The sequence below is a fragment of the Diabrotica virgifera genome, chromosome 1, assembly GCF_917563875.1.
Source record: "Diabrotica virgifera virgifera chromosome 1, PGI_DIABVI_V3a".
Taxonomy (NCBI): Eukaryota; Metazoa; Arthropoda; class Insecta; order Coleoptera; family Chrysomelidae; genus Diabrotica; species Diabrotica virgifera.
In genome coordinates this window covers 83,822,267-84,110,624 of record NC_065443.1, presented here as the reverse complement: position 1 = coordinate 84,110,624, position 288,358 = coordinate 83,822,267, and the positions used below count along the sequence as shown (strand labels likewise).

Here is a 288,358-nt window from a genome sequence, read left to right as displayed (position 1 = left end):
TGGCTTGGATAAGGGGATCATCAAAAAGGTGGAAAATGTTCGTCGTCAACAGAGTAGAGGAAATAAGAGGCGTTATAGGACCGAAAAATTGGCATAAGGTAGATACGAAGGAAAACCCAGCGGACATCCTCTCACGTGGAAGTACCGCATCAGAATTATTAGAAGCAGAGCTATGGTGGAAGGGACCAACTTGGCTGACTAGTAACAAAACTTTAACGCAGGAATCAGAAGAAATACCAGAGACAAATGAGGAGGAAGTCAAAACGAAAATAACGGTGCACACGACAACGATAAAGGAGGACATATGCGAGAGATTCTCAAATTTAGAAAGAATGAGAAGAGTACTTGCATACTGTAGGAGATTTGCAGACAAATGCAGAAAAAAGAAGGACAGTGGACAAAGTCAGCTGACAGTCCAAGAATTAGAGGAAACGCTATTAAAGGTGATAAAGCACACACAGCACGCCTACTTCAAACAAGAAATAAAGAAGCTGGAGAAGAAACAGCAGTTAGACAAGAAAAATAAATTAGCGTCATTGGTACCATTCCTGGATAGACAAGGAATTCTAAGAGTCACCGGAAGACTGAGACACACGAATCTAAAGTACGGAGAAAAACATCCGATAATTTTGCCAAAGGATAGTGCATTAACAAAGTTACTTATAGCAGATAGTCACGCAAAAAATCTACATAGCGGATTACAACAAACACTACAGTATATAAAAAGGAAATACTGGATAATCAACGGCAGAAGAACCGTGAAAGATCATTTAGCAAAATGCTTAAGGTGCAGGAGGTATAAAAGCCAAGCAGCACAACAATTAATGGGAGATCTACCGAAAGACAGAGTGAACCCGAGTCATCCCTTTACTAACACAGGAATAGATTATGCCGGGCCAATAAAAATAAGTACCACGAGAGGCAGAGGACAGAGGAGCTATAAGGGCTACATCTCAGTATTTGTGTGTCTGTCAACGAAGGCAGTACACCTCGAAGTAGTAAGCGATATGTCTACGGATGCATTCATCGCGGCGTTCAAGAGGTTTACGGCACGCAGAGGACAGTGCAACAACGTATACAGCGATAACGGAACCACATTCGTAGGAACAGCAAATTTGTTGAAAAAAGAAAATCAAAAAATAGATGACGAGATAAAACAAGGATTACTGGCACTAGGTACCCAATGGCATGTCATACCTGCATATGCACCACATTTCGGAGGACTATGGGAGAGCGCAGTGCGGATAATGAAATATCACTTGAAAAGAATCATCGGGGAAACAGTTTTAACATATGAAGAATTGAGTACGGTGCTGACACAAATAGAAGCATGTATGAACTCGAGACCATTATGTGGGTCATCAGAAGACCCTGAAGGGAAAATAGCCCTGACACCAGCTCACTTCCTTATAGGGAGAGAAATTATATCACCAAATCGGGAAGAAGAGCTTACGACTTAGTTGAAGATGCCGACGAGGTGGAGATTATTGGAGAAAATAAAAAGAGACTTCTGGAAAATTTGGAAACAGGAATACCTGCACCAATTACAACAGAGAAATAGATGTCATAAGGCGCACTCTAACATAAAAGAAGAAGAAATAGTTATAATAAAAGAAGAAGATACACCTCCAGGCAGATGGCCATTAGCGAGGGTAACAGAAACACACCCTGGAGCGGAGGGACTAACCAGAGTCGTAACAGTGAGAAAGGCGAACGGGAAACTGACAAAAAGACCCATACATAAACTAATACGACTGGAAGAAGAGAAACAGGAAAAGCCGAAGAAGGCAGCAGCACTAAGATGGAAGAAAATACTAGTAGCTATAATGTTTTTAACGATGTTAAAACCCATAAAGGCAGAACCGTATAAAATATATAATCCGGAACCAGGATTTTTCACAGAAGATCTTGGAGAGGTCGTTATAGACCGGGGAACATTTCGAATAAAGGTGTTACTAGAAAAGGGAAGAATTCGAACAGAGCACCAACTAATAGGAAATATGATACAAGGAGTACGAGAACTGTGTCAGGATATAAAAATCGTGAATTGTAAGGATATAATAGGGAAGTTAGAGGAAGGCCAAAGAAAGGCGGAATCAGTAAGCGAGGGGTTGACAGTAGAAATAAAAGCAAGGGAAAGAAGAGGAATATTAGGAACAATATTAACCTCAGTATTTGGAGTCAATGACGAAGCCTACAGTAACATTGAAGCATTAGACAATAACCAAAAGGAGCTAATAAAGGGATCACAGCATCAAGCGAAAATAATGTTAGAAACAATAACATCAATCAATCACACAGAGAACAGGATAAACGAGCAAATGAACAAGTTTAACAAAGCACTAATCACAGGCCTACAAGAAATATCTAAAGGACTTAACGAAGTAGAAGACAAAGCACAGAGACTAGAAACCGAATATAGCACGTTGCGAATACAAACGATAGCGTTGCAAGTTATGGAATTCATAAACGAATATACTCAATTTTACGAGGGAATATTAAACCTTCACTATAACCACGGACACTTCATTGATATAGTGAAACCGGGTGAGATAACCAAATTGATAGAGAAAGCAGGGCAGATACTGCCACAAGGGGTCGAAATACGACGAGAGCCCATTATAGAAACAGATGTCAGTCATGACGACAGATATATAACAGTCATCGGCTATTTCATAGTGACAGGGAAAATTAAGTACAGCATGCTGAAAGTCACGGCCATACCACTTAACGTTGAGGGGTCGGTGTTGCGCACATTTGTCGCCCCAAGGAATCTACTGGTCGTAGATTATAACACACTGCACTACTTCGAAGTGACCGCAGAAGATAGGGAAAGATGTTTACTGTTGACAAAGACGCAGATAGCGTGCTCACCAACGGCTATAAGGAACATGGGTAACCAACCAAACTGCATACTTGAAGAAATTTATGAGCGATCTAAGAATAGCACATGTCCAGTGGTAGCCAGGACAATACAGACAGCTCAATGGAGTAAGATGGGTACCCCCAACCTCTGGCTCGTTATCACGCCAGTCACGATACACATATCCATTATTTGCGATGGAAATCGGAGCGAAAGAGTACTGGAACGAGTCACATTCATGAAACTTTCACCCAAATGTATCGCCCAAACGAAAAATATTACATTACTCCCCACTAGCAGTGGGATGGAGAGAGCGGTAACAAGCTACCTGAAGGCGCCAATCACTCCCGTGGCCCAATTGGTGGCGAGGACACCCCTCAGGTTTAACATGCCTCTAAACACCTACCTGGACATACCAGGAGGAGAGCTACGTCACGCGTTACTTGAGGAGGAAAGTCTAGAACAAGAAATGACGCATACGCAGTGGCAATCGATTCCAGAATCTAATTGGCATTATTTTGTAGCCACCGGGACCATCACTATAATGGTAATAATTGGGATATTCACGTTATGGAAATACCGTCCTGTTGTACGACTATGTCGTTCAGGGAATCCACATACTCAGACTAACGAACAGGAAGTACCTGTATTAAGTAGTAATCGGCATAACAATGTACCGTCGACTTCAAAGGCCGACATCCCACTCTCCACATTTTCATCCAATTGCCCTAATTTTAATCTAGAGATAGAGTCGGACATTGATAGCTAGAGTACGGTTGGAAGATTGTTGATTATTCTTAAACTATTTATTTATTAACATGTTTGAATTTGACTATTTTATGTAATACTTATATGTAAACTTTGAGTATTGACACTTGGGCCAGTTTTTGCCCGATTCCGCAGTATGTCCAATATCAAATATTCAGTATTCATATCCGAAATTGGACAGTATCATTTTATCACCCAGTAGATCGAATGCATTTATTTGTTATTAAACACACACACGTAATTAATTAAATTACATACACATTTGGTCAATTATCAATAATATAATTTTGACATCAGCCAAAAGTTGCTGACATAAGATAAACAATTTACCTTAATTAGATACACAAAATCACGCGGGGCCCGTGTTTACATTGACCCAATTTAAACTTATATAAAACTAAGATCTCTTGTCTAGAAATTCAATTATTATTAATTCATTAACGCGAGTGATTGTCTTCAACGATCATCATTTAAGTCTTTACTCAAAGTACCCCGGGTCAACATCCATAGTGTAAGTCTCATCAATAAACTCTGCTACTATTATTTGGTGTTTCCATCACAACTTAAAGACCATCTACACTGAGCCAACGAAGGGATTTTGTTCAGAGTTCCAATTAACAACATTAGATATGCGGATGACACTGTTATCTTAGCTGAAAATATCTTTAGAGACTGGTGACAAGAATAGCGGAGTTTGGATAAGAATACGAGCTAACAATGAACGCCAAGACGATAAAGTTTATTGAGAATATCGAAAACTCAAAAAAATCCGAAAATCCCTTCATAAACGGATCCAATATCGAACGAGTCGACCAATATGCATATCTTAGACCAATTATTAACTCCACAGGAGATTACTTACAGGCAATCAAAATCAGAATAGAAAAGGCTAGAGCAAATTTTAACAAAATGAGAAAAGTGATCTGCAAAAGAGATTTGAAGTTGGAGCTAAGAGTTAGGTTGGCTAGGTGCTACGTTTTCTAGATTTTGTTTTATGGAATTGAAACTTGGACCTTGAATGCTACGTCATTGAAAAAACTAGAATCATTCGAGCTGTGGGTGTACAGAAGAATTCTGAAAATATCGTGGACAGACACGTCACAAACAAAGAGGTTCTGAGAAAGATGAATAAACAAATGGAAATCTTAAATACCATCAAAAGAAGAAAATTTTAATATCTCGGACATATTACATGTGGAGGGAGATACAACTTGCTCCAATTGATTATGAAGGGAAGTATTTTTAAGGAAAGAGAAACATAGGGAGACACAGAATATCGTGGCTGCGCAACCTGAGAGCATGGTACGGATGTACAGTACATCAGATCAACTTTTCAGAGCAGCCGTCTCTAAAATCAGAATAGCTATGATGATTGCCGACATCTGTCGCGGAGATGGCACTTAAAGGATATTCGCTTATTAGAATACCGGTTAAAGGAATATCCCGGTTTAAGAAATAGAAATTTGAATATTCGAAACGTTTCTTGTAGTCACCGATGATCGGTTATTAGAATATCCCGGTCATAGGAATATTTTTCCTGGGCACGAAGGCTATTCTAATAATGTTTTATTGTATACTCTATTCTGTATTATCTCTATTCTGTATTAAATATAATATCATAAACAAATAGTTATTAATAAATTATTTCTGTTTCCAATTTTAGGCGTACGTGCATAAATGAATCCGGAAGAAGGAATCCAACTCTAGTCATAAGGAAGCCTAAGCCTAATTTCGTCTGTTGTCCATTCAAAAAACCCAGTCGACGATAGTCCAGAGAAATAAGATTTTTCTCGTGACACATCCCCCTCCAGGCCGAAACCAAATGTTTTGAGTAGTATGGACATCTATAATAATAACCTATATTTTTCCTGCAGCCGATTTTGATGATATACATAGTTATAAACAAATGAAGATCAAAAAACGGTTTTCGCTTTTTTCGTCTATTACCAAAGAGTTAAGCATTTTAAACATATTTGAGAGTAAGAAACTCATAAATCGTATAAAAAAACTTCAATATGGCGTTCGCTGAATATGTCTATCCTTATGGGCTGCTTAGAAAATTGCAAAATAATTCATAAATTTTGAGTTTTTATAAATATTCATAACTTATGTAAAAATTAACTTAGAACCTTCTAGTCTAGGCGCCACATAGAGGTCACCGTGTCCTTTTCAATTCTGATGGACAAACTCAACGGTTTCTTATGGATTTTTGGCTGCTGATTACGATTTTCGAGGGTGGAATTCGATCCGAGTGATCAAAAAATTGTTATAAACAATTTAATTGTTTATAAGGCTCTGGCTCACAAACTAAAAGAGATAAAAAAGAATGTTTTAAATAAAATTTGTTCGTTAATAAAAAACGAAGAAAAAAACGTTTACTAAACTTAAATCCAACAATTAGAACTCAAGATATTGTAAAATTAGTGCACAATGCAAAGTTCAAATTTCAAAATAAGTATTTTTCGAAGCTTTATCGATCGTAACTCGGCTTCTGCGCATGCAGATGAGCTTTAAAAGATCTCATTTTAAAGTTTAATAAATATGCTTTTAAACAAAGTTTACTAAATTACTTTGTCTTTATTTGTTTTAAAGTTATATCCGATTGAAATTAAAATTTTCTTAAAAAAATTGTACATTAATTTGTTTATAAGGGTTTCAAGCCAATTTGAGCTATAAACATTTATACTTTAATTAATAATAATGATAGAAGAACTCAAAAGGAACATTTTGGGCTTAAGAAAATGTACGTATGTTTATTTTTGGCCAAGATATCGATATTTTAATAGCGCGCTCTGAGGCGCGAGATTGGCTCACTGCGTAAAGGTTCACACGCTAACTTCTCGATGCAAATTATAATATCTATGTATATATACGTTATGTTCATTTTTCATTTTTGAAGATCCCAATAAAATTTTATCATATAATTCTAATAATTAAATCATCATACTGTACCTCGTATCACCTTTCATTCTATTTACTTTGTCTTCTATTTTTTGTACTAAATGAGAAAAAAAACATTAAAAACTAATATTTCAGAAATATAACTAAAAAGTAAGTTGATATTATTTATTACTACTATTTTTACAAACATTATCTTTCATGCATCTGCATCGAGATATACAGAGAATCTCAGCTTTTTTACATCTGAATAAGTTCTTAGAGCAATTTTTACAGTTACATGGTGGTACTAAGTCTGTTCTTGTAGGCAGTAAAACTAAAACTTCCTGGGGCCTAAATTCAGAGCCTAAATTGTCTATATGATATCCATATAAATAAAGTGGATCTAGTTCTTTTGCAATATAATCAAGGCACGTCAATTGTGTGTATGGCGCCACAACATAAATGCTCGTTTTATATGCAATGATGATGCTGTAAAACAACTCGATCCATTTTTATATGGTTTCACATATTGGCTCATTTGCATGCGTAGAAGCCGAGTTACAATCGATAAAGCGTCGCAAAATACTTACATACTTGACTGTGAGCCGATTTTGCGCCTCATAGCGCGCCATTAAAATATCGATATCTTGACCAAAAATAAACTTACGAACATTTTAAAAAGCTCAAAATGTTCCTTTTGTGTTCTTCTATCATTATTACTAATTAAAGTATAAATGTTTACAGCTCAAATTTACTTGAAACCCTTATAAACAAATTAATGTACAATTTTTTTAAGAAAATTATAAATTCAAACGGGTATAACTTTAAAACAAATGAAGATAAAGTAATTTAACAAACTTTGTTTAGAAGTATATTAATGAGGCTTTAAAATGAGATCTTCTAAGGCTCATTTTCATGCGTAGAAGCTGAGTTACGATCGATAAAGCTTCGAAAAATACTTATTTTGCAATTTGCAATTTGCATTGTGGACTAATTTTACAATATCTTGAGTTCTAACTGTTGGATTTAAGTTTAGTAAACGTTTTGTTTTCTTTTTTGATTAACGAACAAATTTTATTGGAAACATTCTTTTGTATCTCTTTTAGTTTATGAGCCAGTGCCTTATAAACAATTTATAAACAATTAAATTGTTTATAACAATTTTTTGACCACTTGGATCGAAATCCACCCTCGAAATTCGTAATCAGTAGCCAAAAATTCATAAGAAACTGTTGAGTTTTTCCATCAGAATTGAAAAGGACACGGTGACCCCTCTGGCACCTAGACTATTCTTATTACATGTAATTTGTAAACTTCTTGTGCTTAAATTATTTTTTAAATTTCAAAGCAATTGGTGAAATAGTTTAAAAGTTATTTAATTTGTTTATTCCAAATTCATTTTTTTTTGCAACACTAAAGTCAGAAAATTATGAGGTTACAGTAATACTTCGGAAAGTTTATGAAAGAAGAACATTATACTATTAACTTAATTTAAAAAAAATAACAAAAAGGAATTTTAAACAGTGTAAAATATTTTGCAAAAACATGTCGATTTTTTGCTTACTTATAAACAATTGTAATAACTTTTTAACCGTTACCCGTAGAAAAATGATTTTTTCATATTTAGAAAGACTGAATTTTTATACACATTAGAAAGAAAAACAATTGTCCTAGGACAATTAGGGACGAAGTTAGCCTCCCTTTTTTTAATTCACATGTTCTTACAAAATTATTTTGCAATATTTAGAATTATTTTTGTCATTTTTTTTAATTAAATTAACAGTGTAAATCTTCTTCTTGCATAATTTATCCAAAGTGTTATTGTAATTTCATCATTTTCTGACTTATAGTTTTGCAAAAAAAATTAATTTGGGAAAAACAAATTAAATAACTTTTAAAAAATTTGACCAATTGCTTTGAAATTTAGGGTATGATTTAAGCACCAGAGGTCTCAGTATTCCGTGTAATAAGAAGGTTCTAAGTTCATTTTTACATAAGTTATGAATATTGATAAAAACTCAAAATTTATGATTTATTTTGCAAATTTTCTAAGCAACCAGTAAGGATAGACACATTCAGCGAACACCATATTTAAGTTTTTTATACGATTTATGAGTTTCTTACTTTCAAAGTTTAAAATGCTTAACTTTTTGGTAATAGACGAAAAAAGCGAAAATTTACCGTTTTTTGATCTTCATTTGTTTATAACTATGTATATCATCAAAATCGGCTGCAGGAAACATATAGGTTTTTATTATAGATGTCCATACTACTCAAAAAATTTGGTTTTGGCCTGGAGGGGGTTGTGTCACCAACAGGATATTTTTTTCCTTATTTCTCTGAACTACCATTGCATGCAAGAGGACGCCAACATGTCAACGCTAACTATCATTAATGTCAACGTATATTTTTGCAATTTGTTAGTTACTATTAATAAATTTTTTGAAATTTGTGTAAAACTGTAAACATTGAAATATATAACAAGTAGGTACACATTTTTGCAGTTATAGTGATGTAATATTAAATTAAAAATTTCATGTTATTTTTGTTTTAATTTTTTCTTAATTAGGCCAGGAAATAATGAAGCATATTGGCTCGCAATTATTTCGTCCAGCATGATTTACTTAAAATTTTTACAGAAGATAAGGAATAGCCCAAGAATCATTATTTTCTATACCATGCCGCTGTACGCTAAAACCTTGGTGTGGTTGCCACCACATCTCGGGTGGTTAAAATTATTCATTACATTGTAACCATGGAGATCGATGGAAAAGTAATTCTAATTAAAAAAATGTTCTTTACGTTTTCTTCGTAAAATTAACTGTTTTTCGACGAAAAAAATCGACTTTTTTAGAGGGACCTTTTTGAGAATAACTCGAAAAATATGCATTTATTCAAAAAAAAAACTGTAAATACCAAAATTGAAATTATCTTTTAGAAACACAAACAAAATCCTTTTTTATAATTTTTCTACGACAAATACAAACCGAGATCCGGCATAGGTTAGCTTTTTTCGTTAAATGCATAGCTTGAAATTATATTCAAAACCAAATAACAGGAGCACTTTGCATTTTTCGAGGAATACTTACAGAATCTTCTTTCAAGTTTACAATTAGACCTTTAAAAAAATAGCATAAATTTGAGCGACTTATTGTCGACTTCATATAAATTTGAGTTCGAGATTGGCAGGCGAAGCGAGAGGTTGTGCTGCCGGTGTATTGGCGATATAATATAATATGGCGAAATAATAAGGTAATTTCGGAATCAAAACCTATCACAATAAAAACACCGGTTTTTAAAAGACCTATCGTTGTCGATAATCGTTAAAGTTAAAAAGTGTTGTGCGAAATAAAATAAACTTTAAAGTGTATATAATAATATTTATCTACTCTATGTCATATTATGTATAAGTTTTTAGTTTCTGAAAACTGTCATTATAGTTAGCAGTGCGTGAAGGGTTTAAAGTGTGCGTGAAGTATCAATGTATTTTAAATGGGACTTACTTTTTCGCACTGTTGACATATAATCAAATACACACTTTCATATAATCAAATATCCTTAACTTTCGCGTTGTCATGGTGATGACAATATGAGCAATAAATTACAACAAAATTTTAACAGTTTCGTGGTTTGAAAGTAGTTAGAATTTTTAAATGTCAAAGTTTAAAAAATTGTAGAATATAAATGAACTCCAGTGGCGAAGAGTTACAGTTTTTTTTATTTGTTTATCGTAGATAAAATATTGTATGAAACTGTGCGTGAAGTACTTTTTGCGAACTTACGCGATGTATAGCACACGCTCCGATGTCGCTTGTGCTCTAAATATCGCGTGCGTTCGCAAAAAGCATACTTCACGAACTGTTTCATAAATAACTATTATATTAGTACTGAGGACAACATTTAATTTAAAATGGCCAGCGGCGGAACAATCCGAAAGGAAACCAATAGAAGGAATGAAGAACTATCTGATAGTAGCGACGAAGAATCTAAGAAGAAAAAATATAAAGAAGATGAATTATATTTTAAAAAGAGTAAAATGACGAGACGAACACCGAACAAAAGCGACGACACAAATGAAGAGATGATAAAAATTATGCGGGAAGTTATGTGGAAAAATGATGAAATGATGGCAGAAATAAGAACCATACTAGCCAGCTAAAGGAAAAAAAAACGAAAAATTGGAAGAAGGTTTAAAAATGGCAAACAAAAGAATAGAACAATTGGAAAAAGATAGAAGAAGAAATAATATAGTATTAAAAGGCCTAACACTGGATCCTAACGACGGAAAGCCAGTAAAGGAGTCAGTAGAATACTTCATAGGAAGAAATCTGAAATTACAGGTCAAACTGAGAGGAGCGGTGAAGATCGGAGACTAAATCTTTGTAGCAGAAATGGAAAACCTAACGGATAAGCTAAGTGTACTAAAAAACAAAGGAAAACTGAAAAATCTACAGGGACAAAAGGTATATATATATATATATATATATATATATATATATATATATATATATATATATATATATATATAGAATCAGATTTAACAAGAAAGGAAAGGGAAATACAAGCAAAAATTAGGAAAATGGCAAAAGAAGAAAAAGAGAAAAGTAATACTACGAAGATAGGATATATGAATCTGGAGATTAATGGGAAGGAGTGGAAATGGGACCATACTAAGGAGAAAATTATACAAACTCACAGAAATATCGGGGAAAGGACTCCAAAAAACTAATAAAAAATAATGAGACTGGACCCACAACAATGACGACCAAGGCAATGGATGGGAAAAGCGATAGGGAAAAAGATGATGCAAAGGTAAACAATAATGAAAATAAGAAGAAGGGGAAAGCTAGATTGCAGAAAAAAGAAGAGTTAAAAATGGGAACATGGAATGTGAGAAGCATCAATGGAAAAGAGGAAGAACTGGTAGAAGAAATGATAAGAAAAAAAATAGAAATACTAGGAATAACGGAAACGAAGATGCAAGGAAAAGGTCTTAAGAAAATACACAAAGGATATTGGTTACTTTGGGTAGGAGCAGATACAAAAGAGAGAGCAAAAGAAAGAGTCGGGATAATAATTGCACCGAATAGACGTTAGAAGAAACATGTTAACCAGAGGATATTATCGGCGAAAATGAAACTGATGGACAAAGAAATATGGACAATAATAACAGCCTACGGAGTAAATGAAGATGCAAGAAAGAAAGAGAAAGATAAATTTTTCGAGGAGCTCCAAATGCAAATTGATAATGGGAAGAAAACATAATTGTAATGGGAGATCTAAACGGTAGAGTCGGAAACAACAACAGCGGGATAGAGGAGTGCATGGGAAAAGAAGGAGAAGAAATACTAAACAGAAGTGGTAAAAGAAAAATAGAAATATGTATGGAGAACAAACTAGTTATAACAAATACAAAATTTAAAAATAAAGAAGTACACAAGTACACGAGAGTACAAGACAGCAGAAACGAAAAATCAATCATAGATTGCTTTTTGATAAGCAGCAACAAATGGAAAAGAGTACAGGATACGAAAGTGAAGAGAGGCTCAGAAATGGCAGTGACCACCAGCTAGTAATAATGAGAATGAGAACAACAGAGGAAACAGAAGAAAAGAGAAGAAAGGTATTAAACGAAAAAAATAAAAAGTTACAAATTAAAAGAGGAAAGATATAAGAAGAAATTCCAAGAAAAATTAGATAATACTTTGAAAGGTAGGGCAAAAAATACAAATATAGAAAAAAAATGGGAATATCTAAAAACCAGCATAATCAAAGCAGCTGAGGGAACTTGCGGGAAAGCAAAAATAGCAAATACTAACATGAGGAGAACGGAATGAAAAAATAAAGAACAAAAAAGACAAATGGATGAGATACCTAAGCACAAAACACCCGGAAGATACGAGGCATATAAAGAGAAAAGCAAAGAGGTTAAAATAGCGGTAAACGCAGGAAAGGAAAGGTCATGGGAGAGATTTGGTCAAAAAATGACAAAAAATTATAGGGAAAACCAAAAACTCTTCTACGGAGCATTAAAACAACTCAGACAAAAGAAAGAGCACATGATGCCGAATATAACAGACAAGAATAGAAACGTACTAACAGAAGAAAAACAAATAATGGAAAGATGGAGAGAACACTTCAAAGAGCTAAATCATGCAGACATGGACAACATAGGGGAGATACAAGAAAGGAATGAAGCACAACAAGTGGAATCCATAAAAAGGGAGGAATTAGAGAAAGCAATAGAAAGAGTAAAATTGAGCAAAGCACCAGCAGTGCCGGATTTACCAATTTTCCGCCCTACGCCAGTTAAAAAATGCCGCCCTTAGGTTAGCTAGGTAAAAACAGTAATAAAACCAGAATTTTAAATTTAAATATTTATTTTCACCACTATATGAACTATAATAATATTATATTAGTTTTCGCCGGGATTTCATAGCCGCAAACGAGTTTATAATATTATCAAAATCTAAGCTTGTTGTCAAATCAGATTCTATCGTCAAAATTGTCAATGCATTTAATCGCTCTTGTTGCCATGCCACATTGTTTGATTTGCTTGTCTAGATAATGTTTAGAAGAAATGCGTTCAATGTGCTTCCCCGTTTAGGATTTTGTCCTCTTCAGGGTTTGAGGTGAATGTATTGTGTTGGCAGCAAAGCAAACAGTCCGAAAACCACACCGGGGCAAGCGCCGTGTCCTGGTGTTCTTGGATCCTGGGTTATGCCAGACGGTGTTGTCCAGAAGGCCAGAAGTCAACAGAGAAGAAAGTTTGATGGATTGTTGTTGGTTCCATAGACATTTACGTGTACTGTCCGTGCTTTGCTTTCGACCAAGCTCCCTAGAAACCATTGTACAACGACAGGCGAACCTGCGTCCCTCGTCGGCGGTCAGGAGGTGGCTTTGAGCGCAGCGTGGACAGTGAGCGTTCGAGTGGAGAAAATAGTTGCGGCTATTTTCTTGGGACGAACAGGTATAATTGTGCAATGAAGTTGGGAAACCGCAAAAAACCAACTTCTCCCTGTTCGGGGTAAGGAAGAGGAAATGTTAGAGGTGGGTACGGAAGGCTAACGGGGTAGCCTCAAGGATGTTTTCGTACTCTACCGGGAGTTCGTCAATGCATGTTTGCATTAGAGCGGACGGTACGTGAATCTTTTTGCGTTTGGGCTTTCGGTAGAGTACGTGGCCGGAAGATGAACAGGAACATTTGAGAGATTCTTGTGTGTCGGAAGGGGGGCCGTTGATTACTTTGATTGTGAAGTTCCTGTTCAGAGAGTTTATTCTCTCGGTGATTTTGGGGATGTTCGAGATGTTATGGATTTCGTTTGAGGGATATCGCCAGTGCTCATAGTTACATCTACGCAAGACTCTGCGCTCCGTCCTCAACAACCTCTCTTGTTTTTGTCTTGAGCAAAGAGAGTAGATACACGATTTGTACTCCATGACGGGTCGAATAAAGGTCTTGTAAGTGTGAATGAGAGTCTTCTTGTGTGTCTTGCCAATTTTTCCCGAGAGAGCGTTGAGAAGTCTGGCCCTGTTCCTTACCCTATCTAAAGTTGCCTTTAGATCTGCGTCCCAGTTGAGAGTCCTGGTAAACAGTACTCCCAAATAGTTCACAGTCGGGCTAACAACAAGCCTTTCTCCCAACAAACTCAGAGGATATTGGTCGTCTTCATTGCGAATGATTCTATTTGACACAGTAGGGGCGCGAAACACAATTGTTGTTGTTTTGTTCGCGTTGAGCGTGACTCTCCACTTACAACACCATTCGCCGACACCGTCCAACAGAGCCTGTGCTCTTCTGAAGAGGAGTCTTGGGTTGTATCGAGAGGTAGTTGAGAGCAGAGTCGTGTCGTCTGCATAGAGAAACAGCCGAGTACCTGGGATATTTTGGTTAGTGATGTCGCTGTTGTAGATGATGTACAACAGCGGCGCTAGGACTGAACCCTGGGGAACTCCAGCTTGTGGAGTGAAGGGGGTGGACTTTTGATCGCATATTTTCACTCTGACAGTACGGTTGTGGAGGTAGGAGTGTACAATTTTGGTAAATTGCAATGGAAGCCCGATGTCCAGAAGTTTCCGAACAAGCCCGTCGTGCCAGACCTGGTCGAAAGCCTTCTGCACATCCAGAAATGTGGCTATGGCGATAGAACCATCGTTGATGGTTTGAGTGACTTTGGTAGTGAAATCTATTAATGCATGTTTGGTAGATTTACCTGACTGGAATCCATATTGGAATTTTGGTATGATATTGTGGTTTTCGAGAAAGTTATTGAGCCTCTCCTTTAGGATTAGCTCAAGAACTTTACCCAGAGTGTTGATTAATGAAATTGGTCTGTAGGATTCCACGTCGGTTGGGGGTTTGCCTTTTTTCAAAAGCATGATGGTGTTGGCCACTTTCCAAGGAGTAGGAAAATGGCTGTTTTTGAGACATGCATTGAATATTTTAGTTAGAAGAGGGATGATACTCTCTGGAAGTTTTTTGAGGCACCTTCGGTTGATGCCATCAGGTCCGGGAGCGCTGTTTTTGCCGATTTGGCAAAAGCTCTCCGTTTCCCTGTCTGTGAGGGGGTCCATGATAGGATCATAGACTGGAATGTGGTGGTTGAGAGTAACATTTACAATGTATTCTGTGTTGAATTTAAATATGCGATCAAAGTTCGGGTTATCTGGCGTTTGAAAATTGTTTTGAAGCGAATTTTTGAATGCTTCGGCTTTCCCTTCTGGGGAATTGACTATGTGATTGTTGACCAACAGATGAGATGGTTGAGATAATTTTTGTTTTGTTAGGACTTTGAATTTTTGCCAGAATTTACCTCCGTCTCTGTAGTCCAGTTTTGAGGTAGTCTCTTCCCACCGGCGAGCCGTTAGGACAGATATCTCCCTCTTTATCCTGGCACAGATTCGGTTGTACTCTGTTTTGATTAGTGGGTTTCTGTTGGCCTTGTATTGACGTAGAAGACGTCGTTTTTGTTGAATTTTGGCAATGATGTATTGTGGAAGTGCCGGTGATGTATAAGTTATTTGTTTGAGTGGAATTGCGTGCGTGATCGCCTCAGTGATGAGGTTCTCGATATTGGTTGCACTGGTGTCGATACTATCGTTAGTATCGAGTTCGCCTAACATTGGGAGATTTTGTGTGATGAAGTTTTGGAATTCAGTCCAGTTAGCGTGACGATAGTCTCTTATAGATCTTGGAGGGTTTGGTTGTTTTGGAGTGAGAATGTCGGTGTCGACAAGAAGAGGTACGTGGTCTGACGTTATCGAATCGCCTATGTGGCATCTATCCCCGAACCGATCCAGAATGTTACTAGTAACTAGGATGTGGTCGATAATAGAGGCCCCATTGGCGTTCAAAAACGTGAATTCAGTGTTGGTGATTCTTGAAATGGGAAGGTCTAGTAGATAATCCGTGAGGCGGATGCCTTCTGGGTTTTGATGGTGATCACCAAACTGTGTATGTCTACAATTTAGGTCACCCATCAACACAGCCTTGCCGAGCCTCGAAAAGTACTCTAGCAAATGCCTGTTGAGTGGTTGACCCGGGTGTTTGTAGTAAGAGACTATCGTGAGGGTTTCGTTGTTGGGGATGTGCACGTCAATTGCCAGGAAGTCCACATCAGGTGGACGAAAATTTTGTGGGAATGTGTGTGTGTTGTGCGGTATTCCGTGTTTCACGAGAATACCATTCCCACGTGAAACCTGACAGCGGCTTCGATGGATGATCGAATATCCTGCGAAGTGTGGATCGTTTTTCGACAGAGTATCTGTGAGTGCGAGGATCTGGATGTTATGCTTCGACAGGATATTCTTGATGAGGGGTCTCTTTTTGGAGAGACCCTGACAGTTGACTGTGCCTAGGGTGAAATCCATAAAGGGAGGGTGTTTAGTGGTTGGAGCGGAATGTCACCGTGACATTGCTCCCGTACCCGTGGACCACTGTCGAGTGGTCGTAGACTTGGCTAATCAGATTAGCCGTGATTGCAGCGATATGCTCACGAAGTTCAGGCAACAAGTCGCTCTTGTTCCATTGTTGATCTTAAATACGTCGTTTGAGGGTAGAAAATGAGCGCTCCGCCCAACAAACTGTGACAGCCATAGCAACAAATATACGTAGGGCGATTTCAACGTTGGGGAAAACTGCTTCCAAATTGTATTGTCGAATGTGCGAGAGCATATTTGATAAAGTGCATTTTTCGTATTTTATGTCTGTTTCTTTTAACAGTTCCGAGAAATACAAACATTCTGTTGGAAACGCATCCTCCAGATCGTCCTTATAACATTCCTGTAGGTACCTGGCACTTTTGATTAACTGTTCTTGCGAACTTTCTTTTATAACGTAAAAGAATCCAAATTTTTTGAAAACACTGTCATATGCTTCATATCTTTTGTTCAGTTCATAATTGAATAGTATTTTGACTTTCCAATTTCGGACATAATGTGATTCAGAACCTCAGTCGACATTAAGTCGATAAATTCTTCACATATTGTAGATGAGAGGTATGAAGTTTTACCACTTCCCGGATTTCCGTGCTGAGATACATGCGTGGCTAAAAACGGATCAAATTCCGCTATGAGCTCCAGACACATCATGAAGTTTCCGTTGTTTGGATTGCCGAATTTTTCAACTCTTCCTCTAAACGGTAAACCTCTGGAAGCCAATTTTTTAGTCACTGCAACCACCCGCTTTAACACTTTTCGCCAGTAATCTTCTTCGAGTCTTATTTGCTGACACAGCAATGAATCAATTTGGTTTTGCTTTTGTTGACGCCGCAATAAGGTTACTTGGGATTTGGCGTGTTCGTGGGAGTTTTCATGTAAATTCAAAATTTTATTTACATTACTCCAATCATTTACGCCATCAGTGGCCATTTTTGAGGTTCCTCCGAAAAGACGACATGGAATGCAAAACAGGGATTTCTTTGATGGTGAATATATTAAGTATCTACGAGGTTGTTCTTCCTCATTGGCAAGTTTCCGACGGAAAACGTTCTTAGTAAGATACCGTGTCTTATTGCCAATAACAGTTTTTGTTAGTGAAAAATCCTCATCTGTATTTTGGCATATTTCATTTGGTAAGGACAACAAATAATCGATAGTAGCATCGTTGGCCTTCCATTCGGCAGCGGCAGGGTCGTTACTGATAACTGCTTGTAAACATTGTGGATTTACTGAAGCTGATGCACATGCAGATGCTTCTATTTTAGATTCTGACCCTAGAACAATAAAATATGCGAATATGCCTCTAAACTAAAAATTTGCATTTTGATCATCGAAGATGGTATAATATTGTAAAACTTTCATAAATAAAATTTTACATCAAACATTTTTTTGTAACTCTACTAATTAAGGATTTATGAAGTCATTTCAAAATTGTAATTTTTTTATTTTCCCCCATATCATAAACGAGATGGTAATTTTAAAATTTGTGTTTACCGTTTTAAAGTTACCCCCAATGATTTTTTTTTGATAGGACTAACAATTATTAACAGTTACGTACGAAGAAAGGAAGATACCATATAAGTGTCGAAAATTGAGAAAATGATGTTTCATTTCAGCCCAAAATATACAGGGCAATCAGAATCAGGGCATTCCATTTAAATGAAAATTTAAAATATGCCAAAGAGCCAAAGAGATGCCCAAAGAGTCAAAGAGTAGCAATGTAGTTAAAAAACACATTTATTCACATAATGACATAATCGATACTCACTCTCACTTGGCTCCGTGTCCATCGCTTCCGCATTATCTGGTGGTATAGGTACAGCAGACACAGCAGTAACAGTCTCCGATTCCGAATCCGAATCATGTGTTTGCGCTTTGGAAGTTGTAGTTGTAGGTTTAATTAAAAAATAGTTGTTTAATTTTTTTGTTTTGTCTAAAACTGCATGAAGTTTTCTCCGCTTTTCCTCAGCAAGCGTCTTGTATTGCGCTCCACTTAATCGTTTTCGGCCGTCACTCATAGTGTTGAAAATTTTGCGACACTGGACTCGACACTTTAAACAGTTTAAACTAACTGACTGGGATGAACAATATTGAATATTGTTACGACTTTTACCCGTCGTATTTTCCGTGGGTTCTTCGTTCTTCAATAAACCAACAACTCACTTTAAAACTTTAAACTACTACTTTATTTCAACAAGTCCACTTATAAGTATAACAATACTTGCACTATTTACCTACTAATATTTACAGATTTCTAATACTCAATACTCTTCACTCTTCTACTTCTTTACAAATAATAACTAATAACACTTACTTAACACTATCTCACTACTAAAACCACTCTGTCTAGCCAATCTGTCTGCTAGTCACTCTCTCACTCATATCTTCAACTGTCTGGTGATAGCACACAGCACACAGCTGTAACTGTTCGCTTTATATACCTACCGGCAGGGTTTCCTGAATGTTCTAGGAATTTCCAGTAGTTAAGTAGTTTACTAGAAAAATCGAGACGTTCACTTACGACTTCCTTTGACTACTATCAGTAGCGCGGCTCTTATCTAAAGCGGCTTCTTTGCGGCAATCGCGCGGCAGATAAGCGGTATCCTTTTGTTACAGTCAGATAAAATAATCATTCCCAACAATTGTACTTCTGCCCGACCATGTTACGGCGGGGCGGAGACTTTAGATTTCATTGGAAACCTACCAAACATTCATTCATTTTTAGCTGTATTATACGTAAAATAGATTTTGGGTGATGGCCCCGTATATAATTTCAGTTTAAGAGTTTTCCTGATAATTGTTTGAAATTTTGCCGCCTCCCCAGTTTTGCCGCCTTACGCCTAGGCGTAATTTGCGTAATGGGAAATACGGCACTGAGCACCAGGCAAGGATCATATCACCCCGGAAATGATAAAATTCATGGGGACAGAGGGAATGAATAGCATGAAAGAACTAATGAATGATATCATAAATAGAGCAGAATTACCAAAGGACTGGAAGAAAGACATTATATTACCAATACACAAAAATGGAGACAAGAGAAACTGTAATAATTACCGAGGTATCATCATATCAAGTATCCCTGGGAAGGTATTCGCAAGAATAATAGAGACAAGAATTAATAGCCAAATAGAAACAACCATGGAAGACACACAGTGTTAATTCAGGAAGGACAGAAGCACGCAAGACCTAATATTCACATTAAGACAAGTAAGTGAGAAGGTAATCAAGAAGAATAAAGAGATACATATGTGCTTCATTGACCTGGAAAAGGTGTTTGACATAATCCGAAGAAAGGACGTATGAAAGACACTTAAAAAAGGGGAGTCGACAGACACATAATAAAAGTAATAAAAAATATGTACAAAAATAATACAAATACAGTAAGAACCAATAACGAGGAATCCAGAGAATTTACTAAAAGTCAAGGTGTCAAACAGGGATGCGTGATGAGTCCACTGCTATTCTCAGTGGCACTGGATGAAGCGATAAAGAAAGCCAAGAGAAGAATGAGAAAACTAACATTAGGGTACTGGCAAATGAAACAGACTCAACTATCGGAGCTACTATTTGCAGACGACATGGTATTGATAGCAGAGAACAGAGGAGACTTACAGAACAATCTTGAAATCCTAGAAGAAGAACTATCAAACATAAATATGAAAATTAATACAGAGAAAACAAAAACAATGATAATTTCAAATACGAGGAAGACACACGCAATAGAATTAGACGGGAAACAACTAGAGCAAGTGGAATATTTTAAATACCTAGGAGTAATAATCGAATCAAATGGTAAATAAGACAGAAATAAACGAGAGAATGGGACGAACAGGAAGCTTATTTAACACTATGAAAACAACATTTTTGGGGAAAAAAGAGATACCGGAGAAAGTAAAAACGGTTGTCGTTAAATCAGTAGTTAGATCAACAATCACGTATAGCAGCGAGACATGGACATTGACGGGGAGACAAAAATCCAGAGTCAATGCTATGGAAGTAAGGTTCCTGAGGAAAATAGCAAACAGAAAGAGGACAGACAAAATACGAAACGAAACAATTAGACAAAACCTAAAACAATTAGACAGAACCAATCAATGAAAAAATAGTAGAGGGACAACTTAGATGGTTCGGGCACGTGTGTCGAATGTCGAACGAGAGGCTAACAAAACGAGTGTTCGAAACGAGAGTGCAGGGGAAAAACAAAAGAGGAAGACCAAGAGTTATGTCAAGTCAAGTCAAGTCAAATTTATTCATCACATGCGACATTGTACAAAGTACATGTATGAGACAAGTCAAAGTTTATACAAAAAGTATATAAATTGTAAATACAAAAAGTATATAAAAAAGTATATAAATTAATAAATATGACAACACATACTTAAAAGATATTTTTAGAGTATGGCTCTAGCTCACAAATGTATTGATGTACACACCTCCGAAAGTTTGGCTGATGTAAATTCATGCGTATATCTATTGGCAATTTGTTAAAGAAACTTATGGCTGCATAATGTGTGCTACCTTCCAACAAAACAGAACGATGTTGTGGAAGCATAAAGTGATTGTCTCTGAATCTTGTTGAATAAACTTGGTTAAATTGAAATTTATTGAATTCATTAATTTTGCAATGTAAATACATTATACACGAAAATATATACAGACCAGGAATTGTAAGAATATTGTTTTGTCTAAAGATGCCTCTACAAGAATCTCTAAATTTCATTTTATACATTATCCTAAGAGCTCTTTTCTGAAGTACAAATATCTGCTCTAATTCAGAGGTACAACCCCAGACTTCAATGCCATATTTGGCTATTGAGTAAAAATGGGCAAAGTATACTGTTTTTAATATTGATGTATTAAAGAGACGTGAAAGAATTCTCAGTGCATAACATGCGCTACTTAATCTGGATTTCAAATTAGAAATATGGTTTGACCATTTAAAATTACTGTCTAACAGAACCCCCAGCAACTTCGTGCAGTCTGTTTTATCTATTGCTGCTTGTATAGTGGCTTGATGGTTTAATAAATTATTTGACGTGAAAATCATATACTTTGATTTCTCTTCATTCAAAACTAGTTTGTTGGATAAGAAATAACTGTTGATGGAGGATAGTATCTGCGTAGTTTTATTTTGCAAATTTTGATCGGATGTTGCTGTGACTAGAATGTTGGTATCATCCGCATAACTGATGATGTTAACTCCACTCAGTGAATTACTTACCAAAGCTATATCATTAATATATACTATAAAAAGTAGAGGACCCAATACACTACCCTGAGGGACACCATAATGGGTATCCAATGTGTTTGATTCGTTTACATGTCCATTAGATGTTATCTTTACTTTTTGTCTTCTATTTTCTAGGTACGAAGTAAACCATTTTAGAACTACACCACGAATACCAATCCCCTCAAGTTTTATTAGCAACAAATTATGATCCAAAGTATCAAAAGCCTTGGACAAATCGAGAAACAAACCACATGCCTTCTCTCGTCTGTCCAAAGCATCCAACACTAAGCTGACGAAATTTGCAAGAGCTGTAGTTGTAGACTTAGAAGATGTAAAACCATGTTGAAAATTATGCAAGATACTATGCTTTTTTAGGAATGCGTTTATTCTACTATAAACAAGAGTTTCAATTATCTTTGAAAACACAGATAAGAGACTTATGGGACGGTAGTTGTTAAGGTCATCTTTATCACCACTTTTGAATAAAGGGATTACAATAGATAGTTTAAACATACTAGGAAATATTCCTTGTTGAAAAGAGGCATTACAAATATCCGTCAGTGGATCTGCTAGAGCGTGAATGCATTGTTTTAATAACTTAGGGGAAATCTGATCAAAACCACAACTGTGTTTGGATCTAAAACTTCCGACTATATTAGTTATTTCCTGTGGGTTAGTTGGATATAAAAACATAGAACAACTATTACGGTTTTTTAATGCTGATGTAAACCCACCTATTTTAGTAGGATCCAAAGCAGCAAGTAACTTTGGAGCCATTTCAACAAAATGGTGGTTAAATTTGTCTGCTAAGTTATTATTATTATCACTAGGTACTTTTGAGTTGTTTTGTTTCCCGACTGTTAAGTTTACTAAATGCCAAATACATTTCGTTTTATTTGATGATTCGTTTAACTGTCTCATGAAGTGACTACTTTTTGCTGCTTTTAATTTAATTCAATATTCTGTCTTTGCGAAATGAAGGACTGGCCTAAGATTACTATTTTGCTGACAGATCGTTTCTAAAAGTTTTAGCTGATCCCTTAAATTGTACAGTTCCTGCGTAAACCAATTGGAACGTGTACATTTTTTAGGTTTACATTTAAGTAGTGGAAAATGGGACCGAAAGTAATTTTGGATAATATTTAAAAAAGCTAATGATTTATCCTCAGCAGAAATTGTATTAAATACCTCTGACCAATTTGTTGACTCAAGGGTTTGAACAAAACGATTTATGTTCCTTTCACTATATGAACGGATGAATATATAGGCATCATTGTCTGTGTTAATGCTACATTGGAACAATTGCGCACGATTATCAGAGATAAAACCTTCCACAACCATTGTTTTTTGTTGGTGATTTATGTTTGCAGCAATATAATCAATTTGAGTTTTACTAGTTGCAGTTACTCTTGTATAATCATTCACAGTTACGGTTAAGCCATAAGAATCTAAAACATTTACCAAGTTCTGCTTACTTAGTGAATTTGATTTGAAATCTATATTAAAATCACCTGTTAATATTATAGCCTTACCTTCGGAGACTAGTACATCAAGTATTAGATCCAGTTTTGACATAAAAACATCAATAGAGCCACGTCCAGGCAGATAAATACACAACACAACACAATTAAAATGGCAATAGTCTATTTCAACAGCACTCACTTCAAAATTATATTTCTCAGATTGAGAACATATATTAGAATGTTCCTTCCAAACCACACCCTCTTTCACATAGATTGAAGACCCTCCATGTTCCCCTTGGTCACGGCAGAAAGATGAAGCCAGAGAAAATCCATTTATATGGTGTAGTTCTAGTTGTTCTTTAGATTTCCAGTGCTCAGTTAAACAGACACATACATTATGTAGACCTTCACACTGCAGGAAGAACTCTAGTTTTTCAATGCTTGTTGATACACATTGTATATTTTGATTTGATGAAGTAAGCCAAAACTTTTTTGACTGATAGTTGAAGCATTTTTACCAACTGTGTCAAAATTAGGAGAATTGAATACTTCTCACTTATCCAATTTAAAACCAGTCTTCTGACTAACACTTGGGATATTTAATACTGTAATATCTGGATCAAAAACTAAGCTTCTTCTGTCTGTTTTTTCTTGTGATAAAAAAAACGGCTTACAACAGCTCCGTGAGGCCAAACTTCGGGATTCATGGCCTTGTTGAAGTTCCCTGAACATATATTTACTTTGAACGATGAGTAAATTGTTGGATGTTTCGATTGAATCATTTCACATGTTGCTTCAGGAAAATTCACTTTAATTAACTCGGTTAGAGAGTCAGTTGTAGTTTCTTTATTAATTCTTGTAACATGTAGAGTTGAAATTTTTGGAACACCCTTAACCTCATCGCTATTTCTATTGCTACCTACTATAATTTTTCTTCGTCCGTTAAACTGATGTCGCCTAGGCCTAATAGTTTTCCATTCTTGATCATTTTCTGCTTCATTTATAGGTATTTCATCGTTAGTAGGTTTTTCGTCCTCTACTAAATTAATGAACTGATCCATTTTTAATCTGCTTTGTTCAAAAAGCAGTCCTTTAGAAACATCTGTTTTTGTTATTGTTTGGGAATTCCCTTGTTTATTTACGTTATTACGTTAATACTTTCGATATCTGGTTTTATTAGCTAAGTAATAACAACAAAAATATCTGTATTACTTATGTATACACAAAAAAGACAAGGTAAAAGATGTATTCTTATTTTCACTGAGCACTAGTGCACCTATTGCGGTAAGAATTGCTTGTTCTATCTTTAAGCATATTTGTAAAGAATGTTCTTCTTTATAGCAAGTCCTGAAGAAGCCTAAAATCAATAGGCGAAAGCTTGACCAAAATAAAAGGCACTTACTTTGAAGCACCAGTCTTTCATTGCTTCCTCAGTACCAGGGTTCTTCCCAGCTGTTATCTCAGTACTATATATATATATATATATATATATATATATATATATATATATATATATATATATATATATATATATATATATATATATATATATATATATATATATATATATATATTTACTCCCAGCGTATGAAGTGAGCCACATATCAAAAGAAACTGCGGTTGAAGTGAGGTCCTATACAAAGTGAGGTCCAGCATACGGACCTCACTTTGTCAATCAATGTAAGACTTTTTCGTAGACATGTACTGATAGCAAACACTGTTTTTTTACAAAAAAAAAAGTGGGACCTCATTTTGTATGGTCCACATCAATTTTTAGTTCAGACATTTTCCGCATAGAGGCGCTGACTTTGGTGTATATTTTCTAACCATGTATATTCTATGCCCTGTTGAATAACTTACGATACACATAGTGAGGACCATACAACTGGCAACATCGTTCAACCAATCTTTAAAACAGTGGATCGTCGCGTAATAAATTCAAACAGTACAAAAATGTATAATACTTTAATCATTTTTGAGAGCGTAGGCCCAAAATTTCGGTCGAATTCTTTTTAAACGCATTTATTTTTTTCGAATTCTGAGAAAACTAATAGGTATTTTTAAAAAATTTAAACGCAGAATAAAAGTGTTCATTATTGCCGAGTGCAGAAAGTCCCTTATAATAAACAAAAAGTTTCTTTGAATGATATATTTAAAATTAAATATCAGACTAATTTTTTTCACCCCTGTGACTTATTAAAATAAATGTTATAGAAGTTCTCACGGACTTTCAACCATAGGTAAAGGCAAGCGTCCACAGGTCCGCATCGTACGCATCGGATTAATTTTTTACACTGCGTCCACTGTATGGGCAGCGATCGGATTGCCGATGCCACTACCTGCTAGGGTAGAAAAATTACCAAGGTAGACTTTAAAATTTGTTGTTTATTTAATTTAAAATATGATATTTTAATGTATTTGTTTAGTAATAAAAAATCCGCAAAAACGTAAAATATATAGTTCTTTTTTAAATACCTACAAAACGAAACATGCTAGGTATGAAAAGAAAGCCTGTAATATTTACTACAAAATGCAATACTAATATACAGGGTGTACCATTTAAAAAAATGAAAACAAAATTTTATGTGCAAATAGTGTTCACATTGTATATTATATTAATATACCTATGTCAAAGACAAACTCTACATGTCTTTAAAAAATACACAAAAATACGAAATGATTTCTAAACATTTTTTATCGGCAGAGTAATATTAAAGCTTATACACCAATTCTCTCGGTAGACCGCAAGCTTTAGCAGAAACACGACGGTAGACCGCATAGTAACACCAATTTTTCTAACTAATTATACATTTGAATATAAAGGAATACCTACACAAAGCTGTAACAATTTGATTTAAATGAAAAATAGTAACTACATCAGTCGAAGTTTCTTTTTACACTTCTCTAATATTTAGTTCCAAAAAACCAGTTGTAACCAAATTCTCTAAATCTATTTTAAAGTTCCAATAAATCCAGAAATTATCTTGAATTACAAGAATTTAAAGATCACCATAGATGTTACCTGTTTATTACTGGTGGCAATACTTTTATTAAATAAACTGGTTAAATACTGGTAAACATTATTTATTAAATTACTTTTTTCTAAAGCCGTGCATAAAGTATCGCTTTCATGTACATAAATCATAAATATTAATATTAATACACGTTTAATTATCGCTTTCATATTAATACACGTTTTAGCCCCGGCGCAAATTGATCCTAAGCGAGACACAACTAGTCTAAGAGCTAGTAAACCCTACGACTAACGGTCGTCCTGTAAGGCTAGAAATTTTTCTAGTGATAATTCATAGCACACCAAGGCTAAAAACCATGACCTGGCAGGCCTCAGCGGTGCACGTGTATCTACCAGGTGAATCGAAAAGTGCAAATTTAGGGGGTAAAATAAACTTTCTCCTGTAAAGTTTAAATTTAAGTATGTGTTTGAGTAAGTCATTTACAAGAAATGTGTACAATGACAGGCGATTCTGAAGAGCATAAGACCTTGCCAGGCGAGGGGAAAGATTAGGGGTTTTCCTAAATTTATTTTTTTGCATCGGACAAATTTTTTTTTAAGTTTTTTGAATCATTCCAAACAGAAAAGGTCTTTAGTGATTTTTCTCTAAAGTTAATAGTTTTTTTTTTTATAAAAGCGATTGAAAATTTTGAAAATTGCGAAACCGACCATTTTTAACCCTAAATCGGACAGTTATCTAAAAATTTCAAAGTTGCCAAGATAGGTAGATATTCTTTAAACATTGATTGATGAAATCCCAAAGAGTTTTTTGCAATACAATATCGGAAACCCCTTTGTTTTTTAATTACTAATCAAGCGAGCGCGACACTGTAGTATAAGTGAGGACGTTTGAGTTGACATAAATTCATTATCTCGAGAATGGGCAAATTTCAAGAGCAATCCTCAGACTGGTCGATTTTTATTTTTAAATTATGACTTTTTGGCATATATATAATACTAGTGACGTCATCCATCTGAGCGTGATGACGTAATCGATGATTTTTTTAAATGAGAATAGGGGTTGTGTGATAGCTCATTTGAAAGGTTATTTAATTCTCTATTCACTAATATAAACAATAACATAATTATTTATACAGGGTGTACAAAAAATGTTTTTTAATTAAATTAACTTTGATTAAATTTGACAAATAGAAGAAAAATTTTTTTTGTGCACCCTGTATAAATAATTATATTAATGTTTATATTACTGAATAAAGAATTAAATAACCTTTCAAATGAGCTATCACACAACCCCTACTCTTATTTAAAAAAATCATCGATTACGTCATCACGCCCAGATGGATGACGTCACTAGTATTATATATATACCAAAAAGTCTTAACTCAAAAATAAAAATCGACCTGTCTGAGGATTTCTCTTGAAATTTGCCCATTCTCGAGATAATGAATTTATGCAAACTCAAACGTCCTCACTTATACTACAGTGTCGCGCTCGCTTGATTAGCAATTAAAAAAACAAAGGAGTTTTCGATATTTTATTGCAAAAAACTCTTCGGGATTTCATCAATCAATGTTTAAAGAATATCTTCGTACCTTGGCAACATTGAAATTTTTAGATAAATGTCCGATTCAGGGTTAAAAATGGCCGATTTCGCAATTTTCAAAATTTTCAATCACTTATATAACAAAAACTATTAACTTAAGAGAAAAATCACTAAAAACCTTTTCTGTTTGGAATGATTCAAAAAACCTAAAAAAAATTGTTCGATGCAAAAAGAATAATTTTAGGAAAAACCCCTAATCTTTCTCCTCGCCTGGCAAGGTCTTATGCTCTTCAGAATCGCCTGTCATTGTACACATTTATTCTAAATGACTTACTCAAACACATACTTAAATTTAAACCTTACAGGAGAAAGTTTATTTTACCCCCTAAATTTGCACTTTCCATTCACCTGGTAGATACACGTGCACCGCTGAGGCCTGCCAGGTCATGGTTTTTAGCCTTGGTGTGCTATGAATTATCACTAGACAAATTTCTAGCCTTACAGGACGACCGTTGGTCGGAGGGCTCACTAGCTCTTAGACTAAACCTGGCACCGGCGAATTGCGTAGAGAGTTCAGCGCATCCTAATATCAGTGAATACAGTGCCAGGTCTATCATGCGAACGTTTGTCATCGAAACACAATTTTCTGGTGTCGTGGGACGCGTGACTCAATTCTCAGTTGTGGTTGTGGTTTTGTTTTCGAGATGGACGTAGAAATGCTAATAGAACTCGTTCGGAATTACCAGTCTGATTTTTGCATGAGAGTTTAATGAAAGGGTAACAAATCAATGACGTTCCAAATTTTTAACCTGTTCCACAATTAAAACTTCCCCTGTTTCAGTGTTCCCGTACATCAAAGTTTGTCTGACGAGACACCGTTAAGCTATTAACAAATTTTCAGCTTGCTATTAATCAACTTTTTGTTGGTACGCGGGATCCAGGCCTAGAAATACAATGTCACAAATGATGGCGTAATCCCTTTTCTATAGGTATAAATTGTTTTTAAATATCATTCATTTTTCATAAATCTGCACAACATTATCATTAAAAATGATTCATTACTGAAAACAGTTAAACACATCTGTGAATATTGCATACCCTCAAATAAAATGTGTCATCATACCGGGCTTGTTCATGCTTAAAAACAAAATATGTAGACGAGATATAAATATATGTAATAGGTAAGCAGTTTTTGCAACGACAATCCAATCACAAACAGTGTTGTTTATAATAATCGTATCGGCATCGGCTGATAAAATAATTAGTTTTTAGCAAAATTCGCACCTTTGGGGACACTGACGTACATAAAAGCAAATTTGTTAATTGTTGAGAAAACGTAGGCATTTAAAGTTTTAAAAGGTACTTAAAGCCAAAAATGAGATGCAAATTACAAGAGGAAGTAGAAATCTATTGTCCACAGTCCTAGTTATTAAGATTTTAGGATTAGAATTTTTCTTCACCTCAAAGCTTCCTTTTCTTTATTCATTCTTCTCAAGACCTCGACATTTTGCGAATCTCTCCGTCCATGATATCCTCAAGATTCTGCGATACATCCACAGTTCAGATGCCTCTAATTTTTTGGTATCAATCTTTTTCAGCATCCATGACTCCATTCCGTAGAACAGCACAAAAAGTACGTAACATCTCATCAGGCGAAGTTTCATTTCAAGGCTCAAATCTCTTCCACAGAACACTCTCTTCATTTTAGTGAATATGGATCTGGCTTTCTCTATATTTATTTTGATTTCTGCTGAGCTATCGTAGTCTTCATTTATAAAAGTGCCTAAATATTTGTATTTGCTAACTCGATCGATAATTTCATTGTGTAAATATAAATTTTGGACATTTCGTGTTGATTTCGATATTACCATAAATTTAGTTTTCTTTATGTGCAAAGATAGTCCATATTCTTTGCTGCAGTCGCTGCTATCTTATTCACCAATGTCTGTAGCTCTTCAAGTGTTTCTGCGATCAGAACGGTATCGTCGGCAAATCTCAGATTGTTTAATCTAACACCATTTATTTTAATACCTATGGATTACTCAGAGAGTGTTCTATTCATTACGTCTTCGGAATAGAGATTAAACAAGGTTGGTGACAGTATACACCCTTCTCTCACACCTCGCTTTATTTCAATTTCTTCAGTGATATTATTCTCTACTCTCACTATTGCTTTCTGATTATAGTACATATTTGCTATTAGTCGGATATCTCGTTTATCTAAATTCTTTTCTGCCAGGAGTCTGATTAGATGATTTTTATCACTTTATCAAAGGCCTTGTTATAATCTATGAAACACATCAGATACAGATACATCAGTATTTTGTAATCAGTAATCAGTGTTTGTACTCAGTATCTACCACTGAGACCCGGTATCAAAAGTAACCGTTACACGTCCGCACTGATTTTGCCCGTCCCTCTATTCGTTGCAGAGACAGCCAACGGTTGGGTCTTGTTGTGATCAATATGCGTTGCGCTAGAAAAATAACTGCACAGGTCACCCGTCCCGCCGGCGCAGGTTGTGACTCGCTTAGGTTCAATATGCGCCGGGGCTTACAGTTCATAAAGTACATACAGTAAACTCTCTTTAGGCCATTTTAATAAAGGCCATTTTCTTCGGATATATTGATCATTTATTTAATTTATGTGGACAGCACTCCTTTGCACAAAACACATCTTGTGTAACATTTTTCAGAAGTACTGTAGAAGCAATTTTTATTTTTTTAATGTTTCCATTAGCTCAGTGGTTCCCAACCGGTGGGTCGCGACCCACTAGTGGGTCGCGGACAGATTTTAGGTCGGTCGCGACGTGGCTCTTACAGTAGCTGAGTGACGTACAGAATACAGAATAGCGTATTATCATGGATGAGGGATTGGTCGCGAATATGAAAAAACATCAGAAGGTGGGTCGTCAGACATAAAAGATTGGGAACACAACAAAACATCTGTTAAGCGACTTTCCACAACGCGTTGGAGTTCTCAGTCACTGCGCACTATGCTGGCTGCAGTTAAAGTATTGGCAGAACATTTTTATAGTGTTGTTGCTTCAATTGAGGAATTCTCTCATCAACAAGAAAATTTATACACCAGAGGTACTGCACATAACCTTATGTCCGCTTTGCAGGGCCCCCGTAAGGGCTATTGACGCCTGTGTGCAAAAAAGGATTTTGGCGCCCCTTATGGCATTTTGGATCATGTTTTTTTATTTATTTTATTGAAGGTAGGTAGGTAGGTAGGTGCTTGAAATAAAGCAAAAAACTGAACTTTAGAAGTGATAGGTAATATTAATTTATTTGTAGACTAAACTAAAATATCAACAAAATGAAACAAATAGAATAAAATCATAACAAAGTAAATTCAAATAAATTTCGGTTTCACACCCATTTTAAAGCATTTACTTTTATCTAATGGGTTAGAGACACGTTGTTTATAAAATTTTAAATAATATCCCAAAACTAAAAAGTTTACATATTTTATATACATTTATTTATATATATTTATTTATATATTTATATATTTATATATATTTATTTATATATATTTATTTATTTATTTATTTATTTATCATTGGGCAAGCCCACTTACAATAAATGTTAAACTATAAATTCATACCAGTATCTACATCTGTGGTTACAATACAAGAAGTTATCGACATAATATAATATTACTCAAGACAAGAGTAGAAAAACCTGAGGTAGGAATGAGTCGAAGGTTGCAAAGAAATTTATGTTATCATATTGATATGAAGTTGTTAAATCCATAGTTATTGCGATGTATAGGGTCAGGCCCGTTCCGTTCCGACCCGGGGGTGCAAGGTGTGCGAAGCACTCGGCGGCAAATCATGGGGGCGACGCGATCCGCCCTATATATTGAGAACAACTAATTATAAAAATTATAAAAACATAAATATATGATTATAGTTGTACTAATTAGTAACAGAAAGGTTGAATTTAAGAAAATAAATTGTAATTGTACATTTAAATTTCAATTTTTATATAGGTATTCAACTTCAGGTCACAACCTGAAGGATCATCATTAAACTTAACCCAGGAACATTTTTTCTCAGAACATCCCACCTTTTTGTGGATGACGAAAAAAAATTATATAGCTCTTGCACAAGATTAAACAAATGTATTGTAGCATCTGACACCTTAGAAGCGTCGTTTACTGTTAGGTTCAAAGTATGAGCAGCACAAGGTACAAAAAGTGCTCTCGGATTCTCATCAAGAATGCGTTTTTGAAGCCCAACATGCTTTCCTTTCATGTTTGCCCCATTATCATAACCTTGTCCCGTAATATATTTTATATCTAAATTTAATTTTTTCAAAATTTCAGTCACAAATGTATATATCCCTTCCCTGGTAGAGTCTAGTATTAAATAAATAAATAAATAAATAAATAATAGCTTTATTGTCCAACAGGTATCCATTTATAGGACAATTTTACACTAATTATAAACTAAATTTTAAATTTTAAAGAAAAGAAAAAAGAAAAGATAATTACCAAGTGAATTAAGAATTCAAATGAGACTTAGCCATTCTGACAAGTTGACTCATACTACAGTTGAATATATCACAATAGTTTACCAAACAATTATAATTTTCACACATAACAAATATGGGGGAGTTTAAAATCACGTTTGTTCTGGCTTGTGTAGTTCTGAACGTGGAAACATTTCTAACAGGATAAGAAGGTACATTAAAATTTATTTGTTTGAGAATATCGGGGCAGTCAATTAAATTATGCAGCAATTTAAATAAAGATATTAGTGAAGCACAATTTCGCCTCATTTCTAATGAAACCATATCTAAACTATTACACAACTCACTATTTCTGATACCTCTCTCTGGATATATGCCGTTAATCTTAAATGATAAATATTTCAAAAATTTACGCTGCACCTTCTCAATCAACTGAACATGTGAATTATAAAATGGAGACCAAATAATAGACGCATATTCTAATTTACAACGTACATAAGAGAAATATAGTAATTTGACAGTTTTTATGTTAGTAATATTTCGGCTATTTCTGACTACAAATCCATATGATTTAAGTGCTTCAGAAACTTTTAAAGATATATTAATATATTTTATATTTTAAATATATATGTTTTATATATATTTTAAAGATATATGTTCAGTAAATGAAAGTTTACAGTCGAAAATTATGCCAAGATCTTTAATTTTATTCACATGTTCCAGTTCGCTACCGTCAATAGCATAAACATAGTTTATACTATTATGTTTCCTTGAGTAACTTACAACTTTGCATTTATTTGCATTAAGATTTAAATAGTTTTCTTTGCACCATTCATGCACACCACTCAGTTCATTCTGGATAGTGTGACAATCATTGATATCGTTAATTTCTAAGTAAACTTTTAAATCATCTGCATAACACAAACAGGGTACAGAAATTTTCTCACATAAGTCATTAATAAATAACACAAACAAGAGTGGGCCTAGATTTGATCCTTGTGGGACTCCAGATGAAGGTATGTATTTGTAAGAGTTATAACCATTATAAGATACAAATTGAGTTCTATCAGACAAATAGGATTTTATGAAAGCGACAGCATCTTTAGAAAAACCAAAAAGGGACAATTTGGAAAGAAGAACTCCATGATGAATTTTGTCAAAGGCCTTTGCAAAATCAGTATATATAACGTCAACTTGGGATCTCCTATCCAACGCTTCAGATATGTACTGTGTTATTCCCAATAAGTTTGTAACTGTGGATCGATTAGCAATGAATCCATGCTGATATTGTGAAATTTGATTACGAGTGAAAGAGTATATACGATTATAAAGTATGATTTCAAAAATTTTGGATAAATTGCATATAATAGATATGGGCCTATAATTTTCTACACAACATTTTTCCCCATTTTTATAAACAGGACATACCTTTGATTCCTTCCAGATACTTGGATATTGTTTGTATAATAAACACAAATTGAAAATTTTTAATAATGGCTTAGTTAAAGCACCCATGCAATCTTTAATAAAAAAAGAGGGTATTTTATCAGGTCCAGAAGTCATCTTATTTTTTAATTTTTTGCTGGCTAGAATTATTTCAGTTTCTTGAACAGGTTAAAAATTTAGACATTCAGTGTTGACCGCTAAGACATTATTACTGGTTAGTATATTACCTGCTTGATAAACATCATTAAAGATATCAACGATATTTTGTGGTTCAGAAGTAGCAATGCCTTGATATTTCATTTCACCAGGAATCCGTGAAGTGTTATTTTTAGCATTTACGTATGACCAAAACTTTCTAGGGTTTACAGAAAGGGATAATTGTATATTTTCGATGTATTCGTTGTATGCCAATTTAATTTTTAGTTTTGAAAGATGTCTTAAGCGCTGAAATTCAAGCAGATCAGAGTGGTTTTTATTTAATCTAAATTTGTTCCTGTGCTTAACCTTTAGTTTGATACAGCGAATAATATCGGCATCAAACCAAGGTGGATATGTGTGGCTGAAGTTTTTGTAGACAGGAACATACTTATTAAATAAAAGAAAAATTCTATTATAAAAACTGTCTACAACTTTATCAACTTGAGAAGAGTCATCTAGAAAAGCCCAATCCGTTTCATACAATTCCCTATATAAATCACAAAAATTTGCCTTTTTAAAGTTGTAAGTTACCTGGTCAGAACCAAACCTGAACCTAGACTCCTTTACAAAAATATTCGTAATATTAATTATAAGAGCTGGGTGGTGGGAATCTTCATAGACTAACGGGGACATGTCACGCATTACTTCGCAGGCAAAATGTGACATTATTAGATCTAGCGATCTACCTAAGTGATTTACAACCCCATTAAATTGACCAATACCAAAAGAGTGCAAGAAACTTAAAATTATAGAAGTTTTATCATCGGAAGTGTCATTTTCTGTAAATTTAGGGACGTTAAAATCACCTAACACTAAGACATCGTTATGTAAATAATCAAGTTGTTCCAAGCACTCAAAAAAATATTCAAATTCTTGTAAACTCAGTTTGTCTGGTAAATAAATCACGAGTACATAAAATTTCTTAAATTTAATTTGAGATTTAACAATAAGCAAATCAATTAACGGAAATTGTAAATCAAATGCAGAGGTGTCTATAACTTCCGAAATAATAAAATCTTGTAACGCAAGCAATACACCACCACCCCGCTTCTTATTTACCTCCTGAACTTCAACCTTTTTTGAAGTGGTGTTAAGGACCACATACCTCAGAACTAGTGTACAATCTAATATTATTGAAAAATATTTTGAACTGCGAACCATTTCTAAAATATTATTTCTTACTTTAGACGACAATAATTCAATTATTTCATTCTGTATTTGCATGCCTAAATAATGAGTCATTTTAACAGATTGTTTTTGGGAGTTACACACACGGCTACCGTGCTGTCTCATAACTGAATCAAAAGAGGCAATCATCTCAACAGCTTTTAGAAAATTTCCATTGTCATGTTCAAAAAGTAATTTAGAAGAACCTTGAAATGCTAGGCATTGTGTAGATAAATACTTAACAATCGCAATAATTCTTTCCAACACGTCGGGCCAATATTTTTTTCCATTTCTAAAATCCGCAGGTGATGAGCATTAACAGTAATAGATGTCTCCATCATTTTTTTTAAATTTACCCAAGTGTTCATGTAACTGTTGTGTAAAATTGACATTTCGTGTCTCTTCATTAGCAAAGACAAGTGTTGCCAATCCGATAATCCATTTGCATCACAAAAAGTGTTACGAGTTTTAGAAAACAACTTACAGAAAACAACAGAAACAAAATACAGAATCTTTAGAAATAGAGTAAATAAGCCAAGTTCTATCGACTTTTTCTCTATTTGCTAGATTTCTTACAAAGTAATCGCATGAAAACTTTCTCTTGTCTTTATTATTAGGAAAGCTACAATTAGTGTCAATCAAGGGCGGACCACGTTTAACCAATATTCTTGCTATCTCTGGTGATTCTTTCGGGCCACAAACCAGGGTCGGAGGTCGGACGGAATTATATCGACACCAGTCTCATTAAAGCCTTCATCGAAAGTGTCACTTGTAGCAGGTATTTCTATTTCGGTACCTGAAGTGGATTATTAAGTTGTGTAGACGAGGATGGTGTCATCGCTTCATCGGGCTCTGCATCACTAGAAACCGTTTTGCTGATACAACCGCCGCCACTTATTGCAGGACCTGATGTTACTGTGGTCGTCTCTATTGAAATTTCAGATGGTCCACTCACAGTTGCTGATATTAGGGATTCAAAATCTTGAGATTCGGCCGCATCGAGAGTCTCCGTGCCCTCCGTGGAATCTTAATTGTTTTGCAAGAAGTGCTTTAAAGATCCAGCCATTTTTTCCCTTTCTTGTAGTCTCAGTTTCTTTTGCTTGCGAAACGTCGCGCCTGAAGGTCTTTTTCTGTCATTCTGAGACAAAAAACTCTGAGGTACTCATGGGAATTAGGAATTAATTTCTAAAGTAGCACAATAATAAGCAGCAAGTTTGCATATTTGAGTAGAAAGCAATTTATTCGAGCCCTTTCAGCTTTAAACCCTTTCAAAAACGAAGGCAGAAAAACTACTAAACTAATTTGGGTAATCTTGCATTTTAGGTAGCCGTAAGGTGACAAGAAAGAATGTTTGAATAAAACATGTGTAAGTAAGATTAACAATGAAGTTCTTAACAACTTACTTACTTAAGCCGTCCTTAAGTAAGGTACAAATAAAGACTATTATAAATCCAAATCCAGAACTTTTACCCATACACAAATGTGATTTAAGTTTATATTTATTTTTTTTATTGAGCACGAAAATTGATTGTAAAATTTAAATTTGGCATACACATAGGTACACATAGCTAACATGTCAAAGAAAAAAAGTGATATTTACGGATGCGTGCATTTGTCCTGCCTGGGGATGAGTTTCAGCGGATATGAAGAAATATTCGTTCAAAATAAGTCCGGAAGTGAATAAACCGACTAATTCTAAGCAACTTTTGTTATATAGAGATTTTTCACATAGTCAATAAAAACTTTTAGAGTTATTTGCGAGTGAATATGTTCATTTTTTAACAAAAAAAAAACACGTTTTTATACGATTTTTCGCAAATAACTTAAACTATAAGTATTTGATCGAAGAAACTATTCTTAGATAATATAGCTTATAAAAAAGTGAAAAAAATGGTGTACCTACATAAAATATGAGCTCTGTGGACCCAATAGATGCACAATTATTGTAGCAAATGAAAAATAGGTTATATTCGTCAAATTCCAAATCAAATATTTCAACGTGAAATAACCAAAAAATTGAGCACTTTTCGGGGAAAACTCATAACAACCTTTTTAAAGTGTTCAAAAAAGCTTTATTCTTGTTTTTTAAAAAGTTTCTAGCATCCGAAATCAGTAAGTTATTACGCTCAAAATAAAGTTGGTCCCTTTTTTTTTGGTAAAAATGTATCGTGAAAATCTCCTAATTAGCATCCCAAATGAAATTAACAGTTACCGCTTCACAAGTTACTGTACTTATGTATTGTTTCTATATGACCTGTACGATTTGTCGTGAAAGTGCGTATTTTTGAAAGGGCTGTAGTTGAAAGGGATTAAGCGATTGAAGGGATCGAAAGATCATGGACTATGCCGTACTTGCGTGAATCACCCTGTATATTTAGATTTATGTTTGTAAAGTGCCCATTTGGATTTAAAAGTTGACGTGTCCCAGTATTTTTTATAATTTTCTAAAATAAGGACTCAAACAATTTTATTCCATAAGCGATTTCGTTACTTCATATTTTCAAAATTTCACCCTGTATTATGCATAATACACCCTACATGATAGTTCGTTGAAATCAGGTTGTTACGCAGCTTTTAAAAATATAAAAATATATAGCGTGCTCCATTAAAAATAAAGCTTATGGACTCTGCCGGACTTGCGTGAATCACCCTGTACACTTAAATTTATGTTTAAAAAGTGTACATTTTTATTTAGAAATCGACATGCCTCAGAGTTTTTTATAATTTTTTGAAACAGGGGCATAAATAATTTTATTCCATGAGTGCCTTGCACACTGTATATTATGAACTAACAAAAAGAGTTTTAGAAAAATATACCTATAAGCTTGTTTGAATTTTTCCGAAACAATGCAAATTTTCATCCTATATTAACTCCTCTATAATTGAAGAGATATTTGGGTAAAAACCATAATTATAAGCACTGTCCTATAAATAAAGGGTTAATGTTTTAAAGTTAAAGAGTTTTAAAAAATATAAGCTTGTTTGAATTTTTCTGAAACAATGCAAGTTTTCGTCCTCTATTGATTCCCCCATAATTAATGAAAAGATATTTGGGTAAAAAAATAGTTATAATAGCACCATCCTATAAATAAAGGGTAAATGTTGATAGTATAAAATAAGGAACACTTAACATTTTATAAAAAATCAAACCGTTGAAATTGCAGTCAGCACGTATTCAGCACTTATTTTGTTAGAAAAAAAAGTAGTAAACAAAATATTAAACGATACAACACTTGACAAAATACAAATAACTTTAGATGTAAAAATTAATAGCATTACAGTAATAACTTGTTAGCTACCCTGACTTAAGTGAAACCAGAGATTTCTCAAATCTTGTTGATTCGTTATTTGATAGGCGGTTTTAAAATTTTGTCGATTTGTCATTTTAGCGCAACACAATCTGAGACAATAAAATTACCGCCTACACACTATTTTATTGCTCATCCAATGTATGTTTATATTTTTCACATGAAATCAGCAGATCAGCACATAGCTACAATTTATTTTGCATTAGGTATTTTTCTTATTTTACAGTTTTGTCTACGGTGTAGGGAGTGGGTGTCTGTTATTTTTATGGGATTTTTTTATTTTATATATAACAAGAATTTAAAGATTAATAATGTCATCCCATACAAAACTGAACTATTTAATTTCTCAGCTTTTATTTTAAAATTAATTTTTAGTTTTTGTTTTTTTTACAAATTTTTGCAATTTTTGATCTTGGATTTTTGCGCCCCTAAAGGATGGCGCCCGTGTGCATTTCACACTTTGCACATATGGTAGCGGGGGCCCTGCCGCTTTGTGCAATTAAAGACATAACCGTTGATCAATCATGACCAAAATAGGGGCACTTCGTCTTTATATTGAAGAAAAACGTAATCATATTATAAATAAAGTAATACATAGATTTTGCCACGACAAAATATGAGGACGACAACATTCCCACCCAAAAACTAATTCGACGTAGAAAACGAATGGATAGTGAGTTAGCTACCTATATAGGACTTACACTTCGAGCAGAACTTCAAAAAGATAATATTATGTTAAAATGTTTTGATATTCAATGTTGAACTCGAAACCAGATCAGTCCAATATGGCTTCATTGTTCGAGACTGTGCAGACACACACTTTGCTTTTCCACGAACAGTGAACAGTTGAAATTAGCTGTTTCAACATTTTGTGACTTATACCATAAAGAGGTATCAGAAGAACCTCCTGCTAGAAATACCAAGGCTCAGAAGACTTTTTCAAGCGGCCAATATTACAGCATCTAAATGGTTAGCTGTAGACTTTTTAAAATTCATTGTAGAATGGGATTTTATGGAATCTCTCCCAAACTTAATGGTCGCCTTAAAATTGTTTATGACCATTTTTGTATCGGTTGCTTCATATGAGAGAAGTTTTGGGAAGCTAAAATCAATCAAGAATTACATGCGAGAAACAATGACGTCAACAAGGCTAAATAACCTAGGTTTATTAACTATCGAACGGAGCGGTCAATGTTAGGAGAATGGAGCGGTCAATGTTAGGAATAACTCTGCACACAGTTATTCTGTGCAGAATCAAAAAGAAGACAAAATCAAAAACGAAGAAATCAGGAGAACAAAGGTGACTGACGTCATCGAAAGGATAGCCAGGTTGAAGTGGAGATGGGCAGGACACATAGCCAGAACGACAGATGGGCGATGGACGAAGAGGTTACGGGAATGGAGACCAAGAGAAGACAAGAGAAGCGTCGGTCGATTGCCTACAAGATGGACTGACGACTTAACAAAGCTAAAAAAACTGGATCAGAGCGGCGCAGGATAGATGGGGTTGGAAATGAGGGGAGGAGGCCTATGTTCAGCAGTGGACTTTTGAGGCTACACAAAACATAAATATAGAAATTTTAATTTCAGAGTTTGTCGCTAGTAAAGCTAAAAAAATATTTTAATTCATTCACATAGTGTAAACCAAAAAAGTAAATAAACTTATATAGAACTGCCGAGAAGTAGATAGAGGTAGCACAAGATAGGGAGACATGGAGAAACTTAAAAGAGGCCTATGTTCAGCAGTAGACGATAGCGGTTAGACCATGATGATGATGATGATGATGATGATGATATACTATTTACTGCAGTTTCGTTAACTATAATTCTTAATTTTTTTATTATTCAAAACATACGTTTATCGGATTTTCGTTGATTTTAACAATCTTTATTTTTAGGATTTGGGGTGACACCATCGATTACCGCCCCGGATGTCACCCACGCTAGCTACGCCACTGTGTGTGAACCCTTGAAACAACGGGGGTTTTTACTTTTTCCAATTACGAGAGGTTTTTCTTTGTCCCCTATCATGTTGGTACAAAATAGTATTGTGATTCTTTCTTTGGAAGCCTTACCTCCAGTGCATCTTTCTCCTTTCAGGGTATAAGTTTTGTTGGGTAGGGCTCTAAAAAATAATCCCGTCTCATCTGAATTAAAAATATCTCGCAGAAAGTATCCTTTAATTAAAGTGAGCAGTTTTTCCTCCCAGTCATAAACCACTAACAAATCTACAGCAACTGCTTCGCCACATATGGATTTGAACGAAATATTATGTCGCTTACAAAATTTCTCGAGCCATCCACAAGAAGCTTTCATATCACCACTTAGCTTTTTTGCAACTTCTATTGCTTAATTAAAGTGAGCAGTTTTTCCTTCCAGTCAGAAACCACTAACAAATCTACAGCAGCTGCTTCGCCACATATGGATTTGAACGAAATATTATGTCGCTTACAAAATTTCTCGAGCCATCCACAAGAAGCTTTCATATCAACACTTAGCTTCTTTGCAACTTCTATTGCTTTTTCTTGGATAATTTTACTAGAAACGGGAATATTTTTAGACCTCACTTTACAAAACCAATCGAAAACAATTTGGTCTAATTCAGCACCCTCGGTTTTCAAAAATTTTCTTTTGGCTTCCAGGTTTCCGCACTCAGAAAATTGATTAATTAAATCACTTTTATTTTTCAAAATTTCACTGGCTTGAGTTTTTCCAATTCCAAATTTTTCTGTCAACTTTCTAACACTCGACTTATGCGTCTCTGCATAATGAACCATATCGACTTTTTCTCTTAAACTTAAAAACTTCCTTTTGGTAGACGCCATGTTATTTACGTTGCAAAACCTTTAAAACTAAAATTATTTCAGTTACTTTAATTTTATATAGGTCGATGTTCAGATAAAATCTATTGCGAAACTTAATCCAAAAATAAAAAAATATGAAAAAAAAATTTTAGGAAACGCTTTTCTTTAGTTCCGAGTGACTAAAATTAAAAATATTAAAAAATCAACTAAAAAGCAAAACATAAAAAAAATTGATCCAACACACTCGTCAAAGAAAAGAGTGGCGCGGCTTCATCGAATAAACGGTTTTCGCCCCACGCTTTTCTTTAACCTTTAACTACACGCGCTGGCGTATTTTGTACGCCAGATATAAGAATTCTACTGCAAATATATTTAAAAATTAAATTTTTGACCTTGTTTATGTCTCTAACCTATCACTGGAATTAGCTTAAAATTCGGTTTTAGTTTCGTTATAATCGGCGTTCTGGGAAGATCGTAATTTACAGTTTATTATTTGTTGTTTCCGGTGGTGGACAATATACGCCACGATTCTATTAATATAAGTAGTAATATAAGTACATATTTCAATTGTTTTTTAGTTATTATGGCACAAAATATATTTTTCTTTGTAAACAATACTTTCCCTCCCGTAAAATATCATATTTCAAAAAAAAAATTATTAGCAATTTTATTTATCATGGAATCCAGTTATTCCACGATTCCAGTTATAAATCCCAATTGTCTTACTGAGAAGGAAATCCAAGTATTCACTGATGCCGAATAAGGTTTATAACAAACAACTAAGTGTATTTTTTCAAGAAAAAAAATAAACAAATCCGCTGTTATTGTGTAATTTCTTGTGGCGTATAAAGTACGCCACGCGTGTAGTTATGTGATAACTTGATGCGCGGGTAGTTAAAGGTTAACGAATGTGTTGGATTTTTTAATTTTTTTTATGTTTTGCTTTTTAGTTGATTTTTTAATATTTTTAATTTTAGTCACTCGGAACTAAAGAAAAGCGTTTCCTAAAAATTTTTTTTCATATTTTTTATTCCTTACTTTTTAGTCTTACACTTTTCAAACATAAAAAATATATCGTCATGTTTATTAAAATATGTATATAAAACATATAATGTACAAACATAAAAAGTAGTCGGAATCGGCAAAAAATTTGAAATTTCATTGTTTATTTGTGAAGCATAACGTAAACAATTAACGTAAATAGTGAAATTATGTATAGTTCATATCATTAGCTACAATCCGTAAAAATTTCAAATTTCTACATTGTAAAAACAAGAGAATTAAGGCATTTTCCATTAAAATCGTTTTTTTAACTTTTCTTAATTTAAACAATTATTAAACAAACAAATTTTTTTATTGACTATTCGTGTATTGTTCCCGCGAATGCATATGTCTGCAAATTTTCATTCATTTGCATTGAAGAAAAGGCAGGCAAATTAACCTCTAAAGATTTAACGCAAACTATTGAACTAAAGAAAAGTGTTTAAAAAAAGAAGAATGTGTGTAACTTATTAAATTTAAATTAAAATACATACATTTTACTGCTTTCAGAAACCAGAGACAAAAATGTTTATATCACAAATAATCATTGCTTTTCGCTTAAATTGAATGTTAAAACTTCCAAGAGGCAGGTGGCTGACGGGAGCTGGCTTGAATATTTAATTTAATCGAAAAGCACTGTTTATTTCTGTACGCGTGAAATCTCTAGACCCAGTAGAAACAAAGTTCTAACTAATGAAAAAGAGGTTCATATCCGTCAAATTTCAAAGTGAATTATTTCAACGTGATATAACCGAAAAATCATGCACTTTTGGAGAAAAATCATTACAACTTTTTTAAAGTGTTTAAAAAAATATGTATATCTGTTTTAAAAAAAAGTTTATAGCATCAAAAGTAAGTTAGTTACGCTGAAAATAAAGTTGATCCCTTTTTTTTGGTCAAAAAACTCGGGAAAGTCACCCCCTAATTAGCATCAAGAATGAAATTAATCAATTTTACTTTAATGTTGTGTTACTAGTGTATGTGTCGTTTATGTCTGTAAGCTTCATCGGTTCAAAGTGCTTATTTTTGAAGGAGCAGTAGTTAAAAGGACTTGAACTAGTCAATAATCACGAGTGTATGCAAATTTAGAACAGCCATATCTTAACAAATTTTTGCCTTGCAAAAAAAGCAAAAAATCCAAAAATATTCGTAACAGCAAAAACTAAATTTTTTTACTCTTTGTGATTTTTGGTCACATTAATAAATTTTAAGTTATTTAGAAAAAAACATTTTTTTTAAATTAAGAATTAAAACAGATTTACTTTAAAACCAATTTTTTTTTTAAATAAGCCCTTTGAACCGAAGATACATACAGATCATATAAATAATACATGAGCAAAATAACTTGTGAAGCGTTAATGATTAATTTGATTTAAGATGCTTATTGGGGGTTGACTTTAGAGTTTTTTGGCCAAAAAAAAAAGAGATCAACTTTATTTTCATAGCAACTTGCTTACTTTTGATGCTATAAACATTTTTTAAAAACAGATATACATATTTTTTTAAATACTTTAAAAATGATTTTTCTGCAAAAAGTGCATGATTTTTTGATTATTTCACGTTGAAATAATTCAATTTGAAATTTGACGGATATGAACCTATTTGTCATTAGCTAGAACTTTGTTTATACTGGGTCTAGAGATTTCATGCATACATCATTTTTTTCAATTTTTAATTTTCTATATTTTTGTTAAAACCCTTTTTCAATAAAACATTTATTTTTTGAGTTATTTGTCAAAAACCGCCTAAAAACGTGTTTTTTTTGTTGTTGAAAAATTAAGGTATTTACTTGAAAATAACTCGAAAGTTATTAACTTGGTGAAAAAATGCTATAGAACGAAAAGTGCTTAAAATTAGACGTTTTATCCATTTCCGAACTTATTTTGAACATATATCTTTTCACCCCTCATAAGGGGTGAAACTCACCCCCAGGACAAAAGCACACAGAGGCCCAATATCATTTTTATCCTTTAACATGTTATCTATGTGTTTGCCAAATTTCATGTCAATCCAAGCGGTGCTTTAAAATTTAAAGCAAAAACCGTGATACAATGTACCTATTATAAGTTGCCGTTGCTAAGGGCAACCGACACAATAAATCATAGTCGTAACGAAAAATAAATCTCCATTACACTTTAAAAATAATTTTTAATAATTATTTTTATTTTAAGATAATATAAGTCTTTCTTTAGTCAATGACTGTGAAATAATTTCTTAATTATTATAAATAAAGTCACTACGATTTAAGAAAACAAAAACAATTATCTCGGCTTCAGTTGGTCGTAGAAAATTTTTATTTAGTTTTGAATCTTTATTTTGTCTTCAGCAACAATAACTTGTAAGTTAAAAACTCATAGGATGTACAGGGCCGGCTTTAGCTCTAAATATTTATAACGAAATTTGCCCCCTTATTTTCAAACCCGAAATAATAGGTTGAAATATGTTATAGGTATTTATTTACATCAGAAAATGAAAATATAAGTCTTTAGAAGGAGAGTGGAACTTGGATTAACTCTGTACGATTTTTGTTCAAAAAGTTATAGCCTTGGACATTTGACCCCTTGGGATAAACAAATTATAATATCTAAACAATAAGTTCACCAATCGGGCACTACAATTTTTTTTATGTTTAGTATTAAAAGATCTTAATTTTAAAGTCTTAAAAAGTACATAAAAGTTATTTTTACAATAAATAAGGCAATTGCAAAAAACGGCCATTTTGGACATTTCGCAGGCTGTTTTGCAATAACGTATTAACGAAATTAAACTTGCCATAGCTCAAATTGTAGGTTTTTTAATTTACTACAATTTTCTATTTAAAAGTTTTTCTATAAAATGAATATCCTAAGCTGCAAAATTAAAAATCTTTAAAAATTTTAAATTTAACAAATAAAAATCGTCATAAATAAAAAACCGCACAAAATTTTTGGTTACATTTTAGTATAAGTTATTCCTGGCATCGTCCTTTACAACACCTGATAGGTTTCAAAAATTCCTGAATTATATCACGTTTTTTCACCCACAGCCTGGGGTACAAGATAATGAACCAAAAATGGTACCGACCTGAAGACACATTAAAAAATTTGCCAACACAAAACACAACACAGGTCACTTCGAGGACACTTTCTTGTTTTTTCTAATTGTATCATCGGCACTTCAACCCTCGAGCAGTGAGGTAAACGTTAATACGAAAGACATTATTATAAATAAACCCGCATAAAATAAAACGAGGGAAATAAAGCTCTTCACGTTTCACTTTTTGTTGTGAGAAATGTGAGAAGCTGATATTAGAGGTTATGATCATCGATTATAAAAATCAATTATTTTTAAATTACAATTAAACTATTCTACTTACTTTAAATTAGTATTACGTATTTTCTTTTTGCTTTTAAATTTCTTTTACTATTAACTAAATAATTGGTCTTACTAAAAATCTATTTCAATACCAAAATAATATAAAAAAAAAATAATCCTATCGGAACGTATCTATTATTCGATAAATCGATTAATTTAGTTTTCGAACCAACTATGTTAGTCACGTGACAGTATTTAAAGGAGGAGAAAGGCTTCACCGCGCGCGATTTGAAAATTAGACTCAATATCATTTTAGCTCCTTGTGATATTTTTAAAGAAAAAAATAGCAAAAATAGCTTCAAATCAAGGTTGGATTGAAATAGTAATGCTAAATTATTTTAAAAGCGAAATCATAAAGTTTTGTTTAAATATTGGTATTATTTACATTACTTTTACGTGAAATACATCTAACTTTTCGACGTCCATAAAATACAGTCAGTAAAATTCAAGCGATACGTATTTAACCAACACCGTTGTAAAATTTTGTTTTCCAAAATATTTTTCAAAATTTAACCAAAGGAAGTTATTTCTATGTCGTGATTATTACGTGAAATAAACGTACCTTTGCGATGTAACCGACATTCACACCTACCATACAAAACATGTACTATATTCGTCATTATAATTTTATATTAGTCTAATGTCAAACATGTATAAAGGAAGCACTAATATAGTTGAATGATTTGGCACTAAAATACGTTTTTTTCCCGTCATAAATCACCGAGTTACGTATTCGTTGAAATTTGCCGTAAATTTAACGTAATCATCACGTAACTGGGCTCAAACCTGTTTGCTGGGTAATAGCTCTCTTAGAGTCGTATCTATCTATTTTTGGAGTTTTGATCATCCAGAGAGGGAAATTTACACAAATAGTCATAGTAAGACATCCTGACCTACAGGAACTGCAAACCATGCTTTCAGAACTACATACCGAATCTTCTAAAATAGGATTGAAAATGAAGTTAAACAAAACAAAAGTCATGCACTCCGAAGAAACTGTGACAATAATAAACGGCAAAGTTATAGAAAAAGTTGAAGAATATAATAGTATATACTTAGGACAAAAAATAATACCAATGGACGCCACGCCGGTAAGTGGAGGAGGTAGCCAAACCAATGGGCGCCGTAAATTATCGCGCCGTAAAAAACGTCCGTATGGCCAAAGCCTAAGTAGGGAAATTCAAACGGAAGAAATAAAAAGAAGAAGAAAGTTAGCATGGGCAGCATTCAGCAAACTGAACTATATACTCAGAAATCAGCAAATTCAACTATATCTTAGATCTAAAGTTTTTGATGCATGCATTATTCCGACATTAACATATGGGGCACAAACATGGACAATCACAAAAAAGAATATGAACATACTCAGAGTTACTCAACATGCAATGGAAAGAGCAATGCTTGGCATATCACTAAGGACAGGAAAACAAACACATGGATAAGACAGAAAACCAAAGTCACCGATGTGGTACAAATTGAAATTGGAATACGCTGGAGACGTAGCTAATCTTTATTTCAAGTTAAGAATAGAACGTTACGCTTACGGAGATCAGTATTGACAAACCTCTCGCGTAGGGGTGGATACTCAACTGCCGATATACCCCAGCAAACAGGTTTGAGCCCATTTACGTGATGATTACGTTAAATTTACGGCAAATTTCAACGAATACGTAACTCGGTGATTTATGACGGGAAAAAAACGTATTTCAGTGCCAAATCATTCACCTATATATTAGTGCTTCCTTTAACATGTTTGACATTAGAATAATATAAAATCATAATGACGAATATAGTACATACATGTTTTTATAATAGGTGTGAATGTCGGTTACATCGCAAAGGTACGTTTATTTCACGTAATAATCACGAAACAGATATAACTTCCTTTGGTTAAATTTTGAGAAATATTTTGGAAAACAAAATTTTACAACGGTGTCGGTTTAAATACGTATCGCTTGAATTTTACTCACTGTATTTTATGGACGTCGAAAAATTAGATGTATTTCATGTAAAAGTAATGTAATTAATACCAATATTTAAACAAAAAGTTTATGCTTTCGCTTTTACAATCATTTAGCATAACTATTTCAATCCAACCTTGATTTGAAGCTTTTTGCTATTTTTTTCTTTAAAAATATCACAGGAGCTAAAATAATGTTGAGTCTAATTTTCAAATCGCGCGCGGTGATGACGTACTACCAAGCCTTTCTCCTCCTTTAAATACTATCACGTGACCACGGTACGTGATTAACATAGCTGGGTTCGAAAAGTAAATTAATTAATTTATCGAATAATAGATACGTTTCGATAGCATTATTTTTTTATATTATTCTGGTATTGAAATAGATTTTTAGTAAGGCCAATTAGTTAATAGTAGAAGAAATTTAAAAACAAAAAGGAAATACGTAATACTAATTTAAAGTAAGTAGAATAGTTTAACTGTAATTTAAAAATAATCGATTTTTATAATCGATGATCATAACCTCTAATATCAGCTTCTCACATTTCTCACAACAAAAAGTGAAAGTGAAACGTGAAGAGCTTTATTCCCCTTGTTTTATTTTAGGCGGATTTATTTATAATAATGTCTTTCGTATTAACCCAGCAAACAGGTTTGAGCCCAGTTACGTGATGATTACGTTAAATTTACGGCAAATTTCAACGAATACGTAACTCGGTGATTTATGGCGGGAAAAAAACATATTTCAGTGCCAAAGCATTCACCTATATATTAGTGCTTCCTTTATACATGTTTGACATTAGAATAATATAAAATCATAATGACGAATATAGTACATGATTTTATAATAGGTGTGAATGTCGGTTACATCGCAAAGGTACGTTTATTTCACGTAATAATCACGAAACAGAAATAACTTCCTTTGGTTAAATTTTGAGAAATATTTTGGAAAACAAAATTTTACAACGTTGTTGGTTTAAATACGTATCGCTTGAATTTTACTCACTGTATTTTATGGACGTCGAAAAATTAGATGTATTTCACGTAAAAGTAATGTAAATATAATACCAATATTTAAACAAAAAGTTTATGATTTCGCTTTTAAAATCATTTAGCGTAGCGACTTCAATCCAATCTTGATTTGAAGCTTTTTTGCTATTTTTTTTAAATATCACAGGAGCTAAAATGATATTGAGTCTAATTTTCAAATCACGTGCAGTGATGACGTACTACCAAGCCTTTCTCCCCCTTTAAATAATATCACGTGACCACGATACGTGACTATTTTAACATAGTTGGTTTGAAAACTAAACTAGTCGATTTATCGAATAATAGACACGTTTCGATAGGATTATTCTTTATATTATTCTGGTATTGAAATAGATTTTTAGTAAGACCAATTAGTTAATAGTAGAAGAAATTTAAAAACAAAAAGAAAATACGTAATACTAATTTAAAGTAAGTAGAAGTAGTACTAATTTAAAGTATTAGAATAGATTAACTGTAATTTAAAAATTATCGATTTTTATAATCGATGATCATAACCTCTAATACTAATATCAGCTTCTCACATTTCTCACAACACAAAGTGAAACGTGAAGAGCTTTATTTCCCTCGTTTTATTTTAGGCGGGTTTATTTATAATAATGTCTTTCGTATTAACGTTTACCTCACTGCTCGAGGGTTGAAGTACCGATGATGCAATTAGAAAAAACAAGAAAGTGTCGAAGTTTCCTCCTCGAAATAAAAAGTGACCTGTGCTGTGTTTTGTGTTGGCAAATTTTTTAATGTATCTTTAGGTCGGTACCATTTTTGGTTCATTATCTTGTATAAATAATATACAAGACAAATGTTTTAAAGTCTCTAAATTCTACTAAATAAATATATACTTTATATGCTTGTTTTATTTATATCATATGAGGATAATAATTACGTAATTCGTAAGTTAATTAAGGTCGAATTATTTACGTGAACCAAGGACGTATCTTTCACGTGAATACTAATATATGCATTCCCTAAAAGATACGTTAATCAACACGTATTTGCAACGTGAATTTCCCGAAATATTTTATTGCTATTTAAGGTAAATAACACGTCTATTGAAGACGAGTAATTCACGTAATTTAAAGACGTATTTTCAATGTGACATTCCAACCAAATTTTCACGTGAAATTCACGTAAACAATTTACGTATATTGGTGACAAATGTACCCAAAATTCACGTAATTAACACGTCGGTCTGTTTGCTGGGAACGTTTACCTCACTGCTTGAGGGTTGAAGTGTCGTGAAAAAACAAGAAACTGTCGTCAAAATAAAAAGTGACATGTGTTGTGTTCTGTGTTGGCAAATTTTTTAATGTGTCTGTAGGTCAGTAGAATTTTTGGTTCATTATCTTGTATAATAATTATACAAGACAAATGTTTTAAAGTCTCTAAATTCTACTAAATAAATACATTGTTAATACTTTATATGCTTGTTTTATTTATATCATATGAGGATAATAATTACGTGATTCATAAGTTAATTAAGGTCGAATTATTTACGTAAAAACCGAGGACGTATCTTTCACGTGAATACTAATATATACATTCCCTAAAAGATACGTTAATCAACACGTATTTGCAACGTGAATTTCCCGAAACATTTTATTGCTATTTAAAGTAAATAACACGTCTATTGAAGACGAGTTATTCACGTAATTTAAAGACGTATTTTTAATGTGACATTCCAACTAAATTTTCACGTGAAATTCACGTAAGCAATTTACGTATATTGGTGACAAATGTACCGAAAATTCACGTAATTAACACGTCGGTCTGTTTGCTGCGTACGATTTATTCTAGTAGTATGGCCGCGCTGCTATCACTCATAAGAAATATATGGGGCTATCTCCGCAATGTTCTAAACGAGAAACGCTCCATAGGAGCGATCTAAACAAATGGCACAGAACATTTCTAACCTGGAGACCATAACAACACAAAAGATCCAGAGGCAGACCTCCTATGAGATGGACAGATGATCTGAAACGGACTGCCGGGAAAAATTGGCTACAAGTAGCGTACAACAAAAAACAATGGAAAGGAAGACTTGAACAGGCTTATGTTCAGATGTGGACGTGAATGGCTAGACGAAGTAGAAGAAGAAGAAGTCATAGTAAGACTAAGCTGTTTTAATTTAAGACCAATATATTTTATCCGCTCAGAAAATGGTAACACCTTTCTTTCAATGTTTCGGTAATGAGCGGAAGATACATTTATTGTTCTGCGAAACATTGTTAAGTAGGTTACTTTGCTTTTATTTGCTGTAATTCTGGCCCCGTAATTTAGTGACAGGAGTTACTTTCGTTGGGTTAAGGGTTGTTCATTACATAGAACTTATAAGCTACTTAGGCTACCTACTAGACTAGAGTCCTTTTCATGAGCATTTTTCAGTGCGTCACAAATGATAGAAAAAAAGGTAAGTCCGTGATAATACACATTTATGACATTTATTCTAACATGACATTTTAGTTAAATCTTACAGTTGTCACATTTTATTTGCAATTTGGCATAAAAACAAATCAATTGTGTTTATTGCATTTACAAAATGGTATTTTCTTTGATTTGCATGGTCTTATAAATTGTACAAATTATATTAGTAGATATATTATATAATTCGTAAGTAATTTTTCTTCGATTATAGCGCCATCTATCGACAACTAAAATAACTAGAATTTTTTTTTTGAGTGAATTTGATGGCCTTGGCCGAGCCAATTAGCCAGACATTTTGTTATTTTACAAACAAACAAATTTGATTTTTCAATCAGAGGAATTTTTTCTGTATTTCTAACTCTAAATACATAACAAACTAACATTATTATCTACAATTATTATCTAAATAATACTCTGTTTTGGTTGTTCATTTTTTTTTGTAAATTTTTATTTTTTTTTGTATTTTTTGTTGCATTTTTTTTATATTGTTAATTTGTTTTTTTTTATTATTTTTTTTATTGTTATTTTTTATAAATTGTTTTTTTTTACTACGCTAAGACGTAAACCCGATTCTTCCTCGCGGAGGTTTACATCTTCTTAGTTTTTTTTTCTTTTTTTTTTTGTTGCTTTTTTTATTTTTTTTGTTTTTTTTCTTTTCTTTTCTCTTTTTTTGTTCTTTTCTTTTTTTCAATTATAATATACAATAATTACTTAAATCTACAGGGTTTAAAACAAAATAACAACAAAACAAACATGTTTGTTTTGTTTTAACAAACTTGCCTGCTTTGTTTTAACAAAAATTTCTTAAATACAGGGTAAATTTTATTGCTACAATATAACTAAATTACTAAATAACTAGAATAAATGTTATAAATGTCTGTAATCACAGACGTGCCTTTTTTTTCTGTCACATACAATTTAATGCGTTAGAAAGAAATCGAAAAATTGTGACGCAATGAAAAATGCTCATGAAAAGGACTTTACCTAGTTCTTGTGGTAGGCACCTAAAACGAATTTGAAGCATGTATTTTGAATTTAGTCAAGATTTTTTTAAACATGTTCTGTTAGCAGTATCGTAGCATAAACAGACGTGGTCTAATTTATGGTTGCGTAATAGCCAATGGTGTGATTCCATGGCAGAAGAATTATTTCGCGCAGCAACTTGTTAACATGATAACGGCCAACGTCTGAATACAGACACGGCACCTGAAGAAGAAGAAGGTTTAATTTACTTCGTATTAATGACCTGTACAGGATAATTAAGGTTGTTGTATCAGCCCTCAAGAGGTATTTGACAGCACTTTTAGTAGATAAATTCTGGATTGGCAAGAGCGTTGCAGATTGGCCCTCTGCCAGTGTTCCCTTTTTATTTGCCTGACTAAAGTATTCGTTTCGTTTCTGATTCGTTTTTAGTGGTTATATGTCTGTTTTGAGCTGTATTGTAAAAAGGCTTTCTTCTTTTCTTCACATTTTATCTTCGCTTCCTCTCGAAACCATGGGGTTTTCTTTTTTGATGTTAGTATTCGTTACTTTCCTCCAGTGCCGGATTAAGAATCTTGAGGCACCTAGGCAACCCAATCTATGAGGCCCCTGAAGAAACCTTTACCTTCTCCCTACAAAACCTCGGAAAACACACAAAACACCAAATACTGAGTTTACTGACTGATACGCTGTCAACCGACGACTCAGCTTAGTAATTACCTTATCCAAAATTGTTAGATACGTTTCAACTAGTGTTGTACAAAATCGGTCTTGGTCTTGTTCTTGCGTTTTCGCAAGACCAAGACCAAGACCAAGACCGCTTAATTTTAGCAAGACCAAGACTAAGACTTACCGTGCAAGACTTGAGTAAGAACAAGACTAAGTCTGCGAGACTTTTGCGTCTTGCAGTTAGAACTGAGGGTCGTTTTAGGGAGTATATAAGTTCGGCTATATTCTTAGATACTCTATGAGAAACAAAAAAAAAAAAATTGTAACAATTTTGAAAATTGGACTTTACGAACAATACCGTAAACATACATAGCGAATCAAAATATCTATTAAAAGAACACTCGACACATTTGACATGTACTCAGAGGTCATTATTATAATATAAAAATAAAATTTTTTAGTAAAATCTTTCTCAGCAGCTGACTTCTTTGCTCTGAAATTAATTGTCCTGCTTTTGAGAATAGTCGTCTTCTAATCATATTCATATAACACAACATTCCTGCGTTGCGACGCCTACTAGGTCTGGATCCCGCGTATGAAAAAAAGTTGATTAATAGCAAGCTGAAAATTTGTTAATAGCTTAAGGGTGTCTAGTCGGACAAACTTTGATATATAGGAACAATGGAACAGGGGAAGTTTTAATTGTGGAACAGGTTAAAAATTTGGAACGGTCACACTACGAAAACGTCACATGCATTTTGTTCGACAGAACTTCAAATTGATTTGTTACCCCTTCATTAAACTCTCATGCAAAAATCAGACTGCTATTTATCACCAAATGGGAATTATGAGTAGATCACGTAGAATATGTCAAATGAGAGTAATTATGACAGGTGATAAATGAGGCGCTTAGTGCAACAGTGGCCTAACTGATTTTAACATTATTTTACCTAATCAGAAAATTATCAGAAGCTAACAATGTCCGATTGTTTTAGTAGTTTTATGTTGACCAAGTATAATTATTGGTCAACATACAATTACTAAAACAATCGGATATTGATAGCTTCTGATCATTTTCTTTGATTATGTAAAGTAATGTTAAAATCAGTTAGCAGTCTCATTTTTGCATGAGATTTTAATGAAAGGGTAACAAATCAATTGGAAGTTCTGTCGGACAAAATACATGTGACGTTTTCGTGGTCTGACCGTTACAAATTTTTAACCTGTTCCACAATTAAAACTTCCCCTGTTCCAGTGTTCCCATATATCAAAGTTTGTCCGACTAGACACCCTTAAGCTATTAACAAATTTTCAGCTTGCTATTAATCAACTTTTTTTCATACACGGGATCCAGACCTATACAGTAATATCGAATATCGTATCCAAACTTTTTAAAAATATGTCACCTTAGCACTTATATAAACTTACATAAATAATTTTTTTCATTATTGGTTTTCTAGGAATCTAACCAGAAATCTTATCAGTATACATTATTATAGTAAGACTATTATGTATTGTTTAGTTTGCACAGTCAGCAGAAACAATACATAATAGTCTTACTATAATAATGTATACTGATGTGCAGTGCCGGATTTAGGGTACTTGCGGCCCTAGGCCAAATTACCCCGAGCGGCCCCCGATAACTTCACGATTATGTCATTAAAGCATAAAGCACATACTATTAGTACATAACGTTTATTTTATTTTACTTTTTAAAATTGGTACAACATTGGTACTACAAAAAGTACATTGGTAAATCACATTGAACATTTTGACAGGCGACATTTTGCGCCTCTGCCCTTAATTGTTAAAATTACATATAGTTCAGAGAAATAAGGAAAAAAAATATCGTGTTGGTGACACATCCCCCTCCAGGCTGAAACCAAATTTTTCGAGTAATATGGTCATCTATAATAATAACCTATATGTTTCCTGCAGCCGATTTTGATGATATACATAGTTATAAACAAATGAAGATCAAAAAACGGTAAATTTTCGCTTTTTTCGTCTCTTACTAAAAAATTGGGCATTTTAAACAAATTTGAGAGTAATAAACTCATAAACCGTATAAAAAACTTCAATATGGCGTTCGCTGAATATGTCTATCCTTATTGGTTACTTAGAAATTGCCAAATAAATCATAAATTTTGAGTTTTTATAAATATTCATAACTTATGTAAAAATTAACGTAGAACCTTCTTATTACATGGAATGCTGAGACTTATGGTGCTTAAATTACGCCCTAAATTCCAAAGCAATTGGTCAAATAGTTTAAAAGTTATTTAATTTGTTTATCCAAAATTAATTTTTTTTGCAACACTGTAAGCCAGAAAATGATATAGTTACAGTAATATTTTGGATATTTTATGAAAGAAGAAAATTTACAGTATTAATTTGATTTAAAAAAATGACAAAAAATAATTATAGATATTGCAAAATAATTTTGCAAAAACATGTGAATTAAAAATATGGGGGGGCTAACTTTGTCCCTAAATGTCCTAGAACAGTTGTTTTTCTTTCTAAATGTGTATAAAAATTCAGTCTTTCTAAATATGAAAAAATAATTTTTCTACGGGTAACGGTTAAAAAGTTATTCTAATTGTTTATAAGTAAGCAAAAAATGGACAAGTTTTTGCAAAATAATTTTACACTGTTTAAAATTATTTTTTGTCATTTATTTTTAATTAAGGTAATAGTATAAATGTTCTTCTTTCATAAACTTTCCGAAGTATTATTGTAACCTCATAATTTTCTGACTTATAGTGTTGCAAAAAAAATGAATTTGGGAAAAATAAATTAAATAACTTTTAAACTATTTGACCAATTGCTTTGAAATTTAAAATATAATTTAAGTACAAGAAGTCTCGGCATTCCGCGTAATAAGAAGATTCTAAGTTAATTTTTACCTAAGTTACGAATATTTATAAAAACTCAATATTTATGATTTATTTTGCAATTTTCTAAGCAACCAATAAGGTTGGACATATTCAGCGAATGCCATATTGAAGTTTTTTATACGATTTATGAGTTTCTTACTCTCAAATTTGTTTAAAGTGCTTAACTTTTTGGTAATAGACGAAAAAAGCGATAATTTACCGTTTTTCGATCTTCATTTGTTTATAACTATGTATATCATCAAAATCGGCTGCAGGAAACATATAGGTTAATAATATAGATATCCATACTACTCAAAAAATTTGGTTTCGGCCTGGAGGGGGATGTGTCACGAGAAAAACCTTATTTCTCTGGACTAATAGCATTTGTTTCATTCGGGGGAAAAGTAGATACAGGTGACAGCAAAAGACTAAAAAAAGCCAAGTTGAAAAGACATTATAAGTAAAAGAACAAGCAAAATAATATGAACTGTATAACAGTAATAGGCTGCGGTACTAAAAAGTAAAAATATTAAGAATACCACAAATAAACTTTTAGATCGTTAAATTGTCACATTATTCTCTTATACTGAAAAACGTCAATGCCATGTTCTTAATTTGGACATTTGGATAAAGTTGGATTAGTGATTAACATTGACACTCAGTCCACTCCATACTCATAATAAATCTCATATCTAAACTCTAAACACTCACTTTTCTAGCTTTTTTGCTGCAAAATCTTTAATCAAATCGTTGACGGGATGGGTACGTAGTTTCGGCTGTAATGCTATTTAAATGGGATTAATTTTTTTCAAATTCTGAGAAAACTAATAAGTATTTTTGAAAAATTTAAACGCAGAATGAAAGATTGCGTTCTTACCGAGAGCCGAAAATACCTGAAAACTTCTGTAATGTTTATTTTAATAAGTTACAGGGTGAAAAACTAAGAGAAAATGTAGTGTGATCTTTAATTTCAAATATCTCGTTCAAAAGAAACTATTTATTTATTCTAAGGGACTTTAGACCCTCGATAATAATTTAGTCTTTTATTCTGCGTTTAAATTTTTTAAAAATATTTATTAATTTTTTCAGGATTTGAAAAAAATGGACACCATGTCAGTGGTGATACTTTCCAAATCGAACATTCGCTATCTTTGTCATACAATGCACTGATAGGCTATTGATTATATTCAAAATAAGATAACTAAAAGGAACTACAACGTTAACGGGGTTTCAATATTTCATATGGTCAACGGACATCTATATATGAAAAAACCGCGGAGTGCTACGATTTAAAGCGGTGCGTTTTTGAGAAATGGGTGAATTAGTCCCTGGGCACAGGTTACATTAGGGTGATTTCTATGCACTTTTGGTACAAACATACCTACATAAAAATTGTTCCTGGTTAAATTTCCTATCTAAATATCAGTTTTTAAAGTCAATGGTACTTTTTATTACAAAAATATATTCAAAAGAAAAAGCACAAAGAAACCCAAAAGAAAGAAATTTTGTTTTTTGTCCCATAACTTTTGTCCACGAGGATATAGGTATAGACATTGCTTTACAGAAAAAAAAACCTCCATATTTCTTCTTTAAATTGTTGTTTGGTAGAGGTAATTAGGATTTACAGTTTTCGAAATATGATTTTTCAAAGTTCGCCACTCACAGCAATTTTGGGCAATTTTCCTTGTTATTTCACAAATATTGTTCTGTAACTTTTTTCTACGTAACTTTAGGTATATGCAATGGTACACGTAATAGAAATAGAAATCAATTACCTTTAAAATGGTCTACTGTACAAAGTTGTACGACTTTTTTTTAAAGAGATTATGGTTTTTCAAGGTTTTATACCTTTAACGATTTTTTATAATATAATAAAATAAAATAATATTATTATATAATATGTTATAAATTATATAATACCTAATATAAAAAAAATATTATTTTTTACATTTTTTACGATTATTTTTGAAATTTCTCTTTTTTTGTTGGTACATGAATATAATATTATTGCTCGATAAAGACGGCTTACTTTCTGTTCTTTAAAATGGTGTATCATCTATATTTAAATAATGGAATCCGAGTGATGCTTTGATATTTTTTTACCTGTATTACTTAAAATTATTTCTTTTACAAAAATTACATAAACATTAGTCTTAGAAAACATCACTTTAGTTAAAATTATTTAAACGTTGACCTTTAAAAAATTTTCAAAATCATCACAAGTCCATCTCTTCGTTAGCATTAGCTTCAATATCTTCCTCTGACACCTCAGTTATCTTAGAGTTCCCACAATTAGTATCCATGCACATGCACCCTTTGCAGAATATTGAACAACTAATTCCTATCTTCCTACAACCGCAGTTTTTTTGTACATCCTTTGGTACATTTACATGCTATTTTTTCAAGCAAAGCTTGTGGTGCAGGAGCTTTGACAGTAAATATTGGAATTAATCCATATTTTGAAGTTTGCCCGGCCGAGTCAAGTGGATCCAAACTATTACCTATAAAAAATAAGATTCAATCATAACACACAATCACATAAAAAAGTTATAATGAGAAATTGAAAAAATAATCCTAAAATCAAAAATCGTTGCAAGTACTTATTACAATTTGAAAAAGCATACGTTATTCAAAAATAACCCTAGAATTTTTTATAATACACCATTTTAAAGTAAACACAAAAAATAAGCTTTCTTTTTTATTATATAATATATACCTAAATGTAGAAAAAAAAGTTATAATGGGAAATTAAAAAAATAATCGTAAAAAACACAAAAACTCGTTAAAAGTATAAAATCTTGAAAAAGATAACCTCTTTAAAAGAAGTCGTACAACATTATACAGTAGAACATTTTAAAGGTAATTGATTTCTATTCCTCTTACGTGTATAATTGCATATGCCTAAAGTTGCGTAGAAAAAAGTTACAGAACAATATTTGCGAAATAACAAGGAAAATTGCCCAAAATCGCTGTGAGTGGCGAACTTTGAAAAATCATCTTTCGAAAACTGTAAATCCTAATGGCCTCTACTAAACATAATTTTAAAGAGAAAATATGTAAGTTTTTTTTCTGTGAAGCAATGTCTGTACCTATATCCCCGTGGACAAAAGTTTTGGGACAAAAAACAAAATTTCTTTCTTTTGGGTTTCTTTGTGCTTTCTCTTTTGAATATATTTTTGTAAAAAAAAAGTATCTTTGACTTTAAACAGTTATATTTAGATAGAAAATTTAACCAGGAACAATTTTTATGTAGACGTGTTTGTACCAAAAGTGCATAGAACTCACCCTAATGTAACCTGTGCCCAGGGACTAATTCACTCATTTCTCAAAAACGCACCCCTTTAAATGGTAGCACTCCGCGGTTTTTTCATATATAGAGATTCATTGACCATATGAAATAATAAAACCCCGTTAACGTTGTAGTTCCTTTCTATAGTACATAATCAATAGCCTATGAGCCAAATAGAATATGATGACAATACAGTGACAATTTTAAATATTTGACATGGCATCGGGAATATTTTGAGTTGTGGATTAAATACCTAATATTGATAGTGTATTTGATAAATAATTGATTCAAGACGTGAACTTAATAAAAAGTGAATTGTTTGTTATTGATGGACGATCCAAGCAGATAATTGACAAGGATATATTCTGTGATCCAAGTATTTTGTTGTTAAAGATGTTTAAAATTGTAAGCGTTGCATAGTAACAATATATTATTAAAAAACACTTTTTCTCTTTTCTCGATTGAGTATTAGTTTTTGTTTTACATTATATAAATTATTACAATCACTGAATACATAATTAGTGGAAAAATAATCATACTTATTAGGGACCGTTCAAGTATTACGTAACGAAGTTTTGGGGGGGGGGTCAAAAATCTTCAAAAATTCCGTTACGCAATAGTTAAACGCCCATAAGAGTGCGTTACGTAGGGGGGGGGTTAAAAATCTTCAAAAATCGCGTTACGTAATACTTGAACGCTCCCTTAACTTAATTAATAATTTACAATTATATAAGTAACAGTTATCCAAGAACATTCAAAAGTCATCTCTTTAAAGTTAATGATGTTATTGTCAAGTAATAAAATATACATATCCATACCAGTGAGAATTTTACTACACGTAATTTGCCGTGTAAAGACAGAATAGCCGTAAAAATAGGGATAGCCGTAAAATATTTGCGTGTTATGTACCGATATCCTTAAAGTCTAAGGCTTGAAAAAGCTCTTAGCATTTGAAACCAAACTAACCAAACTAGACAATCTAGAATCTTTGTCAATTTTTGATTCTTTTCAACACGCTGAATGATCTTTCTCCAGATGCATTAGATGTCATCATGCATAGTAGAATGCGCAAAGCCGTGTCCATATTCGGACACGGATTTTTTACACATTTTTTTTACCAAAAAAGTTTTTTTTACAAAACGCTGCGGCCCCCTTTTGCTTGCGGTCCCCTTTTGCTTGCGGCCCTAGGCCGCGGCCTAGTCGGCCTAGTGGTAAATCCGGCACTGCTGATGTGTCCTGTGTTATGAGGTCACTCGGATAAACAAAATTCTACCAAAACAGCGCGGCTATTATAGCCTAATAAAATAAAAAAAAGTCAAAATGTAAATTCGTACAGGTTAAAACAAATTTTATATCAAAGTGTAGGTGGGTACAACAGATATTTTCAAGAAAGTATCCAAATCATAGAAGGGGATCATTGTTTAAATAATTAAAAAGGGGTCATTTTTGCAAAAAAATACTTTTTTAACTGTTGAGATAATTCACTTATTAATGAAGGTCTATGGGATCTTTTTCTGCAAAGCTGAAGGGTAAATCTTTCACATAAGACTTACTAAATTAAATTTGACCCCCTATTTATTTAAATAATTGTATATAAAACTTAAAAAACAAATTCGCAAAAAATTATTTTTAGCGTTTGAAATAAGCACTATAAAATATCTTGTTTTACAGACTGAGTTGCGCTATGTTACCATTTATTAAGTAAAAAAAATTGGTCAAAAAATATTTAATATTTTTTGAGATATTGAATTTGTTTATTAAATGTTACTATATTTTCAATTGCAAAAACGCGGTTGTTGTCAAAGAAATATTCACCTGATTAAGATCTCATTATTTTTATTTTTATATATATTTTCGATAAATGTATGGACAAATTCAAATTTCAATTAAACTCCCCCTAAAATGGCATTTGAAAATTATTCAAATTTGTTTATAATTTGTTTTTTTTATAACGTCGCGGGAATTAAGTATTTTAAAATGCCGTTTCGATAATTGGGTTCCTGGGAATTTTTTACTAATTACCAAAATTTTTTTGTCGTTTTTTCTTCTTCTTTATTTCCTTGGCGTTATATTACTACGGGCTCTTTTAGGGTTAAATTTTATTAAGAATCTCAAATCTCTGAGATATAGATTCTAGACCTAAAAATATTAAGATTTAACTAAAATCTCTTAAATAAAATGTGGCTACTTACTGAGTTACAGGGTGTTTTATTTAAAAATTTAAAAATTATTGTTACCAAGTACTTTAAAACTATTTGACGTATCCTTATCATACTTGGCAGAAAGTGTGGCTATTATACACCCTACTAAATTGTGATTAATAAACGTTTCTAGCTAGTGTCAGAGGCGTACGACAGGGGATAGTGAATGATTGACCCTTCCCAAATTCTACGCCACTGAGTGAATTACTATTTTAGCGAAATTTTTCGATTTTTCAATACTTTGTATGTAAATAACTTTATTGGTATCGATAAAGTCATCAGTTTGAGAGATATTGGAAGTTTAAAATGAATGAATGAATGAATCAAAATAACTATGCCGTTTCATTTTTAGCGTCCAATATCTCGAAAACTAATGACTTAATCGTTACCAGTAAAGAGTATATTATTTACATAAAAAGTATTGGAGAATCGAAAAATTTCGCTAAAACAGTAATTCCCTCTGTGGCGTAGAATTTGAGAAGGGTTAACCATTAACTATCCCCTGTCGTACGCCTCTGGTAGTACCTAGAAACTTTTATTTATCACAATTTAGTAGACGCTATAGTACCCACACTTTCTGTCAAGTAATATAAGGATACGTCAAATAGTTTGAAAGTACTTGGTAAAAATAATTTTTAATTTTTAAATAAAACACCCTGTAACTCAGTAACCAGCCACATTTTATTTAAGTGATTTTAGACCAATCTTAATATTTTTAGGTCTAGAATCTACAACGTAGAGATTCGACATTCTTAATGAAACTTAACCCTAAAAGGGCCCGTAGTAATATAACTCCAAGAAAAAAAAAGAAGAGGAAAAAAGGACAAAAAAATTTGTTAATTAGTGAAAAATTCCCAGGAACCCAATTATCGAAACGGCATTTCAAAATATTTAATCCCCGCGACGTTATTAAAAAAAAAATTATAAACAAATTTAAATAATTTTCAAATGCCATTTTAGGGGGAAGTTTAATTGAAATTTGAATGTATCAATACATTTATCGAAAATATACCTAAAAATCAAAATAATAAGATTTAATACAGGTGAATATTTCTTTGGTAACAACCGCGTTTTTGCAATTGAAAATAGAGTAACATTTAATAAACAAATTCAATATCTCAAAAAATATTAAATATTTGTGGACCAATTTTTTTTTGCTTAATACTGATAACATAGCGCAACTTCTCCTGTAAAATAAGGTATTTTATAGTGCTTATTTAAAACGCTAAAAATAATTTTTTGCAAATTTGTTTTTAAAGTTTCATGTATAATTATTTAAATAAATAGGGGGTTAAATTTAATTTAGTAAGTCTTATATGAAATATTTATCCTTCAACTTTGCAGAAAACAATCCTATAGACCTTCATTAGTAATCGAATGACCTCAGCAGTTAAAAAAGTAATAATTTTTGCAAAAATGACCCCTTTTTAATTATTTGAACAATGATCCCCTTGTGTGATTTGGATACTTTCTTGAAAATATCTTTTGTACCCACCTAAACTTTGATATAAAATTTGTTTCAACCTGTACGAATTTACATTTTGGTTTACATGTAATGAAATTTTATTTTACTAGACTATTATTTGTAAGTATCATTTACCACAAACCATACATACTCATCATTTACGCTCTGAGCTTCGCTGGTGGCGCTCCTAGCGGATTACTAATTCAACTTTCACCGGTAATTTTTAAATTTATTATTTAATTGTTATCGCTTAATATTAACAACGCAAAAAAGTAATTAAATTGTAATCGATTTTTTTAAGATTTTGCTAATCATTTTGACGTTCTATTGATAAAATATGAATTTCTTACTTCGGATACTTCCACAATTATCGTGTAGATGGCGCTAAGATTATTAGAATAATTTATAATTACATATTACGGAACAGTAAAAAAACTTAAATTCAGTATTTAAAACGTAAGTATATTTAAGGTAAAAATATATACCACAGCTTTGACCACCTAATATTTTTTATAATTAATGTTTTTAATTTTAATTTTAAATTAATCACTTTGACATTTATGTCAAATTTCCGGTAAACGTTTACAGACTTGCCACTACTGGCTCTCGCGAAGTTGTAAATATCCCCTCTACGTACGAGCTCACAGCGTATACCGACAAAAGTATAAAGATAATGCCGGGTATCGTGTAAACATAATACCGAAATATTATTTTAACGATCACTTCTCCAAGAAATTAACGCGGTCATTTTTAATGTCTCAAATTTCCTAAACCTGTTGTCCAATTTAAGTGATTTTTTTTAAATATTTTGTCTTATCCTTTATAAATATCACAGTAATATAATAGATATTGTTGCTAGACAGCTCAATTATTGTCAGTGTATACCGGGTGTACCAGTCAAACTGTGTTTTTTCTCACTCTGTGGAATATTGTAGCATTATACTAACTTATTATTCTAGCATGCAATAGCATACTGAACTTAAAGCCCAACTATAGCCTCATAGTTTCTTAACATTATGATTTTTTATTTATTCACTTATATTGGATAATGCAAAAGTTAGATACTTTTTTAACTAGCCATGTTTTCATCAATACAGAATGTTTAAATAAGTATGGCAAACTTTAATGGGTAATTCTGCACGAAAAAGTAATGACAGCTTGCTTCATAACATAAACGTTTACTTTATAAATGCTTTGTTTACCAAATAGGGGGGTTGAAATTTTTCTTACAAACTGACGATTTATATTTATTGCTCTAAAACCGGTTAAGATACGCAAATGAAATTTTGTGGGTTTTAAGAGGTAGTTTTAAGAAAAAGAGAATAATCGTTTTCGTTTTGATTCAATTCGAGTCTCTTGCCATCCTCTGACACGGTGTTTCTGGATCTTTATCCTTTATCAAAGAGGCTATTGCAAGTAGACTGAATTGAATCAACTCGAGACGAAGAAGAACTGCATCTATTAAAATATCTGCAGTATATTGTGGTTAGACTGTCCTCTAACGGGGAATGACAAAATAAATAAAATAAATTTCGACCACGAGTCAGGATTCTGTTAAACGAGATACTATAGTATCAAGCGGCGCCGCTAGGAGGAGCTTCTCCAACAATGCGTCTCAGAATACTTTAAGAACACTTGGTCATTTTGTACTCTAAACCGAGTAAAGCATGAAAAAGAAAAAGAAAATAATCGTTTTCGTTTTGATTCAATTCGAGTCTCTTGCCATCCTCTGACACGGTGTTTCTGGATCTTTATCCTTTATCAAAGAGGCTATTGCAAGTAGACTGAATTGAATCAACTCGAGACGAAGAAGAACTGCATCTATTAAAATATCTGCAGTATATTGTGGTTAGACTGTCCTCTAACGGGGAATGACAAAATAAATAAAATAAATTTCGACCACGAGTCAGGATTCTGTTAACCGAGATACTATAGTATCAAGCGGCGCCGCTAGGAGGAGCTTCTCCAACAATGCGTCTCAGAATACTTTAAGAACACTTGGTCATTTTGTACTCTAAACCGAGTAAAGCATGAAAAAGAAAAAGAAAATAATCGTTTTCGTTTTGATTCAATTCGAGTCTCTTGCCATCCTCTGACACGGTGTTTCTGGATCTTTATCCTTTATCAAAGAGGCTATTGCAAGTAGACTGAATTAAATCAACTCGAGACGAAGAAGAACTGCATCTATTAAAATATCTGCAGTATATTGTGGTTAGACTGTCCTCTAACGGGGAATGACAAAATAAATAAAATAAATTTCGACCACGAGTCAGGATTCTGTTAACCGAGATACTATATAGGAGGAGAAGCTCCTCCTAGCGGCGCCGCTTGATACTATAGTATCTCGGTTAACAGAATCCTGACTCGTGGTCGAAATTTATTTTATTTATTTTGTCATTCCCCGTTAGAGGACAGTCTAACCACAATATACTGCAGATATTTTAATAGATGCAGTTCTTCTTCGTCTCGAGTTGATTCAATTCAGTCTACTTGCAATAGCCTCTTTGATAAAGGATAAAGATCCAGAAACACCGTGTCAGAGGATGGCAAGAGACTCGAATTGAATCAAAACGAAAACGATTATTTTCTTTTTCTTTTTCATGCTTTACTCGGTTTAGAGTACAAAATGACCAAGTGTTTGTCACCCCCCACCCTTCAAGTTACTTACAAGTAGAAGGGGGGACATAGGGGTATGTCCGGCTAGCTGAACCCTGTCAGGCAGCGGAGTGGGTCGGAGTTCTTTATAGACCTAAATATGATGTAATAAGGGGCGCCAGTCCGTTCCAACGGACTACCCCTCGGCTATGAATGTTTTATTTTAGGAACAGACAAGAAATAAAACGAGCCTTAAAGTAAACCAAACATGTATTGACTCTTCTAATACGTAAAACAAATGAATAAATGAATGAAAGGAATAACGGAATCGGTAAGTCCTAACAAACAAAATAATAAATAAATACCAATCGAACAAATGCACCTCTTTTTCAAAAAAAAATAAATAAAAAAGAAACTTTAATAAAATTTAACAATAACATGTACCTAAGTTCCTCATTTTAAAAATATAAATTAAACACCCTGTAAAGCATAACATATTTTCAGCACTATTAAAATATATAAATTAAACAACCTGTAAAACATAAGTAAGTTTTGTAATAATAAATATTATATAATATTATTCTCCGCTGTAACAATAAAATTAAAGAAGAGGTGTAGATGTACGCAATACCAAGCCCTGCGTATCTGATCAGATATGGGACCGTCAGGATAAATATTTGATGTCATATATATGTAGGGTTAAATATACTATCAATTACACAAATTACAATTAATTAATTTAAAATAGTTGTCAATACCTGGCCTAATATTAAATAATGATAGTAGATATTGCTTGAAACCAGGCAAGTAAATAAAAATTTTTTATAAGAACTTACCGTCCGACCATACAACTAAACTTATCTGAATTTAATAACATAGCATTTCTTCCTCCGCCGTCGATATGGCCTTTACGGAAAGCCGGTAGGATTTCCACATGTCCACGTAAGATATGTTCAGTAGGAAATATCAACGTACACGAAATCAAAAGTCCATTTATAGAGAGGAAAAGTCCCTATACCATGAAAGACAATTCTGCTTACAAGTTCCTCTACCAGCAAAAATAGGTAGAAAATGCTCTGCATACCAGGAAATAGAAATAATTCTTTATACCAGGAAATAAAAATGATTCTTCATACCCAACACAAAAATAATTCTTCAAACCCGGATAAAAAAAAAACCCTAAAACAACACGGAGAAATCAGGATCATATCTTTTTTATTTCATAAGGTATAAGCTTCCTCCAATTAAACTTTTTTTACAAATTGTGATAACTATGCATTCATTGAAACTAGGAAGTTTAGTAAAAACCATTCTTTAATTATATATTATTTAAATAACGTTCAAGAAGAAAGCTAAACCAAGAAATGGCATAAAAAAATAGAATGATGACAACCCCAAAAAATTAATACAAAAAATATACATAACTTACCCAGCAAATTACACCAATGATTGAACTGGGGTTTTTATACAATTCACAATACCTTCGAAAACTTCCAAATTCCCATATAGTCCAGTAGTCCAATATAGTCAACGGGACATCAGACCGGCAGGAGACGACAAATAACTTTATCCCTTGAGGATAGGCTGACCTAGGAACACTCAACACAATAGGTAGCCCTTATAGAGGGGTGTGCAATAATATCCCTCAGCACGAGGTAGGATTCATCCAGAATATTTGCTATCACGCCCTTTTCAAACTTTGCCTTCCACCATGTTTCACTAACACATTCCAAAATGTCCCCCCCGGACCTCCTCTACGGAAGGAAATTCTTCAGCTTCCACAACAGTGTCGCCAATGCTTAGATCAATTAGGCCCTAATATATACGCGGCTCATTTAAATATCTAATAATTAAATATATAAAACAATATGTGTTGCCTACAGGTAGGGCCCAAATACACATAAATAATTAGTTACTAATTACTATTTTATACCACCAGAAATGTATTTGGCAATACTGATAAAATTATACCTTTACGACCAATAACACAAAAAATGATAGGCCAGTACAGTCAACATTTAGTTTATATTTATGACAAATTATATTTGTGCTTTTGCACAAAATTTAAACGTAACAATTCCCCCTTAACTTCGGAGAAATTTTCGTAGAAAATTTCTTGCCAGCCTAGTACTTCCTCAATTCGCTCAAAATTAGTCTTACCCCTCTTAGCTAGGCCTCAGCGCGAAAGTATCCCAGATCACCTCTCTTGCTGCCTCTGTGCTTCTAGGGTCAATGCACCTCAAGGAATCCATGGCTAACAAGAAGAACCAACATTATAATTACTCTAATTCCGGACCTGGTTTCAGGTCTTTTACATGCCAAACCCCCTTATAGAGACCACGTTCATCACACAGCTCATATGTCCAAGGAGACAACTTCTTCTTTATAGAAAACGGACCTAGAAACTTAGGTGCCAGCTTGTGTGAGAAATTCCTAGTGGCATCCGAGAGGGCATAATTTTTCCGCCACACCAGTTGGTGGGGAAAATATTCTACATGACGACGTCGCAAATTATACCTATCACAAGCCTTCTTTCCAGCAATTTCCAGACGAGATCGAACATCAGTGAACATCTGTTTAAAAGCCGAATTACGACTAGCATTAACTGTTTGAGTACCATCTTCAGGAACCGAAACATTAGAATAGTCTTGTCCAGATAACTTCATATCTCTTCCGAAATTAATGAAATATGGAGTCAATTTAGTGGTTTCGTGCACAGAAGTCCTAAGGGCACAAGCAATTTTGTGAAGATTTACATCCCACGCTTGATGATTATCAGAGACATACATGGCCAACATTGTCTTCATAGTGCGGTTCATCCTCTCAGTGGGGTTAGCCCTAGGATGATAATTTGCACTAAACTTGATCTTACAACCATAAGCATCGGCAAGCTTTTTAAATTGTGTACAACGGAATTGTGGCCCGTTGTCGCTTATTATTACCTTAGGAACACCAAACAACAAAAATACGTCATTTTCCAATTTCTTAACAACTGCATCACCAGTGGCTTTTCGAAGAGGGAACAAAAGAACAAATTTACTCAAATAATCGGTTACATTCAAAATGAAAGTATGACCTTGCTTTGACCTCGGTAAAGGTCCTACTAAATCTATAGAGATTAACTCCCACGGACGATCTACCTTGGGATGAGAAACCATTTTGTCCGTAGGGCGTTTTTGAGAAACTTTATACTCAGCACAAATGTTACAACGACGAATGAAATTAGCGACGTCACTCCTCATCTTTGGCCAATAAAAACGTTCTGCAATCTTCGAGTATGTTTTGAACACTCCAACGTGTCCTGCAGTGGGTGGCTCATGACAATTCGAAATAATACGAGGCCTATCCTTTTTAGGTACGACCAGCTTCCAACAATCCGAAGATGGAGACAAAGAAGGATATGGCGAAGCTACATATTTCCAGAGCTTGCCATCTGACTCCCTCCAACTACAAAAATGTAAGGGCTTATCTCGAACCCTCAACAACATTTTCTGATACCACTTATCAGAATCCAAACCGACAAAATCCGAAACATCTTCAGCTTCCAAAGCATCAACAACAGAAACAGACCTAGATAACATGTCAGGAACGACATTGTCCTTACCCTTACGATGGATAATCTTAAAATTAAACTGTTGAAGACGAACAGCCCAACGTGCCAAACGACCATTTAAATCCTTCAGATTCTGAAGCCACAATAAACTGTAATGATCAGTTATGACACTAAATGCCACACCTTCAAGATAAGGGCGCAGTTTTTCAACGGCCCATAAAACTGCGAGACATTCACGCTCAGTTGTAGAATAATTGCGTTCCTGACGAGTTAAAGAACGACTCAAGTAAGCTATCACACAATCACCCTCTTCATGTGTCTGAGTAAGAACAGCACCAATTCCGTACCCCGAGGCATCTGTTTGAACTACAAACGGCTTTGTGTAATCGGGACATCGCAAAACAGGGGCAGCAATCAGACATTCTTTCAAACGTTTAAAGGATCTATCACACTCATCTGTCCATTCAAATTTAACCTTTTTCTTAAGTAAAGCAGTAATCGGAGCAATAATAGAAGAAAAATCAGGCACAAATCTTCTATACCAAGAAAAGGTTCCAACAACACGTCTAACTTCAGTCACGTTAGTAGGAGCAGAAATCTCTAACATTGCCTTTACCTTATCAGGATCAACATGTAAACCATTACGATCTACAACATAACCTAAATATTTCAATTCGGGACGACAAAATTGACATTTATCCATGCTAACAGTAATGTTAGCATCCCTAAGGCGTCGAAAAACTTCTTCTAAGGTAGCTAAATGCTGTTCAAAACTCTGACTTACAATGACGATATCATCCAAATATACAAAAACGTAAGGTTCCAAATCATGACCTATAACATTGTCGATTAGTCTTTGCCAGGTTGCAGGAGCATTATGAAGTCCAAAGGGCATCCGCTTGAACTGAAAGAGTCCACGGTTGGGAACGGTGAAAGCTGTATACTGTCTGGAAGATTCGGCCACCGGTACTTGCCAATAAGCAGATTTAACATCAAGACTAGACAAAAACCTTGCATCACGAAGCTTATCGAGAGTGTCGGACACCTGGGGTAAAGGATAGCTATCTCTAACAGTGACAGAATTCAACCTCCTAAAATCCACACAAAATCTATAAGTCCCATCTTTCTTTTTAACAAGCAGGATTGGGGAAGCCCAAGCACTATTAGAAGACTCTATCACACCTAGACTAAGCATCTCATCAAGTTCCTTATCAATTTGAGCTTGGACTACTGGATTAACCCTATAATATCGTTGTTTAATCGGTGGGCTATTTGTAACAATAACATGTTCTGTTTTGTCCGTACAACCCAAGGTTGTACCCATTAATTTCACATTACGATCAATAACAGCTTGTAACCTATCTTTCTCTAAAGATGCCAACTTAGTTCTACCGAGCATCTGTTCAACAGTATTTATTAATACTGGTTCATCAGAAAAATGCCACTCATTTCTTCGAAGATCGGGCACAACACCCATACTACGCCAAAAATCGGTACCTAAAATTAATAAATGTGGTAATTCTGGGATCACCAATACGTCAATTAACCGAAAGTTACCCCTCAATACTACAGGTAACTCAACGGTTCCAACACTGCTTACTCGTTGTCCATTGGCAACTGTACAAGTGACAGTACGACTTGCATTCATATGCAGTCCTACCTCCTGAATAAAAGCTAGTCCCTTCGTACCCATAATAGTTCTGGAAGCACCAGAATCCATCAAACCTAGTATCTTCTTACCCAAAACTTCAATACTTAAATAGGGTCTTTCATCCCCTACTACATTTTCTAACACATAATCCAATATCACCTTAAATCTATCGATCGAATTACTCACATCATCACACCCTATCCGATCACTCAGGTGTGATGGTTCTAGTTTTCCTTCTTATTGCAGACAGGACAGGTTTTCACTGTGAACCCTTCCTTTTTACATCTATAACAAAACATTTTACCCTTCGGTTCAGAACAACCAGCAGCCCTATGGCCAGGTTGATTACATCTAAAACAAATAATGGGTTTTGGAGTAGACAGAATATTCGAACGTCTACTACTAGATGTTGTGTGACTAGTATCCCCGCTACTTGTTGAGCATACTTCAACATAGGCGAGGTCGGGCTCCATAAAATTCATAGAGGCGTTTCTTCTTCCAACAGGAGAACTGAAACTTTCCATTGCCTCTTTTTTAACCTCTAACTTTCTACCATACTCCCGCAGTTCAGCTAAGGAGTTTATTTCCACCAAGGCCAGCTGGTCTTGATAGAAAGGGGCTATGTTTCTTAAAATAATCTTTAATTTCGTATCCTCAGAGACTGGGCAAGTAAGCCTATTAAAATACCCAGACATCACTGCCAAATAAATTCCCATTGATTCGTCAGGACCCTGGGTCCTTCGGCGAATCTCATCAAACAAATGCTCATTATAGTTAGGGGAGAGAAATTCTTCCCTTAACAATACCAGAAAATCATCCCAACTGTTCACTAGACTCCTATATGCTAAATAAAACTGGTAAGCTCGTCCACTAAACAAATCAATACCACATTCCAGTAAGGTTTCTTTCGAAACATGCCTAGCCACTCTCAGCTCTTCAACTCGAGAGATAAAAGCACTCAACGACATACCCTTCTTATCGCCAGAAAACGTAAGATTCCATTTACTAGGAGGAACAGGCTTAATAAAAGAAGAAGTAGCAGAAGTTTGAGGAGCAGTGGGGGTAACAGGACTCGAAGTTTGAGCTATAGCTGCCGCAAACTGTTGCGTTTGATTAGGACCCAGGAAGTCAACTTGGGTAGGCACTGAAGCCAACCTTTCGTCTTCTTCTGCTTGACGATGCAAAGAGTCCAGCAGGCGAAAAGCCGTAGCCAAAAATTCAGGCCTTTCTTTTTGAGTCTCAGGAATGTTCTCGATTCTACTCAAGATATGAGACAATTTTGACTGATATTTCAAATAATCGTTGCTAGTTTTAGAGCCACGAAACGCTTCTACCAAAGGTCCCAAAACTTGTAACTTATCACGAACAGCCTTAACATCTTCTTCAGGTTTAAAAGGATAAGCAGGATATTTTATACTATCACCACTACTTTCAAGTCGAAGGGCAGTGGATAGCTCACTACGCATACTATCCACCGTACCAGTGGCAATTCCACGAATTTTGAGTTCATAAGTCAGCTCACCCTGACTCAATCGCTTAACTTGGAGCTTTCTTGACATTGCTAAGAAAATGGGCAACAAGAAATCAATAAGAAAACTTGGATAAACAAGTAAAAATGTATGTCTATAAGATCTAACAAATCATTCAGCACTTAAATCTATCCACAACACACAAATCACACACAAAAATATTGGCACAATGGATTACTCAAGTGAAGTATCAAAACTACATTCGAGTACTTTAATGAATATTATAATTATACGTAGAAGAGTCAAGATAACTAACAACGACATGCGACAAGCTGTATTGCCCCACGTTGGGCGCCAAAAATGTCACCCCCCACCCTTCAAGTTACTTACAAGTAGAAGGGGGGACATAGGGGTATGTCCGGCTAGCTGAACCCTGTCAGGCAGCGGAGTGGGTCGGAGTTCTTTATAGACCTAAATATGATGTAATAAGGGGCGCCAGTCCGTTCCAACGGACTACCCCTCGGCTATGAATGTTTTATTTTAGGAACAGACAAGAAATAAAACGAGCCTTAAAGTAAACCAAACATGTATTGACTCTTCTAATACGTAAAACAAATGAATAAATGAATGAAAGGAATAACGGAATCGGTAAGTCCTAACAAACAAAATAATAAATAAATACCAATCGAACAAATGCACCTCTTTTTCAAAAAAAAAATAAATAAAAAAGAAACTTTAATAAAATTTAACAATAACATGTACCTAAGTTCCTCATTTTAAAAATATAAATTAAACACCCTGTAAAGCATAACATATTTTCAGCACTATTAAAATATATAAATTAAACAACCTGTAAAACATAAGTAAGTTTTGTAATAATAAATATTATATAATATTATTCTCCGCTGTAACAATAAAATTAAAGAAGAGGTGTAGATGTACGCAATACCAAGCCCTGCGTATCTGATCAGATATGGGACCGTCAGGATAAATATTTGATGTCATATATATGTAGGGTTAAATATACTATCAATTACACAAATTACAATTAATTAATTTAAAATAGTTGTCAATACCTGGCCTAATATTAAATAATGATAGTAGATATTGCTTGAAACCAGGCAAGTAAATAAAAATTTTTTATAAGAACTTACCGTCCGACCATACAACTAAACTTATCTGAATTTAATAACATAGCATTTCTTCCTCCGCCGTCGATATGGCCTTTACGGAAAGCCGGTAGGATTTCCACATGTCCACGTAAGATATGTTCAGTAGGAAATATCAACGTACACGAAATCAAAAGTCCATTTATAGAGAGGAAAAGTCCCTATACCATGAAAGACAATTCTGCTTACAAGTTCCTCTACCAGCAAAAATAGGTAGAAAATGCTCTGCATACCAGGAAATAGAAATAATTCTTTATACCAGGAAATAAAAATGATTCTTCATACCCAACACAAAAATAATTCTTCAAACCCGGATAAAAAAAAACCCTAAAACAACACGGAGAAATCAGGATCATATCTTTTTTATTTCATAAAGTATAAGCTTCCTCCAATTAAACTTTTTTTACAAATTGTGATAACTATGCATTCATTGAAACTAGGAAGTTTAGTAAAAACCATTCTTTAATTATATATTATTTAAATAACGTTCAAGAAGAAAGCTAAACCAAGAAATGGCATAAAAAAATAGAATGATGACAACCCCAAAAAATTAATACAAAAAATATACATAACTTACCCAGCAAATTACACCAATGATTGAACTGGGGTTTTTATACAATTCACAATACCTTCGAAAACTTCCAAATTCCCATATAGTCCAGTAGTCCAATATAGTCAACGGGACATCAGACCGGCAGGAGACGACAAATAACTTTATCCCTTGAGGATAGGCTGACCTAGGAACACTCAACACAATAGGTAGCCCTTATAGAGGGGTGTGCAATAATATCCCTCAGCACGAGGTAGGATTCATCCAGAATATTTGCTATCACGCCCTTTTCAAACTTTGCCTTCCACCATGTTTCACTAACACATTCCAAAAATGTCCCCCCCGGACCTCCTCTACGGAAGGAAATTCTTCAGCTTCCACAACAGTGTCGCCAATGCTTAGATCAATTAGGCCCTAATATATACGCGGCTCATTTAAATATCTAATAATTAAATATATAAAACAATATGTGTTGCCTACAGGTAGGGCCCAAATACACATAAATAATTAGTTACTAATTACTATTTTATACCACCAGAAATGTATTTGGCAATACTGATAAAATTATACCTTTACGACCAATAACACAAAAGATGATAGGCCAGTACAGTCAACATTTAGTTTATATTTATGACAAATTATATTTGTGCTTTTGCACAAAATTTAAACGTAACATGTTCTTAAAGTATTCTGAGACGCATTGTTGGAGAAGCTCCTCCTAGCGGCGCCGCTTGATACTATAGTATCTCGGTTAACAGAATCCTGACTCGTGGTCGAAATTTATTTTATTTATTAGGTAGTTTTAACTTTAGTTAGTTAGAACATAGGCATGGATCAGTTAGATCGTGGGTTCAAACCCCACCCGGTGTCAGTTGTTTCGATATATATTAATTTGGCTCGTCTTTACTATGATATTTGATATTCAAGCTTAAAATGTACCTCTTTGTTACGTTGTTCGAAAATATGCAATAGGCTAATGGGCAAGTGCGAGACTTGCAAGACCAAGACCAAGACCAAGACCGGGAGCGCAATACCATGCAAGACCAAGACCAAGACCAGGTGTACTGGCGCAAGACCAAAACCAAGACTGTCTAAGTCTCATCGTCTTGGTCTTGCATTTGGGCAACACTAGTTTCAACCATTAATTTTTCTTCACCCCGTAGAAAAACTTCATTGGAATTGGCAATATCCAAATGTAGCTTCCTTGCTCGCATTTGTTTACTTTCGTCGAAATATTCAGAGTATTGTAGATGATGTAGAGCGCAGGCCGTCTGCTCGTAGTAAGCAAAATTATCTCTCTATAAGCTGAACATTAGTTTGAAGTTCAATCTATTCTCTATGTAATGATTTACTTACAGCGTTAATGCATTCTAAAATTGTTGCTCACTTTATTATGAATGTTTCTTTCTTTGAGATTTCTTTCAACAAACACTTTGTCTCATGAATTGTTTCAGATTTCTGATTAATGTCTTCAGCAATAGTATGAAGAACAGATTTAAAGGCGTCATAACTTTTAGACAAAGCTCTTGTTGTGTCGGCTTGCACTCCATCTAGTATAGTGCGGCTTGTTCTTAAGGGCTAGTAGTGGAGTTTCATTTAAGCATTTGATCATAACTTCCCAACGGTGGGTAGAAGCTGAAAGAGTACACGAACTGAACAATTCCAAAATACGATATGGCTTCAACGCAACTTTCAGCAGCACGTACTCCAACTAAATTATGCGAGTGTACGGCACAATTAATGTAAATTATTGCAAGTTTGTTAATATTAGATAAATGAGATTGGAGACCATTGTATTTGTCTGATAATATATTTATTGGATTATCGTATGATTGTTCCCTCATGTCGTTTACATCAATGCCACAGATTAAAAAGGTTAAAACAGCAGAAGAAAGATTTTCTCCAGTATGGCTACTTATGGATATGAATGTGAGAAAACGCTTATACACTTTACCATCAAACGAACTAGCATACCTTAATTTAATATTAAACTCGTCAATATGAGACCAACCTAATGTTGAATCGACACTTGGGAGTAGTAGGTATCCGGCTTCCTTAATTTCAATTCAAAACGTGTTTTCCCATTACTTCTATCACTTTAATTACCGATCTTTCTTCTTCTTCAAGTGCCATCTTCGTTCCGAAGGTTGGCGATCATCAGGGCTATACGTATTTTCGAAACTGCTGACCGAAACAATTCGTTGTTGCTACAGCTATACCATTCCCGTAGATTCTTTAGCCAGGAGTTTTGTCTTCTTCCTATGGACCTTTTTCCTTCTATCTTCCCCTGCATAATTATTCGAAGCGGTTCATATCTTTAGCCTCTTGTAATGTGTCCCAAGTATTGCAGTTTTCGTTTTCTGATCGTAAATATGACTTCCTTTTCTTTATTCATTCTTCTCAAGACCTCGACGTTTATGACTCTCTCCGTCTATGATATTCTCAAGATTCTGCGATACATCCACAGTTCAAATACATCCACCGATCTTTGAAGATAAGTAAAAAGGTTTTCCAGTACCCTTAGTTCCACACAGTACCGTGCCTCACCTTATACCTTAGTTCCACACAGTACCGTGCCTAAATGAGAGCATAAAAAGGATCGCACGCTAATCCGGAAGAAGATACAAACTTAACTAGAGAGACTACCAACTTTTTCAGAACTTGCATCCAGAAAAACTTCCATCAATATTTTTGCATTCTGAAGAAACTCTCCCAATCCAATATTTCCGTACTTCTTTAGTTATGTTATTCCATAATCCTATGTGTCCTTTTCTAAGAAACCGTGCAGACTGACAGGCAGTACGGTCCCTTCTACCAAACGGCATTCATTAGAGACTTCTCACAACATAGGCTTTCATGTGAACAAAAGTACCATTGTAATGTAGTTTTATACATCCACCATCACTTTTATGGTATTGTATGATATTTTAATTTTTTTCGTTTTTTGGCCTGCGAGGCCCCTTTTGAGGCCGAGGCCCCTAGGCAACTGCCTACTTTGCCTAATGGTTAATCCGGCACTGCTTTCCTCTCTTCAAGTGATTCTGTTGCAGCGTTGATTGTTATCTTTGAGCTTTCGCCAGCTTTCCTCGATGTTATCGTTTTCTAATATTTCATTCTCAGAAATCTTCTCTGATATTATTCTTTTTCTTTATAAGTATTTCGTGGATTCCGTATTTAGTACATCGACTCTTGATTTTTGTTTGTGTTGGTGCTGCTCTCTTGGGTGTAAAGTATTTCATATTGATTCCTATTTTACATAATACTAGGCTATGGTCGCTAGCGCTACCTACATCTGCTGAGTTGAGACTTCTTACGTCGATTATTTTTGATGGATGTATAATGTATATAATATCATATAAATATATCTCATTACAACATAATCTATCATGTATCTTTCTTTGGGTGTTATTGAATGTATATTATTGTGTAGGTCTTTGTGGTAAAAAAATGTGTTGTTTATTCTAAGTTCATTATTAGTGCAGAAGTTTATCATCAGTTCTCTATTTTCATTTTTAACATTTTCATTATGCTTTTTAGTCCATGTGGTGAGACCGCTCCCGTCTGGAAAAATTTTTGATTCGGTTTGTTTGTGGATTCCTATTCAAAAATGTCCCCTTTAAACAAATCTGAAGGGTGCCGGGCGGAATTTTTAGGCAGAAATTAATTTTTTTAAACAAATACAAAAGATCACCTTTTTTTGCTCAGGAACATATATTTTTAAGTTTTGTGGGTCATTCTAAATAGGAAAGGTATCTTGTAAATTTTTTCAAAAATTGATAGTTTTCGAAAATACGCATTTTCGAGGCCTAAAAACTCATATTTAAATTAGTATTTTTAAGGTTACCAGATACTTAAATTGAAGATTAAATATTCAGCTTCAAGATTCTGAATAGTGATCGCGACTAACCTTAATTTATACCGTTGTTTTTTAATTGTTAAATACGAATGTTTATCCGATTTTTTTTGCCGGTGCGGCGAGCTCTATTTCAAAAATCTCCTATTTTCCTCCGAAATATTATTTTTTTCTAGATTCTTTGGGATATTCTAAATAAAATAAATTTCTTGACATTTTTCTCAAAGTTAATAGTTTTAAAGTTATAAGCGATTTAAAATCCAAAAATGCGTTTTTGGCATTTTTCGGATTTTAAATCGCTTATAACTTTAAAACTATTAACTTTTGAGAAAAATGTCAAGAAACTTATTTTATTTAGAATATCCCAAAGAATCCAGAAAAAATATTGTTCGGAGGAAAATAGGAGATTTTTAAAATAGAGCTCGCCTCACCGCACCGGCAAAATAATTGGATAAACACGCATACCTATTTAACAATTAAAAAACAACGGTATAAATTAAGGTTACACGCGGTCACTTTTCAGAATCTTGAAGCTGAATGTTTAATCTTCAATTTATGTATCTGGCAACCTCAAAAATACTAATTTTAATATGAGTTTTTAAGCCTCGAAAATGCGTATTTTTGCATTTGTCAGATTTTAAATCGCCTATAACTCGAAAATTATCAATTTTTAAGAAAAATTACTAGATACCTTTCTTGTTTAAAATAGCGCAAAAAACCTATAAACATATGTTCCAAAGCAAAAAAACGTGATCTTTAGTATTTGTTTAAAAAAATAGTTTAAACAATTTCTGCCCAAAAACTCCGCCCGGCACCCTTCAGATTTGTTTAAAGGGGACATTTTTGAATATGAATCCACAAAGAAATCGAATCAGAAATTTTTTCAGACGGGAGCGGTCTCACCACATGGACTATTTGCTTAATTCCGGGTATTAGGTATGTACTTGGTTACCTATCCGAGCGTTAAAATCCCCCAGTATTATTATCTTCCCTATAATTTGATTTACTACTTGTTGTAAAACGTCATTAAAAATTTCTCTTGTTGTTTGAGGCTTGTTATTTTCTGGGCCGTATAGGTACTCCGATGATAAAATTCAGGTCTTCCTTTTCCATTCTAGTTTTTGCTGTGACAATTCTTTTTGATACATATTGACATACATTGATATACACTCTTTGACGTGATTTTGGTATTTTTTTGTATTAGTAATGCTATACCTTGTTTGGCCCTGTTTTCTTTTGCTACTTCACTGTAGATTAGTATATATTTACCTACTCTTGATTGTCCTTTTCCTTTCTTTTTTGTTTCCTGTAGAGAACAAGTATCTATTTGTTTCTCTTTTAATACTTGGGTGATTTCTTGATCTCTAGACTTGATTTGTAATATTTATGGATTGGAATTACAGTTGTTGCCTGCAACCATAGATCAGGAAAGTCATGGTGAATAAAAAAGTTGAATTTGTTTTAACTAAAATTTGATTCTTAGGCATATTAGGTACTATGTACCTAAAAAAAACACGTAATTTGCTGTGATTTTACCATTTTATTAATCGTTCTATAAATATGTATAAAATTTTCTAACCCTACAATTACAATATTGCAAGTACAGTACAATTACAGATTGTCGTACATTCGGTAATAATTATTATAAATAGCGTGAGTTGACTGATATTGCAAACAGTACCTACAAAAGAAAAAGAACACAAATACATAGATACATATCGCCAAAGAAACAATCGTACCAAAAAATACAATTTTTACTAAAATTTTAAATTGAATTTTGCCAAATAAATTTCTCTAAAAACAATTATTAAAAAACAGAAATTATTAAATAATTTTAATTTTTTTTGTTTCAATACCAATCAAAATCATGTATGTAGGTACGCAATTAAACGTAAAGAAGGGCAATTTAAAAGTGTATGAATATAAACGAAATATTTTCGAGATAGTTGATGGGAAACTAGATGTTTTATTTACTAGTTAATATTATTAGTTATATTAGAACTGTTCAATGTGTTCTGATTCCATATATTGTTAAGTTAAAATGCGAATATGTCACCACAAAACTAAAATTTTAGTAATCAAGAGATTTTTTTCTGTGAGAAAATCATTGTTTAATCGACTGAAAAACAACATTTTGGACAGTAAATCAATATATTGGCGAAAGTAGTTTTAAAATGGCATAAATAAAGACCATGGACGTGACTGTACGATTCTCAAAAAAATGTTTTTTCTTGTATGGAGGAGATAAAGGACACAAATTAATATTAAATTAAACACGAAAATAAGACACACAACTCAATGAACATACGCACATGTGAAAATAAAAACAATGTGTGACAATATTTTCTTGAAAAATAATAAAATTGTTAAACAGATTTGTAATTTTTTTAATATAAAAGCAAAAATATGATTATAAAAAAAAGAGTTGATAGATCTATATTGATAAGATTTGTCACAGTATAGTAGACAATGTTTTAATTCAAATTTTCATCAAATAAAAATGTGATGTAATTGTCAAATAAAAATGTAAATAAAATAAAATATACAGAACTGAAAAACATTCCAACATAAAGTTTTAAACTGTATTTAAAAGTTAAAAGAGATGAATTATATTTTTTTCATAAATAAATGTATAGTTTTTTTTAGGTACGATTGCTTCCTAGCATTACAATGAAAAATTCACTATTTTACTATTTCGATTCACATATTTATAATCCCATTTGGTATGAGTTGACCACATATTATAACTTTGGAAATGACTAGTTCAACAATGTGTGAGAATGTGTTGAATATTTTAGACTCGTTGGATGTCGCTGTATGAACGTTCTGAAAAAGAAAGATAAATATTAATAATGAAATGAATAAAAAATAGAGAAATTCACAATAAAAACACAATTCTAATAAATAAGTGGGTGGAAGGCGATGAAAGAAGAAACTACATGACTACATGCCATTACAAATAATATTCAGAATAGGGTTTGGGTAAATTCTAAAAGAAAATTGGAAGAGAAATATGATGAAATGTGTTATAACAATAGAAGTAAAACACATGAAGTGAAAAAATACTTTGTAATTTTATTATGACGAGGATACATAAAAATATACAGAGGTAATAAAACTACTAAAAGGTACAGAACGACCAAATTCACTTTGTATTTGAGATTTGGATGTGCACTGGTATTGGCGTTCGGTTTTTTAAAATGTATTTTGGTAACGGCTCGCCAAGTAAAGTACCGACACGGTACCAAAATAAAATTCAAAAAATTTGGAAAAACCGAACGTCAACAACAGTGCGGATCCAAATCCTAAATACAAAGTGCATTTGGTCGTGCCAATTCTCTTTTATTACCTTCTAATGTGGGTGTTCAGAAGAACCTTTAAAATTCCCTGGACGAATCATATAACCAACGCCAAACAGATATAACGTTCTCTTGTTGTTCAATTAAGACATGTTCTTTTTTATTGTTTAACTTATAAAATATTTCTCCCTCCTGTCTTACGTCATATCACACATCGAGTGATAGAACGTAAATTTCAATTTTGAGGTCATACTACATGATTATGTTACAATTATTAATACTGTTAATACAGTACAAGGAAGCAAACACGCTTACCAACTATAAGGTCTATTGTTTCCCCCTTCTCTTGCCTCTGCTGATGATTTCCCAGCCATTAGATCAGTTCTATTCTTTCCAAAAAGTTTAGAGTCTCTAGAGCCTTCCTGTTAAGTAAATCCTCTTCTTCTATCTCATATTATGCTCCTAGGTAACGTGCTTTGTAATTTCGTAGAGTGTAGTAATTTGAGGATATATGTATAAAGGTATAATCCACCCTCTTACAGAATTTGTATTATGGTACTCTTTTGTCGACAATGGCGAATGGAAGAACTAAGAACACATGTAAAGACCCATATACTAGAAGAGGATTGAATCAGGAGACAAACCACCTAGGAGCTCCTTTTACACTAAAAGAACTCCACGACGGTATGAACAAGTTAAAAACGGGAAAGATGTAGGTGTGGATGATATATGCAGTGAACAAATAAAGCATCTAGACAGAGTAGCAAAAAACTGGATCTTGCAACTTTACAACACGTGCTGCAAAGACTGCAAAATTCCAAAATCATGGAGAAAATCTTGTTAAAACCAGGAAAGGACCCAGAAAATCCCAGTAGCTACAGACCTATTTCGCTGTTGTGTCATTTTTTCAAATTATATGAGAGGCTCATCCTCGTCAGAATAGAAAAAAAATGTCGACAAGCACCTCATCCCACAACAAGGAGGATTCAGACCCGGCAAATCTTGCACCGGTCAAGTCCTCGCACTAACAGAACACATTAAAGAGGGCTTTGAAGAAAAACTCATAACAGGGGCTGCTTTCGTAGATTTGACAGCATCCTATTACACAGTAAGGCACAAAACATTGTTCCGCAAATTATACGACACTCTCAATGGCCACCATCTGGGTAAGGTCGTATATTCCTTACTGCAAAACAGACGTTTTTTCGTTGTGCTGGATGGCAAAGTAAGTAGGTGGAGAGTCCAAAAGAACGACCTCCCACAGGGAAGTGTTTTAGCACCAATGTTTTTCAATATGTACAAAAACGACCAACCTACGCCGACTGAAACCAAGCATTTCCTCTATGCTGACGACCTCGCAATATGTGCTCAAGGAAATAGCTTTGAAGAAGTGGAGGAGAAACTCGAAACTACCTTAAAAACAAGGACAGAGTACTATTTACAGAATTACCTGAGACCCAATCCCTCTAAAACACAAGTCTGCGCCTTCCACCTTCGCGTCAAGGAAGCCAAGCGAAAACTTCAAATTGTGTGGAATGGTAATATACTAGAGCACACAGACCAACCTATATATCTTGGAGTAACTATGCATAGGTCTCTCACCTACAGACAACATTGCATAAAAACGAGAAGGAAAGTAACAACTAGGAACAGCATACTAAGAAAGCTAACGGGAAGTAAATGGGGTGCATGTCCTGGCGTCTTAAGAACAACGGCACAGGCACTGTGTTTCTCAACTGCTGAGTATGCGTGCCCAATTTGGGGCAGATCTGCCCACGCTAAACAAGTTAATACTGCGCTAAATGAAACATGCAGGATAGTAACGGGGTGCATGAAACCAACGCCACTTTCAAACCTATATAAAGCAGCGGATTTTGCAGAACCCTCAACACGCAGAGGCGTTGCTGAACACATAGAGAAAATAAAACAGATTGCGGACGAGCGGCATGCCCTATACAAAGCTCGAACACCACGAAAGCGACTAAAATTTAGGAAAAGTTTCCTTGGAACAGTGCAGGATGAACCTTCTTCTTCTTCATGTGCCGTGCTCGATTATCGAACGTTGGCTATCAAATTGGCTATAGTAATTTTGTTAACGGCAGCTCGGAAAAGGGATGCAGAGGATCTGTTATACCATTCTCTCAGGTTTTTAAGCCATGACGTTCTTCTTCGACCTGGCCCTCTTCTTCCGTCTACCTTGCCTTGTATTATTAAATGGAGTATATTATATCTCTCTGGGTGTCGCATAACATGGCCAAAATATTCAAGTTTTCGATTTTTAACTGTTCTGACGACTTCTGTGACTTTTCCCATCCGGTGCAAAACAACTTCGTTACGAACTCTATCCACCCAACTTATTCGTAGGATTCTTCGGTATACCCAAATTTCAAAGGCTTCCAATTTCTTGAGAAGAGTATCTGTTAAAGTCCAACCTTCGACACCGTACAAAAGAGTAGAGAACACATAACATCTCACTAATCTAATTTTAAGATTCAAAGTAATGTTGTTTCCACATAAAAGTTTCTTTATCTTAAAGAATGCAGCTCTGGCCTTCTCTATACGTATTCTAATTTCTTTGCTCATGTCCCAGTTCTCATTTAGATTACAACCAAGGTAGGTGATACTGTTAGTTCTTTCTAATTGTTCACCATAAGCTGTTACTACTTCCGGTTGTATTGGCGTCTTACTGACAACCATCACCTTGGTCTTTGCGGTGTTTAGCTTGAGTCCATATTCATCACACGTTGTGGTAATCCTATTAATCAGATGTTGACGTTCTTCATAATTGCTCGCAATTAACACCGTGTCATCCGCATATCTCAAATTATTAATATTGACGCCATTCATTTTGATACCACATTGAGCATTATCCACTGCTTTATTGAAAACAAACTCAGAATAGATGTTAAATATTAGTGGGGACAAAATGCAGCCCTGCCTTACTCCTCTTCGTATTTGAAGTTCTTCAGACGTGTCCCAGCCAATCCTGATGTTTGCACGTTGATGCCAGTAAAGATTTTTGATAATGCGTAGGTCTTTATCATCAATACCCACTTTCTGAAGAATAGCAATCATTTCCGTATGTTTTACCCGATCAAAGGCCTTCTCAAAGTCAATGAAACACATATAAACCGGATGTCCGACATCTCTGCATCTCTGTACCATAACCTGAATACTAAACAGTGCTTCTCTGGTCCCAAGGTTATTGCGGAATCCAAACTGTGTATCACCAAGCTGTTCTTCTATTTTTTGGTACATCCTAGAGTGCAAAATTCGTAGAAATATCTTTAAAACATGACTCATCAAGCTAATGGTTCGGTAGTCACTACATCTTTTCGCGTTTGCTTTTTTAGGTATCGTCACAAAAGTCGACAGCAGCCAATCCGTTGGTATATAGCCAGTTTGATAAACTTTATTAAAAAGATGAAGGAGAGATCTTTTACCTGAATTTTCGAAGAGCTTTATTATTTCATTCGGTATTTCGTCTGGTCCCGTCGCTTTTCTGGTCTTTGTTAATCTTATTGCTTGTTCAATTTCGTCCATAGTTATGTCAGGTCCTGTAACTACTTCGTTAATTTCAAGCTCGGGCCTTTCATCATTAAACAGTTCCTCAATGTATTCTTTCCATTTCCATCTGTCTATTTTATCCAAATCAGTGATAATCAGTTTTCCGTCTCTATCAACGATGTTATTTGCATGTTTTTTGTTCTGACCGGTGAGTTCTTTTATTTTTTTATACATATTAAATGAATCATGTTTTCTCTGCAACTCTTCAATTTCTAAACATTTTTTTTCAAAGTATGTTTCTTTTGCCGCTCGTATTTTAGTCCTTATCTCTTTATTAATGCGTTTATACCTTTCGATGTTTTGATTCTTAAATTTGCGTCTTTTTTCCATCAAATTCAAAATCTCATCGTTCATCCACTGTTGCTTCTTTTGATTTTTCTCTTTGAAGTTTGGAGTTGAGTTGCTTATAATCGTTTTGATTTGGTTCCAATGATCCTCGATGGATTCTTGTTGTTCGCTATTCTCAAAATTGCTCTCTAAATTGTTTGAAATCCCCTGACTGTTGTTTCTAATAAAATCGGTATCCAGTTTGTTAGAGGATCGTGGTTGTTTTATCCGTTTAAGTTTTAATTTTATTTCGGCTAACAATAGATTGTGATCAGATGGCACATCGGCGCCAGGATAGGTTTTTACAGACTTTACTGCATTTCTGTAACGCTCACTGATGGTTATGTAGTCAATTTGGTTTCTTACGATATTATTGGGGGTATCTGCTGGAGATTTCCACGTATATAATCTCCTTTTAGGTAATGGTAGGGGAGCCCAAGCGGGGATTTTTGCAGTTACTCGAGCGCGTCAGATTATCATATGCGGAGAAACGTGGTACCCTGCAGATGTACCTCTGCCATATATTGGCTCTTAACACAGGGGAGTTCGTTTAGGGGGGCTCGAAAAAAAAAATCTATCCTTAAAAATACTCGAAATTGTCAGATTAAGATAAGGTAAGTTAAGTACATGCAAAACAGTGTATATTTAAAAAATCTGACGATTTGAGCAGGGCGTAAGGGAATTGGTGAGTCACAAAGTTTCACAAGAAAAAGGCGAATATTTCGCGAAATGAACGTCATATCGAAAAACTAAAAACTACACGTTTAATATTTTTCAAAAATCTATCGATAGATACCAAACACGACCCCTCGCAGAGAGGGGTGGGGGGTAAATTTTAAATTTTAAATGCAAATCCCGCGATATTTAGCAAAATAAACATCAGATCGAAAAACTGCAAAATACACTTATTTAATATTTTTGAAAAATATATCGAATGGTACCAAACGCGACCCGCCACGGAGGTGGGGTGGGGGGTTACTTTAAAATCTTAAATGGGAGCCCCCATTTTTTATTGCAGATTTGAATTCTCTGCATAAAAATAAGCAACTTTTATTCGAAACATTTTTTCGAATTATGGATAGATGGCGCTATATTCGGAAAAAACGATTAATGGAAATGGAAAATTAAATTAAAAAATGGCAAGCGCCCGCTAAAATGGAAAATTTTACTTAACTTTTTTTGGTTTTAGGACCTAATAATCACAACCCAATAGGTCCCCAAAGCGCTCGAGTGACTGCACATTTAGCATACTTTGCTCCCCTACCATAATTTGAAAAAGGTATTCATTATACATAGATTATGTTCTTTGCAAAAATCTGCGAAATAGTCTCCCCTTTCATTTCTATCGCCCAGTCCATAACAGCCAATAATATTACTTTGTCTGCCTTTTCCTATCTTAGCATTAAGGTCACCCATCAGAATGGTGAGATCTCTAGTCTTGAGTTGGTCGGTAACAGTTTTTACATCGGCGTAAAACTTGTCAAGTTCTTCCAGTTCACTTTCCGCTGTCGGTGCATACACTTGTATTAAATTTATGTTTCTGGGTTTCGCGTTCAACTGAATCATTATGACTCGTTCAGATACCTGGCATACCGCTCTAACACATTTGCTAACCTCGTTTGAGACTATGAATCCTACACCATGACGATGGTAATTACTCTCTTCTCCTGCATAATATACTTCATGATCATCCACATGGCATTGGCCAGATCCGGGCCATCGCATTTCACTGATACCCAGAATTGATATTTGCAGCCTTTTCATCTCATTTATGGCATTGTGTGTTTTTCCTGGTTCATATAAACTCCGCACATTCCATGTGCCTATTCTACAACTTCTCTGTATATCAAATTTGGCCAAGCGGGAGATTCTTCGCACCCCTGCCCCATTTAAGAAGCGCCCGTACTCGGGGCCATCGTTTATTTCCTCAGCCATATTGATTAACCTGGGAAAAATAGTGTAGTAGTCATTCCCTTGGCTTTCTACACCGCTGTGTACACGCTGTTTAAGTGGTTGCCACCGCACCGAGTACTATTCTGTATTGACCGTTCTGGCCTAAATGACTTCCGCTCAATACAGATACTGAAAAACCAGCTGACGATTTCCAGGTTCGATTTTATACAAGCCCTAAAACCAGGGGGCTGCCACCTCCGTCCTCCAGACCGTTGTGAAGACCTTCTTCTCCGCCCTGGATGCCGTTGTGGGCTTCATCCGTGACCCTGGACAGGGGACCCTTAGCAGGTACTAGTTTCCCGGGTCAGGAAACACCTGGAATCTGCAGAAGGCAGGGATTGATTCAATTTCCCTGATAGGACTATCCAAAAGGAGTTCCTACCTACTACCGGTTGATTTTGGATGAACCGCCTGAGTATTTTACTCTTCCTCAGGTTCAATGGACCGGCCAGTCTCTAGACTTTAAAACTTGGAAAACTATGAATAGGATAAGAACGGAGGTCGCTCCAGTGAAATCGAACATGGCAAAATGGGGGAAAATAGACCAAGATGATGTGAACTGTGACTGTGGAGAAAGGCAGAATATGGAACATCTTTTTACATGCAGAAACTATCCTTATCGTTGTACCCTCGAAGATTTGTGGCTCGCCAACGAACACGGAACCGACGTAGCCCGATACTGGGCTGAAATTTTATGAATAACATGTCCGGACACGATAAAGTAAAGTAAAGTAAGTCGACAATGGCCTGTAAATATTCTTATTAAAATGAGTAGTCCTTTTTTGTTTAAACTAATGCAATATTTAAATTTGCTATGGTTATAAGGCCATGGAAGTGTTTTTAGTTCTCTCATTATTCATCCTTGTAAGTCTCACCAATGTTTGTACTTTGACTTCTTCTTCTTCTTCATGCGCCTTGTCCGTTGCGGACGTTGGCTATCATCATAGCAATTTTAATTTTTGGCTGTTTAGTACCTGTTTAGTATTTTGACTGCTGTTACGTGAAATTACTATATTCAATTAAAAAGTGTTTTTGTAACCCGTTTGACTAATTCGTTTCTGTCCACTCCTAGGTCTGGATCCCGCAAATGAAAAAAAGTTGATTAATAGCAAGCTGAAAATTTGTTAATAGCTTAAGGGTGTCTTGTCCGACAAACTTTGATATATGGGAACACTGGATCAGGGGAAGTTTTAATTGTGGAACTGGTTAAAAATTTGGAACGGCCAGACCACGAAAACGGCACATGTATTTTGTCCGACAGAACAGACTTAAACTCTCCGAACAGAGATTAAACTCTCATGCAAAAATCAGACTGCTATTTATCACCAAATGGGCTTTTTAATGAGTGGAACATGTAGAATATGTCAAATGACTAGAATTATGACAGGTGATAAATAGCAGTCTCATTTTTGCATGAGAGTTTAATCTCTGTTCGGAGAGTTTTAAGTCTATTCTGTCGGACAAAATAAATGTGCCGTTTTGGTGGTCTGACCGTTACAAATTTTTAATCTGTTCCACAATTAAAACTGCCCCTGTTCCAGTGTTCCCATATATCAAAGTTTATACGACTAGACACCCTTAGAGCAAGGACACACCAGGCGGCACGCATCGAATCGACATCGAGGCAGCGTAAAACACATGGCGCGGTATAACAGCGGCAGCTATGCTACGATTTAAAGTATTTGTATTTCGTTGTTGCCAAATTTAGTCGCGTGTTGGCTGCTGTACGATAAGATGTCTGAAAGTTATGACGATTTGTCTTTTATAATAAATACAAGTGTATTTTATCTTAGATTAAAGAAAAAAAGAAACGCAGATATTGGATACATCCGATCATAAAGGAACGAAATTATAAGGGATTTTATACACATTATATTAACATTAATAAAATAATTATTAGTGAGTATTAAAAAGCCGTGTTCAAGAAATAACACCGTTATGAGGGAAAGCATATCACCTAAGAAAAACTATTTATAACGCTAAGAGGCATTCCATTCTATGGTACGCCACTGAGCAAATACAGGTGTTAAATTGATTAAAAAATTATTCAAATTAAAGCCAAAGTACGTATCGAGAAAGACGAAAACCAGAATATACAAAACCGTAATAAGAGCAACAGCCACCTACGGATGTGAGACATGGGTGCTAAATAAAACAGAAGAAAAAAAAATAGAGTTGAGAACGGAACGTGCTAAGAGCTATTTTCAGGGGAAAGAATACAGATACAGCCCTAATAGCACACGACGTCCTTTGGACGTCCAAAATAGGTCCATTTTTGGTCCTTACGTCCATGGACTATAAACGGACGTCCTTTGGACGTCCCATTTTGGACGTCCTTCGGAAGGAATAAATATGGACGTCCTTTGGACGTCCGACGTTGGACGTCCTTCGGACGGAATAAATATGGACGTCCTTTGGACGTCCGACGTTGAAAGTCCTTTGGACGTCCATACTGGACGAAATACGGACGTTTTATGAACGCGTATATATTATATTGGACACATTATACCAATTACGGGATCAAATAGCAAAATAATTCAATAAAATATTAACTTACGCGTTAACTTTACGTTAATGAAATACAGTCAAACCTGTCAGTAACGGCCACTAAAATGAAAGAACTATTGGCCGATATAGAAGGGTGGCCGTTATTGCCAGTTTTTGTAGTCTAGATATACAGTAAAACTTGTGTTACTGGCCACCTGATAAAATCGGCCACCTGTACTAACGGCCAGTTTAAATATTCCCCAAACCAATTATATCTAGACTACAAAAACTGGCAATACCGGTCACCTTTCTATATCGGCCAATAGCTTTTTCATTTTTAGTGGCCGTTACTGACAGGTTTTACTGTAATTGGTTTGGGGAATTTTTAAACTGACCGTTAGTACAGGTGGCCGGTGTTTGCAGGGGGCCGGTAACACAGGTTTTACTGTAGTTTAAATCGAAAAGATTAAATCTTAATTCAAAATTGTATATACAATTATTACAATTATAAACAAACTAAGTATATAGTTTAATATCCAAAAAATGTTTTTGATTTTATGTAATGTAATGAAAATCTTATTTGTAAATTATTGGTTACAATGTTTAACAATAGGAAATATTCAAGAATAAATAAAATAAAAGTTTAATCCTAACAACACAAAACATTCCAGGAATGTAGGTACTACCGTTCTATTCCGTGAACATCTATCTGATTAAATTATGGGTGGAAAGTTACCACAAGATATTCTATGAACATAGTACAATGTCTTCCTGGAGGGGTAAAATTTTCCATTACAAGATTTTAAGAGAGGCCATTTATTGTACTGTTCAATTTGCGTTCATTTTCAAATTTGCCGCGCGAGTATCTATGTAGGGTCTCGTGGTCATTGTCATTGGTCATCACATTTCATTTTCATAACATAACCGATAACCTAAAAATTTAGTAAAGTAAAAATTTTGATTGGAAAAAAATGCATCGATAAGGGGGTGTGGGAAATGGAAATTAGTGGCTTTTTTGCTGTACTGTCTGCTAGTTTTTGCTCTGGGCTCTGGCTAGATCTCTTGTTTAAACAATTTTGTAAGTATTATAAAATCCGTTTTCAATTTTCTTTATTCTTTATGAAACGAATCATTTATACATGCATATTATTACCTGTAAATAGGTACCTATTTCTTTTGATTTTTAATTGTAAAGAATAGAAAAATTACCCTTCATTTTAATTTTTTTTAGAATCAGCTGAAAGTGGCCTACAAAAAAAAACCAAGAAGGAAATGTATAGCCTTGTGGCTATGAAAGGCAAAAGAGAGATATAAAAAGTGTATTGGCTAGTTGGAAGAAAGTCCACATTGTCCATGCATAATAAGTTATTACTTTATCAACAAATATCAAGAAGATAGCAGGGTCACGAGCATCAACTTCATAAGTTCAAGAATATCGAGGAAATCCAGCTCCTCGATACTACTGGGCAAACTAGAAGATTGAAGAGGACAAATCCTTTTGAACTAGTTTGAGTGATAGGTGATAGTGAAAAACGGAGCATAGTGCTTGTGTGCTGTGCCTGTGTATGTTAGAATAGTGCACGATCTTGTTAGATTAGATAAGAGACGTTATGGGGTAAGCTCTTCATTTTAAGAAACAGTAGTAATTTAGGTTAAATTAAAATTGCTCATTGGTCAGTTATGACCAGATTGTTTTTTTATGTTTGGCAAAAAGGACTTAAGTCAGAATTGCACATTGATAATGTTTTGATGATTTCTGGACCAGAAAAAAACTGTTGTAGATGTAAACTGTATGTACAGTAGAATCTACTACAGTACTGTAGAAATCATCAAAACATTATCGATGTGCAATTCTGACTTAAGCCCTTTTTCCCAAACATCAGAGAATTGTAATGTACAATAATTCTCCTATCTGCTTTTTCATGAATTTTGTAGGAAACGAAAAACCATTTTTAGGATCATCTGCTTTCACATGTAAATTTTGACATGTTTTGTAGTAAATAGATAGTTGAATTTACTACAAAACATGTCAAAAAATATATGAAAACAGGAGGTGACTATAAAAAAAGTTTTTAGTCTCTCTTACAAAACTCATGAAAAAACAAATCGGAGGTATGTCACATCAGTGACTAAGAATGTCTAAAAAATATACTTTGATGTCCCAAGAACCAAATATAACCTACAGTCCATCTAATTTACTTACTGTTGCACGTCATTATCTACGCCAGAGATCTAAGTTGACATACAGTCCATTCATTTTACATATTCCCAACTGTAAACAAACGCACATGGAAGCTAAACAGGGTCGTCCTGAAATGTATCTTAAAAACCAACACGCTATCTACAATTTGAATTTGCAGACTGACCAGTTTGGACCTGTAAAATGAGAATCCGCCTCGTTTAGGGCAATAAATTACATTTAACAGCCTCTTGACGAATGAGACGGCGAATAGTAACACGTGCGTTTGTTTATAGTTGGGAATTTGCTATGTGAATGTGGGTAGTTGCCAAAGTATAAAAAGATCCTGAATCCATTTTAAATCAAATATGTCACATAATTATTGTAAACGTGGATTATACAACAAAACAAATTAATATTCAATGTAAATAAGTAAAAACTTAAGAAATAGAGAACAAGAATTAAGTTATAATCTTTTAAGATTTGCAGTGCAAGAGTTTTTGCACTGCATTGTTAATAATTAAAAAACGGCTCCGAACTCTTGGCAAAAAGCCGGTAGGTTTCTTTGTATAAGTATGTCTACAATAACAACTAAAAAAGTTGTCAGATACCTCGATTATTCCAAGTCGTTATAAAATTAGGTGAAATTTATATTTTTATAGTAGAGGATCTTTTTATAGTAAAGTAAATAATAAAAACAGTAAATATAATAAATAAAACAGATACTTATAGTAAAGAATATAAACAAATATGAAGTGTCATCACCGTAACTGTCAAATAAATGTTACCAATTTATTCTAAAATGTCACCTTCGTTCGATTACAGTTACAGTGTGATCCGAACAAATCTGCTTCATAAAAACGCTTTATAATCCATTTATACAAATTAAATGAAACATATTATTGTGTATTTCTTTAGGTTAACATTAATAGAAATCTTCAAATATTATTTCTACGCGTATATAATAAAATATGTCTCGTGGCTGTAATTCCAGTGTACTCGGCAAAGTGATTCTAAAAAAGAACACACCTACCGCCTAAATATTTCGTGTTGGTATCATGCAACCTCACAGGCTACGACGCGGATGACGCGCAACAGTTAGTAAATTAGACGAAGTATGTAGATATATACAGGGTGTAACAAAAATACAGGTCATAAATTTAATCACATATTCTGGGACCAAAAATAGTTTGATTGGACCTAACTTACCTTAGTACAAATGTGCACACAAGAAAAGTTACAACCCTTTGAAGTTATATATATATATATATATATATATATATATATATATATATATATAATAAAAATTTTTTAAAAATTTTTTTATAAAATTTTTTTTTTTTTTTTTTTTTTTTTTTTTTATTGGGGAATGCAGTCAATAAATATTTGGGCTATTCAGTGAAACACTTTGAACTTATTAGTCGAGCTTTCGAAAATTTTATTTTCTTTATCAAGACTATCTACAAATAAAAATGTTTAAATTTAGATAAAACTCAAAACAAAACTTAACTTACTGCTCGTGGTTACAAATTAATAATTATACAACTTATATAAAAACATGAAAATTTCTTAAAAGTAATATGTAAACGTAAAAATTTTGATAGTATGTCAATTCGACATCACTCAAAAAAATGTCGTTGGACTACTATAATAATTCGATAGGTTGGGAAAGAAATTAATGACATAATTTGTTGTAATTTATGATAGAAGAAATAAAAAAAAAAATTTTATTTTAGGTAGAATTATTAGTAATATTTCAACAAATTTTAATAAGACAAAATGTTATTATAAATGATACTTAATTTATCAATGTCAGATCTCTTATTAATGCAATTTGATTTTTTTATCCAAACCATTTCTTTAAATTCTCTTTTGCGTAAATTAATTTCCCTTTCTAAAATTGTGGTTTCTTGAAACATGAAAACATGATCATCATTAATCACATGTTCTGCCAAGGCACAAGATGGGACATTTCTCTTAATATCACTTTTGTGTGAAGTTAATCTAAGGGATAAATTCCTTGAGGTTTGACCAACGTAACATTTACCACAAGTGATACAAGGTATAGAGTAAATAAGATTAGAACTCTCCATAATTTGTAGTGGAGTCTTTGTTTTGGTGTAAAGACTGTTTAAAGTTTTAATATTTCTAGTGGCAATCTTAATTTTTGGATTTTGCCTAAATAACTTAACCAACTTGGGTGTTAAAGTTGGTATATATGGTAGAGAACAATAAGAAATGGTAGGTAAACTTTCTAATTCCCTTTCCTGTTGGTCAATATTGTCTTCCTGAAGTGTTCTATTATAATTAGTGCTAAAAATTAATTTGTTTAATAAACCCCTGGGATAACCATCTACCATATATACCAACTTTAACACCCAAGTTGGTTAAGTTATTTAGGCAAAATCCAAAAATTAAGATTGCCACTAGAAATATTAAAACTTTAAACAGTCTTTACACCAAAACAAAGACTCCACTACAAATTATGGAGAGTTCTAATCTTATTTACTCTATACCTTGTATCACTTGTGGTAAATGTTACGTTGGTCAAACCTCAAGGAATTTATCCCTTAGATTAACTTCACACAAAAGTGATATTAAGAGAAATGTCCCATCTTGTGCCTTGGCAGAACATGTGATTAATGATGATCATGTTTTCATGTTTCAAGAAACCACAATTTTAGAAAGGGAAATTAATTTACGCAAAAGAGAATTTAAAGAAATGGTTTGGATAAAAAAATCAAATTACATTAATAAGAGATCTGACATTGATAAATTAAGTATCATTTATAATAACATTTTGTCTTATTAAAATTTGTTGAAATATTACTAATAATTCTACCTAAAATAAAATTTTTTTTTTTATTTCTTCTATCATAAATTACAACAAATTATGTCATTAATTTCTTTCCCAACCTATCGAATTATTATAGTAGTCCAACGACATTTTTTTGAGTGATGTCGAATTGACATACTATCAAAATTTTTACGTTTACATATTACTTTTAAGAAATTTTCATGTTTTTATATAAGTTGTATAATTATTAATTTGTAACCACGAGCAGTAAGTTAAGTTTTGTTTTGAGTTTTATCTAAATTTAAACATTTTTATTTGTAGATAGTCTTGATAAAGAAAATAAAATTTTCGAAAGCTCGACTAATAAGTTCAAAGTGTTTCACTGAATAGCCCAAATATTTATTGACTGCATTCCCCAATAAAATTTTTATAAAATTTTTATTACATTCCAACAGTCATTACATATTAACAATTATATATATATATATATATATATATATATATATATATATATATATATATATATATATATATATATATATATATATATATATATAATAGCACCAAGGGTCTTAGAGGCCCATGGCTTGAAAAGTTTGTTTTTTTTCTTCATTTTCACGTTTCTTTATGTACTGAGATCTTCTCTGGCTTGATATGTGATTTTTCTCCATTCCTTCCTGTTATTCATTTTTCTTTTCTGACCCTGTAGCACCATTCTTTCCAAATCTTTTTCGACCTCTTGCTTCCATCTATTTTTCGGCCTTCCTCTTCTCTTTCTTGAAGCTGTAGTGTAGTTTAGTACCATTTTTGGAGTCCTCGTGTTTGGCATCCTTTCAATGTGACCTCGCCATCTAAGTCTCTGTGCCTTTATCATTCATTTGAAGTTACAAGATGAAGTGATTTTTTCCAATATATCGAAAACTATTAGAGATTTTTTATTGAAAATGGACATGTGGCATTATTATGGCAGCAGTATCTTACGAAAAAACTATAGTAAAATTTGGACACCCCATAAAAATTTTATGGGGGTTTTGTTCCTTTAAACCCCCCCAAACTTTTGTGCACGTTTCAATTTAATTATTATTGTAGTACCATTTAAACACAACGTTTTAAAAACTTTTTTGCCTCTTTCAATTTTTATCGAAATATTTTGAATATTTGTCAAATCCACCACATATTTGTATATGGTTAAGTATGATTATGGAGACTTGGTAATAATATGCAGACTTATTTATGCTTTACATTTTAAAGAAGCCAGAAAAAAGAAGCCAGATCTCGATAAAATGTGCCTTATCGAAAAAATACAAAGAGGCAAAAAAGTTTTAAAAACATTCTGTTTAACTAATGGTACCTCAGTAATAGTTTAATTGGAACATACACAAACATTTGGGGGGTTTAAAGGAACAAAACCCCCATAAAATTTTTATGTAGACATGTTAAAAAAGAAGTCGCAACTCGATAAAAACTGCCTTATCTGAAAAATACTAAGAAACAAAAATATTGAATTTAACTAATGGTACCACAATAATAAAATTGAATTGGAACATACACAAAAGTTTGGGAGGATCTAAGGGATCAAAACCCCCATAAAATTTTTATGGGGTGCACAAATTTCACCATAATTTTTCTTTAAGATATTCCTGCCATAATACTGCCACATGTCCATTTTCAATAAAAAATCGCTAATAGTTTTCGATATAATCGAAAAAATCGATTTTCATTTTGTAATTTCAAAGGGCTGTAACTTTTTTTATGTGCATATTTGTACTAAGGTAAGTTAGGTTCATTCAAACTATTTTTGGTCCCAGAATATGTGATTTAATTTATGACGTGTATTTTTGTTACACCCTGTATATACAGCCGATTACGCACCACCTTAAAAATTGGGCATTTTTGATGTCTCGAATTTCCTAAACCTGTTGTTGCATCTAAGTGATTTTTTTATAATATTCTAGCCTAGGCCCTAGGCTATAGGTTAAGTACCTCCTTATGCTTGTCATGCACGGGGAGCTATACTGTAATATATATTATATCACATCGCACTCTATAGTAATGAGTGAGCCTGCACATATGGAACCATTTGTTTTCTGTCTGCAGGCTCACTCATTACTATAGAGAGCGATATGATATAATGTACATATATTACAGCATAGCTCCCTGTGCATGACAAGCTTAAGGAGGTAACCTATAGCCTAGGCTATAATATTATAAAAAAATCACTTAGATGAAACAACAGGTTTAGGAAATACGAGACATCAAGAATACCCCATATTTAAGGTGGTGCGTTAATTTCTTGGAGAAGTTTATTGTAATTTAATGTAAATAATGTAATATCCAATAATTGTAATTTAATATAAGATGTAATATAAGTTCCTTAAAAAATATATTTTTTATTTCCCACGACATTAGATGGATGTTCGGCAGCAAGACATTGGACCAAACTGGGACGTCCTATGAAGGCCCAATTGACGTCCACCGAACGTCCCTTCGGATGTTAAGTGGACCTCCATTGGGCGTTTGGCAACGTGGCATTTGGACCAAAATTGGACGTCCTGTTAAGGTCCAATTCACGTCCCCTAGAACGTCCGGTTAAGGTCCAATTTACTTCCGATTAAGGTCCAATTTACGTCCGATTAAGGTCCCCTTTACGTCCGATTAAGGTCCAATTTACGTCCTATTAAGGTCCAATTTACGTCCGATTAAGGTCCAATTTACGTCCGATTAAGGTCCAATTTACGTCCGATTAAGGTCCCATTTACGTCCGATTAAGGTCCAATTTACGTCCTATTAAAGTCCAATTTACGTCCGGTTAAGGTCCAATTTACGTCCGATTAAGGTCCCATTTACGTCCCATTAAGGTCCAATTTACGTCCTATTAAGGTCCAATTTACGTCCGATTAAGGTCCAATTTACGTCCGATTAAGGTCCAATTTATGTCCGATTAAGGTCCAATTTACGTCCGATTAAGGTCCAATTTATGTCCGATTAAAGTCCAATTTACGTCCGATTAAGGTCCAATTTACGTCCCCTAGGACGTCCGATCAAGGTCCAAATTACGTCCGATTAAGGTCCAATATACGTCCCCTCGGACCTTAGATGGACGTCCAATGGACGTTCGGTAGCGCGACATTTGGACCAAAATAGGACGTATAAAGGACGTTCCTCGGACGAAAACGGACGTCCAATGGACGTCCCTAAAGTCCTTGAAGGACGTCCAATGGACGTCCATTGGACGTCCTTGTGCTATTAGGGAGAAGACGGCTGGCATAGAAGCACCAATCAAGAATTAGTGATGCTTTACAAGGAACCAATTGTAACAAGATACAAAAAGTCATAAAGAATCAGGTGGGCAGGTCATGTCGAGAGGATGGATAAGGGAAGAATGCCAAAGATGGTACTGCACAGAAGACCAGTTGGGACTAGGAGACGAGGTAGACCAAGAAAAAGACGGCAAGAAAGTTTCAGGAAGGTGTAGTATCGATGGAAATTACACACTGGAAAGAGGAGCTGAAAAATAGGATATAGTGGAGAACCATAGTTCAGCAATTTTTACATAGACATCAAATAAAATTATATATAAATTATTAGCATAAACTGTATTATCTAAAATTGTAAATACAAGGCCTGTAGAGCATAATAAATAAAATAATAAATAAATAAATAAAACAAGCTGAAAATGCGAGCATTATCATAACGAAAACTTTGTTTATATACGTATTTAAATTCATAAGATAGAAAATTGCTATTCCGAAAAGCTGTTCAGAATTAAAAATTATGTTTTAATGTGCAAATATATCATTCTAATTTAAATGTTGTGAACTATAAAGATACTTTACTCGAAATTCATATTTTTTTACATACCTCGTATAAAATTAATAAAATTTGATTAATGATTAATCATAAATCTTAGACCAAGAAGAGATTTTTATGAATAATAACTTTTCTTCGTCAAATTAAAAATACAAGAGTTATAACTGAAAATGATGTTGGTATCCATAATTTGAGAAAATTCGTCTATTTTTTTCCATTAGAAGGATGTAATTTCATCTATCAGAACATACTTTTTTTATTCCAAACCACATTTTAAATAAAAATTTTCCAATATTGTAAAATAAATAATACATACATGATAAAGATACTTTTTACTGATGAACTTTACTTGGATGTACAGACCGAGCTAGTCTCGTAAATTCCACGGCTTTGCGCCACGCTTCACGCAACCGCATTTGCGTAGGTACTTGTGTTTCGGGTTGTGTGGTCTATAATCGATTCTACTGATTCGTCATTAATATAATTAATATAATATTATGTATTATTGCTTTCAAAATATACTCAAATTGTATTTTTATACATTCATTACACATATTATTTTATATAATAATTAAATTCACTATAAAATGTCATTTATATTTTATTAATAGCTAAATAATTTAAAATTTAGTTTGACATTCACGAAGTGTCAAACTCAAATGTAAATAATAACATTTGCTTCTCCTAACAAATTCAGATTAAACAAGCTGATATTGCGAGCATTATCATAACGAAAACTTTGTTTATATACCTATTTAAATTCATAATATAGAAAATTGCTATTACGAAAAACTGTTTAGAATTAAAAATTATGTTTTAATGTGCAAGTACATCATTCTAATTTAAATGTTGTGAACTATAAAGATACTTTACTCGAAATTCATATTTTTTTACATACCTCGTATAAAATTAATAAAATTTGATTCATGATGGTTGCATCATAAATCTTAGATCAAGAAGAGATTTTTATGAAGAATAACTTTTCTTCGTCAAATTAAAAATACAAGAGTTATAAATGAAAATGATGTTGGTATCCATAATTTGAGAAAATTCGTCAAATATTTTTTTTTTATTAGAAGGATGTAATTTCATATATCAGAACATACTTTTTTATTCCAAACTACATTTTAAATAACAATTTTCCAATATTGTAAAATAAATAATAGGTACATACATGATAAAGATACTTTTTACTGATGAACTTTACTTGGATCTACAGACCTAGCGAGTCTCGTAAATTACACGACTTTGCGCCACGCTTCACGCAACCGTATTTGCGTACTTGTGTTCTGAGTTGTGTGCGCTGGTCGCTGGTCAAGTGGAGAATTTACCAAATTTAAATATAATCGTTTGTACTGATTCATTATTAATATAGTATAATATGTATTATTGCTTTCAAAATATACTCAAATTGTATTTTTATACATTTATTACACATATTATTATAATAATTAAATTCACTATAAAATGTCATTTATATTTTATTAATAGCTAAATAATTTAAAATTTAGTTTGACATTAACGAAGTGTCAAACTCAAATATAAATAATAACATTTGCTTTGCTTAACAAATTCAGATTAAAAAAGTAGCCTACTTCCTAATCAAAGATTTCAGTTGACGTTTAGTGCCTGATAGGAGATAACCGGATTGTGACGTCACATTTTAGATTTTGAGGTCGATTATCTCGAAGACGGTTTGAGATATCGAAATGCCGTTTTCAGATTTGGATTCAAAAGACAAAACTACATAAGAATCCATCGATACATCTGCTCTAAGTATTGCAGGAGCGGCGACGCAATAACACACAGACTTTTGCAAATTTATAAACGAAAAGTTTTCGTTGATAATAAATAATAATAAATAAGGTTTTTTTATTATTTTGTTTGAATATTCATCAATGCGCATATCCCAAATAGCTGGTCTCATCTGAATTTCATTAATTAATTTTTCTACATGTGTATTTCCCATCACAAAAACACGATCTGACAACACTCACTACAGAATTCGCTAGAAAACAGCTCAAACGTGTGTGTCATACAACGATAGACGCATTTATGATATGCCGTCGAAGTCATAAAACCGATTGGCGGTGGATGGGTTCCAAGATATGTCGCCAGTAAGCCGCTGCATCGAAAATTTTAAGAGCGTCTGGTGTGTGTTACTGCATCAAAGTATAGTAAGGGATGCGTCGCTGTCGACATCTCAGCGGGGGTTCAGTCGACGTACGCCGCCCCGTCTGTGTTACCTCTTACTAACAAATTTTCAGCTTGCTATTAATCAACTTTTTTTTCATACGCGGGATCCAGACCCATCCGGGATATCCCAGAATCCATATAATTCTTTTATGAATCGAATGTAATCACATGCGATATCACTGCTTTGGTTTTTTTGATAACTTCTTGTATCTTGTACCCAATATTTTTTGTCCAAGTTTTGCTGACTACATCTTCCAATCGTGAGTTTCCTCTGAAATGGAAACTTAATAATTTTGTCCAGCTTTCTGAGAGTTTAGCTTTAGGCCGGTAGACGTCCATCTTCTTTTCTTCTGCTTTTTGTAGAGTTATCTCTGTAGCCCTTAATGCCATTATTGTTTAGTTTAAAAATATTGTCAATGTCCCACCCGTTTTTGCAAGTTAACTATCTAGTAAGTTTATTCCCAATGGTATAATTATTTAGCGTGTCGTCTAAGACCTTGCTCAATCTCGTTTTGATCAAAGTTATAATAATGTCGTTCGTGGTTGACGTCTTGGTTTTCCCACTCTTAGAGAGTGATAGAGAGATAGAGAAGATAATAAATGAAATATTTAAACAGAAAAAAAATATGTAAACATCATTTAGCTTAGGTATTAGATACATCAGAAATGTGAATAGTGAGAAGACTCGTTTGATATTATTAATAAGGCACCATAACTTCGAAAACTACGAAAGTGTTGTTAACTCTAAAATGTCAAGTCAAAAACGTCAAAAAGAAAGAATAAAATAAAAGGGACTTTTTGATGGGTAACTTTATTCCTTTTAGTAATGGAACTTACCTCTGAATTTAAAATATTTGGTGTCAGGAATATTGCCATTATCATTTCTCTTCGATATCGCTCCAGTTTCTCTGGACGATCTAAATGATCCCATAGCTCGAAGTGATGGTGGTTGTACGCAAAAAACATCGTCGCTCAGTCTGTACGACGTCACAGAAGGAGTTCCTATGGTACTATCGTCGTATGTGCTAATGTCGATGTCAGTCAAAACTGAAATAAAGAAAAATGTAGATTAGTTTTAAACAATAAAAAAAGGAAGATCAATATTGTTGCTTTAGCATTTTTTTGTCCACTTTGTACGAAAAGTTTATTATAACAATTTCATGAGGTGTCTAAGGTAATATTTCAAATTGCACCTCAAAATCTTCGAACTAAAATAAGCATAATCTAAACGTTTATTTATACAGCCAGAAGATGCTACCGAGATCAAGCGTTATCCTTTTTTCTTTCACACTTCCTAGTTTACCTTACATGGATTTAAAATAATTGTATTTTTAGTTTTCAATCAATATAAGTAAGAGAATGATCCAAGGTAGAGGAGTAGGTATTGCGTTTGAATTAAATTTTCAAAGGCAAAAACAGGACCCTTGTCGCCTTGTGGAAGGAGTTAAGATCATTCTGACTCTGCCGTTATTTATGTTTTTTTTAACTAATCTTTTAACATATAGCACCCTGAGTTTTCCTTGTCTCTCAGTTTATTATTGAAAAGATGAGGCGGAGCTTTTTCAATTTAGTTCAATTTTTTTATAATCTTCCTTTTCAGTTAGTAGGTATAGTGGAATCAATGAAGGTTTTCACCTCCTATTTCGTTGAACCTCCATCGATTTTCATGAAAATTGGTAAGTATGTAGAGAATACCTCAAGAAACAAAGGTGACATGGTGCCAACTTGCGCTTTTACCCTGGGGGGGGGGGGGGATGCCACCACTTCTCGGGGGTGGAAATTATTTTATTAAAAATAATACCACTAATCGATAGAGGGACAAATTATAAGTAAAATTTGTTATATAAAGTTATATCAATAAATCAATAGTTTTTGAGTTATTAAAGATCAAAAGTTTTGATTTTTCCTGAAAAAAATCCATGTTTTAAAGCAGTTTTTCATAAATAACTCAAAAACCATAAGTTTCTTCAAAAAAGTTGTTATTACCAAAATCGAAGATAATATAAAAATAAATAAGCTCCTTATTCGAAAAATCCTTTATTACATATACAAAGTGAGTTATATGCAATTGAATGTATATTTTTTTCCGCGAGTACTCAAATCTTAGTATTTAAGCTTAAATAACAGGAAAACGATACACTTTGTTAAATATAGATATTAAACATTTTAATAAAGTACTTAAAGGTAACTATCAAAAAGCTACATAAGAAGTCGATAGCATCAAAATTACACAAGTTATGATGGAAATAAGAGGACCCTTTCAGATTTTTTAGGGAAGAATGAAAAATGAAACATACGTCATTTCCACAAAAATTAAAATTTATGGTAACCCATTTAAAACTTTATTTATTTTAACATGAGTAATAACTTCAACAATTTTGACCGGTTTAGAATGCATATTTTTGAAAAAAAATACGATTAAAAAATTAGAATTTTTCAAATTTTCGTGAATTTCATTTTCTTTTGATAATAACTCCAAAAATACTCGATACACTTAAAAAATTGTAGAGAACAAAATTTTAGTTTTAACTTTATTTAAGGTTTTTCTTTTTTTAATATTTTTTTACGAAAAAAAATAACCGAGATAGAAACATTTAAAACCTAAATTTTACTGCGAGAACCATGTAACCGGGGCCATTTCACCTTGTATTAAAAAAAAAATAAAGGATTTAGAAAATTATGTTTAATACAGTGTTATAGAACTTTTACTTAGCTTTGTAATGGTTTTTGGATAAATCTCATATTTCAAAATTTAACGGAGTTATTTTAAAAAAACCAATAACATTTTCTTTGAAAAAATTTTATAGCGGAGATTTTGTATGTATACAGGTTGTGGGAAGTCCAATTAGTCGTTTGTTGTAGGAGATACGAAAAAAGTTTATTTAGGTGAGATTGGGGCATAGATAATATCATAATTTAAATACATTTCCAAATATACAGGGCCACATATATTGACAGGGTGAAACAAAATTATCTTTTGTTTAATGGAACACCCTGTATATTTTTACATTTTTGGATTCTCCTCTATGTTTATTTCTTAAAATATCAGGTTTTGTGATGTTATACGAAGTAGTTTAAAAGATAATTACGTTTTTATTTTCAAATTTCATAATAATATTCACTCCCTGTATAATTGTAGTGATTTGACATCAGAAAATCAATTTATGTTCAAGTGATTTTTAATATAATCTATTATTGTTAAAAATTAATAATCTAGCAAAACGTTTCATTTTAGCTAATACAGGGTTGGTCGAAACTGAATGAGTGATTTCTCAAAGTTTGAGAGTATGAATTTTCTCAAACGGAGCAGCCTGTAATGCCTGTAATGAGCATTGTAATGAAATGCTATTGTATGGCACTTTATTATTTCCCACCCTGCCAGTGAGAACTGAATTTATTTTTGAAATCCCTAACTTTATGTCTTTAATTATTTTAAATATTGTAAACGATTAAAAAACAATCAAATTAAATTGAAATGAATAACCAGTGTATATCTTCCACATTTACTTCATATTTAACGTAGCCTGTACCATAACATTGCACAGATTATTATCCCTGTATAGCAACGATATACCATGAATGCGAATTCATACTTGAGAAATGTCTTATATCCAGTCTCACAAAAAAAAGGGATTCCTCAAACATAATATATATGCAGACAAAATCAGCCAATGTGATTTGCGATATCTAATTAAACGCACTACCAAGTTGGTTTTGTTGAATATAGCATGGAAGCACGACGATACTTTAGTGATAAGCGTATTTTTCGTAGTAGCTATAGTATGTTGTTTTATATTATGTATTACCTATATTAAATTAGTTTTAGTATGTTTCGTTTATCTAAAAAAATAAAAAACAAACAAAAATTCTGTTTTTCTTGTAGTTGTTTTTTCGTATAGATATTGTTTTATATTGTAGTAAATTGAATTTAGTTTTAGTATGTTCCGTTTGTTTGTAGAATTATATTTAATTAGATTTGCTTTAATTACTAAAATAAATAAATTTTCAATTATATTTTATGTATTTGTGGAAAAGGAAACCTAGCATTAGCGGCCACATTTCTATAACGGCCAATTGTTTTCTATTTTCAGTGGCCGTTATTGTCAGGTTTTACTGTACCAATAATATTTTATTAAATTATGAAATATTATTTAAATAAAAAATTTATAAACTTGATAAAAGAAAGTTTGCTTAGAATTTACTCCTCTATATAATTATGGGGTTATTTTTAATAAAATAGTCTTCACCCATGAGAAGGGGTAACATCCACCCCCAGGATAAAAGCGCAAGTTGGTACCACATCATTTTTGTTTCTTGAGGTATCTTCTAACTACTTACCAATTTTCATGAAAATTGATGGAGGTTCAACGAAATCAGGGGTGAAAACCTTCAGTGACTGCCTTTTTGGAAATATAAAAGATTAATTTTTTTCGTAATTGTCGATTTGCTAATTTTCTGATTTTTGGTTGCTATAAGGTTTAAAAAATTGATAAAAATTATAAATCATGCACATAAACGTAAAAAAATATTTATTTTACTTAATTAAACAAGATTGCTTGAGCCAGAATGCTGAAATCTGCATTTTTATCATTAAAAAAAAGGTGGATTTCACCCCTAAAATGCAGAAAGCGCAACTTGGTGCCATATCACTTTTGTTTTTTGAAGTATCCTCTAACTAATCAACAATTTTCATGAAAATCGATGAAGGTTCAAAGAAATCGTGGGTGAAAACATTCAGTGAATACACTTTCAGAAATATAGAAGAATAAGGTTTTCGTGATTTTCGACTTGTTAATTTTCGGATTTTTGGTTGCTATAAGATTTGAAAAATTAAAAAAAAATGTAATTCATGCACATAAATATAAAAAAAATATTTATTTTTCTTAATTAAACGAGATTACTTGCGCCATAATGCGGAAATCTGCATTTTTTACAATTTAAAAAGTAGGGATGTATTACACCCCTAAAATGCAAAAGCGCAAGTTGATGCTATATATCTTTTATTGCTTGAGGTATCCTCTAACTACTTACCGATTTTCGTGAGAATCGATGAAGGTTCAACAAAATAGGAAGTGAAAACTCACAGTGACTGCACTTTCAGAAATCTAAAAAATAATTTTTAAAAAAGGGGTGTATTTCACCCCTAAAATGCAAAAAGCGCAAGTTGGCACTATGTCACCTTTGTTCCTTGAGGTATCCTTTAATCACTTACCAATTTTTATGAAAATCGATGGAGGTTCAACGAAATCTGAGGTAATAACTCATATCCACCTTCATCGACTCCACTAGTATAATACCTAAGTCTTTTTTTATTTACTTTCTTTCTACCGTGGTTTTAAATAAACGTTTAAATGATCCCCATTCTAGATATTTTGACACGCGAATGCTGGAGATTATCAAGGGAATCTCTATCTTATATGCAGCATAACGGAAAAGCTGCAAAGGTGTTGGGTTGAATTAGGTTCTGAGGTTCTTTAACCAGGACGTTCTTCTTCTTCCTTCCTGAACCTCGCTTTTCAAAAATCTTTTTCCTTTCAATATGGCTTGTAGGAGGGCATATTTGGATTCATTTCGCATAATGTATCTGTAATACTATAGCTTTCGAGATTTCATGGTGGTCAGTACCTCTCGGTTCTTCCTCATTCTTCTAAGACACTCCTTATTTTTGACTCGCTCAGTCCATGGGATCCAGAGCCTACTTTACTTCAAATCAGGCCCGAGGCACTACACAATTTTCGGGCCCCTAAATGTGATTTAATTAATAATAATAATAAGTTTTTTAAATGAATTAATTATTTAATAGAAATATAGTTGCACCAGAAATTTAAATTTTTATTAACAATAATTTAAATTTGCATTTAAACAATTAAACATTGTTAAAGACAGTGCGTCTCATTTAAGATGAAGACAGTTCATATTTCGGTTATCAAAATAAATACAGATTTTCACATTTTTTAATATACTCAACTGAATTTTAAATTTTAATCGCGGTAAAAATCCACAAACGGTAAATTTTCTATATTTTGCTTCGCGTTAGATATATCGGAAAAAGTTATTTGAAAAAGTACTTCCAAATCTTATTCTAACCCCACATACCAAATTTCATGACAAAATTCGCACTTCTCAGTTAAGTTTTAGAATTTTTAAATTTTGTCGTGAAATTTTGTATGTGGGGTTAGAATAATATTTGGAAAAACTTTTTCAAATAACTACTTTTTCCGATATCTCTAACGTGAAGCAAAATATCGAAAATTTACCCTGTTTGTGGTGTCGCGATAGGCTTGGTTTAAAATTTAAATTTCAGCTCCGTATCTTAAAAAATGTGAACAGTCAACCAGTATCACTGTGCAGAACTTCAAATCTGTATTTATTTTGATAGCCAAAATATAGGGCCGTCTTCATCTTAAATGCGACACACTGTGTATATGTCATTTACTTTTATAAATAATTTGGTTGTTGCTATTATTCGTTGAAGAACGTTTCTCCAATGTTCCTTTTCTTCTAAATAACTTTTTTCCATTAATGTTACAATTTGTCCTGCTGTACTACTTCTTTTGACTAACGTACCAATTGTTATGAAATATGTTCAGGAGATCGCTCATGTTGAATTAACTGTCCTATTGATATTTTTCCAGTTATTATACCCATCGAACGTTACAAGAACAATAATTTTCGTAGAAATCAGTTTACAAACTGTAATGATGTGATGCCAGCGATGGGCAGTCGACCAAAGACAACCGTAGGAGCAGCCGTGTTGGCGCATAGCACCGCTGGGGGAAACAGAAGGAGTAGTGGCATCGAGAGCATATTTAAGGCGAGCCAGGAGAATGAGAAAATCAATCGTTGCTAGCGTGTTGAACTAGCAATGGCTCGACAGCTTTTGCTAGCGTGTTGAACTAGCACTAGCTGGATGGGCAAAGATGCACCGTATCTTGAAGTGGAACTATGTCTAGGCAGACGCCACCGTGGTGAAGTGGAGTCTTGCCATGACCATTATCGCAGGAGGCGGTAGTAGCGAGAAACGAATGTGAAATGCGGTATGTCCGGATCGGAATATATAGGGCTATGTTGATTTAAAGTAGCGTGGTTGTTATTGTATTATATTGTATTGTTTATCGTATCATTTTAATGTTGCTATTATGACTGTAATAACGTTTGATATTGTTTCTCCTTTGCAGAAGACGGAATTATATTTTATTTTATTTATTTTAAACTGTATATAATTATCTTAATATATTTACTTTATTTTTAACCTGGGTTTTACTGAGTATGTCGTCCTGAAAGAGCTACCCATTACAAAACGTAACAATAAACACGGCTACATTTAATACTCTAACCACTCTCAAAAAATTTTCCCCATCAGCTTTCATTTTACAAAAAATCGCACTTTCCAAATGTCTAGTTTTATTATTATCCAGTTGTGTAACACATTCACTAATTTTATCAATATATTGATTCGGTAGATTATTTATAAAATATTGTTAAAATTACAGATTTAAGTGTTTTGGCTAATCCCCTATATCGTTAGGAAAAGAGTTATTGATATTGTCGTTTTCTATAGGAGATGATGGAGATGTACCTATTATGTACTTGTGACACGTGAAGTTGCCTGGAAATTAACAATGGAGTCATCATTTATCATTTTCTGTTCGTAAAATGAAACAATTTTTAAAATTTATAAATTTTTTGGTGATTTTTCCGGGCCTCATTAAAATGTGGGCCCGAGGCAGGTGCCTCACGGGCCTAGTGCTAAAATAGGCCCTGATGGGATCTTAAATATACTTCGATATAGCCACATCTCATAATCTTCTGGACATATCGTCGTTCAATGTCCACGATTTAACACCATAAAAAAGGACAGAGAAGAAGTAGCATCACAGTGTACAATATTTCAGATAATTCTAAAATCCTTTTAAAATACGAAATACTTAATTACGATATTGTTTATATGTATACACCGTTCTTAGGCGTCAACGCCCTTCGGTAGGGATCTATGGAGGAGTATCACCAAGCCGGAAGCCCTTATCCCTTCCCGTACCGCTCCTCCATAGGCCGATCAGACGCCAGTTTATTCCAGACCAAGCCGTAGACTCTATTGAGTTTTATACTACGGCGTTGGCCTTTTTATAAATTTCATGACCTAGCTGAGGCTCGAACCAGCGACCGCAAATCGCAAATCCACTAAACTTGTCGATCGACTGAGCCCCAGCTAACTGGACCGTCAAGACCGTATTGTTTATATAAAAATGTTAAATAACAAACAGACGATCATACCACGAATGTGAGACACAATGATTTCTGCCGAGTAAGCAGTAAACATATTATTATATCATATATATATATATATATATATATATATATATATATATATATATATATATATATATATATATATATATATATATATATAACTTGACATAGAAATGAAAGTGAAAATGTATACAAACATATCGATCTAATAAATAGATATACGCAAAATAATAGGGGGATTATTATTAGCATAGATATAATAATACATAGATTAGGCAAGGTACGAAAAATAGCGTAACGCGGAGCAGTTCATCGGTGGTCTATCACTCTCTACCGACGCTTAGCTTTTTCTCCCTAGCATATGATGGCCGGTGCCGCTGTAACTCTGTGGCTGTGTCGTTCCATTACTCCCACCTCTTGGTAGATACGCTCACACTCGTACCACACACAAAGATAGCTAGACCACTGTACTTGATATTGGCGTTACACCCCCATGCATTGAGCGGCATATACCTAGCCTGGTCTATGGTTAGTATGTCTATGATTATTAGTTAGATTGCGAGAGATTCAGTTAGGTTTTCGGTTGCTTGTCGCCTAGAGTAATATATGATAAGTGCCGTGATCAGCTGAATACTTTCGATATTAAACAACTGTATTTAACAACCAATAAAGTACTGATGGGTAAATAAGTGTATTCCTGCTGACCAACCTCATACCAAGGGCAAATACCATCCTACATCTTTATAGCATCATTCCTACTTGTATATCAAAAGAGAGGTTGTGGATCTTGTAGTAGGCCCTTCTTCGGTTGAATGTGGATCTAGATTTTCCTATTCGCGCTCTTATCTCCTGGTTGTTGGTCAAGTTTTCATTTATTATGGTGCCGAGGTAGTTGCAGCGCGTCATTCTTTCTATTGGGGGTTGTTTGACGTAAAGTTTTCTTCTGTTATCTTTTTCTTGCCAAATATTATGAGTGTCTTGTTTACGTTTATATTGAATTCATACTGTTGACTGTAATACATGATTTTAGGCACACGTGATTTTTACGTATTCAGTCTGTTCATCGTCAATTCTGAGATTTGAGGTCTGATTCCAGTAAGGGCTTCGAATTATTTTCAGATCTTTTTTGTTAATTCCTGTTTCTTTTAGTATTTGCATATTATACTCCTTGGCGTGATGTACTCGACCAAACGCTTTCTCGTAATCAATCAGGTATGCGTATACGTCGCAAGGATGCCTTTGCATCTCTGGAATAAAACTGGTACTGAACACAAAGCCTCTCTTGTACAAACTGCATTTATGAACCTGAACTGGATAAGGGAATTGACTTTCACGGAGCTAGTCAATTCTTTTATGGATAATCTTTAGGAAGAGTTTTAGGAGATGACTCATGAGACTTATCGTACGGTATTATTACAATAACCTCAGACTTCAACCATTCTCTTGGTATTTCTCCAGATATGTAGGTACACATATATAGGTATTGTTGAGTATCTTTGTGATTATTGCTCTTGATTGGTTGTCCATTCGTTTGAGGCTACTGTTCACATTTTAGATATAAAATATTTGAGTGAGTAAAGAATACCTGTGTGATTATTCTAAGTTCAGTATTTTGTAGTTTTAATAGTATTTTGCTTGGAGAGCAGAAGGTCTTAATAATTGTTTCCAAATCTTTGGTCTGGAATATTTTCCCGGCTTGGTATTTACAGCTTGGTTTCCAGGCTAGTGTTATGTATATAGTGTACTATTACACGGCGTGGAAGCTTGGACGTTAACAGTCAGCTCGTTCCGACGTTTAGAGAGCTTTGAGTAGTGGGTATTTCGTTATGCTGAAAATTCCATGGACCAACCGCGTTAGAAATGAGGTTTTAAGGAGTATGAATAGAGAACGTGAACTCACAGAAATTGTCAAGAAATGTAAAACATCTTATCTTGGACACATGTTTAGACACGACAGGTATAACTTCCTTCAACTTATTGAAGGAAGTTGAAGAGTAAATGGAAGGCAGACACGGCCCCGGTAGACGACAAATAACCTGGCTGCACAACATCATAGAATGAACAGGATTAGACTTTCATAGTTTAATAAGAAAAGCCCAGGGCCCCCGTAAGAACTATTGGCGCCTGTGTGCAAAAAAAGATTTTGGCGCCCCTTGTCATTTTATAGGCCTATGTATTTTGATAATGTTTTTTTATTTATTTTTTTGGGGTCCGGACAAGTAATCCCCGGACCAATAATCCCGGACAAAAAATCCCCACAAATTATCCCTGGACAAAAAATCCCCGGACAAATAATCCCGGACAAAAAATTCCCACAAAAAATCCCGAACAAATATTCCCCACAATTTTTTTTGGACAAAATATCCCCACAAAAAATCATCACGGATTATTTGTCGCCGGATAATTCTCTAAAAGTTTTCCCGAAATTTTACCAAATTTCGAATTCCAATTCCATGCCGAAATCTTCAAATTTTACATTAATCATCCAACACTACATGGAATACAATTTTTACGTACACCCAGCTCGACCAAAATGGCCGAGTTGGGCGTACAGAAGAAACTAACTGCGGTAACGCATATGCATCTAAGTAACTCCTTTGTACAAGTTAGAATAGTGGGGAAAATATCAAGCGGTTTCTGCGTAAATTCTGGACTGAGACAGGGAGATCCGTTGTCAGCATTGTTGTTTAATCTGGCCTTAGAATATGTCATGCCAAAAATTTATCCAAAAATCAAACCAGACATAGCTACTCGGGGAGAGGCCAGATGGGAGAAGGTCTGTAGGACGGCCTAGAAAAAGGTGGAAAGATGCAGTCAGAGGAGATTTGGAGAAAATGAGAGTAAGACAATGGGAAATAGTGGCACAGGACCGACAAACATGGAAGGCAATAATAAACGCGGCAAAGACTCTCGAAGGGTTATAACGACATTGATGATGATGACTAAATATTTTTGACGCTAAATGTACAAAAAGGAACAGGTTTTTTGGATTACAATCAAGATTATCGTTGTCAAGACCAGCAGTTATCATCACGAATACGCAATGTACTGGACATACTTATTGAAAACACAGTGAGCAAAAGATTTAAGCCAATGATTACAACATGATTCCCACTTAGCTCACGTAAAATTTGAAGTTTTCGACATGGAATTGGAATTCGAAATTTGGTACTTAATCGAAATTACAATTCATGCTTAATATTAATTGCTATTCATTATTTTCGTAACGAAAAGCGGTTTCATGGCGATTGCTATCTACCTATACCGATTGCATTCACGGGAAAATTTTTAGAGAACTATTCGGCAGTAAATATGTATTCCTTGGGGATATTTTGTCCAAAAATATTTGTAGGGATTATTTGTCCGGGATTTTTTGTAGGGATTTTTTGTCCGGGGATTATTTGTCCGGGGATTTTTTTGTCTGGGGATTTTTTATCCAGGGATAATTTGTGGGGATTTTTTTCCGCGATTATTTGTCCGAGGATTATTTGTCCTAGCTTCAATCCACAGGGTGCCAGGCGGTGTCGTGGTTGAAAAATTATTTAAACATTTTTTTTAAACAAATTCCCAAAAAAAATATTTCGAACTAATTTTTTTTAGATAACTTGGGTCATTCTGAGTAAAAAAGGTCCCTTGTCATTTTTCTCTAAAATGGATTGTCGCGTTATACGCGATTTAAGATTTGAAAAATGCGAAAATGGCCATATAACTCGACAACAATCAATTCTAGAGAAAAATCACAAGATACCTTTTTTGCTCAAAATGACCCAAGTTATCTAAAAAAAATTGTTCGAAGTAAAAAAATTATTTTTGTGAATTTGTTTTAAAAAAATTGTTTAAAACAATTTTTCGACCAAGGTACCGCCTGGAACCCTGTGGATTTGTTATAGGACCTTTTTTGAGTAAGATTTTGCAAATAAATCTAATCGAAATAATTTTGCTAACGTGGGCAACGATATAGCCTGGACTATAGCGCTAATTGCTAATAATTACAAACAACAGCTTTGTAATAAAATAATGACAAAAATTTCTTCAGAATGTTGAAGTAGGGGTTTTAAACTTTGATTTGGTCGCTTTTTGACTTTCATAATAATAATTTTTAATCGAGTCATTAAGCCTTAAAAATGGTCATTTTCGCATTTTTTTAAATTTTAAATTGCATATAACTCGACAACAATCAATTTGAGTGAAAAATGACAAGAGACCTTTTTTACTCAGAATGACCCAACTAAAAAAAATTGTTCGAAATGAAAAAATTATTTTGTGAATTTGTTTTAAAAAAAAGTTTTACCAATTTTTCGTCCACGGCACCGCTTGGCACCCTGTGAATTTGTTATAAGGACCTCATGTTGAGTAAGTTTGTGCAAAAAATCGAATCGGAATAATTTCGCTAGCGAGGGCGACGATACAGTCCGGTCTAATTAGTTATTTTATAGGTATGCGATTTTCAAATATTGTCGATTCATCATTTGAGAGCCGCAGAATCGTTCGCTTATCGATGAGATAGAATTACCGCCCACACACTATTGCTCTTCCAATGTGTTTGGAATTTTTTTATAAAAATAATAAACACCCTGTTTGTTATTTTTATAGCGGGATTTTTTATTTTATGTTTATAGAAAGACTAAAAATGTCATCCAAATATCCAAACAAAATAAAACTGAGCTATTTAATTTCTCAACTTTTATTTTAAAATTAATTTTTGCTTTTTTATTTTTTTTTTTTGTAAATATTTTTGCACTTTTTGACCCTCGGTTTTGGCGCCCCTAAAGGATGGCGCCCGTGTGCATTGCACACTTTGCACATATGGTAGCGGGGGCCCTGGAAAAGCCCAAAATAGAGAAGACTTTGGAGAAGTCATCGCCAACATTCGCTAAGAAGACGGCACCTAAAGAAGAAGAAGGTACCCACAGCAAATATCATCATCCTCTTTGTCTTTGTCGCAATGCGAGATCACCTCCCACCTCCCACTGTTAATACACTTTATCAATATAAACCTGAACGCGGCTTTCAGTTTAATACTTTGAGGATATTCTCAAGAGATATTTTTTATTATTACGCAGAGCAATAACATTGCCAACTCAATAATATTATAAAACATGTATGTATAAATTATTTATTTCTTTGTTTCCACACTTAAAACTGTGACGCAAGATCAGTTACGCTTCTCCGATTCTGCCACATGATACGAATCTCTTTTATACACGAAAGAAAATTGAATCCAACCGCAGCGCATTTTTTTAATTATAATTTATAATTTCAGAAATTAGAAAAATCTCAATTAACAGCAAGCAGTTTGGTTTGATTGTATCGTTGCGTAAGTTCTAGTGATCTTCATGGTTGGATTACCGAAAAGAAAGTGATACAAATTTTCATTAAATAGCTATAACCTCACGCTGAATGCGCTTTCTACATATTATACTGACGACTCGTCAAAATGGGTAATTATTTAAACATTGTTAAAGGCTGTGTTGAAATGAGAACAAGGTATGGCTTGTTTGGTAACTATGACGGGGATGTGAAATAATGTTGCCTGTCTGCTTCTTTAAATTATATTGAAATATAATTGAAATAAGCAAACGTATAGTTTGAAACATAAAACAGGGACAAAAAAATAAAAACGGGGACATAAAATAACAACAAAATTTTTAACACCAAAAAGTTTAAAGTAAGGGTGTTGCCCAGTGGCTTCCAACCTTTTTATTCCTGCGTCTCCTTTAAAAAATAACATTGTTGCGCCCTCTTAATTTTTCTAACAATCTATTTCAGAAATACTTAACTCAATCTTGAAACATCTGCTTTAATGTGCCATCACTAGGTAGGTCTATTATCATTTCCTCCTGTCCGGTCCATTATCATTTCCTCCTGTCCGGTCCATTATTATCTCCTGTCGTAAGGCCAAAATCATCATATTTTCAATCACAAATAGGTTTCTAATCAATTTATTTGGACATGTCAAGATGTACCTAATTTTAAAAGTGGGAACCATGTCAAAGTTATTATTTTTCAAACTTATTATCCACAGTGCCAATGTTTTCATAAATGAAGTAATCTTGTCTTTCTGCCTAACAGCATGAATTTAACGCCCTTGCATTAATTTATTTAGAGTATTGAGTCTTTGAAAAATATCAACTAAATACGCAAGTTTTACAAAGAATTTTTCGTGTCGTAAAACAAGTTTGCTTCATCTCTATTATTATCAGTAAGAAATATGGCGATCTCTTCTTTTAGCTTAAACATCCTTTGAAGTACTTTGGCACGAGAAAGTGAATGTGTCTCATATAAATATAGAAGTTAACATATTCTGTACGTCTTAATGGGCTATTTTTGATAAAATTTCCAACTCATATAATAACTTCAAATACTGAGTAGATCTTCACCCACATCTCTTAAAACAAGTGATTTTCTATGAATCACGGAATGCGTCCAAACTGTACGAGGAGCCACCTTTCGAACTAGTGGCTGTAGAACAGCATTTTTTCCTGCCATAGATGGAGCTCCATCTGTGCATAGTCCAACACAGTTCTCCCAGTGTCATTTTCATTAAAAAAATTATCCATTATATTAAAAACTCCACTTGCTGTAGTGCCTTCAGTAGGTTTACAGAATAACATATCTTCTCTAACATCAGTTTCCACAACGTATCTTACATATGTTATCAAGTGTGCATCCTTAAGAACATCGGTAACCTTATCTACTTGCAACGCGAAAGAAGATAGTTTTACTTTTTCTATCAATGGATCGCAAAGATCTTCAGATATATCGGATATTCGTCTTCCCACCGTATATCATCTGCAAGTGGAATGATTTTAAGTTCATCAGCATATGATTCACCGAGCATCGTAGCTATTATGTACTAGCTGCAGTAGCATTAGATAGCAGATAGATTCATTTTTGACACCTATTGGATTTTTTTTTGTATTCGAAAATGATATTTTGGAAACAGCTGCATGCCCCCCCTTACAACAGTCCCGCGCCCCCCTATGGGGGCGCGCCCCGCAGGTTGGAATCCACTGGGTTGCCTGTCACCCACTTTATTTAAAATATAACTCAAAAGTGCTTTAAAAAGATGGAAATAAAAATGTAGATCCATGGGGATATCACTCACCAACACTATGGTACATACTCTCTCCTTTTAGACGATCAAGTAATAATGGCTCAAGATTATGCCGATTTAAACTATACGGCCCGAAAATTAATTGGAGATTATAATATATGATACATATTAGACGACATGACCACAATAAAGCACTGCTACTGCATGAATATCTTGTTAAATATCAATATTTCGCACGATGGAACATTAGGCAAAGCCATAAGACAAAGAAATACATCAGCTAGAATAGATATCACAATGTTTAACAGTATTTTATGGGACCAATCCATCAGGAAAGAAAATAAAAAGAGGATTTATGAAACTATAGTCAAAAGCATCACTCTATGCATCTGTGAGGTATGGCCACTGAAAGAAAGAACACTGGCAACGCTGAGAGCAACGAAAATGGATTTTTGGAGAAGAGCAGCAGGAAGATCTAGAAGAGAAAAGGATTACCAACGAACGCATTAGAGAAATAATGGGAATCAATGGAACAATCACGGATTCTTCTTCTTCTTTGAGTGCCTCTCCTATCGGAGATTAGATATCATTAGGGCGATTCTAATTTTATTTACTGCTGTTTTGAACAATTCGTTAGTGGTACAGCCAAACCACTCTCTCAAATTTCTCATCCAGGACATTCTTCTACGGCCTGGATTTCTTCGTCCTTCGATTTCTCCTTGCATTATATTTTGTAGGAATGTGTACTTTTGTCCTCTCATTAGGTGGCCTAAGTATTCAAGTTTTCTCTTTTTTATATTCAGTAGAACTTCTGGCTCGTTATTTATTCTGCGTATTACTTCTTCATTTGTAATTTTATCCACCCAACTTATTCTTAGTATACGGCGGTAGCACCACATCTCAAAGCTTTCAAGATTTTTAATATTCCTCTGTTTAAGAGTCCATGACTCAACACCGTAGAGCAAAGTACTAAATACATAGTATTTTAACATTCTAGTTCGTAGATAAATACTAATATCACGATTACAAAATAATTTTTTCATTTTTATAAAAGTAGACCTGGCAATTTCAATACCTCTTTTTATCTCGTGATTTTGGTCACCTGTTTAATTGATAAGGGTTCCCAAGTATTTGTATTCGTTTACTTTTTCAATTTGGGTACCGTTTATTGTGATACTAGTGTCATTTATTGGATTCTTACTGAAGGTCATATATTTGGTTTTTTTGACGTTCATCCTTATTCCGTAGTCATTACATATCTCATTCATACTTTCAACTGTTTTAGATCTTCCGCTGTTCTTGCCATTATCACAGTATCGTCAGCATAGCGAATGTTATTGATAACTTCTCCATTGACTATTATACATATGAGAGAGCTTCTTGGCATATTTGTTCGCTGTAGATATTAAACAAGAGCGGTGACAATACACAACCCTGTCGTACCCTTCTACGTATTTCTATTTCGTCCGATATTTGGTCTTTTATTTTTATATTAGCTCGCTGATTCCAGTACAGATTTAATATTATTTGTATGTCTCTGGTGTCAATGTCCTTACTCTCCAGGATTTCTTTGAGTTTACTGTGGCGTACTTTGTCAAAAGCCTTTTCAAAGTCTATAAAGCAGGCGTGTACCTCTTGGTTAACATCTAGGCATCTCTGTGTTAGAACGTTCAAGGCAAAGAGAGCATCCCTTGTACCTAATCCTTTTCTGAATCCCATCTGTGTATCGTTAATATCGATGTCTAGTTTTTGATAGATTCGGTTGTGGATGACTCTAAGAAATATTTTAAGCAGGTGACTCATCAAGGAGATTGTTCGATGATCTGAACATTGCATTGCCTTAGTTTTCTTCGGTATGGTGACAAACGTAGACAGCAACCATTCTTGCGGTATTATAGCAGTACTGTATATTGTATTGAATATATGCAATATTATGGTTACGGATTTATCATTCAAAAGATTCAGCAGTTCTGTAGGGATTTCATCAGGTCCAATTGCTTTTCCATTGTTAGCGTTTCTTATTGCGTATTCTACTTCTTCTTTCAATATGTCTGGCCCAGTTGCATTGATTATCTGAGTTAAGTTGTTTCTATCGTCTTCAAATAATTCATTCAGGTATTCTGTCCATCTTTTTATTTTATTCTCTAGATCTACAATAAGATTTCCATCTTTGTCTTTAAGTTTACCTATTTGGCATTTCTTTATGCTTCCTGTTATCTTTTTTACTTTTTTGTGCATATTGAACGCATCGAACTTTTTCTCATAGGTTTCCATTTCTTCACACTGTTCTTTAATCCACGCCTCTTTGGCTTCTTTTATTCTCTTTTTTATGTGTTTGTTTATTTCTTTGTATTTGTCTAGGTAATTCTTCATCTTTCTTCTTTGTTCCATCAAGTCTAGTATGTCCTGTGTCATCCACCCCTTGTTCTTGTTGTCGTTTTTGTCAGATGTTTCTCTCCTGCTGTTTGTATAGCTGTATTTATGTACTTTAATTTTTGGTTAACGTTATCTGTATCGTTAATTTGTTGTTGCACTGAACTGAGGTTTTCATTTATTTCTTCTCCTGTTTCTTGTCGTATATTTTTGTTTCTAAGTTTATCTAAATCTAGTGTCTTTCTGTGTGATCTCCTAATCTTTTTTGGTCTCGCCTCTATCACAGTAACTACCGGGTTATGATCTGAGCCTATATCAGCTCCTGGGTACGTCTTAGTACATTTAACAGCATTACGATACCTCGTTGCTATCAGAATGTAGTCTATTTGATTTCTCACTATTTTTTCTTTGGTATGTTGTGGAGATGTCCATGTATATCCTCGCCGAGGAGGTAATTTGAAAAGGGTTTGTTATTACGAAGTCTTCGCTCTTGCAAAATTGAATCAATCGATCTCCTCTGTCGTTTCTGTTTCCAAGTCCATAGTTTCCTACATGTTCTCCTACCTTACCTTGACCGACCTTGGCATTAAGATCGCCCATTATTATGTTAATCTGTTGCTTTTTTATTACTTTCAGCATTTCTTCTAAGTCGTTGTAGAATTGTTCTATTTCATCGTCATCTTTATCTGCTGTTGGTGCATAGACTTGAATAAGATTTATTAAGTTATGTCTTTCTTTAATTTGTATTAATATTAAGCGTTCTGAGTAAGGAGTACAGGTAATCAGAGAATTTTTCCATTTCTTTTTAACAAATTCTGGTTATGACATATATACAAATAATGGATGAACAACGAATACCAGAGGAAATACTAAAATGGTAACCGGAAGGAAAAAGAAAAAGAGGTAGACCGATAAAAAGTTGGAGATAAGGAATAGATAACGAGCTGAGAGAAAGAAACATAGAAGAAGACCTCGGAACAACCGGACGAAGTGGCGATTGGAAGTCGGAAAAACGGCAGAGAACTTGTAGTAGTAGTAGTAATTTCTCTTATTCTACTGATTTCGTTGATGTTTTGCTTTTCGCTTTCAACATTCGAAGTATATGTAGATATTTGCAATGATTTACAAATATTCACGAAGTATCAAAGAACTAAGCCATAAATAAATTTCTTCTAACATTGGTATTAACTTTAACTTTTCACTATAATAGTCAATTTGTTTTAATAATTATATCCATATCTATCTAGTTAGAACTTTATGATTCTGTAACTAAAAGCAGTAACACATAACACAGTATCATATAAACGTATAAACCCATCATTGGTTCTAGAGTGCAGAAAAGGAAGGGTATACAATTATTTTAATGGTATTTTTAGTAATAACGGCTTACACTTATTTCTTATTAAGATCAATAATTGTAATTGTGTTTTTAAAACGATAAAAAAGTACCCGTCTTCGCATTGCTCCTTCAATTATAATTATCCCCACCAATCCTCCAGTCGCTACTAAAGATAATTATTAATCTTTAAGGATTCAGGTTCGCCAAACACTTGCTTCTACATCTGAGGTAGAGGTAGAATCCTATTTATTTCATGAGAATTCTTGACATTTTTTTTTTCCAGTGATGTAAGTTGTCATACAACAACTTTGTATAGTGAACGTTAGATAATGTTTTACTTGTCTATCATCAATTTCTTTTTTCTATTTTTTTCTATCTTTTTTCTATCTGCTTCACTTTGACTGCTCATATTATACCTTTCTGATTTTGGTTCTTAACTAATATTTTCCATATATATATATATATATATATATATATATATATATATATATATATATATATATACATACAGAGAGAGTCTGTAAAGTGGAATAAATTCAATATCTCAAATACTAATTGTTTTTTTGGAAAATGCTCGGACCCGTCGATTAGTATTTCAAATTGTCCTTTTTGACATTCAATAATAATGTATACAGGGTGTCCCAATTTAGAGATATGACGTCATCATCGATTTTCTTAAATGGCAACACTGTCATTTTGATAGCTAATTTGATAGGGTTTGTAAAGTTATACATAACTGCAAAATATCAAATTTTTATTCTCTACCATTTACAAGATAATAGAAAATAACAAAGTTATATCTGTAATTTGGAATATATTCAATAATTAAAATACTAACTGTTTGTTTGAAAAATGCTCAGACCCGTCGATTAGTATATCAAATTGTCCTTTTTGACATATAATAATAATGTATACAGGGTGACCCAATTTAGAGATATGACGTCATCGTTGATTTTCTTAAATGGCAAAACTGTCATTTTGATAGCTATTTTGATAGGGTGTGTAAAGTTATACACAACTGCAAAATTTCAAATTTGTATTCTCTACCATTTAGATGATAATAAAAAATAACAAAGTTATGAAAAAGAAGTAATCAACTAATAATTGAATTTAATTATTTCAATAAATTAAGCAAAAACTCATAATGTTGCCCTCAATTATTGTCAAATTGTCAATGGGCAACGTTATGAGCATTTGCTTAATTGAAATAAATAAATTCAATTATTATTTGATTACTTCTTGTTCTTCATAACTTTGTTATTTTTTATTATCTTGTAAATGGTAGGGAATAAAATTTTGAAATTTTTCAGATGTGTATAACTTTACACACGCTATCAAAATAGCTATCAAAATGATAGTGTTGCCATTTAAGAAAATCAACGATGACGTCATATCTCTAAATTGGGACACCCTGTATACATTATTATTATATGTCAAAAATGACAATTTGATATACTAATCGACGGGTCTGAGCATTTTTCAAAAAAACAGTTAGTATTTTAATTATTGAATATATTCCAAATTACAGATATAACTTTGTTATTTTCTATTATCTTGTAAATGGTAGAGAATAAAAATTTGATATTTTGCAGTTATGTATAACTTTACAAACCCTATCAAATTAGCTATCAAAATGACAGTGTTGCCATTTAAGAAAATCGACGATGACGTCATATCTCTAAATTGGGACACCCTGTATACATTTTTATTGAATGTCAAAAAGGACAATTTGAAATACTAATCGACGGGTCTGAGCATTTTCCAAAAAAACAATTAGTATTTGAGATATTGAATTTATTCCACTTAACAGACTCTCTCTGTATATATATATATATATATATATATATATATATATATATATATATATATATATATATATATATATATATATATATGTATATATTCCATATTAACTAATCAAATAGACGTTTTTTTAATAAGCTTACAGCAGGTAATGACCGTCGAGCTCTGAGAGAAAAATTAATAACATAATAACATGTCAAGAAAGAAATTTACCAAACTTGTAACAAAGAGGAATCTAAGGAACTAAGGAAGTGGTCCCCCACAGCAAAAAGGAATTACAAATATGTGAAAAATGACTTTTAAAATCATACGATCATTGAATTGAGGGAAATAAATAACCAAATATTAGGTGCTCTAAAGAACGATGTCAAAATAAATGACGTATTAAACAAAATAAAAACTGAAAAAATTAGTTACACAGAAGAAGTGAACACAAAAACACAGCAAAATATAAAAGAATAAGCAAAGAAATAGTAAAAGAGATAATTAAAGATGTACGAAAACATCAACTATGTCAGAAATAATAAAGCAGAATAAAAACCCAATTGCATTAACAATCAATATAGCAGAAGGAACAAACAGTACAGTACAGTAACATCATATAAAGAAACAATACTCAAAATAGCGGAGTATTTCTAAAGCGTTCACGCCAGGAACAAGTAGAAGAATAGTAGAAGAAGTAGAAGAAAAATACACTGCGAGTCAGAGAAAACAGGCACCCTACAAAATGAGTAATATTTGATGACTCAAATTTCCCAAACCTGTTGTCCGATTTAAGTGATTTTTTTAACATGTTATAGCCTTATTCTTTAACAATATCGCTATAATAATATTGTTGCTAGACAGATAAATTGTCATTGTATACCAGGAGTACCAATCAAACTGTGTTTTTTTTTCAAAGTTCGCCACAGCCTGTGAAATATTCTAGCATTTATAAAATACTGAAATTAAAACCCAACTGTAGCCTCAGGTTTTCTTAATATTATGTTTTCTGATTCATTTGCTTATTTTGGATAGTAAAAAAGTTAGGTAGGTACTTTAACACCTAGCCATGTTCTTCAACAATACAGGGTGTTTCTAAATAAGTGCGACAAACTTTAACGGGTAATTCTGCATGAAAAAATAATGATCGTTTGATTAATAAACATATGTCCGCAAATGCTTCGTTTCCGAGATACGGGATGTTGAATTTTTTCTTACGAACTGACGATTTATTTATTGCTCTAAAATCGGTTGAGATATACAAATGAAATTTGTTAGGTTTTAAGATGTACAGTTGTTATTTAATTTATATAGTGAAGCCATCTCAGAATTAGCGTTGGCCGAAGTCAATGAGGGCCTAATAATAAACGGTGAGCCACTTAATAATATAAGATATGCTGACGATACCGTACTTTTAGCGGGAACACTGGAAGAATTGCAACACCTTGCTCAACAACTAAATATACATTGCAACGATTATGGACTAAAAATAAATTTGAAGAAAACCAAGTTCATGGTATTTACAAAAGCACAAAACATCAGAGTTAGACTAGTACTGGATAATACAGAAATTGAGCAAATATCTTCGTACAAATACCTTGGAGCATGGATCACAGAAGATACTGATCAGACAAAAGAAATAAGATGCCGCATTGAAATTGCACGATCCATTTTTAACAGAATGAGGAAACTTTTCTGTAACCGCAATATCAATATAACGCTCCGGATAAGAATGCTTAGTTGATATATTTTCTCCCACCCCACCCCACCCACTCTTTTGTATGGGGTTGAGGCATGGACACTAAAACAATCCAACATTAAAAATCTGGAAGCATTCGAAATGTGGTGTTATAGACGTATTCTGAAAATATCATGGACAGATCGTAAAACAAACGCACAAGTGCTCGAACAACTAGGAAAACAATGCGAAGTTTTAAATTCCATAAAAATCAGGAAGTTGGCACATCATGAGAGGTGAAAAATACGAACTATTAAGGAATATAATGCAGGGCAAAATCAAAGGCAGAAGAAGCGTAGGAAGACGTAAAATCTCATGGCTACGCAATCTCCGTGAATGGTTTGGATGCAGCTCAATTGAACTATTCCGGCGCGTAACCAACAAAATTATAATTGCCAGAATGATTTCCAATCTTCGATAGGAGCGGAACTTTAAGAAGAAGAAGATGTACAGTGCCGACAAAAAAAATCTTTACATTGCCAAATAAATCACCAAATGTGAAGACAATTTGCATGCGTTCTGTCTGCGATTGGAGGGGAGGGTAGGGGAGGGAGGATAGCGTACTTGCGACGGCAATTATCTGTAGTTTAAGGACCACTTGGCTTATTTAGGGTATTCTGCGCGTTTGAACTGTAAACATTGTGCGGGTAGTCAGTGTTAAACTTCGTCTCATTTACCGCATAAAGTTTGAGATCGTCAAATTCTAAATTGAACTGACAAATATGGGTCGAAAGAAACTCACAAAAGAGGAGAAGGTTCGTGCTTTAACATTACTGGAGAAAGGGGACTCTGTAATTACCGTAGCACGTGTTATTAGTGCTTCAAAAGAGGCTATTTATCAACTGAAACATTCGGTTGCAACGTTTCAGTTGATAAATAGCCTCTCTTGAAGAACCAATATCACGTGCTACGGTAATTATAGATTCCCCTTTCTCCAGTAATGTTAAAGCACGAACCTTCTCCTCTTTTGTGAGTTTCTTTGACCCATATTTGTCAGTTCAATTTAGAATTTGACGATTCCAAACTTTATGCGGTAAATGAGACGAAGTTTAACACTGACTACCCGCACAAAGCCAACTGTTTACAGTGCAAACGCGCAGATTACCCTAAATAAGCCAAGTTGTTCGTAAACTACAGATAATTGCCGTCGCAAGTACGCTATCCGCTTCCCCTCCAAGTGCAGACAGAACACATGCAAGTTGTCTTCACATTTGGTGATTTATTTGGCAATGTAAAGATTTTTTGCCGGCACTGTAGTTATTGAGCATTTTTGACATTTTTGAAAATTTTTTATTCACCATTGGCTTGTATACGGGTCATATTACCAATGGTGAATATAAAATTTTTAATACGAGAGATGTCGCTAGATTGCGTCTCAAAAGGTGGAATCATTGTATCGCGATGGTTTCCCTTAAATAGGCAGATTGTTGATATTTCTTTCAGAGTTGTGACTGCATAGCTTCACTGAAGATGCATGAGGATGCTGAAATAGCTATATGGAGGTGGTGGTCCAACTCTGAATCAAATATAAACAAAAACTGCCTTTATCTTTTTCATCTTTACTCAGATTTGAGTATGTAGAAACTGTCTTTCGGTCCTTTTCCTAGACGAGTGTCCTCTATTTGCTTTCTCCTATTTTCGTCGTCTCTGTGCTTATATATTGTAAAAGCCCGAGATACAGGATGCAGCCAGAAAGCAGTTTATTAACGAAAAGTCTAAAATTTAAAATATTGTTTATTATATTTTTATTTCAATTATTCTAATTGTTTAAAAAGTAGTAAACTTTGTATCTAGGGCTTTTCGTTGTTTTCCTCGTAATACGAGAGAAGTCGCTAGATTGCGTCGCAAAAGGTGGAATCATTGTATCGCGATGGTTTCCCTTAAATAGGCAGATTGTTGATATTTCTTTCAGAGTTGTGACTGCATAGCTTCACTGAAGATGCATGAGGATGCTGAAATAGCAATATATGGAGATGGTGGTCCAACTCTGAATCAAATATAAACAAAAACTGCCTTTATCTTTTTTTATAAAATTTTTAATTGTATGTCAAAAAATGCGCAATAACTACCTCCTAAAGCCTACCAAATTTAATTTGTATGTCTCAACCAGTTTTAGAACAATAAATAAATCATCAGTTTGTACAAAAATTTCAACATCCCGTATCTCGGAAAGGAAACATTTGCGGACATATATGTTTATAAAGCAAACGGTCATTATTTTTTCATGAATAATTACCCCTTGAAGTTTGTAGCACTTATTTAGAAACACTCTGTATTAATGAAGAACATGGTTAGGTGTTAAAGTACCTAACTTTTTTATTATCCAACATAAGCGAATGAATCAATAAACATAATATTAAGAAAACCTGAGGCTATAGTTGGGTTTAATTTCAGTATTTTATAAAAGCTAGAATATTCCACTGGGTGTGGTGAACTTTGAGAAAAAACACAGTTTGATTGGTACACCCGGTACACAATGAGAATTTACCTGTCTAGCAACAATATTATTTCAGCGATATTGTTAAAGAATAAGGCTATAACATATTAAAAAAATCACTTAAATCGGACAACAGGTTTGGGAAATTTGAGACATCAAAAATTACTCATTTTGTGGGGTGCCCGTTTTCTCTGACGCGCAGTGTAAGTATAATAAATTTACGTTCTCATCATTCTATTTAATACATTTCTTGAGACTATAAATATCAAAAATCCCAACATTATAAAACAATGACATTCATAGCAGTCACGCAGAAGAAGAGCTATCCCATCCCATAGAGCTAAAAGCTATCGTTCAATCATTATTTTATTTCACATAAACTAACAAGGCGATTGAGAGCATTAGACACAATTACTGTGGTAGGTCTATGTTGAGCCTCTACACCTTTGATGATGAATTTAATCACAATTTTAAACTCGGTTAGCTTTCAATGGTTTAGTCTACCAGTTTAAGCATCATTGTATTCACTTTGTTTTCTAATACATAATCGTTTTTTTAATATTTCGGATCTTAGTTAAACGAATCTGGCAATAATTATTGTCGGCCCTCATATCTTGCACACTCAACTCTTTGGCATATGCTTTATAAAGCCTCAAAAATAGAGCCAACTTTTGACTTTATGTAACAATGTCACACTGTTCAAAATAATTTTCAATGCATCAACAACTCGTTCTTGAACACGCGAACAAAAATAATAAAAACCGTTATTTTTAGTGTAAATTCTTGCATAAATTGTCGACTTATTACACTAGTAGATATTTATGTAATGGATAATACGTAATACAACAATTTCAAATGTTACACTCCTCTATTTGTTTTGTTTATTGTACCCACACTCAGATAATAAGTATTACTCCCGCGTGTTTTTGGGAATGTACAGCCACTGTCTATAAAACGTTACAGATGATAATCTAACATTAACTAGATACATCTTGGGTGATTCATAGCATATTGTTTTTTGGTTTGTGGTTTTATGTTGAAAGGAATCATCTACACAATCTGAAAGTGTTCCTCTGTTGAGATTCCGCATTAAAAACAGTTTTTTTCAAAGATTTACTAAAGTATATCACCGGTTTATAGAGAAATTGTTCATTATAAAATAGGTAAGTAGTTCAGATCATGAGAAAAAGTGCTTGGTTCTTCGTTCTTCAATTATTATATTTGCCTTCTCCTGCTCAAACTCTGCTACTTTGTTTAAATCTAATTTCTTATTCAAGCGCCAAAGTTAAACTTTTCTGTATTGACTCAGTAAGCTTCTGATTCAATTGTAAGAAACTGTCTGTGTGAAATACTTAAAATTATTAGAATATTGAAGTTGATTACAATAATAAAAATACCACGAGAGAAAACTGAATATAGAGTAACCGTGGAATTTAGTATATGCAAGAAATTTTCACCTACAAAATGGATATATGAGTTACCACATGTTCTTCCAGACATTCGCTAATGTACCCATCAGTACTACGGCTTTGTAGTGGCCTCGACAGTGTTATTTATGCCTGTCCAGTTCTTTATACTTCGTAGCCACGATATTTGTGTGCGACCTACTTCACTCTTGCCCTCAATTATTAAGTCCACCTCCCCCTAAAAGCCTACTCCACCTCCGCCTAAAGTACGATCTGTATATGCTTTTAAAGAAATGCCGCCCCATACCATCATCATACCTCCACCACCAAACTGCACTCTAGGAGAAAAACAAAATCGGGCATAGCGTTCTCCAGGCCTTCTCCACATTTTTTTGGAGAGCATGTGAATATCTCATATAGCGATACACGTCTGTAAACATAAGTTAACATAACGTTTCTCCAATCTTCCATATCCCAATTCCATGCGTTGTCCTAGATGTGATATGTCCAATAAAGCGCCTGTAGCAGATGCATAGCATCATAAATGTTATTCTCTTAATCTTCCATGTACGATATTAGATTAAACTGTGATAATATGAGCATCATACATATTATTCCCTTAATCTTCTATGTACGATATTAGGTGAAACTCTGATACTATGGACATCTGCCAGTCCCCTAGTCAAGGCTGTAGCAGTAACTATTATCGCCGAAGTGGTTTATGTAGTTGTAGTGGTTGTACTTCAGTTCATTTACCGGCCATCCCAATGTTTTTTAGTCAATTTTAAATAGAAAAAAAATCTAGTGTACATTCGATGGACGCAAAGAATTATATTGAAAAAAAAAAGTATTAGGATGGCTGGGATATGAACTCGGATTTTCCTATCACACGTTTAGTGTCGTAACCATTAGATCATTTGGGAGATAATGCGACAAAGGCGATTATCTATAACGCTTAACGTGTAATCGAGAAACAAAACATTCAACTTCATACATTTAATTTATAAAAAAACTTTGAAAAACTCCTGATACAAGAATAAAAAACCGCTAAACGCCGTAAAAATGAGTGGCGCATACAATATTTAAGCTACAAAAGAGCTGATATGAATATTACTTGGCGCGAAATTTAAGGGAAAATAAAATTCTAGTTTTATTTTGAAAGATTTTTCCATAATATTTGCCAAATTTGAAGTAAAACGCGTCACAAAGGAGCTTCAAAATGCAAACTGTATCAAAGTTATTCTGTTGTGGCGCGTTTTACTCAGTGGCGTAGCTGACAGGCCCGCAGGCCCCGCAAGGCGTAGGGGCCCCGACGTTAGGAGGGGCCCCTTAAAGCCTTCAAGCCTAATACTTCTACTATCTTTAAATTGGGGACCAAAACATATTTTGCTAATAAGCATCACAATAGGGAATTTGGAAGGAAATAATGAAGCGGGTAATTGGCGTAACTCTTACTGTTTTCAGGTGCAATTTAGCGTTTCGTACTTTCGTGGACATGTTGGTAGATTAGATGAAAGTGAATCCCAGAAAGTTAATAATTTCTGTCGGTGGTTCTTTTACTAGCTAAATATCCTGTTTTAGCTAAATTAATCGATAAAAACAATATCTTAAAAAAACAAATTACTTGGGCCCTCAAATACAAAACGAAGTTATTTTGCTGGCTTAAGAAACTGAAAACAAATTGATTAATTTCACCCTCGGATGACCAAGGGGGTAAATTTTGACCCCAATGCATATTTTTATTTAATAAATTCAGAAATATTTTCAATTTTAAACTCATTATTTTTTTATTTGACTTTAATATCATTCTAGATCCCCCTTATATTTGTAATAAAAAATTTCCCTATATTTTAGGAAAAAACAATTTTTTCTGAATTTGGGGTCAAAGACGAACTCCCTTGGCCTTCCATATTCCAATTTTATATTAAGTAAATACCGTCTATTATGTGGAATTGTATGTAAGAAACATTTCAATATTGAAAAAAAATTGTTTGATAAACCTGTGGCGACGTAATTAGTCTATATTTGAAAATTTCTTTAGTTCTAAGTTCATAATAATGATTCCTGTTTATGTTCAGTTGTAATTAAAAATATGTTTTACTAATGTTTATTTATAATGTATTGATACAATAGTAACATTAAAATTACGAATACATAATTACATTTCTTAAAACAACTTCATTTTTTTGTCAATTGTCATTTTTGACTTGGGGTCATTTTTTACCCCCGTTGGACATCCGTGTAACAAAAAAAGGTTGGTCATCAGAACGTTAAGAAAAATGTTTCTATTCAATAATTCTTGATACCACTCAAGATATTTCGAAACACGATCAGCTTAATTTTATTTTCCGGTATGTAGGTAAAGCAGAACAAGTTTTTTGGGATTTATTCGCATGTTAGAACAAAGTGCAGAAGGTCTTATAAATGAAATTTTAAAATTTATACAACCAAAGAACCTTTCCGTACACAACCTGAACCTAGTGTAGAATGATGCCGTTGCTAGTGTACAGGAGTTGGTTTTTTTGGAATTAATTAATAGATTATGTTTTTTTAGTGCAAGTATTAAACGATAGGATGTACTATTACTATGTACTATTATGACTTTGGATCCATCGCGTTTGCCAACACTTACAAGGTTATGTGAAACCCGGTGGTCATCCAGACATGATGCTGTTATGGCTTTGCGTCGAGCTTTCCGACAAGTAATGAAATCTTTAATGAACATTTCATTGCTATTTAAAAAACGATGAAAAATTATAAGTTAATGCATTATTAGAGCATACGAATATAGTCCTTTTCATGACCATTTTTCAGTGCGTAACAGTTTTTCGATTTCTCTCTAACGCATTAAATTGTATGTGACAGAAAAAAGGCACGTCGGTGATTACAGACATTTATAACATTTCTTCCAGTTATTCTAGTTGTCGACAGATGGCGCCATAATCAAAAAAGAATTATTTATTAAATAAAATAATAATATTATCAATATAATCTGTACAATTTATAAGACTATACAAATCAAAGAAAATTCCATTTTATAAATGCAATAGACACAATTGATTTGTTTTTATTCCAAATTGAAAATAAAATGTGACAACTGTCAGATTTAACTAAAATGTCATGTTAGAATAAATGTCATAAATGTGTATTATCACGGACTTACCTTTTTTTCTATAATTTGTGACGCACTGAAAAATGGTCATGAAAAGGAGAATACATATTATGAACATTATTAATCTAACATCAACATTTTTGCCATCTGAAACGGCAGAGTTAACGGTCGCCCTTCAACTTTTTGAAAAAACTCTTGATAATCTTCTAGAAATGAGAAATTCGTTTTCCGAAACTTTAGCAAAAGCAGTAGACATAGCAGAATAGTGGGGTATTATGCCGGAATTTAAAAACAAACGGATAAAACGTATAAAACAATTTTACGATGAGCTCAGCTGCGACGAAAACATAACTTTTAGCAAAAAACGTTTTGTACCGGGTGTCCCAATAAGAATGGCTCTCGGCTATATCTCAGGAACCGTTTATAGTAGAGCTTTGAAATAAAAAAATTTATAACAAAAGTTGCCTCAGGAAAAGCCTGGAAATTATTTTCATAATTGTGGGACCACCGCTAGAGGGCGTAATTGAATATCAAAAATTAAAAAATCTAAATTTTACAAAATTTTCCTAATGAAGGGGCACTGGAAATCCGATCGTCGTATTCTTCATAAAATTCTACGCATACTTGATTTGACAAGTTTAGGTCTACCTTTGGAAATAAGAGGTGGGGGTGAGTGGGAACCTTGTTATAAAAAACTGGCTGTGAGTCTGGTTCTGCTTAATCAAATTTTGCAAACTTGATCTTGTTGAAGATAGATCTTTTTCATCAATGTAAAAGTTATGATTTCGAACCAACTTACTGAGTAATATGCCAGCTAGAAGGCGTTATTTAATTTTTTTCAGAAATTTAGTGTTCCTTGGAAAATATTAAATATAAACATGCATTTTTAACACCATATTACAAAATTAGACAAAATTAGCAACAGAATAGCGAAAACCGCATGTTAATAACTTTTTTCTATCTCGAGATACCTTACAAAACGTGTAAATTTAAATACATAACTGTTACTGCCACCGGTAAACGAAATAATTCATTAAAAGTAGTGTGCTATGGAAACAACAAAGAAACATTTTCCAGCTCTCAACGTATATTAGGTCTTTTCAAGGCTACTCATTTGTTTCGAGCCTCATTCATATCTCGTATATTAATATTATACACGGATTATACGGCATATGACAGAGGCTCGAAACAAATGAGAAGCGTTGAAAAGCCCTATTACAAAGAAATAAAAACAACTATTTAGTGATGACATAAACGTTCAAATTTTTGCCCATCATTTTCGTTGCAAACATTTACTCTTTCAAGAGTAGATTGAACAGCAGTCTCAATTTCTGCTCTCGATATGCTTTGAATGGCGTTTAGTATTCTCTGGATAATGTATTCTAGAGTAGTGTATGATGGGCAACAATTTGAATATTTAGGTCGTCACTAAGTAGTTCTTTTTGTTCTGTGTTATATTTAATTTTAATAGTATTGCTTCTCTTTATATTGTTGTTTTAATTAATTCTATTTTATACGTTGACATCTGGAAAATGTTATTTTGTTTTTTTCCACAGCACACTACTTTTCATTAACTTAGTTTACCGGTGATAGTAACAGTTATGTATAAAATTTACACCTTTCTCGAGATATCTTCGAGATAGAAAAAAGGTATCGACATGCGGTTTTCGCTATTCTATTGCTAATTTAATCTAATTTTATAAAGTATGATTAAAAATGCATACTTGTATTTAATATTTTCCAAAGAAAACTAGATTTCTGAAAAAAATTAAATAACGCCTCCCAGCTGGCTTATTACTTATTAGGATGGTTCAAAATTATCACGCTTACATTGAAGAAAAAGATCTGTCTTCAACAAGACCCAGTTTTCAAAATTTGATTTAGCAGAACCGGACTTACAGCCATTTTTTCATAACAAGGTTCCCACTCACCCCCACCTCTTATTTGCAAAGGTAGAGTTAAACTTGTTAAATCAAATATGCGCAGAATTTGATGAAGAATACAATAATCGGATTTCCAGTGCCCCTTTATTAGGAAAATTTTGTAAAATTCAGATTTTTTTATTTTTGATATTCAATTACGCCCTCTAGCGGTGGACCCACAATTATGAAAATAATTTCCAGGCTTTTCCTGAGCCAACTTTTGTTATAAAATTTTTTATTTCAAAGCTCTACTATAAACGGTTCCTGAGATATGGCCGAGAGCCATTCTTATTGGGACACCCGGTACATAGTTAATGTTTTCAATGTAAATTTAGATATAATATTGCAACAACTTACTAATAGGTTTGTCGGATTAAGATACATGTATAATAGGTTTTCATGTCTATTCCCAAAAAATCTATTTGACACACTAACTAATGAAGACTTATTAACGAAAGGCCAAATATTGTCATTTACACATATTTTAGTAATTATACTGTTATTGGTTGTCGTTATGTTTATAATACAGGGGCCCACAAAAATTGTCGCGGGGGGGCCCCGCAATCTTCAGCTACGCCACTGGTTTTACTTCAAAGGCAAATATTATGGAAAAATCTTTTAAAATAAAACTATAATTTTATAGCTGGAATATTGTATGCGCCACTCATTTTTACGGCGCTTGGCGATTTTTTTATTCTTATCGTTAGTATATAATAAAATTTTGTATATAAATATTTATTTTTATAAATAATTAATCTAACACCATCTTTTAGAACACTTTCTTTTTGGTCTAGTTTCCCGTGACGATAATATGTCTACGATATATGTATGTGGTGCACCTGTGATCATATTTTTTTATGAGAAAGTTGTTATTCTGCAAAGTCGATGCAAAGCCATGCAATTCTTTGCAACAAAATGTAGCACAGTCGCTGAATATTGTATGATTACTTGAATTTCTTAAGACTTATGATTGAACTTGACACAAAAAGGTCTAGATTGGTTTCTAAATATTAACATTTATGTTAAATAAAAGAAATTGAAAATTAGTTAATAATGTGATTAAATACGTAATATGGCGATAGACGGAATAGTATTTTGAATGTTTAATAAATAAAGCATTAATAATGACTAATTAATTATTAGGGATTTACGGTATCAGTGGAACGGTTAAAATCAGGAAAAAACAGGGTAAGATGAGATCAACAATGACAGTTAATAACAGGAGAAAAATTGATGCAATAGATACTACTACTACTATCGGATTACAGCGTTCTCTGACGCCTTCCCACTTCTAACTGCCATTCTTCTCTGTTTAACCATTGACTTGGAGGGATTTCTCTTTCCCCTAGTTCTTTTTCCATTCCCTCCCTCCAGCTCCTTCTCGGCCTTGCTCTTTTTCTTCTCCCTTGTGGTGTCCACGTCAAAATCTGTTTAGGGATCCTGTCATATGGCATTCTCTGTACATGGCCGTACCATATTAGTTGTTTTGTTTTTATGTCATCAATGATGATACGCGTGACTTCCATTATTTCTCTCATTTAGTCTCAGATCTCTTCTTGATTTGCCTGCTGCTCTTCTCCAGAAGTCCATTTCTATTTCTAGTAACATTTTCTCTGTTCTTTGTTTCATTGGCCAAACTTCACTGCCATATGTGTTTATACTTTTAAGTATGGTATTGTACATGAGATGTTTGTTCGCTTTAGTTATTGTTTGGTCGCACAGAATGCCGTTCATCATATGTGGCTTTTCTACCCTGAATGTTTCTGTCTTTTATAGCAGCATCGATCGAGTGTTCCATCTTGAGTTACCTTCATGCCCATATACTTGTATTCATCACAGTGTTTAATTTCTACCCCATCGTCTAATGTCTAATGTAATGGACTGCTTTGTCTCTCGAATGCACATGGCTTCAGTTGTCTTAATGTTAACTTCGAGACCCCATTTGTTATATTGTTCTATTAGCTTCCTCACAATATAACTCAGGCCGTCATGATTCTAAGCAATCAGAATTTGGTCATCAGCAAAACATAAAGTCTATAGTGTTATCTCGTCATTGTGAGAGATTGCATTTTCTTTTCCACAGCTTGAGTACTTGTTCCAGATAAATTTTGAAAATGGTGGGCGAAATGCAGCAACCCTCCTTCAGGCCTTTCGTGGCCTTAAATTCCTCAGACATCCTGCTTTAGATGTTTAATAAAAAATTATTTGGAAATACGTATAATACTAGAAACCAATCGAGGCTCTGGCGACTGAACATGGGTGAATATGGATAGGATAACACAACTATGCAACTCGTGAACGAAGAATAAATCTGTAAGAAGTTGGTGGAAAGAGAGGTAGAGGAAAATCGAGGAGAAGAGATGAAAGAACTGTGTGGCAGAGGACTTAAAAGAAAGGTTTAAATTAAGAAGACATGAAATGATTGGCGAAGAAGAGTAAGGAACTGCGATCCCCAAAAGGGGAAAATTTGAGGAAGAAGAAGAACACTACTATGCAATTCTCAACAATCCCCCAACCCGTATTCCTAGCATTTAATAATATAGCTAACAAACGTCCTTCGCATGGAAAATTTGTTGAGTTTCAGGGAAATTATACCACAATTGGGTAGAAACTTGATGCCACTAAATAGAACATAAAAATATAAAAAAATATCTAAAGAAACATACACTAAAAATAAACTAATACAGTTTATCAAAAATGAATAACCAGTTTCAATTTACTCTGATTGGAGTACGAAGAGAACCATTCTCGTTGGAAATTTACCGCACTGAGCAGATGGGACGTGAATTATAAATTGTAAAATTCCCTCATCTTCCTTAGTCTCTCAGCATCCGTTATGGCTTGCAAATTGTAGAAGCCTCGAAGGTATTACCAGAGAAGGTTCCCATTGTTTTCAAACTGGTAGGATGTAGACAGTGGCATAGCTGAAAATTGGGGGGCTCCCCCGCGACAAATTTTGTGGGCCACCGTATTATAAACATTTACTAAAATATGTGTAAATGACAATGCTTTTCTTTAATAAGTCTTCATCGGTTCGTCTAATAGATTTTTTGGGAATTGACATGAAAACCTATTATACCTTCATGTCTCTTAATCCGACAAACCTAAACCTATTAGTAAGTTGTTGCAATATTATATCTAAATTTACATTGAAAACATTAACTTCAAAACTTTTTTTGCTATAAGTTATTTTTTCGTCGCAGCTGAGCTCGTCGTAAATTTTTTTTATACGTTTTTCCGTTTGTTTTTAAATTCCGGTCTAATCCCCACTATTCTGCTATTCCTTCTGCTTCTGCTAAAATTTCGGATTACGAATTTCTCATTTCTCGAAGATTATCACGAGTTTTTTCAAAATGTTGAAAAACCGTAAACTCTGCCGTTTTAGATTGCAGAAGTTTTTATGTTAGTTGAATAAAGTTAAGTATTTTAGATTGAATAGTAATGTTAACGGCAAATTCAAAATTATGCTTTAATCATGCATTAGCTTCTAATTTTTCATAGTTTTTGATAGCAATGAAATTTTTGTTATAAAGATTTTATTACTTGTCGGAAAGCTCGACGCTAAGCCATAACAGCATCATGTCTGGATGACCACCGGGTTTCACATAACATTGTTAAGTGTTGGCAAACGCGATGAATCCAAAGTGATAGTACATAGTATATCCCATATTTTAATAGTTGCACTAAAAAACATATAATCTCTTAATTACGTCGTAAAAAACCAACTCCTGTACACCAGCAACATCATTCAACACTAGGTTCAGATAATGGGATGCACATGAACATAGGAAACTGTTGTTTCAATGTTATTTATGCGCCTTTGTACGCCTGAATATACACCACTCATAACGCTTTCATACCCCTTTCCTCTGCAGTTGTGTACGGAAAGGTGCTTTGATTGTATAAATTTTAAAATTTTATTTGCAGGACCTTCTGAACTTTGGTCTAATATGCAAATAAATCCCAAAAAACTTTCAACAACTTCTGCTTTGGAAGGAAAATTATTTTCATAGCAAGTTATTTTTACATACCGGAAAATAAAACTAAGCTAATCGTGTTTTGAAATATCTTGAGTGGTATCAAGAATTATTGAATAAAAACACCTTTTTTTGATTAAATTAATCAATTTGTTTTTAGTTTCTTGAGCCTGCAAGTTTATAACTACGTTTTGTATTTGGAGGCTCAAGTAATTTGTTTAAGTTATTGTATTTATCGATTAATTTAGCTAAAATAGGATCATATTTAGCTAGTAAAAGAACCACCGACAAAAAATTACCTTTTTGGGATTCACTTTAATCTAAACTACTAACATGCCCACGAAATGCTAAATTGCACCTTGCACCCAGAAAGAGTAAGAGTTACGTCAATTACCGGCTTTACTACTTTCTTCCAAATTCCCTATTTCGATGTTTATTAGGAAAGTATGTTTTGGTCCCCAATTTAAAGAAAGTAGAAGTATTAGGAACGACGAAAGAATAACAAAAAAAGTATATGAAGACAAAAAACGTAGGCCGTCCAAGAATAAGATGGGAAGAACAAGTCAGACAGAAAGCAGAGAAGAAAGGACTGCAATGGAATGCATTAAGACAATTAGCCCAAAACAGAACATTATATAGAGAAGCACCTCAGAGAGTAAATGAATGGACAGAAAAATGTATTAACTTAAGTACTTTATAATTATTAAAATTGTATTGTTAGAATAAGTATTTTATAGTTGAATCGCTATATGCAGAATCAAAACATGTTCAAAAAACATGTCTAATCATTTTCTCAGCAGAAACCGCACATGTCCAGGACTTGTGTTGTATCTGCTGATTACCAAATAAATATATCGTTGGCTACTATGTAAGTTAAATGTGAACATGTGTTATTTTGCCTTAGTGCGATATAAATACGTGTGGATACTCATATTCTGTCAAAAACAGGGTGTACGGAAAAATGTAAAAAAATTGTATTGAATTGTATTGAACTGTATGTAAATAGCCCAACATCGAAAGGTACTAATGGGTTTAACTGATTAACCCTTTAACGTGCACACTCGAGTTAACTCGAGCACGCTGAACTGTCCAATAGTACACACTCGTGAGATAATTCGAGCAGCGTTGTATTTTACCGTTGATTGAATACATTCGTGTATTCAGTGGCGTGCTGGCCATATAAATGAATCGGTGCAATCACCGAGAGGCCGCGGCCTCTTGAGGCCGGTCAAATAGGTAGTCAAATTTTCACAAAAAATTTTAGATATAACAAAAAAATATATTTTTTCCACCTACTTCTACCGAAAGTATACTTATCCGGACCTGACTGTAGAGAGCAAAGTTGTACTTTTCCTCCCTAGGGAGGAAAATATTTTTCCTCCCTAGGGAGGAAAAAGTGACGTCAAGGTATTTCATTCATGAAATATAACTTATTGACGCCCTGTACAATATCTATTTTCTATTACGTAAGTATCTATACATTTTAACGTTTATTTATAAAAAAAACCCTGTATTTTGCAGAATGGTAAAAAAGAGTAAATTTTTATTTTGATTTAACAATGTTTACATTAATAATTTGACTTATATTTGACACTTGACAGTTATATTGTACCCACTTGTGAGTTTTAGTTTTAATAAATTTTGTTGGTTAGTTACATAAATAAATTAAGTAATAATGAAAAATGACTTGTTATTAATTTGAGGAAGGTGGAAAAACCATATGTATAACATGGGAGTAAAGTGACTTTTCCTCCCTTGAATGATTACTGCCCTCCGCTACGCGTCGGGAAGTAAACTTCATTCTCGGGAGGAAAAGTAGGCACTTTCCTCCCTTGTTATACAAATACCTATTTTTATTTCTAATCGAATGTAAATTTTGCTAATAATATTAATAAAACATTTCAAAAAAAATTATTTTTTTTTAATAATTGTAAAATATAGTTTAAGTAAATTAATAAGACTCTTATACATAAATAGATTAATACAGATAATGTTTATTTTCATACATACAAGTATATTTATGTTTTTCCAATTGCCTTCGTATTCTGCAGAATAAAAAATGGAAAAACGAAAAGACAAATTTTGATACAATAAAAAATGGTATACCTTTAACGGCATTTAAATCATTTACTGAAAAATTAAGAAATTTTTATCCTACCATGTCTGCGACTGCAATTAGAGAATAACTCGTGGATTTTGCTGATAAATGTGTTCATTATGTTCATTCTATATGTTCATTCTACAGAAAATATGAAGGATGAGATGATATTATTTATTTAAGTGATAATGAACATGAAGTAACTAATGACAATGTTGTTGATATCGTGAAAACTTCACTTCCGTGTGGTACTAAAAAGTGTACAGATTGTATAGCTTGCTGTTACGCTGTTTTGCATAAGTACAACTTATATCAGTTGGCTTATCCAAATTTAAATAGTATATAAGCATTTATTCTCTTTCAGTGACAAGTATCTTGCAAAGAAGCTTTTCAACGTTGAAATACATAAAAAATCTGTTAAGAAGTAGGTACTTTAAACACAAGATCACTTGGAAACCTTTTTATGCTAATGGCTATAGAAAAAGAAGCTTTGTATGAGCTTAAAAATTATGAAATAATCGACGAATTTGCTCAAAAATCTACTTTAATGCGGAAATTATTGATCGAGAGTTAAGTACATAATTATTTTATAAAATAATTGCAAAAATATGTTCAGATTATTGCGTGGCATTAACATTTTACTTACTTCCTAAAGGTGGAAAGCCTATTAACATTTTAAATATTGTTAAATTAAAGTATTTGCACTGTACTTGTATTTGTACTCTCTTATATAATTGATTTACTAAAATTCAACTTATACATAATTGAAAAATTCTCAAAATTTTATTTTACTTTTATCTTAATTATATGAAATTCATATTATATTTATTCAGGAAATTATGGTTTCTGCCTTACTGGATACAATATTGTCATACATATTATTTATTATTAATTTGTAAGATTGCCTATTCCTAATTAAAAAAAATATAGCAAATTAAAAAAAATCATTGCATTCACAGTTTTACGTTTAATTTAAAAATAATTTATATTTTTGTTTTCTTGATTTTAGAAATAACGAATAAAACAACCTGATAATAGAAGGAGAAATGAGGATGGGAGGCCGCTTTTCTATAAAATCACCGGGCCGCTTGGAAAGTTCCAGCACGCCACTGCGTGTATTCAATCAACGATTTTACGTTGCTATAATTTTTCACACTCGAATGCAATCGATAATTGAAAATAAAAATGTGAAACCAAAAAAAATGTATCCTTTTTCTACATACTTATCACTTGCGACTGATTGTGAGCCGCTTTCCGACAAATGTGCATATTCAAATTCTGATTCGCTCATTTTTCAATATATATTTTACTAAAATATAATGTAAAATATAATACATACATATAATAATAATAATAGGTTTGTTCCAACATAATGAAAAATGGTCATGTAACGATCACGCTCCTGCGCAGTAAACAAAATACGTTCCAACAAATAGTCGTCGGCTTACTGCCAAAACCAACTAACTCCACTTTTTAAAGTTTTGAGAAATCTACCTTTTATACTTTAATTTGAAATGAAATATCGTCTGAATTTAAATAATGATTTAATAATTGAAAAATATGACAAAAATATTTTTCAGTTATGAAATAATTTTTTCCACCTACCTCTACCGAAAGTATACTTTTCCGGACCTGATTGTAGGGAGTAAAGTCGTACTTTTCCTCCCTAGAGAGGAAAATACTTTTCCTTCCTTGGGAGTGACGTCATGGTATTTCATTCATGAAATATAACTTATTGACGCCCTGTACAATATATATTTTCTATTACGTAAGTATCTATACATTTTAATGTTTATTTATAAAACACCCTGTATTTTGCAGAATGGTAAAAAACAGTAAATTGTTATTTTGATTTAACAATGTTTACATTAATAATTTGACTTATATTTGACAGTTGACAGTTATATTGTACGTACTTGTTAGTTTTAGTTCTAATAAATTTTGTTGGTTAGTTACATAAAATAAATTAAGTAAAAATGAAAAAATAACTTGTTATTTGAGGAAGGTGGAAATAGCTATTTGTATAACAAGGGAGGAAAGTGCTACTTTTCCTCCCGAGAATGTAGTTTACTGCCCGACGCGTAGCGGAGGGCAGTAATCATTCAAGGGAGGAAAAGGCACTTTACTCCCATGTTATACATATGGTTTTTCCACCTTCCTCAAATAACAAGTCATTTTTTCATTTTTACTTAATTTATTTCTGTAACTAACCAACAAAATTTATTAGAACTAAAACTAACAAGTAGGTAGGGGAGACCGGGGTTAGTGTGCCATAGGGGCAAGTTCGCCCACATGCCGTATTTCCTATGTAAATCACGATAGTGCGCCAATGGCCTGACCACTCCTTTGTTACCTCGCCCGGCAACTGCGAGTTCCGTTTTAGTTATCTATAAGACTTCGTTGCGTGCATACCGCTGTTTAAGTGTTTTTCGAATTGGTGAGTAAATTTTACCTCTGTTACATTTTTAATGTTTGTGTAGGTATATAGATAATCTACAAGTTTTTATTTTTAAATCTGCAAATACATGCTACTACTGTAATATATTGGTAGAATTGTAGTTTTAAAATATCGCTTATTTTGTTAACTGGCTACCATTTTTGTAAAATATTCTAGTCGGGGCTAGTTGGCCCATATTAGCTGGGGTTAGTTAGCCATATGGCGAACTAAACCCTGGTCTTTTATTGTGCTTACATACAAAACGAAATCTTTTACTTTTTAGAAAAAAAAATGAGAACATACAAAAGGAAAAGTGAGAAGGGTAAAACCCCGTACGATATTATGAAGCGAGCAGTGAAGGTTGTCCTTGAAGAAAATTTTTCGGTCAGAAAAGCTGCAAAAAATTTTGAGATACCAAGAAAAACCTTAGAAAAATATTGCAAAAAATTTATGGCAGTTCAGGAACAAAATGGAAATTTGATAAATATTCAAATAGGTTACGCTAAAAGCCGACAGGTAATCTTTAACTTAATTTTATTTTCTTTTTCTTCAGCCGATTAAAATTTGTAGGTGTTTTCTACTGAACAGGAAGAACTTCCAAGAAACCCCCCAAAATATAAAATCGAGATTTGTTTGTACTGGATGTCCCTTTAATAGAAATATTTTTGGGGAGCAAGATTTCTTACCTGCGTAGGTATACAACCGATGGGCCTCCAAATACAGTGATTGCACCAAATTAGATGAATAATAGCACATTAGAAATTAACTACCAAATAGCCAAATTAACTACTAAAAAAAAAATAAACAATCATCTTGAAGATAAGAAGAATTTATACACCAATAAAAGCTGAGCTTGAGTTAGAGAAGCAGCAGAGAAAAAAGAAGAAGACAAAGCAAAGTAAAGCAGGTTTAACCCTTAAACGCCCAAGGGTGGGTAAAAAATGTCCACCTAATGCGTATTCCCTTGTAACATATTTATTACGTGTTTAAATTTTTTTTTAAAAATTATTTATTGTTAAAAAGACAGCCCATTATCGAATGTTAATTTGGTTCTACCAATATTTTTGAAAATAAAAGCAGCACCTTGAGTTAAATATGGATGGGCATAAAAAGTACACCCTTGACAAAACTTGTTACTAAAGGTTTCTATATAATTTCTCGTTGGTAGGAAGATAATCCATATAATTATCGATGTATAATTAAATAATCTACATAATTATCCCCCAATGAGGAGGCTGAAACAAAGAATATGGAGAAAATCGACAAATCTGAATTACTGGCTTTTACTGGTATGTTAATTTTGATGTACATTGTAATTTTGTTGTAAGGTTCGTAAATTGTTTATATTAATATTTTAGAAGATGCTGTGTTTATTAAGCATAAGATTCTTAAGTTTAATCCATTTTCAACAACTCTCGATAAATATATTAGCTATTTTCGAGGTGGACATTTTTTACCCACCCTTGGGCGTACATGGAACCTAAAAATGGTTGGGCGTTTAAGGGTTAAAGAATGTAAAAAGAGACAATTGTTCTAAAAAAACAAAAGCTAAAGAGATAGATTGATTCATCTTCAGAAGAGGACGAATGCTTCTGTCTAATATGTCTCGAATTATTCTCTAATAGTGTTAGTAAGGAGAAATGGGTACAGTGCACTAAATGTAAAGTATGGGCTCATGAAGCTTGCACAGCTGGAGATATCCTTTTTTTGTGTGCGATAACTGTTTGTCCGATGCGGATTAGTGATTGTATATTTTTACAAATATATTTTAATTGATATTATCGTTTTGTATATTCATTTAAAAGTATGGGCATACTTACCCCAATGATGTGGCTCACTTGCCCCGCTTCAGGAGTTAGTTCGCCCACTGGACCAGCCGAACAAAAATATGTATAATCCCTTTAAAAATTTGTTTTGAGTATTTATTTCTACTGTAATATAGTGTTCACACCTTGTATTATATTTTATAATAGTTCAGAAAAAGTAATCTGGTTTCATGTAATTGTAAAAAATCAAAATCCAAAAAGTGGGCCTACTAACCCCGGTCTTCCCTACAATATAACTGTCAACTGTCAAATATAAGTCAAATTATTAATGTAAACATTGTTAAATCAGAATAACAATTTACTGTTTTTTACCATTCTGCAAAATAGAGAGTGTTTTTAAATAAACGTTAAAATGTATAGATACTTACGTAATAGAAAATAGATATTGTACAGGGCGTCAATGAGTTATATTTCATGAATGAAATACCATGACGTCATTTTTACTTTTCCTCCCTAGGGAGGAAAAGTACAACTTTGTTCCCTACAATTAGGTCCGGAAAAGTATACTTTCGGTAGAGGTAGGTGGAAAAACTTTTTACTGCCCTCCGCTACGCGTCGAGCAGTAAACTTCATTCTCGGGAGGAAAAGTAGCACTTTCCTCCCTTGTTATACAAATAGCTATTTAAATTCAGGCGATTTTCAATTTCAAATTAAAGTTTAAAAGGTAGATTTCTCAAAACTTTATAAAAAGTGGAGTTCATTTTGGCAGTAAGCCGACGCAGTAATCATCTGATGATCGTTGATCGCATCATCCTTCCAATTGTTTCAACAATAGCTATTTGTATAACAAGGGACGAAAGTCCTACTTTTCCTCCCGAATACGAAGTTTACTGCCCGACGCGTAGCGGAGGGCAGTAATCATTCAAGGGAGGAAAAGGCACTTTACTCAAATGTTATACATATCGTTTTTCCACCTTCCTCAAATAACAAGTGATTTTTTCATTTTTACTTAATTTATTTATGTAACTAACCAACAAAATTTATTAAAACTAAAACTAACAAGTAGGTACAATATAGCTCTCAACTGTCAAATATAAGTCAAATTAATTATTAATGTAAACATTGTTAAATCAAAATAAAAATTAACTGTTTTTTACCATTCTGCAAAATACAGGGTGTTTTATAATAAACGTTAAAATGTATAGATACTTACGTAATAGAAAATATATGTTGTACAGGGCGTCAAAAAGTTATATTTCATGAATGAAATACCATGACGTCACTTTTACTTTTTCTCCCTAGGGAGGAAAAGTACAACTTTCCTCCCTAAAATCAGGTTCGGAAAAGTATACTTTCGGTAGAGGTAGGTGGAAAAAATTGTTATCGTCCAGTGACAGTTTCGTGAAGATCATTTCAGTAATCGGATAAACGGAAGTAATACTCTTTGGACTGTCTGCGCAATAGGATCACTTTTTTCGTTAATAACAATTTGATTTTTTTTGGCAGGTCTTTTTCAAAAAAACTGAGCATTAAGGGGTTAAATAAATAAAAGGTTTGATCCTTAATAATTCACTTGTTCGTATGATTTTTAGAGGTTCGATAGCATTTTCGTCTTTGACAACTGGAGTAATACTTAAAAACATTGTCTTAATTTACTTTTTGCTTTTGCTTTTTTACTTTTTACTGTTAATCATATTTTACTTTTTGTTTTTATATACAGACTATTTCCTTCTTGAACCAACAATAAACTAAACCAGTGGTTCCCAACTTTTTATGTCTGGCGACCCACCTTCTGATGTTTTTTCATATTCGCGACCCATCCCTCACCCATTATGATATATAATGTATGCTACTCAGCTATCGTAAGAGCCAAGCCGCGACCCACCTAAAATCTGCCCGCGACCCACTAGTGGGTCGCGACCCACCGGTTGGGAAACGCTGAACTAAACCATAAAATTGATAGTTTACATATTGTTTTGTTGTTTATTTCCGAATCATTGCTATAAATTAAAACTAGCACAATTGGAGAAATTGTCATAAGTACAGTTCGCGCTTGCCGCGTAATGATACCTTTTCTATCAAAGTCGACTACTTCTCGTTCACCTTCCTCATTGTGACGGTCAGATGCACATCACAGTAATGGGATACTGTTATTGTAAAACTGTATGAAATCAACGTCATTTAAAACAGCCTAAGAGCAGTTAGATAAAACATAAAAATCGGTCTTATTGCTGTTATAATATATACAGGAACAGATGGTGTTTTATTGACAAGAAATAATTTATACTTTATTTTAATGTATATTTGCTATATAAGTACACGATACTTATAAATACTAATTTTTCTCTATAACATTTAATTACGAATTACAGTATTTAATTTCAGAATGTAAAGTTAATTTTTGTGAAGAACATCTCGAATGCTGTTGAAAATGGTTTTTAAAACTTTTTGAAAAATTATCTACGGCTGTTCAAAAAAAGATGTAGCATTTTCTGAAAAACCTAAAATAGGCAGCAACAAATAAAATAAAATAAACGTACAGCAACAAATTTTTAAAACATTCATCCATTGCAGTAGTGACCCAAAACACATATGATGCCCCTAAAACACAAATGGTGTAAGTGCCAAAAACATATTTTCAGTGTTTAGAACTAACACTTCATGGCAACCTAAAAGACGAATTAAATTTTGTTTCCAAAATAATTTAGCTAGTAAAGAAGGGCGATCCTTTCGACAGTTTTTCTCAAAAAATCCCAACGATTTTTTTCCGAAATTTTGTTCATAGAATGGACAGTGGACGATTGCGTCGATGGTAACCGCTATAATCCAGTCTCGATAAAGGGTCCTTTAAGCTACAGGCACGATTGCGATAGCAGCAGATTTAATCCTCACAGTAAGTGAGATAGTCCGTAAGTGTAATTTCCATTTTGTATTATTAGCCCAGTAAATGAACGGGAAATACGGCGAGACCGTGTAATTTTCAGGGGCAACTCCGAATTGCATGAAAATTTGGATTTAGGTTCTACTTACCATCCATTCAAAGTTGAAATTGTGCCGTTGGTTGCTTTTTTATACGTTCTTATTCGTCTCCAAATCCAACTCCAAATCCAAATCGAATATTTCAAGGTGAAATCACCGAAAAATTAAGCATTTTTCGGGAAAACCCCGTTTAAACTTTTTTAAAGTGTTTGTAAAAAGCTTTATTTTAATTGTTCATGAAAGTCTCTAGCACTAAAAATAAGCGAGTTACGCTCAAAATAAAGTTGGCCCTCTTTTTTTTTGTTAAAAAAATCATGAAAATCTCCCCGTGTTTAACACCCCAAATTAAATTAATCGCTACCTCTTTACAAACAATTTACTTAGTTATCTATCTTTTATATGATCTGTCAGTCTAGCCGGTTTAAAGTGCTTATTTTTGAAAGGGTTATAGTTGAAAAATCTTGAACGGATCACTATCCACGAGTGTATGCAAATTTTCAACAGCCATATCTTAACCAATTTTTGTCTCACGGAAAAACAAAATGAAACTAGCATATTTATAATAGCAAAGCCTACATTTTTTTACTCTTTAAGATTTTTCATATCGCTAATACTTTTTAAGTTATTTTTTAAAAGTTTTTTAAAGTTATACTTTTTAAGAAAATTTTTCCAAAATTTTTAGATTTTTTTTTACTATAAAACCAAATTTTTTCAAAAATAAGCACTTTAAACCAATCAAACTTACAGATCATATAAACAATACACATACAGTTAAAATAAAGGGTAAAGCGGTAACGATTAATTTTATTTAGGGTGCTAAATGGAAGGAGGTTTTCACGATTTTTTTTACCAAAAAAAGACGCCAACCTTTTTTTCAGTGTAACTCGTTTATTTTTGATGATAAAATTTGTTGTAAAAAAACAAGTATAAAACTTTTTTTAGATACTTTAGAAATATAAATAAGCTTTTCCCGAAAAGTGCCTAATTTTTTGGTGATTTCGCGTTGAATTATTAGATTTGCAATTAGACGAATAAGAACGTAATTTCATGAGCTACAACTTTGCTTTTACTCAATTTATAGACTTTACTGATACACCATTTTTTTTTCGTTTTTTTATAAGCTACACTTTTGCTAAGAATATTTTTTTCGATAAAATATTTACTTTTTGAGTTATTTGCGACAAACTGTCTGAAAACGTAGTTTTTTTGTCGAAAAATCAATATTTTCAATCGCGAATAACTCAAAAAGTATTAACTTACGTAAAAAATTTTATAGAACGAAAGTTGCTTATAATCTGTCAACTGTCTTCACAAATTCAACTTTGAAGTGGAGTGTAAGTAGAACCTAAATCAAAATTTTCATGCAATTCGGAGTTGCCCCTGAAAATTACACTCCAAAACGGTCATTTATTGGGCTACATAATAAATAACCTAACCTATTTCGTCTATTAATGTATTACCGTGCTGCGGTACAGTCGCACAAGGAAGACATTAATATATTACGTCACCACGGGAGGCAGTAGGGATTAGGGACCATCTGAGTTAGTTTGAGTTTGGTGCAATCGTGCCCACAGCTGAACGTACTTCAGGTAAAATCAGCGCAATCGACTCCTACGGCATACAATACGAGTGCAGGTCATAATAAAAGCATTATCTTATATCACTGAAAAACGATTGTATCCTAAAAAGTTTGTATCAGTTGGAATACGTCGAAGAAAACTAGTGTTGTCCACTTTTATTAAGACACATTTATTGCTTCTGAAGATGAAGCATCTGATTAGATATTGATTAGGTACTGTAAAGTAATGTAAAGTATGGGAAAGTAAGGCAAATTATAAGTTTGATATTAAGTTAGCTGTATGTTTTTTTTCTTCCGATATTAATTCGAAGTTATAAACTTAGTTTAAAAGAAAATTATCACGTTATAAATAGATACAGCTTAGTTATCCACCTAAAACTTGAATTTGCACCGTTTGGAAAGGGAAAGGACTTACATGAGATTATACCTTAATTGAGATTCCAGAAACAGAAACCACAGAGTAACATTTAAATACTTACGAGAAAGTCTATTATCCAATGAGGGAGGTATCCAGTCATCGTCTTCGGTTTGTGGCCTGTATCGCCTTCGTACTGTGGTTTCTTGTCTTGAGTTCATACTTGCAGTTACTAATCGTCCTAAATCTAAAAAAATAAAAAATTACAGGAATGCAAAAATATATTGACTGCCTGTGAAGGAGAGTACAATCTTAATTTTTTACGTACAGCACAAAAAAATTGAGAAACTAGATAGCGTATAAATCATGATGATACCGTAACACCAACAAATGTAGAAAATTATACCCATATATGCCGATGTTTTGATGTTTATAACTTAGTAATGCAGACAATACAGTAATTGACGTATAACAACAATGATTTACAGAATGTAATGCAACGCCTTAACGAATGCTGTCATGAATACGTACTGAAGATAAATTTGAAGAAAACTAAATGCATGATCATGACTAAATCAGCAGATGCAAACATACAATTGGTTATTGAAGATACTTTTATTGGGAGTGTGGATACCTACAAATACTTAAGAACATGGAACATCAAATGTAAACCAAATCAAAGAAATTAAGACACGTCTTGAAATAGCACGTGCATCTTTCGTTAATCTTAAAAGTTATTCGTGTTGAGCTGCCCCCCCCCCACTTGCAAAAATTAAAAAACAAATAGCCCTGATTTATGAGCTATTTATGAGCTTTCATATTCCGCAAACTAAAAATTTTGAGCTCGTTCCACTGAGCAGGAATTTAATACTTTATACCCCCCCACTACTTAAAAATAGGAATATTGAATCGGTTTTTGCGGCAGAATTACGAGCTATTTATGAGCTCTTGAAATTATATAGTTTCGATTTTTGAGCTCATCCCCTTCACCCCCAAACAACCCTTTAATTGATTTAACTTAAGAGAAAAATGCTGAGAAAACTTAAAATATATCGTATTGCGGATATAATTCCTATAGCTTATATACTCTAAGAATAAACTATTAAATCACGTGCATTTCGATTATTGAGATACAACCCCTTCGCAAGAAAACCACCCTATCTTCCCGGCTTAAGAGAAAGTTGTACTTAAATGCCTTAAATTAATTATTTGGCGACTACATATCATTTAATAATTTATAAGCTTCCAAATTACGCGCATTTAGATAAGTAAGTTGCAATTTATTTTGTATAGTGCAGTCACTGAAGGTAAAAATTAACGATTGCCTTCAATTTCGGTGAACCTTCATCGATTTTCACGAAAATTGGTCAGTGGTTAGAGGATACCTCAAGAAACAAAGGTGACATGGTACCACCTTGCGCCTTTACCCTGAGGGTGGATACCGCCCCTTCTCGGCGTTGAAAATTATTTTATAAAAAATAATTGCACAAATCTATAAAAGAACAAATTATAAGCAAAATTTATTATATAAAGTTATTAAAATAAGTCAATACTTTTTAAGTCATTAAGGATCAAAAATTTTAATTATTCGTGAAAAAAATGCAGATGTTGAAGCGGTTTTTCGTAAATCACTGAAAAACTGTAAGTTTTTACAAAAAAGTTAATAGTAGTTTAATTCGTATAGCTTATATTCTAAGAATAAACTCTTAAATCACGCGCCTTTCGATTATTGAGCTACAACCCCTTCGCAAGAAAACCATCCCATATTCCCGGCTTAAGAGAGATTTGTACTTAAAATATTTTAAATTAATTATTTGGCGACTACATATCGTTTAATAATTTATGAGCTCGCAAAATATACGCATCTCAATTATTGAATTGCCAGTTTCTTTCTATAGTGCAGTCACTGAAGGTAAAAATCAACTACGACCTTCAATTTCGGTAAATCTCCATTTATTTTCACGAAAATTGGTGAGCGGATTTTGATGCTATCAACTTTTTCTGGAGCTCACTTTTGATAGGTATATCTAAGTATTTTGACAAGTATTTAGTACCTAAGTGTTATAAAATGCATCTCTTTCCCGTTATTTAAGCTTGAATCCTTAGATTTGAACAGTTGCAGAAAAAAATATACATTTAATTACCAATAACTTACTTTAAATTAACATTAAAAGGTTTTTCAAGTAAGCAATTTATTATATTTTTTATTAGCTTCAATTTTAATGATGAAAACTTTTTTGTAAAACCTTACAGTTTTTGAGTTATTTATGAAAAATCGCTTTAAAGCATGCATTTTCTTTCACAAAAATTAAAATATTTGATCTTTAATAACTCAAAAAGTATTGATTTATTAATAACATTATATAACAAATTTTGCTTACAATTTGTCCCTCTCTCGATTTGTGGGGTTATTTTTAATAAAGTCATTTTCAACCCCGAGAAGGGGTGACATATACCCTAGGCTAAAACCGCAAGTTGTTATTGTCAATTCGTGAAAATGAATGGAGATTTACCGAAATCGAAGGTCATAGTTGATTTCTACCTTCAGTGACTGCACTATAGAAAGAAAATGGTAATTCAATAATTGAAATGCGTATATTTTGTGAGCTCATAAATTATTAAACGATATGTAGTCGCCAAATAATTAATTTAAATTATTTTAAGTACAACTCTCTCTTAAGCCGGGAATATGGGATGGTTGTCCTTGCGAAGGGGTTGTAGCTCTATAATCGAAAGGCGCGTGATTTAACAGTTTATTCTTATAATATAAGCTATACGAATTAAATTACTATTAACTTTTTTGTAAAAACTTAGAGTTTTTCAGTAATTTACGAAAAACCGCTTCAAAACATGCATTTTTTTTTTCAAGAATAATTAAAATATTTGATCTTTATTAACTTAAAAAGTATTGACTTATTTTAATAACTTTATATAATAAATTTTGCTTTTAATTTGTTCTTTTATTGATTTGTGCAGTTATTTTTTATTAAATAATTTTCACCCCCCGAGAAGGGGCGGTATCCACCCTCAGAGTAAAGGCGCAAGGTGGTACCATGTCACCTTTGTTTCTTGACGTATCCTCTAACCACTGACCAATTTTCGTGAAAATCGATGAAGGTTCACCGAAATTGAAGGTAATCGTTGATTTTTACCTTCAGTGACTGCACTATACAAAATAAATTGCCATTTACTGATCTAAATGCGCGTAATTTGGAAGCTTATAAATTATTATATGATATGTAGCCGCCAAATAATTAATTAAATGCATTTTAAGTACAACTTTCTCTTAAGCCGGGAAGATAGGGTGGTTTTCTTGCGAAGGGGTTGTAGCTCAATAATCGAAATGCACGTGATTTAATAGTTTATTCTTATAGTATATAAGCTATAGCAATTATATCCGCAATACGATATATTTTAAGTTTTCTCAGCATTTAACTCTGAAGTTAAATCAATTAAAGGGTTGTTTGGGGGTGAAGGGGATGAGCTCAAAAATCGAAACTATATAATTTCAAGAGCTCATAAATAGCTCGTAATTCTGCCGCAAAAACCGATTCAATATTCCTATTTTTAAGTAGTGGGGGGGGGCTGACTCAGCCCCCCCACTAAGGTATTAAATTCCTGCTCAGTGGAACGAGCTCAAAATTTTTAGTTTGCGGAATATGAAAGCTCATAAATAGCTCATAAATAGCTCATAAATCAGGGCTATTTGTTTTTTGATTTTTGCAAGTGGGGGGGGGGGGGGCAGCTCAACACGGGTTTAAAAGTTCTTTGTTGTCGGGATATAAGGTTAGAATTACGCCTAAGCATGCTTTGGTGGTACGTATTCTCTACTCTTCTTTATGGCTTGAAGGTTTAGATACAAAAACAAGTGCCTTTGAATAAGTTCTCTGAAGTCATTTGAATTTTGGTGTTACCGAAGAATCCCACGAATATCATGGATTCAAGGAATGTCAAACGTGGTAACGGGAAGGATAGGAAATAAAGCGTACATAATTAACTGTCGAAAGACGAAAGCTTGAGTACTTAAAACATGTGATGAGAGTACAAAGATACTCATTCTTAAAACCTATTATGTAAGGCAAAATTCGAGGAAACCGAAATTTGGAAAAACGAAGAAATTGTTACAGTTACAAAGTCTCTACCAAAAATATATCCGTTCCCACCTCTATACATCGTTTAACTTCTGTGAAGTTCGTTTTTGAAAGACCACAGACTACAGACCACTAATATCGGATTATCGGATTTTGTCTTTATTTTGCTGTCGTGGCAAGCAGTGGTTTGTGAGAAGATCCATTGTACAAGGTGATAATTCTTTGATTTATTTTTCTATCCCGGTAAAAAATTGTCACTTTAGTTTTCTAAATCCTAAACAATATTCTATTGTTTCAGGGTTTGGTTTCCGTTTGGATTTTGGAGTTTTGGTTTACGATTTTGGAGTTTGGTCTCATGAATTTTGGTTTTGGTTTTGTGTTGATTTTCTGCATATTTTCTGTACCTGGAAACTTTCCGTTTCGTTAAAGTAAAGAGGTTTACTTTCTGGTTCGAGGCTGTCTGGAATGGTCTATGGTTAGACGTTTCTGAAAATCGAATGGTTTCCTTCTATCGGACGTGAATTTATGGGTCACGTTCCATTGAACTTCTCTCTACCACGGTGTGGTGATTGCTGATGTGAATTTCAGCCAACTAAAGTCTTCAGGGAGACTTTATCCAGGAGTTTCTATCGCTACTGGTCAAAAAGCGGTAAAATATATATCTCAAATATTCCGGTATGTTATATTTTTTGGGGTTATTTCAATTTCAGTTCTCGACACCTCACGGTAGAAGAGAACCGGATTATATATATATATATATATATATATATATATATATATATATATATATATATATATATATATATATATATATATATATATATATATATATATATATATATATATACAGAGTGGGCCAAATAAAAGGAGCCACCCCGATATTTGGCAGTATTTATTAGATTTTAAGAAAATAAAAACAGGTCAATTTTTGATCTAAGGGGGACACATTTTTACGGTACAAACATTTGTCATTTGTCAAGTCCCTCCCTTCCACTTCCCCCACCCCTTATTTTTAAATAGGGAATAGGGGTCGTGTGCTAGCTCATTTGAAAAGTTATTCAATTCTCTATTCAGTAATATCAACATTGACATAAAAATTTATACAGGGTGTCCAAGAAAAATTATTTTAAATTAAATTTATTGACACAAAAAGAAGAATGTATGTAATTTATTTAACTCAGAATACATTCTACTGCTGATAAAAAACAGAAAAAAATGTTTATTTGATAAATAAACACTGTTTGTTGCTTAAATTCAATATTCAACCTACCAAGAGGCAGATGGGTGGAAGCTTGAACATTAAAATTAAGCAAAAAGCAGTGTCTATTTATCAAAAATCATTTTTTTCTGTTTTCTGTCAGCAGTAGAATGTGTTCTGAGTTAAATAAATTACATACATACATTCTTCTTTTTGTGTCAATTAATTTAATTCAAAATATTTTTTCTTGGACACCCTGTATACATTTTTAAGTCGATGTTGATATTACTGAATAGAGAATTGAATAGCCTTTCAAATGAGCTAGCACACGACCCCTATTCCCTATTTAAAAATAAGGGGTGGGGGAAGTGGAAGGGAGGGAGTTGACAAATGACAGAAGTTTGTATCGCAAAAATGTGTCCCCCTTAGATCAACAATTGACCTGTTTTTTATTTTCTTAAAATCTAATAAATACTGCCAAATATAGGGGTGGCTCCTTTTATTTGGCCCACTCTGTATATTAAATTTCAATGAACAGTACAACAAAAAAAACTGATATTATGTAGGTTATTCTATTTTTAAACCATCAATCTCACTAGGACTTTTTATTTTCAATTACTTACTAACTATAATATGTATCACATTGTAACATTGTATATTCTCTTTTGTAAATTGTACTATATTTGTGAAAATTGTAATAAATAATTTCGTTTTTGCTTGTTAAATATCTCTTTTCAGTTTAACTTCAAAGGGTAGTTGGTTTAGGATGCAACAACATAAATTTGATATTAGAAAAGTTTAGTTAACCTATATATTTTATATTTGTTAATTTGCTGAAGATTAAGACTGGCGCCGTCCATTTTAGTTTGTTCAGGATCTCTGTCTGTTTTTATTTATCTAATTTCTGTTTTATTCTTCCAGCTCTTCTTCTTTCACGGCTAAATTATTTCAGAAAGAAATATGTTTTTATTTTATTCCTTTTTCTGGTCCTCGAATCCCACCTTCTTTTTAGTTTCTTGTTTCTCAAGCTACTTAGCCGGTGCTCTATCCTATTCTTCTTCCTTCCTTCTTCTCTATTCTATACTTTCCTCACTTTCTTTCAAATTGCATACTAACTTCGACTATCTTTCCTTTCCAAAGCCGAGTTTAGCGTTGCATTAAGAACTCGAGGGAATGGTTTCAACGCAGTATTACAGACAGAGTTATTTGTAGCGGTAGTCAACAAAATCAGTATAAACATGATGAATATTAATTTTTATAAAGTGATTATTTGGATGGTTATGGAGAAAAATCAAAAACATTTAAACAAAAAAATATTGACCTTTAAACTAAACATTATAATAAATGTCTTACCAATTTTCTGACGAGAAGCAATCCATTCATCCAAATTCGGTATATTGTTGTTGTCTCTCGGTTTGTTATTGTCGTTATGGGAATACCTCAGTGCTTTTCTTCTCTCCTTACTAGTGAACATACATTCTTCTAGCAATTCGAACCAGTCTTCGAGCCCCTCAGATGACCTTAGGTAAATCTTTCCATCCCTACCAAGAACTAAGGCAACTGAAAAGAAAATTACTTTTTATCAAACGTAAAAGACAAATTTATATAATATTTTATCAATAACAAGTTGACAATAGCAAAGGGTTAAGATAGTCTGAACTGAACTCGTTATTTAACCCGCGTTTAGGCTTTTTCGCCTCTTCATCTTCTTAGAAGATGTACTGGAATTGGGATACGAATTGACAGTCACAGATAGTATGATAGAATTGATCCAAAAGATGGCATAACCCAGACATCCAAAGTGAAAGTTATCCTCCAACACCAAATTGTTCTATATCGTCCACATAATGTTCAGAAAAAAGTCACACCATTTTGAGCGTTGGGTTTGGGGGGAAGAGGGGGGAGAAATCGGCAAATTCGTAGTTTTTTACGTTTTTCGTCAATATTTCTAAAACCGTGCGGTTTAGCATGAACAACCTTCTATACAAAAATGTTCTACATTAAATTTGAAATAAAAAAGGTCCTATGCATAATCTTTCTAAAATGAATGGTTCCAAAGTTACGGAGGTAGTATAGTATAACTGGTCCAAAAAAGGCCTAGCCCAAACATCCAAAGTAAAAGTTTTCCTCCAACACCAAAATGTTCTATATGGTCCACATATTTTTCAATAAAAAGTTACACCATTTTGAGCGTCCGGTTTGGGAGGGAGATGGGAGAGAAGCCGGTAAATTAGTAGTTTTTTTAGGTTTTTCGTCAATATTTCTAAAACTGTGCTTTAGCGTAAACAATGTTATACACAAAAATGTTCTACATGAAATTTAAAACAAAAAATGTTTTATACATAATTGCTATAAAATCAACGGTTCCAGAGTTACGGAGGGTGAAAGTCGAGGTTTTCGATACTTTATATATTTTTTGGGCAATATTTATGATATAACTATACCAAAAACCCAGACATCCAAAGTGAAAGATATCCTCCAACACCAAATTGTTCTATATGGTCCACATAATGTTCAGAAAAAAGTCACACCATTTTGAGCGTCGGTTTGGGGGGGGGGGGAGAGGGGGGAAAAATCGGTGAATATAAAAAGTATCGAAAACCTCCACTTTCACCCTCCGGAACTCTGGAACTGTTGATTTTATAACAATTATGTATAGAACCTTTTTTGTTTTAAATTTTATGTAGAACATTTTTCTATAGAACATTCCTTACGCTAAAGCATACTTTTAGAAATATTGACGAAAAAACTTAAAAAAAAACTACTAATTTACCGACTTCTCCCCCATCCCCCCCCCCAAAACCGATGCTCAAAATGGTGTAACTTTTTACTGAACAATATGTGGACCATATAGAACAATTTGGTGTTGAAGGAAAACTTTTACTTTGGATGTCTGGGTTAGGCCTTTTTTTTTGACCAATTATATTATACTACCTCCGTAACTTTGGAATCGTTCATTTTAGAAGGGTTATGCATATGGCCTTTTTTATTTAAAATTTAATGTAGAACAATTTTGTGTAGAAGGTTGTTTATGCTAAACCGCTTAGTTTTAGAAATATTGACGAAAAACTTAAAAAACTACGAATTTGCAGGTTTCTCCCCCCTCTCCCCCCCAAACCCGTCGCTCAAAATGGTGTGACTTTTTTCTGAACATTATGTGGACCATATAGAACAATTTGGTGTTGGAAGATAACTTTCACTTTGGATGTGTGGGTTTTGGTCTAACTATACCATACTAATAGTATGATAGAATTGATCCAAAAGATGGCATAACCCAGACATCCAAAGTGAAAGTTATCCTCCAACACCAAATTGTTCTATATCGTCCACATAATGTTCAGAAAAAAGTCACACCATTTTGAGCGACGGGTTTGGGGGGTAGAGGGGGGAGAAATCGGTAAATTCGTAGTTTTTTAAGTTTTTCGTCAATATTTCTAAAACTGTGCGGTTTAGCATGAACAACATTCTATACAAAAATGTTCTACATTAAATTTGAAATGAAAAAGGTCCTATGCATAATCCTTCTTAAATAAACGGTTCCAAAGTTACGGAGGTAGTATAGTATAATTAAAAAAAATACCAAGTTTCTTGTATAGTATAATTGGTCCAAAAAAGGCCTAACCCAGACATCCAAAATAAAAGTTTTCGTCCTACACCAAATTGTCCGGTTTGGGGAGGAGATGGGGAGAAGTCGCTAAATCAGTAGTTTTCTTTAAGTTTTTCGTCAATATTTCTAAAATTATACTTTAGCGTAAATAATGTTTTATACAAAAATGTTCTACATAAAATTAAAAACAAAAAAGGTCCTATACATAATTGTTATAAAATCAACGGTTCAAGAGTTAGGGAGGGTGAAAAGTGGAGGTCTTATATTTTACGTCGATACTTTTTATATTTTTTGGGCAATTCATGATGATTTTGGGTGGTGAGGTTGACGTTTCTTCAAGAACTTATCACTAACATACCATCGGCTACTGAAATAGCAAATTTGATTTATAAAACACAACCCTGTTAAAGAAAATCAGTAGGAAATTGCCCAGAAAATATAAAAAGTATCGAAAACCTCCACTTTTCACCCTCCGTAACTCTGGAACTGTTGATTTTATAACAATTATGTACACGATCTTTTTTGTTTTAAATTTTATGTAGAACATTTCTGTATAGAACATTGTTTAGGCTAAAGCATAGTTTTAACAATTTTGACGAAAAACGTAAGAAAACTACTAATTTACCGACTTCTCCCCCATCTCCCCCTCCAAACCGGACGCTCAAAATGGTGTAACATTTTCCTGAACAATATGTGGACCATATAGAACAATTTGGTGTTGGAGGAAATCTTCTACTTTGGATGTTTAGGTTAGTCCTTTTTTTGGACCAATTATACTATACTACCTCAGTAACTTTGAAACCGTTCATTTTAGAATGATTATGCATAGGGCCTTTTTAATTGCAAATTTAATGTAGAACATTTTTGTATAGAAGGTTGTTTATGCTAAATCGTTTATTTTTAGAAATATTTACGTAAATATTTATAAAACGTAAAAAACTACGAATTTACCGATTTCTATCCCCTCTATCCCCTCTCCAACAATTTGGTGCTGGAGGATAACTTTCACTTTGAATGTCTGGGTTTGGGTCTAGTTATACCATACTAAGAGCAAACACCAGACGCATCACCGCTACCAACCAGACGGGCTTTTCTTTTTTCTTCCGTTCCCGTAGTGTCGGCACCAATTAATAAGATAGCCAAAATGTTCTCAATCAAAGAATTCAATTTTTTTAGTTTCTTTATATTCTATGTCTATGTGATTAAAAAATAAGACTCAGCACAATTTTAACCCTCCACCCCTTCCTCCTCACCCCACCACCAAAACGTACTTGTTTCGTTTTTTTTGACATGGAATCAATTTAAAAATTTCTAAAAATTCACACTCTTAGCTGACGCTTTTTTAAAACATGTCTGTTTTTATAGGTAGGTTGAGTGTATAACCTCAAAATGCATTTTTATTTATTTTTTTTGGGTAACTTTTTTTGGAGATGGCTGCAGGTGTATTTTTTTTAATTTTGTGTATTTTATCAAAAACTATATTTCTAATTTTTTCAGATTTTCCCGTAAGGCGCATCTTCAAAAATCTGAAAAACTGGATTTTTTAGGTCTTTTTTTGGGGATTTTCCCCATTTTACAGACTTCAAAATAGAGCAAATCAAGGTTTTTTTATAGGATATATAGGATATGATTTAAAGTAACTGACTCCTCTAAGACGTTCAAAAATGGGAAAAAACACGTTAAAACCCCCCCCCAAAAAACCCACGTTTTTGAAAAACCTTGGTTTTTGATCTATTTTGAAGTCTATAAAATGAGGAAAATCTCCCAAAACCTCATAAAAAACTAGTTTTTCGGATTGTTGAAGGTGGCGCGTAGGTGTTTTTGATAAAATACGTAAAATAAAAAAATGAGACCTCCAGCCATCTCTAAAAAAAGTTACGCTTTTTGCAAAAAATGCATTCTGAGATAATGGAAGGTCTTATAGACATGTTTTGTAAAAGCCTCAATTATAGATATGAATTTTTGGAAATTTTTAAATTTATTGCATCCCACCTAAACAAAATTAAAACGAAAAAATGACGTGTTTCGTGGTGGTTTGAGGGGGAGTAGAGGGTAGAGGGTTAAAATTGAGGTGAGTCTTATTTTTTAAGTACATGAAACGTAAAAAAAGAGTGTGTGTACTTTGTACGCACGTAAGAAGTTGTACTTCTATTATTTAGAAAAAAATATATTTTAAACAGTTTAGTTGTATTTTTATTTAAATATTAAACTAATTATAATACCTAAAACAATACTAAAAATTAAAAATAACGTTAATACGTCATTTTTTTAAACTGTAGCCTCCCCGCAACTACTTTTCCCCTAATGAATCGTAGAAAATCTAAAAAACGTCAGATTTTCTACATAAATTTTTGATTTTCTTTTCATCATATTTTAATACTAATTATCCTATTCCCAACGAAGGCAAATCCAAAGACACAAAAATGATACATACGTAAATTGAAAGATTTAGCAACTAACTCCATGCTGTCAGTGTGCGCGTACGTCATACTGTATTTTTATAAAAATTCACTCCCATCAATTTTTCCCAATCGCGCCTAAAGAAGTATAATTAAAAAAAAAATTGAATTTTGAATTGAACCGTCACTAAAGTCATTCATTATTGTACTCATTTGCCGCCATTTGCGGCAGTAAAGTAACACTTTATTGTACTGAAAGAAGAATTTTACTTTACCTGCCGCGATTAATCAAATTAACTGAGATTGAATGTAAGTGGTCGATGGCAGTAATCGATTATTTATTTGAGTGACCTTAAAATTTATTTACTTTAATTATTAGTAAAAATATTGTACAAAATTTACCTTATTATTAAATAAATTTATGTCAGAAAATGAAATTCTGTAGTATTTTGCAATTATATTTATAAAACATAAATCAAAACTTTACAGATTTAGTAATTAGGTATTCAATATTGATACCTAACAACTATCGAAGGTAAGCGTCCACAGACCCGCATCGTACGCAACGGATTTTAGTTTGTCTTGTAACATTTAGTTTGCCTTAAACATCGAAATCGGCCATCATGCAAGCAAGAGCCTTCTGTCATTACTGTCATACGAAATTTTTATTTTGTGTAAAAGTAAAAGAATTCTTAAATCTTTTAAGTTTCGTATTAATGCGAATATAGTATGAAATGGTGTTTTTGTTAATTCGATTATATATAGGACGGTGATAAATATGTAGGTACTGATAATTTGTTAGCAAATATATTTATTTAGATTTTATACTATTCATCACGGCAAATCAACTTCGCTGCGGCAGGCTAACGCTACACTTTGTAAACAATGGCGTAACTATTAACGGTATTTTTAATTTTTGGTATTTTACTTTAAGTATTAAAATTAGTATATTATTTAAATATAAATACGATAAAACTGTTTAAAATATATTTATTTCATTGAAATCATGATAATGGAAGTATAACTTCTTTCGTGCGTACAAAGTACACACACTCTTTTTTTCAATAGAAGGATGTAATTAAGTATAGTCCAGGGCGCATCTGTTTTGAGATGGACGTTGAGAGGTGACTCAAATTTTTTTCCAGAAATTGCTTGAAAATAAATCAAATAATAATAGTTGAGTTATCCTCCCTCTCAAAAAGGTCCGGAACATTGTTTAAATAATCAAAATGTCAAAAATTGAAGGAAAAATTCGATTTTTTTCTTCGTTTTTTGATTATAACTTTAAAAGTATTCATTTTCGAGAAAAGTTGTACTGACATAAAAGTTGCGTAATTAAATTTCCTACAATATAGAATTCGTTAAAAATTTAAAAAATAGTCACCATAGTTGCAAAATAGCAATAATTGCGAAAAAACCATACAAAAACAAGTATTCGCATTTTACGTTTTTCAACCATTTATGCTACATTTAGGACCTTCATATTTCACCCAGAAAAACTTTATGATACAGTAAAACAATACTGTAAATTTGATTAAGATCGGTTTAATAGATTTTGCAATCCAGCTTTCGCAAAAAAATTCATTTTTTCAAAATGTTACAGGACTGAAAATAAAGCATATAGCAAGTTGAATTTTTTTTTGCTTATAGAAGTGTACTGTACCTTTCATTTGAAATTTTCAAAATTAAAATCGATTAATTACCACGGCGTCAGAAAATTTTTGAAATAAACAATAATTTTTGGTGCTACGCGCAGGACAGCGATGTTCGATTCACACAAGTTGATTTCCACCAAAATTTCTTCCAATCTTTATCTAATATATTATTTTCTTACTCTATATTTTGTTGTATTTTAATATTTTAATTCCACAAAAATCAAACTAATTTTATAATTGTTTGTGAAATATTGTTTAAACAATTGCATATGTTTAAAAATAATAAACTTTTATTATTTAAGTTAAAATATATTAACAAATAAAGTTTTTGCTAATAAAAGTGTTATTTCAAAGGATAGAGTATGTGTTTTTATTTTGCAATAAACAATTTATTTATTTATATCGAAATGTAATAAAAATTAAAATGTATCTTTACATTATCAAAGGTCATTGGAATGCCCAATCAAAACAAACTATCCGCTGTCCTGCGCGTAGCACCAATAATTAATGTTTATTTAAAAAATTCCTGACGCCGTGGTGTTAATCGATTTTAATTTTGCAAAATTGCAAATGAAAGGTACAGTACAACTTCTATAAGCAAAAAAATTTTCAACTTGCTATCTGCTTTATTTTCAGTCCTGTAACATTTTGAAAAAATGATTTTTTTTTTACCAAAGCTGGATTGCAAAATTTATTTTGCAAAATCTGTTGAACCGATCTTAATGAAATATACAGTATTGTTTTACTGTATCATATAGTGTTTCAGGGTGAAATATGAAGGTCCTAAGTGTAGCATAAATGGTTGAAAAACGTATAATGCGAATACTTGTTTTTGTATGTTTTTTCACAAATATTGCTATTTTGCAACAAGGGTGACTATTTTTTAAATTTTTAACCAATTCTATATTGTAGGAAATTTAATTATGCAACTTTTATGTCAGTACAACTTTTCTCGAAAATGAATACTTTTAAAGTTATAATCAAAAAACCAAGAAAAAAATCGAATTTGTCCTTCATTTTTTGACATTTTGATTATTTAAACAATGTTCCGGACCTTTTTGAGAGGGAGGATAACTCAAATATTATTATTTAATTTATTTTCAAGCAATTTCTGCAAAAAAATTTTAGTCACCTCTCAACGTCCAAATGTACTAATATTTTTACAGATGCGCCCTGGTCTAGTAAGTGTTAAGTAAGTGTTAATGTTTTTTATGATTGGCGATAAAATTTTGTATGTACCACGTCAGTAAATACTCGCCTCGCTCGCTTCGCTCCCTCTGCTCGTAATATCAGACTCGTTCGATAAAGAGTCACTTTACTGACTTGGTACATAAATAACTATTAAAATAATTAGTGTTTTCTTACATAAAAAACTTTTTTGTACTCTCATACATTAATATATACCAATTACAATTTCGATACTTGTATCATAATTGACTTCATTATGATACAGATTTTTAACCAATAGAATTGCGAGATGACGTTCTGAATCGAAGGCGGCACATACGCAATAAGCAATGTTAAGTCAAATGCATACGCTTTGACAGTTTATAATATTTAAACAAACTGACAAATTAGTCCAGAAAGCCACTGCGCATCCGCTAGGAAAAATATTCTAATTCGGATTTTTTGCACAATCTTACTCAAAAAGGACTCCTTTTAACAAATTTGCATGTTGCCAGGACCAAAAAGTGGTCAAAAAATTTTTAAACGTTTTTTTTTTGTTTTTTTCCTAAAATAATTTTTTTTGCATCGAAAAAAGTTTTTTTTTAGGTTTTTTGGATCATTCCAAACAGAAAAGGTCTTTAGTGACTTTTCTCTAAAAATGATATTATAATATTTTTTTTGAAATATAAGTGATTAAAAATTAAAAAATTGCGAAATCGGCAATTTTTAACCCTCAAAAACTATGTAAAAAACTGAAAATTTTAATGTTGCCAAGGCAGGTTGATATTCTTTAAACATCGGTCAATGAAAACCCGAAGAGTATTTTGCTCTCCTTTGTTTTTTAATTGCTAATCAAGCGTGCGCGACACTATTTTCCACCGACAGTATGGTACAAATGAAAGGAAGAAATTCGTTATTTCGTAAACCGGTGACTTTAAGGAAAAATCCCGAAACCGGTCGATTTTTATTTTTAAGTTATGATATTGTGGCATATATGGTATACTAGTGACGTCATCCGTATGGGCGTGATGACGTAATCGATGATTTTTTTAAATGAGAATAGGGGTCGTAGCTCATTTGAAATGTTCTTTAATTCTCTATTCAGTAATGTAAACATTTACATAATTATTTATACAGGCTGTCCTTCTACTTCTTTTTTTGTCAAATAATTTAATTTAATAAAAAAATTTTGGACACCCTGTATAAATAATTATGTAAATGTTTATATTACTGAATAGAGAATTGAAGAATCTTTCAAATGAGCTAGCACACGACCCCTATTCTCATTTAAAAAATCATCAATTACGTCACCACGTCCAGATGGATGACGTCACTAGTATACCATATATGCCACAATATCATAACTTATAAAAATCGACCTGTTTCGGGATTTTTCCTTAAAGTCGCCGGTTTACGAAATAACGAATTTATTCCTTTCATTTGCACCATACTGTCGGTGGAAAATAGTGTCGCGCACGCTTGATTAGCAATTAAAAAACAAAGGAGTTTTGAATATTGTATTGCAAAAAACTCTTCGGGATTTCATCAATCGATGTTTAAAGAATATCTACCTGCCTTGGCAACATTCAAATTTTCTGTGTTTCACATAGTTTTTGAGGGTTAAAAATGGCCGATTTCGCAATTTTCCAATTTTTAATCGCTTATATGTCAAGAGCTATCATTTTTGGAGAAAAGTCACTAAAGACATTTTCTGTTTGGAATGATCCAAAAAACCTAAAAAACCTTTTTCCATGCCAAAAAAAAATTTTAAGAAAAAAAAAACAAAAAAAAAAAGTTTAAAAAATTTTTGACCACCTTTTGGTCTTGGCAACATGCAAATTTGTTAAAATGAGTCCTTTTTGAGTAAGATTGTGCAAAAAATCCGAATTAGAATATTTTTCCTAGCGGATGCGCAGTGGCTTTCTGGACTAAATTTCAAGATTAAATCTTTTTAAGAATATGTCTGAAGGTTCTGGTGGTGATATATCAAAAAACGTCACGGCGGATGGAAATCCACATCGGTGGCGGAAAGTTGAGGAATCCGCTTAAAAGAAAATCTACATAGGTAATCAAATTTTAAATTCCATCAAATACAATCAAATTAATATGGAAATGCATATCACACCATTGACGACATGAACCTCATCAACCAGAGCGATAAAATTGTCACCTCACCTCAAATTCATTTAAATAATTGTAATTTTTAAAATATAATTGTATATATTGTATATATAAAATATATTGTATCAACAAAATAATTAATTTAATCATATAACTTCTTAATTTGTTTGTGTTAGAAAATAAATGAACTTAATATATTTTTTTGTTGTGAGATGATAGAAAAAATTACGTATACTACTCGCATTTAATTGCCATTATAATGCTCACATTCTGTACGACGTTCGTCGTTAGGCAGCTCATGCCGTATCCCTCATAGTCGCATCATATTGACGATCATTAAATGCTCCTTGCATAATATACCATTTTTGAAGTGTAAACTTCAAAAAACTCCAGACGAATGGAGAAGCAGTATACTAGTACCTGTCTACAAAAACAAGGGAGATATACAACAATGTACAAACTACAGGGCTATAAAACTGCTTAGCCACACCATGAAAATGTGGGAAAGAATAATTGATAGACGGATACGTGAAGAGACCGAAATATCTGAGAATCAATTTGGTTTTATGCAGGGCAGATCAACAACAGATGCAATTTTCATTATAAGGCAGTTGATGGAAAAATACAGGAGTACAGAAACAAACCCTCATATGGTATTCATTGATCTTGAGAAGGCATATGATAGAGTTCCTCGAGAGATTCTGTGGTGGGCACTCAATAAGAAAGGAGTCCCTGGTTAAATGTAAAGATTGTGAGGGATATGTATGAGGGAGTAACGACTAGTGTTAGGACAGGTGTGGGAGAGACTGATAAATTTCATGTGAAAGTAGGATTGCACCAAGGCTCGGTGCTTAGTCCGTATTTATTCTCATTAGTTTTGGACCAGGTAACAGCTAAACTATAGGCTAACATTCCATGGTGCTTAATGTATGCTGATGATGTCGTGTTACATATGATAGAGTTCCTCGAGAGATTCTGTGGTGGGCACTCAATAAGAAAGGAGTCCCTGGTTAATATGTAAAGATTGTGAGGGATATGTATGAGGGAGTAACGACTAGTGTTAGGACAGGTGTGGGAGAGACTGATAAATTTCATGTGAAAGTAGGATTGCACCAAGGCTCGGTGCTTAGTCCGTATTTATTCTCATTAGTTTTGGACCAGGTAACAGCTAAACTACAGGCTAACATTCCATGGTGCTTAATGTATGCTGATGATGTCGTGTTACTAGGAAATAGTGAAAGAGACTTAGAACAAAAACTGGAACAGTGAAGACAAGCTCTGGAGGAAAAAAGTTTAAAACTTAGTAGGACAAAGACAGAGTATTTGCAATGTTCATTTAAAGATGGAGTTACTACAAATAAAATGGTATCTTTGGATGGTGAACTGATTGTAAAAAGCAATAGTTTTAAGTACCTGGCTGTTCTATAGAAAATTCTATAAAACAGCCATAAGACCCGCTATGATGTACGGAACTGAATGCTGGGCAGTGAAAAATAAAGAGGAACAACGAATGCATGTGGCGGAAATGAGAATGCTTAGATGGATGAGTGGAGTGACAAAAAAGGATAAAATTAAAAATGAGTATATTAGGGAAAGTCTAGGTGTGGCACCAATTGATACCAAAATGAGAGGGCGTAGGTTGAGATGGTTTGGTCATGTTCAACGTCGAGACGCTAATCACCCAATACGAAGAATTGCTGAAGTGCAGATTCCTGAAAGGAGTAGAAGAGGAAGACCAAAGAAGACGTGGGGGAGACGATTAGGCAGGACATGTTGGTAAAGGGGATTAATATTGATATGACCCAAGATAGAATTGTGTGGAGAAATGCAATTAGGGAAGCCGACCCCACGTAGGGATAAGCCAAAAAGAATGATGATGATTTGAAGTGAAAACTTCTTTAGCGACGTTGTGCACTTTTTGGATTGGGAAAAAGCATTGAGTTCGCGACCGTCATCGCTACGGCGAGATATTAGTAATTTATATATTATAGGTTGAATTGCGTATAAGTTCGACCGAAGTTATAATGGTTGGAGGAGGGAGAGGGTGGAGTGGAGAGATAGAGAAAAAAATTAATTTAAAAATATAAAAAATTATCAAACGAATAAATTATTATTTACGACATTGAAATTGCTTATTTCGCAATTAAATTTTGGTATTCATAACTTTTTTGACAAAAGTGCTTGGCGTATGTACACACTTCACGGTAGCTAACGTCGTTATAAGTTTCCACTTTTGTCGGCACTCTCCCGAGTGACAGTTTTTTTATTGCATTTTTGTTGTTCAAATAAAATTACATTAAGGACCGGTGTCACCAACAACAAATAAATCTGTGAATAATTATTCGTCGAGTAAAATTTATTAGTCGATTAGGTATATTTTTATTTTGTTTTAATACAATTTGGATAATTTAAAGTTAAGCTGACAAATTTTCTTTGTTATAGCTATTTAAAGCGAGATTAACTTGTCAATTTATTCGAACAGTACATATTTATTTGATAAATAAATAAAATGAGTCTTATTTGACATTGGTGAAACGTAGATGTGTCTACGATGAATAAATAACTTTATTCATCGCATAAACTACTACTCGTCGTTGGTGAAACAGGCCATAAATAAACTAAAACGATTTAACACACATTTTCATACATACCTGTACTATAAGATTTTTTATTCTCCCATTCGATTTTGACGATATCGATGAGCTTAACTTTGAAGAGGAATTGCCCCATCTCAGAAATTCGATCTGATCCTGAAGCCCTTCTAAATACGTGCAAATAGTCTCTAGTGAGGATGAAATATCGCTCCTTCCATCTGCTGAATAATCTGTCGCGTTGTTGCCACATAAGCCCTCTTTTTATCACATGTGCTGACTCCTTTCCAAAACTGGGAAGAAGCGACTGAAAAAAAATGACACAATTAATATCAAGAGCTACTAAAATTAAAGTATAAATCAGTGTAAGTAGTGGAAATATCTGTATTTGTAGTGTAGGGAGGGTAAGTCAAGTCCCACAGCACTTAGGCCACAATTGACCCATAATAGTGGCAATAATAATTGTTTATAATTTATATAAAAAATGTATAAAAAATGAATGAAAATTTCAGCTATATAATTGCCAGAATAAATAATTTCTAGAACATAAATGGCAAAATCATTTTCCTTCCATTAATTTACTTATAGTAGGGGAGGAAAGCATGCTAAATTTGCAGTTACTCGAGCGTTATGGGAACCTATTGGGTTGTGAAAAGTAGGTCCTAAAACCAAAAAAAGTGAAGTTAAGTTTATCATAAAGTGGGGGACTTTCCATTTTTTATTTAATTTTCCATTTCCAACAATCGTTTTTCCGATTATAGGGCAATCTATCCATAATTCGAAAAAATATCTCGAATAAAAGTTGCTTATTTTTACGTAAAGAATCCAAATCTGCAATAAAAATTAGGGGCTCCTATTTAAGATTTTAAATTTACCCCCCACCCCTCTCCGTGGGGGGTCGTGTTTAGTATCATTCGATAGATTTTTGAAAAATATTGAACACGTATTTTTAGTTTTTCGATCTGACGTTTCGCTTGTATATTTGCCCTTTTTTGTGAAACTTTGTGACTCACTCATTTCCTTACGCCCCGCCCAAATCATCAGATTTTTGAAATATATGTACACTCTTTTGCATGTATGTACTTAACTTACCTTTGACGATTTCGAGGTTTTTTAAGTATAGATTTTTTTCTTTCGGACCCCCCTTAACGAACTCCCCTGTATTAAGAGCCAATAATATGGTAGAGGTACATTTACAGGGTACAAGGTTTCTCCCCATGTGATAATCTGACGCGCTCGAGTTACTGCAAAAATCCCCGCTTGGGCTCCCCTACCATTATAATTTATCTCTAATTTAATTTCTGTATTTCATACGCATTTATTTCATTCTAATTTTAGTGCTTTAGAATTTTTCCCGATTTAGAAGTTTTTGTTAAAAATGTGTCTTTTAAAAAAATTTAGGTCTTAACGTTTTCTTCCATAAAATTCGTAAAACTTGTGAAAATTAACAGGTACAATAGCAAATTAGAATTCACATCAAGTATAAATCTGAAGTATAAATCAAGACCTGTTCTATCTGAACACGGAGCTCCGGAAGCTGGAGTGCAGGGAGCGGTGGTACATCCCTTCTGTATAACATTTGTACATTGGATATTCCAAGAACTCCCTGAACACTACTCAGCCTTTATTCAGACAACACTGCAATCGCGGCAACACACAGGAACCTCGATATAGCTGTAGTAAGAAATCTACAGACAGCACTGGATACAATAGAAGGATTGAGTATGCAATGAAAAATAGCAATAAGTCCAGAGAAAACCCAAGCGGTTGTCTTCAAAAACAGAATGGGTATCCCAGAAGAACAGTTAACAGTGCAAGACAGACCCATATAATGGGAAACCGAAGCTAAATACCTATTAGGAATCATAATGGACCAAAGTCTAATATTCACACCACATGTTGACGCGACAGTCCAGAAAACAGCAACGATTAGAGCCGCAATAAGAGCACTCACAGGAAGCAGAAGCAAATTAGCTATGAAAAAAAATTAAGACTGATAAACATCATCATACTACATATGGATATGCGACACATAAGTCAAAGCAACAAAAAGAAGATACAAGTAGCACCTAACAACTACCGTAGAGAAGCTGCAAATGTGCCTATATACCTCTTAAAACAAATAAGGGCACAGGATATAATGAAAGAAAAAGCCGGAAAATTAGCTAAGCTAGAAGACCACCCAAACCGGATACTGCGAGAGATATTAAGGTATGATGTGTACGATAGATGGAAGCAATACCATAGCATTATCAACCATATAATAAAGTCTATATTTTATAATCGCAGCTCTATCAAAAAAAGAAATCGCGCTCATCTTTGGCATCGCAGTGTATTTACCAATGTTGATTTTATATGTTTTAAACAGACCCCCAAAAATCTACAAAAACACAAAAAAGGGCTTCGTTCACCAAGAAAATATCAATAAAACACTAACTAAAGACACAAGTAACAAAAAAGCACTAACAAAATAAAAAAAAATGACAAGAGTGGTCCACACCCTCGAGCACCGAGTGGCCGAACTGGGCCTAGCCTCGGCTAACTCGGCCTAACTCGGCTTCTGAGTAAGCAATATAGTTCGATGGTAAGTCACTACAATAGAGATAGTGGGACTAAAGCGCCTCACGCTGTCCTCCATAGTTCGGGGTAGTTTATCATTGTTTCCACATGACAAGCATTTTGCTGATTTGAAAGGCTCTATAGCTCATCAATGTTGTATCGGAGGGAGGAGGGCGATTTGGAGCATTGGTGCGGGGTGGTTCCTGATTAAACTCCAATGAATTGTAGCACCCGAATGTCATTGGCTGCGTTCACCAGAATTAATCGGTTTAAGTTTCAACTAAACAGCTGTGTTTCAGCTCTTTAAAACCATGTTCAGTCTGGTGAATGGTATTTTTCCGTTTGACACTTTCATAGTTGAGGCGCTCAGAACAACAGTGGCCTAAACCCAAAAACGAAGTTTTGAGATAAATGCAATCTTTGCATTTTGTATTTCACTTAGAATGCTACGCCACGTTCCATCGGAGTTCTTCTGATGAGTGTGTATTTGTGTAAGTCTCACAGGCTGGGTTCAATACTATTGCTTGCTTGCTTGCGTGAGATGGGAGAACAAAAACAAAGAGTTTTGTTAGAAATATTTCTTACATAAAAGAGCCTATGTAGGAAACGAAAATTAGAGCATTAAGTACGATGTAGTAAGATGGGGAAGAAAGTGACGACAGTGCTAATGGTGAATTATAAGAGAGAGAGGGCAAATTAGTTGGATAAAACACATTTTGAGAACGATTTCCGAAGTGGAAATAGAGACGTCGTGGTAAGCGTATTTAAACTTAAATTGTGTTTGTTTCACAGTAAAAGTAATTAATTAGTCCAGGGTAATAAGGTTTTTTCCATGACACTTGAACAGCCAGGGTACTGAAGCGTTTTTTCGACAGGTAATACTTATAAGAGCAAATTGTAACTATTTCCTGCGTAGGATCTGGCGGCCATTTTTATTTATAAACAATTAAGTGTCAAAAATGGCATTTTTCATTTTTTTTAAATCAATGGAAACAGGTAAACTGATGGTCTTTTAGTACTAATATCTTCGAGATTATGGAAAAAGCTTTAAAATGACGCATTACAAAGTTTGATATACTCATTTATTGTTAATATAATTCCAAAAAAAGGTCGGAATTTCAAAAAAGAATATTTTCGCAATAACTGTTGTAAAAATTAGTGTACAGCTTTGAAATGTTTGTCAAATAAGGGTTCTTTGGTGCTTAATATGTGATAAAAATTTCAAAGCGATCCATTCGATTGTTTAAATTTTATTTAAATTTTTATCCCAGAGAGTATTTTTTTTGCAATAACATAAGTCAGAAAAAAATGACGTTAGAACCATTCCACAGGTGTCAAATAAAAGAGCATGAGCTATATTTTCAACTTGGTTTAAAAAAAGCGAATAAAAAATGCATTTATTAGCAATAAATAATTATGCAAAAGTATCGTAAATCTTTCCTTATAAACTTTTTATTTTGTTATATAGGGTGTCCCAAAAGTAGTGGAACGGTCGAATATTTCGCGAACTAAACATCGGATCGAAAAACTGAAAAATACGTGTCCAATCATTTTCAAAAATCTATCCAATGACACCAAACACCAACCCCCGTTACACCCCCTGGAGGTGGGGTGGGGGGTAACTTTAAAATCTCAAATAGAAACCCCTAGTTTTTCTTGCAGATTTTAATTCGTTACGTAAAAGTAAGTAACTTTTATTCAAGACATTTTTCGAACTGTGGATAGATGGCGCTATAATTGGAAAAAACGATTTATCCTGATACCATAGGTAAATTATAGAAACTGTCTAATATCTAGAGAAATACACTTCCAAATGAGAAACTAAAATAGAGGTTTTTAATATTTTTCGAAAACCTATCGATAAACGCCACCATGGCCCTCCAAGCCACCCCCTGGAGGTGGGGTGGGGGGTAAATTTAAAATCTTAAATAGCAACCCCCACTTTTTATTGCAGATTCGATTTCGTCATGAAAAATTAAGCAACATTTATTCGAAACATTTTTTAAAATTGCCGATAGATGGAGCTAATAAATCGTATTTTGCCAATTAAAGCGCCATCTATCAAAAATTCTAAAAAATGTTTCGAATAAATGTTGCTTAATTTTTCATGACCAATCCGAATCTGTAATAAAAAGTGGGGGTTGCTATTTAAGATTTTAAAGTTACCCCCCAACCCCACCTCCACTGGGTGGGTGGGAGGGTCATGTTTGGTGTTTATCGATAGGTTTTCAAAAAATATTAAAAACCTCTTTTTTAGTTTCTCATTTGGAAGTGTATTTCTCGAGATATTAGACCGTTTCTATAATTTACCTATGGTATCAGGATAAATCGTTTTTCCCAATTATAGCGCCATCTATCCATAGTCTGAAAAAATGTCTTGAATAAAAGTTGCTTACTTTTACGTAACGAATCCCAATCTGCAAGAAAAACTAGAGGTTTCCATTTGAGATTTTAAAGTTACCCCCCACCCCACCTCCAGGGGGTGTAGTGGGGGTTGGTGTTTAATGTCATTGGATAGATTTTTGAAAATGATTGAACAAGTATTTTTCAGTTTTTCGATGCGATGTTTAGTTCGCGAAATATTCGACCGTTCCACTACTTTTGGGACACTCTGTATAAGAAATTATATATATTTATTACAATTTTTTATCAATTATGATATAAATAACATTACTTGGTAGTTGTGCACTTAAAACAGGGTAAAAAAGTTAATTTTTTTGGAAAAAGGTTATTCAAAAAGTTTATAATGAAAAATTGACGATACTTTTGCATAATTATTTACTACTAATAAATGCATTTTTTATTCACTTTTTTAAACCATGTTGAAAATGTAGCTCATGCACTTTCAATTGACACCTGTTGAATGGTTCTAACGTCATTTTTTTCTGACTTATGTTATTGCAAAAAATGCTCTCTGGGATAAACAATTTGAATAAAATTTAAACAATTGAATGAATCGCTTTGAAATTTTTATCAAATATTAACCACCAAAGAACCCTCATTTGACAAAAATTTCAAAGCTGTACACTAATTTTTACAACAGTTATTGTTGCAAACATATTTTTTTTTGCAATTCCGACTATTTTTCGCAATTATATTAACAATAAATGAGTATATCAAACTTTGTAATACGTCATTTTAAAGCTTTTCCATAATCTCGAAGATATTTGTACTAAAAAAAATCATAAGTTTCACTGTTTCCCGTTGATTTGAAAAAAATGGGAAAATTCCGTTGTGATCCTACGCAGGAAATAGTTACAATTTGTTCCTATGGGTATTACCTGTCGAAAAAACGCTTCAGTACCCTGGCTGCTGAAGTATCACGAACAGGGTATATTTTTGTCTTATTACCCTGGCCTAAATATTGTATTACTCCAATCGCAAATGAACAATTTGTTTATGAAATATTAATTTACACTTCTTCTGGAAATATTCATTATCGCAAAAAATACTAATAATATAAAAAAGAAACAACAAACAGTCATCTCATTGTTAACTGATACTGACCTATCATGATTACAATAAAAATAGAATTTTTTTCGATACAGTAATCACTAATCACATCGAACTTTAACAATAATTATTAGTGTACCACAACTGGTAATTACTTATATCATTGACTTAAGCTTATCTTCGACCGTTCAGGAAGGAAACTGCGGCTTATGACTTCAGTTATCTTTGTTTGTTTAAAAAAATTACGTGCATCTGGACATTAATACGGGCAATGAGTTATTGATATGCCGGCTTTATCTGCAATTGTTAGCTTAAGAACAAGCAAATATTTGTTGGAACTATTAATACATAATTGACAATGATACGGAAGTAAAATATCAATAAAAATTATACAGAGCGATGTTAGAAAACTTATAAATTTAACAAAGGATAATTTGTTCACGTGCGATTTAAGATGGGTATAATATAAGGGCGAGATGAAAAGATTTTAGGATTGTAGTAAAAAACAATGAGTCATCAGCATTCTCGTTACCCTTATTTTTATTTATCTATTTCTCGTCCTTCATTCCTCCAGATGTCTTTTAGGTCATAGTCAAACCCCTTCGGAAACATATAGACCGGTCTAGTTAGACTCAAAAATAGGAGTGAGGCTACAATAATTACCATCAAGCTGAATGGCAGGATTGTTCAAAATACCATCATAAATGAAATCTAAAAAGTCCTCATAAATCAGACCCCTGCTAAAAAATTTACGCGGGGTCAAAGGTCACCAAATATGGTTTTTAGCGATTTTCTGCGAAACGGTAAGTTTTATCGTAAAATTAGCTGTAACAAAAAATGTAGATTAGATAATTATCTATAAAAAATACTATATTAGTTTTTTTCCTAAGAGGCACTGTTTTTGAGATACAACGATTCAAAGAGTTGAAAGACTTCTAATCGTCATAATATATGTATTAGTACACCAGGTATATACATCACTGAAGCTGTAATACAAGTAAACATAGTATTCTACGGTCAACTTAACTTATATTACACATAATAATATAAGATTATAAATATGATAATGTTTCTACTATACAGCTTGCGGTCTACCGAGGGATGCAATCCATAAGATTACAGTGCCAACAAAAAACTCTTTACAAAGTGAATGTAACGCGAAAATAATAAGAATTATTTGAATTTTACGGCTTAATCCCAACAAAAATACACAACAAAATACAACAAATGACAAAGTATTAACTTATAATAATTCTTTTTATTTATGCGCCTTAGTTCAATTTGCAAAGATGGGTTTTGTCGGAATAAACACGTTCGTCAGCTAATCTAATCACCCTACCTATTCTCTTCTCAGAAGGGTTTGAACATAATAATGAAAGACAACTTTCTAGGCAAAATGTTTATTGCTAAGTACTAATAAATACTTATGCAAATTACACCGTAATTTTCCTGGGTGGCGAAATCCTTCAGGTAGATGACACCCTCGAGGTATTAATTAGTCTTGAGTACTACTCCGGAGTGAAAATACGTGTTAAACCTATATTTTTTATCGTGTATTTCGTGTTATTTTCATTGTTAAAACAAAAATGTCAGAATATTGTTTTATTTGCGCTAAAATTTTAACTGAAGGTGAAATTGTTACCGTTGAACGTGGTATAAAAACATTAATCAATGCAAGTACTGAAAGAGCTGATGGATTTTTAGAATTTCTTAAACAGCAGAAATCTGTGACCATACATGTGGAGGGTCGTAAAAGTTATACTCGAAAGTGTTCTATTGCTGCAGCTATTAAAAGACAATATGAAAAACAAGAATCCAGTACATCGACCAAAAGTTCTCTTCTTACTAGAGCACGTGTAAGTGAACCAGCTTTTTGTTTTAAAAAACAATGCTTACTTTGCGGCCAGGAATGTAATGAAAAGCGTGAAAAAAAATGGCCATCTCTTCTCTCTCTATGTATGGAGCGCCTAAGAAAACTACGTGCTTAGATAAGTTTCGATATGCATGCTTTTTTAAAAGTACTCGAAACAAAAAACAAGTGCAGTTATCTTGTCTTCCTCCAACCTCAGCGGCTGCTCATCAACATCTTTTTCGGGTATATTACCAAGTTCAAGTGTGGCTTGATTATCAGCTAGATCCAAAAGACTGGGGATGGAAATTAGTCGACAGTTCATTAGAAAAAATTCAAACTTTACTCCCCCCTGCGCCGGAAAAACTCCTGAACACAATTTTTTGCAACTGTAAAAAGGGATGTAGCGCTAAATGTGGTTGCAAAAAAGTTGGACTGTTTTGTTCGGTAGCATGCACTAATTGTCAAAACCGGTCGTGCTCCAATGTTGAATCACCAACAATTGAGGATTCATTTGATTCTATCGAGGAGCCATGCGATGTGTCATTATTGGGACAATTTACTTGCACCCAGGATGAACAAGAAGAAGAAGAAGAAGAACAAGAAGAAGAAGAACTAGAAGATGAAAAAGAGGAAGAAGAACAATGAGAAGAAGAACAAGGGAAGCAGAAGTATTAGAAAATTATGAACTAGTTTGATAAATTTCCCTTTTTTTTAACTTATACCGCTTTATATAAAGTTTAATCATTTTTAACCCTTGCCAATATCAATTATTAAATAGCTTTAAATAAAACAGAATCATAACAGATCCGTGGAATAGGCCTACTGGGGAAGCCACGTTAAATAAACGCGCTAAGTACACTACCTCAAAAGTGGTGTAGAAACGTGTGCGCATATTATGACGATTACCACTTTTTGAATCGTTATATCTCAAAAACGGTGGCTCCCAGGAAAAAAAGTAATAAAGCATTTTTTATAGATAATTATCTAGTCTACATTTTTTGTTAGCACTAATTTTACTATAAAACTTACCGTTTTGCTTAAAATCGCTAAAAACCATATTTGGTGACCTTTGACCCCGCGTAAAATTTTTAGCAGGGGTCGGATTTATGAGGACTTTTTAGATTTCATTTATGATGGTATTTTTAACAATCCTGCCAACTTTCAGCTTGATGGTAATTTTTGTAGCCTCGGATGCGTAAGTTGACCGGAGTAATATATTTTTTAACCGTCACCCAACTGTTTTTTGGTGTTATATTGCCTACAGACATTTAAGGGGGGATATAGTTTAAAAATTTTGAAATTTTCGATTTTTTTATTAGTTTAAATGGAAGTACATAACTTCAAGAATACTCTCTAACAATTTCAGAATGATCGGAACAAAATTTTCGGAAATACATCATATTAAATATCCCTACCTTCGATTTGCTTTACAGCAACTTCTAGTCTAAGAGCTAGAGCCGAAAAATCATCGTCATAAGTAATATGAAGTTTGGCATGTGAAATGTGTCTATTGTATATTTTCTTCAGTCTTTCATGCTGACTCCTCAGTGGATACAGGAAGTAGCAATAAGGGATGAAACGGGAAAGTTAGTGTAGTCTTTAAAGGTTTTCACCTCCTATTTTGTTAAACTTCCATCGATTTGCATGAAAATTGGTGACTAGTTAGAACATACATCAGGAAATAAAAATGATTTGGTGCCAACTTGCACTTTTACCCTGGGGGTGGATACCACCCCTTCTCGGGGGTGAAAACGATTTTATTAAAAATAACCCCACAAATCGATAGAGGGACAAATTATAAGTAAAATTTGTTATATCATGTTATTAAAATAAATCAATACTTTTTGAGTTATTAAAGATCAAAGATTTGTCTGTTTAAGAGCACATGCGTCAAGTTATGGATGATAAAAATAAAATATTAATTAATTGTATGTTACTAAATAGCTATTTTCCTAACAAGTGCAGAAAGACATTCTTTTCCGCACGCGACTGGAGTTTGCCGAACGACGCGAAGCGGGAGTTCGGCAAGCAGTCGAGTGCGGAAAAGAGACTTTCTGCAAGAGTTAGGAACAATATTTTTTCTAAGAGTCTTTAAAAAATTACCAAATCTTAATCTTAATTCTTAACACAAGGTTGTCAAAACCAAACTTTCAATATAATTAGTTAGCATGACGACGATCTTGGTTTCCATGACGATGATTCAAAACGATTGTTATTGTCTACCGATTTGAGTTTCGAATATTATGTCAAAATAATTTTATTTTATCGAATTGTCAGTAGTAATCGTACAAGAGCTCTAAAATTCTATATTAATTTTAGAGATCGAGTGAAATTTGTTGCGATTATTTCATGAATAAAACTGTTCAAAACTAAAATTTTATTGTAATTTATTTATGTAAGTACAAATTAGTACAATTAAACACACAGTGGTTATAAATATTTAACGGTTGAAAGTCATCACTTTTATAATTTTTAAAACATTAATAATTGTCATTAATGTCACTGAATGTATTTTTTCATAGCAACGAAGGGCATCTGACGTAATATACATTACGACGGGAAATTATCAAAAATTATCAGTTTAATTTTTATTTCTGTAGCTTTCTATTGGTCAGAATCTCCTATGAATGAAATAATCGCGTTAATTTCATTAAAACAAGAACACAATAAGATATATTTGAAATAAATTAGTAAATAATATCTACATATTAGTTTATTGCATGTACTATACTTACTTTAAGGCCATATTAAGAGTAAACAGTAGCGATCAACAGGTAGCAATAAAATATAACTTCGGGAGATAGTATCATAAACTTTGGCAACATTGGTAATCTTTGACATTATGTAAGATTAATATTATTGACAATTTAACTCATAGGCGCGCTAAATGGAAGTAACCGAAAACAATTTTGTTATTAGTAAATAAATATTTATAAAAATAAACCCAAATGGGTGAAAATTTTATGTTAACATAGGTATTTGTACGAAAAAATAATAATAAATAATAATTTCATTGTGAAGCGAAACGAGAGCAATCTTATTTTATTTAGTTCATAGAGCGCCAAAGGCACTCTAGAACACCCTTTAACCCTTCTTAGGGTCCCATCAGAGGTGCATATTTCATTCTCTTTGAACTACTAAAATTCTGGCTACCGTTATCGGTTCACAACGAAATGATGGCATGAATGCCGTGGCGGTATCTGCTAAAGACGAACGAAAGGTTTACTTCTAATATTAACAATATCAAAAATAAAATAAAACTTAGAACTAGTCTTCTGGTTAAACCTATCGTGGCTTGTGGCTTCTAAAATTTGCAAGCCAACGAATTGCCGGAGCTAAGAAGGCCGAGGGAAATCTACCAGGTTAAGTCGTACTTCATGGAATGATTATTTATTATTTTGATTAGTTCTACTCGTAATCTGAGTATTCGGAACTAAGCTTTGTTGGAATTTTACCGTGCTGGACAGGCGGGAAGTGAGATGCAGCCTGATAGATCTTCCTCGGCATTGTTAGCTCCTGCACTTTTTAAAAAAAATACACTTTCTTCAATTTTTTTATCCGATGCCTAGATTTTGTGTCATTTTGGAACTACTAATGAAATAAAAAATTTTAGTAGTTCCAAAATTACACAAAATCTAGGCATCGGATAAAAAAGTTTATTTGAAGAAATTGTATTTTTTTGTTCTTGTTAATGGCGGTACAGGCTCGTTTTTTTAATATTGTATTTAATTACAGAGTAATTTCCACATATTAATATATTTTTCAAATTGGGCCCTGTACCGCCATTCTTTATTTTATTACGAATACGTGTGCCAAATATCTCGAAAAAATATTAAAAATTACAGCCGCAATCTTGGAACGCGTTTTTGCTACCTATTGATCGCTACTGTATCACCTTTAGCAAAAATAAATTTTTTCGGGTTCAAAAATTGCAATTTTTCGATTTTAAGTTCAACCGCGTTTATCTCGAAAACTATGGATCCTACGGAAAAACTTGTCAGAACAGTTTTTGCTTAGAATGACCCAAAAAATACAAAAAAAAATGTTTTGTTTTGCAAGAAATCGCTGTTATGTAATTCCTCAAGTTCTTTGTTTATAACAATCTTATCGACATCCGGATCAACTGTTACCCAACAAATTCGTGTTCTACGGGTCAAGATACATGAAAAAATCTTGGGTAAGACCATCTGAATAAAGGAGGCCGTTGTACCCCCTTGGCGACAGGACTATGAATATCTACCTAAAAAAAATTGGCATTTGTACTGTAGTCAGGATTTCTGTACCTAAACATAGATTTATTACGAATTTCATTTTCATGGGAAACAACTTTTCACACTTTTTTTATGTTGGACAACAGTAGATTACTTCTCATAGGTACTTACATTGTTAAAATTTGTGGTGGCTCCAATTTCGATGTTCTCATAATTTTGGCACGGCTTTTAATGGACTTTCTCTTGGAATTATTCGCTTTATTTGTCGTTTGATTAACTTTCCCCATTTCGTTAAACTATTGATAATATGTTAAAAATAAAATATCCTCCTAAATCTTTATACTCGCATTAGAATTCGAAATGTTTTTACGTAAAATATACTTACCTATCTACATAGAACTGAACTAAAACACAATTAACAACAATCTATTATTTCAAACAGGCCAACAACTTATACAACAACAACAAAAATATAATAAATAACTATCAATAAACACTATTTTCCTATGAAACAACTATAACGAATTCTTAAATTAACACACTACTGCACTGGACTGATATCAATAAAGATGACAGAACAAATTAGAGAAAATCTGACGCAGGTTTGTCAAAATGACACTGATAATTTCTCTATGTTGCCTAATTAGTTATTTAGTTATAATATGTTCGATTTCTTGTTATAAATAAAAAATTTTAGTAGTTCCAAGATTACACAAAATCTAGTCATGCGATAAAAAAGTTTATTTGAAGAAAATTTATTATTTTTTTCTTCTTAATGGCGGTACAGGCTCCTTTTTTCAATATTTTATTTAGTTATAGAGTAATTTCCACGTACTGACATATTTCTAAAATTGGACTCTGTACCGCCATTCTTTATTATATTACGAATATGTGTGCCAAATATCTCGACAAAATATTCAAAATTAGAGCCGCAATATTGGAACGCGTTTGCTGCTACCTGTTGCTCGCTACTGTAGCCTCTTAACATATCTAAATTAACACGCGTGCGGAAAAGTAAAAACCGCGTGCGGAAAAGTAACACGCGTGCGGAAAAGTGAAACTTTCTAAACTAAAATGCGTGGGCGAAAGTAGACATTTTTGCACGCTCGTAAAAAAATATTATTTTTATATTATTTCGTTATTTTAGCAAAAGTGTATTGGAATATGTCAAATGTACCCATTATTAGACACCCCAAGTTTCTGAACATATTCAGTTTATAATGAAGAAAAATTCAATTAAATATTGAAATAATATAAAAATAATAATTTATTAACATCCAATTAATTAACATGTTCTTTTTATTATCCGTAACTTCACGCATATGCTCTTAAATAGACAAATCTTTGATCTTTAATAACTCAAAAAGTATTAATTTATTTTAATAACATGATATAACAAAATTTACTTAAAATTTGTCCCTCTGTTGATTTGTGGGGTTATTTTTAATAAAATAGTTTTCACCAGCGGGAAGGGGTGGAATTCACAACTAGGGTAAAAGTGCAAGTGGCACCAAATCAGTTTTGTTTCTTGAGGTATGCTCTAACTAGTCACCAATTTTCATGCAAATCGATGGAGGTTTAACAAAATAGGAGGTGAAAACCTTTAATGACTGCACTAACTTTCCCCCTTCCTCCCTCATTGCTACTTCCTGTATCCACTGAGGTGTCAGCCTGAAAGAGGTGATAATTGTCAATATACAATGGACACATTTCACAGGAAAAACTCCATATTACTTATGACGATGATTTTTCGGCTCTAGCTCTCCGTCTATTCGCGCCAACGCGCTTGAGCGTGGTGGGGAAAATTCAACAACTGTTCCATTCTCTTTTGTAAATTACTCCACGATTTAAAAACATATTCCGGTGTGCATTACTTTACGATCTGTCAGACAAAAAAGAAAATAAAGGTTGTCAAAACTTAAACGCGTTTTTCTCAAAACTGCTTTTTTCAAAGGTAACTTTGTAGTTCAAACGCTACTTAAGCGATCCACCCCCAATTTTGCATAGATTTTCTTTAGATGTTTCTTGAGGTAACGATGTCGACATATTTTTTGTTTTATGCTTATTTTTTTTAACAATAATAAATATGTTGATTTTTCACTCTTTTTTTTACAAAAAATTTCGTTATTTTCATTTCTGAGTGATACCAACAACCCAAAAATTATTTCTAAATATAACTAAAAAAAACTCAACAGCGTTACCTCTAGAAACTCATAGCATAGGCTAATAAAATCTTTTTGAATTTTTGGTTTCACACGATCCAATGACGAATTCTGAACTCTTATTTTGAGGTGTCTGTAAACATTCGCCACTATTGGCTTATTTTTTAATAGTTTGGCGTGAAATTTCTTTTTTGATATTCTTGTTGTACTGAATACGTTCATTTAATTTAAAAATAAAATAATTCTACCATTCTAAAATTTGCTTGAAATGTTGATTTCACACCATATCACCCCCCTTAATCATCTGGATATCTGACATTTCATTTTATATTAAAAATAGTTTTAAACACAAATAAATCTAAAGACTAAAGACTAAGTTTTCACTCCAATGGCATATAAAACAACATAATGTTGCTCTACATCCCACCAGGCTGAAAACAATGGGAACCAAATAAATCCATTGCTCCCTGAAATCTAAAAATTTATTCATTCTCCCGATTTTAATAAAAAAAATTTAATAATTTTAAAAATTTAATAAAAACAAGTGTATTCATAACTTTACAATTATTCTTTAGGTTTGTTCCAATTCCATACAAAACCGTTCTTGAACCGTTACGCGCATGCGAAATAACGAATAATGATGCGCAGTAACACATTGTTCGTTACTACGCATACTCGTAACCGTTCAGGAACAGTTTTGTATCGAGTTGGAACAAACCTTTTATAAACTTCAACAAACAAACATTTAAGAGAGATAATTAGACTTTATTGGAATGTTTCCAACGGGCTATGGATCCAAATCTTTAATATGTAAGTAGGTACGTATTTTACTGTCAAGATACTGTAGAGTTATCAGGTAAATAAATAAATAATACAAGCTGAAAATGCGAGCATTATCATAACGAAAACTTTGTTTATTTACGTATTTTAATTCATAATATCAAAAATTGCTATTATGAAAAGTTGTTTAGAATTAAAAATTATGTTTTAATGTGCAATTATATCATTCTAATTTAAATGTTGTGAACTATAAAGGTACTTTATTCTTGATCGAAATTCATATTTTTTATATACCTCGTATAAAATAATAAAATTGGATATATGACGGTTGCATCATAAATCTAAGACCATGAAGAGCTTTTTATGAAGAATAACTTTTCTTCGTCAAATTAAAAATAAAAGAGTTATAAATGAAAATGTTGTTGGTATCCATAATTTGAGAAAAATCTTCAAATATTTTTTTCGATTAGAACGATGTAATTGCACATATCAGACCATAATTTTTTATTCCAAACAACATTTCATATAGTCGGTTCGCTAATCTCAGACACAACTGGCTAGTGATTTTAGTCAGTAATTCTACCAATTTGACAAAAAAAATAATTACTAAATAATTAGTAATCTTGCCAATTTTGGTAAAATTGGCAAAAAAACAAAAAAATTACCTACTAAAATCTCTAGCCAGTTGTGTCTGAGTTTAGCGAACCGACTATAATAACAATTTTCATTTCATAACAAATGGAACAGTCCAGTTATCATTAGGTACTCCCAGTAAAGGGGAGGCCGTATACTCGTATAAACCTTTTTAAAATTGTTAATAAATTATTGCTTTCAAAATATACTCAAATTGTATTTTTGAACATCGTATTCATTTTATATAATAATTAAATTCACTATCAAATGTCATTGATATTTTATTAATACTTTATTTAAAATTTAATTTGACATCCACGAAGTGTCAAACTCAAATAATGTAAAAAATAACCTATGCTTTGCTTGACAAATTCAGATTAAAAAACTAGTCTACTTACTAGCAACGATTTCAGCTGACGTTTAGTGTGTCGGCAGAAAATAAAAGGATTGTGACGTTACATTTTAGATTTTTGAGGTCGATTATCTCAAAGAGGGTTAGAGATATCGAAATGCCGTTTTCAGATTTAGATTTAGAAGACAAAACTACATAAGGATGCATCGATAAATCTGCTCCAAGTATTGCAGGAGCGGCAACGCAATAACACACAGACTTTGCGAATTTATAAACGAAAAGTCTTCGTTGAAAATCACGGGGGTAGACAGATTTAATTATCGGTACGTAATACACAAGCAAATAATACGCAAACACAAAAATAATCAGAATTTGATGTTTTCCTGAAGGTAAAAACACCACCTTCTGAATTTTCAACTGAAAGCATGGTTATTTGCCTACAAGATCGAGGCCAAAGTAAATTACCAAAGAGTTTGAAAAACATATCCGCTAAAACAACTTTCGGTTATAATAACACTCACTTTTTTTGAAATATTCTTTTTTGAAAATTATTTCTGGAATGGAAATCGAAACGTCGAAAAACAATTAAAAAAAATTTAATTTTCATTACAATAAATTGTGGCTTAATCCCTTATACCTAAACATAGACATGCAACAAGAAAATTGTTTCAGAACTTTTTCGCCTGTCATTAATTTTATGAATGATAATAACTTTTCGGAGGGGGACTGATTTTCTCGAGAATCATTTTTTTTGGATATACAATTTTGAACGTCTCATTTTAGTTCGGTTCCATTAACGTAAAGGTTTTACAAGAATATGTCGATTAAAAAGTTGATTTAATCAAGCTACCATTAGCCAGTAGATGAGAAAAAAAATAAAAATAAATAGTAGATGAGACTTTTTTTCATTAAGATTTTCTTGATATTATATTCCAAGAAAATAAAGGAATATATAAATATGTTTTGCGTTGAAACATTCGTTTATTTTCATTTATTTATTAAGAGGTGGCAACTTGTAATTTCCCTCTAAACTGATCCAGCAATAATGAGAATAGATATGGATTTATCACTGAGTCCTGTTGGAACACTACCCTCACATGAAACTTATCACTCTCCCTTAAAACTATTCTAACAATAGTTGTTCCATCATACATCACAAAACCTTTAATAGACCGGGCTGTATCGTCGCCCCCGTTAGCGAAATTATTCCAATTCGATTTTTTTGCACAAACTTACTCAAAAAGAGGTCCTTATAACAAATATTTTTAATAAAAATATTACTGACAAATATTTTTCCGGCCTCCCGCGACAGGGATGTACCGCGGTCGGAAAATTGTTACAACAAATTTTTGGTCGATTCTGAGCAAAAAAGGTCTCTTGTGATTTTTCTCTAAAATTGATTGTTGTCGAGTTATATGCGATAGGCTTATTTATTAAGCCTTGAAAATGGCTATTTTCGCATTTTTCAAATTTTAAATCGCATATAACTCGACAACAATCAATTTTAGAGAAAAATCATAAGATACCTTTTTTGCTCAGAATGAACCAAGTTAACTAAAAAAAATTGTTCTAAGTGAAAAAATTATTTTTGTGAATTTGTTTAAAAAAATTGTTTAAACAATTTTTTGACTAAGTTACCACCTCGCACCCTGTGGATATGTTATAAGGAACTCTTTTTGAGTAAGTTTGTGCAAAAAAATCTAATCGAAATAGTTCCGCTAACGGGGGCGACGATACAGTTGGGCTATAGCGCTAATTGTTAATAATTAAAAATAACAGCTTTGTAATAAAATAATGACAAAAATTTCTTCAGGATCTTGAAGAAGGGGTCTTAAACTTTGGTTTGGTCACTTTTTGACTTTCATAATAATAATTTTTAATTGAGTTATTAAGCCTTGAAAATGGCATTTTCGCATTTTTCAAATTTTAAATAGCGTATAACTCGACAACAATCAATTTTAGAGAAAAATCACAGGTGAACTTTTTTGTTCAGAATCACCCAAATTATCAAAAAAATTTGTTCGAAATGAAAAAATTATTTTTGTGAATTTGTTTAAAAAAAATTGTTTAAACAATTTTTCGACCACGGCACCAATTGGCACCCTGTAGATTTGTTATAAGGACCTCTTTTTGAGTAAGTTTGTACAAAAAAATCGAATCGGCATAATTTCGCTAACGGGGGCGACGATACAACCCGCTCTATAAGCTTACCCTATTTGAGTTGTCGAAACTGAGTAGTAAAAAAATAACCGCTTTATGTAAAATAATTATTTGTTTTTTAATGGATGAGATTTTAAAAAGTTTTATAGTTTTTAAAGCCTGCTTAGTTTGAATTGGCGATTTTAAAATTTTGTCTTGATCTGGTAGATACATAATTATTACATTACAGTTACTTGCCCTATTGTAATATTTATTAATTTGTTACTTAATTTATTACATGTCCTTTCATGGAAAACACTGCAGATGCCACTTTCTAACTTTAATTTGTCAATTACGGGACGTTGGTTCTTTAATACACTTTATTAATCGAATGCAGCAAAGAATAACTGTACAGCTGTTCTTCCATTACTTAACCTCTGTGATCTCATCAATCCTAGACCTCTTTTTTCATAAGGAACGTTATACATCACGTAACATAACCATAACATTGATAAGTGTACCTTCGTGAATTATAGATTTGCGCAATTATCATTGTTCTTTAAAAGAATTTCAAAGAGTTGAGTTTTTGATAGTCCGGGGATTTTTTCAAGATTTTTAGTTTAGACTTTAAGTTAACCAAGACAATCAGGTTAAACGCTACAACTCAGTTTAAAATGATGGTTAAATTTAATATAGAGCCAAATATAGGAATCTAATTGAGGCTATGCTTAGACGCTCGACAGCCTTTGAGATGTGGGTATACAGACGACTACTAAAAATAAGCTGGGTCGTCTGCATGGGCGTCCTCAGGGAGGGCATCTGCCCCCCACCTAGAGAGGACGGGGCGAGTGTATAATTGGTGAATAAGCAATAGAGAAAAATACAAAGTTGTAACTTAATCTTGATTTTGAATGCAACCACTCTGTTTCTACATTCTAGCTGAGACGAAAAAACCACATAAACTGAACAAGTCTTTTTTTTTTCACTGTGCATCACACAGATTAAATTTAGTTGTGAACGATTTGAATCGTTTAAATGAAGTGCGACCAGAAGACATAACCAATTTCTTCCGTGAATCAGTATTAAGAAGTAATATGATGGCGCAAACCCTATCTGTTGAAGGAAATTTGGCCACTAAAAAAACATCTTATCAGTTGCATTCTGCGGCATGCAAGTCAGGATTTATCGTCGCTGTCATTTTGATTGCAAAATATTCTGAATACCTAGAGCATATAGTCAACAGTCTACAATCTGCGCAAACTAATGTTTTAAAGGTAGCGGAACATATTCGTCAAATCATGGATATTTTTAAAAAACACAGACAGAACGCAGATAACGTAACAAACACTTTATTGCACAAAGCCTTATAGCCGAAGAATGCGGTTTTGCACGGTTTTCCGAAGAAAATACGCCATACTTCGCTCTGAGCCTTCTGCATCCCAAGCATTTTTCAAAAATTCATTTAAATTGCCTTAAATTAGAACTGAGACAATCCTTAAACCACTATGAAATAGATGAAATAGATGCAGAGCTAGAAGTATGGGTAGAACATTGGAATAAATAACGCCTTAATAATGAAATTGGAAAGAAATCCTTTGTAAAAGGTATAAAAATTTTTTTATTAAAAATCCCTTAAAAGGGCTACATCACAACAAAACGTTTTCGATTTTTATAAAAAATCATCATCAATATTCGATAAACTGGATGCTAGCTGAGCCACAAAAGAAAAATATCTGGGTAAAAACCCTTTACATAAAATATAGATGCCTTAAAAGTGCATACTTCAAGAAAAAGGCCTGTGATGGTCACATGGCAAACAGGATAATGCCCTAAGGTAAGGTATACAGGTTTCCCAACACGTGGGATCCAAATTGAGTTGATCACATTTCAATGACTTAATGGCAACTGAAATGTGATCAACTCAATTTGGATCCCACGTGTTGGGAAACCTGTATACCTTACCTTAGGGCATTATCCTGTTTGCCATGTGACCATCACAGGCCTTTTTCTTGAAGTATGCACTTTTAAGGCATCTATATTTTATGTAAAGGGTTTTTACCTAGATATTTTTCTTTTGTGGCTCAGCTAGCATCCAGTTTATCGAACATTGATGATGATTTTTTATAAAAATCGAAAATGTTTTGTTGTGATGTAGCCCTTTTAAGGGATTTTTAATAAAAAAAAAAAATTTTATACCTTTTACAAAGGATTTCTTTCCAATTTTGTGATTGATGGTATACAGCCAACTACAGGAAAACTTTTTCTTTTCCTTGTGGATTTTCCTTAATAATGAGTTAGACAACTTCAACACCCTTGAAATTTTTGAACTGGTTCGAGCGTCCACTACTTTTTATCCGTTAACAAAAAAATTGCTGGAAATTCTCGTAACATTGCCTTGCTACAGTTGAGAAGTCGCTCAGCAGTCTTCCAATAATAAAAACATGGTTGCGGAGTACAATGATCGAAGATCGTCTTAATGGGTTAGATCTAATGAGCATTCAACGGAAACAAATATTACCAAAAAATAAAGAGTTTGTAGACAAAGTTTTACAAGAATTTACAATTGATCCGCGTAAATTGTTCTTTAAATAATAGTGTTTAAGAACAGACAATTTATCTTGCTTCACAAATCGAAGGCTTATCCAGGAGGAAAGAAACTTGTTAAATTTGCATCACGTTTTTGTAAAAAGCATTAAAAAAGTTTTTAAATATTTCAATTATATTTATGCTTCATTTTTGTATGAAAGCGTTGAGTTATAATTTTGGCTACAAAAACCCCCTCCCCTCTCAGTGAAGACTCTCAATTTACGTCTATATTTATTATTGCTTATCTAACCAATTATTTTATTTCTCAAATCTGCCTCCCCCTAGTTTTGATCCTGCGGACGCCCATGGTCCTGGATGAGGATATCCTTAGACGGCTAAACAAACAACACAATTGGTCAATATAATAAAGATATGTAAGCTGGAATACTTCGGTCACATTATGAGACACCCTGAAAAATATGATTACATTCTATCATTCAGAGAAAGATCAAAGGTAAACGTTATCCTGGTAGAAGAAGAACATCATGGCTAAAAAATCTAAGACAATGGTATGGAAAATCGAATAAATTGTTATACAGAGTGTATACTATATATTATACAATAAAGTTACGATAGCGAATATGGTATCCAACATGATATCCAACGATCGATCACGGTCATGGAACTAGAAGAAGAAGAAATATAGAGTAATATTAAAGTATTCAAAACTCAAATTATAACTCTGATAATATCTGCTGCAGTTTCAAACTAAACCTCCGGGAAAAACATTTCCACACCTTTTTCTTAACGTGCCTTATCAACTCCCCTTGAAGTTGGCAATTAAGGCTGCACCTATGGACATTGGATCCGCATTTCTCCCGATCTGACATCGGCCGACGTGACGTCGGATTGAAAATAAACTCAAGGTTTAAAGCGTAATGCCTACACTGCAGAGGGAAGCCCGATCCGATAGTGCACTGAAAGTATATCGGATCGGATCAGATCTGGAGAAATACGGTTCCAATATAGGTGTAGCCTAATACGTCAAGATTTTCTCCGTCTTTAGCTATTTTGAACAATTGTTCGAATATCCTTACCCGGGTCCATTCTCTGGCATTCTTCAACCACGAGGTTTGTTGTCTACCAACTCCTCTGTGTCCTTTGATTTTACCTATAATTCATAATTATTCGAAGAATATTATACTGTTTTCCGCGCATTGTATATTCAAGATATGCTATTTTCCTGGATTTGACGCTATCAATCAGCTTAGGAGTAGCTTTTGCACTGTTGAGAACTGCTTCATTTGTCTTCTTAGCTGTCTACGGTATTTTTAGTGATAATCTATACAACCAAATTTAAAAAGGCTCTAAGCAGATAATAGTAGATAATTTTAAGTTCCATGCTTTTACACAGGTAAGACAACTGACCATATTATGTAACATTTAATCATACATTTCTAGAGTTGAAGTTTTAAGACTCAAGAAGGAACCCCTTGTAGCGGAATCATTTAGTGACTTGTAACTGTTGATCTGAAGATGCTCTGCATATTATATAGAGCGAAACCCGTCGTCAGGAGTTACAATTAATGATTAAGAGTACGTTTGTCTTTTACTTTATTCAAAACGAACTCTCATATGCAACAAATTCAACATTTTAAGTTATCGTTAAAAAAAATGCACGAGCCACTGAATTCTACATGCTATCTCTTTATCTGGATCTAATTATTCGGTAATATAACAACCCAAATAACCAACCTAGATTGATAAGATAAGCGACTAAATATCATGTATTTTGTCTTAGAACAATGAGTTTTTAGTCATCTCTCGTCTCATCGTGTTAATGAGCTTTAAAAACATTGCAATACATTTAAGATATCGCTTAATATAACTGTGTCATCTGCGTATCTGATGGTAATTATCAATTTTCCATGAATTTTTACACCGTATTTTAAGTTGTCCAAAGCACGTTTAAAGATTGTATCTAAATATAAATTAAACAACAGTGGGGACAGCACACTGGCTGGCCCTTCAAGAACTTCCCAACAGTGGGGACAGCCTGGTCCTTCTAGAATATTAAACTCTTCTGTCGATTTTCCATTAATACAAATTGTCGCTGTTTGACGCCAATATAATTTTTCAATGATCCTGACTATCAACTCCTGTATCTTTTAATACTTTATTAATTTGTCATGATGTATTGTATCAAATGCCTTTTCGTAATCGATAAAAATAGCAAATTGTCAAGGAAGCTACTCACGCCTAAAATTTGGGCACGGTACTAAAGAAGAAGAAGAAAAACGGCAAAGGTAGACGGTAAACGGAAAGACTACGACTGTCTAGTAAATTTAGTATTTTTGTGCCAAGTTAGTTACATTTTGACAGACTAGAAGTAGCTATAATATGTTAAATTATAACAACTAAAATATATACCGAAAATTTTATGAGTTTAGTATACACTACAACTATTTCCAATAATTCTTCTTTTTTTCAATGAAAGAATTATGTAATGGCAAGTTTATTTCAGCTGGTAATAGCGTGAGGTAAGAATTTTGTGTTGTATTTTTCCTACTCGGAGTCTGTCAAAATCCATCTGAGTTGAGCTAACGGACTAACGGTATATAGATTATTCTCGACATTTCTGTAGCAAAACATTCAATGCAAAAAGTGCTTCTCTAGTTCCCAATCTATTTCTAAATGCAAACTGCGTTTTATCTTGATTTTCTTCACACTTATTCCTTATTTCTAACTTTATTTTCTTTTGGTAAAATTATGAATTCGGACCTCTACCAATCCTCTGGGATTTCACCAAGTTGAGTTCACTTGATTGAAAAGCTTAACCCATATTTCAATGTTTTCTTTGTAAATTAGTATTACCATATCTGCCAGGATGTTATTAGGACCAACACATTTCCTCTTTTATGCCAACTTTATAACATGCAGTACTAATACCTTTAGTATTTCTAGTTCTTCGTCTTTACCTTATATTTGTTATTATTCTGGTCGTCTGACTTCATTAAATAGTTCACTTATGGTCGTATACCTGGTTGTCCGAATTTCTTTTTCATTTATCATCATATTCCTTGTCGAGTCTAAAAATTGTATGAGGAGTTTTCTGATGATAAAGGCTATTACTGCTTTTTTTGAACATATTGAATGTGTCGTGTATTGGAACTCTTCTATCTCAATGCATTTCTACAGTACTGCCTATAAAAGCCGAAAACAATGTACCTACAGTTACAAAAAACCTAATTGCGTTCCCATTGTTCTACAATTAATTTGTTCAGTCTTTGATGGCTTCGAAATACATCTAAAATAGTGGAGAGTTGCAATACCTCTTATTAATTATAAAAGCCCTCTAAAGTTTGTCGACTGGTACACTAAAGCTTACAAAGTATAAATATAAAGATTACAAGTATATGAAATTTTCTTTCATAGACAATAGACTTCTGTTAATTATTTAAAAAGCTACAACCGATCTGGTTTAAAACTACTGGTTTTTCTTTTTCTCTAGTACTCTAATCCGAATAAGTAGTGTTAATTTTATATTTATTGCAAAGCACCTTTTTTATATTTCTCTTGTATACCAATGTATGCTCTTTTTTATTAGCGATAAGAAATTTCTTTCTGTCCTTATACAGAGTTGTTAAAATTCACCGTACATTACCACCAATCTCCCAAATTAATTGGCAAACCGCAAGGCATCATTACCAACTTAATGAAAAATTGAACGGTTTTTCATTCGTACGAATCACGCCGGAAATCGTTGCAATACGAACGGTTGCCTACACACAATTTATAAGACAATTAGTATGCGAATTGAAACTGTTACTTCCGTCAGAAGATGACACATACGCGTTAACAATACCTAAAACTGCTTTTGCAATGAACCTTATTGCTAAATTTAGGATAGTGATTGCACACGACGATTTAATACTTGGCGATTCAAAGAGAACAAGGCTGACTGGATTTTTATTGAAAATGCAAAACAACACGGTGGTTTTGTAAATTTCTGAACACAAAATATTTCAAGAATTTTAAATTATTCTTATTTTTATACATATACAGTATGTCCCTGTAAGTTGTATCCATAATATGGAAAACTTTTTTATTATTAATTTTACGAAAAAAAATTATTCTTCATAAAAAGCTCTGTATTGTCCAAAACATAAGATTTAACCATCAAATATCAAAATTTTTTAAATATTATACGAGGTACCTATGTCAAAAAGTTCGAATTTCATTCAAGAGTAAAGTAGCTTTATTTTTCACAAAATTGAAAATTGCTATTATGAAAAGTTGTTTGGAATTAAAAACTATATTCTAGTATGCAATTACATCCTTCTAATTGGAATTTTTTTTTTTTTGAAAAATTCTGGGTAACTAACATTATTTTCAGTTATTTCAATTCAGATAACTCTTTTATTATTAATTTAACGAAAAAAAGTAATTCTTACTAAAAAGTTCTGCATGGTCTAAAACCTAAAATACAACCATCTTATGTCAAATTTTATCAATTTTATACGAAGTATGTCAAAAAATATGAATTTCGCTCAAGGGTAAAATACGTTTATTTTTCACAATATCGAAAATTGTTATTATGAAAAGTTATTTATAATTAAAAAATTTGTTTCAGTATGTAATTACATCCTTCTAATTGAAGTATTCTGAACTATAAAGGTACTTTACTTTTGATTAAAATTTATCTTTTTTGACATACCTCGTATAAAATTGATATTTGATATAAGATGGTTGTATTTTAGATTTTAGACCATCCAGAACTTTTTATTAAGAATCAACTTTTTATTAAATTAAAAATAAAACAGTTATGTATCTGAATTGAAATAAATGAAAATAATGTTAGTTATCCATAATTTTTCAAAAAAACAATTTTTTCAATTGAAGGATGTAATTGCATACTAAAATATAGTTTTTAATTCCAAACAACTTTTCATTATAGCAATTTTCAATATTGTGAAAAATAAAGCTATGTACTTTACTCTTGAGTGAAATTGAAACTTTTTGACATACCTCGTATAATATTCAAAAAAATTTGATATTTGATGGTTAAATCTTAGGTTTTGGACCATGCAGAACTTTTTATAAAGAATAACTTTTTTTCGTAAAATTAATAATAAAAAAGTTTTCCATATAGATAGAAATTACAGGGACATACACTGTACTTTTAATACGCATAAAACTTTTGTTGGATATCACAAAGTAGAATTATTAGTATGGTGTAACTAGATCTAAACCCAGACATCCAAAGTGAAAGTTATCCTCCAACACCAAATTGTACTATATGGTCCACATAACGTTCAGAAAAAAGTCACACCATTTTGAGCGTCGGGTTTGGGGGTGGGGGAGGGGGAGAAATCGGTAAATTTGTAGTTTTTTAAGTTTTTCGTCAATATTTCTAAAACTATGCGGTTTAGCATGAACAACCTTCTATACAAAAATGTTTAACATTAAATTTGAAACAAAAAAGGCCCTATGTATAATCCTTCTAAAATGAACGGTTCCAAAGCTACGGAGGTAGTATAGTATAGTTGGTCCAAAAAAGACACAGACATTAAAAGTAAAAATTTTCCTCCAACACCAAATTGTTCTATATGGTCCAGATATTGTTCCGTAAAAAGTTATACCATTTTGAGCGTCCGGTTTGGGGGGAGATGGGGAGAAATCGGTAAATTAGTAGTTTTTATGTTTTTCGTCAATATCTCTAAAAATATGCTTTAGCGTAAACAATGTTCTATACAAAAATGTTCTTCATCAAATTTAAAACAAAAAATATCCTATACACAATTGTTATAAAATAAACGATTCCAGAGTTACGGAGGGTGAAAAGTGGAGGTTTTCGATACTTTTTATATTTTTTGGGCAATTTATAATATTTTTGCTAATTGAAAGAAATTTTGTTTTAACAGGATTTGTTATTTCAGTAGCCGATGGTATGTTAGTGATAAGCCCTTGAAGAAACGTCAACCTCACCACCCAAAATCATCATCAATTGCCCAAAATATATAAAAAGTATCGAAAACCTCCACTTTTCACCCTCCGTAACTCTGGAACCGTTGATTTTATAACAATTATGTATCGGACCATTTTTGTTTTAAATTTTATGTAGAACGTTTTTGTATAGAACATTATTTACGCTTAAACATAGTTTTAGAAATATTGACGAAAAACGTAAAGAAACTACTAATTTACCGATTTCTCCCCATCTCCCCCCAAACCGGACGCTCAAAATGGTATAACTTTTTACGGAACAATATCTGGACCATATAGAACAATTTGGTGTTGGAGGAAAATTTTTACTTTTAATGTCTGTGTCTTTTTTGGACCAACTATACTATACTATCTCCGTAGCTTTGGAACCGTTCATTTTAGAAGGATTATGCATAGGGCCTTTTTTGTTTCAAATTTAATGTTAAACATTTTTGTATAGAAGGTTGTTCATGCTAAACCGCATAATTTTAGAAATATTGACAAAAAACGTAAAAAACTACGAATCTACCGACTTCTCTCCCCCAAACCCGACGCTCAAAAAGGTGTGACTTTTTTCTGGACATTATATGGACCATGTAGAACAATTTGGTTTTGGAGGATAACTTTCACTTTGGATGTCTGGGTTATGTCATTTTTTGAATCAATTCTATCATACTAAATATAGAGAATTCAAAATATTAGAATTAATATTAATGAAGTATGTAGAGCTAATATAATAAACTTTCGACTAAAGTCATTTTCAAAATGCATTTTTCTAATTAAAGATAGCTTACATTATATTCTTTCGTTATAACCGAAATAGCTTATTTTTCCTTCTTGGAGTGCCGTTTTCCCTTAGCGGTTAGCCGATATTAGCTATCATATTGTTATGACAGTTCCGTAGATTGTTCCTACATAGAAAGAGTCCCTCGACGTGAAAGAAGAAGTAGTCACGTACGAGAATGTTCTGGATGTCATGGAATAACCCAGAAATGTCTGGTGACGTCTAGAACGTCAGAAAACTATATAAACATTGTGTTTGACATTTGATAGTTCAGTTGTATTTTGAGATTTTGAGTATTTAAAGTTGTCAGTTTGTTCAAGTTGTTAATATATTGTAATATTGTATTGGAGTTTAAATAAAGTATTGTAAAGAACTTGTAACATTGGTGACAGCGGTGGGATAAGAAGACATTAAGTAATTTGTATATGGTCAATACAAGATCTACTAAATTCGAGAAAGAAATGGATACATCCGGACCACCAGAATGGTTTTTAAAAATGGAAGAGTTGAAAGAGAAACGTAGGCAAGCAGAGAAAGAAAATGAAGAGAAACGTAGGCAAGCAGAGAAAGAAAATGAAGAGAAACGTAGGCAAGAAGAGAAAGAAAATGAAGAGAAACGTAGGCAAGCAGAGAAAGAAAATGAAGAGAAACGTAGGCAAGAAGAGGAGGAGAGGCGTAGACAAGTAGAGGTAGAAATAATAAATAGTTTGTCACAAATTCAAGAAAGTTTTACATTAGAGGTAAGTCAAATTAATAGTAGAATAGACACATTAGAAGAAAAACAAAGCTATTTAGATAATAAACTAGAACAGCAACAAAATGATTTAAAGCAACAACAAGATAATTTAAAATCTAGTTTAGAAAGACAAATAGTTATGTTAGAACGAAAAATTAATACCCAAGCTTCTTTATCTCGTATTGTTTCAGTAACGAATGTCGAATCTGAAACAGCCCCTTGATCTTCACATCCCCTAAATCTTCTTGAATCAGGCACAATCAGAAATAGCAAAATTTTGAAACCACCCACCTTCGATGGCCAAACAGCATGGGAAACGTATCGTTTCCAATTTGAAGCTGCAGCTAAAGCAAATGGCTGGACTGAAAGAGAAATGGCAGCTTCCTTGGTGGTGTCGCTTCGAGGTCAGGCAGCAACCGTCCTTCAATTTCTTCCTCAGGATTCACCTAGTTATGACTCACTTGTTCAAGCTTTAGAAACAAGATATGGCCAACAACATCTGAAGCAGGTTTTTCAAAGTCAGCTTAAAGTTCGGTATCAAAAACATAACGAGAGCCTACAAGAATTTGAAGCTGATATTAAAAGATTACTACATTTGGCATACCCTCAGGCACCTAAAGATTTTCTTGAACAAATCGGTATACAGGCATTCATAGACGGACTACATGATATCGAAATGCAACAGGCTCTCCGATTACAACACCACAAAACGCTAAATGGAGCACTAGTTTCAGCCCAGGAGTTTGAAGCGGCTAAAAGTATTTCAAGATCTCGCCCAAGATTAAAAGAAATAAGATTTCGAGAAGATGAACAAGTCCCTACCACAGATAATCAACAACCTATTTTGTCCCAGATGTTGAACATACTCCAAAATCTTCAACAAAATCAACAAAAAGCTCAAAATCAAAACAGAAGATGTTTTAACTGCGGAAGAATTGGACATTTGCAGGTCAATTGTAGAAGTGGATCCCAAGCGAGAAAAGAAGAATACAATAATGATGTCAGAAGGTCGCCTAGATCGACATCCAGAAGCCCATCACTAGAAATATTAGTAGAGATAGGTATGTAAGAAGTCGATCTCCTACAACTGACCACAGATATTCAAACAATAGCCAGGGAAACGAATAAAAGTCGACACTAAGGGGCGGGCGTCGGCTGAATCTAATAAAAGCCCCCAAATTCGCAGTTATACTTTAAACAAAAATGAACAGAACTTATTACTTAAGGGCTACGTTGACAATCAAAAATGCACTTTTCTTATTGATACCGGTGCAACAAGATCTTTTGTTCGCAAGAACTTCTGAACAGAAAACTACAGCCATGTAAAACAAACTTAGTTCTTGAAACAGCTTCAGGTCAAACTATTCCAATTCATGGAGAAGTAACGGCGACCATAAAGATTGGCAACACCTTGATAAAACACATATTTCTTGTAGCCGATATTAAAGATGAATGCATTCTTGGAATGGACATTATGCAAAACAAATTTATCATAGATCTTCAAAATAAAATTTTGTTTATTGAAAATGAAGAAATAGTCCTAAATTTTGAAGAGTCTACACCTCAAGTAAGAGTTATAGTTAGTGAAGATACAGAAATTCCTCAAAATTCTGAAAGTATAGTCCTGGCGAGACTGAGTCAAAAACCTGAAGGTTTACATTTCGGCGTTGTTGAAAGCGAGGAACTTGTTAATGACGGAATCTTGATAGCCAGATGCCTCGTGAATGTAGATGAGATAATTCCAGTAAGGGTTGCTAATTTGTCCAAAAAGCCTTTTAAGTTGAAGAAAGAACAACAAATAGCACTCTGTACGCCAATAGAAAAAATAATCAAGTGCGAAAAGTATTTGAAAAAGAATACAGCTTTAAGTTACCAAGTTGACGCTAACCTGGCGAAAGAACTGATCAAAAATGTTGATCACTTAACAACTGAAGAAGTAGAAAAAGCTAATGAATTTATTAATGAAAACTACGACATTTTTGAATCCGAGAAATCTACAGGGCGTACTAGTCTAGTTCAACATAGAATCGATACTGGAGATGCAAGACCAATTCGTCAAGCCCCACGCAGATTACCGTTTGCTAGACAAAAAGAAGTTGAAAACATAATACAAGACATGATAAATTCCGATATCATCGAAGAAGCTTCGGGCCCCTGGTGTTCACCAGTAGTCTTAGTAACTAAGAAAGACGGATCTACTCGTTTTTGTGTAGACTACAGAAGATTAAACCATGTTACACAAAAGGACAGTTATCCATTGCCACGAATAGATGATACACTAAACACTTTATCAGGTGCTAAATGGTTTTCGACTCTAGATTTAAAAAGCGGCTACTGGCAAGTAGAAGTACATCCTGATGATCGAGACAAAACAGCTTTTTCAACTGGCCGTGGTCTCTACAGGTTTCAGGTTCTACCATTTGGTCTTTGTAATGCTCCAGCTACGTTTGAACGCCTGATGGAAATGGTTTTAAGTGGAAAACATGTCTAGTATATCTTGATGATATAATGATTATGTCCAAAACCTTTGATGAACATCTGAAAAACTTAAGCGAGGTATTTGAAAGACTGCGAAATGCCAACTTAAAGCTTAATTATAAGAAATGTTCACTATTTCAAAGAGAAGCGTACTATCTAGGACATATCGTTTCAGCAGATGGAATTAAAACTGATCCAGAGAAGATTTCAGTTATTAAAGATTGGCCTAAACCAGGAAATAAAAAAGAAATTAGAAGTTTTCTTGGACTCTGTTCATATTACCGAAAATTCATAAAAGATTTTGGCCGCATCGCTAAGCCTCTTTATCGACTAACCGAAAACAACATTGAATTTGACTGGACACCGGATTGTCAAAATGCCTTCGTAGATTTAAAAAAACTACTTACAACAGCACCTATCCTAGCCTATCCACGAGAAGATGGAAAATTTCTGTTGGATTGTGACGCATCTCAGCATGGTATTGGCGCTGTATTATCACAAGAACAGGAAGGTGAAGAAAAAGTTATTGCATATTTTAGTAAAACCATAGGAAAGGCAGAAAAGAATTATTGCGTTACCAGAAAAGAGCTCCTAGCTATTATAAAAGCCCTAGAACACTTTCATACCTTCCTTTATAACAGAAATTTTACAATCAGAACAGACCATAGCGCTTTGCAGTGGCTAATGAATTTTAAAAAGCCAGAAGGACAAGTGGCTCGATGGATAGAGAGACTCCAACAGTATAACTTCGACATAGTACATCGAAAAGGGCGTCTCCATAACAATGCCGATATTCTTTCTAGGCGACCCTGTTTAGAACGACAATGCCAGTACTGTAAAAGACTTGAAGAAAAAGAGAGCGTAACTGAAGAAGTAAGTCTCTGCATGACCACGGTTGAACAGGAAGAAGATAATGATCAGACTTCCCTGGAAAACATTAAGAAGAGTCAAAAGAAAGATAATGACTTAAGAGTCATACGAGAATGGCTTAGAAATGGAGTAAGACCTCTTTGGCAGGAAATATCTAAATATAGTCGAATTATAAAGGCGTACTGGGCTCAATGGGAATCTTTGCATCTTTCGAATGGTCTATTATATCGGAAGTGGGAAAGTCCCGATGGAGTACGTATAGTTCAACAAGTGGTACTGCCAAAATCACACATTAAAAGTGTGTTGCAAGAACTTCATAGCAGCCTGTCTGGAGGACATTTTGGGGTAAAAAGAACACTGGCCAGGGTTCGAGACAGATTTTATTGGATCAATTGTCGCCGAGATGTAGAAGAATGGTGTAAGAAATGCGACTTATGTAACGGTAGAAAAGGCCCTAGAACAAGAAGTCGTGGTAAAATGGCACAATATCTTTCCGGAGAGCCTTTTGAACGACTTGCAGTTGATATTCTCGGTCCACTTCCAACGACAGAGAGAGGTAACAAGTACTTAATGGTTGCAATGGATTATTTTTCAAAATGGCCTGAAATTGCACCTCTTCCTAATCAAGAAGCGACGACTGTAGCAGAAGCATTCATAACACACGTCGTATCAAGACATGGAGTTCCTTTAGAGTTGCATTCTGATCAAGGTCGAAATTTTGAATCAGAATTATGGCAAGAATTAATGAAAATCTTGGGTATTAAGAAAACTCGAACTACGCCTCTCCATCCACAATCAGACGGAATGATCGAAAGACATAATAGAACTATTTGTCAATACCTCTCAATGTTTGTTGCTGATAATCAAAAAGATTGGGATACCCTAATACCTCTATTTCTGTTAGCCTACAGAAGTTCTGAACATGAAGCAACCGGTTATTCTCCATCAATGATGATCACCGGAAGAGAAATGAAGCTTCCTCAAGATCTTATTTTCGGAAAATTGCCTACCTGTGAAGAAGAACCTTCATCCCTGACGTACCTAGAAAGCTTAAGAGAAAAACTGGAAAAAGTCCACGAATTTGCTCGTAAAAGTTTGAAGCTTCAAAGTGATAAAGCCAAGTCCAGGTTCGATGTGCAAGCTACTGGGACAATTTTCGAAAGGGGTGACCCAGTATGGCTATACAATCCCACACGCAAGAAAGGACTTTGTCCGAAACTTCAACGAAACTGGGAAGGCCCGTACACCGTCTTAAAGAAAATAAATGATCTAGTCTACCGCATCCAGTTTTCAGCGAGAAGTAAACCCAAGGTAGTTCACATTGAGAGATTAGCCCCATATCATGGAACTGATCCACCCTGTTGGCTTCAACCAGACCCTGATAGACCAGTTATTCGAGGCGAATAACTATAAAGGAGGGAGCAGTGTTATGGCAGTTCCGTAGATTGTTCCTACATAGAAAGAGTCCCTCGACGTGAAAGAAGAAGTAGTCACGTACGAGAATGTTCTGGATGTCATGGAATAACCCAGAAATGTCTGGTGACGTCTAGAACGTCAGAAAACTATATAAACATTGTGTTTGACATTTGATAGTTCAGTTGTATTTTGAGATTTTGAGTATTTAAAGTTGTCAGTTTGTTCAAGTTGTTAACATATTGTAATATTGTATTGGAGTTTAAATAAAGTATTGTAAAGAACTTGTAACAATATTATTGGCGATCATCATCTTATTGACTACTACCTATAGAAAAGCTGTTTTGTAGTTAGTAAAAATATCAAGCAGGCTTTAGAACATGAAGGTCCTATGCGGAACAAATTCATATCATTAGGTCAGCAATAACATATATGCGAAACGCCAAAATACCCTCAACAAAATATTTGAAATAATAGAAACAGCAGTAAAATAGTGATATTTTACTTATATTCAGTACAAATCTTCGTGGTTATTAAAATTTTTGATTTGTAGAAGTGAAAATTTCTACTAATAACACTAATTCTAACTAATGTAGCTATTTAACAAATGTAATTTTTAGACGCATTAAAAGATGGAAAAAGTAAAAACCGTAATATAATTTATATCGTCTAAGTACTTTCACTAATTAATGTTAACAGAACCATATCGGTCTAAAAAGAAAGTCACTACATGAAGGTACACAAAACATCAGTAACATAACTACTAGACTACTTGTAGAAACGATTTTTTCGTTGTTGCAGATAGTCAAGTTGGTTATCACATTCTTGGGGTTGATGACATTGTTAAATACATTGGTGGTCAAAAAATTATACACCTTAACTTTTATTTACAATTTCTTTGCATGGAAACAAATATATATCAGTTGAACTGTTTTATAATTTTTTGTCGTTATTTTGATTTTTGTTATGTCATATTGATCTAATAGAAATAGAATTAGAAATAGAAATATTCTTTATATTATTGTCACTGAAAATTATACAATTTTATGGACAAAGCTTAACAAAGAGTAAAAAAAATAACAATAACAAATACAATCTTCTGAAATTACATAAATCGTCAAGGGAAGCAAAAAACAAAACCAATATATTGCAAAATTAATATAAATTGCAAATTGAACATACAACAAAATAAAATACAAAAATAGGAACTAATAAGTTTAAGCTGCTGTATGTGACACCCAAATATAAATATACTTTACTTACAAAGTAAATATAAAAAATATACTTTAGTTTCTTGTACATTACTGTAATTTCTTAGTCATTAAGGGGATGGGTCCGTAGTTTCAGCTCTAATGCTATTTAAATGGGATTCATTTTTTTCAAATCCTGAGAAAACTAATAAGTGTTTTTGAAAAACTTAAACGCATAATGAAAGACTACATTCTTACCGAGGGCCGAAAGTCCTGAAAACTTCTGTAATGTTTATTTTAATAAGTTACAGGGGTGAAAAACTAAAAGAAAATGTAGTGTGATTTTTAATTTCAAATATCTCGTTCAAAAGAAACTTTTTATTTATTCTAAGGGACTTTCGGCCCTCGATAATAATTTAGTCTTTCATTCTGCGTTTAAATTTTTTTAAAATATTGATTAGTTTTTTCAGGATTTGAAAAAAATGGACACCATGTCCGTGGTTATATTTTCCAAATCGAATATTCGCTATCTCTGTCATACAACGCACGAGTCAAATAGAATATGATGACAAGACAGTGACAATTTTAAATATTTGACATGGCATCGGGAATATTTTGAGTTGTTAATTAAATAATATTGAAAGTGTATTTGATAGATTTGATGATATTTATGGACGATCCAAGCAGAGAATTGACCAGGATATATTCTGTGATCCAAGTATTTTGTTGTTAAAGATGTTGAAAATTTTAAGCGCTCCATAGTACAATATACATATATAAAAAATCACTTTTTCCCTTTTCTCGATTGAGTATTCGTTTTTGTTGTACCTTCTTCTTATCTTCTTAGCCTTCTATCGTCCACGTTTGGACATAGGCCTCTCCCAACTCCTTCCATCGGTCTCTATCCTGAGCAACATATTTCCAATTCGTTCCGGCTACTCTTTTAATATCATCAACCCATCTCATCTGTGGTCTTCCTCTCGGTCGTTTACTTTGGTAAGGTCTCCAATGTTGTATCGTGGCATTCCAACGTTGGTCTTTTTGTCTAACAGTGTGGCCTGCAAAGCTCCATTTAAGTTTGGCAACTTTTGTTGTTATGTCCTCGACTTTTGTTTTTGATCTTACCCAGTCGCTCCTCTTTTTATGTGACAGTCGTATACCTAACATTGCTCTTTCCATAGCTCTTTCTGTTGTAGCTAGTTTATTCATATTTGCCTTGGTTAGGGTCCAGGTTTGACACCCATATGTCATGATAGGAAGGATGCACTGGTTGAACACTTTGGTCCTCAAATATTGATGTATTTTGCGGTTCTTAAGTATCCAACCAAGTTTTCCAAATCCTGCCCATGCTAGTCTTGCTCTCCTATTAATTTCCGCACTTTGGTTTTCTTTGTCAAGTTTCAGGATTTGGCCTAGGTAGATATATTCCTGGACTTTTTCTATCTCACTGCCATTTATAGTTATGCGTCTGGGGTCATCTGTGTTTGTCATTATTTTTGTTTTCTTCATGTTCATTTTTAGACCGACGTATTGGGAGCTGCCTGCGAGTTCCTCTATCATAATTTGCAGTTCCTCGAATGAGCTCGCTATAATCACAATTGTTGTACCGTATTATAAATTATTTCAATCACTGAATACATAATTAGTGAAAAAATTATCAGTAGTAATTGCACAAGAGCTCTAAAATTCGATAATAATTTTAGAGATCGATATTTTTATGAATTTCAAAAATTATTTTCTTAATTAGTAGGATATAAATATTTGAATTGTTATTGGGAAAATCTATAGTTTGAATAGCAATAAGAACAGAGAGTGAATCGGAAATAATTGTTGCAGATATATCTTCTGATTCTTTAAAATATTGCAGGGCCTCATAAATTGCTATGGCTTCAGCACTGAAGATAGAAAAATCATGGCCTAACTTAAACATTTTTTCTGTTTTTTGTAGCAGGTATGTAAACACTCAGCAGTTAGTTAGGGGTAGGATAAACTTTCACTAAAAGCTAGAGAGTGTAGATAGTCAATTAATTATTCATTTTCCCTTGTTTTAATAAATCTTTTAACTTTTTGCATATAAATGCATTTTTTGTTAAGTTTAACCGGTTTGTTGGAGAATGAGACATTCCCCAACGTCAGTAAAAAACGATGAACTTGGGTCTCCAATAAACTTTGAACAATCAGATTTTTTCTGAAAAATGCAGATATTTGTCATCGAGAGGTCGCAAAATGATATTTCGTAGAAGGTTAAAAATATATCAACCACGAAGACGTAATTAGTATGTCAATTACTGAACAATCTCGGTATTAACATACTTTTGAGATCCTGTAAAATATTATTAAATTCAAAAATAATTTTTGTGGGAACGTTTTATTAATATTGAAGAGACTGTGTATATTTGTTTTTTCACCAGTGACAATAATAGGCCTGGATCCGGCGTACCAAGAAAAAGTTGATTAATAGCAAGCTGAAAATTTTTTAATAGCTTAACGGTGTCTAGTCGGACAAACTTTGATGTACGGGAACACTGGAACAGGGGAAGTTTTAATTGTAGAACATGTTACAGGTTTCGAACGTTAGACTACGAAAACGTCCCATGTATTTTGTCGGACAGAACTTCCAATTGATTTGTTAGCCTTTCAGACTTTCAGAAAAATCAGACTGCTATTTATCACCAACATAATTCCTATCAATTGACATGTTCTACGTGTCGGACTTATTAAAATGCCCAGCATATTTGTCGGAGAAACATTTTTTTATATGTATTATATAAAGTTTGCTATTGAATAAACTTAAAAACAACCTGCTAGTTTTCACAATCATAAACTTGTCAGGATGACACGTTCCACAATCAAGATCACGTTTCACAATTAAAACTTCCCCTCTTCCAGTGTTCCCATACATCAAAGTTTGTCCGTCTAGACACCGTTAAGCTATTAACAAATTTTCAGCTTGCTTTAATCAACTTTTTTTTTGGTACGCGGAATCCAGGCTCATTAGGAAATTATTTGAAAATTTTTGTCGAAAAAGAGATCCGAAATAAAAAATAATTTTTCGGATGGTTCAAAGAAAAACCATCCTGTTGATTGTAACTTCGTCGCAAATGCCTGTCAACTTTGTATGGTTGTATCTCAGAAACCACTACTCTTAAACTCAACTTTTTTTCTTAAAAGAAGCGTCCTGCAGAGTCTTTTCCTACGCCATTTTTCTGAATTTTGAAAATGGGCAAACTTCTATAATACTAGGGTTTATAGTTTTTGTTGTGCAAGATTTTAAAGAATTTCAATTTAAAAAAGGTCCAAATGGTTAAAAAACTTGACTAAAAAAGACCTGTTTCCCCCCTTTTATGTAGATATTTATTGATATTTTACAAAAGTAATAAATTAAAATATTTTTAACCAGTCGTATCTTATAGAAAATTCAGTTAGTCCTAATTTTTTTTTTCATTACGACTTTGCTCCAAAATTAGTCGTTTTAAAGTTATAAGTAAGGAAAGTAGAAAAGACTATGTTTTCAGTCAGTTTTAAATATTTTAATTTTTTTATTAATACTCCCTATCTATTTAAGGGGAAAGAAAGTGAATTATTGTTATTGAAGTTATCAAAAAACTTTTTCTGCAAAAATCAGAATGTCACTTCTACAATCCAAATGTAGTCGTTTTTTAACGATTTGCATTGGTCTCAGTAGTTAAAAGCCACGAATGACATTTATAGAACACATGAGGTCCAATGTTACTATTTTAAAACCGGAAAAAAGCAAATACGTACATCAGCAGCAACTATTTTTTAAAGTTTTTAAGTCTAAAATAATATTATTTGGCAATAAATTTTTACGAATGAAAACATTCGTTCATTATTTGTTTGTGTAGTATTTCAAAGAGTTTTTAAAAACGTTCATTTGCTTCTAAAATTATTTCCGTGAATCAAATAAAATAGAGCTTAGTGGGTGTGAAAAACAACGCGAGTCATGTAAGTATTTCCTGCTCGTACGTCATTCACTATAACGACGCTAATTTTCATGATTTTTATGATGCTTATACTGTACAAATAGACCAGAGAAATTTTCGAATCGAAATATGTACTTTTTGGTAACATTCTTTGATAGGTATCTAACAACTACATTGGACAAATGTATTGATAACAATAAGTAATAAACGAAGAATGCAAAAGATTTAACGTAATTTTTACTTATAAACAGTATACAGGGTGTTTTATTAATAATTGGAAATATTTTCACTGTAGATTCCTGGACTCAACAAAATTTTTTCCTAAAATGCTTCCTAAGGGAGCTAGAGCTCTTTGAAGATAGCGTCTTGTAATTAGTTTTTTTTAAATACCTCCAGAACGCTTCTATTTTGAAAAAGAAAACTGGTACGCCTATTTATCTTTCAGAGATAAATTTATTTCATAAATTGTGAATTGATAGTACCGGTCATAGGCGTTTTTTGGTATGGCAACAGTTATTTTACCGCATAACTTTTTTGACTTGAAGTTTTAACCCTTTTTGACACTAGATTATTAAATTGTGACGTATTCTATTACTAAAAGGTACCTACTCTTTAAGTCGGTCTAATACACTGTTTTCTAGAAAAATCGATTTGAAAATTTTTCGTTTTTTGAATTTTTAAAAAGAAAACTATTTAGAAAAACGAAAACTGGTACGTTTAGTTACCTTCCAGAGATGAAACGAATTCATCAATTGCGAATTTCTAGCACCGGTCAAATGCGTCCGTTTTGGGTAGGGCCAGGGCTGCTTTATCCATTAGGCAATATAGGCAGTTGCCTAGGGCGGCAAATTGTGAGAGGGCGGCAAAAATACTGTACAAAAAATATTTGTATATAAAAATTAAAATCGAATAACAAGTATCTTTGTTCATCCATCAATGAAATAGAAGTGTGCATTCATTTCTAAATAGAATAAAACAAATTGCATTCATAACAAAATAAAACAAACACTGTTATCTTAACACTATTCATTCAAAAAGGACGGAAGTAATAAATTTAGTGATTATTAGGCCGCCGGCAGCTGGGAAAAGCGGTGGGCCATTGAACACTTCAATATTGCACATTTTGCAGGAACTAAAGATTTGACTTGTCTACAGTAAGACATCAAGTTAGAGTTGGGATTTTCAAACTGTATTATTACAAGTAGATAAGGTTCGTGTCGTCGCACAGATATACTCCAGGAAAATAAGCAAGAAATAGACCGTGTTCGGGACACCGAAATATCGAGGTAGCTGACTACTTTTTAGTTATTGTTGACTGTTGACCTATAGGATGAAAACCTAAATGTTTCCTGCCTAGAGTTCGCGTCCGTTTTTTAATTATTAACAATTTAGTGCAATCAATGCGATTTTTCGTTTTTTTGCACCTCATTCAAAAGCTAAATAATTGAAATAAAATTACAAAATTTATTTTTTTAGAACATTGAAAAACCTTTAAAATGACGATTTTTGAAAGTCAAAAGGTTAATTTGTTGCTTCGTAAACTGCAAAATAACTGAAAATCGTTATTTGTTAATAACTTTTACCAAAACTAACTTAAAACTGTAGTGTTTCACTCAAAGTTGGGTATTGGAGTACATAAACCCTCAAAATTCGAAACCGATCCATTAATTAGTTTAAAAGTTATTCCATTTGTTTATCCCAGAGACCTTTGTTTTGCCATAACAAATGACAGAAAATAATGAAGATAGGACAATTCTGCGTATGCCAAATGAAAGTAGAAAAGTGATACTATCAAAATGTATTAATAAAAGATAAAAAAATTATCTAATATAGTGAAAAATCCTAGTGTATAAACATTTAGAAGAACTTTAAAAATACTGCCCGCAGCACTAAGGATTATGAAAGCACAAGGGTACTAAGGATTATCAAAAAGAAGAAAACTTGTTAAAATTGATAAACCAACAGAAACTGAACAAATGTTAAACAAATTATAAAGAAAATCATTTTTCACTTCTAAATCATTTTTTTTAATAACTTGAGTTATTTTAAGACAAAAGTTGTTCATGTGATTTTTTCGTAAATGCTTACTTTTAGCTAAAAATATAAATAAACAATTAAAAATGCCGAGAAAACCCCAATTTCAGCGATTTTGAGACCATTTTTCGATAAGTTAAACATTGCATTAAAATAAACAAAAAATATGAGATGAAAGCTTAAATCAAGTAGTTGCAAAATTCAAAATTCTTTTTGGATTTTATCTTGCAGAAGTCAGTTTAAAATATCCATAAACAAATTGATGCGTTGCGTTTCGGAATATAAATATATGTAGACTTGACGAACATCTGAACTTTAACGAATAAACAATACACATTGTTTATTTCTTACTTGCTTCCACTAGCTGAATATTGTTACAATTGAAAGAAGATAATGCTACAAAATTACATTAATTTACTATATTAACTGGGAAATAAGCCACAATTTAAGTTGGAAATTAATTTTATTGACAATTCGATTTCCACTTCGAAAGTCGTTATCGAAATACAAAATATTACATAATAACAAACAAATTTTGTTTATTTTGCTTGGTAAAAAATTCTTCTAATATTTTAATTTAATCTGACTCATTCATACTATAACGTAACTCATAAATATTAGCAATTATTAGAAGAAGAATATTAGAAGAATATTTTTACCAAACAAAATAAATAAAATTGGTTTAACTTATTAATATTTTCTATTTCGATAACGACTTCCGAAGTGGAAGTCGAAACGTCAATAAAATTAATTTACAACTTAAATTGTGGCATATTTTCCAATTAATATAGTATATTACAACGATATTACACAAGATGCCACAAAGAAGATTCAGAACAATATTGCAGTAAAAATGTTACCAAAGTTTACCGCAGGAACCTGCTTATTTATAACAATTTTCATTTTATATATTTTTTCATTTTAAACCAATTTATACTTTCGTTTAAGCAGGTTCCAGTTTTCTAATCGATGTATTTATATTTCATAGAAGCATTATTATGTATTTTTTTATTTTCGGTCAACCATTCTGTCTCTCATTAATTAGTCTAATGATAACTTACGCTTACAAAGCGTACAAACAAGAGATATTCGAACAGAATAATCAATTTTATTTATGTTATAAGAAATATTTAAATAAAACGTAAGAAAGAAATAACTTTTAATAACTAACTCAAATTATTTGATTTTACCACACAAATTGCAAAAGCAATGCATACATCTTACTGTCCCTTTTGGTCAAGATATTTACTCTCAGTATTTGCTTTAATCGAATATTTAATACAAGATTTTGAAAATTCCTGTTTTTATCGAAAACTTATATTGTATGAAAAAGAAAAAAATCTTTGTTTTGATGAAGCTCATAATCAATGAAGAAACGAGCTTTCGAAAAAAATGAATTTTAAAATTGACAGAAACTTTTTAACCCCGCTTTTTTCTACAAACCCACAAGGGCTACTGAATTATTTATGTCTCATAATATGTCACCGCGTTATAAAACCATACATCACTCTATAGTCCAGGGCGCATCTGTTTTGAGATGGACGTTGAGAGGTGACTCAAATTTTTCTGCAGAAATTGTTTGAAAATAACTCAGATAATAATATTTGAGTTATCCTCCCACTCAAAATGGTCCGGGAAATTGTTTAAATAATCAAAATGTCAAAATATGAAGGAAAAATTCGATTTTTTTATTGGTTTTTTGATTATAACTTTAAAACTATTCATTTCTGAGAAAAGTTGTACTGACATAAAAGTTGCGTAATTAAATTTCCTACAATATAGAATTAGTTACAAGTTTAAAAAATATTCACCCTTGTTGCAAAATAGCAATAATTGCGAAATAAACAATACAAAAACAATTATTCGCATTTTACGTTATTCAACCATTTATGCTACACCCAGGACCTTCATGTTTTACCCAGAAAAACTTTATGATATAGTAAAACAACACTGTACATTTCATTAAGATCAATTTAACAAATTTTTTTTTTAATTTGTTCATTTGTTCAAAAAAGTTCATTTTTTTTTAATGTTACAGGACTGAAAATAAAGCAGATAGCAAGTTGATTTTTTTTTGGTTATAGAAGTGTACTGTACCTTTCATTTACAATTTGCAAAATTAAAATCGATTAATTACCACGGCGTCAGAAAATTTTTTAAATAAAAAATAATTTTTGGTGCTACGCGCAGGACAGCGGTATTCGATTCACACAAGTCGATTTCCACCAAAATTTCTTCCAATCTTTATCTAATATATTATTTTCTTACTCTATATTTTGTTGTATTTTAATATTTTAATTCCACAAAAATCAAACTAATTTTATCATTGTTTAAACAATTGCATATGTTTAAAAATAATAAACTTTTATTCTCTAAGTTAAAATAGACGAACAAAGAAAGTTTTTGCTAAAAAAAGTGTCATTTCAATAGAGTATGTGTTTTTATTTTGCAATAAACAAATTTATTTATTTATATCGAAATGTAATAAAAATTACAATGTATCAATCATTATCAAAGGTCACTGGAATGCCCAATCAGAGCAAACCGCTGTCCTGCGCGTAGCACCAATAATTAATGTTTATTTAAAAAAATTCCTGACGCCGTGGTGGTTAATCGATTTTAATTTTGCAAATTGCAAATAAAAGGTACAGTACACTTCTATACGCGAAAAAAATTTCAACTTGCTATCTGCTTTATTTTTAGTCCTGTGTCCCTGTAGTCCCTTTGAAAAAATGAATTTTTTTGCGAAAGCTGGATTGTAAAATTTATTTTGCAAAATCTATTAAATCGATCTTAATGAAATTTACAGTATTGTTTTACTGTATCATAAAGTTTTACTGGGTGAAATATGAAGGTCCTAAGTGTAGCATAACTGGTTGAAAAACGTAAAATGCAAATACTTGTTTTTGTATGGTTTTTTTCACAATTATTGCTATTTTGCAACAAGGGTGACTATTTTTTAAATTTTTAACCAATTTTATATTGTACGAAATTTAATTACGCAACTTTTATGTCAGTACAAGTTTTCTCGGAAATGGATACTTTTAAAGTTATAATCAAAAAACGAAGAAAAAAATCGAATTGTTCCTTAATTTTTTGACATTTTGATTATTTAAACAATGTTCCGCACCTTTTTGAGAGGGAGGATAACTCAAATATTATTATTTGAGTTATTTTCAAGCAATCAATTAGAATCAAATGGGAAATAAGCCACAATTTTACCTAAAAATGATTTTATTAACGTTTCGACGCCCAAGTCGGGTGTTGTTGTCAAAATACAAAATAATACTAAATAAACAAAAATGTTGTTGCTTAGTAAAAAATTCTTCTAATAATTTATTTAATCTGACTCATTTATATCGGCAATTCAGACACGTATTATACATTTTAAAGTAGACGACTTTAAAATGATATTGCCAATATTGATGAGTTGCGTTCCTGGGACGACTTTACTAAAAGATAGTTCATTCGATTACATGAAATCAATCCCAACTCAAGAATATCCGCCACAAAAAATCATAGCATGTGATCTGTCTTTAAAAAGACAACCAAATGCAACGGTGGCACTGAAACTCTCGTGTTAGAGATCCCATAGTAAATCACGAGGGAAAACCAGGAAAAACCTCGTGATACTATCCCGACATCGTAAGTATTTGGGTTTACATTTAGTTTACTCTCAAAACTAATAACAAATTCTGACTTGATATTTTAAATTTTAAATAATACTAAAATACTAAATATGTACTACTCGATATGTTACTGATTTACTAATTGTGGTATTTTCTTTCTATTGACTTCCTCCTTTAATTTGGGTAACCACATCCTACTGCATTCTACCGAGGAATTTGCGACACAATTGGTTTCATTTAGCATAATTAGAGCCGCTTCTTTGATTTTTCTCTTTTTACTATCTGCATTTGAATATAATTGATTATAAAAATGCCACAAGAAAATAGCTTCAGAACAAAATTTTCAAGCAATTTCTGCAAAAAAATTTGAGTCACCTCTCAACGTCCAAATGTACTAATATTTTTACAGATGCGCCCTGGTCTACTAATAAAAGTATAATATATTATGATGTAATATTCTAATAATACACTTCAATGAAACTGTCATTTAAATTAATTAAAAAACATATTCTAAAAAAAACTAACGCTTCCCACACACAGAGATGAGTCATGTTCATGTTTACGCTATCCACTAGGTTACTTCCTTTTTAGAAAACTACATTCATAGAGTATAGTAGACAACTGATGCCATTAAAAAATTAAGACGGTTTGTATACACAAAAAACTGGTCCGGAAATAATTGCATGAATGTAGAGTTTATTCGCCCACTAATTAAAATATACGCTTTTAAGGATGATATTCCATTTAAAAAAAATATGCCTTAAACGATAGGTATGTGTAAATACTCTAAACTCTAAACTTTAACAGCTTTTTCTGCAGTCAATGACATAAATCGTACATTTTGATTATTGCAAATTCTAAGTATATGTTTAATGGTTATCGTTCTCCGTTGTATCAAAATTCTATCGCAAATTCTATCGTTGTATCAAAATGCAAATGAAAGCCCAAAAATTTGAAAAGTATGTAACTGTTTACATTTAAGAACAACAAACTGGTACATACGTATGCACACATATGAGAAACAGGTACTCATAAGCACGCATACTGACATAGATGCATGCGGTTTATGACTATTTGTTAAATTAAGTTAAATTTTAAAAATTATTAAAAATTTTCTAAAAAACTAAAAAACTATATAATTTTGATCCACTTACATGCCGTTACAAGGGATGCTTTGTAAGTTCATCGATAACATGTTTAACGTCCAGATTATGCTATATGCCTATTTGTCATTTTCCTTACTTCGACCTTTGCCCATAGCTCAAAACACCTAAGAGCAAAGACCTTCACAATTGTACAAGTGTTTACAATAAGTCAATTTACACCTGTAGCTGCATTTATGAATATTCCCACCCGAACGTTGTCTTTCTCATAACTAATACATCTGTCTCTGTTTCACATCACACATCTGCCTTCAGGATCCATTCCAATTCACTGTGTTTTGACCTACGAAGCATGACCGCTTACCCAGTCCCTCACCTAGCTATCCTATTAGCATAATCTGGACGTTAAATATGTTATCGATGAACTTACAAAGCATCCCTTGTAACGGCATGTAAGTGGATCAAAATTATATAGTTTTTCAGTTTTTTAGGAAATTTGTTAATAATTTTTAAAATTTAACTTAATTTAACAAATAGTCATAAACCGCATGTATCTATGTGGGTATGCGTGCTTATGACTACCTGTTTCTCATATGTGTGCATACGTATGTAACAGTTTGTTGTTCAGAAATGTCAACAGTTACATACTTTTCAAATTTTTGGGCTTTCTATTTGCATTTTGATACAACCAGACAATGTTCTAACTCTGGCTTTCTTTAATTGTAGCATTTAACTACTTGTAATGCCGACCTGAAGATGATCTGAATATTGTAGAGATTGAAACCGGTCGTCAAAGTATTATTAACTGATTGTGAGTAAGTCTATGTTTCCTTACTTCATGTATATTATCAGTTGCCAAAATTCTCTCGGATAGGGATAAAATTCTTATGTCTTATGCTCCCCGTTGCGAATTTTAGTTACTTTACGATTTTGATAAATTGTGCATCCAACTAATAAAAAAAGAAAAAAATGAGGAACCTCTTCCACTCTATTCACTAACTAAAGAGTTTCCTAATATTTTTATAATCATATATAATTACTGACTGTCAGCCGCGCGTCCAAGACCTCTTAAGGTACTAGTACACTTTAGAAGACCAACAATAAGCATTTTTTCAAGATTTTTGAAGTTATACTTCTTTAGGCGCGATTGAGAGTAAAAGTTCATAATACTGCGCGCATGCGCACACAGACAGTATGACGTTTAGATGCTGAATCTTTCAAGTTATGTATAAATATATCAGTGCAAGAAAAGGTGTGAAAAGAATATATTAGTGTTTTTAGTAAATATATTTATTATCTTTTTTATGTCTTTGGATTTGTCTTTGGAGTAAGATGAGTATTATTAAAACATGTTATTGTATATTTATTATACTTCACCTTGTCTGTTTTTTACCGTGAATTGTCATTAGGTACGTCCGAACCGATACAGACACAGTCCTCGTAGCGTATTTGGTATAGCATTCGGCCAGAGATCGAGAGGTCTTGAGTTCGAGTCCGGAGCAATCCTATACTTTTTTTTGAAAGAGGTAAGCACAAAATTAGTTTGGTGTTTAAAAAAATTAAAACAAACTATTTAAAGTATATTTATTTTTAAGAAATCATATAATAGAAGTATAACTTCTTACGTGCGTACAAAGTACACACACATTCTTTTTTTCTCAGAACCTTTATTAAAAATGAACATAAAACTTTTTTAATATTAATATCTAACTCTTAGAGAATACAAAAAATATATCTTTTTTCATTTATGCACGTACACTAATATTGTAGAGGGCGCCAAATTCCAGGCCTCGAAAAAGAGTAGTTCCGATGGCGGAAAATAATTAATCTCAGGATTGGAACCTCTAAAACAAAAAAATCATACGGCATTTGAAAATGGAAGGTTTCTTACGTGACAATTTACCACCGTTAGTGAAAAATTCCGCAAAAAAAAGATTTTACGGAAATTTGAAAAAATTTTGTGAAAAATCGCCCGTTTTTCTTTAGTATTTCATGGTTAAAATATATTTATTTTGTTTTTTTGGTCAAATTGTGGTACATTATCACGTACAAAACCTTTCTTTTTCAAATGCAGTACGATATTTTTGTTTCAGATATCCCAATCCTGAGATTAACTGTACGCCATCATTTTTTGAGGCCTCGACTTTTGCGCCCTCTACAATATTAGTCTACGTGTATAAATGAAAAAAGATATATTTTTGTACTTTCTAAGAGTTAGATATTAATATGTAAAAAGTTTTATGTTCATTTTTAATAAAGGTTCTGAGAAAAAAATTCTTGAAAAAAATGATTATTTTTGATCTTCTAAAGTGTACTAGTACCTTAAGAAAAGGCGCCCAACGGGGGCACCATGTCGCTGCTGGAGCGGTAAAAATGCTCAACAGTTGAATAGCTTCTCTGTTCCTAGTAGTTACTCTGAATAACAGTTTGACTCGCCGAGCAGTTTATTTAAATTGGACAGAAAAAGAACAAGGTACTTAGACAAAACAGACCCCGGAGTCTATAGTAGCGAGCAGAGCCCGAGTAAGGTGGGCTCCCATTGTAGGTTACTATAGGAGAGCCCGGATAAGACTGCTTCTCCTTATTTGGACACAAGTCATATTTATACACCGAGTGTCCTGTCCGTTTGCGGAGGGGAGGGAATTTAGAAGTCAATCAGCTAATGGAAGAATTGTAAGTACAGATGACGACGTCGGCTCGCTCATTGTTAAATGATTAAGAGAGTACAATGACAGTAAAGTATCTAAAAATCTCCAAACATTAAAAACTCGTCCTGCAAAAACAACTGTAACTGTACGACCAGTCTATGCTCTTTTTTTTTTTTTCACTTACAGGTGACAAATCTGGATACATACAAATATAAATATAGTCTGGGCTGATAATCGGAGAATAGGCCATTTTTGGGAAAAGTTATTTACCAGCAATTTTATTGCTCGAATCGAAGCTTATGATTATATATATTAATAATATAGGTATGCAAAGTCTGCAGATAGTGTGCTACTTTTTTTATTAACAAAATGGCGCCCGAAAGTCGAAAACGAAACGAAACGAAGTCGAAATGGCGAAACTTTACAACAAAAACACTCAAATAAAAATTCACCACAATTAAATACTGCATAGAGATATGTTTTTCCCAATCTGCTCCGACGAAAATTTCCCTCGGAAAATGCGGGTTTTCCCAACAAAATCTTTAATTTTCAAATAAAGTTTTAGATAAGTAATTATCTACCAAAATTAAAGAATTTGGTGACTTAAAATCCTTCTTGGTTTAGATTATAGTTCCAGAAGCTGGTGAAAATTGAACGAATATTTTAGCAACAATTCAATTGTTAATTAATAATTTACGGTCGCAACAATAACCAAAATAATTATGATACACTGATCAAACTTTGGAATCTTATAAAGATGAGATGCATATTTAACATTTTGTCGACAAAATATAAATTTTGTATTTTTTTGCATAATCTTTAAATGTTTAAAAAAATAGTTATAAACAGATTAACGTTTCTCAGAAAGTTTTTATTATATTCTAATTTTAAAAAATAGTTAAAATGCGTATTTCAAATATCTTGAAAAGGAATACTTTAAAACTTTTTTTGCAACTATTTGCAAAAAAAGTTATGAACCAGAAAAGTAAACATACGATTACTACGTTGTTTATAATTTTTTTTAATTCTTTCAAAGCGTAAAAGTGAGTTTAAAGTACAAGCTAATTATTTACAAAAAATATCGATTATTATTTTAACGGTTATATTTTAATTAAAGATTATAAATATATTTTTTTGTAATTTACACGCGCGAAAGTAGACTAATACAGTACTGTAGCTAAAATTTTCACTCGAAGCGACGGCCGCCAGGCGACGTACACTTAATAAATAAAATTATAGTATTATGTATGCTGCGTGTCAGTCGCTTCGAGTGAACATTTTAGCTCCGGCTCTGTATTAAGCCTACTTTCGCGCTAAAAATTAAAAAAAAAAGTATTTTTAATCTTTGATTAAAATATAATCATTGAACTAATATTTGATATTCTTTGTGAGTAATTAGATTGTACCACAGACTCACTTTTAAGCTTTGAAACAATTAAAACAAATTATAAACAACGGAACAATCGTATATTTACTTTGCTGTTTAATAACTTTTTTGCAAATGGTTGGAAAAAAATTTTAAAGCATCCATTTTCAAGACCTCTGAAATACGCACTTTAGTATTTTTTAAAATTAGAATATAATAAACAATTTCTGAGAAATGTTAATTTGTTTATAACTATTTTTTTAAACATTTAAAGATTATGTAAAAAAATTAAAAAATTATATTTTGTCGACAAAATGTTAAATAGGCATCACATCTTTATAATCTTTCTAAGTTTGATCAATGTCTCATGACTATTTTGGTTGTTATTGCGACTGTAAATTGTTAATTAACAATTGAATTGTTGCTGAAAAATTCGTTTAATTTTCACCGACTTTTGCAGTTATAATCTGTAGCAAGAAAACTTTTATTTCACCAAGTTATTTAATTATTCATAAATAATAACTTGCCCAAAAAATTTATTTGAAAATTCGAGATTTTGTTGGGAAAACCTACATTTTCCGAGGAAAATTTTCGTCGGAGCAAATCGAAAAAAACATGCCTCTATGTAGAATTAAATTGGGGTGATTTTTATTTGAGTGTTTTTGGCGTAAAGTTAAAATCTTCGGAGCTATAGACCAATAATTGAAAATAACACGATTTGGGGGCGCCATTTTGTTATTAAAAAAAGTAGCACACTATCTGCTGACTTTGTATACATATATTATTAATGTATAGAATCATAATATTCGATTCCAGCAATAAAATTGCTGGTAAATAACCTTTCTTTGTACTTTACTAATTAGACCAGCATATTATAACTATTTTTCTTTCAAAATTTAAAGATTATGCAAAAAAAACGAAAAATTTATATTTTGTCGATAAAATATTAAATAAGCATCTCATCTTTATAATCTTTATAAGTTTGATCATTGTATCATGATTATTTTGGTTATTATTGCGATCGTAAATTGATAATTAACAATTGAATTGTTGCTAAAATATTCGTTTAGTTTTCACCGGCTTCTGGAATTACAATCTATACCAAGAAAGCTTTTATGTCACTAAGTTATTTAATTATTGATTAATAATTACTTACCTAAAACTTTACTTGAAAATTAGAGTTTTTGTTGGGAAAACCCGCATTTTCCGAGGAAAATGTTCGTCGGAGCAAATCGGAAAAAACATATCTCTATGCAGAATTTTTTAATTGCGGTGAATTTTTATTTGATTGTTTTGGTTGTAAAGTTAAAATCTTCGGAGTTATAGAGCAATAATTGAAAACAATACGATTTGTCGGCGTCATTTTGTTTATAAAAAAAGTAGCACACTATCTGCGGACTTTGCATACCTATATTATTAATATATAGGATCTTATAATTCGATTCCAGCAATAAAATTGCTGGTAAATAACTTTTCCATGAATTTTGCTAATTAGCCCAGAGTAATATTGTTAAATTCATTAAGACTAAATATTAATACAAAAAAAAAGTTCAGTACAAAATTTAAAACCAAAAGAATGGATTATAGACAAGACAAAAATAAATACGTATTAGAACAAGTGGTAAAAGTTAGGTAACTGCGTTGTAGGATATATCATCCAAAAAAAGGATGTGGGACTAAGAATTAGTAAAATGCTAACGACTGTGGGAATGCAACGGAGGAATAGGAATTTCTTTATTTCATCTGAGATGAGATGAAGTGAAGAGAGTTTTTGAAAAATAACACAAAATTGATAACACACCGCATATCTAAGGATCAGTGGAAAACAAATGGGAGGTCTACATCAAAAATGTATGTAAAAAAACATCCAGCTAGTTTAATTAAGCACTGCATTTATTATTGCATACTTTGTATTTTTGTAGACAGTGACTGTAGAATTATAAAACAATACAAAATTACCCTATCCATTCGGAGACACACTTACCATTTATGAGAAAAATAGCAAATAACTTATGCATTCAATAACATTGTTATTGTATGTAAATGTCTATACTAAATGATGATTACTAACAACTATATTACTTATATCAGGATATTGACCCAAGCGTATTTTTAGATGACAATGAATATAGCTACAATTCCTTTATAGATTAGTTATCTTTTCGTAATGAATGTTTTTATTGACACCAAAAAATTCAGCATTTTTGTAATCAAACAATGACACTGACTTGATTTATATTTGCTGTTTATATAAACAACTTTATTTTAGTAGCAATGATAAGTGCGAAGTATTTAGTTGGAAGTTGCTGCTTTTATCATAAAATTCTTTTTTTAAATAGAGTGACAGCTTCAAGAAAATAACAAGATGACAGCATTGAGTCAGTCAGTCTATTGAATGGCCAATATAAGTAATTTTCTATGCTAATTCAACCAGTAAATCACAATTCCTTATATTTTGGACTTTAACAATTCCATCCCCAACCATAAATGGAATAACACAATCATTTTCGAAAGTATATTGTAGTTATTCTGGATCGTAAACTTCGCGCAAATATCACGCAACAAGGGATCTTTGGACGTACGTAGATTTTTGACAAAATATGCAATCTGAAACTACAGTGCGTCAATAAAGTAACGCATAAATTCATTATTTCGTAAACCATCAACTTTAAGAAAAAATCCCGAGATAGGTCGATTTTTATTTTTAAATTACGATTTTTTGGCATATATATCATACTAGTGACGTCATCCCTCTGGGCGTGATGACGTAATCGATGATTTTTTAAACGAGAATAGGGGTCATGTGATAGCTGGAGAGAGAGAGAGAAACATAAATTATAAATATGAAAATAAAATAAGATTACCTATATTGTTTTGCAATTGTGGGGTTTCCGGTTGTGTAATTAATAAATTGAATTTTTTGTTCCAATATTACCCATTTAATGCTATTAGGCGCCTTAAATAGATATAAAAGATTATTGTGTACTTATTTAGCAAATTATTAGAAAAATATATCAACTACACATTGTACACATATACATTTTATCATAAGTTCAGAGTTTTCAGATAATCGGGTCAGATAATTTTTATGTCTAGATTTAAATAAATTTTTAACAATAGAAAAAAATATGTAAAAAAACTGCTCGTGGCACTTGGGTAGTGTCTACAGAAGTGTGAATATAATGAGAATACATACATGTGTTAATACATAGTAACTTCTTATTGCGCGATATTATTAATTATTATACAATCTGTAGGTATGTAGGCTAATAAAATTATAGTATATTTTTTTCGGCGACTACCCAAATCTTGTAAGTAACTAAATCTAAGTATTCAAGCTTAAATACCGGGAAATGATGCATTTTATAACATAAACGTATGAAACATTTGTCAAAATATTTAAAAATATCTATCAAATGAGCCCCCGAACAAGCTCATAGCATTAAAATTTATGCTCCAAAAATTTTTCAAAAGTTATCTTTTATAAATTTTGCCAAAAAATGTTATTGATTTTTTAATAGCTCCGTTAATTTTGAGATATCAGATTAACCTAAAAACCATTTGAAAGCTATAACTAAGGGCTTTTAAACCACGTTGAATTTAATCTTTTAGACCCCTTACTTAAAAAAAAAGGTTAAATGGCCCCAGTTACATGGTTCTCGCAGCAAAATTTAAGCTTTAAACGTTTCTATCTCGGTTATTTTGTACCCTACAGAAATAGTAAAAAAGCAAAATATTTGATACAGAAAGTACTTTGACAAGTGACATCCATAGTAGGTATCCATATTTTATAAAATGCATTATTTTCCCGTTATTTAAGCTTGAATACTTAGATTTGCGTACTCGTCGAAAAAACTATACCTTCAATTACCCATAACCCACTTTGAATTAACACTAGTGTAGTTCTTTAAATGAGAATTGTATTCAGTTTCTTATTATCTTTAATTTTGGTAGTAATAACTTTTTTGTGAAAGCTTATAGTTTTTGAGTTATACGTGAAAAACAGCTTTAAAACATGCCTTTTTTACGAAAAAATAAAATCTTTGATCTTTAATAACTCAAAAAGTATTAATTTATATTAATAACTTTATATATCAAAATTTGCTTAGAATTTGTCCCTCTATCGATTTATGGTATTATTTTTAATGAAATAATTTTCACCCCTGAGAAGGGGTGTCATCCACCCCCAGGGTAAAAGCGCTAGTTGGCATCATGCCACCTTTGTTGCTTGAGGTATCCTCTAACTACTCGCCAATTTTCATGAAAATCGATGGAGGTTCAACGAAATCGGAGCTGAAAACCTTCAGTGACTGCACTATTAAGTCATGTAGGGGCGTTTGCGCGACCAACACCAAACCTGAGCGAGGTTACACAAACTTTAACTTTTTTCGATCTACCACTTATGATGTTGATACACCCTAACATGCTTTTAGCTAGAAAGAAAATACATTCATCCATAGATGCGTACTACTCTGCAATCTACCAGTAAATTTTAATTACAAAAATTGTTTCTTAAAGATTAGAAGCATTTCCAAAAGAACAATACTATTAAGGAGTATCTTCTTCTTCTTCAGCTTTAAGTAACCCAACTTTAGACATAGGCCTCCCCCAATTCAATCCAGTGTTTTCTATTTTGCGCAACTTGCTTCCAGTTGTGTCCAATCTTCTTAATATCATCAGCCCATCTCATTTGTGGCCTTCCTCTGCTTCTCCTTCCTGACCATCCCCATTGTTGTATTTCGTGATTCCATCTTTTATCCTTCAGTCGGGCAATGTGTCATGCGAAGCTCCATTTTAATTTGACAGCATGTTCTCCTGCGTCTTTTACTTTGGTTTTGCTTCTGATCCATTTGTTTGTTTTTTGTCTATAAGTCTCACCCCGAGCATTGATCTTTCTATCTCTTTGTGCCTTTACTATTTTATCCATATTGGTGAGTGTCCACGTCTGTGAACCATACGTGAGTATAGGGAGGATACACTGATCATAAACACTGGTTTTCTAATTGTTATATTTTAGTGTTTTTCATGATCCAACTCAGTTTTCCAAATACTGACCACGCTAACCTTATTATTCTGGTAATTTCAGCTGTTTGATTTTATTTGTTAACTTAATTTGTTAACTCGTTAACAAAGAAAAAATTAAAGAGTATAGAACACATAAAATATGAACGGATAGGACGTATACTAGTACTAATTCAAAAATGTGGAAATAATTAAAGAAGAAGGAAACATAAGTAAAAAGAAGCCAACTAACTATAAAATATAGAGATAAAACCTGCTCATATTTAGGTGTAAATGTTAAAGTTAAATATATTAAATATAAAACTTTAAACTTAAACCATTGGAAACATATAAATTTAAAAAATACTAGTATGTACTTATAAACTTATTGAAAAACTAGAAAAAACACGAAGGAAAATAATTTATAAGAAAATGAAAAATTTTCAAAACTATAATCAAAATTATTCTTAAAATGTTATAAAATAAATCATAGACCTACAAAACCTGCATAAATGTATAATTGCCCATAATCGTTTCAACAAGTATTGAATTATGATCTACTAATTATAGATTAGTCTGATATTAAATTTATATTAATTAAGTAATATATATTTTAAGATTAAGTTGTTTGGGTAATGAAGGAACAAGCAATTGTTTAAGAATTCCCCATAAATATTCATTAACCCTGACAGGCTTATAATTTGCTTAAATTGTTAACAACCTTACATACAAAACAAGGTTTTTATGAGTCACATTTTACTTTAACATTATTTAAATAATGTGTTAGTCATTTGGTTAATATTACAATTTAGTCAAGTTGTGAATGAAGACAGTAAGTAGTCCAGGTGTTTAGTGAGAAACAGAGCAAAACGATCTGTTAACTACGGTAATGATTTGAAAAGCTAAAATACATGAACTGAAAGTAATACATAACAGTTAACAGGTTAATTATTATAGTATTTTAAATACACAACCAGGGTTCGTTTTAAAAACAGCAGTAGAAAATACAAAATATACTTCGATAAGTCTTCGCAAAGACTTCGCTGAATGAAAAAACAATAAGGGATGTGGTAAGGGGAAAAGAAAATAATATATAGATGCAGTGAAAGAAATGCAAGAGTAAAATATTAGAAAAGAGTAAAAGCTAGAGTGATCATATCTATAGGGTGATTCAAGGGTATTGTTTCGACCTATATTTCTATAGCAGGAGTTAGTATTTTCTATTTACGCTCAGCTTTTTTAAGAATACAAAAATAAAAATATGTTGACTGTCCAGTTTAATACCTGTAGACCACGGTATTTACGAAAAAATAAATCGATTTTTCAATACAGCACCTAGAGACTATTTGCATTATATTCGAAATGATGCCAGGAAAAAAGTCTACACTAGAAAAATGGGTGGAAATGCATAATTGCATGTCAACGAGCGGTTGACCACCGGAGCATCTGGTATACAGGTTCACTGCTAAGGTACGTCTCTGGAGTTTCGAGTTTTCGTCTGGAGTATCTGGTACTAAATTGATGCAAACAGATACTCGGAATTTTTGCGGTTGATGAACAAGAATACACCATCAGAACTGACCCCGGTACACCTGGTGTCCAAATACCCTCCATATCCCAGAAGATAACATGCCTTAGCACTGACCTTGCGCACTACGTGGTCCGATTGTCATTCATGATGGAGTACTCGTATTCAGCGACCCAAAATACCTCATAGCAATCTATTTGCGTGCATTCAGTACCGACAACCTTCGAAACTCTAGAAAATGACGTTCCTTAGCAGTGACCGTGACCGTGGGTACCAGGTGCTCTGGAAGTTTCAGCAACCCCAAAAACTCTCGTGTAATCTGTTTGCATCAACTTAGTGCCGAAATCGAAACTCCAGAAGATGACGTGGCCCTAGATACCAGGTGCTCCCGGTGTCGTCCTGATGGCGTATTCGTTTCCAGCAACCCCAAAAAGCCATCCGAGTAATTTGCTAGCATCAATTTAATGCCTAACCGCAACCTAAGCGTTAACCTCCGATGGCGCGCCACAAAATGCTATGTACTCTCTACGCTACTTTACGGAGTAGAAGGGTGGACGTTAACAGCAGCAACTGTAAAGAAGAACACAGAGGTATTGAGACGAATGGGTAAAGAGTTGGAATTGTTAACAACTGTTAAAAGGAGGAAAGCGTCATACCTGGGCCATGTGTTCCGTAATGATAAGTACAGTCTGCTACAGCTTATCGTCGAAGGCAAGATTGAAGGTAGAAGAGGTTTGGGCAGGAAGAAGAAATCCTGGCTGAGAAACTTGAGAGAATGGTTTCAAATACCAGAAGCTGCGAACATAATACATGCGGCACAAAACAGAGAAACCTATCGTTTGATGGTCGCCAACCTTCGGTAGAAGACGGCACATAAAGAAGAAGAAGTTCTGAGGGCGTATTCGTGTTCAGCGACTCCAAAAACCTCCAAGTAATCTGTTTGCATCAATTTAGTACCAATAACCCTCGAACTTCCAGATAACGTGCCTTAGCAATTACCCTGGGTACCAGCTGCTCCGGAGGTCGGTTCTGATGGCATAGTAGTGTTCAGCGACTCGAAAAACCCCCGTGTAACAAAATCTGACCCTTAATATGCTTATTTTGGCATGTTTATGCACTGTTGAATGCATTTTATCCACTTTTATGCACTTTTGAATGCATTTTTCCATAGTAGACCGTTTTCCTAACAACATCCTGAACACAATGCAAAAAGTTGTAAGTCTCTAGGTGCTGTATTTAAAAATCGATTTATTTCGGTGTTTCAAGCAGTGTTGCCATTTATAGTGCATGGAAACTAAACAGTCTGTATAAACCCAATCAGGGAAAATTGAAAAGAGGATTATTTTCTAGATAGTTCTGTATTATATCGGTTATGAATACGATCTATTGTAGAATGCTGAATGCTTATTGCTAAACAAATGTTTCCACCTGTCCACCTGTTCCATTCTGTCCACCTTGTCCATGAGCAGCGTGTAGTGAGAAAGCCTATGATTACTCTGTTAGTTAGTTGTTTTCTGAAGCTGTGAGAGTATTTTTGTGTACTTTTTTACTTGACTTTGACTTGTAATATTTTCGCAGTAGGCTGCGCTGTTCATTTTCCCATAATATAATATGATACACTTGGTCCAACAACAAGGGAACTAGTTCGCTTAGCAACACTTAGCAGTACCGTTCTCAATATTTTCTTTAGGTTCCGGCTTTATGGTGCTTCGCCAATTGCTAAGGATCTTTAAGTACTGGTCATTGGAAACATCGACTTATAAAGAATTAATTTTAAAATTTTTATTTTGTATAGACAAATCTATTAATTTTCTGTTAAAAATGATACATTAACACATTAAACTTTTTTAAGATAGCCTCAGCTCACTCTGAAGTACTTAACCGCCCTATATTACCCATCAACTTCAATTACATGTTGATTTAGCCTAGATCTTTCGAATCATAAAATTACAGCGCATCAGTTGCAGTCTACATGTCACTATTTTCGCATAACGTCACATGTGGTACAATGCTCATCCCATTTGCTAAATTACGCAGTGTGTGAGCACAAATTAGTCACCCATTCAAAATTGTTTAGCAGAATGATCAGACGGAATCCAAGAAAAGTAATTACACTGACTTGTAGCAAAATTGCGTTAATAGTTGAATTGTTTATTGCGATGTTGCGGTTGTTTGGTAATACATACTGTTTTATCTGGCGATATGAGTCAATTAATAGACGTAGGCACTAACGGGTAATACCTATACCGAGATTACTTATAGATGTAATTTAATTTTTAATTTGTTTAAACAAGGATTGTTTAAATAATTATACAGCTTTTAAATATAGTAAAGTCGGGTTAGACGAATAACAGGCCTAACCTTGCATTAGGGGCTGCCCCAAATTTTATTTTTTTAATCTTTAGGGGGGGAGGTGAATACTAGTGTAAATTTAAAATCTCGACTGAATTCCGCCATTGCGTTAGCCGCCATCTTGATTTTAAACGAGAACCGTTTTTGCTCAATATCTCCGCCATTTTCAGCTTTTTGACAAAAAGTATAACAGGCAATATTGTTGAAAATGTAATTTTCTATCATTTCCTTTTTTTCAATTTTTCGTGCCATCGATATTTTCCGAGTTATAGCGAAAAATAATGACAGTTATATATAAATAGAGCATAATTATTGAATTATCTCGTTTATTGTTAGTTTTACGACAAAAATCTTCCTATACAAAAATAGAGAGAATTGAATTCTACACAATTTTAGTTTCTTTCATTTTTTTGCTAAAGTTAATATTTAAGGTAGTATGTATGCGATAATGGAGCGAGCTTAAGACCTGGTTGATTTTGATTTCCTACAATTTCTTTTTAACAATTTTTTTCATGCCGTTGATATTTTCCGAGTTAAGTGGAAAAATAGTAAAAAGTGGTGGGGGGAGCATAATTACTGAATTGAATCTTTTTTCCGAGCTGCCCCAAATTTTATAATTCTATCCTTTAGGGGAGGTCAATAGTAGTGTAAATTTAAAATCTCGACTGAATTCCGCGGTTGCATTAGCCGCCATATTGATTTTAAAGAAGAACCGTTGTTGCTTAATATCTCCGCTATTTTTAAATTTTCGACAAAAACGGTAGAAACTAAAATTGTTGGAAACGCAATTGCCTACAATTTCTTTCCACAATTTTTTTATGCGATTAATATTCTCCGAGTTAAGGAGGAAAATAGTGGAAGCGGAGGGGAAGCATAATTATTGAATTGTCTCATTTATTATTAACTTTACGACATAATTGTACATAAACAAAAATAAAGAGAATTATATTTTGTACAATTTTTAAAACTTCAAATGAAACACCAACCAAACTACGTACATAAAAGACATAAATATTAACTTATATGCATTAAGTTCACTTAATTTTATTAACTAGCGGGTTTTATTGGTTGAATTTGTCTGTCGATAATTAAGTCTCATGTCAGCTAAGATATTTTAATATTTCAACAATTTTTTTTAAATTTTGGACCCTGTTGGGAGGAATTTTCCCATTCCCCCCTCTTAGACACGCCACTGGTTCTCTCGAAAAATTGTAGTAAATTGTAATTGCAATAATTTCAGTCCTTACACTTTTTGTCGAAAAGTTGAAAATGGGGAAGATATTGAACAAAAACAATTGCTTTAAAATCAATCGGGTCTTACGCTCGCGCCTTTACCGCATACGTACTACCTTAAATAATGATTTTATCAAAAAAATGAAAGAGATCAAAATTGTACAAAATTTAATTGTCTTCATTTTTGTATAGGTTAAAATTTGTTGTAAAGGTAATATTAAACGAGATAATTCAATAAATCCATAATTGTGCTTTAACTGTCACTGTTTTTCCCCATAACTCGGAAAATATGGACCGCACGGAAAAAATTATAATAAACGAAATTATAGAAAATAACATTTTCAACAATTTCAGTTTGTATATTTTTTGTCGAAAAGTTGTAAATGGCGTAGATATTGAGCAAAAACGGTTCTCGTTTAAAATCAAGATGGCGGCTAACGCAACGGTCAAATTCAGTCGAGATTTTAAATTTACACTACTACTGACTCCCCTAAATATTAGAAAAATAAAATTTGGGGCAGCTCCTAATGCAAGGCCAAATGGTATCCCGACTGGGCTAATAAGAATATTTGTATTATGAACATTAAAAGGTACACGTGTAAGTTTTTCTAAAAAAAGTCTACAACTGGAAAAAATATAAATAGTTTTATTTTGTTATAAATAACTCAATTTATTATAAAAAAACTGAATAATCTTTGACATTTAGTAATGAATTAGTTAGGTGGCTCTACTCAAGTTACTTGGAAATAAAAAAAAAATGAAGAAAATTGCTCCATGAGAAGCCGAGAAAATACATTTTTTAACGTACACCGATTTTGAATTTTGAGATTACATTTTCTTTAACCTAATTTTTGATTGGGATTTTGGTATTTTTGGTATTATTCACGAGTAATACCGGTCGTTTTATCATTATAATATAGGTATATTATGAGTCTCTTGAAGGTATGAAAATTTGTATGTAGAAAGAGGACCGAAATAAAAAGGTAGTGGTTCGAAAATTACAACCCTGTTGTTTATAACTTCGTCGCACATGCTGGTCAACTTTGATCAGTTTTATCTCAGGAACCACTCATCGCAATTAAACTTTTTTTCTTTTAAAAGAAGCGTCCTGTCGCGTTCTTTCCAATACCGTTTTCTTAATTTAATCTAACAGTTTCCGAGATATTTAATTTATTTATAAGCCAAAAAATTGTTTATAACTTTAAAACATTCCTGAGGCCGCTTAAATAGTCCAATTTCAATACTGTAAAGTATCTTCGTTAGATAGGTATAGTGCCATTTTATACGAAAATTATAGTTATTGTGATGTATCATAATTATGATGGTTATTATTGCTACCGTAAATTTGTTATTAACAATTTAATTGTTCTGGAAACCGGCTTCTGGAAATATATAATCTATACCAAGAAAGCTTTAATGTCACCAAGTTATTTAATTAATGATAAATAATTTCTTACCTAAAATTTTAGTTGAAAATAAAATATTTTGTTTGGAAACCCCGGATTTTACAAGGAAAATTTTTGTCGAAGCAAATCGGGAAAAAATATCTCTATGTATAATTAAATTACGGTGAATTTTTATTTGGGTGTTTTTGGTGTAAAGGTAAAGTTAAAATCTTCGGAGTTACAGAGCAATAATTAAAAAAAAATGCTATTTCGCAGCGACAATTTGTTTATAAAAAAAAATAGCACACTATCTGCGGACTTTCCATACCTATATTATTATTATATACAGTCACAAGATTAGATTCCAGCAATAAAGTTGCTGGTAAATAACTTTTCCCAAAAATGTTCTATTTTCCGGTAATCTGCCCAGACTATCAATCAAAAGTTGACGTGGTTTTTTCAAAAATTGTGTAGCCCATCCTGACCATGACTCTATTTCATTTTTGTCCGGTCAGTTTGTATAACAGTGTCGTAGTTATTATTGATTATAAGCTATCTGCTTTTCGATACAGAATAGAGTTTATCCACAGTTCTTGTTCGAAATGCTTCCTCACACTCTATGTGTTGGTATTCTCAATCAATTTCATTTTTTATTACTATTTTGCTATTTTACCATTTTACTATTTTATTACTATAAACGTAATTATTTATTACGTTTGTCCACGACAATTATAATCTTTTTTGTAAATGGTCGAGAGAGACATAAAAAAGGAAAAGTGGGGAAACACGCAAAGAAAGCAGATAGAAAAATGCAGGAACAAATAGTGTACAATTTGAAAATCAATAAATATTTTAAAAGAAAAAGTCCGCGAAAAAGCTTTTCCCATACAGAAAGGATTCTTATGTAAAAGGAGTTATATCTTGTATATCTGTATATTTTTTTTGTATATGTATTCATTCTATAATTAACCTCTATAATTACCTGATTATATTCCAATAATAACAAGTGTCTCTAATGACATTCGACCCAACCCTGTATGGTGCTAGTCCAAACAATCCTTTTGTAGAAATAATTTATGGACGTGTTGATTGTACGGGTGGGTCATTGAAACGCGTATTATGTGCCCTGAAATGTTAATTTTAATAAAAGACGATCATAAATGTTAAATGCTGTATATTGTTGCACACTTGATGATTCACTACAGGGTCACTTCGACTTCTTATACACTCCCATCAATTTGGAAGCTAATTACTTTGCAAATCCTGTTTTCTTCTTTTTTAATAAGTAATCTCTCATATTAGTACAGTCCGCCAGAGGACTTTAAAAACCAGACTAACAAGATTAATTTTGCTGAGAATGTCAATTTTGGAGCTCCAAAAAGATTGGCCACACCACCGTCTTCCCCTATAACCCCTCTCGAAGGGTGAATGGAAAATATCGATTTACTAAGACTGTAAAAAATGTCTACTAAGATAATTTTGAACAAAAAAGTTTATTAGGACTTATGTTGAGGTTATATTCTTCACTCGCTATTTGTAACCAGTCCATAAGATGCCGAAGTTCATAGATACTGCTGTATCGTTCGCATATCGGATATTATTTGTCAATTATCCATTGACCTTTATGCCTTCGTTTGCTTCATCCAGTGCTTTTTTAAAATGTGTTAGGAGTAAATATTAAAAAGAAGAGGGGAGAGAACACATCCGTGTCGCACACCTTTTCTGATACCTATCAATGCTCTCTGTGGACGAATTGCCAACTTTTACCCTAGCTGTCTGATTCCAGTAGAGACTTGTCACAATTCGGATGTTCTTATCATAAATTCCTTTTATGTCCTTCCATAAAATGTTTTGGAGAATTTCGATTAGTTGGCCATGTCTTACATTGTCAAAGGCCTTCGAGTAATCTACAAAGCACATGTAGGCATCCTTGTTCATATCTCTACACCTCTGTACTAATACTTGCAGTCAAAACACTGCCTCCCTTGTGCCCAAAGCGTTCCTAAAGCAAAATTGTGACTCGTTGATTTTCGCTTCACACTTGTTATAGATTCTGTTATATATGATTTTGGTGAAGACTTTGGTGGTATGATTAATTAAATTTATCAGTCTATGTTGGTCAGACAACTTATTTAGTGTTTGGTTTTTTAGGTATGGCCACGAAGGTTGATTGTAACCAATTTTCCGGAATTCTGCCGCTGTCGTACATATTATTAAAAAGAGTGATTAACGTTTCTAGGAATGTATTGTCCGTTTAGCATTTTAGCACTTCAACATGAATATGGTGAGGTCCTAGAGATTTGATTTTTGAGGGACCGTATGGATTTTTCTAACTCTAATTTAAGAATGGAAGGACTGTTTGTGATTTCAATTGAGTAATAATTAGGGCGGTCTGAATCAAAGAGGTTTTTAACATATTCCTTCCATGTTTCTAGAATCTTTGTTGGTTCTGAGATCAAAATTCTGTTGGTGTCAAGTATGTCCGTTGCTGAGCTGTTGTATTTTTTATTTGTCATTTCTTTTATTTTCTTGTGCATGTTTTGATAATCGTATTTCTTCTCATATTGTTCAATTTCTTTGTATTTTTCCGACAACCATCACTCTTTAGCTTCTCTATTTTTTGTCCTTATTTTTGTGTTTTTCTCGATATTTTGGTTCGTTTTTGCTTTTATACTTCCGTCGCTCTTCCATCATCTCAAGGATATCCGCAGTCACTTATTCCCTTTTCTTCACTTTTTCTTGTTTCAATAGCTGCGCACATGTTGTCTGTATAGCCTGCTCAATTTCATCCTTTTTTTACTTCTTCATCTTGATGTGCCTATCCGTGACGAATGTTGGCGATCATCATGGAAATATTCATCTTATCTGCAGCAACGCGGAAAAGCTGCACAGATGTTGTGTTGAACCAGGTTCTGAGGTTCTTTAACCAGGATGTTCTTCTTTTTCCTGGACCTCGCTTTCCAAATATTTTTCCTTGCAGGATGGCTTGTAGGAGGGCATATCTTGATTCATTTCGCATAATGTGTCCAAAGTATTCCAACTTTCGAGATTTGATGGTGGTCAGTACTTTTCGATTCTTCCCCATTCTTCAAAGGACCTCCTCACTCACATTTTTACTTACTTCAGATATATTTTTATTTATCCTGTTTAATTCTTTGTGTAGGGATTCTTGTGCTTTTCCTCTAATATTAGGATTAGAGAATTTAGTAATGTCTAGTCTCTCACTTAAAGCTTTTTTTCTTGACAAGCTTCAGTTTTACTTCGAGCTTGCATACAACTGGATTATGGTCTGTTCTGTTGACACATCGGCTCCTGGATATGATTTTGCAGATTTGGTTGCGTTTCTATATCTTATTGGTATATCGATGAAATCTATTTGATTTCTTACGATGTTCTCCGAAGTATTTGCTGGTGATTTCCACGTATAGTCTGCGGGCAAGAACCTTAAATAGAGTGTTACTAAGTATCATTTTGTGTTCTTGACATAAGTTAATAAGACGGTCTTCTCGGTCATTTCTTTTTCTCCTCGTTTGAAATATGAAATTTTAAATTCAGCATTTTTTATGCATATTTAAAATGCCTCATATCTGTTGCCAAACTCAAAATCGAAATATCATGGTGAAATATCAAGAATTGCATTCAAAAGCTGCATTCTTAGTTTTTAATGTCGAGTTCAATTTGCTGAGATTATTTCATGAATAAAACTCTTTTAAATCATTTTAACTAATGCTTTATTGATATCTTCGCTTGAATATTTGCTAAACCTGTTCCTGATGTTCTCTTTGACAAGTTGTAAAACATGAATTGTCATTAATATCGTTCATTTTTTCGTAGCAACGAAGGGCATTTGACGTAATACTTGACAGCGGGATATTATCAAAAATTATCGCTGTAATTTTTATTTCTGTAGCTTTCTATTGGTCAGAATCTCTATGAATGAAGTAATCAGCAAAATTCAGCTTGTTCAATAATATTAAGTCTGGATCCGCGTATGAAAAAAAAGTTGATTAATAGCAAGCTGAAAATTTGTTAATAGCTTAAGGGTGTCTAGTCGGAGAAACTTTGATATATGGGAACACTGGAACAGGGGAAATTTTAATTGTGGAACAGGTTAAAAATTTGGAACGGTCAGACCACGAAAACGTCACCTGTATTTTGTCCGACAGAACTTCCAATTGATTTGTTACCCTTTCATTAAACTCTCATGCAAAAATCAGACTGCAATTTATCACCTGCCATAATTCCTGTTATTTGACATATTCTACGTGTTCCACTCATTATAATTCCCATTTGGTGATAAATAGCAGCCTGATTTTTGCATGAGAGTTTAATGAAAGGGTAACAAATCAATTGTAAGTTCTGTCGGACAAAATACATGTGACGTTTTCGTGGTCTGACCGTCCCAAATTTTTAACCTGTTCCACAATTAAAACTTCCCCTGTTCCAGTGTTCCCATATATAAAAGTTTGTCTGACTAGACACCCTTAAGCTATTAACAAATTTTCAGCTTGCTATTAATCAACTTTTTTTCATACGCGGGATCCAGACCTATATATCGATACATTTTTGGCAAAGTAACGTAAGTGACATTTTTGGCGAATCATGTTTTTCCATTAAACAAACGCTCTTATCGTTTAGAAGGTACTGCCGGAGTGTTGTAAGGCTAGACATTATGTTTGAATTAATTCTAGGCTTACTACACTTTGGCAGTACCTTATAAACAATAATAGCTTTAGTTTAATAGAAAAACATAAAATGTCACTTACGTTACTTTGCCAAAAATGTATCGATATTATAATTTGTAATTCCATACTATCCTTTCAAATGAAACTCTATTTTACTAGTTTTTCCAACATTATAGCACATTCTGACAATTTTATTTATATTTCGTATTGTTCTTAATTAAGCGTTTTTTTTGGCAACGATTTATTGTTTTAATTAATTTATTTGCGCCAGTGAGAACGTAATTAATAATAAATATGTATTCATTAGCTAACAGCTAGATCCGTTATATTTTGCTATCGAACGCACAACGAAACTTTTTAATTCGTGTTGTAACAAAGGAAGTGAAAATCTGCATAAAATATTAATTAAACAATTTAATTATGAAACAGTCAGTCAAATCAAAGAGTTCAATCACACGTTTTAATCTAGAAATCTCTGACAAACACGAAAAATCGATCGGACAACGCACAACCTAATTCGTGTTCTTTTGGTAAAACATTGCATTGAAGGTTTATTGTTAGTTTTTATAGATTTGCCCTAGAGATAGTCGTTATATAATAAATTATATTATGTAATAAAACATTAAATTATTTATTTAATTTTTATTCAAAGCGATATTGGATAATGTTTAAACATTTTGACTAGATTGTAAACATTTATGAATAACCAGAAGGTTACTATAAACAGTTATTATACTGTGCGTTTATTGAATACATATTTGCTTTAAATGACAATAGCAATAGAATATTTTATATACGTAGTTGAATCATAACAAAAGAAACGAAGAAATAATAGTAGGTGGATGGACAGGGCTGCTTTATCCATTAGGCAATATAGGCAGTTCTCTAGTGCGGCAAATTATGAGAGGGCGGCAAAAATACTGTACAAAAAATATTTGTATGTAAAAATGAAAATCGAATAACAGTTAAGTACCTCAGTACATACATCAATGGAATATAAGTGGGCATTCATTTCTAGAAAACAATTTGCATTTTCTTAACACTATTCATTCAAAAAGAACAGAAGTAAATTTAGGGATTATTGGGCCGTCGGCAGCACCGCAAAGGCGGCGGGCGCACTGTTCTATATTTTTTTTAAACTGAATCCTTTTGGGTTATTCGTGGTTGAAAATTTGGCATTTTCATTAAAAAATATCGCCTTTTCGGACGGTTTTTTGCTAATACCTTAAAAATTATGCATCTAACAAAAAAAAACTATATAAAACATTTTGGTAGCTTATGAAAAATCAAAGAGATTCGTTCCTTCCTAGGTCTTCTAGTGATAACATAAAAAGAGATATGGTAGGTAGGTGAAAAGAAATTTTTTGTACATTTGTGTACTGCCTGAAAAGACCTTTAAAACGACCGCACTGTTAAATTTCGATTACATTAAAACTAACCGAGATATGGTGCAACAAAAAAGAATGACTAATTTATTTTAAGAGAAAACGCGAAGTATGTATGTTTTAACCCGTCATCCACCAGATTGAATGCATCGTTTTGCTTCTACCATATCTTTTACCATAGTGTTATTTCTATGTTCAACAAGTTGGACGGGTTTAAAATGCATAGTTTTTGAAAAAAATAACATCAAAGTATAGAGAGCATTTTTAAGAGCATAAGATTTTTAAAAAAATTTAAAAATGCGCTCTATAATTTGATCTTATTCTTTTCAAAATCCATACATTTTAAACCCGTCCAACTTTCTGAATATAGAAATAACACTATAGTAGAAGGTATTCTAGAAGAAAAACGATGCATTTAAATTCTGGTGGATGAGGGGTTAAATATACTTCTCATTTTTCCTTAAAATGCTTTCATTAGTCATAAGTTTTTTTGCACCATATCTCGCTTAGTTTGAATGTAACCGACATTTAACAGTTCTCGTTTTAAAGGTCTTTTCAAACACTACAAAAAGTATTCGTAGCATTATACCCCTAAAATCGGCAATTTCTCTGTTATTTTAAGTTGAATACACCGATTTGAGCATGCACCAAAAAAATCTTTTTTCACCTACCATCTCTTTTTTATTAAAACTAGAAGATTTATGAAAAAATGAATCTCTCTGATTTTTCATAAACTTCATAAATGTTTTATATAGTTTTTTCCGTTAGATGCACAATTTTTATGGTATTTCCAAAAAAACAGTCTCCGAAAAGTGTCATTTTTCAATGAAAATGGCAAATTTTTAACCACGAATAACTCAAAAACTTTTGAGTTTTAGCTTAGATTTTGAGAATTTGAGTATTACTTAGAATTAGGTTCTCAGGCCACTTCCGGTGTTAGTTTGATAAAAAAAATTTCCACCCCCGAGAACGGGTGGGAAGCACCCCTAAGTTAAAAGCGTCATAGTATAATAGCGTAGACTTTGTTTCTTGAGCTCTTCTATGCCTACAGTGAAAATATCAAGTAAATTGATGCAGTAGGACGGAAGTCGGAGCCAAATACCCTCACTGACTGCACTAATAGATACCTACATCATTCATACATGAATGCATTAACTTAAAGGTTCATTTGGATACCACAATAAAATCACCAATCACCAAAAAGATATATATAAATATTTAAAGAAGAGTGGATTGAAAGATATTGTTCCTAATTTTGATATTGCTTTGCGCATTTATTTGTGCCTCCCAGTTGCCAACCAACGTGTCCGCTGAAAGGTCATTGTCGAAAATATCAAGAATTAAAAATAGTCATGAAAAGAATTTCCGATCAAGTATGACGCAAGAGCCTCTTAACAACTTTTCGATTTTGTCCATAGAAAGTGACGTAACAAAGGCGATAAATTATGACGACATTATAGATGACTTTTCCAAAGAAAAATCAAGAAAGAAATCTGGTGTGATCGAACTGGAATGACAATTTTTATGTATTTTTATTTAAATAAAAAAATCTGCTTGCAATTTTTTTTTTTCGCAAAAATGGTACATGCTTGAAGGGCGGCTACTAGAGAATTGCCTAGGGCGTCAATTGGCCTAAACGCGGCCCTGTGGATGGATAGGTTTCCAATGTACTTATTGTATACATACTGTATTACCTGTAAGTGGCATAAAGATAAAATGCAGATAAAAATGAAGAGCAAGTAATTATAGGCGAGACAATAAACCTACTAATTTTTCACAGTTCGATGGATCTCAATGAAACTTTTTGCATTCAATTCGTAAGAGCGTTAGAAAATTTTGTGAACTAAAGTGATGATGTCGAAATGAAAATTGCATTATTGAATAAGAAAAATGCATTTTCCGAAGTGCACCTTAAAGTGATGACACCTAATAATTTTTTCGGGGTCGCTGAATATGAATATCATGACTACGATAGTCTCCGAGGTACCTAAGGCCCAGAATGGTCCTCGCCTGGAGTTTTAAGGAAATTCAATATAAAATTTGTGCAAACTCGGAGGTTTTTCGGATCGCTAAACACAAATATCATATCGGCAATAGCCTTCGTGGCTCCTGGTGACTAGAAGAGGACTATTTTCCTTGATTTTTACGGATATTCGATATAAAATCAGCTCGTCCTGAGCACCACATGCCTCGGAGACATTCACCGACATTATATTCGTATTCAGCGACCCCAAAAATGCCCAAGTAATGGCTGCACTTATATCGTATCGAATTTTCCTGAAATTCTAAGAGACGAGGCATGTCCTAGGCACTACTGAGGTACCTCGGAAACCAGCTCCAATATTCCCAAAATTTCCACAAAAATCCAGTACGCGAGACCCACCTGTGCACCAGGTTCCTCGTAGACCGTCATGATATTCGTATTCAGCGACCCCAAAAACCCTGGAGTAGTAATATTGAACTCATTTTTGTCAATTATTTCCAAATTACAAATTTATTATTTTTCACCACTTCAAAATACACTTTGAGAAATGTCTAATAATTGTTGCCTTATTTTAGTATATTTCCCCATTTAATTCCATCTTTTTCTTGTTTGAAGTTCAGTAATTAATATAAAGTATAATAAATATAAAGTATATTAAATAAAGCATGACAGAAAGGTCAAAATAAGCACTTATACAGAGTGTTTGGTAAAGAATGGGCCATAGCTTAACCCTAGTTTCCTGAGGTTAAAATGGGTCGATTTAAGCTAACTTACCTTAGTACAAAAGTTGATAATAACCGAAGTACACGGTGTCAAATTGAAACTTTTATTTTATTTATTTTTGAATATTTCCTGACAGGCATGGGACAACAACACGAAATTTGGTAAGTGGTGCTGATACTGTACATCCTACTAAATTATGTTAAGCAAACGTTTCTGGCTACTACCAGAGGCGTACGACGGGGGAACGTGAATGTTTGACCCTTCCCAAATTCTACGCCATTGGCGAAATTGTTATTTTAGTGCAATTTTTTGATTCTACAATACTTTCTATGTAAATAACATACTCTTTATTCGTAGCGATAAAGCCATTAGTTTTCGTGATATTTGAAGCTAAAAACGAAGGAGCATAATACATTAATGAAAATAAGTGTGCCTTTTCATTTTTAACTTCAAATATCTCAAAAACTAATTACTTTATCGTTACGAATGAAAAGTATATTATTTGCATATAAAGTATTGGAGAATCTAAAAATAAAAATTATGCTAAAATAACAGTTTAATCAGTGGCGTAGAATGTGGGAAGGTTCAAGCATTCACCTTCCCCTGTCGTACGCCTCTGGTAGTAGCCAGAAACGATTGCTTAACACAATTTAGTAGGGTTAACAGTGCCTACACTTTCTGCCAAGTATGACACGGATATGTCAAATTATTTTAAAGTATTCTTTTTTTAAAATAATTAATTCTTTATTTAAAACTTTAAGAAATATGTGTGGTACTATAAAACTATTTGACATATCCTTATGATACTTGGCGAAAAGTGTAGGTACTGTACACCCTACTAAATTATGTTATATAATCGTTTCTGGTTGATACCAGAGGCGTACGACAGGGGAAAGTGAATGGTTGACCTTTTCCAGATTCTACGCCACTGATGAAACTGCTATTTTAGCATAATTTTTAGATTGTATAATACTTTCTACGCAAATAATATACTCTTCATTCGTAACGATAAAGCCATTAGTTTTCGAGATATTTGAAAATAAAAATGAAAAGGCACACTTATTTTGATTAATGTATTATGCTCCTTCGTTTTTATCTTTAAATATCTCGAAAACTAATGGCTTTATCGTTACGAATAAAGAGTATGTTATTTAAATAGAAAGTATTGGTGAATCAAAAAATTGTACAATAGAAATTACACCAGTGGCGTAGAATTTGCGAAGGGTCAACCATTCACGTTCCCCCGTCGTACGCCTCTGGTAGTAGCTAGAAACGTTTGTTTAACATAATTTAGTAGAGTGTACAGTTCCAGAACCACTTACCAAATTTCGTGTTGTTGTCCTATGCCTGTCAGGAAATATTCAAAAATAAATAAAATAAAAGTTTAAATTTGACACCCTGTATTTCGGTTATTATCAACTTTTGTACTAAGGTAAGTTAGCTTAAATCGACCTATTTTAATCTCAGGAATCTAATGTTAAACTATGGCCCATTCTTTACCAAAGACCCTGTATAAGCAAAAAATGACGCAAAAATAAGCAAAGTTTTTATGAAGTAGGCAAGGTTCAAGAAAAAAACCTGTAAGTAAGCATGGATATGATATAAATATGAATAAAGGACATTAACAATAAATTACATTTATTTTTAATTATCGTTTTATCGTATTTATTTTAATTATAAAAAATTACAAAAGTGTTAAACTATAATATAATAAAAAAATCGAAAAATGATTAACATATTAATGTATTTTTTATTCAGGGCCATTTGCATAAAAACAATTAACAATATGTTTTTCAAAATTTTCTTGTAAAAAGCTGTGTCTTCTACCTGTAGACATATTATTTATACGTAGAAAAACTTCTTTCAACATCTGCAGATGTGATTGGTGCGTAGGTATTTAAATTTAGACAAATGTACCGATACTACCGAAAAGTATTTTACAACAATATAATAAATTTGGGCTTTCTGCAGACAAATATTAGTTTATTACATGGACAGATATGACGATGGGTTTTCCCGTTTATCTCCTAAGCCTAAGGGATTAAAATATTTATGGTTTATCGAATTGTTAGGGTTTTATAGCTCTGTATACTTATAGAATTTTGCTTAAGACAGGAAGTAATACATGAAATTTAACTATAGTTTATCGTAAGAAGCAAAATAAACAAAGATAAGCAACATATCTTTAAAATAAGCATTTTTACTAAAAATCCTAATAATAAGCAAAAAAAAAGCAAAATGCTTATAATCCGGACTTTAATAATAGATATAAAGTATACCAGTATAAAGTGAGCTACCAAACTTGTTTGGATACAATGCTTATTCAACACAAACGTTTGTTCATCAAATTCATTGATCTGTAAATTGTTTTTTCGTCCAAATCCTATTTCTTTGAGTTTCTTACAGAAATGTTGCGCAATTTTTCTCAGTGGCAAACCAGTAACATTTTGAAAATCTCTTTTTTTTTCAATACTTATAAGAGAAAGATCTCTTGGGACAGAGCACAACAACGAGGTTCTGAGAAGAATAGGGACTGAGAGAGAACTCCTAAATATTGTAAAATAATTACACTTTTATAAAAAAGAACTTTTTTATAATAAAACCTTTTTATTATTTATTAGGTCTGGACCCCGCGTATGAAAAAAAATTGATTAATAGCAAGCTGAAAATTTTTTAAATAGCTTAAGGGTGTCTAGTCGGACAAACTTTGATATATGGGAACACTGTAACAGGGTCAGTTTTAATTGTGGAACAGGTTAAAAATTTAAAACGGTCAGACCACGAAAATGACACATGTATTTTGTCCGACAGAACAGACTTAAACTCTCCGAACAAAGATTAAACTCTCATGCAAAAATCAGATTGCTATTTGTCACCAAATGGGCATTTTAATGAGTGGAACATGTAGAATATGTCAAATGACAGGAGTTATGACAGGTGATAAATAGCAGTCTGATTTTTGCATGAGAGTTTAATCTCTGTTCGGAGAGTTTAAGTCTGTTCTGCCGGACAAAATAAATGTGCCGTTTTCGTGGTCTGACCGTTTCAAATTTTTAACCTGTTCCACAATTAAAACTGCCCCTGTTACAGTGTTCCCATATATCAAAGTTTATCCGACTAGACACCCTTAAGCTATTAACAAATTTTCAGCTTGCTATTAATCAACTTTTTTTTCATACGCGGTATCCAGACATATATAGGAAAGGATATAAAATAATTTAACGATAAACGATTTAACGATAACGTGCTTAAAATTCCAAAAATTACACTCTAACAAAAAAGTACTTTTTATAAAATCACGGTTTTGTTATTGTACATATAGGACACAACATGTTTGGAAAGAATAATTAACTTTAAAATATGAATTTTTAGTAGGTGTATTAACTGTTATTTATAATTATGATTTAAAAAATTACACTAGAATAAAATAGTATTTTTTATAATACCACGGTTGTTTAAAATGTAATATGTAATTTTAAGTATATAAACTTTTAATTATTTATTAAAACAATTAAAAAAAATACGCAACAGCCGGGTTCCAACTATGGGGACTAGTGATGTAACGAATATTCGTATTCGCATTCGCATTCGCGAATATTCGCATGTTTTTGCATATTCGCATTCGCATCCGCATTCGCGAAATTTGTGCGAATGTTTTGCGAATATGAAAACCAGAAAAAAAAATAATTTTAAGATAATATTAGGTTAATAAAATCAAAATCTATCCACTTCTCATCATTTTTTATTAAGAAAAGGTAACTTAACCTCAAACATGCAGCTACTCTCAAATGGAAATATGCAGGACACAACAGCAGACAAAGAGACACAAGGTGGAATGAAGCGATAACTCACTGGATACCTTGCGACTACAAAAGAGAAAGGGGCAGACCACAGACGAGATGGTCGAATGACCTAAAAAGATACGCAGGGACCAGATCGATAGCATTAGCACTGAACCAAGAAGAGTGGAAAAATAAGAGGGAGGCATACGTTCAACTTTGGACAAATGAAGGGCAATAGATAGATAATAGATAGAAGTTAACCTTGTATCCTAATCACATGATCAGCCTTCACTTTTTTTTATTATTTGGTATTATGTAATAAAGCTTAAGATTCAGATTGATTTACACTAAATATCAATTAACTTTTCATTATAAATTTAGGAAACATTACAAAAATTGAAACAAATAATAATAAAAACTGAATATTCGCATTCGCATCCGCATTCGCGAATGTCGGTAGCAGATATTCGCATTCGCATTCGTATTCGCGAATGTTAAAAAAATGACATTCGTTACATCACTAATGGGGACCTCTCGATCTGCAGTCTAATGCCACTGAGGCACCATCAATTTGTAGATATCGATTTATTAACGTACTTTAAAATATCATTGCATTAGTCACATTTTTAAAATAGTTTGAAATTTAAAAAAAATCGATTTATTCATACAGTGTGATTGGTCAGTGGGGTAAAGCTTTGTAGATCCGTTATAAGTAATAGATAGTAATAAAAGTTAATAACAAAAATTGTAGATAACTTTCATTCCAGATTGATAATCAGTAATCGTAAATTTTAAGTTTTAGACAATTATTCAGTCATGGCTTACTTAAAATTTGGAAAGATTTAGACCCGTAATTATTAATAATTTTGCTCTGAAAAATGAAAATATCTCGAAAACTAATAAATTCACACAATGATATATAAAAATTATAGTATGGTAATGGTACTTTTCGATAATGATATAAAATACAGGGTGTTCCATTTAAAATTACTGAGAAAATAATGTACTTGCGTTTTGACTCACCCTGTATTCAATATAAAGAAAATTAGCAAAACAACCATTTACGAAAATTTTGAAAATAAATAAAAAAATATGACGTCAATAAACCATTGACCTTGTTCTTTGCTTTTATTTATACAGGTAGTTAAACTTGTTACGATTTTCATATAAAATTGGTTATAACTTTGTAAATACCCCATATAACATACCAAACCTTTATATTTTCGTAATCGGAAAGTTACGAAGATTTCGAATACAAAATAAAATACAGGGTGTTCTATTTAAATAAAACATAAGTTTGGTGTGCCACTATGTTATCGAACACCCTGTAACATTCTAACTAATTTTGTAATATGAAGATCAAAGTTCGATATAATTTTTGTTATTAAGTTTTATCGTTATACATTGCTATAACGGATCTACGGAGCTTCACCCCACTAATTATTAATCACCCTGTATAATAGCAGTAAAATATTGCATTGTTAGCTAGTTCTAAGCTATCCTGAATATTTCAGGTGTCTAGGTAGCCTAGAACTGTTTTTAAAATGGATTACAAAATTTGCGGAGTCCGTGACACCAACCAACCCAAGTATATAAAAAGGTTTTAAAAACAGAAAAACGAGTTATCTAGAATACAGAGGAGAAAGATACAACTTTTTACGACTCATAATGGAAGGAAAAGTGGAAGGAAGAAATGGTCCAGGAAGAAGAAAATGCTCCTGGCTGAAGAACGTAAGAGCCTGGACAAGCATGGACACACATTCGATACTAAGAACCGCTCAAGATAGAGAGCAATTTGCTGTAATTATAGCCAACCTTTAGTAATTGAGAAGGCACCTTAAGAATAAGATAAAAGAAAAATGAAATTATAGACGAAATACTGTTCAAGTAATTTTGAGAATGCATTCTACAAACAACAAGCGGTATTGGTATTGATTGAGCATATTTATGATATTGATAATTTTTTTATATATTCAGCTTCAGGATGGATGTTAACAATTGATCATAATTAACAATCAAATTTGTTTTCTGTAGTAAACACGTTCGCTTAATTGATAAATTCGACTACAGGGATACATCGTCTGGTCAATATTCACCACCAGATCCTATAAATATATCTCCTATGATAATCACGGAAAATTATATTCTACATCACACTTGACATTTCATTATTCTGTACGATGTAGGTTCTTTAAAAAGTGAATCATCTCCAACAAATTTATTCATATATTCAAAGATGGTTCACGAAGTCCGGTTAAAGGAGAGTGGGAGGAAAGTTTTGTGAAATTGATTAAAGTTATATCTATATGCAAGGCACACAACTGAAAACAATTCATGGGTTTGTCTTAAACACAGATTTCGAGTTTAATTCTTATTGTATACATGTAGATTTCCTACAATGGAAATGGATTATTACGAGAAAGCTAGAAAAATATAGTAATGGAGAAAATTAACGAATTAACAAACAATGTTACGACTGCCATATTTTGATACAACTACACACATCAGAAATGTCTAAGGAATACGACTACTATTTCACATTTTTCAATAAAAACTTTTTTGTTAAAAGAGTAGGCGCAAAATCTTATTCCAACGCTATTTAAATAAATACATTTTTTTTCGAAGCCTGAGAAAGCTAATAAATATTTTTAAAAAAATTATACGCAGAATGAAAGATTACATTATTAGCAAGGGCCAAAAGTCCCTTAGAATAACCAAGAAGTTTCTTTGGAATGTAACTTTTACCCCTGTAACTTATTAAAATAAACATTATAGATGTATTCAGAAACTTATTAACTAAACATTATCAAATTTTTCAGGAACTTTCGGACCTCGCTAATAATGCAATTGCGTTTCAATTTTTCAAAAACACTTTCTCAAGTTCTAGTTTTCTCAGGATTCGAAAAAAAATGAATGTCTTTCAAAACTTACAAATCGAGGTATGACATGAAAATTAATCTGTCAATTGCACTCGTTTATTAAGGCCAAAGTGACAGGCTGCAAATTTTAAAGGTAGGCTGTATTTACGTTTTTTAAAATTTTACTAAAACGAGAATATTTTTTTAATGGCATAGATATTAATCATTCAGCCAGTAGCAATCAGATTATAGTGTAATGTGTAATGTGTGTGTTGAGTCAATATCTCGTTACTTAGTAAAGTCGACTTCATTGTCTCTATAAAGAGACGCTTATTGTATCCGAACGTCTGCGGCCCCTCAGGAGAGTAAACGCAACGATATTCATAGAACTTCAGTAGTTAAGATATGTTTAAATGGTAAAGACTGTGAATTTGAGGCTGGTATCTCACAAGCTGATGTTGCACGTCATTTTAACATGTATCTTCGATATGAACAAGGTGGTTAACGTTGCTTAAAGACGTTACTGGCTATTATTACGGTGCCATCAGTACACCTAAATAAAATATGTAGTTGATAATCTACATCAGTTATTAATGCAAGCATGAGGTAAGAGGGAGGTTCCCCGTAAGGTGAAATGTAAATAAAGTAGTAAGTATTTTAAGTGATTCCTCGTTCATTGTTGTGTTGTGCAATTAATATTCTGACAGATTACAAGTGCAATAATGAAAGAACTAAAGGTGAACTGTAAATAAAAATGGTCAAAAACGAATGGAGCCTTAAATTACATTTTTTGGTGCATTTTTTTGCTAGTGCAAATTTGTCTAGATTTTTTATAGTTATAGCCTCCCCTATTGTAAAACTCTCGAGCCGCCACTGGTTGATAAAAAACCTATTCGCCTTTATATCTGCTGTTTCTGATTAAATAGCTTCCAGTAGGATTTTGTCAGAGTAAGTGTTAAATAATACATATGACAATAACATCCTTGTCTGACTTTTCCTTATCTGCCACTTTGACACTCATATAATGTTTATCATATATCATATTTTCAACTGAATACTGAATTCAACAGAACGGAAGGGTTGCTATAATGAGTTAGAAGTATGTTTATGCTTTCATAGTCTTTTGCTTGACCACTATTTTTAGAGACAAAGAAAAGGGTGTTTTTTTATAGGGGGGATATTTTATCGATGATCACGAGGAAGATTCCCCACAAGATGGATAGATCAAATTACAGGAATATGCAAAAGACCTATGCATGAGCTAAAAGAAATGACCAGAGACAGAGATCTTTGGAGACGGACAATACACGACATCACGTCCACCACTACACTCCCTCGGACGGTCAGGATTAGAGATTGGAATTGCTGGATCCAGCATCCAGCAATCCAGCTGGATCGAGCGCTTTTTTTACATGCTGGTTCCAGCAAACCAGCAGCGCGGATCCGCAAACGTGTCAAATTCGAAATAAGTTACTTACATAATGTCTTCATTAGCCTCTTTATTCAAAGCCGTGAGTCGGCAACTTGCCATTCTATCGCGCTGGCAGTAGCTCAGTATGCTGGAAAGTTTCTATAGCTTAAAAGTTTAACTCGATAAAGCGTTGATATACATTGATTCTACGATAAAATTCTCTGCTGGCGAGTGGTCAATAATCAATGAATTAATCGCCACTTTTAACCGGCTGTATATAGAAGCTCTTTGCAGAATAGAGTCCACTTTGTTAACGGCCGACACAACCATGAAATTTGTCTTAGACAAACTAAATAACCAGGACGCTAGCCTTAATGCCGATATATCGGAAGCACTACGCAATAGAATCACGGAACGGCGCCTCTCTGAGATTACAGGTACATTATTGTATTAACAAAATCAAAAAAAGTATGACGAAGGACTAAACAATCCTGGTTACTTCCCCATGCCGAAAAAGAATGTAATGCGACAACAGATGAAAAATTTGTTGATTCGTATAAATAAACAATTAACTGTGGAACCAGTGCAAAACATAATGGAAGAAGATGAGCCAACTAATCCGGAGCCCGTGAATTTTACTTTGGAACAAGAACTTGAGATTGAATTGAAGCAAGAAAGAGAAAACATTTATAGCCAAAAAAAACTTTGTCTCAAAAAGATTACGAAAAGATTTTGGAAAAGGAAATGGCGGTTTATGAGACCGAAGGAGTGAAAGGCAATCGTTTGTCAATGGTCTATGACTATTTGATTTGATGACCATAAAACGTACCAGAACAGAGGACGAAAGGGATTTCTCCGCAACCGGCTATATGTGCAGTTCTGTGCGAAGTAGGTAAGGCCTATGTTTTTAAGGATCACTTTCAAAAAACTAAATAATTCATGTTTCTGTCGTTTAAAAATTTAGCATACAGACAAAAAAAAACATTAAAATCGTGTTTTTATTTTGATTCCACATTTTGCTGGATCCGCGCTGGATTCAGGCCAATCTTGCAAAAATCCAGCTGGATTGAAAATGCTGCTAGATTGAAATCCCTAGTCAGGATTGAAGTGAGAGATTTTATAAATTTGCCGTTCAGGACAATCAGAACTATTCTGGCTTGTTTAACTGCAATATTCAGTGATCTGTGAAGAACGTCAGTATGTATATTCTGGAATGGTTCGAGATTGTCCTGAAATTATTCACTTATAGTCGGAGAGATAGAAGCGGATTTTGTGCGTGATAAGTAATATGGAAAAACTATACGGGGATATGTTGAATTAGTTGTGTACATGACTTTCACCAACTACCGGAAACCAGAGTTGGGGCCGAGGCTAGTTATAAGGGGTCAAAGTCGCGGATTTAATAATTTTTTTATGACGCTCATGATCGAGATAGTGCACCAAAATTTGGGAATAAGTAGGTCATGACGTAACTAAGTAAAATCTCTAGGGGCGGAACGCTGCGCGGCCGACAAAGGGGTGGGGGTAGGGGTGAATATAAAAAATATAAAGGGTTTTTTGCGACGTTCGTGATTGAGATAGTGGACCAAAATTTGGGAATAAGTAGATCGTGACATTACTAAGTAAAATCCCCAGAGCCGGAAACCAGAGTTGGGAGTGAGGGTAGTTATAAGGGGTCAAAGTTGCCGTTTTAATTATTTTTTTTTTGTGACGCTCATGATCGAGAGAGTGCACCAAAATTTGGGAATAAGTAGGTCATGACGTAACTAAGTAAAATCTCCAGGCGTAGCATGCTGAGTGGCCGACAAAGGGGTGGGGCAGGAGTGAATACAAAAATATAAGGGGTTTTTTTGCGACGTTCGTGATTGAGAGAGTGTGCCAAAATTTGGGAATAAGTAGACCATGACATAACTAAGTAAAATCCTCAGAGCCGGAAACCAGAGTTGGGCATGAGGGTAGTTATAAGGGGTCAAAATCGCCGTTTTTATTATTTTTTTTGTGACGCTCATGATCGAAATAGCGCACCAAAATTTGGGAATAAGTAGGTCATAAGGTAACTAAATACAATCTCCAGGGGTGGAACGCTGCGTGGCCGATAAAGGAGTCGGGGTAGGTGTGAATATAAAAAATATAAGGGTTTTTTTGCAACGTGCTAGATTGTAATAGTGCACCAAAATTTGGGAATAAGTAGACCATGACTTAGCTAAGTAAAATCCCCAGAGCCGGAAACAAGAGTTGGGGATGAAGGTAGTTTTAAGGGGTCAAAGTCGCAGTGTGTATTATTTTTTTTGTGACCCGGCACAACACTTGTCCCCCACGCAGCGTTCCGCCCCTGGAGATTTTACTTAGTTACGTCATAACCTACTTACTCCCAAATTTTGGTGCACTATCTCCATCATGAGCGCCACAAAAAAAAATAATAAAAAGCCTCGACTTTTACCCCTTACAACTACCCTCGTCCGCCACTCTGGTTTCCGCCTCTGGGAATATTACTTACTTATGTCATGGTCTACTTATTTCCAAATTTTGGTGCACTATCTCAATCACGAACGTCGCAAAAAACCCCTTACATTTTTTTATATTCACCCCTGCCCCACCCCTTTGTCGGCCACGCAGCGTTCCACTCCTGGAGATTTTACTTAGTTACGTCATGAGCTACTTATTCCCAAATTTTGGCTCGCTATCTCGATCATGAGCGTCACAAAAAAAATAATAAAAAAAGGAATTTTAACCCCTTATAACTACCTTCCTTCCCCACTCTGGTTTCCGGCTCTGGGGATTTTAATTATTTATGTCATGGTCTACTTATACCCAAATTTTGGTGCACTATCTCAATCACGAACGTCGCAAAAAACCCTTATATTTTTTATATTCACCCCTATCCCCACCCCTTTGTCGGCCACGCAGCGTTCCGCCCCTAGAGATTTTACCTAGGTACGTCATGACCTACTTATTCCCAAATTTTGGTGCACTATCTCGATCATGAGCGTCATAAAAAAAATAATAAAATCCGCGACTTTGACCCCTTATAACTACCCTCGGCCCCAACTCTGGTTTCCGGCCGCAGGTGAAAGTCATGTACACAACTAATTCAACATATCCCCGTATAGTTTTTCCATATTACTTATCACGCACAAAATCCGCTCCCAGCTCTTAGACTATTAATAGAAGCGAAACATGTTTTATGGACAGCTTTGTTGGAATTCCAGACAGCCTGCAATACATTCTGACTGTTCCCAAAATGCTTAAAGTATATCGAAGATTTTAGGACAGCCTGAAATCTTTCCGAACTGTAGTAGTAGGTGTCAAGTAGTTCTGTAAGACTTTTGACAGTGTAGATTATGCCATGAAAATCCTGTAATGTTTCTTGGGTCTCTGGAAAACTTTAGGGCAGCTGTGATTTTTTTGAATACTCCGACAGGCAGTCTGAAGTATTTCATTACTGTCCTGGTCCTGAAATATATAGCTCATGAAATTTTACACATTTCACAATGTATGAAAACGTTAGATCAATTAGCTCGAACACACCATTTTTACCGCATTTTCTTATCAGATCTGGTAACAGCGGTATTTCACACGCTACGGTTTAGAAAATGTCAGTCCAGGAATTTTTATATTTTTTATAGGAGTGTGATTAATACAATGGAATAGTAGCGTGCAAACATTAGCTCTAAAAAATATGTTACAGAATACATAAGGCAAACATAATAATAAACATGTGTCCACCACATGCAAAACTTAATTGCTAACGCGTTTCTCACAATCCAAATAGTTAATATGGATTTAAAATAAAATTTCTTCTTTTATATTGTTTGTATAATGTATTATTAAATTATTTTGTAACTAGACAATAGACGAAAGCATATAGGAAAAAATAAATCGACACGAAATAATACAGCACCTCTCGACTTGCAACTTTTTGAATTGTGTTCAGAATGACGTCAGGAAAAAGTCTACAATAGAAAAATGGGTGGAAATGCATAATTGCATTTAAAGTGCATAATATAGACCCAAAAGTGCATACAGATATTCAAAATCTTGTATATTAAGCGACATATTTTGTTTACTCGAAGGTTTTTGGGATCACTGAACATGAATAAGCCATCAAAACCGACCCCCGGAGCACCTGGTGTCCAGGCTTTCTGCTAAGGCACATCATCTGGAGTTTCGTGAGTTTTCAGTACTCAGTTGATGCAACCGCATTACTCGAGTACGCCATCAGAATAGACCTACGAAACCCGAAAATCCTCTAAATTCAAGAAGATAACGTGTCTTAGCAGTAGCCCTAGGCACCAGGTACTCCGGGGATATGTTTTGATGGCGTATTCATATTCAGCGACCCCAAAAACTTGCCGAGTAATCTGTTTGCATCAATTTAGTATCGAAAACCTTCAAAACTCCAGATGACGGCTTTAGCAGTAATCCAGGGCAGCAGATGTTCCGGGGGGTCGGTTCTGATGGCGTATTCATATTCAACGACCCCAAAACCCCCGAGTAACAAAATCTGGGCCATAATATACTGTTTTTGATATGTTTATGCATTTTTGGATGCAGTTCATGCACTGTAAATGCACTTATGCATTTCCACCAATCTTCCTATTGTAGACTCTGTTCCTGACGTCATCCTGAAAACAATGCAAAAAGTTCCAAGTCGATAGCTGCTGTATTTTTTTGACATCCATTTTATTGCAATTTATTTTATAAAAAATAATAAACAATACATATGAGTGTTAAGAGTGTGACACCGTCAGTATTCACCCAGTGGTGAAAACCTAAAAGACTACAATAATGATTGAATTAGTACAGTTATTAATAAAATAATTGAATTAATTTGAATAGAACAATAGTAATAAGTGGTAATGATTAGTTAGTGTTGAGGTCAAGAGTGTGTGTTCTTTTTAGTCTTCTGTTCTGTAGGGGTGTCAGGAGATTGGTGACCAATATATTTGGATGAACCTGTAGTCTATTGTGGTACTTGGAGCACAGAGAAACAATTTCTTCTTTGAAGGTTTGGACTTGGAGATCCCTATGTATATTATCGTTGAAAAAGTACCAAGGAGCTTGGCACAGTTGCCATAGAACTTTTGATTGAAAACGCTGTATCGTGAGTAAATTTGTTTCTTGCTTGTAAAGTGGTAATGATTAGTTAGTGTTGAGGTCAAGAGTGTCTGTTCTTTTTAGTCTTCTGTTCTGTAGGGGTGTCAGGAGATTGGTGACCAATATGTTTGGATGAACCTGTAGTCTATTGTGGTACTTGGAGCACAGAGAAACAATTTCTTCTTTGAAGGTTTGGACTTGGAGATCCCTATGTATATTATCGTTGGAAAAGTACCAAGGAGCTTGGCACAGTTGCCATAGAACTTTTGATTGAAAGCGCTGTATCGTGAGTAAATTTGTTTCACTGGCAATTCCCCAGATTTGGATGTCATACGTCCAGATGGGTTTCAGTACACATTTGTAGATCAGAAGTTTATTGTCTATACTTAGGCCTGATTTTTGATTCATGAACCAGTACATCTTTCTATAAACGAGTCCCAGTTACAGTCGTTTGTTCCAAATATGCTTTTGTCATGTTAGACGACTGTCTAGGTAAATCCCCAAGTATTTGACGTCATTTCTTATTGGCAGTGGTGTTGTTAAAACTTAAAGCTGGATTGATCCCCTTCCTTAGTGTAAACGTAATGTGTGTTGACTTGGAGCTGTTAACTTTGACTCTCCACAGTTTAAACCATATTTCAAGTCTATGTATAGTCCAGGGCTCATATGTTTTGAGATGGACGTTGAGAGGTGACTCAAATTTTTTTGCAGAAATTGCTTAAAAATAACTCAATTAATAATATTTGAGTTATCCTCCCACACAAAATGGTCCGGAACGTTGTTTAAATAATCAAAATGTCAAAATATGAAAGAAAAATTCGATTTTTTTATTGGTTTTTTGAATATAACTTTAAAACTATTCATTTCTGAGAAAAGTTGTACTGACATAAAAGTTGCGTAATTAAATTTTCTACAATATAGAATTGGTTAAAAATTTAAAAAATATTCACCCTTGTTGAAAAATAGCAATACTTGAGAAAAAAAACATACAAAAACAAGTATTCGCATTTTACGTTTTTCAACCATTTGTCCTATACTTAGGACCTTCATATTTTACCCAGAAAAACTATATGATATAGTAAAACAACACTGTAAATTTCATTAAGATCGATTTAATAGATTTTGCAAAATAAATTTTGCAATCTAGCTTTCGCAAAAAAAATTCATTTTTTAAAAATGTTGCAGGACTGAAAATAAAGCAGATAGTAAGTTGAATTTTTTTTTGCTTATAGAAGTGTACTGTACCTTTCATTTGCAATTTGCAAAATTAAAATCGAATAATTACCACGGCGTCAGGAAATTTTTTAAATAAACATTAATTTTTGGTGCTACGCGCAGGACAGCGGTGTTCGATTCACAAAAGTCGATTTCCACCAAAATTTCTTCTAATCTTTATCTAATATATTATTTTCTTACTCTATATTTTGTTGTATTTTAATATTTTAATTCCACAAAAATCAAACTAATTTTATTATTGTTTGTGAAATATTTTTTAAACAATTGCATATGTTTAAAAATGATAAACTTTTATTGTCTAAGTTAAAATATATGAACAAAGAAAGTTTTTGCTGACAAAAGTGTTATTTCAAAGGATAGAGTATGTGTTTTTATTTTAGAATAAACAAATTTATTTATTTATATCGAAATGTAATAAAAATTAAAATGTAACAACCATTATCAAAGGTCATTGAAATGCCCAATCAGAGCAAACTATCCGCTGTCCTGCGCGTAGCACCAATAATTAATGTTTATTTAAAAAAATTCCTAACGCCGTGGCAGTTAATCGATTTTAATTTTGTAAATTGCAAATAAAAGGTACAGTACACTTCTATACGCAAAAAAAAATTTCAACTTGCTCTCTGCTTTATTTTCAGTCCTGTAACAATTTAAAAAACGAATTTTTTTTTCGAAAGCTGGATTTCAAAATTTATTTTGCAAAATCTATTAAACCGATCTTAATGAAATTTACAGTATTGTTTTACTGTATCATAAAGTTTTTCTGGGTGAAATATGAAGGTCCTAAGTGTAGCATAAATGGTTGAAAAAACGTAAAATGCGAATACTTGTTTTTGTATAGTTTTTTCGCAATTATTGCTATTTTGCAACAAGGGTGACTATTTTTTAAATTCTCAACCAATTCAGTATTGTAGGAAATTTAATTATGCAACTTTTATGTCAGTACAACTTTTCTCGGAAATGAATACTTTTAAAGTTATAATCAAAAAACGAAGAAAAAAATCGATTTTTTCCTTAATTTTTTGACATTTTGATTATTTAAACAATGTTCCGGACCTTTTTGAGAGGGAGGATAACTCAAATATTATTATTTCAGTTATTTTCAAGCAATTTCTGCAAAAAAATTTGAGTCACCTCTCAACGTCCAAATGTACTAATATTTTTACAGATCCGCCCTGGTCTAGTAAGTGACTTTGTAGTATCTGTGAAGCTAGGGTCAGATTTTCGTGGCAAGCCATTAGGACAGTGTCATCAGCATATGTTGCAATTGTTGTACGATCTGAAGTTGGTATATCTGCTGTGAACAGGAGGAGGTACAGTGTGGATCCAAGGACACTTCCTTGGGGTACGCAAGAGTGGATGGGATGTAGAGTAGTGAGGGCCTCCCCTAGTTTTATCTGATGCTCTATTTAAAAAACGATTTATTCTGGTATTTTTGTTGTAAATGCTCTGGTCTAACAATAATAATTGTTCAAAAATTAAAATAGTTTCCAATCGTTTAGGTTCAAAAATCTCTTTGTTTAACGAAATGCTAAATAGTAAATGCTTTTGTAATATTTTTGTAAATACTGGCGTCTACTTATAAACGTCCTTGTATTACTCCTTAACTGTACATATCTTAAAACAACATTTAATTACAAAATATTGATAAAAGTACGTTCCTAATTTGAAATTAATGACCAAATAATCACACAGGAAAAGTTTTAAACGAGTATTAGTTCTTAGCTTTTTTGCCAGATAGAATACACCGTTAAACAATTACCTAGAATATCTTATGTGTACACATAGTTTCAAAAGTTATGCATCACCTAAAATTATGCTCATTTTCATGATTGACTTTTTCGTGAACAGCTTAACAGATTCCGCTAATTTTTTTTTATTATTTTATGTTTTTATTTGGTATTTACACAGTTGGGCACAGGTTTACTTAAACTTCTTTTTTGAAATGTTGAATGGGTTGCATATGTGAGTTCATTTTAAATGAAGTAAAGAAAGACAGACTTACTCACAATCATTTAATTGTACTTCGACGACCGGTTTCCAGAAAGCCAAAAATTTTTAAAAAGTTTGTAACTGTTGACATTTCAGAACAACAAACTGGTACATACGTATGCACACATATGAGAAACAGGTACTCATAAGCACTCATACGCACATAGATGCATGCGGTTTATGACTATTTGTTAAATTAAGTTAAATTTTAAAATTATTAAAAATTTACTAAAGAACTATATAATTTTGATCTACTTACATGCCGTTACAAGGGATGCTTTGTAAGTTCATCGATAACATATTTAAACGTCCAGATTATGCTAATAGGATAGCTAGGTGAGGGACTGGGTAAGCGGACATGCTTCGTAGGTCAAAACACAGTGAATTGGAATGAAAACAGAGACAGATGTATTAGTTATGAGAAAGACAACGTTCGAATGGGAATGTTCATAAATGCAGCTAAGGTGTAAATTGACTTATTGTAAATACTTGTACGATTGTGAAGGTCTTTGCTCTTGGGTGTATTGAGCTATGAGCAAAGGTCAAGGTAAGGAAAAAGGACAAATAGGAATAAATAGAAAGGATAGTAAGAATTCTTTTTCCTTTTTTTCCTTTTTTTCCTTTTTCTGCATGCATCTATGTGAGTATGCGCGCTTATGAGTACCTGTTCCTCATATGTGTTCATACGTATGTACCAGTTTGTTGTTCTGAAATGTCAACAGTTACAAACCTTTCAAAAATTTTTGGCTTCCTATTTGCATTTTGATACAGCCAGACAATGTCCTAACTCTGGCTTTCTTTAATTGTAGCATTTAACTACGTGTAACGCCGACCTGAAGATGATCTGAATATTGTAGAGATCGAAACCGGTCGTCGAAGTATAATTAAATGATTGTGAGTAAGTCTGTGTTTCTTTACTTCATTATTTTTTGAACTTATACCGGGTGGAACAGAAGAAATGTTTTTCTTATGTTAAGTTTGAGATACCCTGTAGAGAGGACAAGGTATAAGTATTGGTATACATAGGTAGAAATCGTATTGTAGTCTTAGGTTTTGTAAATATATTGTTTCTTAAATGCTCCTGCTATCTTTAGAAATAAAGAAAATATATACATGGTGTTATTCTTTAACATGACGTGTTTTAACTGAAACAAAACTAAATTAACAATAAAAAAAAATTACACTTTAAAAACGGAAAGGCAGATAACGTTAACAATTCTAGTCGCCAGCTTAAGAGTTATTTGTCGACCAAGTGAGCGGTATGAACAGCGCAACATAAGAGAGACGAGATTGTTTAATGGAGGCTCTTTAAAAAGCTAGAGGTACATCGCACATATTTCCTTTCTTTGAACACTTGGTTCTTTTCACACTATAGATAGGAAATAATTTCATCTTAGTGTATGATAAGACATGGCCTCCTCACGTATCGCATGTGATCAGTGAAAATACAGTCATATTAAAGAGTAAAACCGTCTAGTTTCTTTTTATTAAAGATAACAGAGAAACTAAAAAAACAAAATGTTCACAATATATGAGACTATAACATAGTTTCCATGCATATCCACCTTTGTACCATTTCCTCCCTACAGGGTGTCTCAAACGTTTGTTTCGGTTAAAACACATGTTAAAGAATAAAATCGTATATTTTTTTGTTCCTAAACTTATCAGGGAAATTTAAAAAACAAAATGTTCACAAAACAATACTATTGATGTATACTCACACTTGTACCTTGTTCTCCCTACAGGTTGTCTCAAACTTAACATAAGAAAAACATTTCTTTTCTCCACCCGATATAATTATAAAAAAGAAGTTTAAGTCAACCTTTCCCCAACTGTTTAAATGCCAAAGAAAAAAATATTAAAAAAAATTAAAACTTGGTTATCAAGCTTCGTTTTGCAACAATTGTCCAACGTTATTAAATGTTTCTGAAATTTATTTCCCTTATTTTGCGTCCAATTTTCCCAAGTTTATTTCATGGTACGTATTTAGTGTAATTAAGGATTCCTAATAAAAAATTATTTGTAATGTACCGGGTGTCCCAATAAGAATGGCTGTTGGCCATATCTCAGGAACCGTTTATAGTAGAGCTTTGAAATAAAAAATTTTATAACAAAAGTTGCCTCAGGAAAAGCCTGGAAATTATTTTCATAATTGTGAGTCCACCGCTAGAGGGCGTATTTGAATATCAAAAATAAAAAAATCTAAATTTTACAAAATTTTCCTAATGAAGGGGCACTGGAAATCCGATTATTGTATTCTTCATCAAATTCTGCGCATATTTGATTTAACAAGTTTAAGTCTACCTTTGCAAATAAGAGGTGGGGGTGAGTGGGAACCTTGTTATGAAAAAATGGCTGTAAGTCCGGTTCTGCTAAATCAAATTTTGAAAACTGGGGCTTGTTGAAGACAGATCTTTTTCTTCAATGTAAGCGTGATAATTTTGAAACATCCTAATAAGTAATAAGCCAGCTGGGAGGCGTTATTTAATTTTTTTCAGAAATCTACTTTTCTTTGGAAAATATTAAATACAAGTATGCATTTTTAATCATACTTTATAAAACTAGATTAAATTAGCAATAGAATAGCGAAAACCGCATGTCGATATCTTTTTTCTATCTCAAGATATCTCGAGAAACGTGTAAATTTTATACATAACTGTTACTATCACCGGTAAACTAAGTTAATGAAAACTAGTGTGCTCTGGAAAAAAACAAAATAACATTTTCCAGATGTCAACGTATAAAAATATAATTAATTAAAACAACAATATAAAGAGAAACAATACTATTAAAATTAAATATAACACAGAACAAAAAGAACTACTTAGTGAAGACCTAAATATTCAAATTGTTGCCCATCATACACTACTCTAGAATACATTATCGAGAGAATACTAAACGCCATTCAAAGCATATCGAGAGCAGAAATTGAGACTGCTGTTCAATCTACTCTTGAAAGAGTAAATGTTTGCAACGAAAATGATGGGCAAAAATTTGAACGTTTATGTCATCACTAAATAGTTGTTTTTATTTCTTTGTAATAGGGCTTTTCAACGCTTCTCATTTGTTTCGAGCCTCTGTCATATGCCGTATAATCCGTGTATAATATTAATATACGAGATATGAACGAGGCTTGAAACAAATGAGAAGCGTTGAAAAGACCTAATATACGTTGACAGCTGGAAAATGTTTCTTTGTTGTTTCCATAGCACACTACTTTTAATGAATTTCGTTTACCGGTGACAGTAACAATTATGTTTTTAAATTTTCACGTCTTGTAAGATATCTAGAGATAGAAAAAAGGTATTAACATGCGGTTTTCGCTATTCTGTTGCTAATTTTGTCTAATTTTGTAATATGGTATTAAAAATGCATGTTTGTATTTAATTTTTTCCAAGGAACACTAGATTTCTGAAAAAAAATAAATAACGCCTTCTAGCTGGCATATTACTCAGTAAGTTGGTTCGAAATCATAACTTTTACATTGACGAAAAAATCTGTCTTCAACAAGACCAAGTTTGCAAAATTTGATTAAGCAGAACCGGACTCACAGCCAATTTTTCATAACAAGGTTCCCACTCACCCCCACCTCTTATTTCCAAAGGTAGACCTAAACTTGTCAAATCAAATATGCGTAGAATTTTATGAAGAATACGACGATCGGATTTCCAGTGCCCCTTCATTAGGAAAATTTTGTAAAATTTAGATTTTTTAATTTTTGATATTCAATTACGCCCTCTAGCGGTGGTCCCAAAATTATGAAAATAATTTCCAGGCTTTTCCTGAGGCAACTTTTGTTATAAAATTTTTTATTTCAAAGCTCTACTATAAACGGTTCCTGAGATATGGCCGAGAGCCATTCTTACTGGGACACCCGGTACGTAAAAATTATTATTTGCTCAAATAAATATTATATTAGATGAATTATGGGAAAATAAGTTTTTATACGTATTTTTTGAATGGCTTTTTCTATTAAAGTGCTTTTTGCCTTTCAATATGTTTTATTTTTAGAATGTAGCGGTATTGGTTTTGATTTTGGGAATGCGCTGGGTACCAGTGAGGCACTTTTAGGCTTACATGTACCTCTCCAAAAATGCTAAGACGAACGTACAGATATTTATGTGGTTTTTGAACATTTAAGAACCAAAGGCATTGATGGTAGAGACTTATAATCAAATCACAATAAAGATGCACTAGAAACAAACAAACCAAGACACATTGAATGTTAGAGAGTAGCACTCCCGAACCAATATTTACAATGTATAATTTTTGTAAATCATGATTTGGGATTTACAACGTATATATGTTACAGTTCAAGTTGATTCTCAGTTGGAGTCAACTCCAACTGAAACGAGCAGTAAAAGTTGATTTTAAAAATTTAAATCAACTTTTACTAGTTGGAGTTGACTCTTCCTGGATCGATTCAGTAAATGTTGATTATACGAGAATCTCAAGTGCATTTTTGATGAGTGTGCGTTTCTTTGTTTTGACCGTTGTTTCAACTACTTATTAGTATAGTCTGTAGCGGCGCCCCCGTTAGGTAAATTATTCTGATTCGATTTTTTCCACAAACTTACTCAAAGAAATACATCCGTATAACAATCCTTATAACAAATACACAGGGTGTCACGCGGTACCGCGGCCGAAAAATTGTTTAACCAATTTCAGTAAAGTCAGTCAGTAAAGTGACTCTTTATCGAACGAGTCTGATATTACGAGCAGAGAAACAGACGCGTTCGATAAAGAGTATTGAGGTGGTGCGTACAAAATTGTATCGTCAATCATAAAAAACATTAACACTTACTTACAACTTTGAGGAATTTTTTTAATTTTAGACGAAATAAAAATCTCGTATGACAGTAATGACAGATGACTTTTGCATGATAGCCGGTTTTGATGTTTAATCGATAGTTATATCAATATTGTATACCTACCTATTACTAAATCTGTAAAGTTTTGATTTATTTTGTATGAATATAATTGCGAAACACTACAGAATTTTACTTTTTGACATAAATTTTATTAATAATAAGATAAATTTTGTACAATATTTTTAATAATTAAAGTAAATAAATTTTAATTTCACTCAAATAAATAATCGATTGCTGCCATTGACCCCTTACGTTCAATCTCGGTTAATTTGATTAATTATCGCGGCAGGTAAAGTAACATTCTTCTTTCAATACAACAAAGTGTTACTTTACTGCCGAAAATGAGGGCAAATGAGTACAATAATGAATGATTTTAGTGAAGTTTGGCGATAAACAATGATTTTAAACAAATTCTCAAAAATACATAATTTTTTCACTTCGTACAATTTTTTTTTTGATCCGTTGGGCCTTTTTTTCTCCAAAATTGACTGTTATCGAGTAGCGACTTAAAATTTGAAAAACGCCAAAATAACCATTTTCAAGGTTTATTAACTCGGTTGAAGATAATTATTGTGAAAGTCGAGCGAGCGGCCGTGGAGTAACGGCATAATCGCTGGCCTCATACGCCAGTGCACGTGGGTTCGAGCCCTGCTAAAGACAAACCATTTTCATTTTCAATAATGACACGAGCCGTCTCACCGTGCCTCGGAGAGCACGTTAAGCAGTCGGTCCCCCTGGGCTAGTGTACATCGACACTAGTTACTTGAAACAGGGTTAAAGATGTAATTGGCGCCGGAACTGCCCGAAAAGCAAAAATGCCATACGATATTATATATTATGAAAGTCAAAAGCTAAAAAAAAATCAAAGATTAAAACTACCTCTATAAGATCCTGAAGAAATTTTTGTCATTATTTCATTAATAAGATATTATTTTTAATTATCAACAATGAGCACTAACCGTGTATTGAGGCGGCCGTCAATGTAAGTGCGAGTGAGATTCACCATTGGGCGGCTGGAATGGTGCATCTCTTTAGCACTCACCATTGACGGCCGCCTAATACGCACTTAGCGCTCATTGTTAATAATTAAAGATAAAGCTTAGTAATAAAATAGTGACAAAAATTTCTGCTGGATCTTGTAGAGGGGGCTATAAACTTTGATTTGGTCACTTTCTGACTTTCATAATAATTAATAATGGATTTTAACCGAGTTATTAAGCCTTGAAAGTGGCTATTTTCGCATTTTTCAAATTGTAAATCGCGTATAACTCGACAACAATCAATTTTAGAGAAAAATCACAAAATACCTTTTTTTGCTCAGAATAACCCAAATGATCTAAAAAAAATTGTTCGAAGTGAAAAAATTATTTTTGTGAATTTGTCTAAAAAAAATTGTTTAAACAATTTATCGATCAAGGTACTGCCTGACACCCAGTAGATTTGTTATAAGGACCTCTTTTTGAGTAAGTTTGTGCAAAAAATTCGAATCTGAGTAATTTACTTAACGGGGGCGACGATACAGCCTAGACTAATTTGAACATATTCAGTAACATTTAATTGCTAGAATCGGCTGTTTGTGTGAATCAGAATCAACTTTTACTAAATGGTATTGGGAAGAGTATACTTTTCCTAGTTGGAGTCTACTTTTACTAGTACATGTTGAATATAAATCTTCATTTTATATTTATAATCAACTTTTACTGAAACCAGCCGTTAGAGTTGACTCCAACTAGTTGGAGTCAACTCCAACTGGATAATCAACTTGAACTGTAACATATACATTATAAATCATGATTTGGGAGTGCTCCTAGTAACATTCAACGTGTCTTGGTTTGTTTATTTCTACTGCATCTTTATTTTGATTTTACGTAGAAAACTTGTATGGGAAGCAAAAAGCAGTTATAAGGGTCATGGGAGATTAACCGACGAATTTTACATTTAAAGAGGCATCAGACACGAATGCATTCTATCCCCACTTTTACTTAATATCGACTCGGATGTAATGTTCAAACAGGCTTCGCATGATGAAAACTTATGCGATAGCCTCCAGGGCTTTCAAGAATTATTGGATGTAGTAAACACGACAGGAAGAGAAGTGGATCTTAAAATGAATGCTTCTAAGACAACATTTATAATACTTAGTCCCCAACCCCAACCTCACGACAATGTTCCCCTTTCACTTTAAATATCTGGGATGCTACATTGATTACAGACCAACTAAACCCAAGTAAAGAGATCAAATGCATAATTGAAGCATGCTTCTGTAATACAGCTTAAACCTAAAATTACGTCAAACAATGATCAAATAATACGATCAAATACGATCAATCGCCTAGAGGCGTTTGAGATATGGTTACATAGACGAATGCTCTGAATATTTAAAATATTTAAATTATAACCATAATGTATTTGATAGAAATTGTAGTAGTTATCAAAGACAGTTATTAAAAGCCAAAGAAAGAATAGGGTATAATATCTAGCCATCAAGAACGCCTTCAAATATTACACGCACAAATAAAAAGTGTATAGATAATCTTCTTCTTTCTTGTATTAATGCTGAAAGTTACTATAAACATTGCGATGAAATCAAACTTTATGTTCAGGTATATGACCCACACATTTTATGTTTAACGGAAACTTGTATCACTAGCGATTTTTCAGATTCTGAGCTACAGATCCCTGAATATGTAATGGCGCGTTGTGATTCTAGTAGTCGTCATACAGGAGGAGTTCTAATTTATACGAAAGAATACATAAAAGTCAATAATATCAAAACATTTATTATTGACAAGAGTTTGTGGGTTTTGTCTTTGGATGTTGTAATTAATGGATCATATTATGGAATAGGGGGTATTTATAGATCGCCAAATGGTAGTATAAGTGAATTCATTGATGTATTTTTCAAGTGGATGGATGATTATTATGAATCACATAGTAGTTGTAGTATAGTCATTGCTGGAGATTTCAACATACATTATGATAAAAATTGTCAGGGTAAAAGTAAATTGAAAGAATATATAGAAAATAATGGAATGCAGCAACTTGTAAATGAATATACAAGAATTTTTAAAGATTCAAAATCTATGATTGATCTTGTCATAAGTAGTGACTATACGTTAACTGCTCATGTAGAAAAAAATTACATAATATCTTATCACTGTATTGTTCATGTGCTCAATAATAAAGTAACTAAAAGCGAAGTCATTGAAACAAAACAAATTCGTTCTAAAATAATATATGATAATATGGTAAACATGTTGATTGAAAAAGATTGGGCATATTCTTCGGTAAACATCGATGAAGTTACTGATACTTTCGTCAATAATATCGTAGATGTTTTGAATAGAGTGTCACCAGTTAAAACTGTGGAAGTTAAGAACTTTGGTAATAAATGGTTTGACAACACTTGTAAATTGGCAGTTAAGAATAAAAGTTAAAACTGTGGAAGTTAAGAACTTTGGTAATAAATGGTTTGACAACACTTGTAAATTGGCAGTTAAGAATAAAAATATTGCTTATAAAAGATTTTTGTTTACAAACGATTGCGTAGATTGGAATAACTATAAAATTAAAAGAAATAACTGTGTTAGAATTTTAAAACAAGTTAAAATTAGATTTTATGAGTCAAATATTGATAGAAATAGGGGTAATTCTAAACAAATGTGGAAACATCTCAAACAGTTAGTAGGAACTAATAAAACTATATCACAATTTCAAAGTCTTGAACATGAAGGTGTAACATATAGTGTAAATTTGGCAAACATATTAAATCAATATTATGTTGATAGTATTAAAGATATTATTGTAAGTTTTGACCAAAATAGTGATATTAATTTAAATTTGCAGACAGTTGTTTCATCTGATGTAAATTTTGAAACTTTTGAGAGCATATCACTAAACCAACTATATGATATAATCAAATTACAATATAAAAAAAATAGTACGGATGAAGTAGGTCTTGATATTATCAAAAATCTATTTCATGTGTTAGGTTATCCTTTATTAAATTTAATTAATATGAGTTTAGAGAAGGGCCTGGTGCTCAAGCAATTTAAAATATCAACTATAGTTCCTGTTCCAAAAGTTCCTAATACTAATAAACTTGATCAATTACGTCCAATAAATATGCTCCCATTTTGTGAAAAAGTTTTAGAAATTGTGGTGTACAATCAGCTGATTAAATTTATTACTTCAAATAATATCCTGTATAATTACCAGTCTGGATTTAGAAATTCTCATTCATGTGAGACCGCATTACAGTTAGTTGTCTCAGATATGAAAAGTATTTTAGATACGACAGGGGTCGGTATATGCGCAGTTTTTATAGATCTCAAAAGAGCATTTGAAACAATAGATCGTCATATACTCCTTTTGAAATTAAAGAAATATGGTTTTAACGGGACAGTTTTTAATTGGCTGGAAAATTATCTGTCAAATAGGTACCAAAGGACTAAATTAAATAGTGAAATGTCAAATCCACAGTTAAATGATATTGGTGTGCCGCAAGGCAGTGTACTTGGACCTCTACTTTTCATATTATACATTAATGATTTGGGAAACGTATTAAGCAAATGTAAAATTCATCTTTTTGCTGATGACACATTAATATATTTTTATGGGGAAGATTTTGTTGATGTAGTGGACACGATGAATCGTGAATTGCATTTATTAACTGAAAGATTTAAGTTAAACAAATTGAAAGTCAATGAGTTAAAATCCAAATACATGTTTATTGGTAATAATACTCTTTTCGGGAAATTCTTAAGTTTGGATGTTCACATTAAATGAAATAATGAAAAAATTGAAATGGTTCAGGAAATAAAGTATTTGGGATTCATATTGGATAGGGAACTAACTTTTAGTAAACATGTTGATTACATTTGCAGAAAGATAGGGAAAAAATAGGTTTTTTTCGAAGAGTATCACCATTTTTGACATTTCAAACTAAATTAACAATTTATAATTCGTTAATATTACCTCACTTTTTATATTGTTGTTCATTGATTTATACAGGATGTTCTAATTATGACAGGCTTTAAATTCTCCAAAATAAGGCTATGCTAGTAATATTGAGATGCAATCGATATACTCGAATTCAAGATATGCTGAAAACTTTAAATTGGTTAAAAGTTGAACATTTTATGTATGTCCAATCTATGACATTCTTATTTAAGATGGTAAACCATTTATTGCCTGAGTATTTGAACAGTCAGTTGGTCCCGATAGCAAATGTTCATGAGCATAGCACTAGAGCTGCAAATTCAATAAATTTTTATGTTAGAACAACCAACAAGTCCAGTTCAATGAAAAGCTTGTTTCATAAAGGAAGTGTACAGTTCAATAATATACCTTATCACATTAAAAATAGCCATAATGCAACTATCTTTAAGAGATTATTAGTCCATTATATTAAAACTAAGCCCTAGAAACCAATTGGCAATGTTTGTTGTACTTCCAGTGTTTTTATTTTTATTTTATTTTTTTCTTTTTTTATTTATATATTGAATGTTTCTGATTAATTTAATTTGACAATGCTTATTTCTTTATTTGTTTAGTCTCATGTTTTTAATTTTTGTAAAAATTTTTGTAATACTTTATGATAATTATACAGCGCTCCTTGCCTTGACAATTCTTATGTAATTTGTACAGGTGTGGAGTGCAATGTTTCTGTTTTGTGTATTATCTATTATGATAAATAAATAAATATCTAAATACCCTGGATAGCGATGCAGACCAACGAAGTTATGTTAAATAGAACAAATGCCGTTATTTAGTTATTGAAAACTATTAAAATACATAAACAGATTAAACGGATATTTTTGTTATATGTAGCACTTCATTTGGCTCACTTTTTATAATTCCATAGCAAGACAATACAATACAAGGAAACTAGGCCGATACCAGGAAATGCGGTATAGTTGATATCATTATCGCTATCTTATCACCGTAAAATCCCACCTAAAGTGGTTAATTCAGTAATACCCATTCTTTATTAAGTCACTGCTAATTGTTTATTTTTTGATTAACATGCCATCTCTACTGTATAAATTATAATTACTCGGAATTTTTTTAACGTTCGACGACTACATTTTGTGAATAATGTTTACTGAATGCTTCATTAAATTTACACAGTGAATATGCTCGGATGATAAAAGATAAAATCTAGTGGATTATTTGTTAAAATAGCTGTAAAAATGTACAATCAACTGTCTGAGTCTTTTGTTACTTATTGTCGTCCGTCATTTCAAATGTATCACTCTTCATTGCATCAAACTGTTCTTCAGTAAATTAATTTCACAATAAACGATAATTAACATTATTCTCGATGTTCAAGGAACATCGAAACGGGGCATTAAGCAGAAAATACAACAAGGACCGAAACGAGGTACAAACACTAAACTCATTACTTTGGTCTCCTAAAATTATTAATAGTTTACCAACAAAAATGATAATAAAGTCGGTTGTACAACCAATTTTGAAGTAGGAATCTGAATGTTCGCAAATGACGATGAAACAGAAGAAGAATTGGAAGTTGTAGAAATGGACTATCTAAGAAAATCGTGTCGGATAGCCAGACTTGGTTGTATCCCAAATTAAGAATTAAGAAGAAAAACAGGGAGGATTAATAATACCGTAGTTACAATAGCATCTAAATAACTTTCATGACACGGGCATGTAATGCGAATGAAAGACAAACAATAATCAAAACAGGTCTAAAACTATGTTCCGTGGGTCATAGTTTAACGAGAAAGAAAAGGAGAGAAAAACCAGCATTAGAATGGATAGAAGGAATCAAGGATATAATGAGAGAAAGAATCATAAATGAGAAAGAATGAACCGATCGAAAAAGGTGGAGATCGCAATGCGGTATGCGACAGAAGCTGTAGGACCCGGTAGATATTATTCTTTTTTTTTTTTTTTTTCGTTAACAGCATCAACCACTGAGGTGTTAATCACTAATTCTTTATAGTTGGTGTATGGCCCTTAAAAATAGTGGCTTATTATATCCACACGAATAAGAATTTAATAAAAATTCCCACCTACTACCGGATTCGAACTTACTATTCCTGAGTTTTTACACTCAGTAATTTGACTCCCTTACCGCTGCACCATCTCCTTAGTTGGGAGAAAATTAAAGACACTGTAAAAGTAGCAAATAAAAAAATAAAATTAAAATTCAAAAAAACAATAACAATAAAAGTATGATCTGTAATGAGACACACGTACACTTGTGGGTGATTCATTTAGAGGTACTTTTTTTGGTGGAGATTTGATGGGATGATTGTGCATGAATCGTGGCACCTAAAGTTACACTTTTGTTTAGAAATGTTTGACATTTCATCATGGAAAGACTTAGCCCGGCAGAGCACCTAGAAATTATTCAGCTGTATTGCGAAAATGGGCGTTCTACGAGGAATGTGTTTACATAACCGGCCTACCGAACGCACAATTCGCTATACCATCCGTAAGGCTGTAACTCAGTTTTCATTACTAGATAACATGCGATCAAATGGACCACACTCAGCACGTTCTAAAGAAAATATAGCGGCGGTAGCGGATAGTTTACGCGAAAATAATAAAGAATCGATTCGCTGCCGTTCTCAACAACTTTTACGTATGGATCTAGATGTAAAAGAATAAACAAGAATGTGTGTGTACTTTGTACGCACGTAAGAAGTTATACTTCTACTACATATTATGTGATTTTTAAGACAATACCAAAAATTTAAAAAATATAAAAGAATAAAACGCACACAAACACTCAAACACATTGAAAAATACCACAAAGAAAAAATGATTTCTGAACGATAATAATTGTTGGCAAAAATTTTAAATACGCATTTTCTGAAAAAAGAATTATATAACAAATATACTTACAATCATAACATGTATAAAAAAATAAAAAAATAAAACTTGCATCGGGAATTGAACCCTTGAATCTCGTGCCGCTTTAACTCGTAATCGAAGCGTAGACTCACTCGTCCAATCGCACATTATTTATAATGTGGAAAAATACGGTAACTGAACGTTTTACTGTTTGACAGGTGTTTTGAAAATTAAATTTTGTGGAAGAAAATATAAAAATATAACAAAATGGGACCGTGCAAGTTCGGCAAAGCGACCCCTATTTCTACGCTCTGTACTATTATTCGCACTTTTAATTATATTGGCCAATTATATTAGTCCTGGTTACTGGATAATTGTCAAGGCCATAGTCCAAAAAAATAATAAGAAGAAAAAATAAGATTCAGGTTATGTTATGAAAACATCAACAATTGTATGTAGTAAATAAAATTAGTTATTAAAATGCAGTACTGCAAGCAAAATACAATTAATTAAATTTACCTTTATATAATAATTGCATATCATATCAATATTGTGGAGCAATATATAATTTTTCTGCTTCATTGACAGAAGGTATGAAATATACGTCAATTTGACAATTTCAATTGACAATATGAATTATTTAAGATAGTTGCAATATTTCTCCGCGACTCGCGCACGATCGTTTCTCGTTTCCCTTTCCAAGTACTTGCACACCGCGAGTTGGTAATCAAATTAAGTATGTAAATCAAAGCATTACATACCTACTAGATAAATAAATCTACGCCAAAAAATCATAATTTAAAAATAAAAATCGAACCTAATTTGGGATTTCTCTCTAAAGTCCGCATTCTTGAGAAAATAAATGTATGTATTTCAACCTAATCCAAATGTATAATTACAATATGATTATAAGAAAAACTACTTACCAAATTAGAATGAGTTTTCCTTGTCCAAAATAGTCCAAAAGTCCAAAAATATAGGTATATGAAGAATATTTAAAAGGGCAGTATAACTATTAACTAACTTTTGTTTGTTGTTTCTTTTCACACAAATTTTAAAACGCAACAACCATAAATAATCTAACTACAGCTGTGCCACAGCCGCCATATTGAATAATTTTTGACATGTCATTTGAACATCCAATCAGAACAAAGTTATAATGCGCATGCGCCCGGTCGCTAGGTTTTCCCATATAAAAATTTACCCTCTATCGCCGGTAAAGAAGTATAACTTCAAAAATTCAATTAGTGCAAGATCTGAAGCCGACCTACCGTCTGAGTGGTCCTCGTTTCAGTCGATATTCTCTTGATAAGGTTGCAGAAGTCTTTTTGAAAAAAGAAATTGTTTTCAGATGAGGCCCATTTTTAGCTTAATAGGTACGTGAATAAGCAAAATGCCCACATTTGGTGTGATCAGAAACCCGAAGAGGTTCAAGAGTTTCCATTACATCCAGAAAAAACAACTGTTCGGTGTGGGGTATGGGCAGGTGGAATCGTCGGTCCATATTTCTTTAAAACAGAGCCCGGTGAGAATGTTACTTACTGTGACTGGAGATCATTATCGTGCCATGATAACAGACTATTTCGTGCCTGAAATTAAACTCGTGGTCCCGACGACATCTGCTTCCAACAAGATGGCGCCACTTGCAGTACAGCCTGTGAAAGCATGGCTTTATTGCGAGAACGATTTGATAAATAATTTATTTCACGCTTAGGACCTGTGAATTGGCCTCCTAGATCGTGATATCACACCTCTAGACCTTTTCCTTTGGGGCTACCTAAAGTCAAAAGTCTACAGGAATAAACCGGCTACGATTGAGGCATTGGTGGCCAATATTGCTAGAGTCATTGGTCAAATACCAATTGAATAGCTCGAACGCGTCATCGAGAATTGGAACTTCAGAATGGACCATCTTAACCGCACTAACGGCCAACATTTAAAAGCAATTATCTTTAAGAAGTAATTGTAAAGAATGGTTTTTTGTATGATAATAAATATTTTCAAATAAAATTCACATTTTTCATTGTTTTTTCTTTTTGAAAAAAGCACCTCTAAATGAATCACCCTTTATTAGTAAGAATGAAGCAAAAAGAACAACGGAGAAAATTCTCGAAAGAAAGGGAACATGTTTTTTAATGATTATAGAAATAGGTAAACATATTTCCAAAGATGAATGACGAAGATTTTTATACGAAAACGAGAATTGGAATCACTGTTCAACTGAATCACGAACTCCAGATGTTAACAGCCTGACGCAAGGCTAAATTTAAACAGTAAACTAATCTCAATGAATAGACTTGATGTTTCTAAAATGTGGACATATTTTAATACTTCAAAGAATCCTTTCACAGTATACACATACAACAAATAGGAAAACTTTTCATATTAAAGGAAATATTAAAACGATGTATTGGAACATCTAAAACCCCATGTGACGCTCAGGACTAACTAGTGCACACTCTTCTCCTTTTTGAACTTTATCGTCGCTATGTTTTAAACAGTTTTCGTCTCACAATAGACTTGTATTCCCAACGGGACACTGGACGTTGTCGTTATAGATTTTAACTCATTGTTTTCTTTCGCCGGTGCATACTTGTGATCATGTGAATGGTGTCATTCGAGACTCCCTTTTCATTATGTTTCTACCTCAGTAATTTTTAAGTACTTCATTAAGCAGCGTATTTACCTAAAGGGAAAAGGTGTCTCTTGCTTCTACATGATTATTTGAGATCTACCAAAAAAACTCTACCAAAAAACATATTTATATGTAACATGCTGGCATACACATAAAAGTATAAATAAAAAAATACTTGTTGGGTTTTTAAAGTTAATGTTAATACATTAGCCTATAGTAGTGACATGACAGTAGTGTTGCAAATTCCATTTATTTTAATTAGAACAATATGTGTACTATTTTGACTGCACTAAAGTATTTAACATTGTCTAGCACAAGTGTTTCATGTGTCGGATTTAGGATTATACAGGGTGTCCAGAAACTCTACCGACAAACGCAGACAGGAGATTCCTCAGATAATCTTAAGGTAATTCAACCCAATTCATCTACTCCGAAAATGCTTCCTAAAGGGGCTAGAGCTATTTGAAGATGGCGTCTGGTAATTAGTTTTTCTTAAATATCTCCAGAACGCTTATATATCGAAAAACAAAAGTTGGTACACATATTTATTTTCTAGAGATAAAAATAATTTCGTACTCCCAGCAAGGAAGTAGGGGTAGTAAATTACTGGCACTGACTGCTGGAGCCATTAAAATGGGGCAATCTATGGAACAAAAAATTGGTTCAAATGACCTAAAGTCTATCACCACAGTGCTAGAATGTTATGAAGCAGACGTCGAACAAAAAAATTCAACTAAAGAAGTAGAATTGGAAGACATAGTGCCAGAAGAACATGAAAATGTTGCAAACGAAATAAAATCCAGCGCTATAGTACCACAATGTAACCAAGTAGACATCGAACAAAAAAACTCAACAACAGAAATAAAATTGGGAAACATAATACCAGAAGAACAAGAAAATTATTCAAAAGAAATAGAACCGAGCAACCCAGTACCTGAATGTCATAAAATACACATCGAACAAACTGCAGAGGTAGAATTAGTAGCCACAGTACCAGAAGATCAAGGTACGCATTCTAGATGGGAATGTACTGAAAACAACCATACATTGAGGTTCAGATTGAAACGGGTTACATCAACAAAACAACAAAACGAATCGTCAGATGAAAATGTGGATGATTCAGACTTGGATCCAGATTTTCGTATGTCACATTCTGGTTCTGACGTATCAAGTGCATCGCCAACAACATCGCAGGAGGAAGAAACATAAATAGATAATACTCAAGCAGATGACAGGAGAAAATGTAAAAAAAGAAAAGCAAATCCGGTTGAATGGAAAAAATCGAAATCAAAATTGCTACGAAATGCTGGAAAATCATATGAATCATCATCAGTCCGTAAAACAAAGTTTCCTGCAAAAAATTTACGGCCAGCCTTTAGAGAACAATGCAAACTACAATGCTCAAACAAAATAGACGAACCTAAAAGGCTAGAAATATTTAACAAATACTGGTCACTTGGAAATCTGCAATCTCAGCGAGAATTTATCTCTAGAAGTATAACTCCTATTAAACCTCAATATCAGTATAGGAAAGAAGGAAGCAGACGCCAGTGCAACCATGCGTTTCATTTCTTGATTAGCAACGTTAAGGTACGTGTCTGCAAATTATTTTTCAAGGCCACATTGGACATATCTGATCGACATATTAGAACTGTGATAGCTAAATTAAACGAAGGATTTCTTCAAGAAGATCTTAGGGGAAAGCACGGACACCACCCTCAAGTTGATTCCGCAATAAAAGATGGTGTTATTGATCATATTAATAGTATACCAAGAATCGAAAGCCATTACCTCCGTGCACAAAGTACCCGAGAATATATAGAAGGTGGGAAAAGTCTGGCTGACTTACACCGCGACTATAAAAATGAATGTATTCAAAAAAACGTTCCTTATGCAAATATCACAATGTATTCACGAATTTTCAACAACAACTTTAATATATCATTTTTCACCCCGAAAAAAGATATGTGTGATCTTTGCAACTCTTACAACAATGCCACAGAAGACGAAAAAGTGGTATTAAATCAGAAACATGATACACATTTAAGGGAAAAAGTTCTATCCAGGGCAGAGAAAGAGGAAGATAAAAAAAGAGCAGTACTAAGCGAAGGAAACATTATAGTTGCTACCTACGACCTTCAAGCAGTTCTGCCTGCACCAAGAGGGAATTCATCAACATTTTATTATAAAAGCAAAATTAATAGCTACAATTTAACTGTCACTGAACTACAGTCAGATAATGTACAGTGTTTTTTTTGGCATGAAGGTGAAGGTGCGCTCGAGGAGCAATAGAGATAGGTTCTTGCATTCTGAAATACCTAGAAGAAAAAGCCAACGCCACCAACAACAATAATCTTGAAATCATACTTTATTCAGACAATTGCTGTGGTCAGCAAAAGAACAAGTTTATAATGGGAATGTACCTATACGCTGTACAAAAATATAATATTAAATATATTACACATAAATTTCTAATTGCAGGTCACACGCAAAATGAAGGAGATAATGTTCATTCTGTCATAGAAAAGCAGATTAAGCGAGCACTTAAATCAGGTCCCATCTATATTCCCACTGATTACGTCAGATTAATTCAGTCTGCAAGAAAAAAGGGAAATCCGTATAAAGTAACAGAATTAGGTTACCAGGACTTTATGGATTTGAAGATACTGTCTCAGCAAATAGGTTCAAACTATAATAAATTATCGGACAATGAACTGATCCGAACAAGTGACATAAAAATACTTAAAGTGCAGAAGAATAACCCAGGCATTATTTTTGTAAAAACTACATACGAGCAAAAATAATTTGCGCAGATCAACGTCAATCATAACAGAAGAAGCATGCAGATCTCTACACCGGAGTGCGTTGCAGCGTATAAGAAAAAAATGCAAATTTCTGCTCTAAAGAAAGCTCATATTGAATCACTTATCTCAGCGAAAAGCATTCCTACATTGTATAAGCCCATCTATGAATCTATTTTTTCTTAAATTGCATTAATTACTTTAGTTTGTTGTATCTTATTAGTTGTTCTTTATTAAATTGTATTCATTTTTGCGTTTTGTATTTTTCTAATAAATCAATTTTCGACGTTGCGTTAATTACTTTAATTGCATTAATTACTTTAGTTCTATGTTTAGTTGTAATTGTATTGATGACTTTAGTTGTATCTTATTAGTTATTCTTTATTAAATTTTGTTAATTTTGCGTTTTGTATTTTTCTAATAAATCAATAATTTTCGACGTGTTTTATTTTTTAATCTTCCTTAAGCTGTAGTTTTTCCAGGTATATAAGGTCTGATAGTCGTATTATGTTACAGTCAGTTCAAATATACAATAGTTTGGTGTTATAAAGTAACTAACAGTACAGGATCATAACAAAAAAATAAACAAATAAAGCAAGAAAAGTGACATAACTCAAAGACCCTACCTATATCTACCTGATAATGACGTAAATTCCACAAAAGTAGACCTACATGTGCATCATGTGCATACAATAATGCTATACAATATAACATAAGCAGCCAATATAACTGTTTTTAACAAAAACCTTTTAAAATATGAGGATAAGTTTTACAGCAATCTTTAAGTTGATTTATCTCAACTTCAGTATTTTTGGTTTGTGTCACTTTTCTCGCAGGGGTGCGATATGTTGTTGTTGTTGATCAAACTATGCAAGAAAGTTTTGCAACCAAGACATTTGTCTACGTCCCAAGCTTCTTCGTCCAAGTATCTTTCCAAGCTGTAGAAAGTCGTATCTTGTGCCTCTAGAGACGTGACCAAAGAACTCAAGGTTTTTATCCTTTATTTTTTCCTTCCTCTAACATTACGACTAAGTCCCGTGTTTTTTAATGGTTCGGCAGTACCATGCTGAAGGAGGTCAACCAAGGTTTTGATGTGTGTTTCGGTATCTTGGTTTGTTTATTTCTACTGGATCTTGATTTTAAATTTAGTATAGCATTCAATATTGAAGAACTAAGAACAAGAGGTTTATGGGTGGACATGGCAAAACAAGTGCTGTACATCATATTTTGATTTTTTCAATATCTCACAACAACCAAAAAGAAACAACATCGTCTAATCAAAATAAACTAAATATTATGTAAAAATTATGTACCTTTACCTATACTCAATTACTCATGTCAGTTTTTTAAAATAATCTGTTACACTAAAATGAAATCATTTATTTAATTTTACTGCAAGTATAAAAAAATAATTTCCAATGATTCACATATACTCACTAATCTTATAATAATATACATACACATTTATGTTATAAAAAGGTTTTTTTAGCGCCTAATATCAATAAATGAATACTATGAAGTTTCACAAGTTTGTGGAACAAGTCTGACGCAAGCGAAAAGAGTAAATTTCAGAAGCGTTTAATCATTTTGGCAAGTTGCAAAACGCAACTGGGGGAACCATATTTTTACTCGCAGTTGCTTATTTTTTACTGTCGTAATTTCCTAGTCGAGTTTAGCGTTTTGTACGTCATCTGATTTATGCCTTGGCTCTTTCTCCAATATTGTTATTGTGTCTGTCGAAAAACTCGTAATATTCTAAAACTTTTCCTATGTAATGGCTTGGCAATTAGTTTTAAATTAAGAAAGTAGTATCCTCTAAGTTGTACTTTTAGTGTTTGTTTAAGATATACAAGTAATCAAGGAGCTAATTACTATCTATAAGCACATATTTAGTCCAGTCCTCGAGACAAAAATACCGCCAAACCTCTAAAAATCATCCTCTGCGCAAGTTGAACTTTGATGAGAATGTCAATTTTAGGACCACAAAATAGACGCAAAAAAAATTTGCCACTCCTACCGGCTTCCCCCTAAAACTTCACTCGTAAGTGTGGAAACCCGGAAAACATCGATGTACCAAGAAAACGGCTTAGTCTAAGAGCTAGTGAACCCTCCGACTAACGGTCGTCCTGTAACAGTGCCGGTTTATGCACTGGGCGCTTGGGGCGGGCGCCCAGGGGCCCGGGCCCCGGAGGGGCCCGTAGAGACCCGTTCCTTTTCTTAATAAAAAAAGTTTAGTCCGCTAAATAATCTACATATTTTCCAAAATGGAAAAAAAAGACGACGAAATACCTGCGATTTCGAAATGGTCTGATTTTAAGACTGATGACTTTCTAAAAACTGTGAACTTTTAAACCAAAGAGTGATTTTAAACCAAGGGGTGAGAAAATTGTAAAACAATGTACCAAGATGGAGACAAACCTTATTATAGAAGATTAAATAAAAGCAACTTTTATAGAGGAAAACCCAATGAAAGGAAAGAAAATAGAGAGCTTGGCTAATATACGACGCAAGTGTTTATTGTTTCCCGTGCAAATTTTTTTCAATTGAAAAAATAGTTAACTGATTTTGGACGGATTCACTGGAAACATTTGAATAGTTTGCTCAAATCTCACGAAGAAAGTAAATTTCATCTGAACTCTATGGTTACATTAAGAAAGTAAATTTTATCCAAACTCTATGGTTACATTAAGAACAAGATCATCATTAATTGGAGTTATAGTTATAGACGCTGGCTTGAAAGAGTAAGTAGAACGCGAAGCTGACTATTGGATAAGCTTCATAAGAAGAGTTGTTTTCACTACCAAATTACTTGCTTCTCAAGGATACAATGAGGATTTAACAAGTCGTCATAAAGGAAATTACTTAAGTTGTCTTGTATACTAGGCTAAATTTCACTACTTTTTAGCTGAGCATTTACAACGGAATGCGAATAAATGAAAAAGTTAAATTAGCTATCTGTATCACTAAATTTGCAATGAATTCTTGGAAGTAATGAAATCAAAACTTGTACTCTTTTGACACTTTTGACTCTGTAAATGCTTTAGTTAAAAACTAGGGATCTATCATTCATCAAATCTATTTTTTCCAGTTAAGCAATAACAGAGACGAAAAATTAGCAATTAAAAATGAAGCCAAGACACTGCAGAATAAAATGGATACCTTTGAGACAGTTCTATTCACACTGATTTGGACAAAAAATTTGCAACGAGGTAATGCAACAAGCAAAACGTGAACGTGAAGAAACTGTGGACTTAAGCGTGTCAATTGAAGTAGAATTAATGACATCTATTTTGAGATTTGTTGAAGACGTAAGAAATAATATTTTAAGGGAAGTTGAACTAGAAGCCAAAAATATTTTTTACGAAGACGAGGATATCTCAAACATATTCTATACAACTGACCTTCAAAGAACAAAGAAGAACAAAACATTTTTCGATGAAGCAGGTGAAAGTGAAACAATTCAAGAGGAAAGAAAGATTCGGAATTGAAGTATTTAATGTTATATGCTACAATAATTACTCAAGTTCTTTTAAAGAGAATTAAATGCTACAAAGATGTTACATCAGCTGTTAGATGTTTTTCTACGCTAAATAAAGAAGCAGTCAAGACGTCAATTAATACTTTATGTGTGAAATATAAAAAAGGTATTGATAAAACCAAAGAGAATTTGCATAGTGAAATTACTCATTCTATAACATGCCTATAATATAGTGGACTCACGCAGATGACATTGATCTCGTTGGAGACTCCATATTGTCCACAAAAGACATTTTCAACAAGGTGGAAGGAGCAACAAGCAAAGTAAAGCTGAGGATTATTGAAGAGACGACGAAATATATGTGTATAAATAGATCGACACGAAGAGACAGGATAGGACAAAATGTGACGGTCAACACCTTTAACTTCGAAAGAGCACAACGTTTTAAGTATCTGGGGGCCATAATTACAGCTGACAACGATGTTACTAAAGAAATAAAAGACAGAATCCAATCAGCAAATCGCTGTCTATTCGCACTGGATAAGCTTATAAAATCAAAAAATCTTACAAGAAGTTCCAAGATCAAAATCTATAAATCTATCGTCAGACCTGTACTAACATATGGTTGCGAAACGTGGACCATGACCAAATCAAACGAAGAAAAGCTCAGACGTTTTGAACGAAAAATACTTTTGGACTAAGATGGGCAGGCCACGTGCACAGACTTCATAACGAGAGACTTGCAAGACTGGTATGGGAGGAGATTCCTACTGACAAAAGACCACTCGGACGTCCCAGAATGCGATGGAGAGATAACATCCAAGCAGATCTCCGAAAAATGAATATCCCATTTGACCCTAGGTTGATGGAAGACCGAAGAAATTGGAAGAAAGTTGTACAGTCAGCCAGGACCCACCCAGGGTTGTAGCGCTACGTGATGATGATAGCATGCCAAAAGTTGAATAAATTTATAAAATTTGGTGTCATCCAGGATGTAAGGATTGTAGGCAACATTTCCAAGTATTTTACCTTTACTGCAAGTTTATTTCACGATACCAACGCCAACTTCTACTGTGTCAGGCGAGCGGTCTTTTTCGGCTTTAAAAAGAATAAAAATATATTTAACGCTAAATTTGGGTCAAGAAAATCTAGGCGCATATCACTATTGTATTATAGGAAATGTTGGAGCAACTAAATTGTGATAGTATTATATGACAGATTACTAATGCCTAGTCAAGAAAAAGTCATCTAATCTTTGTCATATGTATTTTTTTAAATATATTTTTTTGTTTGTCATGCGTTGTTTTGTGTAACTTTCTGTTTTTTTATATATTTTTGAATGTACTTTTTCGAATATTTTTTACATTTACTATTCTTCTTCTTCTTGTTTGGTTTAAAAAAATATTGTATGGATTGATATTGTATGAATGAAAATATTGTAAGTTACAATAAATACATTTATTTTCTTGTTAAAAAAACTGACAACGAATAACAATTAAGGGGGCCCCTAAATATTTAGCGCCCAGGGCCCGAAGTTAGGTTAAACCGGCACTGTCCTGTAAGGCTAGAAATTTGTATAGTGATAATTCATAGCACACCAAGGCTAAAAGCCATGACCTGGCAGGCATCAGCCCTGCACGTGTATCTACCAGGTGAATGGAAAAGTGCATAGTTTAGGGGTAAAATAAACTTTCTCCTGTAAGGTTTAAATTTAAGTATGTGTTATAGAAATGACATACAAATTAAAGAAAGAAAGATGAAAATCCATTGAGTTGATCCGGAGATACAGAAAATTGTATTAGTTTAAAATTGATTCTTCGGTATTTTAACTCGGTGGATTCGTAGGTTCCCCCTAGTAACCGTTTGAACTACAATTTTGAAAAATCGTAGAGGGTGCTGTGAAGATACAATGTTTATGAAAATTTTTTAACAAAAAGTATAGATCCCATTATTTAAAATGGTATCAATGAAATTCCTTAATTATTATAAACAAATTAGCTGTGAATTAAAAAAAACACATGGCTAACTTTGTCCCGAATGAACCCGGGCTAAATGTGTTAAAATACTAGCTTTTCGAATATATAAAAAGATTGTTCCTACGCAGGGCCCCCTTAACCGGGCCCCAAAAGGGCGCCAAACCGAAGGTTTGGCAAATAAGAATTCTTTATTTTAACGAGATATTAATTTTTTATACAATTTTAATTTTACATTTTTAACGAACATCTGGGGAAATTTCAAAAATAAAAAAATATTGGGTTATTAGCGAAAAAATAATTAAAATCTTATTTTATATTTGGTGTTAATAATTTACTACTATTATTGTATTTTTTTAAAACAGTATAATATCGGAATACCTATTTTGCAGTACTTGTTCGTAAATCGTAAAAATTTGTTTACAGGTCAAAACTTGTTGGGTGTTAATATTCTGTCCAGATTTGAAACTTTTGTGGATTTTTGAAATTAAAATAATTTCATAAAAATTTGGCATTGGGTTTTTTTTTGAGACGAGGAATTCAAATTTTGAAAAATAAGTTTTGACGGTGGATAGGTTGGATTTTGAGTTAAATAGATTTTTTAATAATTTAATAGAAACACCCAATTTGATAAATAATACATGTTATAAAAAGTCATAGATAGTAATATGAAAATAATATGTACCTTTATATTTATTTCTAAACTACCGTTTTTGAAATTCTGGGAGCAATTAGACATAAAGCAAGTTCTTTACTATTAAATATCCAATCATTTAGATTTATTTATAGAGATCATAATGATTATTTGGTATCATGTTTATTCCGGATTAATATTATAAGCAAAATGATACAATGTGTAACAATAATTGACAATAAAATATGTAAACATTATTTAAAAAATCTAGTTGATCATTTTAAAAATTCCAGTCTCCCCTTCTGTGGTTCTCGGCGCTAAGGTATAAGGGGCCCGCCTGCAAAACTAGCATAGGCCTCCTTAGCTTTTTAAAATTAATATGTATTTTGTATAACACCAGCAGCAAAAAGCTCATTTTGGCGCCCACCAAATAGGGGAGCCCGCCTGCAGTGCATCATTTGCGGGCCCGTTATCGCCGGCCCTGTGTGGCTCAATGGTAAGAGAGCCGACCTTTGGATCCACGGGTTGTGAGTTGTAAATCCCAGCTGAGTATAAAATTTTTCTTTATTCAAAATCAGTTAATAGAAATAATTTATATCCTTGTGGGAACGGTGAAGCGAGTACAGACGTTCGGATACATTTAGCGTCTCTTTGTAAAGACAATTAAATATACTTTACTACATAACAAGACATTTACTCACACTACACATTACATTATAATATGAATGTAAAATCAATTGTACAATGCCAATGGCGAAAAAAATTACGGAGATGAAAATATTGTTGAAGGAATAATTGCCCAAGCGGGAAAATTGTTAGCTGATGAACAAGGTTTTCTTTCGTTAAATATCGTGAGACGAAAATATAAACCAAAATTTTTCGATTATGAACATAGAAAAGAGACATTTCAAGATCCAAAATATTAGTTTTTTTAGAAAGTCCCTGAAAACTTCTATAATGTTTTTTTAATCAATTACAGGAGTGAAAAAAAAAAAGAAAAAATTTAGTGTAATTTTTAATTTCAAATATCCCGTTTAAAAGAACTTTTTGGTCATTCTAAGGGACTTTTGGCCCTCGGTAATAATGTAATATTTCATTCTGCGTTTAAATTTTTCAAAAATTCTTATTAGTTTTCTCAGGATTCGAAAAAAATTAATGCATTTAAAACACATTGTCCCGAAATTTTACGCCTACGCCGGTAACTAATACACATATTAACGTTTTATTTTGCCATTATCAGGAAATTAGTTACAAAAAAAAATAAAATTTGAGATCTTGCAATTTCTGTTGTTTTATTATGAGTAAAAAAAATATAGATTTATTTCATAATATCATAATTGGGTATAGGTAGATTTAAAGGGCGCCAAAATATATCCAGCACGCGGGCGCCGCTCAGCCTTGCGGGGGCCCTGTTCCTACGGATAACATTTGTAAAGTTATGTTTATAAACTACAAAATTTCAAAAATTTGGCATTCGGATTTTTGATTATATTGATTAATTTTTTTATCTTTTGTTAATACATTTTGATACTATCACTCTTCTACTTTCATTTAGCATACTCAGAATTGCCCTATCTTCATTATTTTCTGTCATATGTTATTGCAAAATAAAGGTCTTTGGGATAAACAAATAGAATAACTCTTAAACTAATTAATGGATCGGTCTCAAATTTTAAAGTTTTGTTAAGTACCCCAATACCCAACTTTGGGTGAAACGCTAAAGTTATAAGGTAGTTTTAGTAATAGTTATTAACAAATAACAATTCTCACTTATTTTGCAGTTTGTGTAGAAACAAATTAAATTTTTAACATTAAAAAAATCGGCATTTTAAAGGTTTTTCAATGTTCTAAAAAACTGAATTTTGCAATTTTATGTGAACTATTTAGCTTTTAAATAGGGTGCAAAAAATCTAAAAAATCATGATTTTTGCACTAAATTGTTAATAATTAAAAACGGACGCGAACTCTAGGCAGGAAAGAGGTAGGTTTTCTTCCTATAGGTATACAGTAACTAAAAAAGTAGTCAGCTACCTGGATCATTGAGTGTCCCGAGAAAATCCTTATTACCCTGGACTATAAGCTACAAATTCCACTCGATGCCGTTTTCGTGAAAGCACTTCCAATGCTCAGCACAAAATCGCACAGCGTATTTATTTAACAGCTTGATTTCTGATTTCTGACTTCATTTTCGGCAAACTAAATAAATTCCAAACGAAAGCTGCACTATTTACCCTTAAAACGCATTTTGATTTTTGTTGATAGGATAGAACATTGTTGACAAGATCAAAAGATATCGAAATTTTACAGTTGTGTTGGTACAAATTTTCGAAAATCGCTGGTCACTTCAAGCGTTATTTCTGAGAAAACGGTTCATTCTACACAAAAAATGCCAATAAACATTTTTATTCAAAATTATTGCAGCTACATTTCGTGTTTGAAACATTTTTTTTCTTCGGCGCACTGATTATTGGGAATTAGATGTTTTTCGTTTGTGTTTCGGCCCACAAGGGGGACTGTTAGGGGGAAGCCGGGGAGTAGAAGTGGCGAACTTTAATTTTTTGTGATTCCATAATTGACATCCTCAGCAAAATTCAGCTTATTGATCTCATTTTTAGAGATCAAATCTCTGACAATTGGATTATTAAGGGCCGGTTGTTCGAACGCTAATCAACAATGATCATTATCAAATATTTAATTACTGTCACCAACTGTCAATGTCAACTTTGTTTGGGTTGCTGAAAACATAATTAATTACAATAATTATGAGATTTATTAATCGATAATGTTAATAATTGTTATGTTAATTGATTAACTAGTCTCATAATTGTAATCAATTATGTTTTCAGCAACCCAAACAAAGTTGACATTGACAGTTGGTGACAGTAATTAAATATTTGATAATAATCATTGTTGATTAGCGTTCGAACAACCGGCCCTTAGTATACATAAATTTGACAAAGGAAATCGTGGTACTTAAGGGAGGGGGATTATATTCAGAAGTAGATAAAATAGCTGATAGATAAAATAAATAAAAGAAATTGGAAAAGAAATCAACAAAATCGCAAAATCACGATCTACAGAAGCAGAGCGCCAGTAATATTTCGGGATATGATTGACTAGTCATAAAAAATTGATTGGAAAAAGTTCTAGACAACTGGAATGAATCTATAATAATTATCATCATCATCATTGGCTCGACAGCCCTTTCTGGGTCTTGGCCTGTTCCAGGATTCTTCTCCACTCTGATCTGTTTCGTGCTTTTTTTCTCCAGTTTTTTATTTTTAAGGTTTTTATATCATTTTCTATTTGTTCTAAATATCTCAGCTTCGGTCTTCCTCTTGTTCTTTTTCCTACTGGCATCTGTTTGAATATTTTGTTTGGTATTTCGCCTTCTTCCATTCTTTCTACATGTCCCATCCAACGCAGCCGTCCTATTTTAATGAATGTTATGATATCTGGATCCTGGTATATTTCGTATAGTTCAAAGTTGTACCTTCTTCGCCAAATTCCATTTTCTTTTGTGCCCTTATATATGTGTCGCAAGATTTTTCTTTCAAAGGTGGCTAGCAATGTTTCCTCTCTTTTAGTGAGTGTCCAGGTTTCTGAGCCGTATGTGAGTACCGGTCTTATTAGGGTTTTGTATATTTGGCATTTTGTTTTCCTTGCGACGTTATCTGATCTTAGTTGCCGAATTAAGCCATGATAACTTTTATTGGCAATAAATATTCGCCTCTTCACTTCCTCTGCTACGTTATTATCAGATGTGACTAGGGATCCCAAGTATGTAAAGTTTTTTACCCCCTCAATGTTGTATTCTCCTATTGTTATATTTTGCGGCTGCCTTATTTCTGTGTTTTTACTTACCTGCATATATTTTGTTTTGTTCTGGTTGATTTTCAGGCCACTATTTTGTGCAGCTCGTTCTATTTGATTGAATGCCTCTATCATTTCTCTTCTTGATCTTGCGATTATGTCAACATCATCTGCAAATGCTAGTATTTGCACGCTTTTATTAATTATTGTTCCTCGAGTATTGACTGTTGTGTCCCTCATTATTTTCTCGAGTACAATGTTGAACAAGATGCATGATAGAGCGTCTCCCTGGCGTAGTCCCTTTTTCACATCTATTGTTTCCGTTAGTTCGTTTTGCATCCGGATTTTACTTTCTACTTTTAGAGATTCTTTTATCAGTTCTATTAGTTGTGTTGGTATATTAAATTATTTCATTGCTTTAATTAAGAATTCTCGGTTTATATTGTCATATGCGCTTTCGAAGTCTATGAAGAGATGATGTGTGTCGATGTTATGTTCACTTGGTTTTTCAAGGATCTGTCGCAGAACAAATATCTGGTCTATTGTTGACTTCTGTCTACAGAAGCCACTTTGGTACCTGCCAACTATTTTTTCAGCGTGTGGTCTAAGTCTTTCATAAATGACGTTGGACATTATTTTGTATGCTGCATTCAGCAGCGTGATTCCACGGTAGTTTCCACATTCTAACTGATTCCCTTTTTTATGTAATGGTACAATAATACCACTATTCCACTCCACTGGTAGCTGTTTATTTGACCATATCTTTGTTACCAATACATGTATTGTTTTCTGTAGTGCGTCTCCTCCTTCCTTCAGTAATTCCGATGCTACTTGATCCGATCCCGGTGATTTATTGTTCTTTAATTTGTCTACTGCTGTTCTAATCTCGGCTATTGTTGGTGGACTCTTTTCTCTGTTGTCTGCTTGGTCTAATGGTATATCAGGGTTCGTCTCACTCCCATCTCCTTCAAGCTTTTCCGTAAAATGTTCTGTCCATCTTCTTAGTATCTCTTGCTGTTCTGTCAATATATTACCTTCCTTATCTCTACACATCGTCGTTCTCGGTTTGAAGTCTTTTCTGCTTTTGTTCAGTTTCTGATATAATAATTATAGCTCTATATAAAAAGTTATACCACCCAATAGCAATCATTGTCATTTCTCTATAACTTAACAATAGCAATAGGAAAACACTTAATAATAGAACAAGATATTATAGGTCTGGATCCCGCGTATGAAAAAAAAGTTGATTAATAGCAAGCTGAAAATTTGTTAATAACTTAAGGGTGTCTAGTCGGACAAACTTTGATATATGGGAACACTGGAACAGGGGAAGTTTTAATTGTGGAACAGGTTAAAAATTTGGAACGGTCAGACCACGAAAACGGCACATGTATTTTGTCCGACAGAACAGACTTAAACTCTCCGAACAGAGATTAAACTCTCATGCAAAAATCAGACTACTATTTATCACCAAATGGGCGTTTTAATGAGTGGAACATGTAGAATATGTCAAATGACAGGAATTATGACAGGTGAAAAATAGCAGTCTGATTTTTGCATGAGAGTTTAATCTCTGTTCTGTCGGACAAAATAAATGTGCCGTTTTCGTGGTCTGACCGTTCCAAATTTTTAACCTGTTCCACAATTAAAACTGCCCCTGTTCCAGTGTTCCCATATATCAAAGTTTATCCGACTAGACACCCTTAAGCTATTAACAAATTTTCAGCTTGCTATTAATCAACTTTTTTTTCATACGCGAGATCCAGACCTATTACAAAGAAAACGGAAGTTTGTTGCTCATCAAAATAATGAGAGATATAAAGTAAGCTGATAAAACAAATGCGACTTAAAAAGTTGATAATACAATACAGTTGAGTGTCTGGGATTATTACCGAATATTGAAATAGTGTAAGTTAGTTCCTGTAAATGACCCGCTTAAGGAAATATTGGTAGGGGAGCCCAAGCGGGGATTTTTGCAGTTATTCGAGCGCGTCAGATTATCATATGCGGAGAAACCTGGTACCCTGCAGATGTACATACCTCTACCATATATTGGCTTTTAACACAGGGAAGTTCGTTAAGGGGGACCCGAAAAAAAAATCTATCCTTAAAAAAACTCGAAATTGTCCGATTAAGATAAGGTAAGTTAAGTACATGCAAAAGAGTGTATATTTCAAAAATCTGATGATTTGAGCGGGGCGTAAGGAAATGGGGAGTCAAAAAGTTTCACAAAAAAAGCGAATATTTTTCAAAAATCTATCGAATGGTACTAAACATGACCCCCCACGGAGAGAGGGGGGGGGGGGTAAATTTAAAATTTTAAATTCAAATTCCGCGATATTTCGCAAAATGAACATGAGATAGAAAAACTGCAAAATACACTTTCAAAATGTTTTTGAAAAATCTATCGAATGGTACCAAACACGACCCCCCACGGAGGTGGGGTGGAGGTTACTTTAAAATCTTAAATGGGACCTCCAAATTTTTATTGCAGATTTGGATTCTTTACGTAAAAATAAGCAACTTTTATTCGAGACATTTTTTCGGATTATGGATATATGGCGCTATTATCGGAAAAACGATTGTTAAAAATGGAAAATTAAATTAAAAAATGGAAAGTTCCCACTAAAATGGAAAATTTTACTTAACTTTTTTTGGTTTTAGAACCTAATAATCACAACCCAATAGGTCCCCACAACGCTCGAGTGAATGCAAATTTAACATACATACTTTGCTCCCCTACCATAACTGAAACACACTTTAATAACAGCAAAATGAATTAAATATACATACATATATAGGGTATACCAAAACTATCGGGACGGGCGACTATTTCGCGAAAAAAACTGAAAAATATGTGTTCTATATTTTTTTAAAATCTATCGAATGACACCAAACACTACCCCCAGTCCATCCACTGGAGGTGTAGTGGGGGGTAACTTTAAAATATTAAATAGGAACCCGCGTTTTTTATTGCAGACTTTGATTGCTTACTTAAAAACAAGCGACTTTTATTCACGACATTTTTTCAATTTTTGGATAGATGGCGCTATAAAATATAGAAACGGTCTAATATCTCGAGAAATATATTTTCAAATGAAAAACTAAAACACATATGTTTAATATTTTTCAAAAATCTGTCGAATGACACCAAACTCTACCCCCACTGCACCTCGTGGAGGTGGGGGGTAACTGTGAAATCTTATATAGGGACCCCCTTTTTTATTGCAGATTTGTATTCCTCATGAAAAAGTAAGTAACATTTATTGGAAAGATTTTTAAGAATTGTTGATAGATAATCTGAAAAATACGATTTATTAGCGCCATCTTTCAACAATTCTAAAAAATGTCTCGAATTAATGTTACTTATTTTTTTATGAGGAATCCAAATCTGTAACAAAAAATGGGGATTTCTATTTAATATTTCAAAGTTACTCCCACCCCACCTCGACGAGGTGGAATGGGGGTCGTGTTTGGTGTCATTCGATAGGTTTTGGAAAGATATTAAACAATGGTTTTTCACTTGGAAGTGTATTTCTCGAGTTTCTATACCATTTCTATAATTTACCTAGGAAATCACGATAAATCGTTTTTTCCGATTATGGCGCTATCTATCCAAAATTCGGAAAAATAAAGAAATAAAGTTGCTTATTTTTACGTAAGGAATCAAAATCTGCAATAAAACATAGGGGTTCCTATTTAAGATATTAAAAAAGCTCATTTTGGCCCCCCCCCCTCAAACAGAGGCGCCCGCCTGCAGTTCATCCCTTGCAGGCCCGTTATCGCTGGCCCTGTAAATACTAATATAGTACATATGAATTAACAACAATATACAGTACAATATACAATATACAGAATGTATTGGATTATATAGATCTGATACATACAGTGCGGTGGAATAAGTGTTGCCCCCCCCCCTGTTAACTTGTTTATTTTAAGAATATTAGCAAAACGCTCGGACAGGTCGATTTTTAAACTAACCATAGTATATTATAGCATCACCGTTTCGAACTTTACGCAATACCTCTTCAGGTGACAGGCATAACTTAGATTTTTTAAATGGTAAAATACATCATGTGACACCTCATTTAACAGCTTTTAAAATACTGATTTCAAAAATGTATAATACTTTAATCCTTTTTGAGATCGCAGGCAAAAAATTTCGGTCGAACTCTTTTTAAACGCATTTATTTTTTTCGAATTCTGAGAAAACTAATAAGTATTTTTGAAAAATTTAAAGGCAGAATGAAAGAATAGATTATTATCGAGGACTGACAGTCCCTTAGAATAAACAAAAAGATTCTTTTGAATGATATATTTGAAATTAAAAATCACACTAAATTTTCTCTTTTTTCCACCACTGTGACTTATTAAGAGGAAACAGTAGCGATCAACAGGTAGCGAAACCGCGTTCCAAGATTGCGGCTGTAATTTTGAATATTTTTTCGAGATATTTGGCACACGTATTCGTAATATAATAAAGAATGGCGGTACAGAGCCCAATTTGAAAAATATATTAATATGTGGAAATTACTCTGTAATTAAATACAATATTAAAAAAGGAGTCTGTACCGCCGTTAAGAAGAACAAAAAAATACACTTTCTTCAAATAAACTTTTTTATCCGATGCCTAGATTTTGTGTCATTTTGGAACTACTAAATTTTTTTATTTCATTAGTAGTTCCAAAATGACACAAAATCTAGGCATCGGATAAAAAAGTTTATTTGAAGAAAGTGTATTTTTTGTTCTTCTTAATGGCGGTACAGGCTCGTTTTTTTAATATTGTATTTAATTACAGAGTAATTTCCACATATTAATATATTTTTCAAATTGGGCTCTTTACCGCCATTCTTTATTATATTACGAATACGTGTGCCAAATATCTCGAAAAAATATTCAAAATTACAGCCGCAATCTTGGAACGCGTTTTGGCTACCTGTTGATCGCTACTGTATCACCTTAAAATAAACATTATAGGAGTTCTCAGGGACTTTGGACCATCGAGAATACTGTAATATTTCATTCTGCGTTTAAATTTTTCAAAAATATGTATCGGTTTTTTCAGGATTCGAAAAAAAAGATTGCATTTAGAAAGAATTCGACCGAAATTTTTCGCCCACGCTCTCAAACAGGATTAAAGTATTATACATTTTTGAACTCAGTATTTTAAGAGCTTTTAAATGAGGTGTCACATGATGTACTTTCCCATTTAAAAAAATGAAATTTATGGCTGTCACCTGAAGAGGGATTGCGTAAAGTTCGAAACGTTGATGCTATAATATACTATGGTTAGTTTAAAAATCGGCCTGTCCGAGCGTTTTGCTTATATTCTTAAAAATAAACAAGTTAACAGGGGGGGGGGGGGTAACACTTATTCCACCGCACTTTAGAGCATCTGATTACCCATTATTTATTGCAAATGACTAATTTGATCACTCAATCAGAACCTTCAAAATTTTGTGCAATATTATTATAAGATATTAAATTATTAAATAATCTTATTTTTGAGATATCATTGATTTGGACTGACGACAAATAATTGGAATCGATATTGACAGTCGAAAAGCGATATATCGGCGGAGTTAAGTATATACTTGACTGTTGCTTTATGAAAAATGCAATAATTTAAACTTAAGTTACCTTACAGAAACCTTACACATTGTACCAAAATAAAAAAATATATCCAAGGATTTAGATAAAGACTATTAAAAAACAATATAAAGAACAACCGTATGCGTATGGGTACAAATATCCATAAAACAAGTAAATAAAGACGAGGAAAAAGTACAAGATTTACAATAAAAGTAGAGAAAAAAGGGAAATAAATATGTTTTTCATCCAAGGATAAATGATAAAAATGAAGTAACTAAGAAAAATGTTAAGACAAAAGGATAGCGGAAAAGCGCTAAAAATGCTAGAAGAAAAAATAAAAAATGATAGACAAAGAATAAGGTGGTGAGAAAGCTGTGTTGTAACATGAATATTTATACTTATTATACTTATATATTTATATTCAATACATTTTGAATAGTATAATGTTTTTCCACTGATGTTTTTTCACATTTACCATATTTGCTAATAAATAAGTTTTCGTTCATTCATAAAACACAAAAACACCACTTTCTTTGTCATTTTCCGATCAACCCTTTAAGCCCCTAACTGCACCGTCAAAATAATAATTACAAACTCACCTGTGTATATTGAGCCCTCAATACATCTTGTCCTTCTCTATTAGTCCCTTCTTCATGTCTCAGCATAGCCCTTTCAACCCGAGCCAACGTGGGGGAGTCCAGGATTCCTGCAGGACGTTGCATTTGTCGTCCTGGAGGGTCGTTGTAGCCTTGCAGCAGCATCCTGACGATCACCAAGTGTCCGCGAAACTCGGTGAATTAAAGTAATCCAATCGAAAAACTGTTTTTTCTAATAGTTTTTTTGGTGAAAAATGAACTGGTCGACTGTTTTGTACCGCTTAACCTGACAGTTCGGATGCGTGCACACGCTCACTTGAGACAGGCTTTTACTCGATGTGCGCTGCGACGTTGTAGAAGCGACTAAAGGAAAGCACATAGAACTGCTCATGGCCGGCCAAGATTATCAGTTTATCGTAATTTTCTTGGAGTGGTTTGCGCATTCGCGCAGGATCTATTCGCTGAATTTTCGAATCGGAATATCAGGGATTAAAAAGTCCGGGAAGCGGGGAAACTCAAGTGATAGTATTGTTCTGCGACTTTTTATTTCTGATTTCTGCTGAAATAATCTGCAGGGATATTCGTTTTCTGTACTTTTGTCTGAATTGTCATTGTTCAGCAAAAATGATTTTTAAAAGAAAGCAGCGGAAATAAAACGAATGGTGTATTATTAAAAAAAAACAGAGAAAATAGAACGGCATCAACTGTAGCGTTTTTGATATACAAAAGCTACAATTTTACACGTTGTACAGCACAAAACTGCAAAAAGCCAAAATTAATTGTAATAAATATTATGTTTTATAATTATTGTAATAATTTTTGGTAATAATCATATAGTCCGTTCTTTAACGGTAAAATATTGCAAAACCTCTGAATTTTAAAGAACCGCTTGAATTGACATGAAATTTGGCATACACATAGCTAACAAGTCAAAGAAAAAAAGTGATATTGTGCCGATATGTGCTTTTGCCCTGGGGGTGGTTTTCACCCCCTCTTGGGGGTGAAAAAATATTCGTCCAAAGAAAGTCAGGAAATCGATAAACTGGCTAATTTTAAGTAACTTTTGTTCTATAGAGTTTTTTCACTAAGCCAATACTTTTCGAGTTATTTGGCAGTGAATATGTTCACTTTTTCAACAAAATAACCACGCTTTTAGACGGTTTTTCGCAAATAACTCAAATAGTAAGTATTTTGTGGAAAAAATATTCTTAGCAAAAATATAGCCTGTAAAAAAATTTAAAAAATGGTGTATATATCACGTCTCTACACCTAGTAGAAGCAGAGTTATACCTAATGAAAAATAGGTTCATATTCGTCAAATTCCAAATGGAATACTTTAACGTGAAATAACCAAAAATGAAGCACATTTCGGGGAAAACTCATTACAACTTATTTAAAGTGTTTAAAAAAGCTTCATTTTTGTTTTATAAAAAAAAATTCTAGCATCAAAATTAAACAAGTTACGCTCAAAATAAAGTTAGTCCCTTTTGGTTTTGGTAAAAAAATCGAGAAAATCGCCCCCTAATCTAAATCTTAAATGAACTTAATCGTTACGACTTCACAAGTTTCTTGACTCGTGTATATATTGTTTATATGATCTGTAAGTTTCATCGGTTCAAAGTCCTTATTATTGAAAGGGCTGTAGTTAAAAGGGGTTGAACGAGTCACTGATCACGAATGTATGCAAATTTAGAAACACCAAATCTCAATCAATTTTTGTTTAACAGAAAAACGAAAAAATACATGATATTCAGAAAAGCAAATCTAACTTTTTTTGTTTTTCGAGATTTTTGGTATCTCTAACAATTTTTAAGTTATTTTGAAAAAAAGCATATTTTTCAAAATTTTAATTTTTAAAAATTTTATTTTGAAACCAATTTTTTTCAAAAATAAGCACTTTAAATCGATGAAACTTACAGATGATATAAACACAACATAAGTAAAATAATTTGTGGAGCGGTAACGATTAATTTCATTTAAGTTGCTAATTAGGGGGTGGTCTTCCCGATTTTTTTTTGCAAAAACAAAAGGGACCAACTTTATTTTGAGCGTAACCTGCTTAAATTTAAAGCTAGAAACTTTTTGTAAAAACAGAAATAAAGATTTTTTAAACACTTTAAAAAAGTTATAATGGGTTTTTTCCCAGAAAGTGCTTAATTTTTTGGATATTTTACGTCGAATTATTCTATTTGAAATTTGGTGAATATCAATATATTTTTCATTGGCTATAACTCTGGTTCTACGAGATTAAGAAACCTAACGCGTACACTATGTTTTTTAATTTTTTATAGGCTATATTTTGGCTAAGAACGTTTTTTTCGACAAGATACTTACTTTTTGAGTTATTTGCGAAAAACCGTCTAAAAATGTGGTTATTTTGTTGAAAAATGAACATATTCACTCGCAAATAACTTGAAAAGTGTTGACTTGGCGGAAAAGATCTACAGAACAAAAGTTACTTAAAATTAGTCAGTTTACCCATTTCCGGACTTATTTTGGACATATATTTTTTCACCCCCAAGATGGGGTGAAAGTCACCCCCAGGGCAAAAGCACACATCGGCACAATATCACTTTTTTTCTTTGACATGTAAGCTATACGTATGCCAACTTTCATGTCAATCCAAGCGGTTCTTTAAAATTTAGAGCAAAAACCGTGAAAGAATGGACTAATATAATCGTTTTCAAAAATGATTTATATTACATTTTTATACATGCACGTTGTTACAAGCATTCGTTAATTTAATTATTCTGCTGAAGCTGCTGAATTTTTAGTTATAATGGTAGGGGAGCCCAAGCGGGGATTTTTGCAGTTACTCGAGCGCGTCAGATTATCATATGGGGAGAAACCTGGTACCCTGCAAATGTACCTCTATCATATATTGGCTCTTAACACAGGGGAGTTCGTTAAGGGGGGCCCGGAAAAAATCTATCCTCAAAAAAACTCGAAATTGTCAGATTAAGATAAAGTAAGTTAAGTACATGCAAAAGAGTGTATATTTCAAAAATCTGACGATTTGAGCCGGGCATAAGGAAATGGGTGAGTCCCAAAGTTTCACAAGAAAAAAGCGAATATTTCAGGAAATGAATGACAGATCGAAAAACTAAAAAATATGTGCTCAATATTTTTTAAAAGTCTATCGAATGATACCAAACACGATTTCCCACGGAGAGGGGTGGGGGTAAATTTAATATTTTAACATCAGCTTGAAAAACTGTAAAATACACTTATTCAATATTTTTGAAAAATCTATCGAATGGCACCAAACACGACCCCCCACGGAGGTTAGGTACTTTAAAATCTTAAATAGGAGCCCCCATTTTTTATTGCAGATTTGGATTCCTTACGTAAAAATAAGTCACTTTTATTC

At 33.0% G+C, this 288,358-nt stretch overlaps 2 protein-coding genes and 1 pseudogene across 2 annotated transcripts; 2 read left to right on the top strand and 1 right to left on the bottom strand.

Annotated features, from left to right (window-relative positions):
* Window positions 1-78,734: 78,734 nt before the first annotated feature.
* Window positions 78,735-285,401, bottom strand: LOC114329068 (uncharacterized). Its single transcript, XM_028278081.2, has 6 exons — window positions 284,992-285,401; window positions 165,329-165,575; window positions 153,082-153,288; window positions 146,564-146,686; window positions 100,667-100,876; window positions 78,735-80,040 (listed from the first exon to the last, which is right to left on the bottom strand). The coding sequence occupies exons 1-6, from the start codon at window positions 285,151-285,153 to the stop codon at window positions 80,009-80,011; spliced, it is 981 nt and encodes a 326-aa protein (XP_028133882.1). The 5' UTR covers window positions 285,154-285,401; the 3' UTR covers window positions 78,735-80,008.
* Window positions 139,903-141,540, top strand: LOC114329069 (uncharacterized). Its single transcript, XM_028278082.2, has 2 exons — window positions 139,903-140,276; window positions 140,331-141,540. The coding sequence occupies exons 1-2, from the start codon at window positions 140,052-140,054 to the stop codon at window positions 140,412-140,414; spliced, it is 309 nt and encodes a 102-aa protein (XP_028133883.2). The 5' UTR covers window positions 139,903-140,051; the 3' UTR covers window positions 140,415-141,540.
* Window positions 267,891-269,057, top strand: LOC126889209 (uncharacterized; annotated as a pseudogene).
* Window positions 285,402-288,358: the final 2,957 nt, after the last annotated feature.

What these genes read in the sequence shown, in the direction of transcription:
- LOC114329068 (XM_028278081.2), bottom strand. Translation starts at nt 285,153, where the DNA reads ATGCTGCTGCAAGGCTACAACGACCCTCCAGGACGACAAATGCAACGT. An exon ending in ATTGGATAATAGACTTTCTC is followed by an intron (nt 100,877 to 146,563) that starts GTAAGTATTTAA and finishes TCTTTATTTCAG; the next exon opens with TTTTGACTGACATCGACATT. An exon ending in CAAATATTTTAAATTCAGAG is followed by an intron (nt 80,041 to 100,666) that starts GTAAGTTCCATT and finishes TTTCTTTTTCAG; the next exon opens with AACGTTCATACAGCGACATC.
- LOC114329069 (XM_028278082.2), top strand. Translation starts at nt 140,052, where the DNA reads ATGAGAACATACAAAAGGAAAAGTGAGAAGGGTAAAACCCCGTACGAT. An exon ending in GTTACGCTAAAAGCCGACAG is followed by an intron (nt 140,277 to 140,330) that starts GTAATCTTTAAC and finishes TAAAATTTGTAG; the next exon opens with GTGTTTTCTACTGAACAGGA.